At 48.7% G+C, this 286,357-nt stretch overlaps 7 protein-coding genes across 13 annotated transcripts; 4 read left to right on the top strand and 3 right to left on the bottom strand.

The window, feature by feature from the left end:
• The first annotated feature begins 59,839 nt into the window (after nt 1-59,839).
• Nucleotides 59,840-73,189, top strand: Ccdc167 (coiled-coil domain containing 167). The gene is made up of 4 exons (XM_041634354.1): nt 59,840-59,921; nt 71,630-71,724; nt 71,928-71,980; nt 72,798-73,189. Exons 1-4 carry the CDS (start codon nt 59,880-59,882, stop codon nt 72,899-72,901), a joined length of 294 nt encoding a protein of 97 aa, XP_041490288.1. The 5' UTR covers nt 59,840-59,879; the 3' UTR covers nt 72,902-73,189.
• On the bottom strand, nt 66,346-162,162 carry Cmtr1 (cap methyltransferase 1). 7 transcript variants are annotated; one of them, XM_041634347.1, is made up of 29 exons: nt 161,917-162,161; nt 157,782-157,910; nt 152,672-153,412; nt 150,017-150,079; nt 147,354-147,443; nt 145,097-145,204; nt 143,287-143,491; nt 102,407-102,558; nt 100,856-101,014; nt 97,240-97,332; nt 95,711-95,782; nt 94,403-94,497; nt 94,221-94,293; nt 91,185-91,383; nt 89,980-90,098; nt 87,752-87,848; nt 87,086-87,218; nt 85,491-85,670; nt 82,048-82,104; nt 81,619-81,676; nt 80,941-81,009; nt 79,808-79,939; nt 79,042-79,164; nt 78,538-78,629; nt 77,928-77,996; nt 76,885-76,932; nt 76,063-76,175; nt 75,644-75,752; nt 66,346-66,477 (listed from the first exon to the last, which is right to left on the bottom strand). In XM_041634347.1, exons 1-29 carry the CDS (start codon nt 162,025-162,027, stop codon nt 66,396-66,398), a joined length of 3,771 nt encoding a protein of 1,256 aa, XP_041490281.1. In that variant the 5' UTR covers nt 162,028-162,161; the 3' UTR covers nt 66,346-66,395. The 7 variants fall into 7 exon arrangements, with proteins under 7 accessions (XP_041490281.1, XP_041490280.1, XP_041490283.1 ...); XM_041634346.1 differs by lacking the exon at nt 66,346-66,477 and adding an exon at nt 73,954-75,132 and having other exon boundaries at nt 161,917-162,160; XM_041634349.1 differs by lacking the exons at nt 66,346-66,477; nt 150,017-150,079 and adding an exon at nt 73,954-75,132.
• Nucleotides 162,163-162,753: 591 nt separating this feature from the next.
• Nucleotides 162,754-163,671, top strand: LOC121435553 (40S ribosomal protein S2-like). The gene has a single exon (XM_041634983.1). The coding sequence runs from the start codon at nt 162,787-162,789 to the stop codon at nt 163,666-163,668; it is 882 nt and encodes a 293-aa protein (XP_041490917.1). The 5' UTR covers nt 162,754-162,786; the 3' UTR covers nt 163,669-163,671.
• Nucleotides 163,672-172,455: 8,784 nt separating this feature from the next.
• Nucleotides 172,456-227,420, bottom strand: Tbc1d22b (TBC1 domain family member 22B). The gene is made up of 13 exons (XM_041634889.1): nt 227,209-227,420; nt 211,459-211,515; nt 207,970-208,277; nt 203,682-203,861; nt 202,776-202,846; nt 200,930-201,058; nt 198,621-198,686; nt 195,733-195,847; nt 187,017-187,123; nt 186,218-186,293; nt 183,448-183,575; nt 183,157-183,252; nt 172,456-174,494 (listed from the first exon to the last, which is right to left on the bottom strand). The coding sequence occupies exons 1-13, from the start codon at nt 227,262-227,264 to the stop codon at nt 174,366-174,368; spliced, it is 1,518 nt and encodes a 505-aa protein (XP_041490823.1). The 5' UTR covers nt 227,265-227,420; the 3' UTR covers nt 172,456-174,365.
• Nucleotides 227,421-249,697: 22,277 nt separating this feature from the next.
• LOC121435191 (transmembrane protein 217-like) lies at nt 249,698-250,267 on the top strand. The gene has a single exon (XM_041634283.1). It carries the CDS (start codon nt 249,698-249,700, stop codon nt 250,265-250,267), a length of 570 nt encoding a protein of 189 aa, XP_041490217.1.
• An 8,204-nt stretch (nt 250,268-258,471) lies between these two features.
• On the top strand, nt 258,472-259,020 carry LOC121435716 (transmembrane protein 217-like). Its single transcript, XM_041635181.1, has one exon. It carries the CDS (start codon nt 258,472-258,474, stop codon nt 259,018-259,020), a length of 549 nt encoding a protein of 182 aa, XP_041491115.1.
• Nucleotides 259,021-280,618: 21,598 nt separating this feature from the next.
• Nucleotides 280,619-285,798, bottom strand: Pim1 (Pim-1 proto-oncogene, serine/threonine kinase). The gene is made up of 6 exons (XM_041635032.1): nt 285,443-285,798; nt 285,239-285,345; nt 285,096-285,146; nt 284,632-284,998; nt 282,987-283,163; nt 280,619-282,037 (listed from the first exon to the last, which is right to left on the bottom strand). The coding sequence occupies exons 1-6, from the start codon at nt 285,522-285,524 to the stop codon at nt 281,880-281,882; spliced, it is 942 nt and encodes a 313-aa protein (XP_041490966.1). The 5' UTR covers nt 285,525-285,798; the 3' UTR covers nt 280,619-281,879.
• Between the last annotated feature and the right edge of the window lie 559 nt (nt 285,799-286,357).

The following is a 286,357-nucleotide window of genomic DNA, read 5'->3' as shown; positions in this document are numbered from 1 at the left end:
GAGACGAGGTTATAAAGAATGGAGGTTCCTGTGGCATGTGGTGGCTCTGGTGGGCTTTTTCATCTTTAGGTTGTTGCTTTCTGGTCACAAGATAACGGCACAGCTCTGGGTGTGTCACCTTCATGCCGCTGTATTCCAGGCAGAAAGAAGGAGCAGGCTTCGATCCTGGATGTACTCTCCAGGAATCACTAGGTTTCCCTGCAGCTCTTTGGCCTAAACTGGGTCACATGCCCACTGATGAACCGATCTCTAGTCAAGATAGACAGCATTTCTCTGGCTAGCTTAGACCTGGCATGTTTGGTTTCCCGGGGCCCGAGAGTCCATTCACTTCCTTCAACTCCTGTCTCTTCCTCAGAAGAGCCTGAGGAAGAGAGGGTCTGCCATCAGGTACATGACTGGCCATGCCTGCAACAGGAAGCCCCAGGCATCTAGACACCCAGCTAAGGGACAGCCGTGCCCCTCCTCTATGGCTGTTCTTCAGCCTCCTCCAGGTTCCTCCTCTGCACACTTCTCTCTTGTGTCCAGACAGTTGCCTCAGGGAAAGGCCTCTGCTGTGCCCTTCGTTCAAGTTCAGAATTCCCACAGGTCCCTGGCAGCTTGGGTGCTATCTTGAGGTGGGGGGCAGCTCTTCCTCCAGTGCGGAGGCCAGTGGGGGGGAGATGCTGGGAGTGGATGATGCCAGGGAGGGCAAGAGAGGGCAGGCAGTGGCCACATGGAATAAACATGCCCTGAACCAGGTTGCTATGGACTAAGGGTCTGAGTCCCCTAAGATACCTCTGATGAAAACTGGTTCCTGATGTGACCAGAATTACAAGATGAGGCCTTTAGGCCATGACTGGATCATGAGGGCTCCACCCAGAAGTGAAGGCACAATGGCTGGACATGGGATCACACCTGGGATCCAGCCATGGAAGGCAGAGGAGGAAGGAGGAAGAGTTAAAGCTATTCTCACCAGACACTAGATTTGCTGATGGCTTGCTCTTGCCCTTCCCTGCTTCAGTGGGTGACATGTTTCTCTCGTGTATCTATGCGTTGGCAGGGTTTTTGTTCTAGGAACTCAACAAAAGACTAAGACAGCAAATATGCTCACTTTAGAATAACCTGCGCTCAATGCAGAATTGAAATGAGACCTCTCGCAGCCCTAACATCACCTTTCATCAATTTTTAGGCAGGTTCAGAAGTCCTACCTAGTGTGACAAGGACCCTGAGCTGCCTCTGCTCTAGAGAACTCAGCCACCTTGTCCCATGCCCCCATCCTGGGCTCCTGTGAGGGAGGGGGTAATAAAAAAAGCCAGTCCCCTGACCTCCTTTTGACCCGTGCCTTTTGTCAATCATGCTCCCATGCCCTGTCTCCTGTGGTCGAGTCTTAGCCATGCCTAGCCTTCCTAGAGACTGCCGTCTCCTCTTTGTTTCCATCCAAAATCAGTCACAAGCAGTTACTCCCATGTTGACTCTGCTGCCAAGGAAAATGTGTCAAGATAGCACCTAGGGATTGTACATGCTGAGAGCCTGAGGCAGGACATGGGTGGCCCTTCTACCTCCCTGGGGCTCCCATGGGTGACTCTATCACCTTCCTGTGGCTCCCCATACTGAGCAGACCATGTACTGGGCTCAGTACAGGCATGAAGCAAAGTATTTGGCATAAAATGATTTCCCCCTTTTTAAAGATTTAAGTGTGTGTGTGATGTATCAGTGTGTATGTGCATGTGCCCACAAGTGCCCAAGGTAGCCCCTGGAGCCACCCACTGTGGGTGCCTGAAGCCGAGCTCTGGTCCTTGGGTGCTCTTAACCACTGAGCTATTTCTCTAGTCTTCTCATGCCTGCCTGTCTGAGGAGGCAGCCTCACAAAGAGAAGGGCTGTGTGCCTTCAGGAGAGGGGACAAAGCAGCCAGAGATGAGCTGAGCCAGGAAGGACAGAGAGAAGGCTGGAGTGGAGATTTGGAGGCAGAATGACCATGGGACTGGGAAGCCTGTTTTCCTGCTCACTTCTCATCCCACCTCCCCCGGGAAAGTCCGGCATGTTATGCCACACAGAGTAGGTATGTTGCATTTGGGGAGCAGGAGTCCTGCCCGTGGGAGCCTTCAGCACCCCTTCCCTCTTTCCTTCCAGACTTCAAGCAGGAGCACTAACTGTATAGAGAAGGGGAGATGCCTTCCAAGAATGCACTACCTGGTCTCCAGAGCATCAGAAAAAACAAACCCTCCCCTCTCTCCAGCAGGGATTTAATTAGATGCACTAATTAGTCGCTGGGTGTGAGAGATGGAGATGCAGGCGCCTGTGTGCTTGCAAGCTGAGGATGGCTTCAGGCTGGTGGTGCACAGGGAGAGCCGCCAAGGGAGACTTGGCTGTACTTCAAGGGACAGCACAAGGAACTAGATTCTGCTGGTGCTGTCCCCAACCCCATCCACCAGGGATGGGCAGGTCAGAGAGGGGAAGGACCCAGGAGCACACTTCCCTCGTGTTCACTCAGACACATTTACACACATGCTGACCCTTACACACTTGTCTACAACCATATCACCATTCTATTTGCACACATTTGTACTAGATGTACTTACCCAGTTTACACACACCTGCTCACTTCAGCATACACACACACACATACACTCACAGCCACACATTCACACACACACACACACACACACACACACCTGCATTTACCTACTCTCACAATAATTTATAGACATACTCATATTTTCTTGTCTACATGTGTGTGCTTGAGCACACATGCATACACACATACACACACTTGGATGCAGGATTTTGCACTTTTTGGGGTTTTGCTTGTTTCATTGCCTTTTCTTGCTTTCATCTTAAGACAAGATCTCACAGCCCAAGATAGCTTTGAACTTGCTGTATAACCAAGGATGCCCTTAAACCCCTGATCCTTCTCACTTCTGTTCCCAAGTCCTAGGATCAATAGGCATGTATCACCAGTCTGGCTCAGGAAAAGCAGCGCTGACTTTCACGTTCAACCAATCTGAACTGAGCTAGAATCTTCTTTTTTGGCTAAATTCTAGGGCCATCCCCAGAGGTTCCACCCCACTCCATACCATTACTCCACTTCATACTGGTCTTCTAGCAGTGTCTCTCCAACCCTTTGGCTTTTTCAAAGGGAGAAGAGACTCCTCAAAGCAGAGGTCCTAGTACCCCTGCTTTGGTGGCCAGAGTGACCTGGGGAGAGAACTTCTTCCTCCAGTGGCATGTGTCCTCCACAGCATTAGCCAGGGCCACTCTCAGGGGACATGGATGTCCTGAGAGAGCCCTGAAACCACATATCAGGGTCAACTAACACAACAAGATCAGAGTGATCTTGAGGGAGTTAAAAAGCCTCTCTGAGGGCTGAATGTGGTGGTGCACACCTTCAGTCCCAGCACTCAGGAGGCAGGGGAAGGGGCAGGCAGACATTTGTGAGTTCAAGGCCAACCTGGTCTACATATTCAGGACAGCCAGGGCCTTGTAGAGACTCTCTCAAAAGAACACAAAGGAAAGAAAAGAAACCTCTGCACCTCCATCCGTGTGACAAGTTCAGGTTGTGAGAGGAACAAGTCAAATCTCATGTCACACTTGCAACCTGCTGAGTCCAGGGCCTGGCGTGGAGGACGTGCTCAGCCAAGCTAACCCTCCCAAAGCTGGGACAAAGCCGGCATTCCCGGAACAGGGTCCTGCCTGGCCTTCGGGCATGACTACCTCTTGTCTGCCTTCCCTGTCTCGGAAGAAGACAGGCTATTAGGACAAATTTGATCGAAATGACGCATGGATTAGCATGTGCGAGGCGAAGTCTAATTCTGTTTACTGTTCTGGGGTAGCACACAATTATTACAGGAGCTGGGACAGAGTGTTTTTAATAACATTCCTTGTTAAGATTTAATTACAGGAAATTGCATTTTCTTAATCACTGAAAACTCAACTGGCTAGGAAAAGAATCGTGATAATTTTGTGTGTGGCTTATTAAGTTCTTAGGATATTCTTTCTCTTACATTTTTCCTTTATTATATGCTTCTGCTAAGTGCTTTTTAACCCTTGGAGCTGCAGACACCTCTGCCTCTCCCACCCCAGGTTCTAAACTCAATTGTAAGCTTGGTGCCACGAGCCCAGAACCAAAGTGAGAGCATGCAATGCTGGAGTCCAGCCGCTGGGTGGACAGGCTTGGCCACCCTCTGCTCTAGCAGAGGACCAGTGTTCAATTCCTGTACCCATGTCAGATGCCCACAACTGCCTCTCCCTCAAGCTCCAAGGGATCTGATACCTTCTTCTGGTCTCTGCAGGTACCTACACACATACACACACAGACACACACACATCAGATAGATAGATAGATAGATAGATAGATAGATAGATAGATAGATAGATAGACAGACAGACAGATAGATAATAGAACCAGGTTTTTTAAAACAGAATCCCCCTGGACTTAGGTTACAATCCTGGCAGTCTTTCCCCTCTCTCACAGATACTGATATTACTGACATTGTCAGTGAGTCCCTGGATAACAGACTTCCAAGCGTCAGGGTTTCTTACCTGGGGAAGGGAGTTGACACCTAAGCGGGTACTGGTGGCCACATGTCTGTGCCCCCCCATGCACACACACACCTGGGATTCAGAAAGTTTGGCTGCAACTGTGCTGTGAACATCAGAAAACTACGAGAGACCCCACTTCTGTCATATGGGCCCAACTCTCCTCTCTTCGGCACCCCCAGCATGCTGTTCTCCGCCTGCTTGTATGTCCATAGTATTAGTGATTCATCTAATAAAGCCCTTACCCCCAACAGTCCATTCTCCGGGTCCTCTTGAACCCTCACCCCAGACTTTTCACAAATTATCCAAGGAAGTATGCTGGAGAAAGAGCCGCCGCATTCCCTCAGCCCTTAGCACCTGGGCCCCTCTCTGACCTTTCTGGGAACCCAGATCCTTAGCAGTCTGCCTCCTGCTAGAAGCCCGCAGGGGCTCTCAGAAATGACCTCATTCATGGGCACAGCTTCGGAGTCTGGGGCCCACAGCTGTGTTCTGAGGGTGAGGGCACACTGCCGGAGCTCTGTGTCTCCTGTCTGCTGCTGTCTCTTCGGGGCAGGAAGAACCAACCACAGGGCATTTCCTCTTAATTGGCCAGATAGCAGGCTTCGCTAATGCTTGATTGTGCTCCCGATGTGGGATTCTGAAGCGGGCACAGAGCTCCGCCCTGGGTGCCAGGGCCCTTCCTGTTTCTCTTCTGCTGTGTCTGTGTGAGGGACACAGGGAGATGAGGACCGTCGAGAGGAGCTGCCACTGTAGGAGACAAAGACCCTGAAGTGTAAGGAGCCATAGCTCATGAGTTCCTCCAGGAAACCGTGCTGGAGGGATGCTGGCAAGCTGGCCACTGTGCCAGCTCCGTGAGGAGCAGAACTTGTAAAACCAGTGCAAGGTCGGGGGTGACTTGCAATGGCTGAGCAAGAATTTGTCAGCTGAAGAATGCCTCCCTGGCTCGAAATAGCTGGACTTTTCATGGTGCATGAATGCATGCATGTTTTGGAGGGGCCCTTGGCTTTGGTCACAGCTCCATCCCTGTCTCCTGGCCCCACAATTCTCACAGCCTCTCCTTCAGAGACATCGCCCTCTTTGTCAGACGCATCCCACTGGTGTCTAGCTTAAGGCTCCCTGGCGTCAAACACGCCCAGGTCCTCTTGCTCTTTGGGCGGGTGGGAGAGAAGAGTCGTGGAGACACTAAGTTCTGGGTGGAAGGGGCAGATCAGACACGTCTCTGAGTCTTTCCACTCTCCTCTAAACTTGAACCCCCCGCTGTCTTAATCCCTCCAGCCCCCAGTGGCCTCTCTGTTCGCTCTAAGTGTCTTTGGTGTCTTTGTTCTCCCAGCTGGGGAAAGCAGGCTTGACAGCGTTAACCCGGTGGCAAAGTGCGGGACTTCAAAGGGGCTTCGAGAGGCTGATGGATAATAGATGTCTGGAAGCATGAATGATACATATGTAGATAAATGATGAATAATAGGGCTTGCATGATATATAGGCGGCTGCCAGGTAATGGGTATGTGGATACCCGGAGTAGGGGTTGGGGGGACAACAGACATGGGACAGCAGGAAGGGCTGAGTCCGGACCATGATAAATACCTTGAGACTAGATAGGCAGGGAGACAAGATGGAAGACCCTCAAAGGGAACTTCCTGGACCCAGGGCCGGCAGAAGGAACCCTCAGTGACAGCTAGGAGCTGTCCAGGTATCCATGGCAGATGGCAAGATGGGTCTGATCTGAAAAAGCACCATCTCATGGATTGAGGGTGATGATGATGGATGTGTCCGGAGATAATGAATGCTGGACCTGCTGACAGATCAAGTTGCCGCCCTCCACCCTCCACCCTCCACCCTCCGCACCATTAGCATCCATGGCTAAGCCTCCCAGCGGTGGGTGCTGCTCAGCTGGTAGCCACACAGGGGCGCTCACGGTCAAGACCCTCTAGGAGGGGCGGGAGAAGGGGGCTTTGGCCGACTCCCGTGATGGTTTCCATGACAGCAGGACCACGTGATCCTCCTCTCTTTCCCTCCTACTCCTCTGGTTCATAAATAATGTTCCTGATTGAAAACTGCTCCCCAAGGAAGGGCAAGAGAGCGGCTTCGTGCTAAGTTGCTTGTCCTGGGCATCTGAGCTCTTCCTCCATCACTCCTCTGCGGCCCTGGCTATGCTTTAAATACTTCCCTTCTCTCTACCCTGCCTCTGCCTACTCTTCGCGGTCTTCCCGACTCCGGTTCCCCTCTAAAACAGCTGAGTTATCGTGCTAGAGAGAGCATAGGCCAATTCCAGGAAAAGAGGCGCTGGAGTTGGGTGGGTGGAGTTGATGGGCCCTTCTGCCGGCTGAACCCAGCACGAGGGTACAAGTCTGCTCCAGCTGAGCGCACACTCGGGCCGCCCCTCCACCAGCAGATTGGAAGAGTAGCATCCAGGATGGACATCCTTGGGGGCTTTTCCTGGGATTCAGACGGGGTGCAAAGGACAGACACGAGTGGATCCTGGGAGGGTGACTGCAGAGGATCCTGGGAGGGTGACTGCAGAGGATCCTGTGGGTGGTGTTGTCACCTGGAACCTAAATCTGTGGTTCCCTGGTAGCTCCTGGAAGCAGGATGTAAGGACCTGCAGTCGTGCAGCAGAGATGAAGTCGTTGTCTGTGAGAAATACATTCCCAGGGCCATGGTAACAGGGAACTTTCTGCAGAGAGACCCTGAGAGGTGCAGCAGCTAGTTCAGCATCCCACTGCCTGGCAGCCACAGGCCTGCGGCTATCATCAAGCCTGGGGGCAAAAAACGAAAACCAGTGCCAGCAGGAATGGGGAAGACTGTTGGAGAACACTTAGAAGAGGAGGTTGGCCGTGGAGAGAGGCAGCGCACTGTGGAAACTGCTTCCCTTCCTCTGCTTTTCTTTACTCCCCTTACTCCTCTGGAGGGTAAAACACACTTTTTTTTTCATTTGGCACTTCTGCCCCTGCCTGGAGGAAATGCCACCAAAGTGGCTTTAAGCAAGCCAGATGCCAGGCATCGTGATACACGCTTTTAATTCCAGCACTTGGGAGTCAGGGACAGCCAGATCTCTGTGACTTTGAAGCCTGTCTGTTCTACATAGTAAGAACCTGTCTCAAAAAAACACAGGGGTAGGGGAGAGAGACTCAGATGGGAGGAGAGATGGAGAGATGGACCAAGGTTGACCAGGTTGGGCCAAAGGTTGGAGAGACAGCATTCTGGGAAGCGCACTGCTCAGAAGGGCCAGGGTGGCAGGGTGGGGCAGTGGGGTGCTGGAGATGGCTCCATGTTCCCAGGGTGAAAATGCTGGAGGAGCCACCTAGGAGAAGGATACTAGGGAGGTCACAGAGGGTCCCATTTGTCATGGAAGGGTTTGAGTAGGGGAGACGCAGACTCAGATCTGTAACTTGGCTTCAGGGGTGTGGGAGCCTGTGGGGCTACTGAAGGAGCTTCAGTAAGGAGAAGGGGTTGGCAGTGAGCCATGCCAGCATGGCGAGGACTGCTTCAAGGGAGATTCGTGCAACACTTTGGAGATCCAAAGGACAGGACTCAAGAGGAAGGAAACAGAATGGCGAAATGGAAGTCCAGACAGTCCTGTGCAGAGGCGAATGGCAACGCCACATTCCAAAAGGTCACACGGAGAGAGAGCAGACTCAGGCGAAGGCGGTCCAACTTGGAAAGGGTTTGGTCTGAGGCGTCCAAAAACGCCCAACTTCACTTCCAGGAGAAGCTGGAAGTGTTGACCAGAGTCTATGGGACTCTGTGGGGAAATGAAGACCCTGTGGGGAACAGAGCTAACTACCCAGGAGCAAGAATTGAGCCTGAGCCAGGAGGGGCAGGAAGAAGCTGATTGGGAGGCCCTGTTACACTGGGAGTTGGGATTGTGAGGACACAGAAAGGGACGGGGAGAGGGAGCAGCAGAGGTGGAGCTGAAGCCGCCAGGAGCATCCGTGTGAAGAACTCAAGTGCCGGAGGTGCCTATGAACTTGGCACTGGGCGTCTTATTAGTAATTGGGTTTGGCAGGAAGCGGGGTCCATTCCCTTGGAGTCATTCAAGGACAACCTGATGAGGGTGTGAGCTGGGAGGAGAGGAGTCAGCCGGAGATGCTAACTGGGGAACTTTAAGTCTGAAGAAGGGGTGTCCACCATGCTGTCTGTTGTAGTAGCTAGCACCCCTTAAAACCAGGGAAGATGCCGGGTGGTGGTGGCGCTCACCTTTAATCCCAGTACTCGGGAGGCAGATGTAGGCGGATCTCTGTGAGTTTGAGACCAGCCTGGTCTACAAGAGCAAGTTCCAGGACAGGCTCCAAAGCAACACAGAGAAACCCTGTCTCGAAAAAACAAAAACAAAACAAAAAAAAAAAAAAAAAAAAACAGGAAAGACATAGGAGGAATCTGTACTCCATTTCTTGAGTTCTTTGTATATTTTGGAGATGAGGAATCTGAAGGGATCTAAAACCGTATTTATTACATTTATTTGTGTGTGGTGTGTCTCTGTGTACACATGCCAAGGCACGACTCTCAAAGCACAAAGACAAGTTTTAGGGGTCGGCTCTTTGCTTCCATCACGGGGTGATGGAACTTAGGTTGGCAGGCCTGGTGGCAGATGCCTTTACCCATAAAGCTATCTTTCTGGCCCCTGAAAGGGACTTCTGGTTTTTCTGATTCAGAAAAAATGGGAGGAGGGAGAGCCCACCCTCTTAGGCTCTGTCAGCCAGGGAAGAGGGAATTACATCGACAATCAGGGGCAGTATGCAACTCTCCCTGGTTCGGGAAGTGGTCCTGGTGGATGTCAGCCGTTCTCAGCTTAATTCTCAAGGCAAGGAAGGCGAGGGTGAGCTTGCAGAGCTTGCACGAAGCTTGGCTTCGATCCCTGGTACCACATAATTACTGTGGTCGGATTACGTCTGGAATCCCAGCATTTAGGAAGTGGAGGCAAGAGGATCAGAACTTCAAGGTCATCCTCAGCCACAAAGTAAGTTCTAGGCCAGCCTGGGACGCAGGACACCCTGTTCCGACCAATTAACAACACAGTCCTAGCCCGGGCTGGTAGACTGGTGCCCACACCGACCACAGGCTGCATCATTAGATCGGGCCGCACCACCCCCAGGACCCTGCTGTCTCTCCCTCACCCTCAGCATCCTTCTGCCTGACTGCTCACCCCTCCTTGGCGAGGCCTGCCCCCTCTGTCTCTCATCCCAGAGGGAAGAGGCATGTTTCCCTGACGGTCCCAACAGCAAAGTTCTGAGTGGCCCAGTTCAGGTCACCATCCCCACCCCAGGGCCAATCACTCTGCCTGCAACATGGGGGTCAGAAATAGAACCAGGTAGCCCAAGCAATGGCTGCCTCAGAATCCCTCAGGGAAGTGAGAGCAAGAGCAACTGCAGAGACAAGGCCCCTGGGATTAGGAGGCGAGCTGGCAACAAGACTGAGTCTCCTGTTTCACCATGAAAAGGGAGGTGAGAGGATGGCAGGAAGAAACGTCTTCGGTTTGCTCAATGCTGTATGTGTGTGTGTGTGTGTGTGTGTGAGAGAGAGAGAGAGAGAGGGAGAGAGAGAGAGAGAGAGAGAAGACACATGCCACCAAGCCCTGATGCCAATCACCTGAGTTCAATCCCCAGGACCTACACTTGGATGGAGAGGACTGACTCCTGCAAGTTGTCCTCTGTCATACGCTTGTGCACAAGCGAGCACACACACATTTAAAATATAATTTAAAGAACCCAGAGATTTTCTCTCACACATGCAAACACACATGCTCATACGCATGCAAGCGCATACACATGCTTAAACAAATATGTTTGCCACCTTACGCTCACAGACACCGGAGCCGTACGTATAGCTCGGATATCAGGTGGGATGGGAAAAGTCATGCTGCAGTAAGAAGTTCAAACACTCCACAGCTCAAACTGCAAAGTTCAGTCCTTGCTCCCTTTCTGGTCCCACACAGGCATGGCCCATCACATTCCCCGAGAACCCAGGCGGATGGAAACATGTCAGATTACACCTGCTAGTCCAGGGGGTGGGACATGCCTCTGAGACACACAATTAAACTTTATTGACCAGAATTGCTCTTTGACCAGAACTGGTCACATGACCCTTCCAATCACAGGGATAATCAGAAGTGCTACCTAGAATCCGGGAGACCTAGCAGCACTCAGCAAATTACATTAATGACTGCCATTCCTACATGGAACAGGTGTGTGTACACACTAATGTGTGCACACGTGCACACACACTCACAGCACACTTCTCACCGTTTCCTTATTTCGCCTCTAAGTCCCGGACCTCTGTCAACTCCCTGTGTCCAGCTTTCAGGGTCAAAAGTTCCCAGCTAGGAACCCGCGGTCATGGAAACCTGCATCCCCTTTTGTTTCAAGCCCTGACTGCTGCCCCCAGCCCTGTCTGTCTGATTCTGGGCCCCATCATCCATCTCTGCTCTCTACCGATTCTTCCAGGCATCCCCTCCTTGTAGGTCTTCCCTCCTGCCAGGAGGAGATAAAAGAGACAGCTGTGTGTTTATTCAGCAACATTTCACCGCTGCTGACACTTGCTTCAAGTTTCGGGCTGGTGTGTTAGAGACCCCTCCCTTTTTTTTCTCCACTTGCCTGTGAGCTCACTAAGCATGATCTAGTGACAAATGGAGAAGCTGGCAGAGCTAGGAGGGCAGGGGGTGAGGCCCAGAAGACCTGGGGGGCAAACAGAAAGCAGGCAGGCAGGAACAAAGAGAGCCCAGGACACAGAGGGAACAGTCAGAAAAGGGATGTCCCGTTCTGAGACAGGGGAGATGGCTCTGCGGGTGAAGGAACTCCGGCACCCATGTGACAATCTGGTCTGGTGGTAGGCACCTATAATCCCAGCTCTGGGTAGGGGCAGAGACATGAGGATCCCTGGGGCTTGCTGCCCAGCCAGTCTGGCCAAATTGGTGAACTCCAGATACAACAAGAGGGTTCATCTCACAAAACAAAGTGGAGGGCGATGGGATAACTTGCCCAGTATCTGGCTTCCCTGCACGCGTGCATGCAAACCCAAGCATAAGGAAAAATAAGCCGTGTAATGCAGCAGAAAGAAGCTGTAGTGCAGATAAACAGCATGTGGAGCTCAGAGGACATCTTGAGGGAATCAGTTCTCAGGGTCCTGCAAGGCAAACTCAAGTTTTGATGCTTAGCAGCTCACACCTGAAGGGCTGAAGTAGCTCACAAGCCTTGAGGTATATTTAGGGAAGAGATGTGGCCCTTTCCAAGCAAGCAACAGGGACTGAGGCTGGGGGCCGCTTGAGGCACCAGCGGGGGTGGGGGATCCTTGGAGGTCACTCTGCCAGGACGGGGTGGGGTCTGAGCTGGGTGGCACCCCAGCTGCCTGTACTCACCTCCGCTGCTTGCTTGTGTACAACTAGCCTCTGAGCCAATCAGTTACCATCTTGGGTAGTTCAGCTGTGCCCACTTAAATTCGATCATCCCAGCTGGGCGTGTTGTTTGTATCCATTGTGGAAGGGTGGGGAGGGGCACGAGACCCTCGCCTGAGTGTCCGGCCACTTCCTACCACCTCTGTATGTAATTCTGCCTAACTGCATGTGGCCTTGGGACAGGGCTAGAGTAGATAAGGGGTCAGGGGAGACTAGGGAAGGGGAGTTGGATCTCTCTGGGACACTGTGGAGAACTCGTCATCCCTTCTGGGTGAAAACTTGCTGTGGTGTCTTGGGGGAGGATGGCTCACATCCCTGCGAGTAACCCCTTAATCAGTTCTCTATAGGAAAGCCCGGTAAATTGATTGGGTCCCGAGTGAACTTGGGTGGCACTGTGCCTCATTTTGCTAATGGAACTTTAGGAGGAGTACAGGTCTCTCCCTGGGAAGCTCTGGCTAGGCCAGGTGATCCTAGAGGGAAGTGAGGGAGGCAGGAAGAAGTCTCCATTTTGTATGGGAGTGAAGGAATGAATGCCTGAAAGAGAGGCAGACCCCCGCCTTCAGGGAGCTCTAGGCCTAAGCAAACCCATTCAGCGCTCCTTTGGTGTTTCGCAACTCCCAAGATGCGCATGCGCACTGGAGAGAGACACCCCCCCCCCCCCCCGGAACGCAGAAGGTGCAGGTTTGCGAATGCGAACAACTCCCAATAGTGTTAACGACAAATGGTACCAAGTGTTATAAAGGAAGGGCGTCATGTGCTAGAGAAAGGTGGGGACCGCCTTAGACTCTGTGTTCTTCCAGACTGTACCGCAAACCCTCCTGAGGCAACAAGAAGAAAAGTGGGTGTGGCACTGTGTTGGGGTGGGGAAGTGGCCCTGATGGGGTCAAACTCTCAAGAAATCCATACAACATCCCCATGTCTGGGCACTAACTCAAGACCCAGGGAAATCCAGAGCGCCCTGTGGGAGCCACGCTGAGGGCTGCAGCACCTCTTGAGGATGGACGGCTTGGCTGGGGTTCAGGGAGGGAGTCTGTCTGTGGTGTACCCCTGGTGTGTTGGGCCTAATCTAGGCTCTCCCAGCTAAATGCTAGAAGAGGCTTGTGGGGAAGGGACGGTCAGTGTATGGAGAATCACACCTGGCTTAACCTCTGTCAGGTCTCATACTCTTGGGGATAAAATAAGGCCTCTTTGGTGGAAGCAACCAAACTTCCCTCACTGCCTCCTGCTCTCCCCACCACACACTCGGGTACCTGGGATGTTCCTTGAAGGATTGGCAGAGGTCGGCACAGGTGTGGCCCTCTTGAGAAGAGGTGGATCTTTTAGAAGTAGGGAGGGCCTCTTGGAAGGTTTTTAACCTCTGAGGAAACGTTGGGTCCCCTCTTCCTTTTCTCTGTTTCTCAGCTGCCACGAAGCAAGCAGCCCTTCTCTACCACACCCTTCCACCGTGACACCCTGAGCTGACACAGCCCCAAAGCAAGGGGACCAAGTGACCATGGATGGAAACTTCTAGAACCATGAATCAAAACGAACCTTTCATCTTTAGAAGCTGCTTTGTCTGAGATGTTTGTTATAGCAACAGAAAGCTTTCCTATGCTGCCCCTGACCATATTGTACCCTCCGTCTTGATACCCTCCCTACCGCCCACCTAGACATCCTAGGAGATTCCACTTCAGCAGAGCTCGTTCCCCTCCCTGCAATGAAACCAAGACCCTTTAGGCTTCCCAGGACCGTGTATCCTGAGACTATATCACTATCCTTAACTGTCTGCCTTCTGGATAGACAGCAGGGGCTGTGTGACAGGTTTACAACCCCAGCCTGAGGGTGAATTATTTGCCTGTTTTGGGGGAAACTGATGGGAGGAACAGGGATGTTTCCACTTTCCTCTCTGACACCATCCCTACGATGACTGGAGCTGCTTCCTCAGCTGATAGGGAAGAGGCTGGGAACCAGAGTCTGGGAGATAGGAAGGAAAAAAAAAACTTCAAAGCAATGACCGTGAGTCCAAGTTCAGCAGAAATGGCGGGTCAGGCTTTGGTAGTTGGGGTCACAGGCTCTAAGTGGAAAAATAGGGCAGACTGAGGAGCAGAGGGCATGTTGGGGATGCTGGGTAATTGAGACAGGACTGGAAGGAAGGTCAGGGGAGGGAGAATGCTGCCCACACTGCCTACATGGGGCTGGATGGGAATGACTCAGGACAGAGACTGTCTGGGGAGGGCCAGCGTGAAAGTCGCCTAATCCCAGCAAAGTGAATCTCTACGGTGTGATTTTTATCCAATTTGCCGTTGTCTCCCTCCAGGGACTTTATGTGCTACCAAGACAGAGGCAAGGAGAATTCTTGTCTCTCAGGTGATGACTTATCTGAGACCTACTGTGCTCCTGTTCTGAGGGAAACACTGGCATCTGTGCCAGCATCCTCCTGGGAGGACCTGGGGAGAGGGGCACACATTGCTAGTGTAGGTACCTGGTGGTAGGGGACAGAGCAAAAATACTAAGAAGTCAGTAGGTAGGGATGAGGAATGGGGGGAAAGGTACCATGCCCACTGCAAGGCATCAGAAGAAAGGCTACAAAATGGTACCCTAAGAAACTGGAAGCTGGGTGACAGGGCCTGGAGGCAAAGCTCATAGCTCCCATGTACATCAGTGCCTTCCTTCCTGAGTACAGCAGGGGTAGGGAGACTTCTGAGGTCCCATGTGCAGCATGGTTTGGGTCCACAGAGGACCATGGTGAGTTGAGGTCCCTGGCCCACGTGACCAGTTCTTCACCACTCCCTGAGATTGGGACTGTTCTGGGCTTCTGGAAAGAAGATCAGACTGCCCTGGGCCTGAAGGCCCAGGCCACAGTGGGAACAGGACATAAGACTGTTTAACACGTGAGAAATCAAAGCTTGGCTCTATGAAGCTGCTCAGACCGAGGTGGTAAGGTCTGGATATGAACTTGCGATGCCAGGCACTCATGTCGTCGAGAGAAACGGCACCTTCTCTTCTAGCTCTAGCTGCCATGAAGAGGTGAAGACAGAAAGGGAGTGGGGTGCGGTGAGAGAGGGAGAAGAGAGTCAGAAAGAGAGGGAGGCTCCCATGAAGGAGCAAGCAAGTCCTGTAGCCCGAGGTAGAAGGAGCCAGAAACGTGCTGGCCCAGATAGCAGGTCAGTCTCTGCACCCTTCTACCTCCTCCTGCACAAACACCTGTTCCGCACCTCTTGACTTTCACACCCTTGCTGAGTCAGGGGCTGGCTCTCTCTGGGCAGTCCCTAGCTTGATTGCTTTGAAACAGCATATCTTTACTTAATGCCCAGGCTAGCCTCAAGCTCACAATCCTCAGGCCTTAGCTTCTAAATGCTGGGATCATAGGCTTGCATAGGATCTAGCTGTAAATGTCCCCCAAGCTCTGAATTCAGAGCACGTCCCAGGCAAGGGACCAGAGAGGTGGTTCTAGAGTCCTGCTCAAAGAGTAAGCTGAGGAGTTTCCCCACCCCTGGCTCAGCAGGGCGCCTGAGGCAGCCTCCTGAAGCCCTCCAGCTTCCTGACCCTAGGCTACAACTCCTGAGGGAGGCTGCTCAGAAATCTAAGGCCTCCCAGGCATTCTGGTCCAGAGTTGCTGCGTTCCCAATAGAGCAGAATCCTTCTCAACCTGTGGGTTGTGACCCCCACAGGGGCTGCATATCAGATATCCCGCAGATAAGATATTTACATCACTATTCATAATAGTAGCAAAATTACAGTTATGAAGTAGCAGTGAGATAATTTTATAGCTGGGGTCACCACAGCATGAGGAACTGTATTAAGGAGTTTCAGCATTAGGAAGGTTGAGAACCACTGTAGTAAAGAGGGGCTTGGAAGATGTGAAGTGAAAGGCTTGCTAAAATGTTCTAGAAAATCTGCCTTGAAAAACCAAACAAAAAAAACAAAAAAGCAGGGCTTTAATAGGGAGGGCACTCATTACTTGAACCCCCGTCACCCCCGCCTATCACAAAGGGTTTCTTCCTTCCTCCATGGCCCCTTGACAAGCCTCCACTGCACGGCTTATAAATTGTTATGGCCCAATAAAAAGCTGGCCCTTAAATGTCACTCACCCAGAGAATTAAGGTAAGGCCAGCCAGGGGGACCAGCACTGGCTGGCATGGTATGTTCTTAGGTAGATTCTGTGGGATGGGGTGGGATGGGGAGAGAGGGCCATACTCCGGAGGAGGGCAATGAGATGTGAGGTCCGGGGTTAATGGGAAATGCCCCCTGGCCCTGGAGTGGTCATTATTAGAAATGATGCTTTGGGAAGGCAGCTAAAGAGTTCAGGCTTGCTGCTGCCAGGGGACCCGCCCCCATCCCACCCTCATCCCCCCCCTTACTCCTATTCTCCCCCACTCCCCCCCCCACATCCCCTCCTGCCTGCCTTCTTCCCTATCCTGCACAGCCCTAAGAACTCAACAGCCATAAAGAGCTAGATGTGAGTTTTAGGGATGGTGAGTTCGGCTTCCTCAACTTTCCTTGGTAGCATCTCAGGTAGAGATGGGAAGGCCGGCATGGTGGCATGCACTTGTAATCCCAGCACTCAGGAGGTAGAGACAGGAGAATCACAAGTTCAAGGTTAACCTTGGCAGCCTAAAAAGTTCCAGGACAGACAAGAATACACCAAAAAGCAAGGCAAAGCAAAACAAAAAGGATGGAGGGGAAGCTGGAGAGATTGCTCAGTGGTTAAGAGTCCTGTTGTTCTTACAGAGGCCCTGGGCTCGGTTCCCAGCACCCATATGGCTGCTCACAAATGTCTGTAGCTCCAATTCCAGAGGATCTATTGCCCTCTTCTGGCCTCTGTGGGCATTGCAGTCACGTGGTGAACGGACATGCATGAAGCAAAAATACCAGAACACATAAAATAAAAATGTTTTTTTTCTTTTGGTTTTCATGACAGAGTTTTTCTCTGTAGTTCTGCTATCCTGGAACTTGCTTTAAAGACCAGGTTGGGCTTGAACTCACAGAGATTCTCCTGCCTCTGCCTCCCCAGTGCTGGGATCAAAGGTGTGTGCCACCACTGCCCAGCAATAAATAATTTTTTTAAGAACGACGTGGTGGATAAGAGATTTCAGGTTCCTTTAGGAAGAGGATGGACCTGGCCCCCTGGGTGTCATGATCCCTGTCTCCACCCACTCTATAATCTTAGCATTTTGTGAAATAAGCAAAATTCAAGATACAAATCATTTTATTTTTAGGTCACATCCACCTAGAATCTCAGGACGTAGTCACCTCAAATCATTTTATTACATGTTTGTATAAATGTGTGTGCATGTGTTCACAACAGCACATATGTGGAGATCATTTTATTACGTTTGTATAAATGTGTGTGCATGTGTTCACAACAGCACATATGTGGAGATCATTTTATTACATGTTTGTATAAATGTGTGTGCATCTGTTCACAACAGCACATATGTGGAGATCATTTTTTTAAAACATATTTATTTATTTATTTTTATTATATATACAATATTCTGTCTGTGTGTATGCCTGCAGGCCAGAAGAGGGCACCAGATCCCATTATAGATGGCTGTGAGCCACCATGTGGTTGCTGGGAATTGAACTCAGGACCTTTGGAAGAGCAGGCAATGCTCTTAACCGCTGAGCCATCTCTCCAGCCCCCTGTGGAGATCATTTTATTACATGTTTGTATAAATGTGTGTGCATGTGTTCACAACAGCACATATGTGGAGATCATTTTATTACGTTTGTATAAATGTGTGTGCATGTGTTCACAATAGCAATATGTGGAGATCATTTTATTACGTTTGTATAAATGTGTGTGCATGTGTTCACAACAGCACATATGTGGAGATCATTTTATTACATGTTTGTATAAATGTGTGTGCATCTGTTCACAACAGCACATATGTGGAGATCATTTTATTACATGTTTGTATAAATGTGTGTGCATCTGTTCACAACAGCACATATGTGGAGATCAGAGTACAGCATTCAGGAATCCGTCCATTCTCTCCTTCTACGTGTGCGTGGGATCTCTGGATTGTTTGACTTGGTGGCAAGCAGCTTGACCCACTGAGCCATCTTGGTGGCCCAACAAATTCTTTTAGAGCAAACACAGGGAGTTTTCACCTGCACTGGGACTAGATGGTGCCTGCACCCTCTCCCCACCCGCCTCACCGCCAGGAGGCCAGGCCATCCCTCCCTCTCCTCTCTATGCCTCAATGATGCATCCTGCCCATTGTTAGACTTCAGGTGAATAGAATCCTGCCTCACGTTTCCTTTTCTGGCTAACATCCTTTCGCCAAGCTGGCCGTCTTTGTGTGGTTAACCCCTTGGTTGGTATTCCCGCAGGTCCTTTATCCTCAGAGTCCTGGAGAGCTTGTAGCTTTGCCCAGTATCACAGCATCCTTGTATCCACCAGCTACTCACCGCACCTTGAGAGGTGGGGAGCTGCTGGCAAAATCCAGACGCGGTCAGTTCTTCCTGTTAGGGGTTCCCTTAGCTCATCACAGAGAGTGCTATTGTCTTGTCACTGACGAAGTGGGTGGGAAAGACAAACAGACAAAAATGGTGACTGGGAGATGGCTCAGTGGCTGAAAGTGCTTGCTGCCCAAACCCCGAGGATCTGAACTAAAATCCCCAGCACCCGTGGAAAAAGCTGACCATGGCCAATCCACACCTACAACTCCAGTACTGTGAGGACAGAGACAGGAGGATTGCTGGGCATGCTGGCTTCCAGCCAAGACCCAAATTCAGTGAGAACCTTTCTCAAGACAGTAAATTAGAGCAATAGAACAAGACACACTGGGGCTCTTCCTCTGGGCTCTGCTTGCTCCCCCACTCCACAACTCATTCTCTCTCTCTGTCTCTCTCTCTCTCTTTCTCTCTCTCTCTCTCTCTCTCTCTCTCACACACACACACACACACACACACTCACAATAAATACAAGTGTTTTAAAGAGATACCAAAAATAACATATCAACATTGTATGTGCCGCTGTGACATGCTCCCCAGCCCTCCAAGAAGGTTGGTTATTATCACCGCATTCGTTCTGCTATTCCAGTTTTTAACTACTTCAGTGCCCATCGCCACCTTGGAAGGAGGTTCTGGTATCGCCCCCATCTCCTCTACTTGGCAGTTGAGAAGTTAAGGAACTTATCCAAACCCGGGCTGCCAGATAAAACAGAATGAGCAGTCAAATGAGAATTTTGGGTAAGCTAGAAATTATTTTAAACTGTGAATATATCCCACATTGCATACATATTTTAATTCAAATAGGCACTTTGTAAAGCTGACTCTCTCCGAGGTCACAGAGCAAATGACAGCGGGCTGAGGCGGGGACCCAGACCCCCTCCTCAGTCCTTTGTGTCTAGCCACTACAGTGGGACCTGCTCCAAGGCCCTGGTGGCCAGGGAGGAAAGCAGATGGCTTGGGTCTGTTGAGTAAATCAAACCAAGAAGGCTAGGGTATGACTTTGACAGGAAGACTCGGTACCTATTCTAGTAGAATAGAGTCGTCCACGGTTGATGATACATTTTGCCTGGAGTCACTTAGCTCTGGAGAGTTGGGGTTAGAGGTCAAGGCCAGATCACCTGAGGATGCCAGGGTTAGCCTTTAGTGGTTGCCCTCTACCAGATCACCAAGTGTCTGAACCAATTCCTTCCCACCTTGCCCAGCCCGCCCTACTCTGCCCAACCCCAGCCTGGCCCCGCCCATCCACACATGACTCCACCCATGGTCCACATTCACCTAGGGGGACCCTGTTGTGGTTGGCCTGGTCCCGGCATTTCTATCCTCCCATCTTGCCTGTAAACCCCTGTCCCTAGACTCAAGCCGCCAAAGTAAACTACCTCATCCAGCCTCTCGGAGCTCCAAAGCCGCTCTCTGTGACCGAGCTGAGCCACAAGAGGCAATCCCAAGCCGGAAACTCGGCGGCACGGCAGCATGGTGTCCCAGGCTGCCACACAGATGTATGCGCTCGTTGTGCATGGAATAATGAGTTTAATTACTTCTTCGAAGGCCAGGCTAATTATAGCGCTTTGCACGGAGGGCCTCGGTCACAGAGGAAAAGCCATGAAAGCGCTGGGCTCTGTTCCCAGTGACTTAAAAGCTCCCATGAACACAGTGACGCCTTCCTCAAGAGACAGGGGGAATTGTGCCGAAAATGCTGTAGGTTTTCGCTTTTTAACTCACTGTTTTGATCCTCTGAGGCCCTCAGGATGTGGGATGCCCCCGAGATGGGGGTAGTGGGGCCAATTCCAGTACGAGATGGAAAGAGCATAGAAGAGTCTACGGTTCCTGCCTGTCTTCCCCCCCTCCCCCCAGGCGTGAGCCAGGGGAGCTCCCAAGTCAGAGCTGGCCCCAGGTGATGATGTGAAAAACCGGAGCTGGTGGTCTGGCCCCATAATGGCCTGACCTTGGTCAAGCTTGGGCTGTTGCTGTATTGTTTTGGTTTTGGTTTCTCTATGTAGCTTCAGAACTTGTCCTGGAACTCGCTCTGTAGACCAGGCTGGCCTCAAACTCACAGAGATCCGCCTGCCTCTGCCTCCCGAGTGCTGGGATTAAAGGTGTGAGCCACCACCGCCTGTTGTATTGTTTAGTTTTTAAGACAGGCTCTAATTGGCCCAGGCTAGCCCCAAAGTTTCTATGTAGCCAATGATATCTTAAATATCTGATGTCCCGCCTCTGTTTTCTAAGTGCTGGAATTACAGGTGTGTGCTACCATGCCCAAACAGCATTGGCTGTAGCTGCTCAAGTCCATCACAGGGGACATCATCCTGCTGCTCCTGGGGCAGTCCCATGAGGAGCTTAAGATGGATGCCAGAGAACCCTGAATTTAGACCCCAACCCTGTGACCTGGGTCACCCCAGCCTCTTGAGCCTCTCCCAGCATTTCCCCCTTATCACCACTATCAGGGGTGGGAGAGATGGATGGATGGTTAAAGTGGTTGCCAAGCAACCGTGAAGAGTAGAGTTCGGATCCTCAGAAGCCCATGTAAATGCCGGCTGGGCATGGAGCCTACCTGTAATCCCAGCTTCAGAAAGTAGAGACGGGTCCCCAGAGCAACCTGGCCAGGGAGATTGTCAGGTCATTTAGCTCTGGTTCGATTGAGAGAGCCTGCCTCAAGTAAGGTGGAAAAGCAACAGAGAAGGATCCCTGACATCAACTCAAGCCTCTCCTGGGGCACACACACGTGCTCACACACACGCACACACACACAAGCCTCTCCTGGGGCACACACACGTGCTCACACACACGCACACACACACAAGCCTCTCCTGGGGTACACACACGTGCTCACACACACGCACACACACACAAGTCTCTCCTGGAGTACACACATATGCTCACACACACGCACACACACACACGTGCTCACACACACGTGCTCACACACGCACACACACACACAAGCCTCTCCTGGAGTACACACATATGCTCACACACACGCACACACACACATGTGCTCACACACACGTGCTCACACACGCACACACACACACAAGCCTCTCCTGGAGTACACACATATGCTCACACACACGTGCTCACACACACGCACACACACACAAGCCTCTCCTGGAGTACACACATGCTCACACACACGTGCTCACACACACGCACACACACACAAGCCTCTCCTGGAGTACACACATATGCTCACACACACGTGTTCACACACACGTGCTCACACACACGTGCTCACACACACGCACACACACACGTGCTCACACACGCGCACACACACACAAGCCTCTCCTGGAGTACACACATATGCTCACACACACGTGCTCACACACACATGCTCACACACACACGTGCTCACACAGGAAAATGGAAAAAGAAAAAAGTCATTGCTACTCTGGCAGCCCCTTGACAATAGAAAAATTTTTGCATAACCCCAGAAATATAAGTAAATAAAACAGATCTAAAAACCAAACCCTTATTGATGCTAAAGCATAAAGATGACTTGAAAACAATTCTTTGATATATGCATTAGTTTATCATTTATTAAAGATGAAAACCAATTTGCACACTAATGAGATAGAGGTTTTTGTTTATTTTTACATGAAGAATTAATTCTTGGCTGAATATTTGAGATTAAAGGACACAGAGTGTCCCAGTTTCCTGTCACAAAAAAAGAAAAAAAAACCACCATGAGCCTGGGGTGGTGGCGCATCTTTAATCCCAGCACTTGGCAGCACTTGGGAAGCAGAGACAGGTGGTCTCTGTGAGTTCAAGGCCAGCCTGGTCTATGGAGCAAATTCCAGGACAGATTCCAAAGCTACACAGAGAAACCCTGTCTCAAAACAACAACAACAACAAACAAACAAAAACCAAAAAACACTGTGACCAAAAGCAGCTTAGGGGAGGAAAAGGTTTATTTGGCTTGCACTTCCGGTCACAGTTCATCATTAAGGGAAGTCAGGTTAGGAACTCAAAGCAGGATCTTGAAGCAGAAGCCATGGAAGAATGCTGCGTGCTGGCTTGTTCAGAGACTCAAGCTCAGCCAGCCTTCTTATACAACCCAGGACCTCCTCCCTAGGGATAGTGCCGCCCACAGTGGGCTGGGTCCTCACATGTCAATCTCTCCCAGAGGTGGCTGTGTATCAGTCTGATAGAGACAGTTCTTCAGTTGAGGTCCCCTCTTCCCAGGTAAGTCTAGGTTGTGAGAAACTGACAATAAAAACTAACCAGGACACAACACATCTTCATTGTTTTTCAGGGTTGATCAGGATCTTGATCTCATGATCGTCAATACCCCTTTGTATTAATACATAGGATAAAATGACAGGCATATGTTCAAAGCCATCACAGAGATGGTTGGAAGTTCTGTTCTAGTCCCAGGACAAAATCTTTTTAAAAAATGAAATTCAAGTTAGCAAGTCTAACAGAAAAATTTAAGCTCAACATTCTAGCGTAACACAAACTAATTTAGTATTTACCTGCTGAGGAATGACAGTAAGAAAATACCAAGTCTTTGTTTTCCATAATTAAAACATGTGTCTATAAGAACAGAAAACTCTCTATGATAAAAATAAAAACAAAAACAAAACAAAACCCCCCAGCAAAAACCACTACAGTTCATAGCAGACAGGAGCCTGGAATGTGAGCCAAGGCATAGCAAGCAACATTTGGTACAGTGTACATGCAGCAAGAAATGCATGGGTTGGGTTCAGACCCAAGACGGTAATGAAATCACACACTGCAACATGGATGCGCAGTGCCCGGAAACACCCAGATTTATGGCATGTTTGGTTATGAATGTCTCTTTGGCTGTTGCATGTTCAGAAGGCCTTTACCATCCCTCCACTTAAGATAGCCAAGGCCCTCAGGGGTGGACTGACTTGCCAAGGTCCCCGACCTTCTTGAACTTTGCTGGGAGGATTCAGTGTCTGTGGCCCAACCCAGAATGAGACATAACCAGTGGCACATTCCAGAATCCTCACCCCAACGCCACCCCAAATAGAATCTGTCCCTTCTAGGATTGTGTGGCAGCCAGCAGCACTCCCGGGCACCAGGAGACCTTTTACATACCATATGGCTGCAGAATTAATAACATGCTGTAAGCAAAGATTGGAAAAGAGATTAGGGGACCGGGCTCCCGTAGTGGAACTATTAAGGAAGAATGAAGCCTAGTGACAGAGCAGGGAGAATAGGGCCCAGGCCTCCTCTTAGATGCTGGGCAAACACCAGGCAAGGGAGCATCCGTGACCAGCTCAATGTGTCTGCTGTCGGCCATAAAGACGGGATGTATTGGAGGGACAACAGCCAAGAATAACAAAATGACCTCTTTGGAGGGGACAAGGAGCCAGTTAATCACCCTCAACAAAAAAGGATGCGCACGCCATAGCTAACCTCTGTGCAAGGAGACTGTCACCTCACAGAGCCTCAGGGCTCAGATGGCAGGAGGAATGGCGCCCAGCAGGCCTTGGCTCCCCACCCATCTGGGACCCGGCTGAGGACACATCTCCCTTACGTTGGTGGCACAGGACAGTGATGTCCTCCATGTTTGCGGGACCAGGCCAAGCTGTTCCCACCCATGTCTCCCTGACTACTGAGGGTCAAAGCCCAGTGAGACCTTGGGTGAGCCAGCCCCCTACTTTCTGGGTCTGTGTTATGTGCTTCATAAGAGAAGCCACCTCATGGAGTTGGTGTGGGGAGGCAGAAGGCTGGCAGAGTGTGCTGTCCCCGAGGGTGCCACTGAGGAAGGCTGCGGTACAAGAATACCAGTGGCAATAGGCCCATGGCTTTGGGCCTCTCAGGCCCTCCAACAGCCCATGACATAGTTACTATTGTCCTCACGATAAGGTGGCACTCCCCGGCACCAGCTGGCACCAGCTAGGAGGCAGCCCTCACAGGTGACTCTGACTCCTCTGCACTGCTTCCAATGACCTCTGGGGCCCACGGTAGCACTGCTTCAGCCTGTGCACTGTGCCGGCCTCTGGATGCTTCTCCAGGCTTGGGCCAGGGACAATGAACAAAAAGCAGCCTTGGGATCCAGAGGGTATGGCAGCCAGGAACATGGCCTGCAGGCCTCTGGGAAGTAGGGTCCCTGGCTGGAGACAGAAGTGAGCTGGAGAAGGGAACAGACGCCGAGGACACGGTAGATGCATACAGACAGCCACCTGGAAAGACGAGGGCACACAAAGACACACAGAGACAGGCTCACATGCAGACACAGCTTTCCCCACACACGCGCGCACACACTCCCCGGCCCTGCCTTCCTTATAAGAGCTACGGGGCTGCTGGAACTGGCAGAGCTCTGAGTCTGCAGTTCATTAAATGGATTTTCACAGACACAAGCTAATTATTCCCCAGCCTGGACCCCTCCTCCTGCAGCATCCCTCTTTCCGGATCCCCCAGAGCAGCTGAGTCCCCTCAACTTTCTCTGCCCCCACCCCCACTGACTTCAGGCAAAGGCCTCAGCCCTAGCCTAGATCCTTGACAGACTTAGATGCTTCAGGGCAGGTTTTTCCCAAGGACCCTGGTTGAATTGACCAAAGCAAAAGGGCATTGATGTTCCAGATTTCTGCAAGGATGCCAATCTGAATCTGTAGCCAAGTTGAGCATCCAGACTGTGGCTTCCTCAGGGAGCGGGGGAGGGTAGACCAGCTATTTCTCTGAGTCCCACTGCCTGGCTCACAGTAGGTATCATGTGGGCCTCTGCCTCCCTCCCCGCCTTGCCTGCACTTATAAGGTGCCTGGAGTGAACAGGCTGGGCCAGTCTTCCTCTCCAGCAGGTAAAGGAGCCTAGATTAGGTGCTGAGGGCAAGCTGGGCTCAGACTCCGCCTCTTCTAGGGCCTTGATACAGCTGGGCCTCAGTTTCCTGGTCTGTAAACTGCTCTGTCTCAGTTGCCTGAGGAAGGAAGGCTCAGCTGCAGGGACTTGGCTTTCTCTGTTTTCACTCCGCGGGTCCCTGTCAGATGTGGGCGGTCCATTGATCTGCCAAGGAGAGCTGACTGTGGGCAGGCTAGAAGATGGCCACTCTGGTGAGCTTCTACCCCCAGCCTAGAGGGGACAGCCACAGGGACAGAGCCATGACAGACGATGTGAACACCAAAGAGTGCCACCCCAATCCATCTACGTCCTTTTCTCCCCTCTCTTACTGATGCCTGGCTTTGGGCAGTGCGACCTGCAGAAGGCCTCAGATCCTGGGCCCTAGCCTCCCTAGAGCCCAGCGTAGTGCAGATGATGGCAGGGAGTGAGTGGGCTTAATGAAACAAACAGAAGATTCCCAGTGCCCTGACATATGGTACGGGCTGAATCAATAATACCACCATTATCACTGTCCATTTGGCCATGCGGGTCATCTTGTGATGTCTGATTTGATATTTAACTGTATCGTTGGCATACAAGGCAGATGGCCCAGAGCTAGGACCAGGCCCTCGGCCTCTCTGTCTTCCCGTGGCCGGACGAAGGAAAGGCGGTGCCTTCAAATGACAAGTGCATTTGACAAGCCATCAAAACGACTTTGCTGTGACAAGCTTCATTAAAACGAGAGCACATCATTCTCGTATGCAAATGGGGCCACTTTATTACCTTGTAATATGTTTATAGAAAGCCCTTGCTTGGTGTATGCCATCTCTACAAACAGAGACAAAGGGCCTCTTGCCTCCAAGCTGTGGTATCCTGGACAGATACCGCAGGCCGCACACCACACTTGGTTACCTGTAACAGACTCTAATACCCCCGGCTAAGGAGATGGCTCAGTCAGCAAAGGGCTTGTCACACAAGCACAAGGACCTGACTTTGATCCCAAAATCCTATGTAAAAACCAGGTGTAGGCTTGCATCTGTAACCCCAGTTCCGGGGAGGGCAAAGACAGGTACGTCCTTGGGGTCTCCTGACTGATAACCTTGTGAATCAGTTAGCTGCGGGTTCATGAGGGATTATATCAGAAAAAATAAGGCGGAGCAATAATAGACATTATATCATTATATAAATGACTTTGACCTCCAGCCTACACACACACAATCACACATGTACACACGTGTGCACTCATACACATGCACACACACATACAAGCACAAACACATGTAGACACAGGCACACATGTACATACATATACAAACTCACCCTCACACACAAAGAATCTGACATACTTTTTAAACTATGCAGCAGGCTGGGGGAGGGGGCAGAGTGTGGGACTCTGTGGCCTTAGGAGGCACTCACCCCCTCTGGACTTCCTTCTCTGTCTCCATGGCTAGAGACCCAGGCTAGTGAAACTCACAGCATCTGCAGCTCTCCCATTCCATGGCTTTGTGCTTTCTCTTCCCTTTCCACCCTGAGAGCCAGGAGCCCCCATCTCTCAGCTCCCCGAGGCAGCTCTCCTCGTTAAAATGAAGTAAAGGCTCCAGATCACCAAGGGAATTTTGAAAGGTGGATCAGGCTACATGAGGAATACCACTCCAGTGTCAGGCTAGACCCTTACAGCTTCTCCAGGCCTGTAAAGTAGGGTGACGATGCCCTTCTCCTGTGTCGCTCTGAGGATTAGATTCTTCACGGTCACCCGGGAGAGAATGGAACCATACAGCTCTCTAGCTGCGACTCTTATGTCTGGCACTGGGATAGTTTGCCTGTGTGTATGTGTATGTGTGCGTGCGCACGCGCGTGTGTATGCTCGCACACACGAGGACATCCAGAGGTCAGTCTCGGACATTGATCCTTGGGGGCATCCGCTTTGATTTTTGAGACTTGAAATGTGTCGAGTAAGCTAGGCTGACTAGCCAGCGGATGCCAAGGCTCTGCCTTCTTAGCACGGGGATTGCAAGCACACACCGCGGCCGTCCTTTCCCGTGACTGGAGCAGGTTTGGGAGCATTGCTGCTGCAGCTGTGGTGACGGCAGAAAGGCAGAAATACTCACACAGCATGTGCCAGGCGCTACCCTAGTCCCTGCGGTTTATGATCTACTCAAGATATGGTATTAATGCCCCCACTTTATGGACGGGGAAACTGAGGCATGGAGAGATGAAGAAAAGGGCCCACAGTGCACAGCTGTGAAGTGGCAGAGGGCGGATGACAGTGCAAGGGTCGGACCCCTCCTTTCCGCTGTCTCTCCAGGAGAAAGAACACCTCGGTGTAATTTGAAGTAAAAGACTCTGCGAGGAGACTGGAATTCACTTCACTGTTGAGGTTTTTAAGTCACAGGGACTATTATGAGGAGTGAAAGATCGGAACCGCCCTGTCAAGTGTCACGACACCTGCCTTTTGACAGAATTCTCAGTGACGGAGCTGGCAGGAGACAGCTCATCCCTGGGGCTGGAGGACGTGAAGAGAAGAATGTTGGAGTCATGACACTGAGATCCGATGTCCCTGCAAAAGTCCTCCGGGCCAATCTTCTCCTTTCTCCTTTTACACAAACAATGTGTGAGCCCAGAGAGGTTGGGCGACTTCCCAGGGTCACACACGTTCTCAAGAAACTCAGTTCCGTGGCTGTTCAATAGGACATCTGCCAGGACTTTACAGCGGCCAAGAGACTAGAAGCCAAAGAGGAGCCCACAGGCTAATTCATCAGCCAGCCCTGAGGCTGGAACCTGCTCCCTGTACAGCCTCCTTAGCGGCCAGGGGCTATTTTCTACCTAAATGTGGTTGTCACTGTGGAGCCCTTACTTAAAGCTTTAAGCTCCTGGTTTTCCTCAGGGGAGGAAAAAGGAAAGGCCAAACACCCACTGGTCCTTTTGTTTGGAGTATGGGGGTGGGTGGATCCTCTAACCCCTCAGAAACTCCTAATAACTCTCTCCCCTTAACTCTAGGAAAATGAAAATGGCCCCCTACCTGTTTCTCCTACCACCATTTAAGCTAATAGCACAGAAAGAGAGGGTCAGGGGCAGTTTCTTTGTTTGTATGTCAACGTGTAGGATACAGATCTCACACACACACACACACACACACACACACACACACACACACACACGGCATCCATAGACTGGCTGGGGAGGAGGCCACCGCCCTGCAGGGCAGAACCTGAAGAAGAAAAAAAAAAAAAAAAAGCAGGTGGCCAGGGAAGGGTCGCTGCAGGCAAGGCCAGAGCTCCTCCTAGGGTCTGCGTTGGAGGCTTTCTGCTGAGCGACAGCGGCTTATTACAGCTAATTCCCCTCCCTTGCTACAGCTGGAAAACCCACGGGGCTTTCGCAGCATATTTGTGTATCTGGCGCTTTCTGCTTTCCTCCCCGTGGGGACCATACGCAGCTAAGAAAAAAGAGGCAACGCAGTCTCCCATAATTTCAGAGTCAGTTCCAGAGTTAATAATAAATTAGCTGGGAAGGGGGGAGGACTAAGCGGGGTGGACCCATCGTAGTGGGTGGGGCCCCTCTAGAAGTCACTTCTGGGAGTCAGGAGGAGAAGTAGGCGGTCTAGAGAAGGAGGGCACACCATGACAACTCTGAAGGGTGCCTGTAGGAGCCCTCCCCCAGGGAGGGAGGAGATGGGGCCATTCTTATACCTCTCTGCCTCCCTCTCAGGGGACAGAGGTGCCCTTGGCCAGGCTTCAGCACAGCCTGGATCCCCACTTCTGGAGAAAGGGCGGGGTGCTGTTTTTCTGAAATAACTGGAGGTTCCCATTCCCTCTGGAAGATTCCACCAAACCCATTCACTTCCCAGGAAGACCCCAGCAGCCACACCAGGTGGAAGTCAGCAATCTCAACACTCTTGAGGTTCTGCTATCCCTCCCAGACTCGGAGCTCCTGAAGACCAGGGACTCGGCTGTCAGCCTGGAAACTCAGTCAGTTCCTACCAAGTGATAATCACCGAGAGACAGAGAGGCTGCAGTGTGAGGACATTGGACAAGATTGGTTCCCAGGATGCCACAGTACAGACAAGATGGCGGGATACAGCTGAGATGACCACCATCACGAGGGGGTGGTGTGAGGACACTATAAGGCTTAGCCCAAGATGGTGGGACAGGGACAGGATGGTTGCTGCCACAGTAAGACACAGTGGCAATATGAGGGTATTAGGCAGGATTAGCCCCAGAACACTGGGGTATGGGCAAAGTGGATGCCCTGAAATTCAGGGGAGCTGTCCTCTGAGGGACCCACTCCTGTGTCCTAGGATGAACTAGAAGTGACACAGAGAACTCTTGGCTTTGTTTTGAGAGCTGGGCTAGCTTCCTGAAGGGCAGGTCAGTAAGAGGTAGTGTGCCTCCTACGTCAAGGAGTGGAGCTTCCGAGGACAAGGAGGGGCCAGGTGACAGAGGACCAGGTGGTCACTAAGCTCCTGCCAGCCAATGATGGATGGACGCTCCAGCTTATCCACCCCCACACCTAACAACCACAGGAAGGGATCAGCCAGGGAGCCTCAACACAGATCAATCAGGTGTACTGCCTCGGGCAGGAACAAGCCCCCCCCCCCCTTCTCCTCCAGGAAGGGGACAAACTGGAGAGAAACTCTTCCTTACTGCTCATGGTAATAACTGACCTCAGGCCAGGGGAGCCCGACTCGCTACCAGGGGCAGGATGGGGACTTGCTCATCCTTCACAAGGGAAACTGGAGCACGGCAGAGCAGAGGGAGGGATGTGTCCACCGTCACCAACTGGCAAGCCACTGCCCTTTCTCTCTGCCCTTGGCTGCGCCCCCCTCTCCCCACAGCACCATCTGCTCCTGCAGCAACTGGGGTTTCTTTTAAAAAATATTTGTCTCAGGTGAGGCCCGAAGTGGGCAGAGGGATGATGTATAGTGCTTTGCTGGTCTGGGAAGGGTAGGGAGAGCGAGCCCCTGGCAACTTCTGGGATGGTAGGGACAGGCCTCCCTTCTGGTGTCTGGGTTACCTCCCAAGCAATCTCCTCTGCCTGCAGTTTCCTGCCAGGGCCTCTAGGCACCTTGAACCCAGGCCCTAGCCCCTCCAGCTACTCCCGAAGCCAGCAGACTTGGTGCTGTTCCAGGAATTTGACTTTGGGGTGAACCTCTGCCAGAAAGGCTTCCTAAGGAGTCCAGGTCCCCCACATGGAGGTCTCTGGGAATGGTGGGACCCTGGAGGAGACTGCTCCATAGTAAAGAAGATTGGGGATGGGGTGGGATGAGGATGTAAGCAGACAGGGTGGTACCCGCCCTCTGCCAGCAGAGGGGCCCCTGGAACCTTGTCAGAAGACCCTGGGGGATAGAAACCTGTAAAACCAAGTCCGTTTTAATCGGGCCACCTGAGACCACCACACCCTCCACCTACCAAGACAAATGGCCCACCACACCACTAGGGTCCCTTCCTCTGGCCTGACTGACCCCACAGTTTGGAGGCAGAGGCCTTGGAGGTCTCCTTCTTTTGTGGCTCTCTTGATCCCAAGCAGCTAGGGGTTGGGAAGAGCAGGGAGAGGATTCCCCCGAAGGACTGACTCAGAGGCAGCCACAATGGGAGCCTGCTAAGTCACTGGCTCCTCCCCCCCCCCCCCACCCTTGGGGCTTCTCCCTGGCTGCCCCTCCTCCTAGACCCAGGGCAATTTCCCCTGAAGTGTGTGTTCACGCTGGGCGCTGAAGCCTCTGAGGCAATTGACTAGATTTCAATCAGAAATCCATCTCCCTTAAGGACAGCTTCAGATAAAAGCGGAAGTAACCTGCAATCTAGATGCTGATGCTGAGCCTAACGGGGAAGCTGAGAAGGGCTGGGACAGAGAGGGCACAAACCGGCTCAGCCTCCAGGTACCACGGGGGCCGCTAGGAGCTGGCCTGCTTTCCCTCCCGTCACCACCCAGCTCTGCCACAGACCCAATCCCGAACTTGTGAGGGAAGGTTGGTTAACCAGATGTGACCAGTGGCCCACACGAGCGAGGCTGCCAGAGACCTGACTTAAAAAACCACAGGTGTCCTTAAAGTGAGGGAGAAGAACGGGGTCAGGCCTCCTCCCACCCACCCATATCCACCCCCTTGGCCAGTTGCCACTGTGGTCGCTGGCTCCTCTCAGAGACTGGACGGTGGTCAGGAAAGGGTCACTCCAAGAGAGAGGCTGCTGCCTGACTGATCCTCCTTCCTGGAGACCCTGCAGGGCGGGCAGAGGAGGGGCTGCCGGGACAAGAGGGACCCCACAGAGCATCTCTGGTAAATAATGCACGCCTCCCAGGCCCGGTTGCCGCAGGTAGCGTATCAAAGTAATACCGTGAGACGGATTGCAGTGTAATCGCCATAATTTAGGGCCCCGTGGGTGAGGCCGTTTCGGAAAAGCCGCACACCCGGGTGGGCCAAGGTGACTGGAGCGCCTGCACCAGCTTTGACCTCTGGATTTCTTCCAAGCTAAGTGAGGCCATAAAAAATTCAGAAGCCCAGGCTGTCTCCCAGCAAATGGGGTGTGGGTAGAGAGATTGTCCTATTCATCTAGACCCGGACAGGATGGATGCTCTCGGTCAGCGGCCAGCAGGGAGAGAGATGCGGAGCCAAAGCCGCCTCTTCCGGGCATCTGAGGAGTCCCATAGATGTGACCCAGGTGCCCTGCCGTCTAGCGATGTTTTCATTAGAGCTCAGGTGGTCCCTGTAGGGATTCCAGGTCCTTGGTGGCCAGCCCGCTTCCCACCCGCACTGGGACATGGGGGCATTTTATATTCTTGCCCAGACCCTACCCAGGGACCTCTGCAGAGCACCCCTTCCCCAGCCCCTCCAGGGGACGGCAGGCAGTGTTCAGTGGTGCTGAACTGATGAAGGGTAGTGTGTTTGCAGGCTCCCGGGGAACCTTCTTGATGGGAGCCAGCTGGAAGCCTTGTCCCCCTACCCCGCTCCTGGTGACCTAGAGGGTGATATTCATGAGTTTCTCTGGAGGAAAGACAAAGAAATAGAAAAACTTATCAGACTCCACAGCCCTGTCAGGTTGCGTTAGCGGCCATCCTCGCCTCTGCCACCCCACCTTGGTGCTGGGGGGCTGAGGGGGAGTGTGTGTGTGAATTCTTAGAGGTGCCCTCATCCATTCATTATGAGGGCCCAGAGGCTCCTATTCCCTCCTCACCTGTCTCTAAATCATTTTATGTTTTGCAATAAAGAGATACCCAGGTTCTAAGCTCGCCTGGGTTGGCAATCTGCTGCGAGGCACCCTCCCCCGGCCCTGCACTCCCCACTCCCCGCCCGCCTGGCTGTTCTGATGTGGCCTGGGTGTGGGTTTGAGTGCCAGCAGCAACCTTAGATGAAGCCCTGATTAAACAAGTCGCAGGGCATCCTTATGACAGAACCTTCCACGGTGACAGGAATAAGGGAGATTTACGTGCCTGTGGTCACGGGAGATGTCCAGGATATATTGTTAAGCAGAAAAGGCAAGTTGCGGACTAGCGTGTAGAGTACAATCTCATTTGTGTTATGTTTTAAATAAAGGCTGTACATATTCACACACTCGCCTGTGCACAGCCAGTGTCTGGAGGGAAAAGCAGAGACTGCCGACAAGATTGTCCCTAGGGGGGAGGAGGGGCTTTTAACCTCTTGTGGCTGATTTTTTTTTTAACCGTTAATTATTTTCTGACAAATAATCACTTTAGTTCCATAACGCAAATATAAATATCTTTCAAATAAAACAAAAAGGAAATATGGCCCAGTCCCTTCATACGCAATGAAAGTCCAAAGAGGGAGAGAGTTTTTCCAGGTTACACAGCTCTCAGAGGAGTCCTGAGCCCCTGTCTCGGACTCTCCTGCCAGGCCTACAGCCCTGTCAGCCTGAACAGCAAGACCCCTCACAGAGGTGTGATCTGGCTTCTGGGGGAGCGGCCAGATAAAAACAGGGGTCCAAAGACAAGAATGAGAGGCCACAGTCATGAAAGGGACAGCTATGGCAACACCTACAAGGCTCAGGGAACAAGGAGGAAGAGGGTGCAGAAAGAATGTAAGAGTCAGAGACTGGAGAGATGTCTCAGTGGTTAAGAACACTGACTGCTTTTCCAGAGGACCCGGGTTCAACTCCCAGCACCCACATGATGGCTCACAACTGTCTGATGATCCAGTTGCAGGGGATTTGACACCTTCACACCAATGCATATAAAGTTAAATAGACCATTATATATATATATATATATATATATATATATATATATATATATATAATAAGAGCCAGAGGATAGGGTGGAGAGCCATGAAATGGTGTCCTGTGGACCTGAGGTGGCCGTTGACCACACACATGGGCTCACAGCTTCTGTGGTCACCTGCCGGACACAGAGCCAACAAGATTAGTCAAAATCCAAGCAGGCAGCACTGGTTGGATTCAGTGGATTATGGAGGGGAGAAAGCATGGAGGTGAGGACAGGATGTGTTGAGGGGAAGAGGAAGGGGCAGCTGGGGTTGGCATGATCAAGATACATTGCAGTATGAAACTTCAGAAAGTAAAAGATTTTAAAAAAAGAGTGGGTGACAGTTTTGGAAGCCCAGCTGAATGGCCTGCACTCACCTATAGCCTTGATCTCAGCTGGCCCTGAACAACTGGCTTCTCCATGGTTGAGCGTGCCCAGCAGGCCACTAAAGGCCATGCCAAGGAGACTAGCCATCTTGATCTGTCAAGGAGTGAGAGGGTTCCCACGATGGGGGATCTAATGCTAAAACTGGGCAATGGGAGGCAAGTAGAGACAAGTCGGGGCCTTGCTTTGTCTTGCCAGAACACACTGAAAGGCTTGGCAAAGACAGCTCCCAGTAACTAAAGGTTGAAGCTTCTAGGAGGGAGACGCTTAGTGAGCCAGCCAGCCCTGCTCTGCTCTTCTGAGGAGGATGAGACAGCACAGGCTAATTTGTTAATTCATGGCTTGTCTGTTGCTTGCTTTCTCCCCTCTGTACACACACACACACACACATACATACACACACACACATACACACACACACACACACACACACACACACACACACAGCCTCCAGCATTTCTCAGTCCACTGAGAGGCACATTGGCCAGGACCCATCTTTCCCATCCAGAGCCCACCGTCTCTTTTAGGCAACATAATCCTCAAGAAATTCCAAAGCCTTTAATTACACACAGGGTGCATGGCAATCTCTCATCTCTCCCTCCCCACCCCAGGAGACAAAAAGGAAATTTCACACCCTACTGAACCCAGCTCGTCGTTCTCTTTGATGCCAGCCTGGGGTTAAAAAGCAGGGACGGGCACCGCTTGCCTCCTCCGGGTCCTGATTCCTTCACCGATGTTGAGATTCAGAGCATGCGTCTTAAAGATGATAATCAGGGCGCTCCGTGCCGTCTTCCATGTCGATGAGTGCCCCCCCTCCGGCCCCCTGACTTCTGCACTGCAGCACCCGGTGCTCTGCAGCCAGCCGCCTTCTGCATCCAGTCCCACCTGAGCCTGGCCACCCTTGGGAGACTGGGAGACGCACTGGGCCTTGGGTGGGGAAGGGCCAGCATTGTTCAGGTCAGCTCCTAGCCCTGCTTCTCTAGAGCTGTGTGACTTGAAGCCACTTTCTTTCCCTCTCTCATCATGGGCTTACCCAACCATAAAGTGACAGAGTCTCCTAGGCATGGTGGCACATGGCAGTAATCCCAGCACTTGGGAGGTGGAGGCAGGAGATAATCACTAGGGAGGTACCCATGGTCAATTGACTGTCTCCTTGGGTTCTCTGGTTCCCAGGCACCCCAGGCTCCCTCACTCCAGCGTCACCCAGGCTGGGAACAGAGTTGGGGAGGAATGCAAACGATGCTTGTTACTGACGGGAGGTGGCGTATTATGCCCCAGCTGTCCCTCCATTGGATGACTTTGAGGCTTCTGCATGGTTGCTGGATGGGTGAGATGTAGCAGTATTGAGCCTGAGACTCAGGAAGGTAATTGATTGTCGGTATACCCTCCACAGCCTCCCTCCCCACCCCGCCTCTGCACTTCAAGATCCCCCTCCAAACACTTTCCCCAAGCCCCTGCCATAGTTGGTATTTCCCAGCATCAGGGTCCAACCCAGGGCCAACTTCTTACGAGGTACACACCCTACCACTGCGCCCCACCCCTCGGGCCTTGTCACAGGGTGCTCATAAACACTGCCTTCACTATTATAACAACCTTCCACGTCCACGTGTATCCCCAAGTCCCAGGACTATGGTGGCTAAATGCCACGGAGCTCTGGGGTCTTGTCTCCCTCTGCCTCTGCCGCCACTGCCTCCTTGCCTGAGGGGGCTGCTACGCTGGATGCCTTCCTGCTCTCTGGCAGGGACAAGGGACGTGGAGCTGGGCCATATGGGAAATAGTTTCTTTTCCAGTCACTCGGAACCTTCCTGAGCCCTTGTGGGGTACACCCCTGGCCAGAGCAATCAGACATTTAACAGTATAACTCAGTTTAAGTGCCAATATGTGGGGACCACTGGGGAAAAGAGGCCTCCCAAGGTGCCAGGGATGAACCGAGCCTCTGCCTGACCCCTCAAAGGGTACAGCCCCAGCCGAGCCTCCCCTTGGCTCCTGGAAGTGTGTGCTGATAGCAAGCGTGAAGGACCATCTGCCTAAGCCTGGGGGAGCCATGCTTCCTGCCATCCCCCCAGCACCGAGACCTCACTTCAGACTGAGGCTGAGTACAGTCCCTGGTGGCTTGATGCCTGCCGATAGCTTTTATATGTGCACAGTTCCAAACCTACACAAGCTTTCCACACTCCCTGAAGACAGCTGCCGCTGGTGCTGATTGAATGAATCCTACTGCATGGGGTACCGCTCAGGGGTAGAGTGCTGCCAGCTGTGGATCCTTCTAGAGGTATTCTGCGCACCCGTGAGCAGAGCTGCTGCCATGCAGACTCTCTCTTCTTCTGTTTTCCGGGATAATCTATCTTTCTATGAGAATTTATACGGGAACTCCCTCGTTCCTCTTCATAGCTGTATAGTATTCCACCGTGTCCCAGTCCCGTGTGTGATGCAAGTATCCATGGTGGGCAGGGAATTTAAGCTGTTCCCACTCTTTGCATCTACAAAATGTGCACCCGTGGAAATGTATCTATAAGAAGAAAAATTCTCTAGACTATGTGTCTATAGTTAGAACTGCTGAGACAAAGAATATTCACAGTCGTGACTCTGAAAGACCCGGATCAATTATACTCACTCGAGGCGTATATCACTGTGAGGGCCAACCCAGTTTTGTGTAGGAAGGAATGCAGCTGACTTCAGTCTCACAACCCCTCCCTGCTCTCCACCCTACCCCGACCCCCGCCACCGTCAAAGGTTAGAATTATTGTCCTTAAACAATGAGAACACGAGATTCTCTTTTGCCCAGCTAGCCCTCCCACTGAAGACCTCATCCCGAGTCAGGCCGGTGCCACCTGCCCTGTGTTCATCCAGATTCACCCTCCACACTGCGAGGGCCGTGTCTGCTGACAGCTTCACTTCCCAGCTGAGCCAGGTGTGGAGTCCCGAGAGGCCATGCAGCTCTCCTGGGGTCACACAGCCAACAAGTGTGCATTCCTCAGGGTGGCTGTAGAACCCAGGTTATTCCTGCCTCTGGGGGACTTCTGCTTTGCCCCTTGTGTGCACGAGACTCCTCTGGGAAAGAAACCAAGTCGCCTGTGTGTACTAGGCTCACCACTGAGCGGTAGAGATCAGCGGAAAGTCAGAATTGGAGAGGACCACGAAAGGGTTTTCAGAGGTATTGTCTGAAGCTGGTAAGGTGGCTCAGGGGGTAACAGCACTTGCAGCTAAGCCTGACGATCTGAGTTTAATCCCTGGGACCCACATGGTGGAAGGGAAGAACTGACTCCTGAAAGAAGTTGTCCTCTCGCTTTCACTGCACACCATGGCACACGTGTGCATCTCTCTCTCTCAAACACACATTCAAATACAAATACAAATGTTATTTTAAAAAACTTTTTAAAGGAGAAATATCCTACCCTGGGGCAAACAGAGATGGGTGGGAAGGTGATGAGGGCAGTTGTTCTGGCTGCCCTGTGCTTTGTCTTACCTCTCATGGGAAGGTCTCATACAATAAAGAACTATTCTTCCCCAAAGGCTCACAGTGCCCCCTATCGAGCAACTCCAGAACCATCTCCCTGTTATTAGCACCCAGCAGGAAGAGCCTTGCAGAAGGAACCTGCTGAGGGTGATCTGAGCCAAAACAGAAGTAACATGGCCTGAAGGCACTGGCTGGGCCAGAGGCTGAACTCTGCCTGCTGCTACCTCTTGCACGGGTGTGAAACAGAGGGAACCAGACCACCTTACATGCGCTGATGGAAAAGACAGGACTGTTTGTGAAGTGCCTGCTGTATTCTCATGATCTTTTGGGTTCCGTAATAATGTAATTCTGCCATAGAGGAGACAGGGAGCACAAGTGCAAGTTGGAGAATAAGGGGTTAAGTGGAGCAGATCAGGGAGAACTGACACCCAGCAGAGGGCTTCCTGTCCATTGCAGCACTGACTCCACTCCAGGGAGCTACCAGGCCGGCTACAGGTTCTAAGGACAGGGTTTGTGTGACTGATCACTTGTGTGTTTAGGAAGCTGGTTCTGTTCACAATACTTTACCCAGCTGTTCCCTGCCCACAGTACCTTTCTAAGACCATGGAAACCCCAAGTACTGCACTCCCAGCTCCCTGTGAGGCTCCCCCAACTTGGGATTATACCCTTAGAGCAGAAGCTAGGTCATATCTTTGCATCCCCAAAGTTCTACTACTTTAGGGTCAAGATGGATGGTGCCTTAGGGTTTCTATGGCTATGAAGAGGCACCGTGACCATGGCAACTCTTTTTTTTAAAAAAATATTTTTATGGTTTATTTAACTTTATTTTATGTGCATTGGTGTGAAGTGTCAGATCCCCTGGAACTGATCTTCAGACAGTTGTGAGCTGCCATGTGGGTGCTGGGAATTGAACCCGGGTCCTCTGGAAGAGCAGTCAGTACTCTTAACCACTGAGCCATCTCTCCAGCCCCATGGCAACTCTTATAAAGACAAACATACAATTGAGGCTGGCCTATGTTTTCAAAGGATTAGTCCATTATCGTCGTGGTGCAACATGGTGGCATGCAGGCTGACACGGGCCAGGAGAAAGAGCTGAAAGTCCAAATCCTTGACCCACAGGCAACAGGAAGTAGTCTGAGTGCCACACTGAGTGAAGCTTTAGCACAGGAGACCTCAAAGCCTGCCCCCACAGTGACACACTTTCTCGAACAAAGCGTCACCTCCAAATAATGCTACTTTCTATGAGCTTATAGAGGCAAATTATATTCAAACTACCACAGATGGATAATAGAATGAAATAATGGGTAGATAGATAGATGATAGATAGATAGATACATAGATACATAGATAGATACATAGATAATAACCGGTAGGTGAATGGATGGGATGAAGGATGGATAGATGGTTAGGTGAATGAATGGATGGGCAGGAGGATAGGTGGGAAAGGGGTGGGTTGGAGGGAGGGAGGTAGATGGGGCAAATGGAGAGAAGGATAAGGCAGATAGAACCTGAATGGGTAGGTAGGTGCATGGATGTGATGGGATAAATTGATGAGTGGGTGGATGGGTGGGTGCATGGGATGGGTAGGTAGATGGAAGGATGGAGTGGGTGGGTGGGTGCATGGGCTGGGTAAACAGATGGAAGGATGGAGTGGGTGGGTGGGTGGGTGCATGGGATGGGTGATGGGTAAAGAGACGGAAGGATGGAGTGGGTTGATGAATCGATAGATGGAGAGACAGACTGATTAGGCCTGTCTGAGCAGTGGCAGTAGGAGGGAAAGAGGACATGAGGACATGCCTGCTTAGCTCCCTGGATGTGACTCCATGAGGAAGTGCTACAATTGACCCCATTTACAGACAAGGAAACTAAGGCTCAGAGAGACACCGTCTGTAGTTAGTTCTCCACATCCCACAGCTGTTGAATGGCAGAACCAAGCCTTGAACCTAGATAGTCTAACTCTGTCATTGTGTCCATTGTATATGACCTAAAGACTCAAGCTGAAGATAAAATCCAAGCCCTTCATACTGGAAAACAGTAAAGAGGCTGGAGCTCCTGTCTGCTGACCACCAGTCTTGCTTTGGCCAGGCCTACTCACCTCCCACTCATCCCCAGACAGCTGACCCCAAAATCACCACCACCTGCTTCAGCCCACACAGAGTATACCAGCTGGACGGAGGGACAGCGTCCTCTCCTGGAGACACGCAGAAGTGCAGGCCCACTGTAGACGTCACCCCTCAGCTCCTGGCCCATCCCAGTTGAGTGGACTCTGGGCAGGAAGCCAGCTGCAGCCTGCAAGGCCCTCTCTCTGCTGCGCCTCCGCCCCTCACCCGAGTCACACTCCACATGCTCAGGTTCCTTTGTGGTGGGTGTTTTGATTAATTTTATTCTAATTAATTCAGTAATCTCAAGCTGTTTGCAAATCTGCACCAAGCTCTGCTGTGTGATGGATCTGCAGAAAAGGCTACAGACAAACTCGCTTCAGCTCTTGGCTGGAAGATATATATATCACGGCTGGGAAAGTGGGCTGGGAGGGCCCAGAGACACTCACTGCCTCTGGCTTCTCACTGTCGTTTCCCAAGTGCTCTCTGTGAGCCTGCACCAGGCCTTGATGGCTGTGGCTGGAGAACGGAGACCCTGAAGGCCATTTTATTTTTAACATTGTGTGTGTGTGTGTGCATGCGTGCGTGTGCGTGTGTGTATTGTGTGCGTGCGTGTGTGCGCGCGTGTGCATTAAGTGACTGAACAAATTGAGAAAGTCCATTCTTTCCTTCCACCATTGTGGGGCCCAGATATTGAATTCAGGCTGGTAAGCTTGGCAGCAAGCATTTACCCACTAAACCCTCTTGCTGGACCCTCAAGGTTAGCTTTGCCGCATTTGGTGACAGGACTACTCTGAGCCTGACTTTTCTGCTTCTTTTTCTTGACAGAGCCACAGGTACTGCACCTCACTGGTGGACTCTAACACCCTCCCTCACAAAATAGACATGGGACTTGCCTGTCATTCCACGGGTACCCAGAGCCCCCTAGAATCTGGACAGTGGCTTAGGAAGTGGGACAGACCCCACAGGAAGGCAGAACAGTAGAGGTTAATTCCCGAGAAGCAAACCAGATTTCCTGGATTTCCATCCTGACTTCGAGCTAGCTGGGGACCTGGGAGAGGTACTGTACTTCTCTGTGGCTTAGCTGCCACCACCCCCACCACACACACATAGATAAATGTAACTGGAATTGTTAAGGACTGGCAAATGTCTCAACAGGTAAAGGCTCTTTCTGCCAAGCGTGATGATAGAATCTGAGCTCTGGGACTCACATGGTAGAAGATAACCGACCCCTTCATGTTGTCCTCTGACCCCCCCCCCCATACACACACTGTGGCATGTGTATGCATACACATTACGAAACATTTATAAAGCAAACCGTTCTAGATTCCAGTTCAGGGTATCTACTGTTATAGCTAAGCCCCACGTGCACCCCTCTGGGTTTGGAGATAGACATGATGGAGTCTGGTCTTTGAATTATGGAGAGCACTCCCCCATATGCCCTTGAACCCCTACTTCCAACATGTGGCTGGTGGGAAATAGCAGTGTTCAGATGGGTGCTCAGAGGACCCTGGGTAAGCACTGCCCACCCCCAGCTGCCCCTAGTGTTAATTGTCAGAATGCAGTCTTCTATGACTCCCACCCACCTATCCCTTCCCCAGAACTGTGCCACAGCCTGGAGGGACAGACATGGAGTCTCTAGCCCTGATCTACACACCACAAGTCCAATGCAATCACAATGAAGTGGCCAAATGTCTCTCCACCCTGCCCCCCCCCCTTCTCTGCCTGCATGCACTCTCCCCCATCATAATGAGCCCTAAGAGTCCTCTTCCCTCCACCATAGTCCCCATTCCCCCACACACACTTTTACCCATCCCGGCAAGACTAAGCTTTGTAATCTTCCTCTTGAAAACCTAAGTTATTAAGTTTCTTGGTAACATTGATCATCGGTCTCTCTGAGGAAGGGCTGCAGAGTGAGGACCCTGGCTGGGCGGCTCTCCTCCCTACAGGCATGGAGGCAAGTCTGTGATCTCCAGCATCAGCCAGGACTTCAGGATTCATGTTTAAAGGCTCATGAGGTGGAGCTGGGTGTGCTGGAGCCTGCCTGGAATCTCAGCACTTGGAAGGTAGAGGGGAGGATAAGGAGTTCAAGGTCATCCTCTGGTCCGTAGGAAGTTCAAGGCCAGCCTGCGCTACTTGAGACCCTGTCTCAAAATGATAAATAAGCCGTGGGGGCACCCGCCTGTAATCACAGGGCTCAGGAGGCTGAGGCAGGTACATCTCTTTGAGTCAACTTCCAAGCCAGCCAGGACTGTCTCGAAAAATGCAAACGTAAATAAATAAATAAATGGCAACAAAATGAAGAATGAACAAATAAATTCTCTGGTCTTCCCAACTATCCCTCCAGACCAGACTCCCCATGAGCCTGAACCCCCTCTTCCACCAGGTGAGCACCCCAGCTGCTGTGGTCAGGGTACTCCACTTGGCCCAGCACACAGCTCAGGTCAGGTACTAAGTGAATATCAACCAGGTCCGGTCCAGTCTGATCCACAGTTGCTAGGCTTACTGATAACTCAGACATCACTGTGACATCCTCACCGGGCATAGATCAGGGTCTCTGCAGAGTCACCTAGGCACACGGGTGACAGTGTGCACAGGCGTCACCTCACCTCCTCGGGCTCGCCAGCCCCTGCTTCATTAGCTGACTACAGCCTCCCCCTCTGCTCCCTTTCTTAAGGGCTGCTGCGTTCTGAGCAGGAGCATTGGAACAAGCTTTGCACAATTACCGCCCACCCCCATCAGCCTGGATCACGGCTGGGGGATTAGTGTCAAGAGATTTGCTGGGTAATGGGTTCTGGGCAGTGGGACACGGGCCCTCGGCTGGGATGTGATTATGCAGGTTACACTTCCATGGGTCCAGACACAGCCATAGACCCTGGCAAGCAGGTGTCTGGGGGTGGGGGAGGAATTCCATGAACGCTTCTTCACTCATTGTGAATATATATGACACGAGATGGTTTTCTTTCCTTTTCCCTTTCTTTTCTTTCTGTCCACAAACACTGCAGACCCTCGTGAGCCACAAAAGCTTTGTGATATTACACGGGAATAGAGGAGGGGAAACTCCATATTTCCACCTGTCAAAGGTTTGGTTTTCTTATTTATTTACTTGCGTGCCACTGGGTAAATTGAACCCTGAACAATATTAAAAGGAAATAAACATATCTCTCAGTTGCTCACGGAGCCAGCACTCGCCAGGGAGCTGGGCCGGCAACAAGCCTCCAGGGCTGGGGACAAAGTCACAGCGGGGGGGGGGGGGGGCTCCTGACTGCAGCTCCCCCTCTCCCCCAGCCAGCAAGACCCACGGCTGGCACACAAGGCCACACAGCATCCTCTACCGCTCCCAGGTGGCTGGACAGTTCTGGTCTGACCCGCCACCCTCCCAGTCAGTTATAACACACACATACAGACACACACACACACACACACACACACACGGACACACACATACAGACACACTTGGACACATACAGACAAACACACAAAGAGCAATGGAGGGTCCCTTTCACCAGGTCCCTCCCACCCTGAAAACCTCGATTGATTTAAAAGGTGTGTTTAAATCTGCTAAATTGGGGCCACTGAATTAGGACTCAGCGGGTAAAGGCACTACTTGCCGCCAAGCCCGATGACCCAGGTGCAAGCATCGGTTCCCACATGTGAGAAGAAAAAAAAAGGCTCCTGAAGTTGTCCCCTGGCCCCCACTCAAATGTCACGGTGTGTGCACACACACTGGGTAAATAATTAAAATATGTAATAAATTAGAATACAGCTGAATTAGAGCTGGTTTGGGGATTGTCAGTACCGGCTTGGCTAGCCTTTGTCTCCCCTCACCTCCTGCAGAGGGGCCTGTGGGATATTCTGTCTCCCCTGGGAGGTGTGATCCCAGCCCCCTCTATCTGTGCGGACTTCCTAGAAAGAAGAGAGCTAAGTCCATCCCCACTGCACACCTGTGGGGTGAAGGCCTGTGGAACTCTCTGTGCAGCAAGGGAGGGGGCAGAGGTGTGGCCCGAGGCCTCCTCTGTGGGACTTAAGTCTCTCCTCCTCCCTTTCTGGGCTAAGGAGGATCAGAAGGACAGAGAGTTCCACAGAGTCCACAGGACATCTTCAGACTACGCTGGTTCCAGGGGTCTAAAATCCTAAGATTTGCCTAAAAGAGGTAAGAAGACCCAGTGGCTGATCTGGGCATGATCAAGGAGACAGGGCCCAGAAGACAGAACCCAGCTGGGAAACTGGACGACAGAGAGACGGCAGAACCTAAGCCAGCAAGGATCACAGCCACCCCACAGGTCCTCCTGGACCCCACCTGCCTCTATCGGTGTCCTGCCCACTCCCCCATCACAAACAACAATCACAGCGGTGATTGCTGGTGAAGCTTGGGGCACTTAGGAGAGTGGGAGGTGGCTCTTACTAGTCGTGTCATGGTAAGAACCCGGGGCACATGGTGCAGGCAGTGAGTCATGGCTCTGGAGCCATCCTGCCTAGGTTTTAGGCTCAGAGCTGTCACTCAGAAGCTGTGTGACCCAGGTCCCAGGCCCATTCTCATTTGCAAAACAGAGCCAGAGGCTCTGGGAGTTTGGACCAGCTCAAGCAGGTGGATAGCTGGAGAGGACGGGAGCACAGCATCTGACTGTCATGGAAGCCCATGGGGAGTGGCCCCGAGGTCCAGCCTCCCCTCTCTGCGAGGACCACTGTGTTCTGTATGAAGGACAGCAGTGGTGTAGGAAGCACAGACATCTAATGGTAAAAGAGACAGAAGGAACAAATACGGTCTCGCCCACTCTGGTCAGGAAGGCAGACACTCAGCACCAGCATTTGCTGGGCGGCCAGTCATATCCGGTGGGGTTACAGAGGCCTTAGGTCTTCCCACTGTCCTCTCTAGTCACATATAGGATGTGGCCACACAGAATCAAAGCCATATTTCCTGGCTTCCCTTGCAGCTAAACATCTGTATTATTAAATTCTGAGCAATGAGGTTTAAGGAAAATGCCAGATAAAAAACCTCTGGGATTTTTCTCCCGGAAGGTTAGAAGGTGGGTGAAATAGCTGGACTCAGAGCCTCCATGTTGGTCTACGAGGGGACCTTGTCTTAGAAGGCATTACAGGGGAGACTATTTTTCAGAGGACTGCGTGGAGCAGAGCCTTGCTGGGGTCAGCGGATACAAAGACACTGAGGTTTAGGCCTGGAGTAGTGGCACACACCTTTAATCCTAGCACTTGGTGCATGGGAGGCAGAGGCAGGCGGATCTCTGGGCGTTTGAGGGCCAGCCTGGTCTATATACATAGAGAGCAGCTGTCTCAAAGAAAGAAAGAAAGAAAGAAAGAAAGAAAGAAAGAAAGAAAGGAAAGAAAGAAGAAAAACCAAAACCACAAATCCACAAGAAAATAATCCACGGGCTAGCATGGCCGGGTAGTAAACAATCCATGGGGTAGCATGGCCGGGTAGTAAACAATCCACGGGGTAGCATGGCCGGGTAGTAAACAATCCACGGGGTAGCATGGCCAGGTAGTAAACAATCCACGGGGTAGCATGGCCAGGTAGTAAAGCTCCACTGTGGGGCCAGAGCTGGGTTAGGCATCATGGGGTGTCTTCGGCTTGTGTGCTAGAGGCCTGGCATCTTATATGGCACACTATAACCTCAGCGTCGACTCCATGGGCTGAGCAGAGGTCTCCTTTCTAAGGGCAGAGACTGAGCCATTTGCTCAAGGCTGCACAGCTGTGAAGAGCAGGGCTGAATGGGAACCGAGGCAGTGGAACTCCAGCCTGTGTGTCCCTGAGACCCGACCTAGTCTCTCAGGGCCACAGGTGTCACAGGAGCATCCTCAGCTCCTTTTTCTCACCTGACCTGGCCTCCCATGTTCCCACCGGAACACTCTAAGGACACAGAGAACTGCTCCTCGGGCTTAACCAACCCTGGGATTTCACCTTTGCCCTGAGGGGGGTGGGGCTCTCCAAGGAGGCAGAAACCAGAAAAATGATAAAAAGCAGCCCCTGAGTAGGGTCATACTCCACCCAGGACATGAGTGTGGTTTTACATGACCACTGTAGTCCCCGTTATCCCCCTGTCGCAGCCAAGGCCCAGAGAAGGCAAGTCACTCTCCTGGGGCTGCCCAGAACGTAAACTTTGGAGTTTTTAATCCACCAAGGTCCCCACCAACCTAAGCCACTTACAGCTACCTCAGTCCTACAGTTACTCCTCTGGGGATCTTCCCAGACCTGTGACAAGATGACAGAATTCTGTTCAGCTGTGGCTGCCTCCCCCTTCCCTCCCTCCCTTGCTTCTCCGTCCCAGCCTGCTACCACAATCTGTAGCCAACATATGTCTCCAAAAGGCAACAGAGCAGCCTTCCTCTGAGGCTTTAAAATATGTAATAGTATTCCGTAAGGGCTGAGTCGGCTTCTGGAAGTATCTCTCAGTTTATTTAATCCCAGCACATTGGAAAACCATCTCCAAATAGATGGTTTTGAACAGCAGAAACCTTGGTGGGCCGTGTCTCATGTGTCTCCTGAAGGAGGCTTTTCCTGTGCCTATAAACTCAGCCCTCCAGTGCCACAAAGCTCCGAGGTCCAGCGCTGTCTTTCTGGAACCTCACATTGCTGGACCTGAGCCTATCGGATCCAGCCAGTGACATCTTTGGGCCATGCTGGAGTGTTCCTGAGGGCTGGATGCTAGGGCCTCGCTCCCAAGTTCGTTCCCAAATGTACCAGGAAACCCATAAGCAGATTGATAGGCAGACTCCATTGCCTGCTGCAGGGCTGAGCTAGGCCCCAGCCTCCAATGCAGACACACAGATTTAAAACCAACGACAACTGACCACTAGGCATGCTGGCAGCCAGGACACTGTTTCTGGGCAGGATTTCCAAAACCTGTGGCTTCTAAGACCAGAGACCAGGTTGGGCAAGGCTAGAGGTGGAAGTCTCCGGGCATTGAAGCTGGAAGTGACCAGGGACAAAGGACCCCATGCTGAGCTATCTCTGGTCTGCTGCCTCCTGCCCAAACCCTAGCTCTCCAGCAGCTGGGGGGGGGGGGGGGGGAGGGCTTTGATCATCACCCCACAGATGTGGATGGCTCGTAACAAAGAAGTCCCAAGGGACCTGGGCCTTTGTTGCAGGCACCCAGCCCCAGGACAGCAGCTCCTGTGTATTTCTCAGAGCGGCTGCCAAAGCAGGGAGGGAGACCAGGGGCACCAGCTGCCCGGAGTGGTAGCCTGCTGAGTTCTGTGAAAGTCACCCAGCTGCCAGTACCATGCAGGAAGGCCTAGCAGACCCTGCCCCTGTCCCTCACTCTACCCTACCCTCTCCCGCCTGTTCAGCAGCCAGCTCCGTCTGCAGGCAGGCAGAACTCCACCCTGCACAGCCCAAAAGGCCAGAATGAGGACCACGGCAGAAATGCCTGATTGCTGAAAATAGACCAGCGGAGAGGCTTTCCAGCGGGGAGGCCCGAGGCGCCCTTTCCTGAATGGCACTATCTTCCCTTTTGTACTCTCAAATGCCACCCAATCGCACAAGGCCACCAAAGCCAGAAGGAGAAGGCAGAGAGGGATTGCCTGGGGCGCTGGCCTCTGGGCTGCCTGCCAGGGCTGTCAGGCAACCCAGACTTCAATACCAGCAAGCGAGGAGACAAGAAAACAGCTCTCCCAGAAAGGCTCCCAAGTGTGCAGGGATGTGACCTGTCTTGTGCAGCCACAGCAGTTCACCCACACGGGGCTGTCTGCCCACAGGCTCACCCCCACCTGGTGGTCACTAATGAGGCCTGGCAGCCAGTGGAGCCGTGTGCGGCATGCTGGCCCAGCTGGTGGCCCAAGTCCCCAGTAACTAATGAGCCGAGCCCACCCCTTCCTCTGTGACCAGTGGGGGACCGCAGTGAGGGGGGATGTTTTGTCAAAGGGCATCTCCGGCATTCCCTGGGTCCCCAGGACAAGGGACACAAAAAAAATCCGTGGTCAGTTCAGTTCCCCCAGTGATGTGGCTGTGCCCCAAAGTATTTTTGGAAAGATGTCCCAAGCAGCATTATTTTCGGTATTTATTCTCTTTAAAACTTTTATTGGGGGTGGCGCTAGGAAGATGGCTCAGTGGTTAAGAGTACGAGCTGCTCTTTCAGAGGACCTGGGTTGAGTTCCCAGCACCCATGTCAGGTGGCTCTCAACGGTTTACAGCCCCAGTTCTAGGGACTCTGACACTTCCAGGGCGTGTGCACACATGCGGTGTGCAGACAGACAAGCAGGCACACAAGCATAACATAAACTTGATTTTTTTTTTTACAGAATTAAACAAATGTAACACATCTTTATACAGTTAAAGCAGTATTTCACAACATAAACAATGTAACCTATCTTTTACATAGTTAAAATAATATTCCACCACAGCCCATACATTAAATGGTTTCTTTTATAAGTTGCCTTGGTTATAGTGTTTTGTAATGGCCTTAGAAAAACCAACCAAAACAGCTTTCAAATGCCTAAGTGTGTCAGATACTTGCCTGGGAACTGTCCATCATAGGGTGTACTTCCTCCTAATCTAATCAGGGCAGGTGGTGCTGATTTGACCTTCTGGTCTCAAATGATTCTCTTGTCCATTCTCTCCTATGTGGTGAAATTACAGGGATATGACTCCAGCCCCAGATATAAATCTAATTTTTAACAACGATTTATCATTTATGTGTAGATGCCTGTGTTTATCTGCTCGTGTGTGTGTGTGTGTGTGTGTGTGTGTGCAGATGGCTATGGGGACCAGAGGAAGGCTTCAAATCCTTGGTGCTAGGAACCAAATCTGCGTCCTCTGAAAGAGCAGCATGCTCTCTTAACCCCCAAGTCACCTCTCTGTTCCTTGTGTATTTATTTTTTGTTTACTTGTGTATTTATGTCTGCTAGTGTATGCTGTGCTTGTGTGTGAATTCCAGTAGGGGGCAGCAGGTGGTCTCCGTTATTTCTGCCTACTTCTTTGAAGCAGGGTCCCTCCTTAAACCTACGGCTCATATTTTCTGAGCTAGGTTAGAAGTCCTAGCAATCCTCCTGTCTCCACTCCCCCGTGGAGCTGGGGTTACAGATACATGTGAGATGCCCGGCTTGGGAGAACCCCAGTCCCCATGACTTCACAGCAAGCACCCTCAACCTTTGAGCCATCTCTCCAGCCCCCACAGCACTAACAGAAAGAACAAAGCTGGATCATTGCTTTTGCTTTGCTTTTTTTGTTTGATGTAAGATCTCAGTATATAGCCTGGGCTGGTATTGTTTGGGGTGATCGTCCCGTCTCTGTCTCCCCAGACAGACAGGTGGGTACACTGTGCCCAACATGCTGCATCCTTTTTTTCCAAATGTGCATGGAAGATTCTCCTGGGGCAGTGGAGAGCTGCCACGTGGAATTCTGTCTATCCATCCAGAATGAAACTATGACATTTGGCATAGTGTGTGGAACACACTGGCTCCTGTGTGTGTGTCTCAGCTACTTTTCTGTGGCCGTGACGAAACACAAGACGATGCTGTGATGACCAAGACAACTTACAGAAGAAAGAGTTCATCTGGACTCGGGGTTCTAGGGGGACAAGAGCCCGCCATGGTGGGGCAAAGGCACAGTGCCAGGAGCAGGAAGCTGGGGCTCACGTTTTGAACTGCGCGAAGCAGAGAACGTGGAAGAGGAATGAGTCCTCAAACACACCCTCCGTGAGGTGCTCCCTCAGGCAAGGCTACATCCCCTAGGCCTTCCCAAACAGCTCCACCAAAGTGTTCAGCTCCTGTGAGGGACATTCTCAGACCACCACGGTACATGTCTAGAAGGTGTGGACTAACGTGTCTGTGCTGAGCAGCTCCACCCATGCCTATAGCCTTCCATCTTCTCACCCTGCTGCACCCAGATCAGCTCAGCAGGGGCCCCAGAGATCTAGGAGGATGACATTCATAGGAAGCACTGGCAGAGGGCAGAGGGCACCTTAGGCAGTCCTCCTCTTCTCCTCTTACTTCCTTGAGCACAGGCACCTCAGCTCATTTGCAATGCAGTGGGCAAGCAAACGTTTGTTGTAAACCACTGAGGCCTTCAGGACTATTTGTTACACAGCAGTATCACAGTGGGTACTGACTAATATAAGGGACATATTAAATGTACTTTGTTGTAGCAACAAAGAATTGGGAATATGTTTCCACATGTCAACCATGAATAATATACAAAGTGCCATCTTCAAGTTTGCTTTACATGTGTGTGTTTGTGTGTGTGTGTGTGCCTGTGGGTTGATGGTTAATGGGTGTGTGTGTGTGTGACTGGCTGGCCAGCAAGCCCCAGGGATCTGCCTGTCTCTGCCTCCCCAGTACAGGATTTCAGGTATGCCCCAACACGTCCAGCTTTGTATGCAGATGCTGGGAGTCAAACTTAGATCCTGTGTTTCCACAGCCAGCGCTGTACCAACCGAGCCAAGTCCCCAGGCCCTGGCACCTTCAACTTTTCAGAGTTGATTTGTTTTTCAAAGTTTTGTACCAATTTGCACTCCACCAGCCATGTCACAGGGTTTCCATGGCCCCACATCCTTGTCAACACTTGAATTTGTCAGATGTCTGTGAGCTGAGGAGTGTGAAATTACATTGCCTGTCCAACTTCCTCTTCTTCTGTTTCTGGGCCTCCGTCCTTGATGCCTGCCTCATCCACACCACAGGATTCCGTGCACGCGCAGGCGGTGTGTCCTCGAGTGCCTGTCTGACGGTCTGCCCACCGTCCCTTTATCCCTGCCCCACTACAAAGCTCAGCACACAGTAGGCACTTGGGTGACAACTAGGAAGGAGCAGATGATGAGAACTTCAGTCAGCTGGCCAGCCCCTGCCCTGGGGGAGCGTGGGAGCAGACATGACGCAGCATCAAAGCTACAACACACACATCAAGGCTCGTCCGAAGGCAGAGACGGCTTTTTATGTGGCTGGCGTGCGTGGGCTTTGAATACAACTTGTTTTTATGTGAAAAAAAAATGTGATCAGTCCAAGGTAGGACTCAGGGGAATGTTAGTGGCTAGAGAGATGTGAGGAAAGCTCACCTCTGAGGCCCTGGCAAAGAGCTGCTTGAAAATCCTAACTAAAAAGAAAAGACGTTACCCCACACAGAAGAAAGCACCTGTCTCACGCTCTTCTGAGCGTTTTATGCATAGGGGAGGCTGTGAAAACCAGAGACGATCAGAGGCAGGGGCCAGAAACAGAGGAGGGGTCTCATGGTGGTGCCCCACCAGGATACACCGCTGGCGAGAGGCCCTGGAATGACCGACTTCATCAAGGTGGCACAAGGGTCTGCCGCTTCCTCCACTCCAGCCTGCCCCTTCCTGCGGTCTATGACGTACACCCTCTGGCTGCGGCTTCAGAGGTTAAGGAACGTGGCACGTCCCAGAGATCCCATCCTTGTTGTGCTGAGTGTCCCTTTGGATCATGGAAATATGTTTGGCATCTCAAAGTCATATGCGAGGGACAGGGTTTGAGAGGTCACTGTGGCGGCCATCTTCCCTGCCAGTTAACATGACGGGATAGTATTGGGTTCATCCTGGGATCCTGTGGGGAATCCAAGTTGGGCTTAAATCTTTTTCTTTAATTGTGCTTTTATTTACTTATTTATATACGTGTTTAGTGTTTGTGAGGTCAGAGGATATCTTCTAGAGTTAGTTCTCTCCTTCCATTACGTGAGTCCCAGGAATTGAACTCTGGTTCTCAGTGAGTGTCTTTGCCTACTGAGCCATCATACCAGCCTATGGATTGCACCTGTAATCCCAGTACTAGGGAGGCTCAAGCAGGAGGGTTAGGGGTTGGAGGACGGCCTGGCTGTATCAAGATACTCTGTCAAAGACTAATGAATAGGGGCTGAAGAGATGGCTCCTCAGTTAAGAGTGCACCCTGCTCTTCCAGAGGACTTGAGTTTGGTTCACAGCACCCAGCAGGGTCTAACTCCAGCTCCACTCCAGGAAATTTGACCCTCTCTCCCTCCTTCCTGAGTCAAAGTCCGGAAAGGCAAAATCTGATTGGTCCAGCTTCAAACAGCTGTTATAGTCTGGTCCAATCAACTGTGGCCAGGAAGTTGCGCTCATGTCAGCCTCAAGAGAACAGTATGAGGGAATCTTTCTAGAAGATTCCTTAAGAAAGTGACCAATTCTCTGTAGTTGCTAGAGACGCATCCATCATCCACCGTGGGGGCCACCTTTCTCATCTGTACAATGTGAGTTTTGATTGGTGCCCGGCATACAGTGGGTGTGTTCAGTGGATGAGTGACGGGTCTGGTAGTCTGGATTCCAGGAACTCATGGGAACCGGCAGGAGGGAAGAGCGGTGGGTGGGTAGACACTGGCTGGAGATGCCCGGGCATGCCAGCTTAAGCATGCTTTGCTCTGGGCATCTTTCCAGAGCCCATCTCTGTCTTCACCGAGCAGCCTTCGGATAGGATTTGGCTTCTCTAATGGACTCTGCGCCTCCAGGGACAGCGCCCTTTATAAGCTGCTGAACTGGCTTCCTGACAGTAGCCAGCAGTGGTGTCATTCGGGAAGCGCAGTCCAAAGGAGACAGGCCTGGGTTCGATTCCAACATCCCCAATCCAGGCTCTGTTTACAGCGTTGCCTGGGTGGGGCTTTCGCCCTGTGGAACACCAGCTTTGCTTTCCTGTAAGCGTATATTCTGTCTCATTCGTGGGGTGTTGAGAGTGAACAATAAAGCTACGCACAGTGACTGAGCTGTATCTGTGATGTGATGATTACCGGCAATCACGCTATCATGATGCGGTGCTATTGACAGAGCTCTTCCTCCACAACCATGCAGCTGAGGGTTTGTTTGCTTGTTCATTTGTTTCTTCTTTTGTTTTGTTTTTCGAGATAGGGTTTCTCTGTGTAGCCCTGGCTGTCCTGGTACTCACTGTGTAATCCAGGCTGGCCTCGAACTCACATAAATCCACCTGCCTCTTCCCTGAGTGCTGGGATTAAAGGCGTGCACCCTTACAACTTGTCTTTTTTTTTTTTCTCTAATCTCATAATGCTTTGAAATCTCATGTTGGTTTGTATTCTCAGCTGTTTCAGGTCCAGGGGCTCATGGACCACAGGTCACAGGTTGGACACTCCTGAACACTAATAAGAACCTTATTAAGGCCAGGCAATAATCCCAGCACTAGAGAGGCTGAGGCAGAAGGATTACTGCAAGTCTGAGGGTAGCCTAAGTTAGAGAGTGAGACCCCCATCTCGGTGTACCAAATAGGATGTAGTTCAGTGTCAAAGCATCTGTCCAATGTGTGACATTCTGGGTTTTATCCCCAGTGTCACAAATGTACCTCATTAAGTAGCTCCTATTGATGTCCCCATTTCACGGATGAAGGAACTGAGGTTCAAGGGTTAAATGGCTTGCCCGACATCACACAGTTGATGAACAGCATGGTTGGATGTCTCCGCCTCGACCCCCAACTGTGACTGTCATTGTTATTATTACTTCCCTAAGTCCAAGCTACTGGAAAAACTGAACACAAAGGGTCTGACTTGTGGGTGGAGAAGACCAAAGCCTGGGCCCAAGAAAAGCATCATTTCTACTTGAAAAAATTTATTTTTCAATTATGTGTAGGTGTGGAAACCTGCACGTGGGTGTGTGCACATGAGAGCAGGTGCCCTGGGAGTCCAGAGACATCAGATCCCCCGGACCTGGACCACAGACAATTGCAAGTGACCTGCAGTGGATGCTGGGATGGCCCAGACCCTCAGGAAGTGATCTTTGGCATCATTCATGCAGGGGACAAAGCCTCAGTCTAAAACAAATACACAAACCAACAACAAACAAAAACTACACAAGACGGCTCAGCAGTTGGGAGCACTTGCTGCTCTTGCAGAGGACCCAAGTTCCGTTCCCAGAACCTGTATGACTGACAGTCATCCATAGCTCCAATTCTAGGTGATCCAATGCCCTCTTCTGGTCTCTTCAGGCACCAGGCGCACTTGTAGTACATATATGTACATGGAAGCAAAATACACATATAAAATAAAAATAAGTATATCTCAAGATAAAATTTTAAATAGTTTTTGTAAAAAAGAAAGACAGAATAGACATCTCTGGGTTAGACTAATTTGAGCTCATAAGAGGGAGTTGGAGCTTGTGAGGTGGCTCAGCAGTCAAGGTGCTTGCCACTAAGTCTGATGACCTGAGGTCAGTCTCCCGGACCCACACGGGAGGAAAGGACCACTCCAGCAAGCTGTCTTCTGGCGAGAGAGAGAGAGAGAGAGCATTTTGGTTTCAGAATATAGTTTCATTGGGAACGTGTGCCCAGCATGCCCGACATCCTGGCTTCCATACCCAGCATCATGTAACCCGGTGTGGTGCACACTCCTGAAACCCTAATCCAACACTCAGTAAAGACAGGGTGAGGGTCAGTGGTTCACGATCATCTTCAGCTACACAGCTGAGTGCAAGGCCAGCCTGGAGAGAGGCCCATCTCAGAAAATAAGAGATGTTTCTTCTTGTGCATTCTTGAGGAGGCAAGGGCAAGGCACAGACAGTGGACCCCGAGTTGTGACCATTGCTAGGACTCTCTCCATCCCCTGCCTCACTACTGTGCCGAACATGCCACCTGCCTCCTCAGAACCTAGTCTCCTTCCAATGACCAGAGCTGTCGGAGTGGTTCCAGGATCTCATTTCAGGGAAGGAATTTCACCTAGCAACAGATGGATGAAAAACCACAAGGAAGGTCTCTGATTGGCCCGGCTAAGGTTATACACTATCCCTCTGCACCAATCACCATGACCAAGAAAATGTGGCTCTATGATTGACAGATTGGTCAGACACCACCCATGTGACAGTGGGGAATGCTCTGTTCTGAGAAAGTCACGGGAGGAGCTGTCAATGCAGGGAGTCTCTAAAGCCAGGTCACCCCAGCTTGTATATGCTCTGAAAGGGGCAGCAAAGTTACTCCCTCCACCCCACATCTCCACATCCGCTAAGAGTCTGCCCACTGTTAGAGGTGGCTTAGTGGGTAAAGGCACCTGCCGCCAAGTCTGATGACCTGGGTACAACCTCCAGGCTCCATGTGGTGAAAGGAGAAAATTTTAAATAGATTTATATATTTATTATGTATACAGTGTTCTGTCTGTGTGTGTGCCTGCAGGCCAGAAGGAGGCACCAGATCTCATTATGGATGGTTGTGAGTGGTCCCAGCACCATGTGGGTGCTGGGAATTGAACTCATGACCTCTGGAAAAGCAGCCAGTGCTCCTAACCTCTGAGCCATCTCTCCAGCCCCCAAAGGAGAACTCTGACTCCTGCAAGTTGTCTTCTGACCTCCACATGCATGCCCACACACACATATGAGCACACACTACATAAAACCTAAAGAGATGTTTTTAAAATCACCTAATTGGCTTTTAGCTTCATCTTCTTATCTTCAGAAGGTTCCATCTGGTCCTCTGTGCAGGAGGAATGGGTCTGCCCTTCTCTGTGGGCCACATTACTTATGGAAGTACCCCATTTCCTTTCCTGCAAAATGGGGTGACTAAGCTAGCTCTACCATCCTTATCCCCAGAACTAATGGACACAGAAACTGCTTTAGGAAGAACAACTTGTCATAGTTACAAACACAGGATATATTTATTAGTTTCTTCATGTTCCTTTATGTTCCCCAAAGAGGATTCTGGTTATCTTAGTGAAATGCTCATCATACCATGGGCTAAAAATAGATACAGTGGAGCTGGAGAGATGGGTCAGCAGTTAAGAGCACTGGCTGCTCTTTCCGAGTACTGGGTGGGGTTCAGTTCCAGCACCTACACTGTCTCTCACAACGCTCTGTAACTCCAGTTCTAAAAGATCCAATGCCCTCTTCCAGGGAACCAGGCACATACAGGGTGCACAGCCATGTATGCAGGCAAAACACACCGTACACATAAAATAAAAACACACATTTAAAGCGAAAAGAAATAGAGACCATGACAGAGCTAAGAGAGCCAAGGAAAGGGCAGGCAGACCCAGGGAAAACCTACAATAAGGAAACTCATGCTCAAGATACCCAAGGAAGTTTGGGTCTGAGGAAAGTGGGGCGCGGGGTCAATCACAAAAGATGCAGTAGCCCCAAGACGCGACCACAGGGCTCATCTTGTCACAGATGTCTTGATAGCATTCTCGGGAGGCCAGGGAGAGCCTGGGGCGGGGTTGTTTAGCTCAGTAGGTAGAGTGCTTGCCTAGCATGCATGAAGCATAAAACCAGGCACGGTGGTGCAGGACTGCAGTCTCAGCACTTGGAGTTGGAGGCACCAGGGTCGGGAGTTCAAGGTCATCTCCAGCTACCTAGTAAACTGGAGGCCCTCCTGTGCTAAGTGAGACGGTGTCTTAGAAAAAACAGAAAAGGATACTGTGGGATGAAATAATCTGGATTTCTGTGCCTTCGACACTCCCCATTCTTCTGTTTGCACTCTCCCCCAAATTATCTACTTATTATTTGATTTACATTGACTAGAAACTGGACACCAAATAAGGAACGAGCAAATAATGATCGTCTATTTTTTAATGTAGTCAAAGTGCACCTGGACCTAAGCCATGATATATACGAGTTCTTCCCCGGTGAAGCACAGTGGGCAAAAAAGTTCTAGCTCCTCGGCTTAGGCGAAACATAAAAAGCACGAAGATGTGAAACCCTTCCGAGCAGGCCATAAAGACACCGCTGCCTTTGCCTCGAAACTTGGGCTATGATCTGCTGCCCTGGAACAAAATCCCAACATAAATCAGCTCCCACTGTATGTTTAAACCACCTCCGAAGCTCTTCATTTCCTGCCTGAAGTGCTTCTGACAGTGAGCGGTGCTGCTCTCCCTCACCCCTGCTCTGAAAAAGGCTCCCTTGGGGCACTGCCGAGGACCAGAGCCTGGGTCTCTCAGTTCAGGCGAGTCCAGAAAGAGGGGAAGGACAGAAGGAACCATCTGGGACTCGGGCTGGAGCCAGCCTCTGAAGAGCTGTTACCCATAGTTGGAGAGGGCTCTTCCTCCTGGCATTTCTTCTCCTACCACTGGCCACTACAGCCTCATCTATGCCCTCTGACCTAGAGCCCCTGCCAAGTCACCCCAGATGCCCACAGCATGGTCTTCTAACAGAGCCGCTAATGCAGCAACAGCAAGAACCACGCCGCTGGCATTAATTATACCACGCCTGGCATGGCACTCGCTATTCCATGCTGTCAGTCTATCTCTCTAATGAGATTAAAGATATCACGAGGGTAATAATGAGTTCATCTTACGGTATATGTCTGCCTCACTGCTGACCACGGTGCCTTATGTCTGGGCATCTTCCAAACAGGAAGGTCCCGGGGTGTTTTGGAAATGGCAGGGTGTCTAAGTTGGCAGGTTCTCTCTGCTCTGTCCATTTTGTAGAGAAAGAAAGAAAGCCAAAGGGGAGGCTTGATTGGGCCAAGGTGGCACCATGAGAACCTTCCAGAAGTGACCCATGTCTCCCGACCGCCAATGCACATGCACTATTTGCTTTAACCACTCCAAAACCCTCAAAAAGACATTTCCAGCCCACAGCTCCCCGGGGAACAGAGACACATGCAGGCCGCCATCCCCCAGGCCTCCATCTGTTCCTGGGCAGGATTGCAGGCCAGGCTGGAGAAAAGCTCAGTGAACAGCCCTGCTGGGAATCCAAGGCCAGGTCTCTGTACTTGCTGGGTGGGGCGGGGTGTGTAAGGACCTGCATGGATGCCCTGGGTGTCTGCGGCCTCCCCTCACACCACTCATCAGACTGTGACTGACAAGTGGCAAGAGGAGGGGGGGCCTCAGCAGAGACGCCTGTGCCTGCTGGGGCTGCTGTCTGCAGCGAACTCCACGTCCCAGGTATTTGCCTCAAACTCCAAACCACAAATGCTCTATAAAAACACGAAAGCTGACAGAAACCGGGCTCAAAACAAATGGCAGAAACCGGTGCTCAAAGCCAGTCACAGGCTGGGGGCTCCTCAGTCTTGAAGCCTCTCCCGGTCGCTCACTCTGCAGCTGCAATGAGCAATTCTCATAAGGACCTTCCACACCTGGCACGATGCACTCATTGACAGATAGAGAAACTGAGAACAGAAGTATTTGCCCCGCGTTGCCCCTTTGTGCGGCTGCTCAACGACAGAGGAGAGATTGGAATCCAGGACAGCTGCACCGTAAAAGTCTCCCCTCCTTCACTACAGCTCAGAGACTTTGATCCCGGCCCATTTTGAGATTGATGTTTGTTTATTTTGGTTCTCCCCCACTTTAAGACAGGGTTTCTCTGTGTGTCCCTGGCTGTCCTAGAACTCACTCTGTAGACCAGGCTGACCTCGAACTCACTGAGATCTGCCTGCCTCTGTCTCCTGAGTGCTGGGATTAAAGGTGTGCCACCATGCCTAAGTTTTAAACTATTTATTTGTTTTTATTTATGTTTTTGGTCATTTTGACTGTTTTATCTGTGCACCATGTGTTTGCAGCGCCTGAGGTGGCCAGAAGAGGGCGTCAGGTCCTATGAAATTGGAGTTACATACTGTGATTAGTCACCTTGTGGATGCTAGAACCGCAACCCGGGTCCTGTACAAGAGCTACAATGCTCTTAACTGTGATGCTCTCTCCCGAGTCCCTCATCTTGAGCATTTTCTTCCATCATGTGACTCAGGAGATAAGGCCAGGTTGGGAAAACCTGAGGCCGCTCAGGGAGAAAGCTGAGAGTGCAAGCTTTTCTATCTGTGCCAGGGACCGGGAGGAGACGAGACCGCCATGAGGTGCACCCAGAGCTCTGTGCCTTTTTCTTGGTGCCAGAGAAACACAAAAGGAGCCACTTCTAAAAGAACACAGTGTTTTTCCTCCTCTTCTCACCTCCCCTGGGCCAATGCCTGTGATAATTGGGAAGCAGAGTCTGGTTTTTCTGGGACCGGAACCAATGCTGGGAGAGTGTTCTGACAATACGTGCTGTTGATTGACAGTTGATAGACAATGTTCTCGAGTAAGATTTTTCTGCGCCGGGTGTTAAGCTGAGGACTTTCACTAAACAACTTCAACAGCCTGCGTCCTGTTCAGGTAGAATTTACAACACGTTCTCTCTGTGGGTCGCAGGGAGGCGGCCAAGTGAGATGGTATCTCGGGTCCCTTCCAGCTCCATCACTCAAGGACTCTATCAAGTAGAAAACACAGATCTGAAAACGGTTTTCTTCTGAACACTGAGGTGGGGCTATTATTCACACGGAGAAACAGGCTCTGGTGCAGAGATAACCACCGGGAAACAAGGAGCTTCGATCCTGGTCTCATCATCTGTGACCTAGTAATTCCACTTGGGCAAATTTATCTTTAGAAAGGTGCACAGAAGGGCAGGGCTGTGCATGCAGAGGAGGCTGCTTTGTTCCCGTGCACAGAGAGGTTCCGCCCAACAAACTAGTGTCCAGCACAAGAAGGGAATGTATTACCTGGAGCCATAATCAATAACTGGCATCTCAAAGAAATGTAAAGAAGGTCTATGGTAGTTTTTTGAACCACACCCCACTCTTTTAAACCACGTCCATCTACTTGCTAGTCCCCCCATTTAAAAAAATAATTATTACTTTTTTATTGTTCAAGTTTCGCTGTTGCCTGGGCTGATTTCAAATTTGTGGGCTCTAAATACTGCTCCCTCCCCCTCCTAAGTAACTGAGACCACCGGAGTGCCACATCATGCTCAGCTATCTTTTTTTTTTTTTAACTCAAATAGATAGTTTAATAAGAAAAAAACAACACAGCACTTCACAGATGCCAAACGTACTGAGTTGTAAAACTCTGGTTGCAGTTCCGTAGGTCACAGTCTATACGGTAGGGTTATAGTTAAAACATTGTAAAGTTCACAGGTCTAAACACTTTAAAATACTAAACATGAGCAAGACTGTAAAGAAATAGGCAGAAAAAAGTAGGTGCTAGGAAAGCTCAGGCGGAACATTGCAGCTGCCTGCCTTCTGTAATGTTTGCAGGCTGCTCCGGTCTCGCCAGAACACAGGAGTACTGTCGAAGAATACAAGACGATAAGGATTAACAGTACAAGGTCATAATTGGATTCCAACGGGCAGAATGGCTCGAATTGGGAGTAAAGGAGCAGGGTTTGTAAGCTGAGCCTCGTGGGGCCGACTGAATTTGAATGAGGTTAGCCTAAAACTGTGCAGGGAGGGGTGCCACGGACAGATGCAAGAAGGAAGGGGAGAGAGAGAGAGAGAGAGAGAGAGAGAGAGAGAGAGAGAGAGAGAGAGAGAGAGAGAGAGAGAGAGAGAGAGAGAGAGGAGGGAGGGAGGAAGAAAGAAATAAAGGAAAGAATGAGAAGAAAGGAAGGAAAAAGTAAGGGAGGGAAAGAGGAAGGAAAGGAGGGAGGGAGAGAGGGAGAGAAGAAAGAAAGGAAGGAAAGAAGGAAGGAAGGAAGGAAGGAAGGAAGGAAGGAAGGAATAGAAGGTTCGTTCTTAGTAGGTAAAGCCATCTCCACCAGGCTGGTTCGCGGATCTCATCCCGAGACCTCCCCTTTGCGTACGCCCCTCACAAATATGGCCGCGGCAAGGGGGACGTGCCCCTCAACAAGATGGCGACGGCAGCGGCCCCGCCTCCTTTTGCCGCGCCAGCCAATGAAAGAAAAGCACGAGAATTTGCGCGTGCGTGGTGCGACTTAGTGGGCCGGTCCAGTGCGGGGGACACGGCGAGCAACATGACTAAAAAGAAGCGGGAGAATCTGGGCGTCGCTCAGGAGGTGAGGGGACAAGTCAGGTTTGAGCCATGTGGTTGTTCGCCTTGTTCGGCCCGGCGGCTGCGAGGGGGACCAGAAAGAGGAAGCGGGCGACGTGGCTTTGGGAGAGGTGGCGAGGCTTGAGGGCACTGAAGGGAGGGAAGCCAGGCCCGGGGATGCCCGGAAGCAGAGCCCCACAGAAGACAAAGCATAGACGGTATTCTAAGGGGAGGGACTCGGACATGGAAGGGAGACCTGTGATTCAGAAGTCGCTGAAAAGGACCAGTGGGTACTGTCCATGTTAGGGACCTGGAGGGACTGTCGTGGAGCTGGGACCCAGGGACGAGTGCGCTTCTGATATCGCTCAGACGCCTCCAGAGATGGGGAGTTTTTCCTGTGCAAATTAGCTCTGAGGATCTTTGGGAATCTGGGAAGAATTCTAGAGCTGGTGTTAGGGAGGCCTTTGAAATAGTTTCTCGCACATGCGGAGGAAGACTTCTGAGGCACGTTTAGTACCATATGCGACTTTCCCTGAGTTCTGCGGATCCTTGCATGTCTGTCATGTTGGTATAGATGAGGGACCAAGGTTCGAAGTAGAACCCAGAGGTATGGAAGTGCATGCTTGTAGTCCTAGGACTCAGAGAGTTCAAAACCAGCCTGGGATACAGAGCAAGACCACGCCCCAAAAGGGGAAAGAAAAAGGTGAAGCCAGCTGAAAATGGTAAAGGTGACGCGCAGAGAATGACGCTCAGGTGGGCTTCCCAGAAGCGGGGACTCATTTCATCTCAGCTACCGTAGGATGTCGGCCTGTGGCCCTTAGGCCCCAGGTGTCCGGCACACACAGGAACATAACTCAACAGTGTGTAGATGACGGTGTCAGGTATCACTGTTCAAAGCCTCCCAGAGGCTTCCTGCCTACTGGGTGAGTCTAAACGACTCTTTGTAGAGCTTGTGGAAGTGGAGACCGACAGGACCGCTTCTTTATCCCAGGTAACTCGGTAGGACCTGAGTGTGGTTGAAGTAAGCCTCCCATATCCAAGCTGATGCATGTGCTGTTTGGCTATCCTTGGAGCTAAGCCACTGCCATTGAGGGAAGCTCAGCTGTGTCTGCAAATGGAGCGTCCCAGCTGTGCTTGCTGGTTCGCCTCGTGAAGGGTTGGGGAGGGTCATAACCCTCACCTGAGAGTCCAGCCTCTCCTGTATCACCTGTTGAATGCAACTCGGCCTGTTGTTTGGCACGTGGTCTCAGCTGGGCTGTAGTATTTAAGCCAGGGAAAGCTAGGCGAGGGGGCGCCATTTCTGCCGCTGTGAGAAAGCTCTCATCCCTGTTGGGTAAGAAAGGCCTTCCAAGTGTGGGTTGTTGGGGAGGAGCACCCATACTACCATAAGTAACCTTCTGTACCAGAAACCCCAAAACTCCGAAGCCTCGAGAGTGAAAAAGCTGTCGTTAGCTAACGGCCTGGAGAGGTCATGTGTAGAAAAGTCAAACGTTTCCCGTTTAGACTTTGTGAGTCGGATGCCTCTGTGGCAGCTCTGGTCAGTCGTAGTCACAGACTCCAAATCTGCCTCCTGGCTGAGGTCTGTCGTCCTCAGGTCAGCGTGTTTGCAAAAGTGGCGGTGCATGGGATTCACCTGAGAGCCGCCCTTGCAGCTGAGACTGAGCAGCGCTGCCCTGTTTGAGCCGTCATGCCGTAACAAATGTCCTTTTATGGGCTTTCTAGGGCCGCGGTTTTTGCATTTTTGTGCTCTTTATTGGTGATTTCGCTACTTGAAGGGATCCCTAAGCACAGCGCTAAAGTGCTGTCGAGTGTTCCAGGGCTGTGATGTGGCTTACAGGGACAATCGGTTTGTTAGATTAACCGTTTTCCAGGCATGAAGCAGCTCGGTACTACATGATGCTTTGGGCAGTGAGTTCAGTGCTAACGAACTGTCCATTTATTAAATAAGATCTCTAACAAAACACACATCAGAGAGCACTGTGTATGTATTAGTTGATGAAGACGTTGACCAGAGCTTTGTGGAAGCCCAATCCTCTTCAGTATTTGCTAACTTGATGTTGGGCCAATTTTAAAGGCTATAAGTACTGGGGCTAGAGAGATGGCTCAGTGCTAAGAGCACTGGCTGTTCTGGCAGAGGACCAGGGTTGCTTCCCACCATCCATACGACAGTTCACAATCTCTCTACCTCCAGTTCCGGGGGACCTGATGCCTTTTTTTGGCCTCTTTGGACACCAGGCACACATGTGGTACACAAACATAAGCAAACATAAAATATAAATAAATCTTGAAAGAAAAAATGTATCTACCATAGCCAGTTATGGTGGTGTATGCCTATAATCTCAGCACTTGGCAAAGAGATCAGGAGTTCAAGACCATCCTTGCTACATAGCCCAACCCACAATACATGTGATCCTGACTCAGATACACAAAAAATGTAGCTACCTTGAATCAGTCTGTCTTAAAAGAAAAGCAGCTCTTATTTAAAGCTAACGGTGTGCTTAGGAGGCTGAGATAGGAAGCTTATGAGTTCATGGCCGACATAGAGTACAGTAGTGAGAATCATCTCAAAAACCAAAACGCCCTTTCTAAGAAGAGTAAGCAGAGTACTCTGTCCACAGGCCTTTGATTGCCAGCCTCTGGTCCACTGGACTGGGGCTCTGCCATCTTAACAAGATCGGGGGACACCTCTCTGGTATATTTTTTGTTAAGGAAGTGGCTAGTGCAGTAAGGACCCTGGCCCTAGAGTGCCCACTTTCTATTTTTAAGAACCAAGGTGCATGGCCTCACTCCCTGCCAGGGCAGCTGGGAAATGGGCTCATCAGCCAGGAGGCCACATGCTCAGCTCAGCTGTAGCCTGATAATCATGGGGGAAGGGGCTGGCATGTGGTAGGAACCAGGTCTCCCTCAGGTCACACTTCCCCTCACAGTGTTGCTGGCATAAGGTGGCCAAAGACAACCAGCCCCCCTGCCCTGCCCAACCTGTGCAGATCTGAGTTCATCCTCTCTTCCCGCTTCCGTGTCCGCATCAGTAACGTAGAAGAGTAGCTCCTGTCTTTCATCAGCTGACTCAGATCAATTGACGGGTCTATCTATCAATCTATCATCCATCCGCCTACCCATCTATCTATGGTGGGGCTGGAGCCCAGTGTTCCGCTGTTGAGCTACACCCTCAGCTTCCAGCACAGAATTTTAAGTGTTCGACATGCCATGGATTCTCTTAGTGCTTTATATGGGAACAGATCTACCCATTTTGCAGCATTATGCATGGTGTGGCGCTGGTTAGTTTCTTGTCAAGTTGACACAAACTAGATTCATTTAGGAAGAAAGGACTTCAAGAGATTGCCTCCATCCCAGTGGTCTGTGGGCGAGTCTGCGGGGCATTTTCCTGATGAATGCCTCGGTGTGGGAGAGCCCACCCAGCGGAGTGGTGCCTCTGGGCAGGTGGTCCAGGGTTGTGTGAGAGGGCAGGCAGAGCAAACAAACCATGAGGAGCAGCCCTTCCATGGCCTCTGCCTTGAGTTCCCTTCATGATGGACAGTAAACTGGGAAGCTGAAATTAACCCTTTCCTTCTCGAGTTGCTTTTGGTCGTGTCGTTTATCACAGCAACAGAAAAGCAAACTAGAATGGAGCTTGGTGTCAGGTTCCTGGGGTGTTGCTGTGGTCCTGAGCATGCTGTCTGGGAGGATTGTGGGGTGTTTGGAACCTTGGGCTGGAAATAGCACTAGTGACCCAAGCGTAGTGAACTCTTGTGGGAGCTTGGAAAATCACCAAGAGCAATGCAGATGACGGAGGCCTGGCTTGTGCAGGTTCAGAGCCAAGACAAGACCTGATCAGGGCCGATAGTGGTGTGCTGTTTTCTGTGCTCTGCTGGGACTGAGAAGTAGCTGTGATTTAAGGAGAGACCAGCACAGTAGGCAAGCCCGAGCCATGTTCCTAGCCCATTTCCACCCCTTCAGTAACTGCACTTTTATAGATGTTTGCATGGAGATTTAAAATACTGGCAAGTAGACAGATTATAAAACTGTATGAGCGTGTAGGTATCTGCAGCCTTAGTCCCTATGGTTACTTTTCGTTGGGGTATTGGAGGATTTGAGACCTGTATTCCTGGGCCTCAGCCTGGCATCTGGCTGCGTCTCTGCTTCCTTCTCTGTTGCCCCCAGCGGGTCTGAGTATTGAATGTGCACTGATGCTCAGTGGCGGTAGATATTGTCCTCTTATTAAAAGTCGTTCGCTCAGAGCTAGTGAAGTGGTGATTTAATCAAAAATGTTTGTTAATCTGACGAGTGCAATAAAAGCCCACAAGTGAGAGATCTCAGCACCTGCAAACAGCCCCTGCTTGTCTTAATGAAACAATTACCAAGCAAGTGGCCCTGGCCCTGAGGGTGGTCATGGGCCAACTGTGCCAGGTGGTCACCTAGCAGCCAGGCCCCCTTCAGAGGCCCATGGGAGTCAGCTGGAAACAACTGATTGTTGGTTCTAAGTTTGTTCTAAGCAATGAGCAAAGCCCTATCCCATGAGAAATTGCTGCCCAAATGGACAGGGGGAGTTTGGGCTGATAGTAGTTCATGTGCAGTTTAAACTAAGACAGTAACTGGACTTGTTTCTTTGGTGGCTGGTCTGCAAGCCTTGGGCCCTTACTAAGCATGAGTCTTAGCCACCCCCACCCTTTTATGGCACCACAGCCACCTGTATGATTGGAAGGTGCCCAGCTAATGAGCCATGTTCCTGCTGAAGGAGGTAACTTGGTTAGGTTTGGTCCCTAGTACACAAATCTTGTCTGTTGGGAAAGTTTTTGTGTACAGGTTTCAGAACGGCCTCCGTGACTTAGACGCATGGGAATATTATTCTCCCCCATAGGAGAGGATGGCCAAGTGGCTCCTGCGTTGGTGCAGGAGCTCAGCTCTGTTGAGTAGCAGGGCTAGTGTTCCTGCATAGCCTTAACTGGGTCCATAGTCACAAGGTAGCTGCCACAGCTCCAGTCGTCTCCCAGATGACATCTGGGACGTCTCATTACCCAAAGCTGTGTGTGACCCTGGCTGTCAGCCAACTTTTCTGCAGTGGAGGCAAGCTGAGGGGAAGGGCTGAGAGTCACTGCCGGACTGCTAATCAGGGGTTGAGAGTGTGGGAAGCAGTTGTTATCCCCTGGTTCTCAGACAGACTGACCGCGACTCAGGACAGGTGGAGGCTTCGGGAAAGAAATGGTTTGGCTAGCGTGAACTGTGACCACTGTTAATCAGTCCAGGAGTCCTCAAGTGAGCTCTGCACAAGCTGTGGGGAAGCCCCATTTGCTGCAACAGGGCTAGAGCAATGTCTTGGCTGGAAGAAGTCTTACCCAATTGGCCTCAGTGGCAGGAGGCACTGTTGATTCCAGGTAGGTGTGTGGTTGGGGCTGAGGTTGGGCACTAACATGGACCTTCCTTGCTGGGAGAGTCTGGCAGATGTGGGCTGTTCCGGGCCTGCTGACCATTAAATGAGCCTCACCTGCACAGGTGGAAGCGACAGGTCGCCATCGGGCAGGTGAGTCTTTCGGCAGCCTGCATCTGGCTCTGCTCCACTTAACGGGGGTCAGGAGACTAAAACCTCATTACCTAACGCTGCTGGATGTCAGCATGTGTGGAGTGGCTGTTTGCCAGCGTCTTAATTAATGAATTCATAAGGCACGGGGCGGATGCCAGCTCTCGAAAAGTGCTTTGAGCCTCTCAGCGATGGAGAAGCTTTGCCAGTTTATCAAAAACCAGATCTAGGAGAAAGAAGAGAAACCAAACCCAGGCAGCATTTTGTCCTGAAGCAGCTGGAGGCTTAGGGCAAGGTCTGGCCTGCAAGGTGACTTCCAAAGCTGCACAGTTCCTCTGTGCCGACCTTGGCGGCTCTCCAGGACTGCTGCAGACCTCTTCCTAGCTAGCTGGGGTGGGGTTCATGTTCAGCTGGGTGGTCCTCTTGGCTGTTGCTAGACACTGGAAGGCTTGCTGTCTTCACCTGCTCTGCCTGGAAGAGAAACTTTGCACCCAGCCTATTGTTTTAGGGACCATGGTGTTTTGTTTTTCTGCACATACAGAGTCCTGTGAGCCTCCACATAAAGATGTCACTTACACAGTGTAATGGGGTTACCCATTTAGGTTTGAGGCTGGTTACCTGGGAGATGATGTCCATGATCCCCCATGACTTGGCCGTGTGGCCTAGAGGCTCCAGATGGAAAGTCCCAGCGCTCTTGCCAGGGACCATCTGGGCAGGCGGTCTAGCTCCTTTACCCATTACAGTAAACATCCCAGGGCTCCTGATGTGTGAAAATGAGTGGATTTCCTGGACCAGCTTCCCAGGCTGTGAATTAGAAGAGGAGAAAGCGCTGATGCCCTTTGGGGAGGGGAGAGGAAGAGGGTTTACAGGCACAGCTAGCCCACACACTTTCTTCTCCAAACTGGATGTATTTTGTGTGCATTTGGGAAGGTACTTTGACAGTGTGGCAATGTGGGGGAGGGTGTTTGTGAAGGGGGAGTCGGCTTAGTATGAAGACAGACGCCGGGCTCTTGGCGCCTGTGTCTCCGGCACACGGATTCCAGGCAGACCCTTCCAGGCAGCGCATCTGTTGTGTGAGAAGAGACCAAGCAGAGTCAGGCACAAGGTCTCTCAGATTAGAGGGTCTGTTGAAGCCAGACCAGCAGACTGCCACGGGCTCAGCTGGGTGGTGCTTGACTTTGTTTCTGAATGTCAGTAGTTCTTGTTGTTTGTGGATATTTTCATGAAGGGTGCTGGAGAAAAGCACATGGTCCCGGACCCAGTCCCGCCATCTCCTAGCCATGCAGCCTCTGCCAAGTTGCTAACCATCTCTGCCAAGAGTAGCTCTCTGCACAGTGGTGACAGCCCTTTGCAAAGTCAGATTGGATGCCTGCAGCTGCATATGCTGCCCATCCTAGGGTACAGGGATGGAAGTTGCCTCCTAGGCTAAGAGAGACTGTGGGGTGACAGGGTTAGGACACACCTGGAAAGCTGCTTCCTTCCTGTAAGTCTGCCGATAAAATGTGGACCCTGGCTGTCTGCCCTCCTCCTCTGTGTGGAGACTAGAACAGAGCCTGGCACCTGGGCATTGCTGCAGATGTGTCCGAGCTGTTGCATCTACTTTGTGGGCTTTTGGTTCCCAGTGCCACTCCTGACTCATGCCTTCAGTCAGACACATGATACTATCTTCTTTGTTATAAGTCTTTGGTACCCAGTCAACTCCTTGCCAGACGGGTGCAGGGCATGCCCCATGACCACTGCCTGACACCCCACCCCCCACCCCCAAGCCCTTTTGTGGCCAGCATCCTGTCACTTGCTGGCCAGAAGCTCCCAGAGGAGAGAGACAAGAATGTCTTGCCAACCTAGAGAACAGAGTGGGCCTTGTGGCCTTAAACCAAGCCCCAGGGGTCCTCTGTCCTTTCCCAGGAGAGAGCCTGGCCCTCAAGGCAGCTGCAGTGGCTGAGACTGTGGACCAGGAGCTGCCTCCCAGCTGTCCTGGTGCTCTGAGTGCTGTGTTCAGTTACTTCACTCCCCACAAGAGCTGTGGCGCCTGCTGACTCTCGCTTGTCAGAGGAATAAAAGCTACCCATGCTCCTTTAGCAGCCCTAGAGCTGGCACCCTGTGGGGCCTGACCTGACCTGTGCAGGGGCAGCTGTCTATGCAAGTGGCACAAGTTCCTTGCCTCTGAGGAGCCTCTTCAGGGCTTTGATTCCTGGAGGCACCATCCTCTGAAAAGATGCCTCCTGGGGATTTCAGGGGAATTTTACAGTTTCTCTTAACAGAGTGGTTTTATGGTGCATAGGACCCCAGGGACATTTGCCCAAAGCTCTGGGAGTGAGGCTATATCCAAGTCTGGGCCGGGGCTGGGGATCTACAGCCCTAACCAGGAGCAGACAGAGCTGTAGGCTGGGGAGGGAAACTGGCACCTCCAGCTGTTCTCCTGCCCTCCCTAGCACACTCTAAGCCACCCACCAGACTTGAGTCCTACTCAAATGCAGATAGATAGCCAAGGCCTCAGTTATTACCAAGACTGCGATACAGGCCTCACGTGCAGGCTTCTCTGAGTACCAACTCCTTTTGTTGTACCTTGCTTCTCAATGCAAGGTGCCAGTTCCTCTAAGACGGTGAGCCTGCTCAGCCACAGGTTCTTCCCCCTGGTATCACCTTGTTCCTGGGTATAAGCATAGTGCATGGATGTTTCTTAATCTACCAGGGCACACCCATTCTGCCAGGGCCATGCTGCCCCCTTTAGCGCCAGGCCAGTCTTCTGCTAGGCAGAGGCTCTGGTAGCTCCATGACCTTCCACAATGGAACCTTCCTGTCCACTGCAGTAGTTCCCATCTCTTTGATTGAATCTCTGTCTGCCACAGAGATTACTAGCCGACTCAGCCTCACTAGCTGCCAGGCCCCCTAGAGCTGTGCTTCAAACACCCAAATCTGATTGCCAGGCTTCCCCTACCTCAGGTCCTCAGAGGACCACTGCCACTGCTTCTCTGGGCCTCTGCTGAGTTTTCTGTTCAGTGCTCTCTCTGTTGGTCTCACAGTTGCACCCTTGGGTTCCCCCATATCTGGCCCTGCCTTTTGATCCCACCCCAGCGCCATCCCACACAGATTGCAAAGTGGTAAGCTGAGCCATGGAGGAAGACCTTGTGTGCTTTCCCACTGCTGTCTGCTGATAGCAGGGCTAGGGCTTCCCCACCACTCTTGACCCCAGTGAGCACCATTCTCTAACAGCAGCCGTTCCTACACTCCAGCTGTGTGAAGTGCCGTTCTGAGCACATCATTACAGTCACATCTCTTGAGATGTCACCTGAGGCACATGAGGCACAGGCAGGTCTTAGGAGCAACTGACCCAGCGAGCTATTTTATTCTTTATTCTGACCCTAAAGCTTATAGCTTCTGGGGCCTGTCTTTCTGCCCTCTGTTTTCTTTGGCTGGAAGGCAGGGAGAAAATGAACAGAGGACTTGAATTTGAACCTGTAGCCTGTAGTGCTCATAACCCTGTGCATGAGAGTCGACTGGAAACTCCAGCTGGGGGCTTTTATAAGGCCCGTTTTCAAGTCTTTTCTTTTGACCTATCTTGTTGGGACAGCTCTGTTCTGCTGCCCCACGTCACATCTAAAAGCATTATGACCATCCCTCCCTGCCTCCTCCATAGAAATTCTTGGAGTTTCTGCCCCATTATTCCGGTTTCTGACAGTGGTCTCTGCTTCAAGTGCTGCTGGTGTCTAGTCCCTTCCCAAGGGTGAATCTGTGACTTGCTGAAGAGCCTCCTTCAGGCTCAGCCTCCCCCACCCCAGTCCATTGCTATTTAGAAGGGAATCGGAATTGTCAGCAGGACATAAATATTCATAGAGGGAGGTTAGAACTGAGTCCCTAAAACCTTGATTTGTGTTCGCCCATTTAAGCCTCATTAAAAAGTGGCAAATGAAAGTGGGGATATTCAGTGTAACTGCAAATAAATTGGGCTTGTTCAGATAAAGGCCCCCGACTGCCAGCCCCTCGGGCCCTGTCCAGAGCATGATGGCAGTGACTTTGCCACAGCTTCAGCTGTAAGACATTGCTCAGCAAGAGCGCCTGGCCTGGCTCTAGGGCAATTACCACTTGTTTGGGCACCTGGTCGCCTTCCAGAGGCATTCAGGGATGGAAACCCTTAACCTGATCGCTCCCCCAGAATGGCCTGCAAACCAGGGTCCTGCCCAGAGAACAGCAGAAAGAACTGAACCTGGACTGGACATCTGGGGCAAGCTGTGTCAGCTATGTGCAAGCACAGCTGTTTTCTTGTTTTAGTGAACCCAAGGGTTTCAGAAACCACTTGTACAAACCCTGAACTATATGGTCCCAGCCCCTCAGTCTACCCATACTTGAGCTGCTGCTCACTCTAGTCACAAATAGGAAGACTGCAGGAGACCAGGCCTTGTGGGCAAAAAAGGGGGCAGGTTGCCTAAGGAGCTGCAGACTTGAACATTCTTAGAGGTCAGGCAGGTCACAGTCACAAGTAGAATTGGCCAGGGTTCCAGCCTGGGAAGATAAAAGCTTGAACAGGAGGGGCAGTATAGAAAAGGCTGACTTTGCCAGGTAAAAGAGGTATCTTCCAGCCAGGGCGGAAGGTCCAGCTGCATAAGTAAGATTTAGGTCTCGGCCGGGCACCTTTAATCCCAGCACTTGGGAGGCAGAGGCAGGTGTATCTGAGTTTGAGTCCAGCCTGGTCTACAGAGCTAGTGCCAGGACAGGTTCCAAAACTACAAAGAAACCTGTCTTGAAAAACCAGAAGAAAAAAAAAAAATATTTAGGTCTCAGCATAGCCTCTGACTGATCACTGCAGTGCCACGAGGTCACAGTCTCAGGAGTAACCTGTGTTGGGCACACTGCAGGGTGGCCAGAAGTACCCATATCAGACTGCTTGTCCCCAAGCCTCCTCTCCGGTGTTCCCCTCTCTACAGTACAGTTCCAGGAAGGCTTCCGGCTTCTCTGGGGACTGCTTAGTCTGCTGGCTGAGAGGCTGGTGCCATGCAGTTTACCTTGCATCTTTGCAGATTATTCCTTCACGTGGAGCCCTCCTTTCTGGGCTGCAGGAAAGGGAATATACCTTTCACCTGAACCCACCAAAGTGGCTGACCCAGCGATGTCTGAGGTGGCTGTTGTCCAGGGAGATGGCAGGGACTTCAAGTGCAACTTTGCTGAACCCTGACCCCAGGCTAGTGGCCTGGGACACCCAGACTCTGCCCAGCCTGCTTAGAAGGCAAGTTTCTTTTGAGTAGCTCCAGTAAGGAACGGAGCTGAGGCGACAGAAGGGTGTTCCTGTAACGCCTCAGGAAAACTATTCCATCTAGGGAATGCTATCCTTTGATTTGGCCTTGTTTGCTGTCCCTCTTGGGGACATGGTAAAAGTCAGAGCTGGAAGAGGACTGTTTAAGGTTTCAAGGAGCCCTCAACACACCCATGACCAAAAGTGAGGCACTAGCAAGCCAGTCTAGGCCCAGAGAAATAGCTACTTAGATACCTGGAGACCAAGTCAAGGCAGAATCATAGTGTTCAGTGCCAAATGCATAACACTGACACCCAGGTCTGGATAGCCTGGCCCAGCATTTACAGACCATTTTCCCACAATTCAGGTATTTTCTTTAAGATCACATATCTGAAATGGCAGCAAATGGAAGAAGATACGGCTGGCAGCCCTCTTTTAAGAGCTTAGCCACTTTGCCATTGAGGTACGCTGACCTTGATGATAGGCGACATCTCTGCGTAAGAGCCACATCAGAAAGAGAGAGGAGTGGTTTTAAGTTGCATTGTTTCACCAATTTTTATTTATTTTCAGAAAAACGCCTATAGTGACAACACAGACTGCACTATTAGGATGAATCATGGTCATGAGAAAAATGCCCCTACTTTTTAACCCCCCGACATTTAACCCTTCTCCTCCCACATGGAGACTTGGTATCTTGTGCTGTCTCTGCAGTGTTCATTTCCTTCTTGAACCAGCCATGGGGCAGGTTCTGCTGGGTGCCAGGGATCTGGTGGGGATCTGCTGCTTCATGCCCACCCTGTGCCTGGCTCACCCACTTCTTGTTTCTCGGGACTCAGCCAGCCAGCTCAAAGTTTGAAGCTCTCTGTCAACAGCAAAGCTGGGTCCTGCCCAGTACAAACATAGGTGGAAAGGTAGGGTGGACCTAGAGGTGAGTCTCTCCAGGGCACCACTGCTGGGAGAGCTTAGAGCTCTGCACCTCTGTCTCTTTCAGATTGATGGCCTAGAAGAGAAGCTGTCTCAGTGTCGGAAGGACCTGGAGGCTGTGACCTCCCGGCTGTACAGGGCAGAACTGAGTCCTGAGGACAGGTAATGCCCGTCTAGTTATGCCCCTCTAGCCTGGTCTCCTAAATAAACTAAGCCTAGGCAAAAGGATCCCTAACTTTTTGAGCTTTAACTCCTGTCCTCTAAGGCCCTAGTTTTTGGTCCCTTTATTCAAACAGTCAAGAACTACTGCCCCTCTGGTTAAGACAGGAGAGAAAGGGTCTGACCTGCAAACTCCTTCCCCACAGGAGGTCTCTGGAGAAGGAGAAAACCACCCTCATGAGCAAAGCCTCCAAGTATGGTAAGAAAGTTCCCTCCTATAGCCAGCCTGATGCCTGGCACCTAGGAGAAAAAGGTTTTGTTTTTTTCCCCAAAGGAGGAAACAGTAGCAAGGGCTCTCTATTCCCTGGGGTGTGTCTGTGCATGTCCAGAGGCAAGGTTCTCATCCACAGATACTGGACTCTGCATCCCATGCCCCACTCAACCAGAACCGTCTACACTGGGAGTCCCTACTTGGGCAGGAAAGGGCTTCTGTGGGTAGAGCAATGCTGCCACCTTCTGGTGCTGGGAGCAGAGCATTAGATCCCTGAGGCTAGGACTGTGTGGTTTGCAGACCCTTCAGCTGTGTCCCATCCCTTCTCTACTCAGAGGATCAATCTGGCCACCCAGAACTGGTTGGCAGTTCTCCCAGTCCATTGAATAGGTGGGGTGGATGGCCAGGACATCAGTTTCGCCTTTGCACAAGTGGTGACTGGGAATGAAGGGTATTGGGGCTCTTTCTAGTGTACCTTCGGACAGCAGGAATTCCGGAACTTTGTGAGCCCAAGGAGGCTGCAACTGGCCTCAGAGTGAACTATAAACAGCTGGCTGGAGACTCCTGAAGGATGAGCTCCTTGATGACCTTGCACATTACCCTACTGCACTCAGAGAAAAGGTTGAGCAAGTCAGGCCTAATCTTAGGTCTCAGTATAGGGTGTGGGCACACCAAGGACATGGCCAGGTTTTGGGTATGAGTAGCTGGAAGGAGACATTTTTGTTTTTATCAGAGTGTCCATTCTGGATGGGAGAAGCAATTAGGTGGGCCTCAGTGTTCTCTCTTCCCATCTTTTTCCTCCCAGAGAAGGAGCTAAAGCTGCTTCGGCAAGAGAATCGGAAGAACATGTTACTCTCGGTGGCCATCTTCATCCTCCTCGCCCTACTCTATGCCCACTGGACTATGTGAGTCAGCCATCCTCAGCCATGCAGTTTCCCTTCCACTCTACCAGGGACCAAGCAACCTTTCAAGCAGAAGACAGAGGTGGGGGCCTTTCCCCCTCTGGTTGCCCAGCGGCTGTAGCAGAAGGGCATGGTAGTAGAGGGGTAATAAAGAGCCCCACGCTGTGCTGTCTGGTGAGTAAATATCTCTGGCTGACTATCTGAGGAAAAGCAAGGGATGTACTTCTGTCTCAAAGATGAGTTCCCAAGTTCTTGTGCAGAAGGAAGGGGAGAAGGGAAGGCAGCATTGTGCCACCCATTTCTCTAAACTCTGTGCCCTGGCCTGTGACCACCACTGAAAAAAATGCAGCATGCATGGGAAAAGGAGACTTGGACTTGAAGTGGAGGTCCCAGGGGCACACTGAATGAATTCATCTTCTAGAGACAAGCAGGGTCAAGGAGGCTTCCAGGAGTGCCGCCCGGGTAGTAAGAGCTATGGTAGTGACCAGACTGACTGGTAGTGACAACAGCCAGTAAATAAGGTGGACTTGATCAGAAGGAAGCCAAGCAAAAGCAGCTAATACAAGTCACCCCCGCTCTACTCACAGTAGAAGGTCCCATGGAGAGGAACAAAGGAATGCTGTACAGTGTGAAGATGGGATCAGATGCAGGCAGCCCACTCAAGCCTGATGGTCAGGTGAAGGAGGCTCAGGACAGAACACTGGCCTCTTGTGGAGGGAGGGTCAGCCAAACACCCTTCCTTTCTCTCTCCTGTCCCTTGTCTAAGTGATACTAATTGGTCTGACGCCTCTGTTATTTTAGTCACACAGACTGATCCTGGATTATCACAGTGCCACCATGGAGTGAGCTGTGTGATTTATGTAAGAGAGAAAAGGTACTTCCCCACCCTCCTGGGGCTGTGGATTCGTTCATTCCCCAATCCCAGCTTCAAACAGAACTATACCTGGATGGCTCTGCTCTAAGCTGTCTACCAGGCAACAGCCCAGGAAGCTTGGGTTCCACAACCCTCCTCCCTTCCTTTTAATGTCAAACCCCAACCACATAGCCCAGAGCCACACAAGCAGTAAAAATAAGTTTAATGATCCAAGATTCTGCCAGACACTGATAGGCCCAGAACTGGGTGGAAGTATGGCATCCTAGCACTGTTGCTGCTGGCTTAGGGGTAGGGGCTGGTGGAAGGGAAGTGACTCCACAGTGGAGTCGATTCCAACCTCACAGGTGCCTCGGTGCCCTATCTCCATGGAAACCAGCCTTGTGCTAGCATGGGGCCCTAGGGACCTGAATGAACATCTCGAGAGGTACTTCCTATTAAAAACAACCACAGGTGCCCTCCCCAACCCAACCCTGCAGCTCTTCATCCTTAAAGAGACAGAAGAAATGGAGTGACCACATTGTGTGTGCTTCCTAGCAGAGAGGAGGGGGCACCAGAGCTGCCACCAGCTCAAAGCTCTATTAAGAGCTTCAGGTGGCCTGAACTGCCTGAGGGCTAGTGCTACGCCTACCCTGGAGGGGAGCAACAAGGGCAAGTCTTCGAAGCAGCCCAGTGTTTAAAACACCTACAGCAGTCACAGTCACACCCAAGGCTCTGGTGTGTCAGGAATGCTGGGCCCTCATACCTTCCCGGCCTGCCAGGATGAACTCCAGGATGGGAGTGGGGAAAAAAGACCACAAGAAATAAAACTCTGATTTATACAACAGCTGTTCCTGGCCAGCACACACTGGTGGGCCTCCTTGCTTGGCTGGCCTGGTAAAAAGTTGGGAAAAACAGGGCCTGACTGCCTTAGGGGTGGGGGTGTAAATGGAACTCAGAAAACAGAGTCTACAAATTCCAGAGGGAATGGCCTGCCGCTCTGGTAAGTCCTAAGCACAACCTGCCCCAAGCAGCTGTTCTCAGGCTGACTCCTAGTGGTGTCAGTTCTCAGGCAGCAGAGTTCCACAAGCATGTGTCCTCTAAAGACCCTGACTGAGCTATGGGAATGGAGATGAGCCCATCTCCCTCATGACCAGGGAGAACATTCCCAGTTCCTTTCCACAAGGCAGGAGCCAGACACAGGGCATTGCCTTGGGAATGACAGCACATTCATCAGGTAGCAATCCTAAGATCCTCCAGGATTGTGACTCTGGATAAAAGAAAGGACGTCCTCCTTGGACAGCTTGTCTGGATCCTGGGGCTTCTGGGAGTCACGCATATGGAAGCCATCTCCCCACTCCCAGAAGAGCCGGCTGTAGTAGCAGGTACTGGGAAGGGGAGGGGGTAGTCAGTGCTGTGCCTTGGTGGCACAGGACCAACAGACTAACCCACCCCTGGCAACTGTAACTTCAAGGGTGGATGCTTTTAAATGAGGCTCTGCACTGACTCAAGTTTAGAGTTCCCCCTCTGGCATCCAAAAGGTACCCACCTAGGAGACCCCCAGCACCTTTCATGCCTCCAAGAACTAACTTCTACTGCTATACCCTGCATCCAACTGGATTTTTTACTGGTGTTCTAGCTCACCTGCTTCACTAAGAAGACCAGTGTTAGCTGACTACAAAAAGTGTTGGTAGCTAATTTTAGGCCCCACAGGCCACAGCCAAAGCTTATGTCCTGAGGAGAAACACCTGGGACCTTGAGTCATAAGGGGCAAGGCTGGGAGCCTGTAACATGTTCCTCAAACCCTCTTCTAGGTCCCCCAGCCACCTAGCCAGCGAGCTCTCTGGGGCGGCTTCTGCATGGCAGTGATGGGTTTTCAGGTCAGTGAGGACTACTTACTGAAATGGAGCAATGGAATCTGCAGGGAGGTGAAAGGTAGACCTCTGGGTTTTCTTGTTGTAGAAGAACTTCCTCTTGAAGCTCTTACTGAATGCCATGGTCCATGGCTCTGAGGGAGAAGAGGGCAGGCACTCAGAACAGTACCCCTGGGGACAAGTCTGACCAATAAAGATGTTTTCCATTCTCTTGTTTGTCCCTTCCAGCCTCCATGGCCAAGCCCAAATGGCTCAGGAGTGTGACAAGTTATTCTCTAAGGCCTGTGGAGAGGCCATGCTTACCTGCTGAGAACACCAAGTGGGCATCTATAATTTCTTCTTTCCCAGTCCCCCTCCCAAGAGGTACCTCAGAAGTTGCCAACTGTCCACCTCAACAAGGAAGTCTGGGCCAGTCACCCTTGCTAAGGAAGGGGGGGAACCTACCATTCATGGTCCTGACAATGTAGAGGCCTGTGGGTACAAAGTGCCGGTCGTCCCGTCCCGTGTAGCTGAGCTTTGGCGTGCCACCGGAGCCCTTGATGAGCTTCATTTCTAACCTGGTTTCCCCAAATAGATGGACATTCAGGAAGCACACGCATGGTGAACAGAGTAGGGCATGCTAACGTTAGTCTCTAGGTAATTCACAATGACATCAGTTCCAGTATCCTATCCTGGTTTGGCAGAAGAAACCAAAGCACAGATCCTTATGCATATTGCTCCAAGCCACCCAGGCCAGAGTCACAGCAGTTCTGAGTTTAGGGCACAGCTCTGCACTCCCAAACGGGCAGCGGGTCCAGGGTGCTGCTCTTTGCGAGGCCTCATAGTGGCAACAACAAGGGGAATCACAAACCAGGGATGCTAGTGGGTCTTCAGATGACCACAGAGCTCGCTCACAGTGTGCCTTGCTCAGCAGATGACTGAAAGTATGTAAGATACATCTATATGCCCTCTGCTCACTCTCAGCACTGTGAGCTGGGGTTTAGTGTTTGAAAAAGCTTGCTTCTCTGCCCCTTGAAAGGCCAGTCCTAACCTATTCCAGCATCAATGAGCCTGTATTGCTGCCTGACATAAAGCACCCTGTACCCCCCCTGACAGGTGCTGAACTAGCTCACAGCTGGGACTCAACTGCAGCAAGGCAGGGAAAGTTGGGAGTGAGGCAGTGCCAGGACCCAGCTCTGTAAGTCACCCCTGCAAATAGAATCAATCTCCTCCACTCAGCTAGGCACCACCTCCACCAATCTAAACCACACTGGGTGAGTTACTCACCTGACAAAAATCTTCTCCATCTCTTCCAGCCTGTATACCTCCTTCACCCTGTTGAGTAGAGCAGGTGAGAACAGTTTCCTGGGATGTTTGTGAAGAGCAGGACAGAGGCCCTAGACCTGCCCTTATCCTCAGGTTCTCTGAGACCAGCAGCCCACAAATGAGGTTGCCGGGCCTGCAGCACTGCTACCCTACTGATTGCCTAGGCTTCCGAGCTGCCACATAGCCCCTTGGGCTTGTACCAGCAGCTGGGATTCAGCAGTGAGTCCTGAAGACAGGAGAGGGCAAAGGAAGGTATGTCAGGCAAACTTTTCTAACACTACCCTTCTCCTTGAGTAACCTTCACTGACAATACAGGACAGAAATCCCAAGGCCAGGCTTTTGCCTGGGTCTGTCTACATAGACTTTAGATCTTCCTATAGCTGAATTATTCTCAATAGTCTTGGTACTTCTGTTATTTTGAGGGTGTAGGCTCTAGTTTGAGGCCCAGCCCTCTACATGTAAGGAGGGACCCCAAGCCTGCCTTGGGAACTGCACCTGGATAAGGTGCCTGTTTTAACTAGCAGGCAGGACGTCATATTAGCACAAGCTGAACTCACACTGAAGCTGTCTTGCATCCTCAGTGCTGGAGTTATTTCTAAGTTTACTTAGATGAACCCTTGAGTGCTGTCTGTAATAGCCTCTGACCTGGAGAAGGTAGTCTACTTTCTATCTATCCCCTCCCTCCTCTTGCCCTGAGCCTGGTACTTTATCCTACCCACAGCTGACAAGCACTGGGTTTCACTCCCCTAACCATCTTTTCATAATCAAATCCCCATTCCCTTATTTCCTTACCCAGAGCCATGCAGTCAGTAAAGGATACTCAAGCATGAAAGGGCACATGTGCATCTCAATTAGGAAACCATAACCCAGCCTACCAGGCAAACTACTGACAGGGCAGTTTAGCCCCAGCCCCTTTTACAACCCTCCCATCCCACTGAGGATAGGAAAAATAAGCAACAAAGCCACCACCAGAGAGGGTCTGGGAGGAAGGGGGTCATGCTCACCTGATAGGATTCATGTCAGGCCGACTGGGCTTGGAGACCGCTTTCACAAATTTCTCAGCAAGCTGAATTCTACAATTCAAACAGAATCCTTAGAAGAAAGCCAGGGAACCTCAGCAGCACCTGTGCCCCAAGGCATTTTCACAGCATCAGTGGGAGCCTGGACCTATACAAAACTTCCAAGTGGCAGCATTCATGTCCCGTGGATTCTGACCTCTGTGAGCTGCTTTTCCTAAAGTGTGTCTTTTGCTGTGTTCAGTCATCTCCACTAGGACATCAAGAACCATTATTGTACATGTCTGCTCTTTCACCCTAGCTCAAATGCACCAAGTTGAGACTGCCCATGTTCTGGCCACGATTTTTAAAAGAAACCCTCCCTCTTCAAACAAAGCCACCTTTATTCAGTCTTCACACAAAAAATGACCAATGTGAGCAACTGAAGCATGATAAAATGTGCTGGAATTGGGCAACCAAAGCCCACACCTCAGCAAAGTGTAATGTAGACCCACCTTTCCTCCTGCCTTTGGTGGACATGGGAAGTGTGTCCCGTCCCGTCCCCCGTCCCCCCCCCCCCCCCCCCCCCCCCCCCCCCCCCCCCCGGGCCCAGGCGCACCGCTGGTTGAAGTGCTGCTCTCTGACGTCGCTGCCATTCAGCACGAGGACATCGAGGATGTGGATTGCACTGATCTTCCGTTGGGCCTTCCCCTACAAGGGACAAGCATGCTCTCCACTGTACAGGTACCAGCCTCTGGCCCACTGTGGCCATGCTTACTCTAGTCAGCTGGCTTTCCACTGTGTTGCCTGTTCACATGGAGTGCTCTAAATGTCATCCCTATGCTGAAATAATGCAGAGCTCACAGGAAATGCCAGGTCTCTTCCTTCCTAAGGGATTGCTAGTTATGAACTAAATTGGCTACTAACAACACCTGGCAGCATGTCAGAACTGTGGATAAAGGCTTTCTGTCTGTCCCTTCCCAGTCTCTCCCATAGTACATGGCAATTGTTTTAGAGGAAATTACTTCATCACACCATGAAACCACACTGAGGTGGAAGGCCAGGCTCCACAGTCCCCCAACTCCCCTGCCTTAGGGCCATCTATAAACAAAACCCTTCTGACCTCCCCTTTCAGCTCATGCACAATTTCCACACAGAGCAGTGTATCCCGGGGCAGCTCTGTCTTCAGGTCCAGCTTCACCCATCGGTCTGACTGGCGTCCATCCCACGTGTAGATCTGGGACTTCTGTAGGCAGGGAGAAGAGTAGGCACGAAGACTTAAGAAATGGGAGGTTCTAGTCTCAAAAGAGCATTAACTTGGCACTCAAGCAGACAAGGGCTGGCCAGTGACAGTAGAAAATGTCTAGGAGGGAAGGAGTTTGTGGCACTTCCTCCTCAACCTCCACAGGAGAGTAGAGATGGGCTCCATCTTGCTGGTAGGAAACTGTACAAAAGACCTTCATCTAGTGTTATGTACACGTGAAGGTCCTTGAGATGTATACGTGGAAGTTGGTATTACAGGAAGAGAAGGAAACAAAAGGAGAAAAATACAAAGTAAGGACGCAAAAGAGGTGACTGGAGAAGAGTCCTTTGCACGGGAGGAAGCAGGATGTAAAGCTAACAGGCCCTCCCTCTGTTAGCTACCAATGGCCTTGAGGAGGGAGAAGGGTGTCTTCCAGACAGGAAATGGCAGGGGGTAGGATTGGAGACAGTTGGCCACCCAGGATCAGCCTGATAAGCTACTGGCTCTGCATTTCAAGAAAAACGACAGAATACCTCTGTGATGCCAACAGAATGAACAACACAAGAGTGGCCAGAAGCTGTCCACATCTCCAGACAGAGGACACTGCCACCACCCCATGCCAAAGGGAGGCCAGAAGCTGACTTACCCCCAGGCCCAGGAGGAATTTCTGCTCGCTGCCAGACACCATACAACGAAAGTCCAGCACAGGACGGATCTTCTCTAGGGTTTTGGCAGTGAGCAGTGTGGGCTTGTAGCTGAAGATGTTGATGTCAGTGTCCTGTGGCACAGATCAGAGAAAACACTGTTATGCTGGGGCAGGCTGACAGAGGTGAGGGGACAGGAATCATCTGCTCTCAGGAGCAGGCTTCCCTGCACCCTCCTCTCCACCTAACCAATTATTAAATAGGATCTATTTCCATCTGCCTACAGTTTTCCTAGGAGAAACTAGAAAATGAAAAAACACTGAGTCCCTAGTACGGATGGATTTACCAGAGCTATGGGGAATATCAGCAGAATAGAGCAGCCATGCATTCAATGACACTGAAAGCAAGGATTCCCCAACAGTTGGCCTGAGAGCAGAGAAATGATCTCTCTATGCCATTCAGAAAAATGTAAACATCTTGAACCTCATTCTTTAGTCTGTGACCCTCACGAAACCAGCACAATGAGCACAACTAAAGTGATGCCCTGGGGAAAGCTGGAGTCGATGGCAGAATTCTTAAGACCAGCTCACTAAAAACAGGATGGAGAAGCTGGACCAGACGCACTGTGGCTCCTCTGCAGTTCCCCTGCATAAGATCATCCATCATTCCATCTCTTCCATGATCCTGAATTTTCAGAAACTTTTGGCCAGCATACCCTTTGGGTGGCAGAATGCTGGCCCAAGCCCATCTAAGACAAGACTCAGCTGGGTGGTGGCGCACGCCTTTAATCCCAGCACTTGGGAGGCAGAGGCAGGCGGATCTCTGTGAGTTTGAGGCCAACCTGGTCTAAAAGAACTAGTTCCAGGACAAGCTCCAAAGCTACAGAGAAACCCTATCTTGAAAATGAAAAAAAAGAAAAAAAAAAAAAAAAACAAAGACAAGACTGTACTGGCCAGAAGTGTTCTTGGGAAACCCTATATAATATAACAAGGTTCTAAGTGGAGACCTTAGTCCATTCCTTTAGTTCCCAGGTTGATACCCTCTCAATCTTTAATTGAAAGCCAGGGCTGCCTGAGTGACACCTTCTGCCCCTAGAAAAAGGCCCCTAATATGATGCCACAGAAGCCAGATTTACCTTGATTAGCTCAAAAAACTTGAATTTTGGGTCTGAAGAAGAAGGAGCAACTCGAGCCCGGTCTGGGATCTGAAAAGAGACAGATCAAAGGGCTTATAAAATTGTTTTATGTGTGTGGGTGTGTTGCCTGTATGTCTGTCTACCACATGTGTGCCTGCAGAGACCAAAAGATGGCATCAGATCTCCTGGAACTGGAGTTAAAGGCAGTTGTGAGCTACCATGTGGGTATTGCAAATCTAACTTGGGTCCTCTGGGAGAGCAGCGAGTGCTCTTATCTCTGAGCCATCTCTAGCCCTGGCTTTGGTTTCTAAGTACCCTGTTGACACGCTGTATGAGGAGATGGGTTCGGGCTGAGGAAGAGTAAATGGCATACAAGCAAAAAGGCCTGGCAAGGGAGCTGGAAGCACAAAGTTCATTCCCTATCTAGACCCTGTATCAACACAACCCAAAGTCCTTTTCTCTACACCTGTTAGATATAGATGGGGCCATCAGGGCAAAATACAGGCTGCCCCAAACCTCTGTGTTCTTTTGACCCAGCAGCAGGCCAAGCTGTCAGAGGGTCAAGAAGGTAACTTGTAACATGCCAAGGAGCTGGGCTCCCTTTCAGGTGGGGGGTTAAGGTGACAATCCTGTTCTCATCTACAGCTTCCTGGCCTGGGGTGACAATGGGCTGCTTACCTCCCACAGTCGGAGGCATTCTTTCCGGATCTCTGCCTGCCTAGGCTCACTCAGCGTGCTAGGGAAACAAAACCAGAACAAGATTAAGACTCTAAGGAGCCCTCTATGACCTTCTCAGCTGCTTAGAGGTACACTGCAGCAGTGAACATCTGTGTGCACATACGGGCTGGCTGTCCAAAGACAGCTCAGAATTTATGGACTGAAATCACTTCCCCTCCCACCACCTGGGTGCTGTCATCCCTATACACCCCTTCCTTCCACCACCAACCACTGTGATTTCTCGTCTGCTCTCAAAGACATCACTATGCTGATATCCCACAAGACAAAATGAACCCGAAGAGTAGCTTTAACACTGCTAAAGAGATAGGGTTGGTGGGAAAAACAAAGCAAGGGCCACTCTGAGGCTGGTGAGAGATGGGTGGCACTCACGTGTCTTGTACAAAGGCATGGATTTTGGCCAGAGCTTTGATCTGCAGGCTGCAGTGGCTAAGAGAAAACAGATACACAGGATCAGCATAGAAGTGTGGTCAGAGCAGCAGCCATCTGTATGTGAGGAAGGTACTGGTGAGTTACATGGGGCCCAAAGACAGCAGAGCAGAGCTGAGCCCTCATCACAAGCGCTCTGAAAGGTTTTCATCCCAGCCGTAAAGAATTCAAACACAGTGGTGAACTGACTCTAAGCAACAGCAGAGCTCATACCCAGTTCAACTGCAGACAGCACTGACAAACATGCTACCCTAACAACTGTCTGTCCCTTAGCCTTGTACACATAGTGTCTGGCACTTAATAAAAAAAACTAGCCGGGTGGTGGCGGCGCACGCCTTTAATCCCAGCACACAGAAGGCAGAGGCAGGTGAATCTCTGTGAGTTTGAGGCCAACCTGGTCTACAAGAGCTAGTTCCAGGATAGGCTTCAAAGCTACAGAGAAACCCTGTCTCGAAAAAACAAACAAAAAAAAACTACTGGGGCTGGAGAGATGACTCAAAGGTTAAGAGCACTCACTCACTGGCTTTACTTCCACAGGAAACAAACAAAAACTTTCAAAGGGGCTGGAGAGATGACTCAGCGGAGTTCAGATCCCCAGTACCTGAATAAACGCTGGGCAAGTGCTGGCAGCTCACCTGTAATCCCAGCAATGGGGAAGTAGAGACAGGATCCTTGGCGCAAACTGGCCGGCTAGACTAGGTGAGTTGGTGAGCTCTAGGTTCAAGTAAGAGACCCTACCTCAATATGTAAGGTAGAGCGCAACTGAGGAAGACACCTGACATCAGCCTCTGGCCTCTTGAAAACCACCAGAGGAAAAGGCACATGATAATAATGACAAAGCTAATAGAGGGAGCTGGAGGTGGCCCAGTGGTTAGAAGCACCCACATCAAATGGCTCACAACCACCTGGAACTTCAGCCTCAGGAGATCCAATGCCTCTGGCCTCTGCAGGCAACATCAATCACAAGAGGGCATCAGATCTCGTTAAGATGGTTGTGAGCCACCATGTGGTTGCTGGGAATTGAACTCAGAACCTTTGGAAGAGTCAGCCATCTCTCCATGCCAGAAATGCATTTTTAAATAGACAAAAACTGAAGGGATTGTCTCAGGTATACAAAATGACTGAAGAGGAATGACTGCAGACAGGAACCTGTAAGGCTCTCCAGGAAGGATGCAAAAGTGTGTCAGGAAACACAAGAACACTGATCCTAATACTCAGAGGATCACTGAGGCAGGAGGATAGCAAGTTCCAACCAGCCAAAGCTACACAGAACATGCAAACTAAGACTTTCTGGAAAGAAAACAAATCATTCACCAGAAAAAGAAAGAAAAGGCCTAAATGGATTTCATTTTCAGTATTTTAAAATTTGAGATGTCAAACATGAAAAGGAAGTAAAATTACCTCACTTCACAGATGACATGTCACTAGAACAACACAAGAAAGCCTAGAAGTAAATGCTCATTTACTACTACTTATTAGCATTGCTAATGAAATAGAAGATTTTGGAAAGTGTGCCCAGACCATTTCATAGAGAAAGGACAGTCTGGAAAATCTGGAAAAAATGAAGTGAGACTGTTAATGCCATATCCAAAAATAATTTAAAATAAAATGCCTCAACACAGAGGCTAAACTTGCAGATCTTACAAACGAACAGGGAGAAGCCCCACAACAGAGTGTAATAACAGAAGAAATGAGGAAGTCAGTGTGGAGGCCAAGGACTGCAGGTCCAGTTCCACCTTGCACATCCTAACTCAGGATGTGATGCTTGGTTCTCTTGAAATTAAGATATGCCATGTCATCCTGACAAGTGGTCAGGACATGTAAATGTGCTTTTGCTCCTTCTTTTGTAACTATGAGGCCACCTGGGGAAGGGTGGTCTTCAGCATACCTGATCTAGAGCACTTTAGCTACCTAGACAACAAAATGCTAATGATTTGATGTCTCAGAGTGATAAAAAAATTGACTATGTGAGCTTCCTTTGTATCATTTTTTTGTTACCTTCTCTCCTCCCCCCCCCCATTTATGTTGGGTATAAAAGCTGTGGAAAAAATAAGTGTGTGTGTGTGGAGGGGGATTTCAGTCACTGGAATGCCCTCCCAACACTTTCTGTGGTTTATGTTATCCTTTTATTTTTTATGTGTCTTCATATTCTTTACTTATATTTCTAAAATTTCCATGCCCCTACCCTGGTAAGAAGTATTTTTGCTGAGGCCAGTCCTCAACAACCACGTCATACTAATGTTAAAAACTTTTGTGTAAAGGACATTAATACAGTGAAAAAAACACAGGGCAGGAGACAGTATTTCATATCCAAGCCTAGTAAGGGATTTATGTCCAAAATACACAGATAGCTCTTTAATTCAATATTAAACTAATGTTTAAAAAATGTCTGAACACAGACAATTATCACATGTACTCACTCATAGGTGGTTTTTAAACATAAAGCAAAGAAAACCTGCCTACAAATCACAATCCCAGAGAATTTAGACAACAATGAGAACACTAAGAGAATTACATAGATCTAATCTACATGGAAAGTAGAAAAAGACAAGATCTCTTGAGTAAATTGGGAGCATGGGGACCTCCGGGGAGGGTTGGAGAGGGAGGGGAGAGGCAGGGAAGGGAGCAGAGAAAAAATTTAGAGCTCAATTTAAAAAAAAAATCTGAAAAGGAGAGGTAAGCAGAGCTCTAAGATGGCTCAGCAATCAAGAATGTGCAGTGCAGTGGCTGGGTGTAGTGGAGCACATCATAGCACTGGGGAGGCAGAGGCAGGTCAATCTCTGAGTTAGAGGCCAGCCTGGTCTACAGAGTAAATTCTAGGACAGAGAGGCCAGGGCTACACAGAGGAACCCTGTCTTTAGTGTGTGTGTGTGGGGGGGGGGGGGGAGTGGGGTTGGGGAGAGAAGCAAAGTGCTCTTACAGAGGACTGAGGTTCAATTCCCAGTACCCATGTGGAGTAGCTCACAACTGCTTCTAACTCCAGCTTGAGGGGAGGCAATTAAAAAGGAGGAAATAGCTTTCTGTCTCCCACCTAAAGACCCTGAACTGACAAAGTTTGGGCTCTTACCAGACATGCTCTTCACTTGTGTCCCATTCATCTCTGCCTCCAGTCAAGGGTCTTCACAAGACAGCAAGCACAAACTTTTCCAGACTATAGTGACTGAGACTATAGTGACCTGTCTACAGACCATAGGCTTTCTTCTCACCTTCAGAGCCAGGGACTCACCTGCCAGCCTTGGGACTGCATATGCTAATGTCCTGAGTAACAGTAACCAAAAAGTAGCCCAAAGTCTTAGAATGTCCTGGAATCAGCAGAGCAAACAAACATGACTTCTAGGCTTCCTTACTGCCCCAACAGTTCCAGCAGACACGGCCAGCAGGCTTACCTCTCATTAGACCGTATCATGTAGTCATTGAATTCATGGTCTCCTTTGATCACCATCAAGGGAACTACCAGGTTGACATCAGACTCAGTGTTTCGCAGCTGGTTGAGTTTAATATTCACAGAGAAGAGGTACTCCCGCACATCGTCTATGCCCACCTTCAGACCTTTGCACACCACATACCTGTAGGAGACATCCTGTCACTCCAAAGAGCTCAGAGCCTTCTCCCGCACATTCCTCCACACCAACCCAGTAGAGTCACAAAGCTAAACAGCTTTTGTTCAGCCTTAAGCCTGAGCTCAACGGGCAACACATACCATGCTTTTAAAAATGCACAAATGCACCTCAAGTCCTAATAGAAATTGGTGACATTCACCTTTAGTCCTACTTGGGAGGCATAGGCAGTCAGATCTTGAGTTCAAGGCCAGCCTGGTCTAAGTAGTAATTTCTGGGCTAGCCAAGTGCTATACTATAAAACTGTGTGTTGAAATAAAATATATAAAATACTTCTCTTATACATGAGACTGTTTCTATCTCTATGGGGGTGTTCCCAACTGCCCTGCACCAAAAGATGTAACTTGGGAAGGCTTTTAATTACAGATGTAAGGAATCAAACTCTCCACAGAAATCTGTACTGTTGGCCTTTAATCCCAGCACTCAGAAGACAGAGGCAGGAGGATCTCTGTGAGTTTGAGGTCAGCCTGGTCTATAAGAGCTAGTTCTAGGACAGGCTCCAAAGCTACAGAGAAACCCTGTCTCAAAAGAAAAAAAAATCTGTACTATAATGATGGAGGAAGGTCATTGGTTAAAAAAAATAAAGAAACTGCTTGGCTGGCCCTCATAGGTTAAAACATAGGTGGGAGGAGTAAACAGAACAGAATGCTGGGAGGAAGAGGAAGTGAGCTCAGACTCGACAGCTCTCCTCTCGGGAGCAGACGCCTCAGAGAGATGCCATGCTCCACTCTCCCAGGCACAGGCAATGAAGTTCCGACCCAGGATGGACGTAGGCTAGAACCTCCTTGGTAAGCCACCTCATGGACTACACAGATGATCAGAAATGGGCTAGTCCAGGTGCGAGAGTTAGCTGAGAAGAGGCTAGATAGAAACGGGCCAAGCAGTGATTAAAAGAGTACAGTGTCCGTGTAATTATTTCGGGGCATAAGCTAGCCAGGCGGCCGGGGTGCTGGGGATGCAGCCCTGCCGCTCTTATTACTACACTATAACAACTACCTGACAATTCTGAATGGCTTGTTTTCGCTTACCTTACATATGGGCACTTGGAAGCCTGTGGTGCCTCTGTATAGCTGCCCCCTTGCCTGTTCCTAGCTTATATCCCTTCTGAATATCTCTATTAGTGGTCACACTCTTCCTGGGCTAAGCTGAGAATTCCAGACACAAGTATTATAAACATAGCTGTAGAAGTGGCAGTCTGAGCAACCTTGAGATGATCACTCAAACCAAGGACCCTAGCTCTGATTGGAGAATCACATCTCCAAAGTCAAGGTTTCTAACAGTTTGAGAGTCAATGCTAGACAGAAGCACAGGGTTTACTGCTGACTTCTGACCAACTAGCTGGCTAACAGAGAGGAAGACCTTACCGCTCTGAGTTGGCAGGCCGGCTGGTGATGGGCTTGAAGAGACACACACGTTCAAAGCAGCAGTATAGCAGGTAGATGAGCCCCACACTGAAGGGTGTGAAGAGGTCAAAGGTTTTGCAGATGAAGTGCCCCCCTGGAGTGAGAAGAAAATGCCCAGGCAATCAGTGGCTACTCCAGGATGTGAGGGAGGTCACCTTAGCCAGTAAAGATGACTGGGACTGGTCCATTACAAATCCAAGGCAATTTATGAGATAATCAGCTGCAGGGAGCACTTTGGAGACTCTTGCCTTTTCTTCCCTGTATCCTTCACCCCGCCACCAGCCACCCGCCACCCAATACAAGGGTTTCTTTCCTTTTTGTTTTTTTTTTTTAAAGATTTACTTATTTATTATGTATACAACATTCTGCCTCGATGTACGCCCGGGCGCCAGATCTCATTATAGATGGTTGTAAGCCACCATGTGGTTGCTGGGAATCGAACTCAGGACCTCTGGAAGAGCAGCCAGTGCTCTTAACCTCTGAGCCATCTCTCCAGCCCCCAAGGGTTTCTTTCTCTTTACTTTTTCTTTGTCCATTTTTTAAAAATTTCTTAACCAACCCCCATACATGCTCTTGTCAAAAGGGCCCCAGTAAGTCCTTAGTGAGGGAGAACTGAGGAGGTGTCACCTGTCCGGACAACAGACAGCGCCATGAGGAACTGACACAGCAGCAGCTGCTTGCTGAGGATCTCCTGCAGGTTCTCCTGCCCCTCCACAGAGAAACCCTGGATGGATGGAGAGAGAAATGGGAAGGACTGAGAATCACATCCTAACCTCATCTCATCAGGAGCCACAATCTGACTGATCAGCATTTCAATTTCTTTATCTAAGTAATGTGGTCAATTACAGACAAAGGACCCTGGCCTAACTGCTGAACTTGAGCTACCTTCCCACTTTATCACTCCTAAACCACAGGACCAAGTCTGCTTTTCCAAAGGAATGGTCCAAAAAACCTTGAATTCACATGGGAACCCAGAGATAAATAAGGCAGAAGAGACGCAAAGTACTGACTTATCACTGGTCAACTGCGACATAGAAAACACATATTTAAGTCCTAAGAAGACAGGAAGTAAATGTCAGGAGAATAATCTGATGGGGCTGTGCCACTACACTGACCTCCGAAGGCCCCCGTCTGACAAAAAGAATTACAGAGTAAGGATTTACTTACAACACCCACTACTCTGTCCTTAGCTGTGGAGCCCGTTCCCTCTAGCTGGCACACTCACAGGCCAAGGTTTGCTCAAAGAATGCTGTGATTCCTAGAGCATCTCCTATCAGCAAGGAGGTGCCAGTCACAAACCATGCTTACACTCACATAAAAGAGGCAGGCAATGGGGCAGGGGGAGGGGGGAGAAGGACTGTGCTCTAATGGGTAGTTTCAGTTTTACAAAATGAAAAAGTTCTGGAAACCAGCTGCACAGCAGAGAGTGACGAGACAAACACTTCTAAACCGTATACTCAGGACAAACTGTGTTGCATGCTATAATTTTACACAGGAGAGCCAGCGAGAGCACTAGCTTCTAGTAAGCTGCCCCCATAGGCCAGATCTCACTGATGCAGGCCTATAAAAGTAAGTAATGTTTGCCATTGTCTCCCAGACTTAAAGATGATTCTCAAAATGCTTATTTCTTTTTGAATTCTTAATTAGCTCTGTAACAAAGTCAGGGATGGTGGCACATGCCTATAATTCCAGCACTTGGGAGGTAGAGGCTAGAGGATGAGAAGTCAAGGCCAGCTTCATCTTATAAGTCTGAGGCCAGCCTGAGCTATTTGAGATACTGACTAAAAAAAGAAAACTGAAAAATAACAGAAGCGAAAAAGATAAAGAGATGGGGGTAGGAATGTTCAATGTATAATATATATACTTGTATGAAAAAAATCTCTGTGTAACACATTACCATATACAACAAACATTTAAAATTAGTAAGCAATAGAAATAAATCAAAAGGCCAGGCCAGCCCTCCTGCTACCAAAGCAGAAAATCTGTGAGCTTTACAGCTCTGCTTGCTGTCCACTACATTAAAGGAAGAAAAGGCAGAACTGGCAGACTACACATCTGCTCAATAGCAGCAGCCCCTTCCTCTCAGCCAGCCTCAACCCTGTTCATCTGCTGTCTTACTGTGTACAGGGCTTCAGGGAGCCAGGGCATCCTCAGGCCCCTCTGACATTCTCCCTTCCTTCCACACACAGCTCACAAGGCTCTTCTGAACCCCAGCTATGTGATCCTGTAGTTGGTGGCTCCCATCAGGAGTCACCCGTGACATACTGGGTGAGAGCCTCTGCTGAACAGTGTGGTGGTCGGTTGGTTCTCTGGCTGCTTAGGTGGGCCCTTGAAAATTCACTTCAGCCAGTCAAGGGCCTCCAAGGAGTCTGTGCTGCTGTTGCTACTGTTTAAGTACCTATCTGTCAGTGTATGAGAGGCTAGTGGAGACCACCTGTAGACGACCTCAACAACTACCACGATGACAAGTAATGGCAGTGTGCCTCCCCATTCAGTTTTTGCCTAGTTGATTTCAACTGGAGTCCATGCCTCATCGGCTCCTTAGCAACTAAGGCCTTTTTGTCAGCAAAGTAAGCTCAAGCAAATGTGTCTATGATAGTATAGTCTTTACAAAAATTGTAGGGAAATGTATAAAGTAAGTAAAAATGTGCATCTCTACTATATGAACAGTGAGTTACCATTTATGGTGGCAGCTAAAGAACAAAACCAAAGTATTTCTCAAGGGGGGGGTGGGGCTCAGATGCAGCACACTTATTTAGTATGCCCAAGACCAGGACCCCTGAACAACAAACAAGAAACAACCCTCTAAATTCACAACACAGCCTTAAAGCATCTTTACAGGGACAGTCACCTACCCCATCTGCCATGAGAAAGTGGACACCCTTGCGATCTGTGTTGTCCAGGACAAAATTCCGAAATGCATTGATGTTTTCCGGACGGGTAATATCTCCATCCCCATCGACCCCGCCCTCACCTGATGGGACACAAGAACCCTGTCAGTTTGCCTGCTGTCTGGAGCTCCGGAGAACCCCACCCTCACCTAACAAGACACAGGAACCCTGGTGAGTCTGCCTACTGCTGGGAGCTGAGCCAGGAGCCCTCAGAGAGAGTGAGCACAGATACCAAGTAAGCTCCAAGACCCAGGACCCATCCCACCTATGGACACAGACTGGCAAGAATTGAAGCCCTGCTCTCAAAGCCAGGGTTCAAAGGGAACTGACCAGCCAAGAGACATCAATTGAAGCAGAGGATCTTCCTTTTTAAAGCATTTATGCTAAAAAACAGTATTTGCCAGGCATAAAGGCTCATGCCTACAGGTATTCAGGAGGCTGAAGCAGGACAACCCATGAATTTAAAGCTAATCTGGGATACACAGGAAGTTTTAGGTTGGCCTGGAACACAAAGTAAGACCCTTTCTCTAAACATCAAAAAATTCAAGCTGAGCATGGTAGTCTACACCTTTAATCCTAGCACTTGGGAAGCTGAAGCATGCAGATCTCTGTGAGTTAACGCTAGCCTGATCTACATAGTTAGTTCCAGGCCAGCCAGGGCTATATAGGAAGACCCTGTCTCCAAAACAAACAAACAAGAACAACACAAACAAAAACAGAAAACAAAATCAAGACAAAAACACTCAACATCAACCTCCAGTAAGGACTGTCAGTAAAGAGTTTAGATCTGCTGACAGATCCTAGTCTACTTGTCAGGGCAGGGAGACTGCTGCAGCTACCGAGCTGTCTGCTAGCAAATGTAGTTCACACAACCCAGAGGGGCTGATGTGTGTTTGTTAATAACCTTGCTACTTTTCATCTAGGAATTAGGCACTTTCATTATCCCCCAACACCACACAAAAACCACAATCCTGCAAGGAGGAATTAATACAGGCCTGTGTTTTGTTTGTTTTTTTAAAAAAGATACTTCAAAGGGCTCCAAGACCCTCATGCCAGCAACAGTGAACCCCAGCTAATAAACTAGGAAGAACACAGGTAGCAACAGCTTTGGCCTCAAGTCCCCACACAGCAGCCACTCTCCTAGTCTCTGCCCTGGTCAATGTCCCTACCATAGTACGGCTCGAAGAGCTCACTGGAGGCTGAGTAGAAGTCCTCTAGTTTGAAGTCATTAGGGCCCTTCAGAGTCATCCCAAAGCCTTTTGCATGCCACTTCTTCCTCCACAGCACGTACTCTGAGAAGCCACCTGGGCCTGCGCAGACATCCGCAAAGTACAGAAGGTCAATGTCCCGGTCCTTCACCAGTGGCTTCTGAAAGAGAAGTGGAAGACAAGGACACAGGGATAACAGATGGCTCAGTAAGGAAAAGAAAGGAGAACTCAGGGAAGAGGAGGCAAAAAACCCAGCCTATTGGCAAGTATGATCCAGAGCTCCCACCAGGCCCTCCACACCCAGTATTTTTTTTTCCTTAGTCACCAGTATCCTCTGGAGCCCCCTCACCCAAAATATCCTGAACACTTTTCTCCTAACCAGGCCAACTCAGACTCCCAATGAAAGCATCTCTGTCTATCATCTATCATAGAGGCATTTTCATGTCCCAGGTTGTTTCCTCACCACACTCTGCCTTTCTTGTGTCCTAGTAAGCAGAACATTGCCAACAGAAACACAAAGACACAAAGCAACCTGCCCACACCAGTTGGAACAAAGCTAGGTCAGAGTCCAGAAGCCTGATCATTATTAGACTGTTCTCCTGAGGAAAAACACTGCCCTCCTACATGATCTTCTCTCCCTGGGTGCTTCTCCCATTTTGTCCTTCAATTATCTTTACTTTGGAATAAGTTTAGAGTTAGATAAAAGTTACCAATATAATACAGCCAACACAGTGGGTATGTGGCAGTCTTAAGTTTAAGTACTGTAAACACTGCACAAAAAGAAAACAATGTTTCTCAGCACTGAGGCCGTAGCCTGAAGCTCTAGCCCCTCTAGCCAAAGGGAAGCAGGAAACTCAAAGACTCAAGAGTATCTGGCCTCCATAAGGTGCCTACCTATGATCTCATCTTGCAATTTCAAAACCAGTGGCTTGCTGGGGCACAGTAGTGCTCATATACCATCCAGCACTTGGGAGGCTGATACAGGAGTGAGTTCAAGGCTAGTCCGGGTTACGTAACAAGATCTTGTCCCAAAATAAGAACAAGGGACCTTTATAAGCCCTGTTCAGAATTCTGCTCCTAGAAGAACAGCTGGTTCTTAGCTCTGCCATTTCCTCACTGCAGTCAAGGACAAGCACACATCTGAAGCTATTAAGCTCAATTGCTCAACTATAATTGGGATGAATGTAGGTATTTCTTTTTTTTTTTTTTTTTTTTTTTTTTTTGTGGTTTTTCGAGACAGGGTTTCTCTGTGGTTTTGGAGCCTGTCCTGGAACTAGCTCTTGTAGACCAGGCTGGTCTCGAACTCACAGAGATCCGCCTGCCTCTGCCTCCCGAGTGCTGGGGTAGGTATTTCTTAAGGCTGCTGTAGAATTAAAAAATGCAACTTGTGGCCAAGGTCTTTCTAAAACTATAGTCATCACAAATACAAGATGGCATTATATTCAACTAGACCAACTTTCTTGGAGTCAGAACTCTTGGTTTTTTGATATTTTTCTCTCAAGTGCAGTACTGCACACAAACTGGGCACTGTTGATGCTGCCTCATTTCCATTATCAAGGACAAAAGGTAAATATCCACATTGACTTTTTCTTCTATCACACTTTACAGACAAGCTTTTCTTACCTAATAAATAGCATCCTCAAGCACAAAACCCCCTCATAAGATGTAATACCTCAAGGATCTAAATAAAGCTCCCAATTTCTTTTTCTTCCCCTAGTCCCTTTTTTCCTTCTCCCATAATCTATAGCACCAAAGACCAATTATGAAACCTCAGAATACCTCTTCTCTCCTTCTCCACACCACTCCAAGCTTCCATTTTTCTGAGGCACAGGCCTAACCCAAACATCTCTAAGACTGCAGCATGCCTACGCTTCTAGCCACTCCCACCTCTGGAGACAGCTGGTCCCTGAAAACACACCAGGCCTGCTAGGCTTGGCTTTCACTCAGGTCCTCAGGGAAAATGGAGATAAAAAGAAGTACATACTAGGGCTAAAGAGAAACTACTTTTTATCGTAGAGTGCAAAGACATATCTCTGACAGGGCCATTCTTTCTGGCCACTAACAATTCAGGTCAAGAAGCTCCCTGAAGCTTTCCAAACACACTGCATTTCCCTACGGTTTAACAAACATCCACCCTTGATCTGAATGGTACAATTCTGGTGCCTACTTCATTCTCATGACAGCAAAAGACAATAAGCAGATAGCAGCTGCTGAGGGCAGACAAATTCAACAGCCCAGATGATGCTATGACTTCCCCTCAGTTTAACAGAGCTCCTCTGCTAGAAACTGCCTTTAGAGGAAATCACTGGGAGCTCAGAAAATTAAATCAACATTGTATCAACCTAATTTTCTCAAGATGCTAATTCCAAGAGCCTTTTCTGCTGCTGGCTGGCCCTTGAACATGGGGATGGGCCCGAGGAGAGGAGATGAGTGAAGGCTGGAGAGTCTACATGTCAGCTTTACCAGCATGGAACAAGTAGTTAGGCAGGTGGAACTGAAACATCAAAGACCTTAGAAATAAGTTCCTCTAGCCAGTGGGTAATGGGGTGGGGGTCTAGTAGAATGAGGGTGTGTGAAGTAGGAACAGGTCTGAGGACAGCTGGCTCCTGGCCCTGTCACTGTGAAGAAAACCAACCTTCTAGGAGTGGGTAAAAATGCTTCGATCCCAAAGGGAATGCTAGAATGAAATTTCCTTTTATGCTTTCTCTATCATTATGGAGGGCCAATGTTCAGAGAAATGAGATGTAGCAGAGCAGAAAATCATTTTGCTCTACCGTTTCTAGAGAAAGGCCAGTCTCATAATTATGATCCCACACAGAAAGAGAAAATAACCCTGCTGAAATCACAGATCTTTAGAGCCTGCAGACTGGGCAGTCCTGGGACCAGGGAGCACTGAAGGACTCCATCTGGGGAATACAGAGCAAAACACACTCGCACTCAACAAACGGCAATCTGTGAGCTACTGAAGCTTAAGTCCACTCAGCACACAAATCTCACCCCTTGAGAGTCCAGGGGATTTGTGAACATACGATCAAACACAAAATCCATGTTAGCCATCTTCATCGCTGCCCTGTAACAAAGCAAGATGAAAAAGCATGGGTCAGTCCCAGGAATACAGAAAGCTGAGGTTCAGATGAAAGGTGGAGAGGTACAAGAGGAAGGAAGGGTGTCCAGCACACCTGTTAAGGAAGAAGACTCCGCGGATCATCTCATAGGGATTGGCTCTGGTACGAGCTCGCCTCATTTCCTCCCCATCCAGGATGTCAAACACACTCTGCCAAAAGAGAAGGAGACTCTACAGCAAACATCACATCAGGTCCTCTTGGGCAGGACCAAGGTCTGAAGACTCACTGTCCTCTGAGGAACTGGGTTCCTGCTGCATCTCAGCTCTGAACTATCCAGTTGTATAAACCTGACAAGTTGCTCAATCACTCTGACCCTCAACTACCTTGCCAGTAAAGTGGTAAAACCCCCAATGAATCAGGTGCCTAGCTGTGGTTAAGGGGTTAAAAGCACTTCTACTACACAGAAAGTAAAAAATGTTTCTCATAGCAAATGTTTCCCCGTATCACCATGACCTTCCAGAGATTTAAGTTCTGGTACTCAGGATCCCTTGATTGGGACACCAAATTTAAAAACAAGCTGGGCAGTCATGACACACACCTTTAATCCCAGCACTTGGGAGGCAGAGGCAGGCAGATCTCAGAATTCAAAGTCTACAGAGCTAGTTCCAGGACAGCCAGGGATACACAGAGAAACCCTGTCTCAAAAAAAAAAAAAAAAAAAGCTCAAAAATAAATCAAGACCAGGGTCTCCTAAGGATATCTATCCCCACCACACACACACATGGTATGGGGTGGGATGGGGAGAATCCTGCCTTCCTTCTAACTCCCCTCATTACACCTGAGACTCAGTCACCTTATGGATATATTCCCAACCCTGTCTGTCAAAACTAAGAGCTTTGTGAGGTAGCCATCATTCTTTTCAAGCCGACATCCTCCTCAGAGAACCCAGGTGTGTGCTTCCTGGCCTACAATCAGGCCAGAAGGTGTAAGGGGAAGCTAACATGTGCCCGCCCATGTGTTGCGACACTCTAACTTCATTAACACTCACAACCACCCAGAGAAGTATCTTCTACAACTTTACAGAAGACAAACTCAGAGGCACCCAAGCTACTAGCCCATGGTCACACAGAAGAACATTGTAGAAATGAGGTTCAAATACTGATTTGTTTGATGCTAAAAGGTGACTGTAAACTTCACTAGGCCCATTGGGTATTAGCAGGATCTGACACACTCACTCACAGGTTAAGTGAGTGCCTCAGTGACCACATAGACAACACAACAGAAAAATACCATCTTGAACATATGCATCACATATACTTCCCATCTCTAGGAAAAGCCTAAATGGCACACTCCCACCAACAACAACTAGCAAAGCCCCATTCACCTTACCCACGGGCCTCACCTGTCCCAACCCAGCCTTACCTTACATTTCAGCACACTGTGAAGCAGCTCTTCCCCACAGAACTCTGTTTCGTCTTCAATAACCATCTTTCTCTACAGGGAGAAGAAAGTCATAAACATTGACCAAGTGTGACTATTTACTGGGAGAGTGGGGAGATTAGGGTTCTGAGTGCTCAGAGCAAGCAGGGGCTTAAGTCTCTGCCAAGAAACATCAATCCCTGAGGAGCACAGAGAGACAATTCCAAATCCCTCTGGCAGTGTTCCAGATGGCTCTGAGATAAAGCAGTGTGCTGGGAGCTCTGGGTAGAAAACCATATGGTCACAGCACGCACAAATGCTGAGGCTGGAAAGAGCACACAGGAAGGAGACACACAAGCTGTCTGCCCCCAGAGCAGAAGGACAGGGCTCCCCCATCTGACAAACCTGTCCTTCATCCAGGAAGCCTCCACTCTGAGATGGGCAGGAATGCCTGATACTGGACATTGACTTGGTAACTTTACACAGCCCTTGCAGAATGTCATGTCCAGCCCAGCCAAGTGTTGCCACCTCAAAAACAGCTTTTCTCACGGTGTGTATGTGTGTGTCATGTATATACAGGCCCATCTATGCTATGGCATGCATGTAGCGTTCTGAAGACAATCTCAGGGACTGGTTCTCTGCAGGCAGTCGTCTGCATACAGACGCCTCTACTCACTGAGCCATCTCGCTGCCTAGTGTCAAATTTTATACTTCTCAAAGTCACTAAGGGAGCTGTGGGTATTTATCCAGGAAAGAATGCTTGTCTAGCATGTTTTAACTCAATCCCTAACACTCAAAAAAAAAAAAAAAAACAAAAAAACAACAAAACCCCCAACAGTTATTGTTTGAGTTTATTAAAAAAAGTCAAAACTGAGATTCTTAAATATTTCTTTACTTACTTCAAAAGAATAACATGCTAAATTGTTTTATTTAAAACAGCCTTATTTTCATAGCAAAGTTTAGTAAGTACTGTAGTTTCCACTTCTGGAAATTTCTCTAGTGTATGGCTTAGTAACAAGGGGGTGTGGTCCCTGCCTCGCTGTGGCATTGAAGTCAGCTGCTCAGTGCAGATACTGGATTCAGAAAAACCCACAGACATATGGGGAAAATCAGGGTGAAAAAGAGTAAGACCTCGGTGTCATGAAGGCAGCTTTGACTTTGTGGAGCTCCTGAAGACACCCTACTTCTAGAGAACACACTGGAGTGGTAATCAATCCCCTCATTTTCAGTGTCCCAGAATAAGAGTAAACAAACGACTGTGCTGACAATGCCCTTATCACTCTGAAGACAGCTATGGTGTCCTTTCACCTACCTGAACGGAGCCCAGCACTGGCCAGACAATTCACTGACACATAACAGGCTACTCCAAAGGCAGCCAGCCCCAAAGAGGGTAGAAATGACTGCTTTTTCTATGATTCAAGTTTTATTCTACATCTCCTGTGACATGGCTTCCACATTTTTCTAAAACTGCAATAAGTACACACCAGATTCAAAGGAAAGAAAAGGCTGGGTATACTCCCATGAAATCCTACCTTTCCCACAACCATCCAGTCACTCATTTCCCGAGAGTCAGGAATTTCGGTGGTACATTCTGGAAACCACGACACCTGCTCACAGGCACTGGGCTACAAACAAAAAAGGGTAAAGTCAGATGAGATAGGCCTTTAGGATTCTGCCCCAACTCACCAGTCCTTCCCCAAAACAATTGAGAGGGTCTCAGACAGGCTAAGAAGGATCTAAATGGGTGATGCTAAATGCAGGCAGTCAGACATGAATAAAAGTTCAGTTTCTGAAGGACAACTCCAATTCTCTGAATACTTCAGAAAATTTCTGGATCTCCAATGTTTCTTTCATTTGCTCCAGTATTATCTGATGAATACCTATTGTAGGCACTCAAACACCAGAATGAAATAAAACATGTCTTTGACTTAAGGCATTTAGTAAGAGAACAAGGACAGAGGCTGGAAAGATGGCTCAAAGATTAAGAGCACTGGCTGTTCTTCCAGAGGTCATGAGTTCAACTCCCAGCAACCACATGGTGGCTCACAACCATCTGTATTGAGATCTAGTGCCCTCTTCTGGCATGTAGGCAGAACACTGTATACATAATAAATAATAAACTTTAAAAAAAAAGTGCTATAATCAGTCTGGCACATAGTTTCCATATTTAGACTTTGCATGAATGAAAAATAAACTTAAGTCATTGAATATTGAAAGAGAGAATGAGGACAGAGAAATACCTAGGCAGTGTCACATAAATACAGTTCTGAGGTACGATTTAATAGCACTTAGCCTCACCTCCTAATGCTAATGCCCCCAAAATGTCGTTCACAAAATAAACCAGAAACCAGTAAACAGTCTCTCCTAGCACTGACTCTAGGAGAGCAGAGGTTCATCTCTAACGTCTGCTTTCTCTTAACTTGTGTCAAATGCCCCCCTCCCCACACAGGGTTTCTCTGTAGTTTTGGAACCTGTCCAGGAACTCATTCTGCAGACCAGGCTGACCTTGAACTCACAGAGAACCATTTGCCTCTGCCTCCCAAGTGCTGGGATTAAAGGCGTGCCTGCCCAGCTCAAGTACTTTTCTGAACAGACTGAACCAAGGTTCTTACCAATCATACACTAGCACCACTTACAGAGCTTTCAAAGAGTAATATGTTTTAGAGCAGACAGTTGAGGTTGGTCTGATGTGGGGACTGGACATATTAAGTCTGCAATAGTTATGCAGTGAATCTAGGACTAAGTTCCATTGGGCTAGAAAAATGTGGATTCTAAAACCTATCTACGTGGTCAACCCGAGTGTCAGCTGAACAGACTGCTTCCCAAGCAAGGATTCACCATAGCAGACTGAAGCAATGTGATTAAAGGTGATTAAATGCTCTGAGAGGTGTAAAATGGGATCACAATGCAAGGTCTCAAGGGCAAGCCAACCACCATTAAGATAGCAAAGTAAAAAGAAAAATCACAGAAGCCTTTGTGCATGAATCTGGCAGTGAGTTATGGTTTCTACTCCCATTCAAATCCTGACTTTAAGCACAAATGTAAACTATAAGCCGTATACAACAACAAAAAATTTATATACACAGTGGACAATCATTTGTTGAATAAAAGCAGAATTAATCTCCCCATGGAAGCCTGGACATCAAGACTACCCAAGGGATAGATTTGCCCGAGATGTAAAACCTTGAACTTTACACCTGTGCGCTCCAGGAGCCTCTGAGCACTTTCCCGCTGTGGCCCACCCAGCCTCATCCACTTTAAAGAAGTGGCTACCAACTGGCTGTGCAGCCAACCCTCCTTACCAGGCAGCTTCTATCTGAGAAAAATTAATTATGGCCACTGGTAACGGCAATGGCTTCACCAGAAAAAGGGGTTTTTAAAATAGCCTATCTCCTTCAGAGAGATTTTTACATCAACTTTCATACTTCAGATTGACAGTGACGGGACCAGAACCTCTATCCACTTGCTGCCACACAAATGAGAACAAGGAAAGCACTCAGCATCTCTACAGCGAACGCATGCACACAGTAACAATTACAACAGGTTCCCAGCGCTCACAGCCACACCTGCCTATCTACTGCCACTATGAGATGGTCAGACAATGGTGCTGCTTCCCTTAACCTCAACTCTGTAATGCTAATATCTCAGATTATTATTATCACTATTTTGGGCACTTTTATTATACCTACTTCAGATCGTTTGAAGAATAAGGTAAAAATAAAATAAATAAAACTTCAACACTATGCATGGGAACAAATTTTAAAAGCCTCTTTTCGGCCTGGAGATGTAGCACTTTCCTGGTATGTGTAAGAATTGGTTTGCAAAGGAACTAGAACTTGCTCTGTAGACCAGGCTGGCCTCAAACTCACAGAGACCACCTGCCTCTGCCTCCTGAGTGTTGGGATTAAAGGCATGCGCCACCACAGCCAGTTCACAGCCTACATTCTTATAGAACTGTTGCAAAAAAAGTTTATCTTACAACAAATACAATCAAGTAAAAAGTACAACAGGAGAAGTGTACACAAGCAAACACATGTACAACCTGGATAACAAAACCTGTGAAGATGGAAGAATATCAGAGGCTCGTAAATCCATCCTGCACTGGAGGAGTAATGGGGGCCCATTCACCTGCTGGACCCTCCTAGCAGAGAGAGAACTCCCTAGCCTGTGAAGTCTAACAATCTACTAAGAATATTCCACTTAGCTATTAAAAGTTCTTTGTGGGGCTGGAGAGATGGTGCAGTGGTTAAGAGCTTTGCCTGTTCTTCCAAAGGTCCTAAGTTCAATTCCCAGCATTACCATCTATAATGAGATATGGTGCCCTCTTCTGGCCTGCAGGGAATACATGCAGGCAGAACACTGTATACATAATAAATAAATAAATCTTTTTTTGAAAAAAGTTCTTTGTGTAGCCAAAGAACCATCTTAGTTCTAGAAAACAACAGAAACAAAGTCTCTCTGAATACAGCCTCAGTGTTCTCCTTTCTGTCTTAGTCAGGGTTTCTCTAGTGCTGTCATCAAACACCATGACCAAAAAAAAAAGGATTTATTTCCCTACACTTACACATCACAGTCCACCACTGAAGGAAGTCAGGGCAGGAACCTGGAGGCAGGAGCTAAAGCAGAGGTCATTGGAGGGGTGCTGCTTACTGGCTTGTTCATGATGACTTGCTGAGCCTGCTTTCTTTTTTTTGTTTTTTTCTCTGTGTAGTCCTAGCTGTCTTAGAACTCACTCTGTACTTAATAGCACTTAATAGCACCAAGCTGTCCTCAAACTGTGAGTCTCCTGCTTCTGCCTCCTGGATGCTGGAAGTAAAGGTGTGCATTCTTATAACACCCAGGACTACCAACCTGGGGCTGGTACTGCCCACAGTGAGCTGGACCCTCCCACATCAATTATCTATCAAGAAAATGTATCACAGGCTTGCCCAATCTGGTGGGGGCAGTTTCTCAATTGAGGTTCTCTCTTCTAAAATGAATGTAGCTTGTGTCAAGCTGACATCAATCTAGGCAGCACACGTTCCATGTAAGATGCTAACATTGAACCCCTCTAACCACCCTGCTCAAACTGCTTCCCCAGGGTTTCAGAGAGCCACCCATTCAAAAACACCAACAGCTTTCCTGTTTCCTGCACCTTCACCAGCTTACCTCTGGCTCATCCCGCCAATCCACATTCAGCTCCTGATCAAAACCCTGCAGTGTCAGGCCCAAACCACGACGGCCTTTCTGATTGGAGGTCTCCACAATGTCCTTCCGACCCTGGCTGTATTTACCTAATCCTTCCCCTTCCCTGAAGCCCATCTTGGCCTGAAAAAGGAACAAAGCACAATTAATTCAGTCAACAGACATTTACTTAGTCCCTATCACAGATCATACACTGTGATAAACCCTGAGAAATACATGAGTAAAAGTTTGCCTTTTAGCCTGATGATGAAAAGAAGCATAAATAACTCACTGTGGGTTGGCAGCTATCGATTCTGCAGGTGCCGTCTAGGACAACCTGACACTAGACACATGAAAGGGGACTGCAGAGCGTGATTAGCACTGAGAATACTTAATGACTCTCACTGGACATTTGCACAGCTCTCCCTTTCAGCTACTTTGTCATATTAAGGAGAAATGAGATCCCAGATAGAGCTAATGAAGAGAACCTAATTTAGGTTACAGCAGCTTCAAGCAGCAGCTTCTACCCAGGATTGTGGGCTTGCAGGAGCCTATTCAGAGTAACTTGAAAGTCTGCTTCATATAGAACAGAGGAGGACACATTAATGTCCTGGCACAGAAACACCTTTTTGAATGCCCTCCCTGTCTATAAACCCCCAGAGTTACTAGACAAAGGTAAGACCTCAAAGAGCAGGGACCCAAATCCTACAGATTCTTACTCAAAGAGCTTCAATACAGAGGTCTAATTCCTCCTGGAGGTCTAATTCCACATTGTTTGAAAGCTGCCACTGCCGCTTACAGACTGGGCAGATCCTGTATAGCAGCCAAAGGTCCGTTCCCTGGGTCAGGGGCTAAGTTATGAGTGTCTCCATCTCCACTGACCAAAGCTCACAGGCTTCAATGGCATCCTGACCTCTAACTTCAGCAGGAGCACATCTCAATCTTAAACTAACCCAACAAAATTCTGGAGCCAATCATGACACTGGTGAGGCTGAACAAAAGACAAACTTTGCACGGCCACTACATTTTAACAAGGAAATTGAGTACGTTTCCCCTTTCCTTTGCTACCTGTCAGTGTATGTGAAAGCTAGGGAGGACAGTAGGGCCTTCCATGGAAAGAGCCCACGCTATTTGCATTTATTTTCAGTACCAACAGGAAGTGAGTCCTTTCTTTTCAGAGTATTCGCTAGAGCAAAACAGCAGGAACCTCCTCAACTGTGACACGCCCATGTCTAGGAAAGCATACCCACACATGCGTATGACGGGCATGAATTAATGTGGGTACTAAACAGTGATCCAGTTCTGGGCAAGACAGGAGACACTGACACTTTTCACGGATGATTCCAACATGACAGACACATGTATTGAGAGAAGGCTACACTTTCTCTACTAAATTCCAACAGCCAGAAAGTGGAGGAGAAATACTCACAACCTAGCCTGTGCCAATTGTGCCCCACCCCAAATCCAACACACACTTGCCCTCTTTCTCTCACACTCCTGGGCAGCTGTAGAAATCCATTCTAAACAGTAACATACCATAAGCTTCTGGGAAACACTATTATACATGGAATAGCGAGAAGATGTTCCCTCCACAAGGGAATCTGCTTTGAAGTCATCCTTAAAACTCTCCGCGCAGGGTTGTTTCCCCTCAGTCTCACTGTCAGATCCACTAAAGCTTGTGGTAGATGCTGGAAGAGAGAGGGAGAAATGTTTAGGTGAGTCCCTATCACAAAACGGCCCGCATATATCCACAATCCACTTAGTCTGCTTACGTCTAATATGTGTCCTGCATTAAATGGCACTCATGCAATGACCCAGGGTCAAATCTCTATTCTTTCCAGCTGTATAAACTTGGATAAATCACAAAAGTTCCTATTTGTCACAGACTGCATGGAGATTATTACTGCTTGACAAAGTCCCAGCATTTCGACTTTTTGGATGACAAGTCTCATTGTTAATGATTCTCAGTATTAAGCCTTTCCTGTGGGCTTTAATGGAAGATGAGGATGTATACAATGGTAGCCTCTTAAATTCTTTGGAAAACAAAGTAATTCTTTGGAAAAAAAATCCCCCCCCCCACCATGGAATCATATAGCATAACTCTGCCTACTCCCACACAAGCTAACACCAGGCGGCTAGAAAATTTAGATAAGTAACATATGCTTGATAAGTAAGATACATTTTGATAATTAAAATTTATAAATTCTGCTGGGCGGTGGTGATACACACCTTTAATCCCAGCACCCTGGGAGGCAGAGGCAGGCGGATCTTTGTGAGTTCAAGGTCTGCATAATCTATAAGAGCTAGTTCCAGGACAGCTAGGGCTGTTACACAGAGAAACTGACTCAAAAAAAAAAAAAAAAGATTTAAATTTCTAAGGTCTACTCAGGTTCACAGTAATATTTGTCTAGCTTTGTCTTTGCTCACTTTAAGGATTAGATATTTGGAAAACTAAGTCATATAAAAAACTGCAACATTCTATAATGAGGTATCTGGTTCCCCAAGAAAATCCTTTTCCCAAAAGTGCCTCTGGGGCTTGAAGAAAATTCCTGCTTGCCAAACGGGAGTCATTCTCTCTCTGACAAGAAGAACTTGTGACCCCTCCATTAACAATGACTGGTGCCTATTAGCTTATCGAGGTCAATGCTAGCTTCCTCAACCTCAGATCAAAAGCCACACTCCAGCTCACATTCATCCATTTTCTCATTTAATCCGTTGTACAATTATAGAGTATATAAAAGGTGTCGTCTTTTTCAATAATCGGGCAGCCATCTCGATTCACTCTCCGACTGTGTTATTCTCCTTTGGGACCTTAACCCCACGGGAGTTTGAGTTCAGCACCTACTGGTATGTAACACAGCAGGAACTCAACCACAATCATTTTCCTACCTCACCTTTTCAGTTTTACCCACTATCAAACTGAGACAGCAGTGCCTCACAGGGATGTTTAAAAACTAATCTATGAGAAAGCACACTATCAAATGTAAGATGTTATTTTTTCTGCTACTGTTCAGTATTTAACAACTATTTCTTTTTAAAAAATTATCTTTTCATTTGTATCACATCTGTTTGTGTAAGTTACTGGGGAGTAGATCTGAGTGGAGATCAGAGAACAACCTGAAGGAGTTGGTTTTTTCCTTCTACCAAGTGGGTTCTGGAGACTGAATTCAAGTCCTCAGACTCAGTAGCAAGCACCTTTCCCTGTTGAGCTGTCTTTCCAGCCCAAATTTCTTTTTTTTTTTTGTTTTTGTTTCTTTTAAAACATTTATTTATTTATTTATTTATTTATTTATTTATTATGTATACAATATTCTGCCTGTATGTCTGAAGGCCAGAAGAGGGCACCAGACCTCATTACAGATGGTTGTGAGCCACCATGTGGTCGCCGGGAACCGAACTCAGAACCTTGGGAAGAGCAGGCAACGCTCCCAACCACTGAGCCATCTCTCCAGCCCCCTCCAGCCCAAATTTCTAAATACTGATTGCTTAACCTCCTAGTTAGTTCTCTTTGCATTTACAGTCCTTTATACTTGCAGGTAAGAGAGGAGGTCTTCACTGAAGCTGGCTAGAGGAAGAGAAAAAGAGGAAAGAGAAAGTGGGAAGTTGTGGAATATTTAACTATGTAAAGATGCTACTTTTATTTATGTGCGGAATATTTACTTGTGTAAAGAAGTGTTATATTTGTTTCTGCTGCCTTTGTTAACGATGTTACATTTGTTTCTGCTGCCTTTGTTAACAATGAAAAGATGTGTTACACTTACTTGTGCTGTATTTGTTTAATTATGTAAAGATGTGTTGCATTTGTTTCACCTTGCCTGCCTAAGGCACCTGATTGGTCTAATAAAAAGCACACTTTTAATCTCAGCACACAAGAGGCAGAAGAAGGAGGATCTCTGTGAGTTCGAGACCAGCCTGGTCTACAAGAGCTAGCTCCAGGACAGGCTCCAAAGCTACAGAGAAACCCTGTCTCAAAAAACCAAAGAGAGAGAGAGAGAGAGAGAGAGAGAGAGAGAGAGAGAGAGGAGAAAAGAAGGAGAGAACAAGGGAGAATGAGAGGGACACACCTGGGACCAGAAGCCAGGCAGCCACCAGACACACATGAGAAGCAGTGAAACAAGACACACAGAAGGAAGGAAAGGTAAAAAGCCCTGAGGCAAAGTGTGAATAAAGAGAAATTGGTTAAATTATAAGAGCTAGCAAGAAACGAGCCTAAAGCCGAGCATTCATAACTAATAATAAGTATCTAGTCATGAATTGGGAGCTGATTGGTAGCCCACTGCAGGGAAGGGGAGAGACAGGAAAAGGGAGAAAAGAAAAAGAGGAAAGGAAGGCTAGGGATGAAAACAAAAACTCCAGCAGGACCACCAACTGAGCAGACAGTAAAAGAGAGAGTAAATTCTACAGGAGGGGCTGAAGCCTGAGCAGGCCAAGTCATCCTCTCCACTGTACACCAACCTTGTCAAAGGACTCCATATAAGACCTAACTCAGCAGCAGTCTGGATGGGCTACCTGTCCCTTCATCAGGTTGGGATGCTTTTCAGTCTGGGCATTCAATTTACTGTTCTGTGCTTTATGAATCTATTGACTTTGAAGGCTACTTCTTCCAAAGTAATTTTATTCAGGACGTGTTCTACTGTGATAAACACCATAACCAAAAACAACTTAGGGGGAAAAGGTTTATTTCATCTTAAAGCTTACTGTTCTTCACAGAAGTCATGGCAAGAACTGAATGAAGCAGAGACCAGGGAAGAGAGCTACTTGCTAACTTTCTCTCCACGGATTGCTCAGCCTGCTTTCTTATACAACCAAAGGCCACCTGCCCAGGAGTGCCCCATCAGTAGGTCTGACCCTCTTCATCAATCATTTATGAAGACAGTGCCCTACAGGTGAATGTGACGGAGCATTTCCTCAGTTGAGAGGCCTTCTTTCCATATGACCCTAGCTTACATCAAGCTGACGAAAACCTAGCTAGCACAACTGACTACGTGTCAACTTGACACACAAACACATCACTATTCAACTATAATCTTTCTTTTCTCATTTGTCCCTAAAATCTCATGTTAATTTTAGTATCACAATATAAAACATAACTTTAAAAGTCTCATAATTTAAGCCGGGCGGTGGTGGCGCACGCCTTTAATCCCAGCACTCGGGAGGCAGAGGCAGGCGGATCTCTGTGAGTTCGAGGCCAGCCTGGTCTACAAGAGCTAGTTCCAGGACAGGAACCAAAAGCTACGGAGAAACCCTGTCTCGAAAAATCAAAAAAAAAAAAAAAGTCTCATAATTAAAAAAAAAATTCTTACACTTTAAAAGTTCAGTCTCTTAAAAATACCCAAGTCTCGTGTCCATTTGGTATCACTGGGAAGCCTACTCTTTTCTGATGGGAAATGGGGGAGAAAAAGGGAGATGGACTGGGAGGAGTGTAACTGTAGGCTCCTGTAAAATCAAAATAAACTATGTACTTTTTATTCCAAGTGGGAAGAACCAAGGCCCAATCACAAGCAAAACCAAAATTCAACAATGTAAAAAAGTTCAGCTTGGGGCTCAGAGGTTAAGAGCCCTGGCTGCTCTTTCAGAGGTCCTGAGTTCAATTCCCAGCAACCACATGGAGGCTCACAGCCATCTACAAAGAGATCTAGAGCCTTCTTCTGGCGTGCAGGCACACATGGAGGCAGAATGTTGTATCCTTAAAAGAAAAAGTTCAGCTTGATGTCTGGGACTCACTGACAATCCTCTAGGTTCCACAGGGCCTATGCAGCTCTGTTTGTCCAGCGTGTTTCACAGGCTCAGGGCCGCTGCACTCCACAGCTGCTGCTGTCCTCAGTGGTCACTCACATTTACTGCTGTCTCCAATGGCCTCTCCTGGCCTCTCGAAAGTGCCAAGCTGCTTTCTGTGACCCTATATGCCCTTAAAACTAGTACTAAGTGAGATAACCTCACACATTATCAAAGCCAGAATGAGCTGTAGCCTCAGTCGCCTCTTGACCATAGCTTCTACGTGCTAACCCCTGAAGAAAAAACTCCCAGAAGTCTTCACATCAGCGATGCTGGTCCTTTGTTAGTCCTAACTGATTTCCCAGCTCCAGCTAATCAGCAGTAACTGTCCCAAGTAAAGCAAAAGTTTCACCTTAGTGGTGTTGACCGCTTCTTAATCAGTCCCACCTAACCAGCATTCCAGATTCTTGATATGAATTTACATGAATAACCAATGACTTCATAGTCTTTAAGGGCTCTCAGAGTTTCCTCTGAAACCAGGCCTCCATCATCTGCACTACTCTGAGCATTATTTTCCAAGTTCTCACAACCGCTCAGTAAGCTTTCAACACTCAACCGCTTTTCCAGTCCAAATTTCCAAATTCCTTCTACAATCTTCCCCCAAAACACCATGGTCAGTTCAATTACAGCAATATCCCATGAACATGGTATCAAGCTCTGCCTTAGGGTTTCTAACTGTGAGGAAACACCATGACCAAAAGCAACTTAGGGAGAATAGGTTTATGTCATCTCAGAGCTTACTGCCTTTCATGAAGGGAAGGAGTCAGGGCAGGAACCAGAGCAGAGACCACCAAAGAGCATGAAAGAAGAGCCAAGACTTAAAGCCGACTTACTGACTTGCTCAGCTTGTTTTTTTATATAATCCAAGATGACCTGCCAGGACAGCAAAGCCCACAGTGGCCTGGGCCCTACCACATCAATCATTAATCAAGAAAATGAAACACAGGCTTGCCTACAGGCCAATGTGATGGAGGCATTTTTTCAACTGAGGTTCCTTCTTTTCAGATGGCTCTAGCTTGTGTTAAACTGAGTAGAGAAGGCAGCCAGCACAAGAGGTTTCTGAGACAAATCCACCTGAAAATGAAAACACTCTCAAAAGTTTGGGCAAGAATTTCTATACATTTCCACTAAAAATGGTACAAACAGCAGTAAACTAAGAGGAATGCAGAACAGGAAATAAAGACGGTGATGTCCAATCTGATCCCAAGGCTTAAGAAGTTGGGCAATCCCAGCACTCAGGAGAAAGCAGGTGATCTCTGTGTTCAAGGTGAGCCTGGTCTACAGAGCAAGTTCCAGGACAGTCAGAGCCACACAGAGAAACCTTGTTATGGGGGGGGGGGGGGGGAACAACAATAAAGAGGTCAGACAGTGAGCCACCCATAATGATGCTCACCTTTGATCCCAAGGTTTAAGAAGTTGGGCAATCCCAGCACTCAAGAGGCAGAGGCACACGGATCTCTGAGTTCAAGGTCAGCTTGGTCTACATACAGTTTTCCAGGACAGCCGGAGATACACAGTAAGACAGTCTCAAACACTAAATAAAACAAGTTGGACAGTGCTCAGCAGCGCACACGTCTTAGTAGTAACTTGTTACCTAAGGTCATGGGGAGAGCAGGGACAGGAGGATTCCTGGAGTTTATTAGTCAACTAGCAGCTATTCTAACTGAATCAATGAGCACTCTAGGTTCAGTGAGAGATTCAGTCTCAAAACAAGGAGGAAAGTAACCAAGGAAGAAATCACCCAGTCTAGCTTTCTGGCATGCGCACACACACACCAAGAGTTTCTTGCAAGGATCCAAGAACTAAGAACACTTGCTGTATGTGTTGAAACAGATCACCAAGACTGTCAAAAAAATAATAGAAGGTGGAGTTGAGGCCCATTCCACAAGAGGAATTCACATCTGGTGCTGTAAACCCAATCAAATTCCACAGCTGCGGAGGTCACAAGCCCTAGTGGAGAAGCTGCGGCTGGTCTACTAACAAAACAAGATGGCTTCTGAGTAACTGTTTATGCCCATAGAGCAACACTGCTGTCAGCTTCGGGCAGACGAGCTTCTCTCTGCAGTGAGTAGTGGTAATGGCAGAGGCCCAGAACTGGTCAAAGTGAAAATAAGTGACTCTTTAGCCACGGGGCTAGAGAGATGGCCCAGTAGTTAAGAGAATACACTGCTCTTCCAGAGAACCAGAATTAGGTTCCCAGCACCCACAAAGAGCAGCCCACGATTTCCTGTAACTCTAAGAGACCCAACACCTCCTTCTAGATTCAGAAGGAACCTGCACTCACATGCACATACCCACACAGAGAATCATTTTTTAATCTTTTAAAATAATTTAAATGTCCAACTAAAAATAGGAAAGCTCCGTCATTCTTCCAAGGTTCAGAGCATATCCTGAAAGAAGGGCGGAAAGGATGTGGAGTCAGGAGGGGAGAGGTGTGGAGCTCTCACTTCAGGCTGAGACGGTTGCTGTACTCCTGAACTACAGCAGTGATTTCCTGCACAAGACGGGGTCCATCAGCATCTGTCATAGGAGGTGGGTTGTTCATGGGCCCCTCCCTGAGGATGTATACACAGCCAATGGTTGATGGGGGAGGGAGAGACACTTCTTTAGTGGTGTGGCCACTGGTAAGGTGCCCACAACTCCTGTAAAGAAACCCTCACCCATAAGCATGAAATCAATTCTAAGGAGACACACTGGGGGTGTCTTCTGTTTTTGTCACTGAGTCTCTCCATAAAAGTAGAAGGGGGCTGGCTAGTCGGGATCAGGCAAAGAGGGAAGAGAGTCATGGGGGTGAATGTGTGAATATGATCAAAATGCATTATATACATGTATGAAACTACCATAACAAAATTTATTATAAATACATGCTTTAAAAAAAGATAAGCACTTTTAAAGGGCACTGGAGAGAGGGCTCAGTGGTTAAGAACTCTTGCAGCTCTTGAAGCAGATCCAGACACCCACATGGCAGCTTACCCATCTCTAATTCCAGTTTCAGGAGATTTGGCACCCTCTTCTGACCACCATGTGCACCAGGCACAGATACGGTATATATACATATATGTAGGCAAAACTCATATACATAAAAACTTTTGTTTTTTTCGGTTTTTTGAGACAGAGTTTCTCTGTAGGTTTGTAGCCTATCCTGGAACTAGCTCTTGTAGACCAGACTAGCCTTAAACTCACAGAGATCCACCTGCCTCTGCCTCCCAAGTGCTGGGATTAAAGGCGTGCGCCACCACTGCCCGGCAAATCAAATCTTTTTAAAATTTAAATAATAATAACCACTGGGGTATATAACTCTATGTAGAATGCTTAGCCAGCATACATGATGTCTACTCGGGTAGAAAATATAATTATGCATTTTAATTTCTTGTACTTGCATTGTAATTGAGATTTGAAAGCGAAGATACATAAAAACAATGAAACCGATGACCCTGAAAGTGCCGATGCACACACACAGGGACTGGGGCCTGGAAACAGAATGGAAAATGACAGTGTGGGACAAACCTGATCTAGTTTTCTACCACAAAGAGCAGAATGAAACAGCTCGGGTTTTGTTTCAAGATTTCTATCTTTAAATCATGTGTATGGGGGCTGGAGAGATGGCTCAGCGATTAAGAGCATTGCCTGCTCTTCCAAAGGTCCTGAGTTCAATTTCTGGCAACCACATGGTGGCTCACAACCATCTGTAATGAGGTCTGGTGCCCTCTTCTGGCCTGCAGGCATACACGCAGAAAGAATATTGTATACATAATAAATAAATATTTAAATCATGTGTATGTGAGTGCATATGCACATGTGAGGACAGGTGTGCGCGCGCATGTGCACATGTGATGACAGGTGTGCGCGCATATGCACATGTGAGGACAGGTGTGCGCGCATGTGCACATGTGAGGACAGGTGTGGGTGCATGTGCACATGTGAGGACAGGTGTGTGTGTGCATGTGCACATGTGAGGACAGGTGTGTGTGTGCATGTGCACATGTGAGGACAGGTGTGTGTGCATGTGCACATGTGAGAACAGGTGTGCGCGCGCACGTGCACATGTGAGGACAGGTGTATGAGTGTATATGCACATGTGAGGACAGACAGGTGCTCTCAGAGTCCAGAAGAGGCGTCAGATTCCAAGGAGCAACAAGCATAGGCCTTTGTGAGCCATCTGACAGGTATAGGGCACTCAACAATCTCTGCAGTCCTTTTCTTACACTTTTTTTTTTTTGAGACAGGGTTTCTCTGTAGGTTTGTAGCCTATCATGGAACAAGCTCTTGTAGACCAAACTGGCCTTGAACTCACAGAGATCCACCTGCCTCTGCCTCCCGAGTGCTGGGATTAAAGACTTGCGCCACCACCACCCAGCTAAATTAAATTACTTGTTGTGTGGTGATGGTTTTAGTGGGGGTTGTATGGTGGCATGCTGGTGGGAATGCAAGCTGGTACAGCCCCTTTGGATGTCAGTGTGACAATTGCTCAGAAATTAGGAAACAACCTTCCTCAAGACCCTATAATACCACTTTTTGGGTATATATCCAAAGGATGCTCAATTGTGCCACAAGGACATGTGCTCAACTATGTTCATAGTAGCTTTGTTTGTCATAGCCAGAACCTGGAGACAACCTAAATGCCCCTCAACTCAAGAATGGATAAAGAAAATGTGGTACATTTACACAATGGAGTACTACACAGCAGAAAAAAATAACGACAGCTTGAATTTCACAGGAAAATGGATGGAGCTAGAAAATATTTTGAGTGAGGTAACCCAGATACAGAAAGACAATTATCACATGTATTCACTCATAGGTGGTTTTTAAACATAAAGCAAAGAAAGCCAGCCTACGAACCACATGTATATAAAATAATAATAAAGATTAAACTTTTATTTTTTGGTTTTTCAAGACAGAGTTTCTCTGTGTAACAGCTCTAGTTGTTCTGAAACTTGCTTTGTAGACCAGGCTGGGGCCTCGAACTCACTGAGATCCGCCTGCCTCTGACTCTAATGATTAAAGCGTGCACCACACCACCTAGCCTAATAAAGATCAAAAAGATAAAAAGTAGTTAAAAAAAAAAACCCAAATGCTAGAAATGAAAACTAAGAGCTGGTGACAAAGCAGCAAGTGGCAACTTGGAGGGGAAGGGTTCCACTTTCAAAAGGACCCTCAAGGGCTGGAGAGATGGCTCAGAGGTTAAGAGCATTGCCTGCTCTTCCAAAGGTCCTGAGTTCAGTTCCCAGAGAGCTTAGACAACAACGAGGACACGAACAGAGACTTACATAGATCTACATGGGAAGTAGAAAGTAGAAAAAGACAAGATCTCATGAGTAAATTGGAAGCACAGGGAACTTGGGAAAGGGTTGAAGGGGAGGGGAGAGGCATTGAGGGGAGCAGAGAAAAATGAAGAGCTCAAAAAATCTCAATTAAAAAAAGAAAAAGAAAAAAGTTGGGCAGTGATGGCAAATGCCTCTAATTACAGCACTTGGGAAGCAGAGGCAGGCAGATCTCTGTGAGTTTGAGGCCAGCCTGGTCTACAATGTGAGTTCTAGGAAAGCCAGGGCTGTTACACAGAGAAACCTTGTCTTGAAAAAGAACACAAAACAAAACAAACAAAAAACAACAACAAAAGGTCCATTGCTTATCTAGGTCAGACAACTCCTTTGGTTCAGAACCTGTTCTTGATAGGCCCAATACTAAGTAAAATAGGACACTTTCCATGAAAAAAATAACTGTCAGAGAACTTTGAAATTTAACAGATAAATGTGCATTTTTAAAGAATAAAACATTCTGGAAAAAAAAAAACAGCATTCGAAATATACTCAAAATGGTGTTTTCTAAACCAGAAGGAATTTTAGTTTAAGAGCATGAAATCTGTCCCTTCCTATTAAGATGGCTGCCCAATTTTCTTAATAAGTATCTTACTTATATCCATCAATGCAGCACACGTCACAGTGGCAGAGAGTGCTACTCAAAAGGAACGGACAGAACATTAACAATAAGTAACCATGGAAACGGAGAGGTGAGGCGGTATTTATTTTCTGTTTTGTACTTTGCTGCGAAAACTGGGGGCGGGAGGGACACACACCACGCCGCTATAAAGAATCACCATTCCAAGCTCCGAGAAGAGATTGGTTTCTTTCCAGAGAAACCGGCAGCAGCTCTGAGAGGCAAGGCCTCCTGATGGCTCAAGACGCTTCCCAGGCTGCAATCTGTCATCTCCCATGTGGAGAAGAGAGAGCTCTGCAGCAGAGCCCACACACTAGGGAATGGTGCTCCAAAGTGCAGATTCTTTCTAAGGTGCCTCCATTCCTTTAACCAGAACTGCTCAGTAGTAAAAGGCGGGGCAGAGAATGTGCCCCGATGGCTCTTCTGGGAAATCTGTTGATTCAGGCTTAGTTAGAAGCTGCAGTGCTGTAGCAGTCTCGTTCCTTTTACTAGCCTTGTAGACATGCACAGGCCTACCCTGGAGCCAGGAGGATCCTTCAGGATCCAGTAATGAGAGTGGTGTGGCACACATCCCACAGCCAGATGTTCAGGTTCTCACCACCTTTAGAACAGTAAGACGAGTATGCCAAGGTTAAAAATGAAAGTGATAACCCAAGAGAAGCAGCTCCAACCAATCCTAGCCAAGGTGAGAAGCACACAGATACGGAATAAAATAAGAATTTTAATGAGCACCATATCCTACCTAACAAGTGCTAGGGAATACACTCATTCTTGCTTAAAGATACCATTTCTCCTTCATGCCAAACAAACAGTAACTCATTAGAGCAATTTAAACAGACACTGATAAAGAGAGTTTTTGATTTAAGGCCATGAATCTGGACTGACAGGAAAGCAATCGTGTTTCAGGGCAAAAGCCTATTGAGGGAAGAATTAAACCTGGTGGAGGGAAGGCTGCTTCTAATGTGCTGCTGGTTGGTTTGCCACTTCCAAACCAACCAGCTACAAGAGGATCCTGAGCCCACACATATGCACACTGCAAAAAAAAAAAAAAAAAAAAAGACATTTTCCTGGGATCTAGACCAATTTTCCTGTTAGAAGCAGCTAAAAAGAACAAGATGCTGCCAAGTACCTCTCTTACTGCAAGAAGGTTATCTGACTGAGCTTCTAAGAGTTTATTTACACTTGAAAATGCTTTCAAACTCCTCTAGAACACCTGGAAGAGACTGATGCCAAGATGCCCATGATAATATCCCTTTCTTCTTTTCCTCGGCTAAATGTCAAGCTGTTGAGTTGGCAATGATCTACCTGAAAAAAATGTCAAACAAACTGATTAAGTAGATCTGCTAATGAATCATCACATTGATCCAGCAAAGGAAAAAAACACTAGGTCCAGACAGGAATAGTCAGTACTATTTTTCCATTTTCTGATTGTCCCCAAAGGGGATTTCTCAAATCTAGCTGAACTGTTTGTGAGTAGATGGAAACATCCCTGCTGTAACTCAACAGCCTGAAGAGGAGAGCCTCACATGCAACTCAGGAAACAGCAAGCTTGGCAGAGCACTGTCCCGGAGACACCTAAGAGGAGCTGATACAGAACATAGTCCGAAAGACAGAGGAGAGGAGGGATGGGCAAAGGAAAGACGCCAGGAGTTTCATATTCTTAGAAAGATGACACCATGACCTTTTCTCAGTCCTCTCTAGAAACTATGGACTAAGTAGTTTGCTCCATTGCCAGGCATGCAAGAGAGCAGGAACCACGGAAGTCAGGCTGATCTTGTCCTGTCACTGTGTCACTGGGAGGCTGCTCTCCTTACAGTAAACTAACCTGGAAATATGTAGCTATGTTGGTTTGCCTCTGCCTTTTGCCTTATTTTCTACAACTGAAAAAACAACCAACTGGTCTACTGTCAGACACACATGAAGCTGGCCAGTACCAATCTCCACTCTCTACACACGGCAGCAATAGTCAGTCCTGAGTCATGAAGCTACTTCCAGAAAAGGTTAAAGCTATTTTGTAGAATTAAGGGCATATGCCAGGCCAGTAATTGTTATATGATTTTTTTTAACTCTTTTGGGTTCCCTTTGGCAGGGGGCCTGCCACCCAGTTCCCAAATAAATCTCACATGAAGGCTTATTCACATGAATGCCTGGCCTTGTTTCTTGCTAGCTTGGTTTTTTTTTTTTTTTTTTTTTTTGGTTTTTCGAGACAGGGTTTCTCTGTAGCTTTGGAGCTTGTCCTAGAACTAGCTCTTTTTCTAAAAAAATATTTATTTATTTATTATGTATACAACATTCTGCCTCGATGTATGCCCGCATGCCAGAGCAGGGCGCCAGATCTCAGTACAGATGGTTGTGAACCACCATGTGGTTGCTGGGAATTGAACTCAGGACCTCTGGAAGAGCAGCCAGTACTCTTAACCTCTGAGCCATCTCTCCAACCCCCTAGAACTAGCTCTTGTAGTCCAGGCTGGCCTCGAACTCACAGAGATCTGCCCACCTCTGCCTCTTGAGTGCTGGGATTAAAGGTATGCGTCATCACCGCTTGGCTTGCTAGCTTTTCTTAAATTAACCCATCTACCTTTTCCCTCTGGTATTCTGTATACCTTACTTTCTTTCTTACTCAGTGGCTGCCTGGGAGACTGGGTGGCTGGCCCCTGATGTCCTCCTCGTTCTCTCTCCCACCAGATTTCTCCTTCTATATTTATTCTCTCTGCCTGCCAGCCCAGCCTATCCTTGCTATTGGCCGTTCATCTCTTTATTAGACCATCAGGTGTGGTAGACAAGCACAGTAACACAGCTTCACAGAGTTAAACAAATACTATGTAAATAAAGTCATACACCTGAGAATAATATTCCCCAACAGGTAATCTCACAAATACATTTTTAAAAGTTTAAAATGTCTGGGCTGGAGAGATGGTTAAGACACTCTTTTAGGTCCTGAGTTCAATTCCCAGAAACCACATGGTGGCTCACAACCATCTATAATAAGATCTGGTGCCCTCTTCTGGGGTGCAGGCATACATGCAGGCAAAAAACTGTATACATAAAAAATCTTTAAAAAAAAAAAAAGTTGGGCTGGAGAGATGGCTCAGAGGTTAAGAGCATTGCCTGCTCTTCCAAAGGTCCTGAGTTCAGTTCCCGGCGGCCACATGGTGGCTCACAACCATCCGTAATGCCCTCTTCTGGCCATACACACAGACAGAATATTGTATACATAATAAATAAATAAATTTAAAAAAAAAAGTTTAAAATGTCAATCACAGGCCAGACAGTGGTAGCACAGGCCATTTATCCAGCACTCGGGGGGAGCAGAGGTAGGCAAATCTCTGTGAGTTAGAGGTCAGCCTGGCTACAGAGCAAATTCCAGGACAGGCTCCAACAGATTTCCATAGAGAGAAACCCCATCTCAAAAAAACAAAAAACCCAAAACTGTCAATCAGACTAGTTTCCTCAACGTTATATACTCACCGTCCTCACCAGGGAGCTGTCCTCTCACTTTTCCAAAGACATCCAAAGATCCACTGAGCACTAGACACTTACGACCCAAGCATACGCTCCCTTGTCCCTCGTAGACCTCTTCATACCCAAGGGGACCTATAGATGTTCTTGTTTCTTTCCATTTACTGACCCTGATCACATATAGACTTTCTCTTCTATCCTGAAATCACTCAAGACTTTTTTGTTTTGTTTTTCATAACAGGGTTTCTATATAGCCCTGGCTGTCCTGGAACTCGCTCTGCAGATCAGGCTGCCCTCACAATCAGAGATCCATTTGCCTCTGCCTGTTACCACTGCCCGCTCGGCTACCCCTTACGCCTTTTTACAATTGTTTTGTGGACAGGTCCCACAACATTGCTCAGGCTGGTCTCAATCTCTTCACCTCAAATGATCTTTCTGGTGTCAACACCCCAGACAGACAGGAACCAGGCATATGTGACCATGTGCAACGCTACTGAGTTTTTGAAGGCAGCCCTACCTGTATGCAAGGTCATGAGAGTCTCTGACCAGACTATATCACACCTGTGCCAAAGATACATTAGTCTCAGAGCTGGAGAAGTGGCTCAGCGGTTAAGAGCACTGACAGCTCTTCAAGAGGAACTGGGTTCAATTCCTGGCACCCATATGGCAGCTCACAACTATAACTCCAGTTCCAATGGATCAGACACCTTCACACTAATGCATATAAAATAATAGATATAAAAAAGGGAAAAAAGATACATTAGGCTCACCACCTATCAAGTTTTTCTCTGGGCAGTTTTACTGGTACAGCGAATATGTAACTGTCCTTCTGTGAGCCTACACTAGTAAATAAACCAACATCCACAAAGGAAGCATCACACCCTTTTAGTCACCAATCTGTTACAAAGTTTCATTCCAGTTTACCAGTGATTACACAAAGCAAGCAAAAAGCAAGCCTGCTAGTGTACTGGGTTGGATATAGTGTGTTCCTTCAAAATTCCTGTCACATACAAACTGAGAAGGAATTTTATTTGGAAATGGGGTTTTTGCAGATATAATCATGTTAAAATAAAGTGACTCTAAAGTGGCATAAGTCCTAACCCAACGCCTGCCATCCTCCTAGTAGGGAAATGTAGACACAGACACAGGAAGCAGAGGCAGAAACTGGAGACACAACTACCACTAGAGCCATATGCTACCAAGGACTGCCAGTGAGCCACCAGACATTACAGAAGTAAGGAGGGGAAGTGTTTCCCAAGAGCCTTCATAGGGAGCATGCAGCCCTAGTGAGAATCTGGTTGAGACTGCTACTCTCCAGAAGTGAGAGGACGAAGTTCTGTTGTAAGCAGTGCAGTACTCAGAAATGAATGGAAGCATAGTACCACACTCATTTAATCCCAGCACTTAGAGGCAGAAACAGGAGGATCTCTGTGAGTTTAAGGCCAGTCTTGTCTACATAATGAGTTCCAGGACAATCAGAAAATTATCTCAAAAAATAACAATAAGTAAATGAAAGAGGAAAAACGAAAAATAAATGAATAGAGCTGTCTAATAGAGGACGTCTAATTGCCTGACTATGAAATGAATTCAGGCACTGTGCATGTTCACAATGTTAACCTGCAGGCAAAGCAAAGTTTCTTTATGCTGAATATAAACAGCAATCAGAGTGTTGCTCCACCACAGCTGGGCATTTCTAATTCCAGTTGCAGGAACTGAGAAGACTGTATGCAAGGACCAGAGTCAGACAGGCAGCTGCACCCCACATCTATGCCCCAAAATTATTTATATTAAAACCACGGCACTCAAAGTTACCACTTCTTCTACCTGACTTAAGGCAGTGAGGATGTCACCTGTTGAAGGACCAGTAACAGAATTAAGGCACTTCTGGACAAGACCATACATCCCTTTTTTAAATTTAAAACAAGTTTCCCTACTCTTAGTAGGAGAATAATAGCAGAATGGAAGTCTATTTCTGTCAAATTTCTAATTTTGCCCAAGAGGCAGTAAACTATAGTCCACTCAATTCAAGCACTAAGGCTTCAAACCACCAGATGGCCAGTGGCCTCAGATCACATAGACCAGCGTACCTTTTGCTGCATGATTGACAGAGGAGAGAGGTTCATCATCAGATGTAGAGCTAAGGTGCCGGGCAAATTCTCCAATTCGCTTCTGTTTCTTGAGGGGGGCAGTACATTCTGGATCAGTTCTCCTCTTCATTGTTACTACAACCACAAATCCCATCAGTCAGCTCTTGGGTTGGAACTACAGGGAATTAAGTAAGGATCCCCAAGTGTCAACAGCCATCAGCTAGGTGCATATCTTAGGGCCTCTTCCTCCAGGTAAGGTCTAGGAAAGGATAGCCAACCTCTGGATTTCAGGAACATTGGTCATTTTTACCAGGAAACAAGGTGATCTCAGACTTGAAAACCCAGGGGCCACTGGTGTCAGATACCAAAAAGTTAGATGAATTCAACAAGGGAGGAAAAAAGGCCTTTGAGTACTTGTTACTCTGTTCTTTTAAGGCAATAGTGGCTATTCATGCCAGTGTGCACTGGAAACAAACTACAGAACCTACTAAATAACAGCCACCAGTATTTGCAAGACCCACCATACAATGATTTTTTTCAATCATTTTTGCCAGAAAAACTAAGATATTAGAAAATGTGACAAAAATGCTGGAATTTAGTTTATTTCATGTCTGGAATATGAAAGTGCTAGTGTCAGGCATGGATGCATCAGCTGGTTAGACCACTAGTGGGAAAACCCTGGGACAACAGGTAGCTAGCTGTCAGAGTCCTGGGATACAAAGACACTAACTTTTTCCTTTTTAAAAATTTTAATATTTTGACATTAATTTTAAGACTAGGACTACATCTCCCATGATAAAAAGCGGAGTGCTGGGTGTGGCTAGTGTATGCCTGTGTCTCAACACTCAAACTCAGAGTTTGAGTCTGAGAGAACTTGCAGCAAAACACCAAGGACGTGAGGATGTAGCTCACAGAGAGAGCCCTGCCCTGCGTGTGCAAGGCTGTGGATTTCAGTCCAGCAATGCAAGGGTGAAAATAAAAGAACATGAAGCTGCAAGCAGTCAGTGCCATGATGGCCATGAGCAGGTGTAAGTGAGAAGAAAGCACAAAGTTTAAAATAAAAACAAACTGCTGAGGAGCTGGAGGCGTGGCTCAACAGGTCCGAGTGTGTACAGGTCCTGAATTCAGTTCCCCACCCTCACTCTGGACAGCTCACAAAAGCTAGTCAGTAACTCTAGCTCCAGGGAAGCAGACTCCTCTGACCTCTTCAGGCAACCACACACGCTCGCACACGCCCACAACTTAAAATAGTAAAAATTTTTTACAAAAATGGATGGAATGAAATGATCACGAGATCCTCAGGAGTGTATCCACAAACGGGGCTCAGAGAGGAGAAAAAGACAAAGTCAGAGGTAAATTGACATCTTGGGGGAAAGGCGTCTGCGGCGTGTCGTCAGACACATGGTGGTTTGAAGAGCGAATTTTCACTGTGAACTGACTACTCAGTAAAACCATACAAAAGTCAGACCCAGTCTAACTTATTTCAAAACATTTGCTGGGGGACATAAAAAAAAAAAAAGGAATGGGTTTCTAGCAACAGCAGCCGAAACAAGAAAGTCATGAAACTGGAGGATTAGTGATCCTCCCCGCCATCCCAAACCTAGCAAAACACTGGATCCCGTTTCCGTGCCCAAGGACGAACCGGTGGACCCAACAGACAGTCATCCCTATCCCGGGAGGCAACTTCTTAAGTGACCCAGGCAGCGCCTATCAGAGGGAAGCAGGAAGACCAGGAGACTCAACAGAAAGCAAGGCCTCCCGGAGCCGCGTTTCACTTGACATCTTAGGCCGCCAGAAAGGGCCCACAGGGAAGCCTTCGGGGAGCTCGGCAGAGCCTTCCTCGGGCCACAGCACGCAAAAGTGGGGTGCCTGGGCGCGCGGCGAGCTCGGTGTGGAAGGCAAGGCGGCAGATACGAACGTCTCCTCCACCACAGCGCCTTCGAGTGGGGACCTCACGGGGCAACCAATCCAACATCTCCTTCTCCCCGCCAGGGGAAGGCCACGGGGCTAGCGAGCCACCCACAAAGGCAGGCGCGCTCGGACAGGGCACTTTTGGGTGCACGGCACCGAGGCCTGCTTCCTCCCCTCCGCGGGGTTCAGACGCCCTCTGAGCCTCCGCGCCCAGGGCCGGGCTTCGCACCGGGGCGGGAAGGGAACGCGGGGGGGAGGGGGGCGAGCTTCTCGTTTGGGAACGTCAGGTGTGAGACTGTGTGCGCGGCGAGCAGCAGCAACGGCAGCCCGGGCTCAGAGGTTGCTGGCGAGAAGGGGGCAGGAGCGGAGAGAAGCTACTAGAAGGCGGGCAGAGTCGCCGCCACAAGGGAAGGATGCTGCGCCCGCGCGCCCGCCCACTCGCTCCCCCCGGGCCGCGCGCCGGCACTCACGCTGAGGGGATGGGGCGAGCTGCCGGCGAGCGGAGACGAGGGGTCAGGCCGCCACTATCGCCGCCGAGCCTGGCCCTGCAACCTCCTCCTCCTCCCTCACTTTCGTTTCCTCACCCGGGGCCAGCTGCGCCGTCGCGCTAAGAACCCGCCCTGCGGGCGGCGCCGCTTGATAACGTCACGAGCCCGTCAGCCCCGCCCCCGCCGGCTTCAGACTTGGGCCCTGGGAAAAGCCCGAGTCAGGCGGCGTTGAGCGCACGAGGCGCCTGCGCGGAAGGGTGGCCTTGCATAAGAAACTCTCTAGGGAAGAGAAATCAATCCTTCACCTCAGTTTACTTCATTTTGTTGGGTACTTGAAGAGATAAACTCCCGAGATGCCTGAATAAATCACGTGACGTTTTACCGTTTTTTTTTTTTTACCACTAGCTGGGCTATCCCAAACAGAGTAGCAAGAAGCCACCTCGACCTCAAGTTTGTCCGAAATTTTAAAGACAAGGACCGCAATCGTGACGTATACAGAAAAACAGCTCTGGTCACCTGTAACAAGTAAGCACCGGTTACAGAAGTAGACAGGCCATAAAAGTATTTATTCTTAGGCTTGGCAGTGGCACGCACCTTTAACTCCAGAACTGGGAAGTAGAAGCAGGCGAATCTCTAGGAGTTGGGACCCAGCCTGGTCTACTAAGCTAGTTCCAGGACAGCAAGTACATAGTGGGGGCTGGAGAGATGGCTCAGAGGTTAAGAGCATTGCCTGCTCTTCCTAAAGGTCCTGAGTTCAATTCCCAGCAACCACATGGTGGCCCACAACCATCTGTAATGAGGTCTGGTGCCCTCTTCTGGCCTGCAGGCATACACACAGAATATTGTATACATAATAAATAAATATTAAAAAAAAAAAAGTACATAGTGAGGCCGGTCCTATCTCATTACGTACCCAGAAGAAAGTATTCTTAGGAATGGCTTCACCAGATGACATATAGTTCAGTAGTTCACTGCAGACTCATCTTCATTATATAGATTAAGAACAAAGACAAGTCGGAAACTGGCCGAGGTCTTAGGCCACGGTTCTCATTACACAGGACCCACTTAGAAAGGACAGCGAACTAGGAGTAGCTCAGTGCCGAGAGTGTTTGCCTGGTACACACAGGTCCTAGGTTCAATTCCCAATAACTCAGCCAGAAGAAGGAATGTCATCTGTCATCTGACCACTTGGACAGAGAGAGACTCATTTCTAATCCCCTCCTTCCCATTTTCAGACTGTGACTTTGCTAGACATTCTCAGTTGGGTTCGTCTCAAATTCCATGAATTCAAATGTCACCGTATGTTCTTCCAGAATGCTGCATTTTTTGTAAAGGATTTTTTCCTCTTTTATTTTATTGATTTTTGCTGTGCTCTGCTTTCTTCTCCTCTCCCCTCCCCTTCAACCATCTCCCAAAGTCCCTTGGGCAAGGGACTGGAGTTTGAAACACACAGGCAGCCAAGAATGCTCCTTGACTAATGGCAAAGTCTTAACTCTCAGCAGCAAGCCCACCAGAAACCACTCCTCTGCCATCAGGAACTCCTGAGGGTCTCATGCTCAGAGCAGCTGCAAAACAAGTTGTTTGCTCAGAGCAGCTGCAAGCATAAGAAAACAAGTTGTTTACTCCAGCAGGCAGGGAGTCAGAGGAAACTCAGGGTCTGGGAGTTCACAGTCCCCAACAAATTGTGATGTTTGTGTCCAGTCAAGTTGTTTCTAGTACATTCTCCTTGAAACTAAAGCGGGTTTTTGCTGTTGTTATTATTGGGTTGTTTTTTTTTTTTTTGCATTATTATATGATCCTATCGCAACCCATCAGTGATTAAAACCTGATGTCCCTCTGCTATTAAGGTGACACTAACATTCTCTGGGTGGCCTGAAAGCCCCTCAGCCTTGTTCTACTAGGTCCTGCCATTGCCCTAGTCCTGTCTTTCTCAAATACAGTATATCTCTAAGGGTTCCTCTCTCTGTCTTTCTCTCAGTGATAATGTCCACTAACCCCTTGGATCTGGGCGTAGCCCTCTCCTCTCTGGAGCCCTTTCCTGACATCACAGTCATTAGCACCACCTCCACCTAGAAAAGCTAGCAGGCACTCCATCCTCCATCCACCATGTGGATCTCAAAAGACTCAAGCCATTAGGCTCGACAGCAGGGCCAGTCCCTCAGAGCCATCACACAGACCCTGGAAAACCTCAGAATGAACAGTCACAGTCAGCAGAGAAACAAAAGATAGAAAAGTAAGTGGGTTGAGAAATGAATCATTGGAAAGTATAGCAGCTGCTGTGTGTGGTGCTGCACGCCTTTAATCCCAGCGTTTGGGAGGCAGAGGCAGCTGCTGTGTGTGGTGGTGCACGCTTCTAATCCCAGCTTTGGGAGGCAGAGGCAGCTGCTGTGTGTGGTGGTGCACGCTTCTAATCCCAGCTTTGGGAGGCAGAGGCAGCTGCTGTGTGTGGTGGTGCACGCTTCTAATCCCAGCGTTTGGGAGGCAGAGGCAGCTGCTGTGTGTGGTGGTGCACGCTTCTAATCCCAGCGTTTGGGAGGCAGAGGCAGCTGCTGTGTGTGGTGGTGCACGCTTCTAATCCCAGCTTTGGGAGGCAGAGGCAGCTGCTGTGTGTGGTGGTGCACGCTTCTAATCCCAGCTTTGGGAGGCAGAGGCAGCTGCTGTGTGTGGTGGTGCACGCTTCTAATCCCAGCTTTGGGAGGCAGAGGCAAGCAGATCTAAATTCTAGTCCAGCCTGATTTACAGAGTGAGTTCCTGGCCAATCAGTGAGAGGCTATCTCAAAAACAGAAGAAAAAGAGAGAAAGGAAACAATAAAGACTGTTCCACAAGACGGGCTCACCACTCCAGGTGGTGGTGGCACACACCTCTAATACCAGCTTTAGGGAGGCAGAGGCAACCAGAACTCTGTGAGCTTGAGGCCAGCCTGGTCTACAGAGTCCTAGGACAGCCTGGACTGTTACATAGAGAAACCCTGTTGAAGATGATAGATAGATAGATAGATAGATAGATAGATAGATAGATAGATGGATGATAGATAGAGATAGATAGGCATTCCAGGCTGAAGAGGGGTCTGGAAGCTTCCACTAACAGCAGAAACAGCTGTGTCAGTCACCTGAAAATGGAGAAACTACACACAAAATTTTTCGGTTGGCGATTATCCAAATTCACTTTACACAGGCTAGTTTCAAAGCCGCCAGCTGTGATTGGCTGAGGATTCAGCTGCTCTGACTTGCTGAGATCAGTTCCTAGGTTGCTATGGCAGGTTTCCTTTTATTTCTGTACGCAACAAGATTGGTTACAATTAACTATGCCTGGAGCCACATATAGGCCAAATTGAGGCCAGATTGAGTTCAGAGCCACCCTGGTCTACAGAATGGAAGTCTGGCTAAAAAGATGGGAGGAGTGGCACAGACCTTTAATCCCAGCAGCTGGGAAGCGGAGGCAGAAGGATCTTTGTGAATTCAAGTCCAGTCTGGTCTATATATATAGAGTTCAAGGTCAGCCAGAGTTACATTGTGAGACCCTGTAAATAATAAAAACAATAATAAACCATACTTAACCCAGCTAGGTAAACATACAGTGAATCATTTTTCCTATTTTCAAGTTCTTAAAAATATACATAATGGTTGAAAGCAAATGTAACATTGTCTGGAGGGGTTTTCAATGTCTGCAAATGTAATCCTCAGGAAGATTCTAAGAGGAAGGGAAAGGAAGAGGAGGTAAGCTCTCTACATTCCAGCAGACCAGGACAAATACTGGCTTTAAATTCAGGGGGGAAAGTCAATATATCACAATGCCCAAGTTTTTTAGTTTTCTTAAAAATATTTATTTATTTATTATATATACAGTGTCTTGCCTGCATGACAGAACAGAACACCAGATCTCATTATAGATGGTTGTGAGTCACCATGTGGTTGCTGGGAATTGAACTCAGGACCGCTGAAAGAACAGCCAGTGCTCTTAACCTCTAAGCCATCTCTCCAGCCTGTTTGGGTTTTTTTTTTATTTATTTTCAAAACATAAATTCTTAGTCTTCCTGCGCACACCCCGTAATCCTCACACTTGGTGCCACCCACAGTGGGCTGGGTCTTCCCACGTCAATGAACAGTCAAGACAATCCCTCATTGCCGTGCCCACAAGACAATCTGACAGTCCCTCATGGAGACCTCATTCTAGGTTGTGCCAAGTTGACAACCGGAACCAAGCATCACAAACAGCTTCGTTGGTGACCACAACAAACATATAAAGAAGTAACACCAACTTGACAAATCGCTCCCAGAGAATGATTTTTAAAAGGAACACGTTCCAGAATGTTCCACAAAGCCAGCATTACCCTGCTACCAAAACCAGATTCAAACAGCAGAAGAAATTGCAGAGCAACGTCCTGCATGGATATAGAAAGAATAATGCTGAACAGAATACCAGCAAATCGAACCCAGCAAGCTCACCTCTGTGTTTACAAATACAGTGTTCGTTGAGGAACATGTGCATGCACACACACACAAAAGAGCTGGCACATGCATGCTCCTAGCTTTGTTCACGTCACTCCAGAGGTGTACGGCGGTGTGAGAGAAGCCAGCTTGTATGGTTCCATTCACAGAAAGCTCACAAGCCGTGGGAAAGACTCTGCTGTTGATGCCAGGGCAGTGGCTGACTCTGAGCCAGAGGAAATTACGAACTAGGCATGTGAGGGGACCTCCTGGGAACTAGAAACATTGTATATGCATTGAGGGTGACGGCACAAGCACATTCACAATCAGAACTTACTGAGCTCTGAAAACCTGCGACCCCACTTCTGTAAACTTGACCTCCGTGAAGCAAACTTAACGTGTATGTGCTCAAAAGCAGTGAGCAGATGCTGCTGGGACCAGAGAGGTGGCTGAGGCTGGCAACCCTGGGTTCCATCCCCAGAACCAAGAGGATGGAAGGACAGAACCGACTTCTCCAAGTTGACCTCTGGCCTTCACATGTGAACCATGTGGATGTATGTGCACGCGTATGTGCACGCACATGTATGTATGTATATATGATATTTTTAAAAATTTAAGATAAAGGAGGCTGCTACTTGACTTAAATAAGAAATTTTAATTGGCTCCGGGCAGTGGTGGTGCACGCCTTTAATCCCAGTATTTGGGAGGCAGAGGCGGGAGGATCTCTGTGAGTTTGAGGCCAGTGTGGGCTACAAAAGCTAGTTCCAGGACAGGATCCAAACCTACAGAGAAACCCTGTTTCAAAAAACAAAAAGAAGAAATTTTAATTGTAAGATTACTTTTGACATGCATGTTTTATAGATTTTCTTTTCTAATTTAAGATTTTTTTGAGTGTTTTGACTGCACATGTCTGTGGACCTTGTGCTTGTGTGATATCCATGCAGGCCAGAAAAGTGCATTGGATCTGGGAGAGCACCCACTACTCTTAACCACTGAGCTATTTCTCCAGCCTCTATATTTAACTTGTTTTTCAAGACAGGATTTCTGTGTGGCCCTCTGTCCTGAAACTCGCTCTGTAGACCAGGCTGGCCTGGAACTCAGAGATCTGCCTGCCTGTGCCTCCTGAGTGCTGGATTAGAGGTTTATACCATCACTGCCCAGCAACATAATTAAAGAAACATTTTCTTTCTATCTGTATGAGTGTGTCTGGGTCTGTGCACATGGAGTGTGGGTGTTCACGAAGGCCAGAGGGGTGTCAGCTACAGGCAGAGCTGGAGCTGGAGTCACAGGTGGTTGTGAACAGCCTAGTATGGGGTGCAGAGGTCGGGATTCAAGTACTCGTAACTACTGGGCCATCTCTCTAACCCCAACATTTACTTTTTTATTTGCTTCAGTAGTCATACATGGGGACACTTCATTGGTAAACACAAAAATAACATTGCACTAGCAGAATTAAAACCTCTAGGTTTTAATAATAATCCTCTCTCCAGAAATACAATAATTCTCCAGGATCTTTGCAGGCCGGTAGTCTTTCTCTTCTCTGAAGATTAAGCATTCACCGTCAGTTAAGTCAATATCTTTAAGGGCTTTGAATCCCTTTATGTAAGAAAAAGCGGATTGCATAACTATGATTTTTAACTTAGAAGCCATGGGGTGGACACAGCTTTTAAAGACTTCTGAGGTGTTCCAGACTTTTCAAAGAAAATGCCAGAATTGTACATTAAAAAGGCATATCCTTCAGCTCCTTCCTTATCGACCACTTGGCCAGAAATGCTTTAATATTTTTCAGTAGCATCCATAATCTTGACTTCACAGCATTGAATTGAAAGGTTAGACTCAGTCTTGTGGCTTCTCTTCTTCCAGAGAAGCCAACACAGCAATAAAATTCCTTTTCTAATAACGTCCGTGGAGTGAATTTTCTTTTTCTTTCATTCTTTTTTTATTTCAGTTAAAGATTTCTGCCTTTGGGGGCTGGAGAGATGGCTCAGTGGTTAAGAGCATTGCCTGCTCTTCCAAAGGTCCTGAGTTCAATTCCCAGCAATCACATGGTGGCTCACAACCATCTGTAATGAGGTCTGGTGCCCTCTTCTGGCCTTCATGCATACACACAGACAGAATATTGTATACATAATAAATCAATAAATAAAAAAAAAAGATTTCTGCCTTTAACTCAAAAAAGTGCTTCTAGACATATTTTCATGGCGGGCTGCAGACTTCCACACGGTACAAAAGCAATTCGTGTTTTCTTCCAGCATCTCTTCAAAATCTGTTTAAATGTGTTTGCTTGACTCGGAGACCTGCTCCGCTGATGGCATTTAAGGCTGTTGACAGAACTTCTTTTATGGGCCTGTTAGAAGAACCTTTATTGTTGGTGCACATCTGTGGAAAAATATTATATATATATAGTGTATGTTATATATATATTTATATATATATTATGATGTGAAAGTGGCTCTCCTCATTAAAATAGCCCAGCTAGACACATTGCCAGGCACGGCAGCGGTCCCTTCTGTGCAGGGTGGCAAGGGTTTCTTTCCAAAATTTATTTGGCAGGAAATAAAAATTCTTTTTACTATTTCCAAACTGTTCAAAGCCTTTGTAGTTTACAAAAGGATGCACAAAATAGGGATCCTTTGATGGCTTCAGTGTGCACACAAGAAAGGAGAGAGCTGACGCATGAAGAGATGTCTGTCAGGACGAAAGCTTACTGAGATACCCTTTCAAGCTTTCAGCTTTGCTGGTATCAAAACTTCAATTAAATTAATTTACATATACATACAAACACACACACATAAACACTACTGGCTTCCCAACTCTCTTTCGGTTTTTTAGGACAGGGTTTCTCTGTATCGCTCTGACTATCCTGGAACACGCTTTGCAGACCAGGCTGGCCTCGAACTCAGACATCTGCCTGCCTTTGCTGGGTAGTGATAGCCAGGTATGAGATGCTAGCTCTGGTTGTGAGGTGGCTGCAGGATGGCCTGCAGGCCTCATTTGCCCAAATCCTGAGAAACGTGAACCAAACATTCTACATAGTAAGTTAGCGCCACAAAAAGCCTGAGGGAGAGCAAGCCCCAGTGACCTGCCGCTGACCTCCAGACCCGTGCTCGGACATCAGCCTGTCAATTTACCATGACCGTGTGCACTCGTGTTTTGAGAATTCAGCAGCAAGGGGGCTGGAGATGACTCACTGGTTAAGAGTACTGGCTGCTCTTCCAGAGGACCTGGGTTCAATTCCCAGCACCCACATGGCAGTTCACAGTTGTCTGTAATTCCAGTTCTAGGGGATCCAACATGCCCACACAAACATGCAGGCAGGCAAAACACCAATGCACATAAAACAAAAATAAATAAATAATTAAAAAAAAAAGACTGCAGCAATTAAGCTGTGCGTGGTGACAGATGCCTTCAGTACCCAGCACTTGGGAGGCAGAGGCAGGTGAATCTCTGTGAGTTCGAGGCCAGCCTGGTCTACAAAGCGAGTTTCACAACAGCCAGGGTTATTACACAGAGAAATCCTTCCTCAAAAAACCAAACAAACGAAAGAATTCAGTAACTATGGAGGAATGGCTTATTGCTTTTACAGAGGACCCAGGTTCAGTTTCCAGCATCCACACGGCAGTTAGCAACTGCCTGTAACTTGAATTCCAGGGGCTCTGACTCCCTCTTCTGGCCTTCTTAGACTCTTGTAAGCAGGTGGTACACATAAACTTACAAGGTCATGCCAGGTGATGGTGACACACATCTTTAATCCCAGCACTTGGGAGGTAGAGTCAGGCGGATCTCAGTGAGTTCGAGGCCAGCCTGGTCTACAGAGTGAGTTCCAGGACAACCAGACCGTCCCACAGAGAAATCCAGTCTCAAACACACACACACAGACACAAACAAAATTTTAAAAAAAACCCACAAAACTTACAAGGTCGTGTGCATACACATATATACAATTTAAAATAAGAATTCAGAAACTATGATTGAATTGCAGTAATTAGAAGACCACTATTGAACACAAGAAAAAAAAAACCGGCCAGTTTCAGGCACTCACAGTGTCCAGAGCAGCAGAGATACTGGCTGAACACTGGGCCTGAGGTTAAGGCTCTAGAGCAGCAGCAAGCAGGGGATGCTCGGTAGAGGCTACCTGAGCTCATCGTGGAGGGACGGCCTGTGGGCGCTGTCGACGGTCCAGCTCCAGCATCTAATGTCCTCTGAGCATCTATCAGAGCCCAGACTGTCACTACAATCAGCAGGCTTTCCTGAACTCGAGAACCGACAGAAAGGGAGAGCTCCATTAGTTTTCACCCACGAGGCCGTATCTCCGTCAGTGAGGCCACCCATTCCTACTGCAACACCCATTGGCAAAAGAAATAAAGGTAAAATCTAGCCAAAGTCAGTTTTTATTCTCTGAGTGAAGCTTAAGTGTATTCAGAACAAGGCCTTGGCCTGCTGTTGTCCGAGGAGGCGTGCCATGCAGCTCAGGCCCCGTGCCTCCTAATAAGACTGTAGCTCTGGACGAGAGATTCCCAGGTCCTCATCTTAGGTTCCTCGTAGGAGAGACCACGATAGAAGCTAGAGATCCCCTTGAAATCCCGGCATTCATCAGGGGCCATCTAAGCAGCCCTAGGGCGCCCCGCACTTGTGGCTTATCCTCGGGAGAGAGTGGACAGTCTAGTTGCAGGTTAAGGCTATGAGAAGCGAACAAGCAGTTGAGTTGGAGACAGCTGCCTGGTCTAAGCTCGCCTGTAGTTCTGGGGACTCCTGGGTCATGGTGCCTGGAGTTGTGACTGACGGTCACTCACAGAGGAGGAAAGTGTGAGGAGGGAGGCTCCAATGATGAGGGAATTTGAGGGTTCTCTTTCTTTAATAACTACAGTGGCTTCCAATCAGAAAAGCAGCCGAAAGACATCCAGCTGTCCCGCCCACAAAGGGCAAAGACTCCTGCCTTGACCGTCTGTGTGCTGGCACAAGACAAGCCTAAGGGTAGGGTGAGCATTTTCTAAGCTAACATAGCCAGATGGTAGAGGACACCTGCTCGTTCACTGCGGCTGGCTGCGTTGCCTGCTTAGCGAGCTCGAATGTGAGACAATCCCCTCCACCCAGTGCCTCAGCACCCCGCTCGAGTGGTCTAACCAGAGGACTGAACAGCGGCTGACTCTACCAGGCCGTGCTAGTGCTACAGGGCACAAGAGCTGGCGTGTCTCCTGAGCCAGCAGGATGCAGGCGTTGTCTATGATCAGCCTTCTCCCCAGGGAAAGAACATTCAGAGGCTCAGAGGGAAAAAGCAGAAGTTCAGGTTAATCTTAGTGTCTTTTAAAGATAGAACATTTTGCTGAGTGTAGTGGTACACGCCTTCAATCCCAGCACTTGGGAGGTGGGGGGGGGGTGCAGAGGCAGGTCCACTGGTGCTGTTCTACTAAACAGCTGTCCATACTTCCCAACTATCAACAGGGCATACAAAACTAAAGAGATGGATTGAGAACTCAGTCTGTAAAACAGGTGCCATGCAAGCGTTAGGATCCAAGGCTGACTCCCAGAAATCATATTCAAATCCAGGTATGGTGGTCATACCTACAATCCTGGCACCAGGAGGACCTCATTGGCTAGCCAAGCCTGCTTGGCAAGCTCCAGGCTAAAAAGATCCTGTCTCAAAAAACAATGTGGAGGCCGGGCGGTGATGGCACACGCCTTTAATCCCAGCACTCGGGAGGCAGAGGCAGGCGGATCTCTGTGAGTTCGAGACCAGCCTGGTCTACAAGAGCTAGTTCCAGGACAGGCTCCAAAACCACAGAGAAACCCTGTCTCGAAAAACCAAAAAAAAAAAAAACAATGTGGAGGCCAGGTGCTGTGGTAAACACCTTTAATTCCAGTACCTGGGAGGCAGGGGCAGGGGGATCTCTAAGAGTTCACGGCCAGCATGGTCTACATAGTGAGTTCCAGGACAGCAGGGTTATGTAGAGACTTTGTCTCAAAACAAATTAAAAAAAACAAAAACCAAGGACAACTTAGGCTGACTTCTGGAATACACTCAACACATGTGCACTCTGTAAATTTGAAAAGAACGGTTCTCTGGGCAGAAGGGTCTCTACAACTCCAGGAACAGGGCTCTCCTTGCTCTCATCTCCGGTGGCACTGGCGACACATCACCTGGCAGACTTCTGTGACCCCAGCATCAGGAGGCAGAGGTAGGTTCAGGCCAGCCTGGGCTACATGAAACTGCCTCAAGGGGTTTTTAAATGTGTGGGAAAAGATGGCAGGCAGAAACACAAAAACCCCACAGCTTTTGTTTTTTTGTTGTTTTGTTTTTGGTTTTTTTGGTTGTTGCTTTTTGTTTTTCGAGACAGGGTTTCTCTGTAGTTTTGGAGTCTGTCCTGGAACTAGCCCTTGTAGACCAGGCCTGCCTCTGCCTCCCCAGTGCTGGGATTAACGGCGTGTGCCACCACCACCGGCTTAGCCCCACAGCTGTTAAATGAGGGGTGCGTCCAGTTCTCCTGGAATCACTGCTTGTTCACCACACCCAGGGAGAGAGCTGGAAACACCTCTGAACAGCAGCTGAGTGAAAGAACTCCCAAACAAGGAAAGCAGGGACGCCCTCTGAATGGAAACAGAGTGTCGACAGCTCACCAGGTGGGCTGCAGTCTATGAGCTGCCAGTGTTTACCTGGGAGACTGTCTGGGAGCCGGAAGCAAAGGAAGACAAACACACTGAAGCCCAGCTGGCAACTGGCGGGTTTTATAATTTATTTCTGAGAAATGATATCTTGTTTTCCCAAAGGTAAACCAGACTCAAGATGCAAGCCAGGTTCAGGGCAGCCACCCATTACACCCAACTGTCCGAGATGATGTCAGCAGGGTGGCATGAGGTATCAAAACAAACATTAAAAAAAACAACAGAACTCAATTCCTTTAACATGTAGTGAGGCACTCAGTGCGGAGTCTGGGCGGCACGGCGTGAGGAGGGCCAGCACAGCGGAAGGCCAGCAATAGAGGCTTCTTAACTCAGTCTCTGCAGCACGTGGCTTCCCAGATGGGGTCCAGAGCAGCCTAAGGGAATCCTCTAGACCACTTCAAGATGCCAGCCCCCTACAGTCTCTCACATGTCCTTGGAGCATGACCTTCATGACAGTCTCTTTGCTTTGGAGAGAAAGACAGAGCCATGAATTAGGAGCCTGTGTTTCGCCTCCCACAACCCCTTCCACCTTTGCTACCCTCGCTTTGTCTCCGCAACCACCAGAATAAAGGGAGAAAGTAAGCCAGGCTGGAAGCTTGGTCCTGGGGGGAGCTTGCTTTGGAGAGAAAGACAGAGCCATGAATTAGGAGCCTGTGTTTCGCCTCCCACATCCCCTTCCACCTTTGCTACCCTCGCTTTGTCTCCGCAACCACCAGAATAAAGGGAGAAAGTAAGCCAGGCTGGAAGCTTGGTCCTGGGGGGAGCTGTGCTGTGGGCTGATGGCCAGCAGCAAGAGGACCCCACTCGGGACAGCAAGCGAGTCTTCACAGCCAAGACTCCTCTCCAGCGCTAGACACACAAGGTATATATCTAAATGTGAGGTGCACAGGCACTCGGGGTCAGCCCAGGACCTCTACCTGAACACAGCCTGGTTCACTCAAACACAACTAGCTGTGCACCTGGGTGTGATGGACAGTGCATGGGAAAGCTGTTCTCAGCCTGGGTGTTACAGACTGCATGGTTTCTGGTGACAAGGCAAAGACAGCTCACTACAGAGTGACATCAACGGTCAGAGAGCACCTTTAAACCTCCCAGCAGAAGGCAGCTTCTGCAATCCATAGACTCAGTAAGAAGTCAGTCCAACTAACCCCAGAGCTGGCCACCTCTCTCCAACAGTTCCTGTGATGCCACTGTCACTTCTCTGTTTGGACGCACGCAGGGGAGCTCCACTGTGCTTGTGAGCCAGCCAACCTCAGGGCCCTTCCTCAGCTGTCCACCTGGTTCTCTGAGACAGTCTCTTATTATGCCCTGAGGCCTACCAAGGAAGCTCCCAGCCAGTCCCAAGAACACACCTGTCCCCACTACCAACACTGGGATTTTAGATGCCACCAGACCCAGTTTTTTATGTTTTTCAAGGTAAGGTTTCTCTGTATAGCTTTGGAGCCTGTCCTGGAACTAGCTCTTGTAGACCAGGCTGGCCTCGAACTCCCAGAGATCCGCCTGCCTCTGCCTCCAGAGTTCTGGGATTAAAGGCATGTGCCACCCACCACTGCCCAGCAGACCCAGCTTTCTAAGTCGTTCAGGAATCAAACTCAGGTAGACTCCACGCTCGCAAGCACTTTACCAAACAGCCACCTCCCGCCTGTCTCACCACCTCAAACTGCACTCTGATCAATTCAGGCTGAAAAGGGAAACAGGAAACTCTTTTAATGACGAGGAAAAAAAACAAAAGAGAGAAGGAAAACAGGGCGAGCAGTGATGATAATATTGCTTCCAGTAATGACCACTCATTGCTATCCTGTGACAACCGTCTCTCCAGACCCAGAGCCTTTCCATCCTGTGACAACCGTCTCTCCAGACCCAAAGCCTTGCTATCCTGTGACAACCGTCTCTCCAGACCCAGATCCTAAATTTTTTAAAAAATCCCCAAGCACTAAGGATTAAACGAGCTTTCAAATGGCACCAAACATTCTAAGGGAGCCGGCGTTTTAATTTAGAGTTCTAAGCCCCACATGGCAGCCCAGCAGAGCTGCTGGTGGCTCCAGCACATCTTTCCCTAACTCAAGACGCGGATTCTTCGGTCTGACTAGACAAAACCCCAGAGCTGCACTTGCTGTGGACACTGCAGATAGTGGAACTGGCTGCCAGAAGCATTGTCCACGGTGTGTGCATCATGGAGCTGTTTCCTGTGCAGTTACTACCGCGGCCAGAGAGGCCCAGGCCAGTCCAGTCAGCCTCTGCAGAGAACGGGAAGAGCAACTGGGGTGTAGGGTTAAGACAGCCCCTTTGGTGGGCGTGGTTTGCCTCGGGCGAATGCCTACAGATAAATGGGCGTGCGGGAGGCAGCTCCACCCCTTTCCTTCCTACCTCCTGTGCCATGCGGGAACTTCGGTTCTGTAAGTTTATATTTAAAGTGGTAAATATTCTTTAATATCTGCATTGCATTTATTTACGCCAATACATTTGGCGCCCTCCCCGTGGGGCTTTGCCGAGACCCGGCCCAAATCGGAGTCTCTTGGGGCCACTGCTCCCAGTGGTGGTCTCCCTGGGCGCGCAGAAGCAGCTGAGATTCTGAGTGACTCGATTTTCCCTGCTGCTTGCTAGAGTATCAAGCGGGATGGGAGAGCTAGCACTCCCCAGCGTTTTGAAACCCGCAGCGCCTCTGTAACAGCGTGATCAGTCTCTGTTCCCCTCCCACCTCCACCGGCGCTCGGGTCACGTGACAGCGGCCCTGCGAGTCCCGGCACGAGTCCCAGCACGCCGGCATCCCTTTGATTTGTTCACTTTGGAGGCTGTTCTCTCTGTTCCCTTTCTGGCCCAATTGCTACTTATCAGTCTGGTGTCTGTTTCAATTTTGTTTTTGAGTCATTTATTTCAGACTTAGGCCACGTGGACTCAAGTGGACTCTTTCACCACCACTGGCAGGAACCGGTCATTACAGGTAAAAGAATTTTTTCTTTTATAAATAAAATGTCTGAGAACGTGACAGTTTCAGATTTCAACAGCTTTTTTGAGTGTACCATTTGGGAGATTTTACAAGAGGTGTCTATTACCACACATCTATGGATATTTCTGGGATTCTTAATTTTCCTTAGCACTATTTGGTTTGATAATAGGAAAATGATCAAATCTCTTAAGGCAGAGGTTGAACGTTTAAAAACTATTGAGAATGACAACAATCTTCTCAAGAATCAGTTTGAAGTTCTCCAGGAAGAAAACAGATCTTTGTTTAACATGACTTGGTTAACTGAGCAAAATCTAGAAAAGGTACAGGCTGATGTTAAAGAGAAATTCATTACTATGGAAGAAGGAACAGCTGAATTAGATCGTGAGTTCCAGCAGTCCCTTTCTGTAGGAACTGAAACATTAACTGAGAGAATCAAAACTGCTGAATGTGACAATCGAATTTTGTCTAAAGCTTATGACAGATTGGCGGAAAGATCATCAATACAAGAAGGCACGGTTTATGCCATAAAAATTATGTCCAAAGATGACAAGTTAGCTCTAATGGACAAATTTCATACTTTAGAATCCTCAATGAAGGCTTTGGAACATAATTCTGGACAGGAGATTCAGACATTACAAAAGGCAATGGTGAATAGAATTGAAAAGATTGAGGAATTTCTAAATTCTGATGAAGAAGAGAAAAGGGTAGAAAGGCAAATTTTAACTACATCTGTGGATAAATCCCTCAGGGACAATTTCCACAAAGCTCTACCTACACCTCTAGATGCCTTTCCAGTAATAACAACAGAAAAGGTGATTGATTCCAGAAACCCTAGGGTCATCAAGGAAGATACATGGGAGCCTGTCCGTATGAATGATCTCAAAGAAATAAAACAGGCTGTCATGACTTTTGGGATGCACGCCTCTTTTGTTAAAGAGATGCTAAAATCTTGGGCCACAACAAGTAGAGCAGCCCCCTCAGACTGGCTCCAACTGAGCTCCGCGGTCCTTGAGAGTGGACCGCAATTAAAATGGAAATGCTTATTCAGGCAAGAGGCTAGACTTTTAGAGCAGCAGGAAAAGGCGAAGGGAATTGACATTTCCCTAGATAAAATTCTAGGTGAAGGGCTCTTTTCCGACCCTCAGGAACAAGTTAATTTGGATGAAAACATACTCTCCATGTGTACTACAGCAGCCTTAAGGGCTTGGGACAGAGTACAAGACCCAGGACAGAGAATGGAATCATTTGTCACAGCTAAACAGGGTCAGAGAGAACCCTTTAGTGACTTTTTACAAAGATTAACTAAGGCTGTACAAATAGGGATATCTGACCCAGAAGCAAGACGTATAATAATTGAGTCTTTGGCTTACGAAAATGCAATTGTGGAATGCAAAAAGATCTTGGGCCTTTAAAGTTCAGATCAGCGTCCTTGGAAGAATGGGTCTTGCATACACTAAATGTTGACACATTTGACTATGGCACTGAAGCATGGGTAGAAGAAGCAATTTCCAATGGTAAAAGGAGACACCAGAATACCAAATGTTTTAATTGTGGCAAACTGGGTCATATGAAAAGGAATTGTAAACAACGGATTTTCAGAAATAATAATGATGCATCTTCTAGAAATAACAGAAATAGAAGGACTCAGCCTTCAGGTTTATGTAGAAGATGTGGAAAAGGCAGGCATTGGACGAATGAATGCAGGTCTACAAGAGATAGACAAGGCAATCTGATACAGACGGGAAACGTGAGAGGGGGGGATCTCACAGGCCCCCATGGCAAACATGGTTCAGTCATTTCCAGTTTCTGCAGAGAACATGCCTCGTCAGGACAATTAGGAAGCCACATGCCTACTGTTACAAGCAATAGTAATCAGAAAGATGAATTACGTGTTTTGGCAAACGTCTATAAATGATCAAAGACCTAAGCTGAGAGTGTGTGTAAATGGCATTTTTATTACTGGCCTGCTGGACACAGGTGCTGATGTAAGTATCATTACCCCAGAATCTTGGCATCCGTATTGGCCTCTTCAGAATGTAAATGTTCAGCTCCTGGGAATTGGAACCCTATCTCGAGTAATGCACAGCACGAGATGGGTTGAATGTATAGGGCCAGAGGGACAAATAGGAAAATTAAGGCCATATGTAGCCAATATTGCAATGAATTTATGGGGTCGTGACCTATTACAACAATGGAATACCCAAATTAACATTCCTGCTAAATCTAGAGCCTATATTTCTGAAAATAATATTAAAAGTTATTACAAACGGAGAAAACCGGCCATTAGGGCTGTGCAAGAACAAGCAATTGATGTCCCTTCAGAGATACCAACAGGCTTGCCTCTAAAATGGTTGACTGAGAAACCAATATGGACAAAGCAATGGCCTTTAGCTGAGGAAAAGTTACAGGCTTTAGAACAGCTGGTACAAGAACAATTAGATGCTGGACATATAGAAGAATCTACCAGCCCTTGAAATTCTCCTGTATTTGTGGTTAAGAAAAAATCAGGTAAATGGAGAATGGTGACAGATCTCAGGGCCATCAACAAGGTTATTCAACCTATGGGCCCTCTGCAATCTGGAATTCCTTTGCCCTCTTTATTACCAAAAGGATGGTCTCTCATCGTTATTGATTTAAAGGATTGTTTTTTCACTATACCTTTGCAAAAAGAAGATAGAGAAAAATTTGCCTTCACAGTGCCTACTTATAACAATTCTCAACCTTCGAGGAGGTACCATTGGGCCGTCCTCCCCCAGGGTATGTTAAATAGCCCCTCCCTGTGCCAATATTTTGTGAACCAACCATTGCAAATAATACGCAAGAAATTTCCCAAATCTATAGTATACCATTACATGGACAACATAATTGTTATCTGATTCAAACATAGATACCTTGAACAGACTGTTTGAAGAAATACAGATACTGTTACCTAAATGGGGATTGCAAATTGCTCCTGAAAAGATTCAGAAGGGAGATTCTGTTAATTATTCAGGTTATAGAATAGGTTTGCAAAAAATTAAGACACAAAAAGCATCGCCTAATGACTTTCAAAGACTGTTAGGAGACATTTCCAGTTTACGACCAGCTATGGGAATAACACCTGATCTAATAATTCATTTGAACAAAACCTTGGATGGTGATAAAGATTTAAACAGTCCTAGAGAATTGACAGCTGAAGCAGAAAAGGAACTGACAATGATTGAGGAGAAATTACAACAGGCACATGTGGACAGAGTGAATCCAGAGATCGATTGTATTCTCGTCATACTACCGTCAAAAATTTCTCCTACAGGAATTTTAATGCAGAGAGATGATATTATCTTGGAATGTATCTTTTTACCACATAAACCAAGTAAGAAACTGAAAACTTATGTGGAAAAAGTCTCTGAGTTAATTATAAAAGGCAAGCTGAGACTTCGTCAACTAGCAGGCATAGACCCAGCAGAAATTATAGTGCCTTTCACTGCTGATGAAATAAAGAAATTATGGGAAGAAAATGAACCATGGCAAAGAGCTTGTGCTAATTTTTTGGGAGACATTAATAACAACTATCCAAAAAGCAAGAGGCTTAACTTCATAAAGAGAATCTCTTGGATTCTTCCTCGAATCGTCCATGATGCTCCAATAACTGGAGCCCGTACATTCTATACTGATGCCAATAAATCAGGGAAGGCAGGTTACAAATCAGAAGACTTGGGTAAGGTGGAACAAAGTCCTTATGATTCTGTCCAGAAGGCAGAATTATATGCCATTCTTATGGTACTAAGAGATTTTAAAGAACCTATTAATATAGTTACTGATTCACAATACACAGAAAGAGTTATTTTACATATTGAAACTGCTGAATTTATACCTGATGATATAGAACTAACTTCATTGTTTATCCAGGTTCAAGATTTGATCAGGAACAGGCTTTGCCCTATGTACATAACACACATCCGATCCCATACAGGTCTGCCAGGTCCTCTAGCACAAGGTAATGCAGAAATTGATCAATTATTGATTAGTAGTGTGCTACAAGCCTCTGAATTTCATAAAAAACATCATGTTAATAGCAAAGGTTTGAAGAAAGAGTTTTCTATTACATGGCAACAAGCTAAGGAGATTGTGAAGAAATGCCCTACCTGCTCTTTCTATAACCAAACGCCACTGCCTGCAGGGGCTAATCCAAAGGGCACCCATAGGAATGAAATCTGGCAGATGGATGTGTTCCACTTTGCAGAATTTGGCAAATTGAAGTATGTTCATCACACCATTGACACTTATTAAGGCTTTCAGTGGGCAACTGCTTTAAGTTCAGAAAAAGCTGATTCAGTAATCACTCATTTATTAGAAGTCATGGCTATCATGGGTATACCTACACAAATAAAGACAGATAATGGTCCTGCTTATGTCTCTAGGAAAATGAAACAGTTTTTTGATTATTACAATATCAAGCATGTTACAGGTATACCACACAATCCTACAGGTGCTGACCTCACAATGGAAGCCAGGAGATGTGCTGCGCTGGGGAAGGGGTTTTGCTCTTATCTCCACAGGTGAGGAAAAATTATGGATACTGTCAAAATTAATAAAGGTTCGGTTTGAAGAAGAGAAGTCACTTGGAAAAGATAAATAACAATTCATTCACAAGGATGACCGGCATTCAGATGGTAAGGATTACAGATAGGTTGGGGGCAGGGTTCTTTTCTTATCTCCACAGGAAAATATTCATCTCCAAAGAATTTAAGGGACCCTGAATATTTAATTACTGATGGATGGAAAATAGTTACGACCCACTAAACATCAATAATAAAATTCTATACATATTGTAAGTATTGATTTTTTATATATATTTATATGTTTTATTGAACACTTCTTTATAATATAATGTGTAGAGCTGGTTTTGGAGTTGGACTATGGCTCAGTCCCTCTTCAATTCCAAGCCTGTTGATAAGAGATATTTCAGAGTTTCTGTCTCAGGTCAGGAGCCATGAAATGGGACAGAATAAGAATAATTTTATATTTGATAAACTTTCTTTGCCTTTCCTCATATCTGTGTCTTTCTTTATATGTCAGTATATGTCCTTGTTGTTAATGTTTAAATTTCCCATAACAAGCAACATATTTTCCTACAGTAATATTTGAAGTTTCCAGGATGAAGATGGGGCCCCACAACATCAACTCAGTCTGGCTTTTATGACGTCATGAATTTTTTTTAAATATTTTTTTATTTATTATGTATACAATATTCTGTCTATGTGTATGCCTTCAGGCCAGCAGAGGGCACCAGACCCCATTACAGATGGTTGTGAGCCACCATGTGGTTGCTGGGAATTGAACTCAGGACCTTTGGAAGAGCAGGCAATGCTCTTAACCTCTGAGCCATCTCTCCAGCCCCCGAATTTTTTTTTTTTTAAGCACTAATATTAGACCTGTTTTTTGGTACCAACTGCAAGAGACAATTTCAAATGATGCACATTTTTGACAACACTCTGGCCGGACCTTCTCAAAACGCTCAGAGACTAGTTATAATTTTCTTAAGTCAAAGGTTAATTTGGGAATTTTACCATCATTTGCTTTCACAGGGGCCCCTAAGAAGAACGTCGCCCCCATGTCAGCTAGAAGCAATCTAAGAGGACGACGTCCCCTCTCCCAACAGAGTTTGCCCACAGGGTTAGGGACATCTTTTAGTGGTTGGTTTAGGGTTGAGGGGATGGGGAGATATTGTATGGAATTAGGGGTATATAAAAAAAAAGGGGGGGATTAGCTGGTTTGATGGGATGATTGGTATTTGTGACTTACTATTTTTTAGAAAATTATATTGGTACTGTTTCTTGTATATTGATATATTGAATATTAAATATGAGTGTTCCTACCTCTATTTTTGTATAAGAGTATGCTTATATTGTATGGATACATCTATCATATCACAATGTACATTTCTACCTCTGGTACTATTTATGTAATAACATTGTTTACATTTTGATATGTAATGACATTGTTTACAGGTGAAGATCATTGTCTTCATATATTGCACAGTTGTTTATTCTCTTAGTTTTCAAATTAGATAGGTATTGAGAAATATATGTTTGTCATATTTATTTTTAGGTTAATCAGGTCTTTTAGATACATAGAGATTATTTTTAGTATAGATAGTATAATCTTCAGCCTCTTTGAAGAGCTGTAGAAAATGGCCTTTAATCTAACCTAGAATTCTGTGCCAACGAGACACAATTACTCCTGGCAACATCACTCTACTCCCGAGAGAATGTTGAGCACCAAAGACACTCCACTGGGAGCTTATCTTCTTGGCAGAACTGGCCTTTGGGTTAAGAAAAGCCCATACCTCAACTACTGACTAAGATATGAAACAGGATTGTCTTATCTTGCCAAGACAGGGTAGGATAATTCTAAGAAAGTTCCTTGCATTTGATAATGGTATGTCAGTTATGTTAGGCCTTAGCCAAAGTTGGTTGACTCAACATTGCAAACGAGACTTTGGGTGATTGCCCAGGTAGTCAGTTGTCTCTGTCATTTGTTGCACATTTTGGGTATTTCTCATTTGTTAAGTAATATTTATTCCCTTCTCAGATCTTTGATGGAGTTGAAGATTATTTAATAGTAGTTACTCTCTACATTATTTAGACTCCTTGAGATAAAATGCCTAGCAAAACTTTTGTTCTCAATATTGTTTGTTATATTTATCATTTGTTATTATTGTTTATAGTTATATTTGGTTTAGTTCTGTCTTATTTAGACAAAAGGGGGAGATGTAGGGTTAATACAGCCCCTTTAGGGGGCGGGGTTTGCCTCGGGCGAATGCCTACAGATAAATGGGCTCGCGGGCGGCTCCGCCCCTTTCCTTCCTACCTCCTGTGCCACGCGGGAACTTCGGTTCTGTAAGTTTATCATTAAAGTGGTAAATATTCTTTAATATCTGCATTGCATTTATTTACACGGATACACTGGGGTGTTCACTCTACACAAGCACCTCACAGTAGAAGAGAACTTGGGACTTGGGCCCTTCTAACATCAGCTGGGAGTGGCCTGATAAGAACGCGGGTGTGCACTGGGCAACTAAACTCTCATGGGTCCCCACCCTGACAGAGGACACACGCCAGCTCAAAGGTCCTGATCCTGATCATCTGGCTCCAGGCCATTGCTCCTCTCAGACAGGGAAGCGAGGTGCCACAAGCTTTTCGCCACCAGCAGACCCCGCAAGTCTTGCTGTTGTGGGCCATGTCTTCTGGTTGGAAAAAGAGCATCCAGGAAGCCCTGAAGCTTGGCCCAAACATCACTTCCCTTACAGGATCCTCTACGCAGTTCTTTGTGTGAAGCCGCCAGCGCCCTCGCCTTTCCGTCTCTCCAGCAGACAGGAGATGGCTACAGCTCTCCACCCCAGCGCCCATGGAGCGCTCCTATGGAGCAAGGGGAAATGAAAAGCAATGGGGTTCTGCCAGCGTCAAGGACAGAGGTAAAATGTGTGGGGACTCTACATTGGGCACCAAGTATTCAAGCAGGTATCAGGGAAGCAACAAAGAAACCCTTCCCTTCAAGCTTCAGAACATTCCTGGACAGCAACTGGCTAGGCCATGCTTCCTGCTCAACATCCACACTGCCTGCCCAGTCTCACACCACAGCCACCTATGAATCAGCCACAGATTCCTGGCCCTACCTGAAATAGTTGATACCTACAGTAGGACTAGGAGAGAACTAAACTATAAGCAGAACACCCAATTCTTGTTAATAGTGTCTGCCCTTTTAGGCTGTCCAGCATCTCTGGACTTAGGAGTACAACCAAGTCACACGCACTATGGCCAGGTGGTGGTTATGGACAACAGCTCCTGGTTAATTTTCAATTCCCAGAAGGTAGTGATGGAATATCACAGGCATATTCACTCTGCAAAATGGATCTCTACTCAATAATCAATACACCCTACCCAGTAGCCTCCTTGTTGGTTCTGAGTCTTCTGCAGCACCACCACCAAGAGAAGTGGCTCTCTGCAGGCTTTAACATGAGCCCCAAGTTTGACAAGGCCACTTAAATCAGTGGTTCTTAACATGTGGGTCACGACCCCAAAAGACTATTAGAAAATACAGGTATTTACATTATGATTCATAACAGCAGCAAAATTGCAGTTACGAAGTAGCACTGAGAATAATTTTATCATTGGGGGGTCACCACAACAGGAGGAACTGTATTACAGGGTCACAGCAACAAGAAGGCTGAGAACCAGTGATGTAAATGAACATCCCTTCCCCAATCCAAAGTCCTCTGACTAGGAGACAGAATAGAACAGGAGAACAGGGACTTGCACACACCAGGAAAGGACGGCTGAGCTGCCCCAGCCATACGCCACGGCTCTTACAAGCAGGGCTTGTGTATGCTTCCCCAGGTACTCTCCGAGTCCTGAATCAGACTTACACACATCTTATTTATAACGTGTCAACTCAAGTGGCAGAACCAAGCTGTCTTCAGCAACAGCACCATCTGGTGTCCGCATGGCAAACCATCTGACGTTTTCCGTCACAGCTTTCTTTATTGCCCTTCAGGGACCAGGTAGACGCAGGACTCTGGGATGCTCAAACTCCAGCGGCGATTCCTAACTGAGCCCTTCCCGCTGTGGTGCTCTGAACTCCCTTAACGCTTCCATTTCTATTCCCCAAGTTCTCCCCTAAAACACTGGATGCAGTTCAGAAGTAATGAAGTCCCCTGTTGAGGAGCAGTTCTCAAAACTCACTCACCTTTCCGTTCCCTGAGGAGGAGACTTCGCCGCTCTTTCACTTCTGAGCCCAGATTATCCACCATCTTATTAATGCAATTGTCCAGAACCAGGGAGTGGGTTTGGGACTCAATGTCTTTTCGACAAATGGGACACTCTGCTTTCCGCTTCATCCATTCACTGATACAGAAGGAGCAGAAACTGTGGGCGCAGTTCAGGGTGACAGCCTACAACGTGAAAGGGAACACACGAATAACACTTGCCACTCTTACTTTCTCACAGCTGGACCAGGAACAAATCTCCAAAAAGAAAGTCCACCAGTCCTACCTTACAAAGATGCTCTGGGGTGCCGGGTGGTGGTGGCGCAGGCCTTTAATCCCAGCACTTGGGAGGCAGAGGCAGGCGGATCTCTACGAGTTCAATGCCAGCCTGGTCTACAGAGCAAGTTCCAGGCCAGCCAGGACTGTTACACAGAGAAACTCTGTCTCAAAAAACAAAAAGATGTTCACTCCCTACCCATTTCTACTCTGTCCTATTTTCTGCTAGCTTCCACAGTCCTGAGCAATGCTGAGAATTTCCACAGCAGGGAACCATCAGACTAGAAACTGCAGAAACCAATGAATGGCCTGTAGTCAAGACACTGATCCTCCTGAGACATTCCTCAGAAGGCTAACACACGCAACCTCCTGGAGCTTGCCTCAAACAGGAATCCCTCTGGACACGTACTTTCCTTTCCAAAGTCTAAAAGCCTGCTGTTTGACAGCATCGCCTTAACACTTTTAGGATAAAATGAACTGGTTACAAATGCTAGAAACTGGGGCTGGAGAGGTGGCTCAGAAGTCAATAGCACTGGATGCTCTCCTTGAGGTCCTAAGTTCACTTCCCAGCACCCACACAGCAGCTCACAACTGCCTGTAACTCCAGTTCCAGAGGCTCTGACAGCCTCATATCGACATACATGCAGGCAAAAACACCAATGCATATAAAATAATAATAAAGATTAAACTTTTAATTTTTGGTTTTTCAAGACAGAGTTTCTCTGTGTAACAGCTCTAGCTGTTCTGGAACTTGCTTTGTAGACCAGGCTGGGGCCTCGAACTCACTGAGATCCGCCTGCCTCTGACTCTAATGATTAAAGCGTGCACCACACCACCTAGCCTAATAAAGATCAAATTTAAAAAGTAGTTAAAAAAAACCCAAATGCTAGAAATGAATGAAAACTAAGAGCTGGTGACAAAGCAGCAAGTGGCAACTTGGAGGGGGAGGGTTCCACTTTCAAAAGGACCCTCAAAACCCTGAAACATGCTCACTCTGGCCCCTGAATATCCATAGCAACCACATATAATGGCATCCACTTCCTCATCAAAAAGGCACGCTACAAGCCCACACAGCACCGCGCCCGTCCAGAGTTAAGAAAGGACAGCATCAGTGAGCAGCTTTACTCCAATACTGTGTGGCCCTGACAGGCTTGCATTGCAATTAAAATGGTGATCCAAGAGGAACAAAAGCATGGTGAAGACTGCATGATGTAATGACAAGTGGCTACCTTCAGACATCACCGGGAAATCAAACAGCTCCAGGTTTCTGAACTAAGTTCTCTCTGAGAGGTGTCCCGTCCCTGTCCGTCCTCGCCCCCCCCCCCCCGTCCCCCCTCCTGTCCCCCCCCACAGCAGAAGCAGCCTGGAAGGCTGATGCACTGCGAGGGGCGGGCGGGCAGGGTGGGGCAGGGACGGAGGAGGAGGGGCAAAGGCTGGTGCACCCTGCGCGGGGTGGGCGGGGGCCGGGGTGGGGGGGGGACCGGGACGACGACGAAGAACACTGCTCACACTCACCTCAATGAAGTACTCAGAGCAGATGATGCACTGAAGCTCGTTCTCCAGCACGTCATTCACGTGGCTCAAAACCTTCTCCTTCTGGGCTTGCACCTTCTCCTTTTCTTCCTGCAAAGACACAACGCTACCCAGTCACCTAGGGAAACCAGAATGCAGGACAGGACAGGAGCAAGGTTAGTCTAGCAGAGCAGGATCCAATGGGACTGCCTGGGGGGGAGGGGGGACTGGCGAGCAGGCAAAAATGATACTGGGTCACCAAGAGCTGTCTATTACAACAGAATGCTAGCTCCGCCTTCCTCTCCCCATTCCCGCTGAAAACTAGCCTGCAGCATGACAACATCAGGAAGGGGGAAGCCCTTAGGTGGCTACGGGGACTGGAGGACAGGACAGTGGCCTTGGACAAAGCCTACAGGAGCTGGCCCTGTTCCTGTCCCATGTGAAGACATTGCAAGCCAGTACCATCTGTGAACCAACTCCGGCCAGCACCTCCTTACTAGGATCGGAACATGAGTACTGAGCCCCTCGTCAGCCAGCTCGGAGGACTTTTAAGCCCTGGGTTTTAAAATATGTGGTAAAGCAAAGTGACAGCAAGTGGGATTGGAAACGGGAGGATCAAGAGATTGCGCGGAGGTGGGGCTGGAGAGAGGGCTCAATGGTGAACAGCACTGCTGGCTCTTCCAGAGGACCCGGGTTCGATTCTTAGTACCCACAAGTAAGTTTACAACTGTCTGTAACTCCAGTTCCAGGTAATCAAGCACCCTCTTCTGGCCTCTTCAGGTGCACACACATGTGGTGCAAAGACATGCAGGCAAATTACTTGTATATATAAAATAATAATAAAAAAATAGTTTAAAATAAGTTCAAGGTCTTTTTTGGCTACACAGTAAGTTTTAGTTTGAGGACAGCCTGCACTATAAGGCCAGCCTCCAAAAATAAATAAATAAATAAACAAACAGGCTTGAGAGGCAAGTGGGGTGGTGCGCGACAACAATCCTGCTAGGTAGATTACTGGCCAGCCTGGGATACACAGGAAAGTCCTGTCTCAGAAAACACACTCAGCCGGGCGGTGGTGGCGCACGCCTTTAATCCCAGCACTTGGGAGGCAGAGGCAGGAGGATCTCTGTGAGTTCGAGGCCAGCCTGGTCTACAAGAGCTAGTTCCAGGACCGGCACCAAAAGCTACAGAAGAGAAACCCTGTCTCAAAAAAAAAAAAAAAAAAACACACACTCAAAGGACTTAAAGAGGCTGCAGCTCAGGACAGAGCCGCCCAGAAAGCCTAGCACCTGGTCCATCCCTAGCACCCACTGCCACCACCAAAAAAAGGTTCTGATCTGAACAAAAGACAGGGACACCAAATCTGTTAGGGAGAGAGTCTCTTCCTTCTTTTCCTCAGCTTCGGTTCTGAACCTGGAGTAGGGGAGGATACAGTCTGCCTCATATGCTCATTTCTGACTAGAAACTGATGTGTGGACTGGCCGCCCACAGGTCTGCTCAGCTTGGCCTTTATGCCATTTAAAAACACACACAAAACCTGAATTTGTACAGAGATTGAAACATCAAATGACTACTCATAAATACGTATTTTAGGATTACACAAGCTTAAAAAAACTTGACAATATTTGAAAATTGGGTTATTTCATCACTTAAACATCTAGATTTCTGCTTACTATGCAGAAGTGAGCTCTGACAAGCCCAGGCTTGCGTTTCTCGCTGTGACTGACTGGGTGGAAAAGCACTGTCTTCTGGGAGGGGTCAGGAAGCAGCATGGCCTCACAGCTCCTCCAGTTCTCACCCTCAGGCCTCTTCACTCACTCTTATTATGGTCTGGCCCTGGTAGGCATCTGCTTGTAATTTATAATTTAAAAGTTCTGCTGGGCAGTGGTGGTGCATCCTCGCGTTTAGGAGGCAGAGGCAGGAGGATCTGAGTTCAAAGCCAGCCTGGTCTACAGAGCAAGTTTTGGGACAACCAGAGCGTCATGAAGGCAACAGTCTTAAAAAAAAAAAAAAAAAAAAGAGTTCGATGGATTTGATGGGGGAAGACACATCCTGAAAGGGAGTCCTACAGAAGGCAGGATACAGGGTGCAGGCCTCCTCCCGGCACGTGGCTTCTGAACATGGAAGGAAGCAGGTGCTGCAGTATGGACTGAGAACTTCACAGGTCCTCTCCCCAGGTAAGGAATTTATTCTCCACGGCAACTGTGCCCTCGGGATGCCCAGCTGCATGTGCCAATGCTAAGCTGCCCTCATCTGTCAGTACCTTGGTCTGCTCCAATTCTTTGTTCTTGGCTTGAATGATCTTCTCAAAGGCCTTCTTGCTGCGGTTCAGCTCTTCCATTAGAGCCCGATGCTGCAGAAACAGCAGGCAAGCCGTCAGGACGAGCGGGGTAACACCCTCTCGTTAGCCACACACCTGTGCATCCTCCCTCTCTCAGTGACTTTGCTTTGGGGACCAGTGATGACAACTTCAAAAACAGCTTGCTTTCCTTCAGGACAGATGAATCAGGATGAGACGGGGAGGACAGCAAGTGTGCTAGTCCTCTGGAACTAACCTGGCTAAGGTCTGGCACGCCCAGTGCCAACAGCTGACACCTGTGACTAACTCCTTACACCAAATATCAGCAGGTTCTGCAGCTGTGAATGTAATTTACGGGTTGGGATGTGACCCAGTCATAGAGCACATACTCGTGTGCGTGAAGGCTGAGGCTTGACACTGAGCAAGCAAAGGAGAGGACACAGGAAGATACGAGGAAGGAAGGAGAGGGGAGAAGAGAAAGCTGAGTCCCTTCATGCATAAGTACAGCATAGACTTAAGACTCTCACCTTGAATACTCTTTAAAAGGAGGTAGAATAGAGGTTTCTCTCTGCAGATAATTTCAAGAAATAATCTCAGGGCTAAAGAGGCAGCTGGCATTTACTTAAAAGCAGCATGCTGCTAAATATGTGGGCCCAAGTTTGGTCCCCAGCACCCATGTCGGGCAGCTCACAATCTCCCGTAGCTCTAGCTTCAGGGGAATGGATGCCCATGGTCTCCAAGGGCACCGAACTCACATGCCATACCTCCACATACAAATGCATATAAAAAAATCAAAACAAGTCTTTTTTAAGAAGTTGAAGAAAGAAACAAACGTGTCAGTGTGTGGTTCCCTAAAAACCATGGTCTTCATCTTAGCCACTAATACGTCTATGTTCCAGAACTGTCTTATCTATAAAATGGGAAAACAAGTGACCCTACCGCCAGAGTTGGCAAGAAAATAACAAACCTGAAAAACATCCGGAAAAGGGTTTAAAGCCTGTGAGTCTGGAAAAGAGAGCACCTTCACAGGATAGAACACGCCAGCTGAGCAGAGCATGGCCCTCAAGCACCTGTCAGACTGGCCAGGCACCTCATGACACACGTGTTTTCCCGTGTTAGAGCAGGAGGTGCTGGGGCCACAGGGAGCTCTGTGACTGACACAGACCTTCTGCGGAGCAAAACCTGATTCTAGCTGGTTTCAGACCTCTAAGCGCTAGTTTAAAACCTCTCCAGGGGGCCGGGGAGATGGCTCAGTGTAAGCCTGAAGACCTGAAGACCAGTGTGATTCCTGGAACTCACAAGGAGGAGGAACCAACTCCCGAAAGCCGTCCTTCACACACACTGGCACGAGTGTACACACACACATTTTTTTAAATGTGCTGATTTATTTCTAAAGATCTGTTTTTAATTTTATTTAGTCTGTTTGTATGAGTTTAAGTCACATATGTAGGGTACCGTGGGAGGCCAAAAGAGACCTCCAGTCTCTGGAGCTAGAGTTACAAGGGATTGAGAGATTTCTAATGTGCGTGCTGGCGACCAAACTCAGGTCACGTTTCCAGCACCACAGGTGAGTGCTTAAACCCTCACACACTAAGCAAAAAACACAAATACTCAAATGGGAACAATGCCTGCCCTTTCACCCTATACAACAGATAAGCTCAAAAAATAAAATTCCAAAGATATAATTTTTGCCTAATTATTTCCAAAGCTATTTGTGCCCCTCCCCACAAGGAAACCAAGGCAGCCTCTTCTCACTGACTGCTAGCAGCACAAGGCTGAGGCACAGGTCCGCAAGAGCAGATAAGAAGATGACCTCTGAGCAAGTTCGTATGCAAAGCTGCTGCTGTGCCCGAGGAGGGCGAACCAACTTATTAACCTTTTAACTAAACTTGTACCAAACTACTGACCATAATCAAAGCTCAAAGACAAAGCAAGGGTTTTAGTTGTTTGTTTTTGAAATAGAGTCTTGCTATGTAGACTAGGCTGGCCTTGAACTCACAGAGGTTTACCTGCCTCTGCATCCCAAGTGCTGGGATTAGTGTGTACCACTATGTCCAGCTGAAGCAAGCTTTAAAGACATACAAGAGCACATAAGAGGCAGTCACAGGGTTCAATGACATAAGTTAGAAGCAGTCTTAGGCGACCTGATGCTGTAAGTGTGCCTATTTTGTTAAGAGGATGTTTTTACGTCTGACTGTATATCCTCAAACTGGCCTAAAATGACTGCAACATTCTTGAATAGTTTCTGGATGCCGCAGTGCAGGGACGGTGAGGTACAAAGGCCCGCAGAGGCCCTAAGGCCCAAGCCTTAGCTAATATCTCCCCCCTTTGTTGCCCTCACTATTCCAGAGAGCTTCCAAATTTCTACAGGCTGTTGGTACCATCATCACCAGGGCAGCTTCTGCTAGATGAAGACCTACGTTTCCATGCTGAGATCTGGTGTGTGTCTGAGGCTGCAAATCTCCAGCCTGATGGTGTGAGCATCTGCCACCTGCTCTGTTTGCAGACTGGAGACCACAGAGCAGTGAGCTAAGAGGCAGAGGCAGAGGCAGCTAGTGGCCACGTGATGCCTGGCTGTTCCCCACTCACCAACCACCACAGCCTCTGGAAGCGGGAGAGTAGGTTACCTCCTGCAGAGCCTGGACCAGCTGCTGCTTCAGGTGCTCTTCTCCTGGCTCCTTCTCCAAACCCTGAAAGGGCAAACAAAATGGAAGGTCTCACTGCAGTCAAGCAGGAAACAAAATCCCGCAACAAGCAGGTGTGACGAGGAACAGCACGAGGCAGGGAGCAGGCGGAAAACCCCCATTTTACGGCAAGTTGTTGTCAGCAAAGGATTTCAACAGTCTTACTTGCTCAACCATTGCATACTTCCGACTGTCAGCGGCAAGCCACCAGCTGAGTGGCTCTGCAAACAACAGGGTGACAGACTGAGCTTCTTCTATTATCTAATGCCATGATACCCAAATGGCTGAAACTGAGAAATGAGCCACAAATACAACCCCCGCCGAGGCCAGCAACCACAGCATTTCCACGGTTTGTCCCTCCACAGTGACCACCCTCTACAAGCCACTTTCTGCCCTTGCCTGAGCCTCTGTCGCCTTTCCTATGCCAGCCATTCAAACTGCCCCCTCATCTGTGGCGGCTTCTCCTGCACAGCCTCTGAGAGCTTGCTGCCTTAGGAATTACCTATAGGGTGGGCATTTTGAATCATTCATGATGTAATGCATCACCCTGAAAATTATTCTTCCAAAATGTTTATGGGCAGCATATCTCGTCACAACAAGAACTCAGTGATTACAAACAACATTTGCCATTTTAATGCCACGCAGAATCCCAAAGACAGTGTCAGGCAATGAGGTGCTCCAAACACCGAGCACGGAGCAGGGGCAACAGCTTCTGGAGCGGGGGCAGGCCAGACTACACCAAGGGCAGAGGGAGACGCAGCTAACCCAAAGAACTGGATGTACTTCTCGAAGTCATGCCAACATAACCTCAAGAAATTGCTAACCTAGCCTCTTCTGTCTTTAACCTTCTGCCCCAGAGAAAAGACTTTTAGCTGCATCTTTAGCGCCCAGCACGACCATGAATGCTAGTCCCAGGCGCGATGGCTTCTGAAGGCGCTATCCCCTAGAGAACTCCACTCAGCGAAGGTGCGACACGCTGAGCTTCAGACTCCCACCCTCTGGAACTGACAGCTGTCTGGGTTGGACAGGGGAAGAAGGTATGCACACCCACCACGTATGTCCTGAAGGCACCCGCGTAATCCGCAGCTTTTGCTAATCCTACCAGCTCAAGGAGACAGCAGAGATCAGAAAGAAAGCTATAAATTCTTCAGAAACGAGCCAACACTACTACAGGCTGTTCCTTGCCCTGTGAGGCTCAAGCAAGATAAAAACACCTTTCACTGCAGCTGTGACGACCCTTCTTGGTTCCAAGCCAACCACAGGGAATTCTTGACATTCACCATCACCTGGACAGCGGGGATGGGAACAACAAGGGCCCTGCCATATGGGAACTGACATTTTAAGCAGGAACAGGATCAGCTCCAGCCAGCTTTATGCACAAGCCTGTCATCTAAGTAAACCGTTTGGAGATGAGACCATACGTGGGCCCACCCCTGTACCACTCAGACACTTTTATCTTCTAGTAAAGGATGGTGGCTTATCATCCAGCCAGTTGTGTGCCTGTCCATGGAGAAACAAAACCGCCCACCCCCGGTGGCTAGAGCTGACCTCACAGCCAACAAGCTGTCACATACAGGACAGTACAGGAGCTGATCTGCACTTGCTCTGGGCTCCGACTTGGTTTTGTCTACACAGAGAGCAAAGAAAGGAGTCCTAGGGAAATCACAGTTCTGTGGTGCCCTCATCTCTACCCAGCTTCTCCCTAAATTTATTTTGGACCTGAAACCCCTCAGTTTTCGATCAGAAATCAGTTATATCCCAGCTGGCTTTTGTGTTACCTTGCTCATCTTGGTACCCTAACTGGCTCCTGATCTCATCAGTGTACTGAAATCTTAATCTTTCCAAAACTTTTTTTTAAAAGATTTATTTATTTATTATGTATACAACATTCTGCCTCCATATATGCCCACACGCCAGAGGAGGGCGCCAGATCTCAGTACAGATGGTTGTGAGCCACCATGTGGTTGCTGGGAATTGAACTCAGGTGGAGGAGCAGCCGGTGCTCTTAACCACTGAGCCATCTCTCCAGCCCCCTTTCCAAAACTTCATCTTGGTTTTCTGCTCCCATTCTGTCTCCAAGGCTTAGCATCTGATGTCTGCTTCAAAGACAACTCTAGCCAGAAGTTCACAAAATGCCTGCCCAGCTGAAGGTACCTCTGCCTGCTATAGTGGTATATTATTTGTATTTTAATAAATAAATCTGGCCTGAAGACCAGAGGCAAAGCTAAAGCCACTAAGGTCAGACAATAGTGACACACACCTTAAATCCCAGGGTTTGGGAGACAGAGTCAGATGGATTTCTGTGAGTTCAAAGCCACCCTGAGCTACACACGATCAATGTAGAAAGAGATCCAGGTGGTGGTGGCTCACACCTTTAATCCCAGTCCTAGGGAGTCACACGCCTTTAATCCCAGCACTAGAGGGAATACAAAATGGGAGGAGAGGCTCTGGTTGCTTAGCCTGTGGTCGCCCAGCCTTGGTAGAGGTTAAGACTTCCTAGTGGCTTGGCTGCTTTGCTTTTCTGGTTTTTGAGTTGAGCCCCAATTTCTGTCTCTGGGTTTCTATTATTCATGCTACAGCCTGCTAGCTCTGTGGTACCTGGAGGTGATGCTCCTCTTTCTGGAAAGTCTTCTCCAGCTGCTCCACTCTTGCTTGCTGCTGAGCCTGCTCTGCATACAGCTGAGATTGTAAGTCTTGCAGTTCCTTCTCCATCATTACAAGCTTCTTGGAGCTCCCCTTTCGGGTCTGCCTCTTCACATTCAGGACGGCTATCTGTTTCTCGTGCACCTGTGTTTTCAGCCTCAGAATCCTGGACATGGTCACCTTAAACAGCTCTAAGCTGCTCTGAGATGCTGATGGGCTGGAGGGCTTCTGCTTCTTCGGATAAAGTTCGATGACCTTTGAGAGAGTAGGGCATGCGTGAGTCCCAGTGGTCTTGTCACTTGCCCCAAGAGAAGGCAACTTAGGACACAAATATCCCAAGGGCTGACTTGCCGCTTCACCTTTTCCGCCTGCGGTCACTGGCTCAACAGTTTTACAAGAGACTGCAGGTACTTCGCATTTGAGAGCCGAGGGGCCTTCAGCCGCAGGACTCTCTAATCCATCCAAACTGAATTTCCTTTTAGTTCTCAAGTCTTCATTTTTGCCCCCTGTCTGGGCATTCTTCAGGGTGAGGCAGGGAGACAGCGTCCCCCAGTCTTCTTCAATGACTTCGTATTCATACTCTGCGCTCCCCTTACTGTCCAGCGGCACTCCAAGCTGGATGTGGTCTCCCTTTTGGATGCAATAAACCTGTAATGGCACCAGCCGCTCCCTGTTCAGCCAAACACCATTTAGACTCTAGGGGAAATGAAAACAAAACAAAATAAGCTCATGCTTTTCCTCCTCTTAATGGAATTTCTCTCTTGCTGCTACGAAACCTTCTGCCTTTTCAGAGGGAAAACCCTGGAGAACAAATGGAAGCGAAAGGTTCATAAACCACCATCCCTGGAAAGAGCCCTGTGCGTGCAGTGCTTTGGCTTCCTGCCTATATTTCACATTCATGCCTCCGCAGAGAACCGCTTGTGTAAGGGGCAAGAATCACCTTACTCAAAACACGCAAGGCACTAAAGAACACTGAAACTCAATCACTCCTATTGACCTAAACTCCAGGCAATGATTCAAGAGCGGAAAGAATGCAAACCACAAGCTGGGTGATGGTGGCGCACTCGGGAGGCAGAGGTAGGCGGATCTCTGTGAGTTCGAGACCAGCCTGGTCTACAAGAGCTAGCTCCAGGACAGGCTCCAAAGCCACAGAGGAACCCTGTCTCAAAAAACCAAAAAAACAAAAAAAAAAAAAAAAAAAAAAAAAAAAGAATGCAAACCACAAGGCAGGAGTCACCCATGTTCTGCACGTGGGCCCTCCACACACTGAACAAGCACAGCACTTCCCAGTATACAAAACCAATACTTTGTACTGGGGGAGTCAAACTGTAGGTGGGACCTGGCCGAGTAACACCAGCAGCAGCTGTCTACGCGTGTTACAGTGTAGCAAACAGACCTTATTGTTATTTTGTTTATGGTCTCACTGTGTAGTTCTGGCTGGCCTGAAACTTGCTTTGTAGACCAGGTTGGGCTGCAATTCAGAAATCTGCCTGTTTCTGCCTCTTCAATGATAGAATTAAAAGTACGCACCACCACACCTGCCTCCTCATTTTTTAAAAAAAGATTTATTGTTTTAAATTATGTGTGTGCATTTGAGTGGCAAGTGCCCAGAGAGGCCAGAGGACCCCTACGGCTGTACTTACAGGTGGCTGTGAAGAGCTGAGGTGGGTGCTGGGAACTGATCTCAGGTTCCCTCCAAGACCAAGGTCTCTTACTTCTTGGAACTCAGCAATCAGGCTGCCCGGGCAGTGAGCTTGAGGAACTCCACTTCTCCCCACCTCCCCAGCCCTGTGGTTACAGACACCCACCGCCATCCATAGCTTTTCACATGGGGATTTGAAGTTGGGTCCTCATGCCTGCCTGGCAATCTCCCTAGTCCCTGCTTCGTTTCTTTGGGACAGTCTGGCTACATAGCCCAGGTCGGCGTGGGATCTGCTCTACCCTCCTAGTTCCGGGACTACAGGCCTATATCGGCATGTCCAGCAACTTGCCGTGGCGCCTTCTCACTCAGTAAGACGTCCCCATGTTCAATACAGTAGTGTTCACTGTGGAACTCATCCTTTGTACATTCTATTGTGGGTGGACATTACAAATGCCACCTAGAGACAGCAATTGTGCCCTAAGCTGCACAGATCAGATGTTCAATTGAACGAGTTATGTATTTTCAAAGTCCTTGTGTCAAGCCACCTTCCCTCTAAAAGAAAAGACAGCTGTACTTGTTCCTTATCCTTGCCAGAGTATTCCCTTGTGGTTTTGATTTGCATTTCCCTAATCACTTGAGTTCCAACAACTTCTCGTGTTCCACTCTTTCTGGGATGCACCTGTCTTTTGAAAAGCTGACTAGCAGCTCTGTACATACACAAGCACACTTCACATGACATGCACAGCAAACACTGCCACTCAGGGCTTGTCTTTTCTTTAACGATATATTTTGAAGAATAGAAACCCTTAACTTTATTATACTACCATTAATTTGTTGTTGTTGTTGTTGTGTCTTTTTTTTTAATTAATTTATTTATTTATTATGTATACAATGTTCTGTCTGTGTGTATGTCTGCAGGCCAGAAGAGGGCACCAGACCTCTTTACAGATGGTTGTGAGCCACCATGTGGTTGCTGGGAATTGAACTCAGAACCTTTGGAAGAGCAGGCAATGCTCTTAACCACTGAGCCATCTCTCCAGCCCCCTTGTTTTGTTTTTAGAGAAAGGATTTTACTGTAGCTATCGAGCCTGTCCTGGAACTAGCTCTTGTAGATCAGACTGGCCTCAAACCCACAGAGATCCACTTGCTTCTGCCTCCCAAGTGCTGGGATTAAACACGTGCATCAAATATTTTTAGCCCCCCACCCCTCTAATGTGAGAAGGGTTTCATAGCTGCTGTTCTGAGATCCCCGTCTCTGCCTGCCAACATGCTGTAGGAACACAGGGATCACAGACACTGGATAGTTCCTATGGCTTTACACAGGTCCTGGGGAGCCAAGTTCAAGTCTACCTGCTTGTGTGGCAAGTGCTTTACCTACATCACAATTTTTTTTTCTCCTTTTCCCTTTTGGCTTTTCAAGACAGTTTCTTTGTGTAACAGCCTAGCAATTCTGGAATTAGAGCTCTGTAGACCAGGCTGGCCTCAAACTCAGAGATCCACCTGCCTCTGCCTCTGCTTCTGCCTCCCCAGTGCTGGGATTAAAGGTGTATGCCACCACCACCTGGCAGAATTCTTAAAAAGTATGCCAGAGCTGGAGAGATGGCTCAGGGGTTAAGAGCACTGGCTGTTCTGGCTAAGGACCCAGGTTCATTTCCCAGCACCTATAAGGAGGTTCACAACTGCCCATAGCTCAAGTTCCAGAGAATCTGATTCCCTCTGGCTTTGCCCAGGCACACAAGGACAGAGTACCTGTACACAGAGACCAAATCCCAAGTGTGCCAGATGAGGGCTAGAGTGGCAAACAGAAGCCAGGGCCACTCTGGTTGTTGTGATCCTAGCAGGCCTGAAGGGGAATTACTCCACATAGTGAGACTCCACCACAAAAAGCATGTTCCTAGGACTTGAGATGCCAGAGTCTACTGCACAAACGAGAAATCACCAAGGAGCAGATGTGCTTAAGGCTAGCCTGCATTACATAACAACACCCCCACCTTAAAAAGGAAGTCCCCTATTCCATGGTCTGTTTCCATGTTCCAGGAGTTTGCATGTTTGCACTTGAGGTGCTTCCTAACTGCTGGGCTCTACTTCCCGCTAGACTGATCAATTGCTTCCTAGTTGCTGGACTCTGTACACTTCCTGCTAGGCTGATCAATTTACAGTTTGTTTAAAGGGAGTTAGTTGAAGGGACAGCTCAGTGGTTCAGAGCGCTTGCGCCTTTTCCAGAGAACCCTAACGCAATTCCCAGCACCCACATGGGGCACCTCACCATTGCCTGCAACTCCAGCTCTGGAGAACCCAAACCTCTCTTCTGGCCTCAAGCACCTGTGCACAAATGTGCATACAATACACACAGACGCGCATACAATACACACAGACGCACATACATGTAAGTAATACAATAATAAAATAAATCTAAAGAAATATTTAAAGCAGGAAAACACATTATTCAAAGTCAAAATGTTTCTGAGAATGCCAACAGGCTTTAAGCAAGGTTTTTTTTCTTGCTTTATTTATTTTTATGAGCCTGTGTGAGGACGTCAGATTCCCTGGAACTTGAGTTACAAATAGTTATGAGCTGCCATGTGAGTACTGGGAATTGAACCTGGGTCCCTTTCAAGGAGCCTGTTTCCACAGAACTATGGTCTACCATCTGGAAGAGGAGCCACAGCTGTACTCCAGACACTCCCTTTGAGGTAGTGCTCATTCAGGGCATCCATCACCTTGCGCAGCCTAACTTCCTGCAGCACACAAAAGTGCTGTGCGCCTTCGAAAGAGAACAGGTGGGCGTGGCTAGTTTTTAATATTTTACGAGGACAACTATCAGGGGTTAAGAAAAGGAAATCTGGGATTACAGATATGTGCCATGTTTAAACCCAGCACTGGGGATGCAGAGGCAGGCGGATCTCCATGAATTCAAGGCCAGCTTGGTCTACAGAGCAAGTTCTAGAACATTCAGAGCCATAAAGAGAAACCCCTGTCTCGAAAATCCAAAATAAGGAAAGAAAAGGAAAAACTAAAATAGCTCAGAGGGCTGGAGAGAAGGCTCGGGGTCAAGAGCATCACATACCCGGTTCAGTTCCCAGCACCCACACTGAGTGGCTCCCAGCAGCCTGTAACTCCAGGGCCACGGGGACCTGGCTAGCCTCTGCTGGCTCCTGCACTCACGTTCAAACACACACACGCATGCACGCACACAAAGCACATGGGAGTAAAACTCAGCCAGGCAGTGGTGACACACACCTTTAACCCCAGCACTAGGGAGGTAGAGGCAGGTGGATCTCTGTGAGTTTGAGGTTCAGCCTGGTCTACAGAGTGAGTTCCGGGACACTCATGGCTACACAGAGAAACCCTGTCTCGAAAAACCAATCAAACAAAATCCATAAAACTCAATATGAATCATTAGGCTCACGTGAGCTCCTGTACCTCGTTGTCCATAATTGTCCACTGTCCCTCGGGATTCTGTTTCAAAACACAGTGGTTCCGAGAGATCATCAGGGGGCAGACCTTGGATATCAGCTGGTAGGTAACGCCAAATCCTCGTCCTATCGTCACCTGAAAGACAGGGGTAATGTAAGACACAGTTGGTCACTCCGCTAGAAGGGAGGTTCTTTGCAATCTTACCGACCAGCAGCAGACGTGGGTCCTGACCGGTTCATCTGCTGCTGTGCCCCCTCCTCAGCTGCCAAAGGGAGCCACCACAGAGGAAAAGGCAAGAAGCTGTGCTAAGAGAATAGCTGGGAGCACTGGCTGCTCTTCCGGAAGACCCAGGCTTGTTTTCCCAACAGCGGCATGGAGGCTCAAAACCATCCATAACCCCAGTTGCAGGAGATCTGATGCCCTCTTCCGGTATATTACCACCTGCCCCCGTAACCAGGCACCAGACATGTATGTGCTGCACAGACATACATGTAGTCAAAACAATCATACCATAATAAAAAATAAAGAAGAGTTACCATGAACTCTCAGGCTAGCACAACCCTGAACCAGTAAGACAAGGATTTCTTGATGTGGGACAACGCTCTTGTACACTGTAAAGATTTGTCTCTTATAATGGTTTAATAAAACACTGATTGGCCGCCAGTAGCCAAGCAGGAAGTATAGGCAGGGCAACCAGAGTAGGAGAATTCTGGGAAGAGGGAAGGCAATGAAGCAGTCACCAGCCAGACGCAGAGGAAGCAAGATGAGAATGCCTCAATGAGAAAAGGTACCGAGCCACGTGGCTAAACACAGACAAGAATTATGAGTTAATTTAAGTTGTCAGGGCTAGCTAATAATAATCGTGAGCTAACAGGCCAAACAGTGTATAGTTAGTAAAAGCCTCTGTGTGTTTCTTTGGGACTGAACAGCAAGCTGCTGCCTACAGTTTCTTCTCTCACATCCCCATCAATTCATCTTCAGCACTGCCGTTAAAATACATAAGGACTTTTTTTAATATTTATTTTATTTATTTATTATGTATACAATATTCTGTGTGTATGCCTGCAGGCCGGAAGAGGGCACCAGACCTCTTTACAGATGGTTGTGAGCCACCATGTGGTTTCCGGGAATTGAACTCAGGACCTTTGGAAGAGCAGGCAATGCTCTTAACCACTGAGCCATCTCTCCAGCCCACATAAGGACTTTTAAATGTCTAACTTGGCATCCTTTTCTCTGCAATTCTTCCAGCTGGCCCTGGTTCTGCCCTAGGTTCATCAGGGAATCTCCCATCTCCTTCTTCACATAGTGAAGTACCCGAGTTCCTGGCCCTCTAGTCCCAGACATTGTCCTGAACTTCCACAGCCTGAGTTTGACATCTCAACCCATCTATGAAAGAACCCCTGGTTTAGTGTTACAGATGTTATTTAAGAAAAAGAAATTTAAGTTCTTCTATAAAGTCAAGTCATGTATGGTTTCCCCAGTTCTAGGCATGGCTGCTGATGGGCAGCACCGGCCTTCACAGCGCTCCAGCACACTGCCAAGGCATCCTAGGCCTGAGAAATGACTCCATTCTCCATCCTCCCCTCCTGCAAGACTACCATGCTGTCTTTCTCTACCTGACTAGCTGGCAACTGTGGATTCAATGGCAGGCCCTGACACTGCTGCCGTTCATCTTCATCTATTAGTTCAGCCTAGCATGCTGCCTTCTAAGACTTAACTCTTTGATCTGCCATCAGATAGACATACACCATGTTCCTCTAGCATTAGTTTCCACAAACCTGATATGGCAGTTGATGCTGTACCTTCGGCCAAGACATAAGAAAATAAAATAGGGTCTGGAGGGATGGCTCAGAGGTTAAGAGCACTGGCTGGTCTTCTTATTAACTCATAACTTATTTTAACCCATAATACTTGTCTGTTGGCCAATCAGTTTATAATAATGTAGACCTCTGTGTGTTTCTTTGGAACTGAACAACCGCAGGACTAGGTGGGACAGAAACCTCAGACAACAGCTGTTTCTGAAATAACCAGTAAGTACTCTAACCATTCCTTCCCGTTTTCCAACCCACAGATTCATGAAAACCAAATACAAGAGAAGAACACAAGCAAGCAAAAGACACAGCTTTTCTTTGCAGGACTGAAGTAGCTCGCCTGCAATAAACCTCTGCTCGTCTGTGCTTACACACATCTCTAGACTAGTTCACAAAGTTTAAAGACACCCATTCAGACAGATAACCTGCCAAAGGACTCCTTCGATACAATATGAGGAGCCCGCCGTGTTTTATAATTTTATCTGAGAAAACTGAAACTGAGGGAACTAACCCACCTCAGCTCTTGGCCGCCAGCACACCTCCTGAGACCTTGCACAAACCCGCAAACCCACGTGAGCTATTCACCTGAGAACCATTACAGAAGACCCGACTCAACCTGACCTCTGTGCAAACCCTACACTCGGCAGGCCATGCTTCAAATGCTGCCGACAACCTGACTTTGACATCACCAGGCGGGCTTCTCTTACACATAGTGACCATCCCCATAGGGGTCACTCCTGACACCGCCTTCAGCAATCTCTTGGTTTGTTAGGGTCCCTCTCCCCTTCGACGTGATTCCACACAAATCTACGGAACGGTACTGAACATCTCGAGGAGAGCTCTGTAGACAAAAAGGACCTTAAATTAAAAATAAGTGGCTCTCTAATGCCTGCTAATTTAAAGCCGGGCCTGCTCTAGAATAATGTTAAACAAGCCACACCTTGACCAACACAGATGTTCACGGACTCCTTCACTGTATAAATCCTCTTTTCCTGGTTCAAACCATAAACTCCAAGGGCAGAAACTACATTTGAGAACATACAGCCTCTCAAAAACAACAACAAAAAACTAAAACTGCCAAGACAATGAGTTTAGCTTACATGGATGTCTCAGCTGGGATTACTATTGCTGCGATGACACATGACAAACAGAAAGCAACTTGGGGAGGAAAGGAAGGAGGTCAGGACAAGAACTCAAACTGCAGAGACCATGGAGGGGAGCTGATTACTGGCTTGCTCCTCGCGGCTTGCTCAGCCTGCTTTCTTATAGAACCCAGGACCACCAGCCCAGGGATGGCACCACCCACAGTGGGCTGGGGCCTCCCCTCCAATCACTAAAAGACCAGCCGTTTCTTATGGAGGCATTTTCTCAATTAAGACTCCCTTCTTCACGTAACTCCAGTGTGTGTGTCAAGTTGACATAAGACCTCAGCCAGCACACAGGACGACCAACACTCAGTACTGCACAAAGCCCAAAGGGCTCTGAATGACAAGCTCGGACCTGACCTGACCCAGTTCTCCTTCCAGAGCTGACCACAAGGATGCGGCCCACGCTTAGTTTTTCAGGTACCAAATCTCGCACCTCCCTTCCGTTCATAACTGTGCCTCCCCTTTTTGTGTTTTAGTTTTGCATCAATGGAGCTAAAGACACTGTTCAGCTGGCAGAGAGCTTGCCTTCCAAGCTCTCTGAGGTTCGATCCTCAGCACCAGCCCTACAAGCCTGCATTATCAAAAACTGTAAGCAGTTTCTGGAGAGAATTGCTGACTGTCCCTGACCCACTTCGAGAGTGCAACCGTGGTCCACCCCAACGCGCTCATTCTCCTCGGAGGTAAAAGAAGACTTTATTTTTAGATTCATGTTGGAGGATTTTAGGCAAGTCACCCTTAAAAACTCGCGAGCACACTCAAAATCAACTCTAGAGAGTACACGCCCTCCGCAACCATCCGGGCAGGTTCGCCATTGTCGGGGTCAGTGGGGACGCCTCAGCCTCAGTTTCCCTGAGTTGAGTAACGGCAAGGCTCCGAAAGACCCTAACGGGGACCGTGCCTACTTTCGGCTCACTGGAGGGTCCTGTGTCCGTTACGGCAGCTCTGGCACGGGCTCGCTCCCGCGCAGCCACCCACCAGCCCGGGCCTCTCAAACCACGGCCTCGCCTGGCCTCGCGGCGCGGTCCGGCCAGTCGCTAAGGCGGCTCGATCCCAGCTGCCACCTCGGTGCCTCCTCGCAAGCCGGATCCCCGCGGCGGGGCGCCGCTCCTCAGCTCCCCGCTCCCGCAGCGCCCCCCGCCCCCCCCCAGCCCCCCCCCCCCCCGCCGGGCCGCTCGCCCTCACCTCACTCGCAGCCTCCAGCAGCAACCACTCACGGTCCATCCCCAGTCGCCGCAAGCACCAGCTCCGGCCGGCCGCGAGCTGCCCCGAGCCCACAGGGTCGGGCTCGCCCATAGCCCGCTCGGCACTGGACTGGGGCAGCGCTCAGCAACCAGCCAAACTCCAGCCGCCTTCCCGTGTCCTGGCCCGCACCATAACTAAACAACAGACAGAAGCAATCGCCCAGGGAGACGAATCGATGGGAACGCGAGCCCGCCTCTGGGCTGGGAAGGCGGGCAGTGCGCGTGCGCCGCGGAAGGAGGGATGGGGCGGGCGGGAAGGGAGGAGGTGCTAACCGGGAGGGTGGGCCTAACGCACCTATGCGGAGGGAGGTCGGTGATCAAAAGTTACAGGCCGGGCTTGGCTACCCCGGGAGACTGTGTCTCCAAAATCTAAAGCCTTACAAAGTAAACAACAGGGCTTGGAGGATGGCTCAGCAAGTAAAGTCGCCTGCTGCCAAGCCTGGCGACCAGAGTTCCATCCTCAGGCTTCCCCTGTGTGGTGGCTGGAGAAATCCGACCCTTCAGATTGGCCTCTGATCTCCACTTGCGCCCCATGGCGGGTTTATGTGTACACACAAATACTTAAATAAAAAACTATAATAAATATAAAAATAAGAAACACTACCGCTTTCTTCGGGTTCGTGAGTCTAACGTGACTATCTCCCACAGCCAATACCTTCCCCTCCAAAGTTACCACCCCAGGTCTAGCAGCTACCAACTGGAACCTCTTATTTCCATCTCACCCCTTTTTTCTTTGTCAGGATGTGATGGAAGTAGAAACAGAAAGATGAAAAATCCCAGGCCGGTTTCTTCTTCTTCTGGAAAACACCAAATGGCGGATGACGCCGGTGCAGCGGGAGGGCCCGGAGGACCCAGGGGCCCAGGATTAGGAGGCCGTGGCGGCTTCCGCGGAGGATTCGGCAGCGGTCTGAGGGGCCGCGGCCGTGGTCGAGGCCGTGGCCGAGGCCGAGGCCGCGGGGCTCGCGGAGGTAAAGCTGAAGACAAGGAGTGGATTCCCGTCACCAAGCTGGGCCGCCTGGTTAAGGACATGAATATCAAGTCCCTAGAGGAGATCTACCTGTTCTCCCTGCCCATTAAGGAATCTGAGATTATTGACTTTTTCCTGGGAGCTTCCCTAAAGGATGAGGTTCTGAAGATCATGCCCGTGCAGAAGCAGACGAGGGCAGGCCAGCGGACCAGGTTCAAGGTTTTCGTCGCTATTGGGGACTACAATGGTCATGTAGGTCTCGGTGTCAAGTGCTCCAAGGAGGTAGCCACTGCCATCCGAGGGGCCATCATCTTGGCCAAGCTTTCCATTGTCCCTGTGCGGAGAGACTACTGGGGGAACAAGATTGGCAAGCCCCACACTGTTCCTTGCAAAGTGACAGGCCGCTGTGGTTCTGTGCTAGTGCGTCTCATTCCTGCCCCCAGAGGCACTGGCATAGTCTCTGCTCCTGTGCCCAAGAAGCTACTGATGATGGCTGGCATTGATGACTGCTACACATCAGCCAGGGGCTGCACTGCCACCCTGGGCAACTTTGCCAAGGCCACCTTTGATGCCATCTCTAAGACCTACAGCTACCTGACCCCCGACCTCTGGAAAGAGACTGTTTTCACCAAGTCTCCTTATCAGGAATTCACTGACCATCTTGTGAAAACCCACACCAGAGTTTCTGTTCAGAGGACCCAGGCTCCAGCTGTGGCCACCACATAAGGGTTTTTATACAAGGAAAATAAAAGTGAATTAAGTCTGTTAAAAAAAAAAAAAAAAGAAAGAAAGAAAAAAAAAAAAAAGAAAAATCCCAGGCCGTCCTGGGCTACACAGTGAGTTCAATGCCAGCCTGGGATAGGAGACCCTATCTACAAAACAAACACAACAAAATGCTTTGTTATTTAAAACTATGGCCTGCTTTGGGTTTGGGGTGGGAGGTGCTGAAGATTGAACCCAGGGTCAAGAGAATGACAAGGGTTTGTTTAACTCTGTGAAGCTGTGTTACTGTGCCTGTCTAAAACAACTGATGGTCCTAATAAAGAAAGACATCTAAAGGGCTTTGCTTTCTTTCTTTTTTTTTTTTTTCTTTTGAGACAGGGTTTCTCTGTGGCTTTGGAGCCTGTCCTGGAACTAGCTCTTGTAGACCAGGCTGGGCTCGAACTCACAGAGATCCGCCTGCCTCTACCTCCTGTTGCTGGGATTAAAGGCGTGCGCCACCACCGCCCGGCTATGTACACTTTTTTCTAGTCATTTTTCCCTCAACTTTGTTATTAAACCACTGCTCACACAGCATATATGTTGTATGAGGTGATGATTTAGAGCAGCTCTCAATCCTTTCACAGGGGTTGCCCACGGCCACTGAAAATACAGATGTCTGCATGAAAACCATAGCAGTAGCAAAATACGGTTATGAAGTAGAAATGAAAATAATTTTATGGTCTTGGTCACCACAACATGAGGAACTGTATTAAAGGGCTGCAGCATTAGGAAGGTTGAGAGCCACTGCTCTAGCGTAGATGAGGGTTGGCAAGGCGGTTCAGTAACACTGCTTTCTACCGAAGTTCATGGCCTGTGTTCAGCCCCTGGAACACACCTGCTGCGAAGGGAGAACTGTCAGCTGTCCTCTGGAGTCCACATGGGTCCCTACACACAAAGAAGTAATAAATACATGCAATTGGTGTATGCATAAGGTGCAGTGTATATAAATATACATTTCATTTTATTCATTAAACACTTTACATTTATTTATCTGTTATGTATAGACATGGGGTCTTGAGTGTGACTGCCAGAGGACAGTTTATAGTTCTCCCTTTTGTGGGTCCTGGGGGGTGAAACTTAGGTCATCAGGCTGTGGCAAGCACCTCCACCTGCTGAGCCATCTGATAGGTTTCATTGATTTCTAATTTATTTCTTTGAGAAAGGGTTGCTTTGCAACCCAAGCTGCCTCCGCTTCCCAAATGCTGGAATTACAGCCACCCTTCCTGACTCTGCTGTTAAATTTATTTGTGTGTATGTGTGTATCTGAGGACAACCTCAGGTGTCACACCTCACCTGTCCACCTTGAGACTTTTCGCTGTTGTTGCCCCCTTCAGGCTTCCAGGGCCTCTCCTCCACCTCTCATCTTGCCACAGGAACAAGGCTTTCACATGGGTCTGGGGAGTCGAACTCAGGACCTCACGCTTCTGTGGCACATGCCTTACCCACTGAGCTGGATCCCCAGCACCAGTCCTGTAGCTTCACCTAGGACCCTTCCGCACACGAGGAGCTGAGTATCTGTCAGAGGACATCCGGAGCCAGCCTTCACAGATACCAAGATCACAACTAGTCAAATGGTTCACAGTCCCTGCCCCACTACCACATGCCCATGAAGGCCATGAGACATACACTGGCATTAATCACTGCTTTAAAAAAAATCAATGAGGGGTTGGAGAGATGGCCCAGAGGTTAAGAGCACTGGCTGCTCTTCCAGAGGTCCTGAGTTCAATTCCCAGCAACCACATGGTGGCTCACAACAATCTATAATGAGATCTGATGTCCTCTTCTGGCCTGCAGGCATATGCAGGCAGAATATTGTATACATAATAAATAAATAAATAAAATCTTTAAAAAAATCAATGAGATTTTAAAGATTGCATTTAAATTATATGTATATGTGTGTGGGTTTTTTGCTTTTTGTTTTGTTTTGTTTTGAGATAGGGTTTCTTTGTGTAACAGCCCTGGCTGTCCTGGAAGTCGCTCTGTAGACCAGGCTGGCCTCAAACTCACAGAAATCTGCCTGCCCCTGTCTCCCAAGTGCTGGGTTCAAAAGGGGTGCATCCCCACTGCAGTCTGTGTCTAGCTGCTGATACCCGAGTTGCCTTACCCCATCTCCCCATTGTTGTGATCTAGCTGCCCTCACTCCCGTGACTGACAGCAGAACTTCCTTGTGGTCTGTAATTGACAAGGATGTTTGTGTTCTTTCTGGCTGGTGGGTCTCCACAGAAGGAGTAGAGATATAAAAGGTTGCTGGGCAAACTAAAGGTGTTCTTCTTCCACCTGAAAAGAAGCCTCAGTGTCTCAATCCCAGCACACACACCACACATACACACACCCGCCAGTCTAGGCATCCAGGCTACACTGGCTGTGGCACCCATGACTGCTCGTCCCTTTAACCATTCAAGTGCCCCTTTGGTAACCATAGTTAAATTTCCTCAGCCTTTCCACAGCAACCCCCAAAACCTGAAACAACAGACCAACCCCTCACTGCTTGCCAAGAGCTTCCCCAATCATCCATGTTCCTAAAATACCTCAATTTCAGAACCCACCTAAACACCCCAGGAAAACCGATTCTGATATAATGGAAGCTTCTCAAATCATATTCTCCCCACACAACCAGTTTTTCCCCAGTTGACCTGATACAGCCGGCCTAAATGTTCCAAACCTAACAGTATCAGATGTCATCCAAGATAAAATATTTTTTTAACTGCTTTACTGCACATCTGTCTGATCTGTCTGAAGGAATTACAAATCAACTACAGACTTCTCCAGCAACTCAGGCGCCAGCCTCGGCTGTCCCCTTGGGATCTACATCTTGGTCCAGCTCACAGACAAGGCTTCCCTAGCCTCAGATGTTCCCTCAGAACCTGGACACTGGCTGACACAGCCTGTTTTTCCCAGCCTTGACCAACAATTCAGCCTCCTTGGGTCCCCTAACAACAATGCCCCCAAATCTGCAGAAAGCAGGCAGAGAATGACACCCACTTACCCAACACCCAGTGACCCAACAATAAACAAAAAAGGTGGGAAGTCGAGCATATGGCTTGGCAGGCCTTGCCTTCTCCCTCTTCCTTCAGCCTTGCTAGAAGCCACCAAGATCTGTTCCCTTATATGGCCACTTCCTCCTCCTCTTCCTGAGGTTGACTACCAAAGACCAGCTACCAAAGTATTGAAATTCCGCATCAAAAGCCCCCTTTGGCTCGCCTAATTACCATGTCCAATTCAAATTAAACACCTCATCCTATCACAGGATTTCCCTCTGGTCCTTTTATAATCTGCCATTCTCCCATGGGCCGTGTCTATCTCCCCTCTATCCAGAGGCGTCCCTTGTCCCTTCAGGACAAATACTCCTGCCCCCTACCCTTGTTCCTTCCCTTTCTCCCTCATCCTCTGTCTCCTGTGTTTGTCTCTTATTCCCTGCCCTCTGTCCCTCAGGGACAAATAAATCTAATTTGTGCTGAGAACTTGGCCTTCGTGCCCTGAGCCGATACTGTTCTTTTCAGACAATTGTACCTTGCGCCATCCCCCAAACCCCAACTACATCCTGCTTGTACCCTTTGCACAGCTCAGTGGATTCCTCTGTAGCCAGAATGTAAACCTGGGGAGGATGGAAAAGACATGCTTGCTTGCAAATGGATGAATCTAGAAAAAAACATATGGAGTAAGGTAATCCAGACCCAGAAAGACAAATATAATATGTTCTCGCTCATAAGTGGCTTTTAGACATAAAGCAAAGGAAAACCAGCCTACAATCCACAACTCCAGAGAAGCTAGACAACAAAGAGGACCTACATGTCTCTACTAACAAGAGCACTCGCTTATGGAGCTCTTTGAAAGACTAATTCTTATCAGAGAGATGTTCCCGGTCCTTGGTAAATACCTGATCATTGCTGGCTACTGTTGAGGGAGACTGGAGTCCCAGCTTCTGCAGTGGCCACCTCCTAACCCCTGTGCTGTATCTTCACTTTTATTTTATTTATTCTATATTATTATTGTTGTCTAGACAAGTCTTGACCACTGAGCCACAGCCCAAACCCTCACCTATGCTATTTCTACCCTGTGCTATCCAAGAGATATAAAATAAGGTGTTTTCCTCTAAGTTGGTACCGCTATAAAGGAGCGATTCCTTCAGCTTTAGATGTCCAAACAAGACACGGCTTTGAAAACCCTAAAGCAGGGCTGGAGAGATGGCTCAGTGGTTAAGAGCACTGGCTGCTCTTCCAAAAGGTCCTGAGTTCAATTCCCAGCAACCATATGGTGTCTCACAACCATCTGTAATGGGGGTCTGGCGCCCTCTTCTGGCGTGTGGGCATACATGGAGGCAGAATGTATACATAATAAATAAATCTTTTGGAAAAAAAAAAAGAAAGAAAAAGAAAACCCTAAAGCACCAGCCTGGTCTACAAGAGCTAGTTCCAGGACAGGCTCCAAAACCATAGAGAAACCCTGTCTAGGAAAAAAAAAAAAAAAAAGAAAACCCTAAAGCAAACATCTCCCTTTGTGGGCAGGAGCGGATCCATGTTGGGCTGTAGCTCCGCTAATGATGTGAACTGTGGTTTCCCTGCATAAGGTTCAGGGGAGGTGAGGCATTGGCTTTTTTAGTCTTGAAAGACTGAGCCAGGCAGGAAGGTGTTTTGATGTAGCGTGTCACCGATGTCCTCCCAGTTCTCTCATCTCTCACAGGCCGGCTTTAAAAGGCAAGCCTGCATTTACCTATCCTAGAGTGAAAGATTTGTGGAGGCTGCAGGGCAATTCCAGTGAGGTCCTCCACCCGCCCCCAGGGTGAGGCAGCCCTTGAGTGTCTGGTGGGAGGGAGCAGGGGCTAGGACTGAGGACTCTACAGTCTGTGGGGGTTCTACTTTTTATCCAACTCTTTATTCCTCCACTCTTCTGCACCCCACCCCCAAACGTAAAGGTTCAAGCTGAAATGTAAGAAATACTACCCGATGGCTCCTTTCAAACATGCCCCCAACCAGCTACAATCAAATAGAAAACTCTAGACCCCAGTGAATGCCTGCTGGTCTGGCTATTCCTCTACCTAAACTCTGATGAGCCAGGATCTCCCCTCCTCCCTGCCATTCCACCAAAACTGGAAGCAGAAACATGGAGTGGAATGTTGGGGACTGTACTCTCAGACCCTGAATTTCCTGTAAACAACTTGTTTTCCTATGCTTGCAGCTGCTCTGAGCATGAGACAGGGGAATGGTTTCTGGTGGGCTTGCAGCTGAGAGTTAGGGCATGGCCATTGGTCAAGGAGAGCAAAAAGCTGGAACACAATAAAGTTGGCATTCTTGTTTCAAGGATGACCTGTGTCTGTGTCTGTGTGTGTGTGTTTCAATCTCCAGCCCCTTGCATGGCTTGTGGAACCGTCTGTCCGGTAGTGTAGGCAGGGTACGCTACAGACGTAGTAGTACCACAGTACAGGCCAGGCGCTACAGGATCATAGTACACATAGCATGGAAAACTACTAACAGCCAAACCCGCCTACAAGGTCACGCTTCCAACAAGCTTGAAAATGAACAGGAGGCAAAAACACGAGAATGAACCCACTCACAATACCACTGAGACAAAGACAACTGTGACAAAAGCCAAGTTAGGACCTAGACACACAAAAGACTGTCTTGTCCCTCCTGACTCCTCAGGTATGAGGAGAGGGAGCGAGGGACACCCTGCAAAGTCACAAACTAACTACACTGCCTTGCGCTGTCAACACTCAGTCTTGGTACTCTTCCTATGAAGTGAGGATCAGAGCTTCCCAGAGAAAAGGAATCAGGAAAGCCTTATGCCCAGATTACGGAGTGTCGTGTGTGTGTGTGTGTGTGTGTGTCCCACAAAACCAACTAGCAGACCAAGTCCTGTATGTAAAAAGCAAAGAGCCTTTATTCTTACACAGGTTGGCAAACTGGGACTCTCCATGTGCCCAAGGTATTGGCATAATTGGATAGCCCCGGACTCAGTTGGGGTGGGGTTTTTATAATAGCGGAGGTTGGGGTGAGGGATTTCTCATTTGTCTAGGGGTGTCCTGGTGAAAAGCAAAGGGTGTGTGCTGGCAGGTGATCCTATCTTCAATGATTGGAATTTCCTTAGGATGGTCTGTTCCTGGGTGGTGCCTGGGTAGTCTCAGTTTGTGGTCTTTCTTGGAACCAGGTATATTGCCTTAGGGTAAACTGCTGAGACTTGGGGCCTCTATTGAGCTTGTGGGAGCTGGGTCCTACAGAAAGAACGCCTTGGTTTCAAGAGGACACTGTTTTATTTATTACTTACTTAAGATTGAGATTGGAGTCTCTTGTAACTCAAGCTTGCCTCCAATCTCAGTACGTAGCTAAGGATAGCCTCGAACTCCACAATCTCCACCACAGTGAACCTTGAACTTCTGACCCTCCAGCCTCCTCCTTCCTGGGTGCTAGGATTACAGGTGCGCACCACATCTAGTTTATACAGGGCTGGGGCTCAACACCCAGGACTTTGCACATGGTGGGTAGGCATTCGTCTACCAACTGAGTCCCGAGAGGAAGATGCCTTAGGAAACCAGAGACAGATTATAGGTGGGGGTGTGTGCTTCTACTTCGAACGTGTGTACTAAATGCTGTTTTATGTAAACAGAGCTGTAGGATGTTTCTGACTCCTTTAATCAAGCTTATTTTAAGTGTTTAGAATGAGTCATCAAGTATCCTCCATTCTGGAGGTATCCGACTAAGGTGGGTATTTTGGAAGTGCTCAGAATCAGCTCAGTAGATGACCCCATTCCTTTTCCTTCTGGAGCCTGCTGACACATCCGTCAGCGTGCCGAGGATCAGCTTCAAGCTCAAGTATTTATTGCACATCTGATTTTATTAAGGAATGGGGGCAGTGGGAATCCCAAATCAGGAATACCCTCTTGTTTTCCTCTCCTTCAGTGTGAGTTCCTGCTTATTGACGTCGCAAGTGATAGAGTTATCAATGTCAAAAGTAGGCCTGGGAAGCTTTATAACTGTGCTAGATCACCCTGAGTGGGCTGTCTGGGGACTACAGAAACCACCTGGTAGGGTGTTTATGAGGCACGTACAAAATCTTGGGTTTGATCCCCAGTACTTGTTGCGGGAGGTCCTCCCGTTCCTCCAGCCTATAGCTGATGAGATACTAGCCCATTGGGGCGTGGTCTCTCTCTTTTTAAAAAAGCGGCCACTTCCCTCTCCTCTCTCTCTTCACTTCCTGCTCCGTCGGCGACTAGACTCCCTTCCTGGTTGCGCAGAGGGCTGACGGTGATCTGTAAGTTTTTTCCCCTTTAAATAAATACCACCCTATTAATCATAATTCCAAACTGGTGTGGCATTGTTTATGACTTACGCCTCAAGTACTGAGGTGGGGGGATAGAGAAAAGGAAAGAAGAGAGGAAATTGAGGCAGGGGAAGGGGGACGGAGGGAAGGAAAGAAAAAGAGTATGGCTGTAAACAATGGAGCACACCTTTAATCCCAGTACTACAGAGGCAGAGACAGATAGGTCTCTGCAAGTTCGAGACCAGCCTGGTCTACAAAATGAATTCCAGGACATTCAGGGATAAAAAAAGAAGAAAAAAAAAAAAAGCACTCAAGCAAACTCAACCTGGTACTCCCAACACCTTCTCCAACAGGAAGTCCCGGTTCATTCTCTCACCTCCTTATGACATGTGCTTCTTAGCTGGAAGTCCTGGTTCATTCTCTTACCTGCTTCTTAGCAGGAGGTCCTGGTTTAGTGTAGGAGTTTCCTTCTGTTTGTGTGTTGCTTTATTTGGTTAGTGAATAAAGAAACAGCCTTGTCCTGGTTGACAGGGTGGAACTCAGGTAGGCAGAGAAAACAGAACTGAATGCTGGGAGGAAGAAGGGCAGAGTAAGAGACGCCATGGATCCCCTGCCTGAGTCGGATGCAGGTTAGAATTTTATCCGGTAAGCCACTGCCATGTGGCGATACACGTATTAATGGAGATGGGTTAAACTAATATGTAAGAGTTAGCCAATAAGAACTTAGAGCTAATGGCCAAGCAGTGTTTTAATCAATACAATTTCTGTGTGGTTATTTCGGGTGTAAGCTAGCCAGGCAGCCGGGACAAACAAGGGGCCTGCTCCACTAATACCGGTTCATTCTCTCACCTCCTCATGAGGTGCGCTCCTTCGGACATGAGAAATACTCCACATGAAGGCTTTGCCACAGAGCTGCACATGACCACGTGGGGTCACTCTGCCAGCACCCCCTGAGGAAATAGGTTACCCACTTGGCAGTCTCTTCCTGAGAGTAGGGGCTCAGCCTTTGCTGATGTCCCCTGGAAATGCCGCTGGCCTATACAAGGCTTGACCCCATTTCTTTCTTTCATTTTTTTTTTTTTTAGATTTTATTTATTATGTATACAGTATTCTACTTGCATGCATGACTGCATGCCAGAAGAGGGCACTATAGATGGTTCTGAGACACCATTTGGTTGCTGGGAATTGAACTCAAGACCTCTGGAAGCCAGTGATCTTAACCTCTGAACTACCTCTCCAGTCACCCCCCATTTTTTTAAGATTTGTGTGTGTGCACATGTGTACACATGTGAGCTACATGAGTAGTGCCTGCAGAGGGCAGAAGGGAGTGACGCCCCCGAGGCTGGACTATAGGCAACTGTGAGTCAGCTGAGGTGGGTACGGGGAAGAAGAGTAGACATTCCTAACCACGGAACCACTTCTCTAGCCCTTGACCCCTTTCCCACCCCCACCCCCAGCAAGAAAAACCCAGGGAAAAAAAAAAAGACACTTCATTACTTCATTGCGGGTTCCAGACCTCATGAGACGAAAGCTCACGATGGAGGAGGAAACACACCATTTATTTACAATCCACTCACTTTCTCCACAATTTCCCATACAAACATAAAACTAAAAAAATAAAACCACCACTTGGGAACACAAGTGTCTTTCTTTAGTTAATCTGTTTGAGGAAGGGCCATGAGTCCCCAGTCTGGGGAGACTACTGAGGCACACGGAGAGGTGGGTGGGGAACGGGGAAGACGCCTGAGAAACAGCTTGGATGAGGGACCTAACTCACAAGGGCGAGGTGTGGCCTGCCGGTGGACTGACACAGGTAAGTGACCTTAGGGTGCCACCGAAAGGAACACTGCCTGGCTTCCCAAGTGGATGGATGGCTATTGGCCTCCATCCTGCCTTTCTCCACCAAACACCAAAACTTGAGCATGGGTCAGACACCTCACGAGCTGTGGGGAGTGTGATGGTGACAAGGGACACCTAGCGCCACTCTAGGAAGAGGCCCCCATCTTGGGGACACACAGGGATCCCTTCTCTTGGCACAGACTTGTCAGCCAGCCTCTGTCCTGACCACAGTGCTGACTTACACAGGGGAAGCCAAAGGATGGGGCCACAAAACCTGAGGGGGGGCTTCTGCCTCTGTGGTCCTTGCTGGGGAGGTGCTGGGGGTGAGTAGAAGGGAGCTCTGCCATGGAAGAGGGAAGGACAGGCCAGGTGTTCAGAGGCCCAAGAAGGGACTGGAAACAGAAGGCGGAGACACTGACAGACAGCATGTCTGCTGGCCGTACCCTCCAGAGGGCCCCCAGGTCCCTCCCCTTTAAGCTACCCACCCAGCAAGTTCATCTGTGCTAATGACCTAGATTGCTTTCACATGTCAATGCACACTATAAATATAAAATCATATCTGCTACAAAGAGGACATAGATTTGTACACCTTTACCCATATACATAATAACACAATTTATACATAATATCTTGGAGTGGTTCACCCTGGAAAAGGGCTTGAAGAGGTGGTTAAAAAAAGAAGAAGAAGAAGAAGAAAAAAAAAAGAAAACAATAAAACAAAACCATCCTCTTTCTCCCTCCTCTGCCCTGGTCCCTCTCAAGGGACCATCAGATACTTGGTCCCTCCGGTCCTTCCCAAATAGTTCTGATGGGTTCGTCTGAACACAAATTCAGACATGTGGCAAAATGCTGATGGGCTTGCACACGCAAACACACACGCGCACACACCCGCGATCATTCGAGCACACACACATACACACACGCACACACTGACACATGCACACCATGTGAGATTCATAGGTGAGGAAAGGGGAGACGCAATCCCTAGCCCTTGCGTGTAGGCCTCTCCTCAGGGCTATGAACACAGTGTCTCCTCCACCTGAGAAGGAAGGGCTCACTCACTGGCTCAGCTGGGGCAGGGGGAGGCAGGGAGTGAGGGGGAGAAGGGTGGGGCCAGGGTCTTTGTCCCTGACCTATGACCAGATCAAATGAGTCCCACAAAGCAACAGCACGAGAGCGGAATACCCCTGCCGTGGGATGAGAATTTGTGTCTTTCCTGTTAAAAAGAAGAAAACAAAGTAAAAGAAAACCACACCAGCTGGGTCCTGGGCAGAGCCAGCGGTGCCTAGAGGGGCAGTGTGGGGCAAACCGGAGCCTCCTCTGTGTCCAGCGTCACCTCCTCCTCTGCCCCTCCACACGCACAGAATACTGACAGTGGTCCCAGACACATCCAGAGACACGACGTGGCGGATGCTGTGAAGTTAAGAAAGACCTGGGCAGTGGTGCCGGGGGTGAGCTTTGTACAGCAGGAGTGGTTCCTGGCCGGGGTCCACAGCTTGCACAGTGGCCACAGTGATGAAATTGCCATCAGAGATGGGGGCAGTCTGGGTCCCCAGGGGAGACAGCACCTATCGGCGGTAGTGGTTGGGGGCGTCTGCAAACATGTACTTGAGTCTGTATGCCTCAGCCAGCAGCAGCCCGATCTCTTCATTGCCCCAGTGGATCGTAGGCAGGTTCTGCAGCAGCATGAGGAGGCCCTGCAAGGCAAGGAAGGCCCTTCATCTCTTTACAGTCTGCAGCCGGAGGGAGGCCCAGAAGACCCTGCTGCAGGGCCTGGAATGGGGCCCCCCTCCTAGGCCACATGAACCCCAGGGTCTAGCCTTCTGCCTCCTACACGTCATGCAGCTCTGGGTCCCTTGCTCAGTCCAGGTGTTCAAATCCTCCAGAGTCTCCCACACACAACACTGCCTCTCCCATATATGATGAGCAGACAATGACCACAGTAAAAAAAAAAGCAGAGGGTAAAATAAATACTCGCTCCCAGTTCAGGGACAGCCAAGGCTACACAGAGAAACCAAAACAAGGGACTGGAGAGACAGCTCAGCGGTTAAGAGCACTGACTGTTTTTCCAGAGGACCCGGGTCCAATTCACAGCACCCATATGGCAGCTAACAACTCTCTGTAACTCCAGGATTCAGCACCCTCACACAGGTATACATATAAGCTAAAACACTAATAAAATAAAATAATTTTTAAAAACCCAGAAAAACCAAGACAAACAAACAAAAACCACTGCTCTGGGGGCATCACTTTAGTCCTTTTCAATAGATCTGTTTCGTTTCTTTTTTTTTAGATTTATTTATTTATTTATCGTGTATACAACATTCCTTCCATGCATGCTTACATGCCAGAAGAGGGTACCAGATCTCATTACAGATGGCTGTGAGCCACCATGTGGTTGCTGGGAATTGAACTCAGGACCTGTGGAAGAGCAGTCAGTGCTCTTAACCTCTGAACCATATCTCCAGCCCCCATCTATCTGTTTCTTAATTGTACTTTGTTCCTTTTTCTTTTTCAGATTTTATTTATTTTGTTTTTTTGAGGCAGGGTTTCTCTGTGTCTCCTTGGCTATACTGGAATTCACTCTGTAAACCAGACTGAGAGATCCATCTGTCTCTACCTCCAGAGTGATGGGGTTAAACGCATGCACCACACTCTCTGGCATCGGATTTTTTTTTTTAATTTTTAAGTTTTATGTGCATTGATGTTTTGCCTGCAAGGATGTCTGTGTGAGGGTGTCTGAAGTCCTAGACCTGAGTTACAGATGGCTGTGAGCCACTATGTGGATGCTGGGAATTGAACTTAGGACCTCTGGAACAGCAGCCAGTACTCTCAACTCCAGGCCCCAGATTTTGTGTGAATATGTGTGTGAGTATGTGTGAGTGTGTGTGTGTGAGTATGTGTATGAGTATGTGTATGAGTGTGTGTGAGGGTGTGTGAGTGTGTGTGAGTATGTGTGTGTGTGAGTGTGTATGTGTGAGTGTGTGTGAGTATGTGTATGTGTGTGTATGTGTGTGTGTGTGTGTATGTGTGTGTGAGGGTGTGTGAGTGTGTGAGTATGGACCACCACGGAGGCCGTAGAGGGCACCAGATCCTGTGCAGCGGGAGTTACAGCGGGTTGTGGGCCTCCTGACACGGTGCTGGGGTCCAGTCTGGATCCTCTGAGCGCAGGGCCTGCTCTAAACTGCTGGACCTTGCTCCAGGCTCTGCTTTATTTTCTGAGACAGGATCTCGTAAATCCCAGACTAATATCGAGCTTTTTATGTAACTAAGGATGACTCTGAACTTCTGATCCTCCTGCCTCCAACTTGCAACCTGGAATTACAGATGTGTGTTCCACGTCTAGATTTGTCTGTTTCCTTTTTGGAAGTTTTCATTGCAATTATTTCATAAAGTAAGCATGTTTTTCTCCAGTGCTGGAAGTTGAACTCAGGGCTTCATCTATCATATGCTAGTTCTTTAATCACTTAAAAAGTATAGCCGGGTGGTGGCGTACACCTTTAATCCCAGCACTCAGGAGGCAGAGACAGGTGGATCTCTGTCAGGTCAAGGCCAGCCTGGTCTGCAAGAGCTAGTTCCAGAACAGGTTCCAAAGCTACAGAGAAACCCTGTCTTGAAAAACCAACCAACCAACCAAGTATAATCTTTTCTGGGCATAATGGCTCACACTTGTGATTCCAGCACTTGGAAGACTGGCAGGAAAAAGGCTGCAAGACCCAAGTCAGCCTGGGCTGCAGAGTACAACTGTCTCAGAGAACTGTGGCCAACGACAGCCTTCCGGCTTCTTCTGTAGCATTCACGCTAAAACTGAAACAATACAAAGAAAACTAGTGTCGTGGTGGAGGTGGTGTGTGCGTGTGTGCATGCATATGTGAGAGAAAGAGAGAGAGAATTCTCATGGTTCTTTACTCAGCCTTCACAAATGAATATTTCAAAAGAAGCAATTGATCTACCTATCTTCCTTCCTTTTGTTAGATCCTTAATGGGTTATTCATTTAAAATCAATTCCTGTTGAGACTGCAGAGTTGCAACCCCTGCATTTAACGTGTCCCCTAATCTCACTGGGCACTAGCAGAACGTATTCACCTGCTGCCAGCACCTGTCCCAAATGGTGAGTCCCAGTTCTCAGCTCTCTGTCAGGCTACTGCTCACTGCTTCCCCCTGCACACACATCCACACATCCACACGCATTTGTTTCGTGCTCATCGTGCCCCTGCCCCTGCACCCTTCCTGTCACGGGGATACCCACGCCCCGGTCTCCACCTGCACCCTTCCCGTCACGGGGACACCCGCGTCCCCGTCTCCACCTGCACAGGTCCTGTCACCTGTCACCGGGACACTCTCTCTTCTCTACCTGGCAACCACTACTCAAGGCTTCAGCCCTGACCCCACAAACAACTCCATGGAGGTAGCCCTTGAAGGGACAGCATCAAAATAACAGTGAACATGGGACTTCAGTCATCAAATTACTGTTGCTGCTGCTTCATGCCCTGTCTGTATCTGTGTGTATGTCTGTGCACCACGTGTGTGCCTGGTGCCTGCCGGAGGTCAAAGAGGACACCGGATTGCCAAGAACTGGAGATACAAGTTTTTAAGTCACCATGTGGGTACTGGGAACCAAACTGGAACATTCTTATTTTTCTAATTAAAGAAAGAATAGTCCTGGGGCTGGGGAGAAGGTGGTAAAGTGCTCCCTTGGGAAGCAGGAGACCCTGAGTTTGATCCCAGCACTGGGGGAAGCTGGTTAAAGTGGTGTGTCTATACTCCCAGCACTGTAGGCAGCAGAGACAGGACAATCCTGGGGCTTGGGGCCAAACAGCCTAGACCAAACGGTGAGCCCTGGTTCTCAGTCAAAGAGCCTGCCTCAAGACACAAGGTGAGCTGGAGAGCTGATGCAGAGGCACTTGCTAGCCTCCCGGAAGAGCTGGGTTTGATTCCCAGCCCCTGCGTGGTAGCTTAAAACCATAACTCCAGTCTCAGGGAACCCAATGTCCTCTTCTGGCCTCCAACGGGCATTAGGCACACATGACACACAAACATAAATGCAGGCAAACATTCACACATATGAAATAATAAATTTTCAAAACCAGAAATTAAACCAAGTGTGGTGGCATATGCCTTTAATTCCGGCAGGTAGAGCTCTCTAAGTTCAGACCAGCCTGGGTTAGACAGTGAGTTCCATAGCTAGTTCCAGGACAGTCAAGGCTACAAAAAGAGACCTTGTCTCAAAAACTTTCTTTAGGTTTGTTCATTCTGTGTGAATGTGTACTTGAATGTGGAATGTGAAGGTCAAAGGACAGCCTTAGGACTAGCAGGTTCTCCCCTTCCACTGCATAGATTCCAGAGTTCGGTCTCAGTCAGGCTTGGTGGCAAGCACCTTTCTTTACCCACTGAGCCATCTCGCTGGCCCTCTTCACAGCCCCCTTAACAGAAACTTCTAGTATTTCCGTAATGATTCCATGCTTTTATGTAACTTGCAAGCAAAACCAACCAACATGAGTGTTGCTCGGGAGAAGGGCGCCGTTTCTGGGATGGGAGCCACCTCTGACTTCTAACTCTAGCTTTAGTAGAAGCTTTCTAGAAACTTCTCAATTCTATCCCTGGTCAAGCACAGAAAGAGGATTAGCTGTAAGGAGCCACTCTGCCACCTGGTGGAGCTCTTGGAACTGCAGTGTTCCACCTCTGCCTGCTCCCTGCCCCACAGCAGCTTAGCAGTGTTGAAAAAGTGAGAAACAGTCTTTCTTTCGATAAAAATGGTGAAACTGAATAACCACGGCAAGGGAGAGAGGTGCTGGTCACAAGTCAGGTGCGCTTAGCCCAGATAGCAGTCACTACCAGAGTCGGACTGAAGATTCTCTATAAAGCCCTAAGCAGGATGTGCAGTCAGGTGAACTAGCACAGGCCTGGGCCTGTCTGCAGGGCAAGGCTGGAGGGAAGCCTGCAACTACCTTTCAGAGCTGAATGCAGAAGCGCCAGGCTCAGGCACCTGCTGGGAACCCAAGCATCCCAAAGAGAAGGGTACCGGACAAGGACTGGAGTTGGAAACAACTAGACAGAAGGCCAGAGGAGCAAGCACTGGCTGCTCTCGCAAAGGACCCAGGTCCCAGCACCGATGTGATGGTTCACATCTGTAATTCTAGCTCCAGGGGATCTGATGCTCTCTTCTGAACAGCACAGGTACAGAAACACATGTGGTATATACAAACGTGCAGGCAAGACACTCACACAGAAAAATAAATCCAAACAAAAGCTTTTTAAAAATAATAAATCTTTTTTTTAAAGCTTTGTTTAATTTTCTGTATGAGTGCTCTGCATGTAGCTTGCATGCCAGAAGAGGGCATTAGATCCTGTTGTAGATGGTCGGGAGCTACCATGTGGGTGCTGGGAACTGAGCCCAGGTCCTCTGGAAGAGCAGCCAGTGCTCTTAACTGCTGAGCCACCTCTCCAGCCCATAATAAATCTGTTAAAAAGGAATTAAGAGCAAATGGAGTTAAAAGGTGAAAGACGGGGCTGGAGGGATGGCTCGGTGGTTAAGAGCACTGACTTCTCTTCCAGAGGTCTTGGGCTCAATCCCAGTACCCACACGGCAGCTCACAATTGTCTGTAACTTCAAGATCTAACACCCTCACACAGACATACATGTAGGCAGAACACCAATGCACATAAAACAAAAATAATTTTTAAAAAGGTGGCAAAACTATCTGATTAAGTAAAATATCATGTATAGAATCACTGCACTGGGGGCTGGAGAGATGGCTCAGAAGTTAAGAGCATTGCCTGCTTTTCACAGGAAGACCCTCTTGTAGTGATATTTCATTTGTATTTTAATAAATAAAGCTTGCGCCAGGCGATGGTGGCACACGCCTTTAATCCCAACACTCGGGAGGCAGGGGCAGGCGGATCTCTGAGAGTTCGAGACCAGCCTGGTCTACAGAGCTAGTTCCAGGACAGGCTCCAAAGCCACAGAGAAACCCTGTCTCGAAAAACCAAAAAATAAATAAATAAATAAAATAAAAAAATAAAAATAAATAAAGCTTGCCTGAAGATCAAACAGCCCCACAGGTCAGCCTTACAGAACAGGCAGTGGTGACACACACCTTTAATCCCAGTAGCCACACTAGTTTGCCATAGAAACCGGGCGGTGCATGCCTTTAATCTCAGTGGTGCACACCTTTAATCCCAGCCCTAGAGAGGAATATAAAAAGGGAGGAGACAGCTCACAGTCTCATTCTCATTCTGAGATTCCTGGATCTCAGGATCTCAGGATCGACATTTCAGACTATGGTAGAGGTTAAGAGCCAGGGCTGGCTGTCTTGCTTTTCTGAACTTCAGGCCAAACCCCAGTTTCTGTCTCTAGGTTTTATTGGTCGTGTTACACCCTCCTTTCCCAGGGTCCCCTCCACCCTTCTTCTGGGCACCAGTGGTCCAGGACTGTACCCTTGAGTCAAGGATGGATTTATTTACCTGCATTCTGTGGCTCAGGCCTAGTACATCCCACTGCCTTCCACTGTTTCGCTTAGGAATTCTGACTGGCCTAAGCCTGACAGTGCATCCCTGCAGCTCCAGCATTCTGGGAGCCTGGGGTGAAGTAGGGTGTTGTCCACCCCTGCAGCTCCAACATTCTGGGAGCCTGGGGTGAAGTAGGGTGGGAGGAGAAGTTCAGGGCCATCCTTGGTTACATAGTCAGTTTGAGGTCAACCTGGGCTATACGAAACCCTATCTGAAAATGAATAAATAAAACAAAGCCTCAATTCTCTCCTAGAAGAGGTCCTCTGTAGGGTGGGCATCTCCAAAGCTCATGCACAGACAGAACGAGAAGCTCCCTGAGACTGACAGCAGCCCCATGACTCCCAGTTGATTCTTTAATGTGCATTTAAAGGGGCTCTGGTCCCTAGGCCTTAGCCTCTTGCTCAGTGTTTTCCATATGAGCGCTAAGCATCTAAGGCCAGAGAGCACCTGCCTTGACCCATCCTCAAGTGACAAGATGGTTTCTTGGATCACAGAGCGAACAGCCTCTGCCTGGTTTTGGGTGAGTTTCTTGTTCTGTCTAGGAGAGCTGTCTGCCAGCATGCCCACAGTCTGGCACAGCTCACACATTGCTGGATTTCTGATTTTTAGAGATGTTTCCCTCCTGCCCCAGTAGCTTACACATGTCTGGCTTTGCTAAGGTGTGGTCGCACCACCCACAGGAAGTGGTGACAGTGCCGACAGAGGCCAATCAATTTCCCAGGGCACAGAACTCAGGATTTCCGTTCAGGGTTTGAATCAACTACCTCTGAGAAGGCTTCCCCAGGGTCTCACATCCACAACCTGCCTTGGTGGTATATTCTGCTAAAGGGTCGGGAACAGAAACCAGAGGCTGCAGGGGGAATCCCTTGGCTCTCCCAGCACAGGTTGCTATTGCAGATGTAGGCAGCCTTAGCTCAGAAGAGCTGAAAATCCACCTTGACACTATGGACTTGGTGCCTAGTAGTGGGGCCTGACTCTCTGATGGGGTGGGACCAAAGTAACCCCCCACCCCCACCTACCCCCAACCCCACATCCAAGAGTGAATGGGGCAGCTCAGGGCGGGATACACAGAGCCAGACTTTAGGACTGAGGCTGTGGATGTGGGATGAGGGAAGGGGGAAGGGGTGTTAGATAAACCCCAAGGTCTCCCAGAATCCAGCCCCTAGGATAGCGCATTTGCTAGTGAGTGGAGCCAGAGTTTAATTCCAGCATTGCAATAAACAATGTTTTTAACAAGCAGCTTTGTCCTGCTCCTGCATGGCCCATGACATGAAAGTGACCTCCTTTTCTCCTCCTCCCACACACCTACCCCTCTCACTCTCACGGAGTCCTCCCTTGGACTACGTTCCCTGCCGGACACAGAGCCTCCCGTAGGACTATGGTGTCTGCTGATGTCTGCACGGCTGATTGGAGCTGTACTGACTGCTCCTCTATTTGGCAAACACCTGGCATAGTTCAGTCTGGGCCAAGTTCAGGATCTGGTGCGGCCTCTCCCCCAAGAGTCAGTCCCCTTTGCTTATATATGCTTCTAGGACCTGCACAGGCACCCAGAGGCCTTTCCAGGCCTCCTCCTGCCAGCCCAGACACCCCGAGCTAGGGCTCCCTACCTGCTATTATGACAATTAGGACATCTTAACTGCTGAGTCATCTCTCCAGCCCCCTAAACCAAAGGTTTCTAAACTCATGCATCCAGTCTGCCCCGTTTCTTAGACACTGGGACACTAACACTGACATTTATACACTTACTTGCCTAGTCATCTCCACCTGTGTGTCTAAAGTTCTTTCTTTCTCTCCTTTTGCAGCAGGGCCTCCCATAGCCCAGGCTGACCTCAAACTTGCTATGAAGCCAGAGATATACTTGAAGCCTGCTACTTCCCTGAATGCTGGGATTACACCGTGGAGCACCACACCCAGCCTGAGACTTCACATTCAACACTCTCAGCACCAAAGCCCTGCTTTCCCTACATATCCGCCCCACTACACTCAGGAATCATTCTAGTGCATCTGTCTCAGTCAATCCAGATCCAGACAAAAGCCGGCTCTACTTACAGAAGACCCCAAACATGGCCACTTCCACCTCCACTATCACTACCCACGACCAGTGCCCCTTGAGGAATTACAGCAGTGTCCAGGGTGGCTACCGTGGCCACACTCCCCACATCTGGTAGCCACCCAGAAACCGGGGCAGTCTCTAAGCTTACGCCCACTCCTATGACCCCTCTTCCCTCCAGGAGCGCCAGGGCGCCCTTCCTGATAGCTCAGACATGACCTCACCCACTCTTCACCGGCCACCTGCTTTAGGCCTCACTTCACGGTCCCTTAAATAGCTAGGCACACAGCTGGCCTAAAGCCTCTACAGGGCCATTTCCTCCACCCTAGTGGCCATATGGCTCGCTCCCTTATCCTCCTCAAGTCTTTGCTAAAAGGTTCCCTTCTTGGTGAGCTTACCCTGACTACTGCAGCCTCCCCCTTCCCTGCCCCTGAGGGTCCCTGCTGCACCACGTGGGACCCAGAAGCAATGCTTACTATGGCCCAGCATCTCTAAGCCTCCTGCCTCACATCTGCTGCCTGTCTTCCCTCAGCACGTGTGCTCTGAGAATAGCTGCTTCACTTCCCAGGATGCCCTGGGTCTCAGGGGTGACTCTTAGAGCATGGACTCTTGTTCATGGCTGCATGAGAATCTCTCAGGCCTGGACAGCTACTCTGCAGCCTTCTGGGGACAAGAAACCTCCTCACTGGGAAGACCTCTGGCCCCACTGGAGGGCAGCCTCCCGAGTCCCCTGCCATCCCACTCCCAGACATGCATCCACAGCATCCATCCCTTCTGTCCTCACTCTCCTGGCCACGCACCTGAAAGTCTTCCTCGTCCAAAATCTCCTTCCTCCACTTGATCAAGAAGGCGGCGCACACATAGAGATGGAAGTGCGAGAACCCTTCTGGCTCAGACTGCAGAAGAAAAGAAGAGTCAGGCAGGGCTCCAAGCCCAGCAGGAGGCCAGTGTGGGCCTCGCACTTCTGAGACATCTGGAAAGTGGAAAACCTGTGCCAGTGCCCGTTATGTGACAGAGCTGAAGATATTTCTGAAGACAGCGGCGGACAGAGTTGAAATGGACAGCCAGGAGAGCACGGGCTCCCTCCATACCTGGTACGTGTCCCACAGGCGAATGGTGCAGCGGAGAGGCAGCTCCCGCATCAGCAGGTTGTTCATCCACCGGAAGGCAAACTGCAGGTACTCCACCTCGTACCGCCTGAAGTGACTGTGTACCTGCTCTGAAAGGGACAGCAGTCAGGGGCCACCAGCAGGCCTCAGGGCCAGGAGCAGGTTCTGTTTCTTACCAGCCCCACCTCCTGCAGGCTGCCCTTCGGTCCCACCCTCTCAGTGTGGCTCACGGCTCACACCAGCACACAGCACCACCCCACTAGGCTATTCCCATGTGCCCTCTGCCTTCCTGGGGCTGTTCTGGCCACGAAACAAGGGACAGGAGGTGAATTCGGCGGCTGGGCCTAATAGAAAGGAACCCTGGAAGCCATCTTGGCCATTTCCCTTCGGCGTCCCCGACAGATGGCCAGCAAAGGTGAAGACTCACCAGAAGATTGGTTTTTTGAGGCAGAGTTTCTCTGTGTAGCCCTGGCTGTCCTGGAACTCACTCTGTAGACCAGGCTGGCCTCAAACTCACAGAGATCCTCCTGCCTCTGCCTCTGAGTGCATGGTGTATGCCACCATGCCTGGTTTTCTTTTTTTGGGGGGTGGTGGTGGTGGTGGTGGTGGATTCTTCTGCATAGTTAGTAGAAACCAGCTGCCATCTGTCACTTAGCCCCTGCCCTTGGGCCTGTGTAGTACCCTGAGCAAATTAAACAAGCCACGTGTCTGCACATGGGTGTGTGCAAAGGTAGGCGTGTGTCTGCACGTGGGTGTGTGCAGATGTAGGTGTCTGTGTCTGACGTGGGTGTGTGCAAAGGTAGGTGTGTGCAGATGTAGGCGTCTGTGTCTGCACGTGGGTGTGTGCAAAGGTAGGTGTGTGTCTGCACGTGGGTGTATGCAAAGGTAGGTGTGTGTCTGCACATGGGTGTGTGCAGATGTAGAAGTCTGTGTCTGCACGTGGGTGTGTGCAAAGGTAGGCGTGTGTCTGCACGTGGGTGTGTGCAAAGGTAGGTGTGTGTCTGCACGTGGGTGTGTGCAAAGGTAGGTGTGTGTCTGCACGTGGGTGTGTGCAGATGTAGGCGTCTGTGTCTGACGTGGGTGTGTGCAAAGGTAGGCATGTGTCTGCACGTGGGTGTGTGCAGATGTAGAAGTCTGTGTCTGCACATGGGTGTGTGCACATGAGTGCGGTCTGAGACATCAAATTCCCTGAGTCACAGAGAGTTGTGAGCCGTGTCCTGTGGGTGCTCAGAACTGAACCGGGTCCTCCGGAACAGCAACAACTGCTTGTAACCAATGAGCCGCCTCTCCGGCCCCCTTGAAGGATGGCTTTAAGACATTGTTTTCTCATTCATAAAATGGGATAATGTGGGGCCATGAGTAAAGGCATCCACGACGTGAGGGGTGTGCTGTTGCTGCAGTCTTCGTTTTTAGAGTGACGAAGTACATAAGACAAAGATGTGGTGCACATTTATTTGGTTATGTGTGTGTGTGTATGTAGTTGGTTACGTGTGTATGTGTGTATGCACGCTTAGTTATGTGTATGTGGTTGTGTGTGTGTGGTTACGTGTATGAGATTGTTATGTGTGGTTAGTGTGTGTGTGTGTGTGACCGGTTGGTATGTGTGTGGTTGGTGTGTGTGTATGTGTGTGTGGTCTTGTGGGGGTCAGAGGACAACTTAAGTTAGTCAGTTCTCTCCTACTGTGAGTATCAACTTGGCAGAAAGTTTAACCCAAAGAACCAGCTCTCTGGCCCAGTGTACACATTTTTAAGACTCCACTGTTTTTAAAGCCCCATGCCTTTATTTACCTGGGCCAGAAAAAAACAAAGAGATACAAGCAGCAGAAAGCGCTGACTCTGCCCTCCAGAATCCAACTGATGACTAATTCAGGAAGCCATAGAGCGCCCCAGAAGTTAGGACAGCAGGTGCCTCATACAATGCTCGGGGAAGTGATGGCCTGACCGTGGAGGCTAGCAGCAGGGGCAGAGCAGTGAGACTCAAAGGAAAAAACATTCCGACCACCACAGAACACAACTATGAGAGACGTGGAGGTGAGCACTAAGACTGTAGGCCACGGGAAGATGGAGGGTGTTAGTCAGATTTGGAGAGCCTGTATCAAGGATGCTGTTATGTCACCACTGATAGACAAGGTCAGCGCAAAGCCTGGATGCTAACGGCAATGGGAAGCCACTGATGGTTCCAAACAGAAGAAGGGCACAGCCAGAACACTGCTCTAGAAAAACTAGTCCCAGGCTGGAGAGGTAGCCCAGCAGTTAAGAGCATTGGCTGCTCTTCCAGAGGACCCAGGTTCAGTTCCCAGCACCCACATGGCAGCTCACACTTGTCTGTGACTCCAGTTCCAGGGGATCTGACACCCTCACACAGACATACATGCAGGCAAAGCATCAATGCACATCAAATAAAAATAAATAAAACATTTTAAAAAGAAAACCAGACCCATGACAATGGTTTGAAAGAAGAACAAGTAAAGAATGTAAGTCCTTCTAGGAGGAAGGTGTAGAGGAAACGGCCCAGACCGGGGCTGTAGAGAAGGAAGGGGAGAGGCGGCGACTAGGACAGCGCTGTGGGAGAACTGAGAACTTGGTGACAGAAATGAGATGGGAAGACCTTGGGACAACAGCAGAGCTCACAGTCCTCCTGCAGAGCCCAGACAGGGCTGCAGAGGCAAGGTCACTGCAAGGACAAGCTGGGAAGGGAGCCGGGGAAGGCCACATTGGCTACTGCTAGAGAAGTCTTGTTCTCTCAACCTACCATCGATCCGGCTGACGAGCTCTTCCAGGGCCTTGACCTTCTTCTGGATCCCTGGCTGTGCAAAAGTGTAGTTATCCTGCAAAGGACACAGAGCCTGGGTGAGCAGAGTCCAAAGCAGCTGCCTACCACACAAGAGCTTGTGCAGACACAGGCCAGGTACTATCATCTCAGGTACCATCCCTCCTCTCGTTTTTTGAGATCGGGTCTCACTGAGACTGGAGTTCACAGAGTGCGGTGAGCACCTCCCCAGTGCTAGGGATCAGGCCCAGGTTTACTTTATTAACTGAGTCTTCTCCCCAGTCCCTGAGGCACATTTAAAAGTAGACCAGGGGCTAGAGAGATGGCTCAGTGGTCAAGAGTGCATATACTGTCTTCCAGAGGACCCACTGTGGTTCCCAGCACCACATGCAGTGGCTCCTGAAACTCCAGATGCAGCAATCCGACACGTCTGGCTCCCACTAGCACCTGCACCCATGCGCACATACCCATATAGACGCACGATTAAAAATAGAGGAAACAAAGCTCAGCAGAGCTACAGCTAGTGACAGCGTTTTCATAAAACTGTAGCACGTAGTGAAAGGCTGCTGGAGCCCTGCCCTGTGCTGAGCATATGAGAGCAAGGGCTAGGGCTAGGGTAACATGGTGCTCTCCTCAGACTCTGGGGGACACTAGACCAGTGTCTAGTGAAACTAATAGAAGAGGCAGAGAAGCACTGGCAGGGGCGGCCCTGCGGGACACAGAAGGGCTTATAAGGAAGTAAAAGACCTAAGGGAGCCCTGGACCAGCCGGGGCGGCTCACCTGGATCCCATCCAGCAGCTTGCTCATGCACCAAAAGCTGTCGGCTTCGATGCTTCGCAGCATGTCCTGAGACAAGTTGGTCACATCAAAGTTCTCCACATCCTCTTCTGTAAAACAAAAGGTGAAGAAAACCCAGAGCCTTATCTGAAAATGGAGAGAGAAAGTCGACTGTGGTCCATGGTGCATCTTGTAGTTCCCAGGGCTCTCACTGTACCACTGATGGCCATTTCTCACTCCAGCCCAGCATGCCTTGCTCTTCCTTGGCGTTTATCATAAGAAAATGATCACTCAGGACTTTTGCTCAATGAGCTATACTCAGCTCAACCCAAGGAACTCTGACTGCAGATGTTCAGTGAGCTGTCCATCATACTCAGAGGACAACTGGGTCAGAGCCCCCATTCAACATAGGGATGGACTCCCTTAATGCTGGCATTAGACCTGGTGTGTGTGGAAGCCTCTAGGATTTAATTCCATCATGCTGGTATTTCTCACTGATATAGGACACATACACACACAAGTTTTGTAGACAAACACCATTGAGAAACACTGTATTTCTATACCATCATCTTGCAGACTCAGCCAAACTGTACATATAGCCATGCATGTGCAGGGACCTGCAGAGGCCAGACGATGGTGTCAGATCCCTGGCTGGAGTTCCAGGCAGGGCAGTTGTGGGCACTGAAACTGAACTCAGGTCCTCTAAAGAGCAGGGAGCTGTTTTAATACCGCGTTGTATCTCCAGCCCAAATGCCTACTAACTTCTCATGAAAATTCCAGCTAGTAGCAGGGATAAGGGGCAGGGTGTGGGACAGCTAGCTCACTGCACTTCCTCTGCCTACAGGGAGGATGGCTGAGCAGAGGGAGGAGTGTGCGCTCTGGAGGGCTTCATTCAGCATAAACAATCTGTTCAGAAGGATCATTAACCGTCCACTTGAGGAAACTCCACACATAATTGGAGCTCAACAGGAAAGCTCGCCAGCCTCGCTGCCCCAGGTGGGGACTGAGTCTGTGGTTGTCATGAAGTGTATGGCAGCCGGGACCGAATGCAGGGAGTGAGTTTAAGGGTGTTTTATGGCCATTTTAAGAGGCAATGCATCCAAAATGGGAAAACCAAAAAGCTCTTTATGAAAACAAAATTGGCCTCTCTGGGCTTGCAGAGAACACAGCTACTGATCAGCTGGTAAAATGCACTGGAGCCGCAGCTCCTCAGTGCTGACTTTGCTCAGAACTCTTGGCCCCACAGCAGTCAGGGAACACAAGCCTCACAAACAGTATGGAAGCCCCGAGCAGAACTGCCTAGCTCTCCTCAAGCTGGTGGCTCACTGCTCCAGGCACTTCCAGGAGCCCTGGCAGGTCCTGGAGCAATCCCAGCCTCCACCATCAGGAAGGACTCAGACACTCAAAGCCATCAATTGCAGAGGCCTCACTGGTTCCCAGTTCATTCGTGTTCTCTCCTCTCTCTCTCTTTCTCCCTTCCTCCCTCAGAACCCCTTGCATAAACTGAGCATGGCGGCACACGTAGCACACACAGCACGTGGGAGGCAGATGAAGAAGGATCTCTGTGAGTTTGAGGCTAGCCTGGTTTACAGAGTGAGTTCCAGGACAGCCAGGGCTACATAGTGAGACCCTGCTCTAAAAAACTAAAAGTCCTTTGCACAGTACTTTTTCCTCACAGGAGTCCACTGGAGCTGGGGAGACAGCACAGGGTAAAGCACCTGCCGTGCAAGCGTGAGGGCCTGAGTGTGGAGCCCAGCACTGTCTAAGACTGTCGACAGTGAAAGCTCTCGACAGTGAGCACCCTCAACAGTGAGCATCCTCAACAGTGAGCACCATCGACAGTGAGCGTCCTCAACAGTGAGCACTCTCGACAGTGAGCGTCCTCAACAGTGAGCACCCTCGACAGTGAGCACCCTCGACAGTGAGCACCCTCGACAGTGAGCACCCTCGACAGTGAGCACCCACGACAGTGAGCGTCCTCGACAGTGAGCGCCCTCGACAGTGAGCGCCCTCGACAGTGAGCGCCCTCGACAGTGAGCGCCCTCGACAGTGAGCGCCCTCGACAGTGAGCGTCCTCGACAGTGAGCGTCCTCGACAGTGAGCGTCCTGGACAGTGAGCGTCCTGGACAGTGAGCGTCCTCGACAGTGAGCACCCTCGACAGTGAGCGTCCTCAACAGTGAGCGTCCTCAACAGTGAGCATCCTCAACAGTGAGCACCCTCGACAGTGAGCGTCCTCGACAGTGAGCATCCTCAACAGTGAGCACCCTCAACAGTGAGCGTCCTCAACAGTGAGCGCCCTCGACAGTGAGCACCCTCAACAATGAGCATCCTCAACAGTGAGCGCCCTCAACAGTGAGCATCCTCGACAGTGAGCACCCTCGACAGTGAGCATCCTCGACAGTGAGCACCCTCAACAGTGAGCATCCATAATCTCAGTACAGGCAGGTGGAAATGGGGATTTCTGAAGCTCACAGTCAGTCAGCCTAGTTGAACTGATGAACTTTGGGTCTGGTGAGAGACCCTGTCTCAAAAACAAAACACTCCAACCCCTAAAAACCCAGAATCAATTGCAATCAATCATTGCCAACCTTTGGCCTCTGTACATATGTGAGCCCACACCCACACCTATACACACTCACTCCTACAGATACTATACACAAACCAAGAAAAAGTAAATGACCATACAGTTAGAAGAATAAGAAAGCACAGTTTTGTTTTGAGGAGTCTCACTATGTCCCCCAGGTTGGCCTCGACCTCCTAAAGTCAAGTAATCCTCCAGCCTCAACCCTCCGAGTAATCAAGAACCTTCCTGTGTATAACTTCAGGAGGTTGGAGGGTCACGTGAACACTGCTGGTGCCAGGACTTGATGACAGCAGACAAGACCCTGAGAACACAATCCTCCAGATGGAACAGAGAAGGTGGAGGAAGCCAGAGCCTGCGAGGATACAGGCTCTCTCAAAGGCATGTGGAGGAAAGCCAGCCTCGGGCTCTCCTGGAGAAGAGACCCACAGGGAGGTGGTTCTGCTCCACAAGGCCCACATCTCTGCTTGTCATAGAAACATGTCATTTTGGAGGTACAGAGAAGCTGCTGGCCACAGAGGCACCATCACACAGGGCCTGCCAATCAGAGCATTGAAGCTTAGCTCAGAATGACACATAAGGTCTGGCTAAAGTGTGGGATAGCTGAGGCAGACGTGAGCTAGAGAGGTGGCTCAGTGGTTAAGAGCACCTGTAGATCTTGCAGAGGAACTGAGTTTGGTTCCTGACACCCACATGGAATGGCTCACAACTACCTGCAATCCCAGCTCCAGGGAAGCCAAAGCCATTATTCTCTGGCCTCCACGGGCACACATACACACAAATAAAAAACAATACTGTGGTACTAAGGGATGCACTCACCCCCTCAGGGACAGGAAACCCAGCAGTGGACTCCTTAGGGAGCACTCACCCCCTCAGGACAGGAAACCCAGCAGTGGAGTTTCCAGGGAGCACTCACCCCCTCAGGACAGGAAACCCAGCAGTGGAGTCTCCAGGGAGCACTCACCCCCTCAGGACAGGAAACCCAGCAGTGGAGTCTCCAGGGAGCACTTACATACAGGGATACCACTTGGCAGACTGGGATTGTTCACTCTGGGGCTCCAGATAACTGTAACCACACAACCATGCCTTCCCAGCTGCATGCACCAGGGCATGCTCCTTCCGCGGCGGAGCTCCACCCACAGTAAGAACAGCTATGGACGGCTGGTGCTGTCATTCCCAGTTTCTCCAGTCTGTGAATGTTCTTGTTCTGTCTTGTGGGACTTACAGTTTCCATTCTCTTTGAGCAAACGTCTAAGAGTGGAAGGCAGGATGCTTTGTTTGCTTAGGGTCCACATCCCAGCTCCTACGAGTCCACCTCCATGATATGGGAGACCGCCCTGACACTCACGGGGTACAGCCCACAAGTGTGATATACTGCCCCCCAGTGGCCACGTCTGACACAATCCCACTACCTTTGGCGCATTCTGTGCCTAAACCATGGGATATGGGTTTCGGTCTATGTATGTGTGAAGCCACAACGAAAGGCATGAGAAGAGGGGAGATCTTCAGAGTCTCTGGCCTCCAAGCATGAGAAGGGAGAGGGAAATGGTGGCATATGAAGTGCTACTGGAGAAAATAGCTCAGCTATGGGGTACTACTAAGTTCCAGGAGGGCATGATGGGACAGTACGCCTTGGGATCTTAGGGAGGATGACTCTCAGGAAGCAGTCACTCAGGGGATAAGGAGGTAAAGGAATGATAAGGCTTCAGGTTTAAAATGTTGATTCTAGAAGCCTTGCCACCAAGCCTGAAGATCTGAATTTGATCTTGGAATTCACATGATGCAGCTAACTGACTCCTTCAAGATGTCCTGTACCAATACACATACACCCCATATAGACACACACCATATACACACCACACACCTTAAATCCCAGCACTCAGGAGGCAGAGGCAGACAGATCTTTGTGAGTTTGAGGCCAGCCTGGTCTACACAATGAGTTCCAGGATGGCCAGAGTTAAAGTTTCTGTCTCAAGGAAAAAAAAATTAAAAATGCTGAGCTGAGGGAAGGAGGCAGAGAGCAGTACTCACAGAGCCCACGTCAAGCTGGAGAAGCTTGATTTTCAAGCTGAAAAGGGTCTCAGGACGGGAACCGCATGGCCAAGCCCCTGTGAGTGGCTGGAATGGAAGCCGGGAGCAGATACAGTGAGCTGAGAAGCCAGCTCTGCCAGTGCCTCACTCCAGGCCTATGGAAGTCAGGGCACAGCAGGGGAGAGTGAAGTTCAAGAAGCAGTTAAGGGGCTGCAGATGGGGCTCAGGGGCAGACTGTCTGCTTAGCGTGTACACCGCCCTAGATGCATCAGAGCTGTCTGGACACGCCAAAGTGACAAAAGTGGGTTCTGAACTAGTCTTAGCACTTCTGACTTCAATGACAGGCATTGTTGCCAACTCAGTTACAACACGGCCAGGTTAAGGAAGGGGGCACTCAGTCTGAGGAGTCTAAGGAGGATGATTGACAACTGCCTGCAGGAAACTAGTCCCTCTTTTCCACCAAGCAAAAGGAACTTGGGGACTGTAAACTCGGAATAGACTTTCCAGGATTATTACTGGGTGTGTCCATAAAACTGGGTTCAGACAGGAGACGTAGCTGAAGAACCACACACAGTTACAGGATGGCGTTAAACAGAAGACTGTGCAGGGCTGAGCTCACCTCACAGCACGGGAATCAGAGCTTGGATCCCCAAAAGCCATGGAGCTGGCTGGGGGCAGCAGTTCACCTGTGGACAGAGAATCCCGGAGCAAGCTGCCTAGGGAGACCAGCCATATCAGTGAGCTCTGGGTCTGATGTACAGACTGCCTTTTGAATACAGAGGAAGAGTGACCAAGGTGCTCCTCAATACCAACTTCAGGTCTCTGTATGTAAGTACATGTGCACACACAAGTACACTCACTTGCACATACACATGCTCACACACACGTACCCAGACATGCAAACATGGATAAACGCACGCATGCACGCACACACGAAAATGGAAGAGAAAAAAAGACCCATGCCCTACTACCCTCCTTCCTCCATGCTGGCTGGAATGTAGATGTAATGACACACATATGTACTCTGGATATTGAGTGAGAAGCTACATGCTGAGGCTAAGACAAGAGAGATAGGTGTGGGACCTTTGTGCCCCAGACTACTTACCTATGAAAGACAGGCTCTGCTGTCTTACTTAAAGCACTGTCGCACGGAACAAGTTAATCCTGATCCTCTCTGACATACGCAGGGAGAGATGGTCCCACGGGAATGGGCATGAGTCAGAGGTCTGGGAGGGACTTCCCTCCGGGAGTTGTAGTACTATCTGTGATCATGCTTCTAAGCAATCTCCAAAGGAATTCCAGCTGGCTTGCTTCACACGGAGAAAGAGAATGAAGCAACTTGACCACTGATTATTTTGCTGGAAAGAAAAGGCTTCTTATGGTAGGCCATGGTGGGCTGGCAAGATGGCTCAGTGGGTAAGAGTTCTTGCTGCTGGGCATGACAATTGAGTTCGATCCCCAGAACCCATATGGTATAAAGGGAGAACCAACTCCCATAAGCTGTCCTCTGACCTCTACACACGGTGGCATGCACACAGAGACACACAAAACAAATGATTCAATTTTTTAAGAATAAATTGGATGTGTCCCAAACCTGCTCTTCCATATGACATCCTTATCACTTGCACACACCCACACGCCTTTTTCTACACACCTGCACACGGGAGCTGATGCTCACTTCCTCAGTTCAGAGCTGGACTGACAGGATGTGCAGGACACCACAGTCGCGGGGAACCCCTCCAGGACTGTACGCTGGGCCTGGCACAGCTGGCTTCTGCGGTAAAGACACTGCTGGGGCCAAGCTAGCTGTGGACAATCTCTCCACAACTCCAGATGGATCCAGTACTAGGTTTGCTGCTTTCAACTCTTGTGAACAATGACAGAGCACAAAGCAAGCTAGGGCGCTAACTGATAATTTATAAAAGCCAGAGAGGGTCAGTAAGATGGCTCAGTAGGTAAAAGTGACGGCCACCAAGCCTGATGACATGAGTTCAAGGTACCACTAGTACCTATGATCCCCACAGGTGGCAAATGCATATACACACACACACACGCACACACACACACAAACTAAAGATTGCTTTTAAAAGGAGTAGAGAAAGATAAAGAAAAGGCATGTAGTTTATATATAACGTTGAAACAATCTGCCATTTAGCTGGAGTAATTTTAAATCCTAATTCCTGACATACAGGAGAATAAAGTATTAATGAGAGAGAGAGAGAGAGAGAGAGAGAGGGAGAGGGAGAGAGAGAGAGACTGACTTTGTGTTTGGTTTTCAGCACCCACATGGTGGCTTACAACATCTATAACTCCAGTTCTAGGAGAGCCAACACCCTTCTGGGCTACACAGGCTACATGTTGCGCTGATACACATGCAGACAAGGCAAACACTTAGATACATGAAGTAATAAAAGTATTTTCTTTTTATAAAGAGAGGCATACACTGGGTAGAGAGCTGGCTCCGTGACTAAGAGCACTTCCTGCTCTTGCAGAGGGCCAGGGTACAATTCTCAACACCCACACTAGGCAGCTGTCAAGCCCCTGTAACTCCAGTGCTAAGGGATCTGCTGCCCTCTTCTGGCCATTGAGAACACCTACACTCACATGGTAAACAGACAAGCAGCCTGTGCACATATACAATAGTCAATTTGAAATGTTTTAAAGAATCATCAAGGACCACGGAACTATGCTCCCTACTCTGACATGGGGGCTGTGCAGGTGGCACCATTAGATCCCAAGGATAAGGCTCTAAGGTCAGCTGTGATCATGTCATGAGAAGAACAAAGGCACTAAAGTCAGAGAATCTGCCTTAGAACTTGTAAAACTCATTAAGTTGCTCAGGCTTTGAAATAGGTTGAGACGTCTGCCTTACAGAGCTGCTGGGCCAATGTGATAAGCACGACACGGCACTGTGCAATGGTAAAGAGCTTTAATTCGGGAGTGGTGCGTTCCGGGTTCCTCCCAGTGTTCTTTTCTGTCAGTTAGGACTCTTGCTTGTTTCTTCACTTGATCTTTAAGACAGGATTTCACTGTGCAGTCCAGGCTACAACTTGGAATGCCCAGCCTTATACTGAGGTTATAACTGTGCCACCTGATTGCTCCTTCACACATTTTGATTCCAACAGCCTTTCTCTGTTCCCTTGACAAAGAGAACAGCACTGGGCACCCATGGGTTTTCTTGAAATCCCTAAGCACAGAAACTGAGGAAACCCAAGGGAAAACCAAACTCTTTGGCTCCTTTAAGAGTCTGCTTGAGGGGCTGGAGAGATGGCTCAGCGGTTAAGAGCATTGCCTGTTCTTCCAAAGGTCCTGAGTTCAATTCCCAGCAACCACATGGTGGCTCACAACCATCTGTAATGAGGTCTCGTGCCCTCTTCTGGCCTGCAGGCTTACACACAGATAGAACATTGTATACATACTAAATAAATAAATATTTAAAAAAAAAAAAAGAGTCTGCTTGAGCTGGGCGATGGTGGCGCACACCTTTAATCCCAGCACTCGGGAGGCAGAGACAGGCCAGCCTGGTCTACAAAAGCAAGCTCCAGGACAGGCTCCAAAGCTTCAGAGAAACCTTGTCTCGAAAAAACAAAGAGTCTGCTTGAGGACTGGAGGAAGAGGCTGTGGCTGTGGATAAGCCTCAGCATGGTCAGGACAGAAGAGTAGGGGGACAGCAGGGTCCCAGGGCACCTTCTGGCCAACACCGCCCTCCAGCATCCTCTGCATGCCCACAACTTACTCCCGAGATCCAGCATGGATGCTGGTACTTAACCTCAAATGTCCACATGGGCACTGGGTCTGAGACACATCTGGAGAACCCTAAAAATAACCTGATTAAGCCATCAAGCTCTTTTTCCTGAGAAGAGAAGGGTGCCTGCTTGACTGCCGTCCTGGGGATACCAGTCTTTGTAAGTGAGATGGGTGATCGTCTCACGAGATAAGCTCCAGGCTGCCTCTGCTGCCCAGACGCTCTGCTCTGCGTATAGCAAAGGGCTGCCTGCCTCGTGCTCAGCAAGACACTGCCACCAGCAGCACACTTGGGAAGACAAACAAGCAGATGGCTGATAGCAAAGTGACAGCACATTCAGCATGGTGGTAGTGCTGCTTACCCACATATTCCGAGAGGAAGACGACAAAGAACGGAGTGACCAGGTCATTGATCCCCTGGACATAGCCACTGGCGGGGTGTCGGATGGCCCAGATAAAGAGAATTCTTTCAAAGATCTAGGAAGACAAGAAGGAAAGGGGACGTGTTAATCTTTGGACATACTTCTCCCTCTACTTACCACATCACCATCTATTTTGGGATCAGTGAAACGTTTTAGGGAGATTTAAGATGCTGTGGGACAAAGGAAGGGAAACGCAGAGAGCTGGAACATGTGCGCTGCTCTGCTCCAAACTCCTCGCCCTCTGTCTTTTCAGTGCCTGGGGACCACAACGTAAAAACTGGAAACAGCGGTGCTAGAGATTACAAACTCAGCACTTCTCTACTTCTGGGAGCAAGGTATCCCACAGGCCAGCTCTGGTGTCTTTCTGAATCTTCCTTGTCATTAAGGAATTAGAGGGAGCAGCACTCTCCACCACTCTCTCTCTCTCAGTGGGGGAAAAGAGGTCAAGACTCAGTTCTGTATGAGGCCCTGGGTTTGATCCCCAGTGTCACAAAAATCAAACAACTGTCTCCATGGCAGCCCTTTCCAAAGGACTTATAAAGGCACCTGCCACTCCAAAGTCTCAGCCTCAGTGATGATGGGAGAGAGTCTTCTGTTTTTTTTTTTTTGGTTTTTCGAGACAGGGTTTCTCTGTGGTTTTGGAGCCTGTCCTGGAACTAGCTCTTGTAGACCAGGCTGTTCTCGAACTCACAGAGATCCGCCTGCCTCTGCCTCCCAAGTGCTAGGATTAAAGGCATGCGCCACCACAGCCTGGCAAGTCTTTTGTTTTGTATTAATTTCATTGGTTAAATAAAGAGACTGCCTCAGCCCTTTAATAGGACAGAAAATTAGGTAGGTGGAGTAAACAGAACAGAATGCTGGGAGAAAGAAGCTGAGTCAGAGAGTCACCATGATTCTCCCACTCCAGACAGACGCAGGTTAAGATCTTTCCTGGTAAGCCAGCTCGTGGGCTACAGAGATTATTAGAAATGGGTTAGATCAATATGTAAGAGCTAGCCAATAAGAGGCTGGAACTAGTGGGCCAGGCAGTGTTTAAAAGAATACAGTTTCCGTGTAATTATTTTGGGTGTAAAGCTCCTCCTACGACATGGTGACTGGCTTTTACAGGGCCAACTATACAAAGCTGGCAGAGCCTCTTTAGGAGAATGAGTGATGGAGACGCACACACATCATACTCAGAAGGTGCAGACAGATGCAAATGAAGATAGGAAGCCCGGCTGCATGGGGGAAACACAGGCTCTGCACTGTTAGGAGGGTCTGCAGTTACTGCTCCTCAGGGAGAAGAAGATGAACCTGAAGGGTTTCCCACACCTCTCCCCCACTACTGGGGCAAGTCAGACTCTCTACACATGATGCTCAAGCAGCTTTCAGCACTGTGGCTGGGGTTAGTGCTCTGCCTCTGTTTGCTAACAATGACCACACCCTCCCTGTACACAAGGGTGGCACGAGCAAAACTGAAGAGAATAAAGCATGACTTCCACCTTGGCATCCAAGCTCCACTAGTGGGGACACCCGTTAAGCCACTGCCCACATCTCTAAAACAAGAGCTGGCATGCAGGGGTGAGGCAAAAATCTCAACATCGCAAGGTGGAAGGAGGAGAAAGCAGGGCAGAGCCTCAGAAACTGAAGGGAGGAAAGAAATGCATTTCAACTTCCTTTGTGCTGCACCTCAGAGGCGCAATGACGGCATCACCCCACAATCTTCCCTTTGGTGTTGAAAGTTACGACAGATCCCGGCAGGAGAAGGATCTATACTTAAATGAACCCATGAACATTATCCAAAGCCACAGATTATCCTTCCCATCGTCCCTCTCTATTGTGAAGAGAACGCAAAGCTCCCTTCAAAAGCCCCGACACTCCATGTCCTGACTGCAGGAAAACCGCAGAGGCAGCCGCTGACCTCATGAGATCATCTCGGCTGGAGACAAGTTAAAGGGCCACTGGACCTTTCCATGTACTCCGTTACCCTGAGGTCTTAAACATCACTACCAGTGCCACTTCTGGGTTTAATTCCAAAGGAATTAAATATTAAATTGAAACATATTTGCATACCCATGCTCAATACAGCATTAATAACCACAGCTGAATGGGACACGTAATCCACGTATCCATAATATGTGCTACATTCATGATGGAATATTAGTAATGATGATGGAATATTTAAAGTCGGTGGATCTCTCGGGTGGAGAGATGACTCGGTGGATAAAGGGACACCTGTTGACAAGACTGATGACCAGGACCCACAGAGTGGAAGGAGAAAACCAACCTTCGTCAGCTGTCCCCTGTGCCCCTAACCCCCACAACACAAATAAATAAATGTAATACAAATTTTTAATGAAGGGAGTTCTGACACTGTGAATTCTGCCAGACCATGAATGACAACTGCTATACATTGTACTGGAGGTCTGGAGTGCTTACATCATACACAAGAAACAGAATGATGGCGGCAGAAGAAAGGGAATTATTATTTAATGGGTACCAAATTTAAGTTGGGAAAGTGGAAAAATATCTGGAAATGCATGGAGTGCCTTGAGTTGGGTACTATTAATTACCCACTTTACACAAAAAGGAAGAGGGTGGCAAATTGATGTTATATATATTTTATCACAAAAAAAAAAATCACCATTTTAGCTTTAGAAAGTATAACAAACCTGAGAACAGGAATTTTAAGGTAGGATGCTGACTGCCTCCAGCCTCGGGCCAAGCACTACTTGGTACCCAGGCCTATCATGAAGGGCAGATGAGAATATGTGAGACCCTGGACATGAGGCACCAAACAGGAGCCACTGGCCCCAGGCAGGAGAACCAGACAGTGGGGATCCGCTCACCTCCTGGACGAGTGGCTGCTGGAACAACGGGATGAGAGGATTTGTCCTTGGAATGTCAATGTGAATCTGAAAAACAGAAGCCACAGCCCAAACATAGGGTCAGAGTGTCTAAGGTGTCAATCAAAGGAGCACTTAGAGCACATTTTGGCTCTAAGAGACTTACTGACACAGACAAAGCCCAGCTAGACCCCATGTTACCCTCCAAATAGGCCACTTCATCAAACAGAAGGCTTCTTGCCTGAGGCCGCCCGAGGCGCTCCTCTGGTTCTCTGAAGTTGGATTAACTCTGGGACGGTACCTTTTTACCTTTTGACCACGTATGCACCCCTCTTTCAGGATCTTACTCATTCATGATTCCTAAGAGTTTAGTGTGGTGGTGCAGGCCTGTATTCCCAGCACTCAGGAGGCTGAGGTCTGAGGACAGCCTGGTCCACCAGGCCAGCCTAGGCAACATAGTGAAACCCTGTCTCAAAAACCAGCTGTGTGTGTGTGTGTGTGTGTGCGCGCGCGCGCGCACCAGCGCATGCAATAGTAATTACAGCTTTCCTGTAATCCCAGTACTTGAGAGACAGAGGCAGGAGTTTGAGGCCAGCCTGGTCTATGAAGTGAGTTATAGACCAGCCAGTGATACATAGCAAGACCCTGTCTAAATAACAAATAAAACCCACAACTACGGCTAAGAATAAAAAGGGCTCCAACTGTTGCTAAGAATGTGCTGGAACAGGAACCAGGACAGGACTGCTCATGAGGTCAGCAAGGACAGAGCGTCAGGGCAACTGGCTTCGGTCACCAGAGCCGAAGCTCTCACTTCTGCACCCACGAGGTCATGTAGTTAGCATCAGCTCTGAGGCCTTTCCAGTGCCCTAAAGACATTGTTCACATCAGAAGAAGTCACGAAGTTTCTGGGGACAGCCATGCAGCTCTCCCTCCTGTGAGGCTGCCGCTGGCAGACACTTCTGCAGGTCCTAGGACTTCTGCAGGCAGAGGGTGCTGAGTGGGCATTGTAGCAGTCACAGGGCACACTGGTGCCAGTCCAGGTGGGACTCTCCACTTCTGAGCCTTCTGTCTCTGCTGTGTGTCCCATGGCCCCTAATCCGCACGGGATAGTCAACCGCGCCTTTGGGACCAACTCCTACACCTACCGGTAATCCAAGAGGGATGTGTGTGTGTGTACGCACTTGTGTCTGTGTGTGTGTGTGTACGCACCTGTGTCTGTGTACGCACCTGTGTCTGTGTGTGTGTTTGCGCACCTGTGTCTGTGTGTGTGTGTGTACGCACCTGTGTCTGTGTACGCACCTGTGTCTGTGTGTGTGTTTGCGCACCTGTGTCTGTGTGTGTACGCACCTGTGTCTGTGTGTGTGTACGCACCTGTGTCTGTGTAAGCACCTGTGTCTGTGTGTGTGTATGCACCTGTGTCTGTGTGTGTACGCACCTGTGTCTGTGTGTGTGTACGCACCTGTGTCTGTGTGTGTGTACGCACCTGTGTCTGTGTGTGTACGCACCTGTGTCTGTGTGTGTGTGTACGCACCCGTGTCTGTGTGTGTACGCACCTGTGTCTGTGTGTGTGTGTACGCACCTGTGTCTGTGTATACGCACCTGTGTTTGCACGCACCTGTGTCTGTGTATGTGTACACACCTGTGTCTGTGTGTGTGTACGCACCTGTGTCTGTGTGTGTGTACGCACCTGTGTCTGTACGCACCTTTGTCTGTGTGTGTGTACGCACCTGTGTCTGTGTGTGTACACACCTGTGTCTGTGTATGTGTGAAGATTTGTACACACATGAAAGACGAAAGCACCACCACTGGCAAGGGCTAAAGCACATCTACTGAAGGATGTAAGCAGCACATACCCACAGCCCCGACAATAAGGAAGCTGAGGCAGGTTCATCGTCAGCCTGAGTAGAGTGAGGCCCTGTCTCAGGGAATAAAAAGATCAGGAGCTGGCTCAGCAGCTAAGAGTGCTTACTGCTCTACCTGAAGACTTGAGTCTGGTTTTCAGACCCACATGGGGCAGCTCACAACAGTCTCTATTCCAGCTCCAAGGATCCAACACCCTCTTCTGGCTTCCACAGACATCTGAACTCATGTGTGCTTGTTCATACACATCCACACACGTACACACAGATAAAAATGAAAATAAAATTTAAATACACACAACACACACATACATGGTAAGTTCAATTTTAAAACGCCAGAGTCAGAGCTGCTGGATGAAAAGAGGCAAGGGAGCCCTAGATACACAGGACATCGGACTGCACCAGGAGGGTTCCAGGGGCACTGCTGGGTACCTCAGCTGGGGGCAGACTCACCTGTCTGTAGGTATCCTGGTGATGCTCCTCATTGCGAGAGTCGTAATACTGCTCAATGAAGCCAAAGTACTCCTCCCGCTTCCGCTGCAGAGTCAGCTTCCGCCGCTCGGTGTTTGCGGGGAGATAGCCCTAAAGACAACACTGCCTGTCAGAGGATGGATTCTCACTTTAGCCTGAGCAGTGGCTGGGAAACCACCAAGGAACAGAAAGAAGACTGTGGAGAGGACAAGGTGGGTTCTTTTTGGTTCAGGCCACGTGGTGCTTGCTCTCTTCTGGTTAGTGGACCCTGGGTGGGCAGATGAAGGGAGGCCAGGTTTCCAAACTTGCCTATGGCTTTGGTCCCATGCTTCACACTGTGGAGCTCCCAGAATTGGTCCCACTGAGCATTAAATGGAGGTCAGAGGGAGGGAGCTGGACCCAAGTCACAGCCTCCAAGGGAAATAGAAGGACCTGGTGACATCTGTGACACTTCTTGGTACAGATTACACATTCTTTTCCAGAGTAACAGTGAGAACCATCAGCTCAACACGCTGAATGGAATCAAAAGACTAGGACAGAACTGGCACCCTGGCTTCTGTTCTTATTCCCAGCCTGGATCCCATTCTTCCTCCTAAGCCTCCTGTTCCCTTTCTGCTTGCCAGATTCATTCTGAGCAGCATTTGAACTTACTAGAAGTGGTAGAGGCACTGACCACACAGCTGTAAGACCAGGGACTGGGGACAGTGACAAGAGACCCCCCACACCCTTAAAGGCATTATGTAGGGGCTAGAGAGATGGCTCAGAGGTTAAGAGCATTGCCTGCTCTTCCAAAGGTCCTGAGTTCAATTCCCAGCAACCACATGGTGGCTCACAACCATCTGTAATGGGGTCTGGTGCCCTCTTCTGGCCTGCAGACATACACACAGACAGAATATTGTATACATAATAAATAAAAAAAATATTTTAGCTGGCCAGTGGTGGTGCATGACTTTAATCCCAGCACTTGGGAGGCAGAGGCAGGTGGATCTCTGTGAGTTCGAGGCCAGCCTAGTCTACAGTGCCAGGACAGCCAAAGTTACACAGAGAAACCCTGTCTCAAAAAACCAAAAATTAAAAAAAAAAAAAAGAATTTAGCTGGGTGGTGGTGGCGCACGCCTTTAATCCCAGCACTCAGGAGGCAGAGGCAGGCGGATCTCTGTGAGTTCGAGACCAGCCTGGTCTACAAGAGCTAGTTCCAGGACAGGCTCCAAAACCACAGAGAAACCCTGTCTCAAAAAAACAAAAAAAACAAAAAAAAGCAAAAAAAAAAACAAAAAAAAGGCATTATGTAGCACATTCCATGGTGAGTGCCTGGAGAACTGGCACAGGCGCTTATGTGATCTGGGGAGCGCACATAGCATGCAGGCCTTTGGAAGCCTTTACTAAGTGAATGAGCATCCATCCCAGAGCAGGAGCTGGGGTGCTGCTGAGCGTGGTCAAAGTCAGGCCTGTCTGGCTTCTGAGAGGCCGGTGAACTGACTCGAGAGAGCTGGGAGATGGATTTCGAACACTCAGGAGTGTCGATGTTTGCTCTCAGCCAGCATCCTGGGGTCCTCCTGTGCTGCTAGATCCTCCCCACACTGCTAAGAAAGTGACACTGTGACCACAGGAGTCAGCTTCTGGCCTCCTCTGCATACGTCTGTAGGAACACACTCACCTGCAGGCGTGGGAATAAACTCTCAAGCACGTGTCTCTTCTGACACAGCCTCACAGCCTACTAGGCGGCGGGACTAGAGAATTCTATGGCATAAGATCAACATTCCCAGACCAATCTTGGCAGGCAGAGGGTTGTGTGATGCCCACGCTTCTCACGGTGGGTAGAACTCACCGACAAGAGTCTCCAGGTGACTGGTCGAACTTCCCTGGGAACGCCTGGCCAGCTCCACTTCCTCAATTCATCTACAACAGAAAGTAGCTTCCCTGAATCAGGGCTTCCACAAAGGCCCAAAACAAACCTCGGCCAGATGTCTCCTACCAAGACAAGCAGGGAAAGGCTCTATACCACAGCCCTGAGCTGCCAGAGGCCAGGACACCTGCAGCAGTCACTGGCTCAGAGAAGCTGTGGGCGATCACAGGGAATCATGGAGCTGGCCTGGTCTAGCTGCCTTGAGAGGCAGGCATCACAGGTTTTTCAGATTAGAGACTGTGGCTTCTGAGGCACTAGAGAGACCAGTGCACTCCCTCAGGCAGCAAGGCATTGAGGCCTCCGTACATCTCTGCATTCCCTACAAGTCAGAGAAGCATACAGAAGTCTGACAGGACAACTGGTCTGAAGCATGAATCTTGTGAACCCTGAATAGCATGCAACATGGCCTGCAAATATCACTATATCCTAGCAACCATCAGTGTATTCTGTTTCTGATAAGGGTATAAAAAGTCTGAGTGCCTGCAATAAACTGTCACAGCCCCAGTCCTACTATGATCCCACCAACCTAACCCGGGCAAGATTCATTTCTCATTGTCAGTATCAGGCAACCTTGGCCCAGGAAGTAAGCACTGCACTTCCAGGTGTGGACTTGTGTGAGAACCCCCGGAGGTAGCAGAGATGGAGCACAGGGACTGCACTGACAGTCACACTGACGGCAGTCCCTAGTCTCTGATAACAGACTTCTAACCTGTGCATCACAGCTCTGGCCCCAGACAAAGTAAAAGAAGGAAGAGAAGAAGCTTCTGTCCTCTGAGGACCCCAGTCACTACAGCACCACCTACTTGCCCACGGCTCCGGGGAACTCACCCAAGTCGGTGTTGTGGCTGGAAAGCAGCTGACGGAACTTTTCTAGGCGTGTTTTCTCCCGGACTGTCATTGGAGGGGCCCCAGAAGCATTCTGATCTGAGATCCGGGCGACAAGGGGGATGATGGGCCGCAGAGGGAGAGACTGCTGTTTGTGGAGTGGGTCCCTCAGGCGCGTGTCACCTGAGGGGATTTCAGAGAGAGTGAACTGCATGGGAAGTCATGGGTCAGACACCCTAAGCCTGCTCAGGATGTGGTATATGGCACCTCCTCCGGGCAGGGGCTGGGCCTGTGGCACTGCCTGAGGATCCAGCTGAGGGGCAGTAGGAGGGTAAGGCCCAGCAGGGCTCTGCTCCCGTGCAGAGGAAGGGCAACACATGCACCTGCAGAGGACAGCTGTGGCCAACTGTGCTGGGGCCAGACAACTCCAGATGTTGCAGGGACTTCTGAGAAAGTGTATGGTGAAACCAAGGGAGATGATGCTCTTTCTGCCTTGTGGTATGATAGACCACGTCCTCCTGAATGGTTCCTGTGCACGCCTTCAAAAAATTGCTTCGCTCAACTGCCAACTGAGATGAAACTAGCACACAGGTTATACCATGAAAGACCTAATTAACGATGCCCCCATTCAGCAGGAAGCAGTTTGGAGAGAAATAACTGCGCCCATATTCCCAAAAAATGTTTATAAATGTTCTTTTACATTTAAAGGGGGATATGATATAGGTATGAATAATTTGCATTAGTATAGATTTTGCTTTATTGATAGAGATTTACCGTCAATTTTGTTATATGTATATGTATTTCTGATATTGATTAAGGTATTGTGATTGTGTAGTTCATTATTAAAATGTAATGTATAATTAGGAAATATAGGTTGTTGATGGATAATCATAAATAATAGTCAAGCTTGTAGTCATGTTAGTTAATATTTTCTAGATGTGCGTAGATATATTTTAGATAGGCATTCTTCATATTTTTCAAAGATTATAGAATATGGCATTTTAAATGTTTTAATAACTTAGGACTTTTCATGACAATGAGACACTCTGCTCCTGGCAGCACCAATCTACTTCAAGAGGAAGATGGGCATCGAAGAGGTTCGTTATGGAGTCTGATAGCCATTTGGGCAAGAAACTGCTCTTGCCTGGATTATTGCATAAACTGGACACAGAGAACCCACAGAGAGAGGACTACTAAACTTGCCTAAGGTGAGATGATCTTTCGGGGTTCCTGATTCATGAAAGAGTCTGCGAGACATTCTGCAGGACACAACAGATAGTGACTGAACTGACTTTGAATTTTCCTGCTTTATGGAAATGTCTGCTGGATACCATGGGCCTGAAGGCTGAAGATGGATGCCCCAACGGTACAGAGGAACTTTGGGTGACTGTCCAGGCAGCGAGATGTCTCTGTCATATCTAGAGTTTTAAAAGTTGCTTTTTTCTTGTTTGCTTAGGTAATATTATATCTTTCTGGAGTCTTTGATGGAGTTAAGAATAGTTAGTTATAGTTATAGTTTTCCTTAGTTATGATAAAGATTATTGTAATTTTTACTTGATAACTGTTTTGTTATATGTAATTTTGCTATGTTAAAATTAAAGCCTTCCTTTTTTTTTTTTTGTTTAAACAGAAAAAGGGGAAATGATGGAGGAAGGTCATTGGCTAATAAAGGAACTGCCTTGGCCCATTTTATTGGTTAGAACATAGGTAGGTGGAGTAAACAGAACAGAACGCTGGGAGGAAGAGGAAGTGAGCTCAGACTCCACAGCTCTCCTCTCGGGAGCAGACGCCTGTGAGAGACGCCATGCCCCGCTCCTGGGCAGACACACGCCATGAAGCTCCTACCCAGGATGGACTAGGCTAGAATCTTCCCGGTAAGACCGGTTCTCACAGATTATTAGAGATGGGTTGATCGGGATGTGAGAATTAGCCTGTAAATGCTAGAGCTAAAGGGCCAAGCAGTGTTTAAAAGAATACAGTGTCCGTGTAATTATTTCGGGGCATAAGCTAGCCGAGCAGGCAGCCGGGGTGCTGGGGACGCAGCCCCACCGCTCTTATTACTACACTGCCTTAACCTGGATCTCTCCCCAGCAGTTTGGGGTGAGTGGTGGCCACACAGCCAAAGGCAGAGCTCGTCTCCCCCATGCACACTGCATGAAAGGCTAAGCCGTGACCCTGCCAAGCACTGGCTGCTCTCTACAACTGCCGTTGGCCCAACAGGAGCCCTTCGAGGCGGGAAGGAAGCCCTGGCTTCAGGCAACCCAGTGCTGAGGATCTGGCTCCTCTGAGCTCCACATTCCCACTCAAGTGAGCTGGCTTCGGGTTCTACCATGCTATCTATCTCTGAAGCAGTGGAAGCAATGGGCTGAGCTGTGCTCCTGCTGTAGATGGTCTGAGCAGATAGTGGGTGGGGAGTTGTAGTGCAGGACTAGCTCATGGGGCGCTCACTACGTAAACAGTGCTATGTTATCCATTCTAGCATGGCCTCTCACAGGATGCCTGACACCTGCTAAGAACTGACAACTATTTTACAGAAGAACAAACTCAGCCTGGGGAAGCTGAGGAACTAGGGAAGCGGAGGTGATGCCCTGGGGCTGTCTGACTCCAACACTCTTTATAATTAATTGAAACAGAGAAAACTGTTGCAGGAACAGCTTTCTCAAGCCTGGGTCACATTCCTCAATATTTGCCTTAAATGCAGACATTAAACACTAGTCAGCGCTGCAGACGCTTGTGACAGCTGCCACAGGCACCTGGCTGGGGCGCCCATGGTGACAACTGGGGTCTAGAAAATGCAATCACTCGGGCTGGAGAGATGGCTCAGTGGTTAAGAGCATTGCCTGCTCTTCCAAAGGTCCTGAGTTCAATTCCCAGCAACCACATGGTGGCTCATAATCATCTGTAATGAGGTCTGGTGCCCTCTTCTGGCCTGCAGGCATACATGCAGACAGAATATTGTGTACATAATAAATAAAAATATTAAAAAAAAGAACATTCAGATTTAAGACAGTTTAACAACGGATCACAGAGTAGACAGTATTTTGCAACTTAAAAAAAAAAAGAAAAGAAAAGAAAATGCAATCACTCGCAGCAAAGCTTAGACAGATGGACATCTCCAGCATCTGCTGTTTACAGGCAGATGCACACGGAGGGAACATCCACAAGGGGACATGTGGGGGGCCCAGTTACACAGGGCAGCCTGCAGGGATCATGGCAGGGCCCTTCCTGTCATTGGGAACCTCAGCCATAGCTTGGGTCACCTGGCCAATCACTGCTGAATGCCTGTCTCAGACTGGCACTGTGGGTTCAAGCTGGGCCCTGTCTCAGCAAAGGCAAACGACAGAATTACAGTAAAGACCCTACAGCCAAGCTGGCACAGCCTCACAAGGACTGAAGCTGTGAAAGAAACTCACAGAGCCAGAGGCAGGACACACGCTGGGACTCTGGCATCCTCTGTCCTTTATGTCCATGACCTGTAACCAGGATAAAGGCACTTTCCTGCCCAGCTCGGAGTAGCTGATTTACTACATAAAACCCTTTGGAGCAACATTAAGTAAGCACAGCAAATGGGTTCTTAAATGTACACAGAAAGTACCCAGACAACCAAAACTACCATAACCTCCTATAGTAACTGAGGCCAGTTTCCCAAAATAAGAAAACAAAAAAGCCAGGTAGTGGTGGCAGTGCACGCCTTTAACCCCAGCACTTGGGAAGCAGAGGCAGGCAGATCTCTGTGAGTTCGAGGCCAGCCTGATCTACAGAATGAGTTCCAGGACAGCGAGAGTTGCTATACAGAGAAACCCTGGGGGTGGGGAGAGAACAAAACGGGTCTTTCCTCCCAGCCACTCAACCTGGTGGGTGGGTGACTAGCAGGGAGCTGTGACCTGGAAAAAGGCCTCCAGAGGTGGGCAGTTATTCCCCAGGGCTGAGGAGGTGAACCATTTGTGAACTCAGTCGCTGACACCTTTAAATACAAGTCAGTATCTGTAAACCTGACCAGGACTAGAGCAACATCAAACAACCTCATCACGGAGAGCTGTGGATGCCACTGCAGGGAAGGGAGAAGCAGGGGAATGGCAGGGAATGTTGGTGTGCTAGGAAGTAAGGACCCAGCAGGAAGGGCAGGGACAGCCTGTGACCAGTTAGGCCTGCTGGTGTCACAGCTCAGGCGTGAGGGTTTTTTATTGGTTTGTTTGTTTGAAATCGTCCCATGGAGATCTGTGCAGGAACTTCTTCCTCTCTAGCTGCGCTCTACTGAGAGGCAGAGGCTATGAAGGGCGGGGGGACTCACTGGAGTTTCGGGAGAGCTGGGCATCACTGCTGGACTTTATGACCTTGTAGCTGGCAGGGACGTCTGATGTTGTCGACTGGGACCGTTCAGGTTTTACCCTCAGCTTGCTATGGTTTTCCAGGACTTGGGCCGCAGTTGCCAAAGCCACTTTTGAGTTCAGAGTTTGGAAAGGAGGTGAGGAAAAGTCCTCTTCCTCGTCATCGCCAATGTCCCAAGCGTCACTGGTATTCCGGGCAAACTCATGGAAACTGGAGGCCTTCTTGCTCTTCAGAGGAACTGAGTTGACTTTGGACCGTTCTTTGATGAAGCTTCAAGAAAAGAGACGGCATTACTGAGCACGTTACCCCTGACCAGTCCATCAGCATTTGTCACACGACATAACCAACTGCCCCAGCACACACTGCACTCAGAGCAAACCGCCCAGAGCCGCTGCTCCTAAAGAGCGTCCCACAGATGCAGAGCCAGGTCTCAGCTCTCCACACGCTCTCTTATTCCCAGCATCCTCCAACTCATGAAACTGTCTGGTCAATTTAAGCTAAGAGAAGTGAGGAAGCCATGCCACACTGGTAGCTGCCCCATGGCCCTCCTAGTCACTGGGCCCTGCGAGGTTCCAGTGACAGGAACTCCCTCTGCCTGAGTCACTGAGTGACTAGGGGGACTACAGCCTGCCTGCCACACCTGCCACACCCCACAAAGGACAGACATAAGCAAGAACTAAGCCTTAACTGTGGACTCCACTGAGGTGTCGAGTGGATTTGTTACTAGAGCAGGAGTAAGCCGCTGGCAGGGATGAGGGATGTGAGGGGGTGGAACGTTAACTGTCCATACACACAACCTTAATCTCAGAATGAAAAGGCTCCTCTCTTTACTCTGCCAGCCGAGAAAAGAAAGTTTGAGCTTGGTGCTACTCTGAGGTGCCCCCCCCCCCCCCGCTTTTAGAACAATTAACTTCGGACTTCACAGAGGAAGCAGCCATGTGAATGTCTATGATCCATGGGAACTGGCCCACAGTCAGGTAAAAACATCATTAAGACCCTTCACCCAGCCTCTCAGCAAGGCAGGACCACTGTATAACAGAGCAGGCTGTGCTAGAAGAGCAAAGGCCCCATTTCTAAGGTGTTCTCCCCAGGGGATTCAACACCTCTGACCTCCTCAGACACCTGCACTCATGAGCACATAACCCCAAACACAGACACAAACACGCAATTTAATAAATGTATCTTTGGGGTTGGAAATACAGCTCAGAGGTTAAGAGCACTGGCTGCTCTTGCAGAGGACCAGGTTCAGTCCCCAGCACCCACGTGGTGGCTCACAACTATTTGAACTCTAGTACCAGAGGTTCTGATGCTTTCTTCTGGTCTCCTCAGCCACCAGGCACAAAAAATACTGTGCATATACATTCATGGAGGCAAATACTCATACACATAAAAAAAATTAGAAAATGAATCAAGCCAGGCGATGGTGGCACATGCCTTTAATTCCAGCACTTGGGAGGCAGCAGCAGGTGGATCTCTGTGAGTTTGAGGCCAGCCTGGTCTACAGAGCTAGTTCCAGGACAAGCTCCAAATCTACAGAGAAACTCTGTCTCAAAAAACCAAAACCAAACCAAAACAAACAAAATCAAAACCTCTTAAAAACATGAACAGATAGATTTGAGACTTATAGAGTGGCCATAGGTTACAGTGTTGGGAACACAACACTGCTCTGCTTTTCTGCAACAGCTGCTCTGTCTATAGAACTGTTCTGGCTGAAATACGGGCCATACATGTTTAGGAGGACATGTAGAATTATACTGGAAAAACGTCTGACACTGGTTAACTGATGTAAAGCAACATTCAAACAGCCCCCCTTGGAGCATCATATGACTTCGTGTGAGCTAGTGCTGTAACCTGGGACCAGCCGCACAGTATCGTTTAGAAGCCTGTCATGGCAGCTAGTGGCTGATGGGGCTGCTCAGCAAATACACTGGTTTTATTCGAGCTATAAAAATTATTGCAGGCAATATTGCCGCTAATAGTAATAATTTAGCAAATTGGAGTCGTGTACATGGACACGAGATGACTTAGTGTGCTCATGCAGTTTAGATAATTAAGGACCGGATGCAGAGGCTTCTACCATGATGGAGATTAACCGTGTGGTGATAAATGACGGTCTGGAGCTGAGCAGAGAAAGCAATCAAAACGTCCAAACAAAGGCACTAAAACAAGGGCAATAAATGTTTTATGGCAACAATCTGGGATTGTAAAACAGTCTGGTGCTCCACTCATGGGGCCCCCGTGTTCGGGACTATTAATACTGAGCCAGCACATACATGAGACAGGGAAGCCATGAATCAGACCCAGTTCATTCTGATTTGTGAAGCCAAGTGAAGTCAACTGCAATATGACTCCATGAAGTGACCAGGGGGCATCCTGGGCTTTACTTTATTTATTTGTTTGTTTGTTTATTATGTATGCAGAAGAAGGCACTGGAACGCATTACAGATGGTTGTGAGCCACCATGTGGGTGCTGGGAATTGAGCTCAGGTTCTCCGGAAGAGCAGCCAGTGCTCTTAACCTCAGAGGCATCTCTCCAGCCCCAGGCTTTACATTGTTAACAGGTGAGAAAACAAAGCTATTAGAATCTTCCTGAAGATCTGCCCTCAACACAGAATGAGTGAAAACCCAGGTGATGACGGGCACAGTAAGGTGAGTGACCAGGACTCAAACATAAACCTGAGCATTAAAGTGTGCCCACTGCTCTAGAATGGATGGACGGTGGATTTACATGTGAACGCCATGGCTCTCGGGCAATTACAAAACTAGCTGGTTGGGATGTAATGGGATGCTTCTGCTACAGCAGCAGAACACTCAACTGCAATGCTTACATGGCACAGAGCAGGCTGTCAGGCCACGGGGACACCTCCAGTCTCTGGCCTTTCCTAGGAGCTTCAGTCGCTTGTCACAGCCCTGGGCACCTCACCTCACTCACTCCCAAGTTCAAAAGGAAGCAGGAGGCAGGTGTACAGCGCTTAAAGTGCCTCCTTCATAGAATTCACTCATTATATTCAGACTGTCTGTCTGTCTGTCTGTCTCATTAAAAAGAGCTTCCAGAGCTGGAGAGACGGCTCAGCTAAGAGTGATTACTGCTCTTGCAGACAACCTGAGTTCATTCACCCCTACAACTTCAGAGTTCCATGGGATCCAACCCCCTCTTCTGGCTATGTGGGTGGGCACACACACACACACACACACAAACACACGTAAAAATAGGATAAAAATCTTTGTAAAAGTTTTCACGCCAGGCGGTGGTGGCGCACGGCTTTAAAATCACAGCACTCTGGAGGCAGAGGGAGATGGGAGTTTGAAGCTAGCCACACAGTGAGAAGATTGTTCCTGGCCTACCCAAGGCAGAGAAGCAGCTGGAAGGCCAGAGAGGAAACGTCACCTCAGCAACTAGAGGAGGCGGTGGGTGAGGGAGGAGACAGTGAGGGATAAGGTCTTGACTTACTTTTTGGTGAGCCGAGGATCCAGAGGAGGGTGCTGAGCTCCATACACGGGCTGAATGCTAAAAGCAGGGACACAAGTTTAGTGAAGAAGCTAAACGTGCCAGCTAAAAACTTGGTGACACACTGGACTCTGAACTCATGGGACTTGGAAAAGTAGCCTGCTTCCAAGAATGACACCCAAATCATCCCAAAAGACAGCAGCCTACCCTTCAAGATGGCCCTTGACAATGCTCATTTTCCTTGGGAAAATTTCAGTACCCTAGCATTCCTGCCCAGTGGGCAGTCCTGTCTTTACAGAAAGCAGCATGGACCCAGAGAGACGCCTTGCCCAAGAGCAGTGTCCATGTCCAACGACCAGTCTAACTTGTGAGTGAGTGGGACTTGTGAATCCTGCAACTTTCTTACCTTTTGAGAGGTTTGTAAATTGTGTACCTCCCAGAGTTTTAAGGTCCTCCTGGCTCCAAGAGCCAATGTTTCAAAGGGGGAAGCCTACATAGTATCACTGTTAAGATCTGCTTAAATCTACGTTTAAAACCTCTTTTTCAGGGCTGGAGAGATGGCTCAAATGGTTAAGAGCATTGCTTGCTCTTCCAAAGGTCCTGAGTTCAATTCCCGGCAACCACATGGTGGCTCACAACCATCTGCAATGAGGTCTGGTGCCCTCTTCTAGCCTGCAGACATATACACAGACAGAATATTGTATACATAACAAATAAATAAATAAATAAACCTCTTTTTCATGAACTCCAGTTCCACTAAGAATGAAACAAAAGCACAATGTGGCCATCTCCAGGAGGAATGAGATATGTATAACCTAAGACCCAGTATTTTCACCCCCAAATACCTATATTTAAAAATAAAAATGAGAGCCGGGCGGTGGTGGCGCACGCCTTTAATCCCAGCACTCGGGAGGCAGAGGCAGGCGGATCTCTGTGAGTTCAAGACCAGCCTGGTCTACAAGAGCTAGTTCCAGGACAGGCTCCAAAACCACAGAGAAACCCTGTCTCGAAAAAACCAAAAAAAAAAAAAAAAAATGAAACTGTTGGCCAGGCAGTGGTGGTGCACACCTTTTTAATCCAGCACTCAAGAGGCAGAGGCAGGCAGATCTCTGTGAAGTCTGAGGCCAGCCTGGTCCACATAGAGAGCTCTAGGCCAGCCAAACACACAATGAGAGATCCTGCTCCCCGCCCCCCCCGAAAAAAAGGTATTTGTATGTTTGTATGTGCATGAGTGCTTTACCTGCATCTATGCCTGCACAGCACTTATGTGTCTGGTGCCCAAGGCAGTCAGAAAAGAGCACCGGGTCCTCTGGAGTTTAATTTACAGACAATTGCAGATACTGGGAACTTCTGAACCATCTCTCCAGATCCCCCTCCCCAGATACTTACATTAAGAAAACTACACGGGCATGTGTATCAGGAGGCATATTTAAGCCTATTCAAATCACCAACATTCTTCTGGATCTCAGGAGACACACCTTAATGTCCTTCTACACTGACTAGTGAAACAAACTGTAACAGAACATCCCGCACTAGGGACACTAGGAAATAAGTCTGTGAGCAACAACGTGAATCCATCTCTAAGTGTCCTAGCAAAGGACATCTACATGCCGGGCAGTGGTGGCACACACCTTTAATCCCGACACTTGGGAGAAAAGGCACAGATCTCTGTGAGTTTAAGCCCAGCTTGGTCTACAGAGCGAGGCCCAGGCTAGCTAGGGCCACATAGTAAGACTGTCTCAAAACAAAAAAGGAATGGCTAACAGTCAAGGACATGGCTCTCTGTAGAGGGAGGGTGTAGAGAACAAGTAAGAAACACAGGGGTTCTGGGGAGTGAACACGCATGCTCGCGTTGATTATCCATCAGGTCATCACGTCACACATTTGTGTTTCATGTACTTTTCTGGAGTGTAATATGCCACAATAACTCTTAACAGTGGGAGTGGGGGTGTCTCTGACTCTTTTGCCTGTTCTTGGGACCCCTTTCCTCTTACAGGATTGCCTCACAAGCCTTGCTATGGGAGTTTATGTGCCTAGTCTTATTGTATCTTGTTATGATGTGCTCAGCAGGTATCACTGGGAGGTCTGCTCTTTTCTGAAGTAAAATTGAAGAGCAGTGAATCTAGGGAAGAGAGGAAGTGTGAGAGAGCGTGGGGGGTCGCCGCAGTCAGGATGTATTGTATGAGAGAAGATTAAAAAAAAAAAGTGGATCTTCCACTTAAAAGAAAATTGCAGCTAGGTGGTCATGGCCCATGCCTTTAATCCCAACAGAGGCAAAGGCAGGCAGATCTCTGAGTTTGAGGTCTACAGAGTAAGTTCCAGAACAGCCAAGGCCATACAGAGAAACCCTGTCTCAAAACAAACAAACAAACAAAAAGGAAAAACCCTCACAGGTGTACCTAGCCATCTGGATTGAGTAGATTCCAGATGGAGTCAAGATGACAACAGAGAACAGCCTCACAGATGCAGAACTGTAGCATAAAAACTCCATATATTTTGTAAAACTATTAAAATCAATGTGTTCACATATTTATATCTATGATACAGGGACACACCAGGAGCAGAGCTTTGATGGTGAAGCTGCAGAACCGGGCAGGCCTCAGGGAGAGTGTTCTCCCTGACGTAGTGGCTTCTGCGGGCATCACCTTTTTAAGACACAAACTAAGCAATCCTGAGAGCATTGAGAGGCCTGGCTCAGCTCCTGGTGGTGATGAGCAGGCTGTGGGTGGGACTGCACACATAAGAACTCAGCCCAGCACACACTGCCAAGAGACCCTGGCTTGCTTCCTCCCTCCCTATTTATGGTTTAATCTTCACCCAATGTTTAGGAAACAGAACTCAGAGTTTACCAAATCTATGTTTCAGATTCATTTGTTCTTATTCATGTATCTGCGTGTGTGCCTGTGTGAGCATGTATATACCACTTGCAGGCAGACCCTCAGAGGTCAGAAGAGAGCCTAAGATCCTCTGGGACTGGAGTTGAAGATAGTTGTGCGCCCAGGCGCTCTGTGAGAGCAATGAGTGCTCTTAATCTCTCCAGTCAAGTTCACCCTTCTGTTTCTTGTGACAGAGGAAATCCTTAAGAAGCTTTCAAAGACTGTGGGCTGGCCAATCACTTCCACACGATACCATTTTTACTTTTTAGAGCAGCATATAAGCACAATAGACACTATTGTGGCAGTTTCAAACCAAGTGAAACACTGTTTCTTTTAGTTCCGAGGGAATCCTCTCCCGCTGAGTCTGAGTTCCGGACGTTCTGGATGTAAAGCTGTTGCTCCCTGAACCGTTCTGGAAGGTTACTAAGTGATTCATCCCACAGGCTGCAACATAAACACTAACACGGAAAGGCTACCCCTGTATATTCCTGGCATTTCCTAGGCAGGGGAAAAGGACATGAAAAAGTCGAGAGGTACCGGAGTACTGGGAAAGTCTGGCTTGCAGAGAAGAGAGGGAGGCTTACAAAAATTAAAAGGCAACCACAATACCGGAGGGGGCATGGGTTTGCGTTTTAACATTTTCAGATTCTCGGACTCAAGCCCTTGAACCCTTAAGTCCAAAGCACTCTGGAGTCAAACATTAAACAATAAACAAGGCAGAAAGCTTCCCACCAGGCCAGTTAGGTTAGCTGACTGGATAAAAAAGTAAGATCCTCCGATCCTCACAAGAAAAGGCTAATCGTACAAGCCTTCGGGCCAGAGGCCATCAGCTCCGAGGAAGAGCTCGCTCTTCCACTCACGAGATCCTATTTTTCAAAGATGTGCTGGCTGCCAGAAGTGAGATAAATGATGGGCCTCAGCAGCAGAGGCAGCGGAGCCCATATTGAATTTGTTGGCGTGTTCTTAAACCAGACCATGATGTATCTGAATTGGGGTCACTTTGCATAATAAATCAGTTCGCTGAACCTCAACAAAGACAGGCGGGAAGTCAGAGAAGGGGGAGAAATCAAGACTACCACAGGGGCTGGACGGAAGACTGACTATAGAGCTGGAGAGCAAAGGTGCCATTCCCCTGTGAGGGGCTGGAGAGATGGCTCAGTGGTTCAGAGTGTTGGCTTCAATTCCCAGAACCCACATAGCAGCTCACAACTGTCTGTAACTCCAGTTTCAGGGAATCTGACACCTTCATACCAAATGCACACAAAATAAAGCTAAATAAATATTTAAAAGAAAAACAATTCACCTATGAGCCTGTGCCAACCAGGTTCCTTGAGAATTCCACACTCAATACCAGGGAAAGCTGGTCTCCACTCCACTTTTAAATAGACATTCATCATTTGCAGGGGTCAGGGTGAGTGGTAGTACACACCTGTAATTTTGGAACTTGGGAAGCTGAGGCTAGCATTGGCTACACAGAGTATTCCAGGCCAGCCTAGATTACAGTATGAGATTCTACCTCAAAGGAAAAAAAATTTTTTTGCTCAAAGTGTAAAAGCATTTTACATCCATTTTCAGACAAAAAGAAAAGTGCAGGGGAAAAAAAAAAATCAGCACCATGAAGTGGTGGGTCTGACCTCACTTTGACAGTTGCCAGGCTTTCCGCCCCCGAGGAACACAGATCATCAGGGAGACCAATGCGGTCTGTGGCTGTCTGTTCTTCCCCGCCTCCCCTAGGAGCTCGCCACCCCTGAGGTATAGGAATGCTCCAGGCCATTCCCACTCTTCCTTTCACTGACTTCTTTCCTTTGTTGTTTTTGTGTGCTATGTGTGATGTATACCTGTAAGGGCAGGTGCCACGGCACATGGGTGGAGGTCAGAGGGCAGGTGCCACGGCGCATGGGTGGAGGTCAGAGGGCAGGTGTCACGGTACATGGGTGGAGGTCAGAGGGTAGGTTCCATGCGCATGGGTAGAGGTCAAAGGGCAGGTACCATAGCGCATGGGTGGAGGTCAGAGGGCAGGTGCCATAGCGCATGGGTGGAGGTCAGAGGGCAGGTGCCATAGCGCATGGGTGGAGGTCAGAGGGCAGGTGCCATAGCGCATGGGTGGAGGTCAGAGGGCAGGTGCCATGGCGCATGGGTGGAGGTCAGAGGGTAGGTTCCATGGCGCATGGGTGGAGGTCAGAGGGCAGGTGCCACAGCGCATGGGTGGAGGTCAGAGGGCAGGTGTCACGGTACATGGGTGGAGGTCAGAGGGCAGGTGCCACGGCGCATGGGTGGAGGTCAGAGGGCAGGTGCCACGGCGCATGGGTGGAGATCAGAGGGCAGGTGCCATGGCGCATGGGTGGAGGTCAGAGGGCAGGTGCCATGGTGCATGGGTGGAGGTCAGAGGGCAGGTGCCACGGCGCATGGGTGGAGGTCAGAGGGCAGGTGTCACAGAGCATGGGTGGAGGTTAGAGGGCAGGTGTCACGGTACATGGGTGGAGGTCAGAAAACAACTTTCAGGAATCACTTCCATCATGGGTTCTAGAGATCAAACCCAGGCTGTCAGGTCTGTGGGAGCAAGTCTCTTTCCCACCAAGCCCAATCACTAGACCTAATTAATGTCTATGTATCTCCCTTCTCCTTTTCTTCTTTTCCTTGTTATGCTGGGAGATCATGGGCTTCAGCTCTGAGAGGCAAGCACCCTAACACTGAGCTCCAGGCCCAGCCCAGCAGGCTGTTCTCACTTTGCCACGTATTTCTACCCAGCTCCACGTCTACTTTATTTGATTACAAACGTGACATATGCTTAGTGGAAGAACCGGAAAGCCGGTCACTTGTTGACCTTCAGCAGGGGAAGCACAAGTCTGAGCAGCTTTTCAGTTTGTAGCTAGCTAGCTGTGGTCTGTCTGTGGCTCCCTCACGGCACGGGAGAATGGGGCACACACCAGCAGGCACTAGGTCCCGAGTGGGTAAGGTCAGCACTCACAGACCCAGGCTCTGCTTAAGCCGCCTCTTCTCTAACAGACCTGAAAGCCAGGGATTGGCATGCTCCGGCTTGGAGAACACCGCACACGCTCTGAACAGACAGCAGGAAGCCAAGGGCTAGCCTCAGCCACGCTGAGAAAACAAACCCACAGAGAGTGTTGCCAGAAGTATCTTGGCCAGTTGCAACGGTGGGAAAGCTTTGGTGGGAAAACCCAGCAGGTGTCTGGTGTTGACACGGAAGCTGAGCAAACACCAGAAAAGAATTATCCATCTTAAATGCCAAGCCATTTGGCAACAGGACCCCATTCACACGGACACTCTGTGCAAGTCTTCCAGACCCCAAGGCTCGCTGCTTTTCAGTGTGGGGATAGAACCCAGGTACTCACCAGACTACTAGTACATCCAAAGCCCTCAGCTTCTCAAACAACTTTTTTCCTTGAACTCCTGCTCCCACTGCACAGATTCTCAGACCAGAGAGTGGGGGCCAGTACTGTAACTTCTTTTAATTCTGACTCCCTTGACTTTTTTTTTTTTTTTGAGATTCCATATGGAGCTGATCATCCTACCTCACCTCCCCAGTGCTGTGATTACAAGCACACACCACCACCACACATGACTTTATATGGTGCCGGGGACCAAACCCAGGGCTTCTTCATGCATACTACCAAGTTCTCTACCAACTGAGGTATATCCTGGCCCTCATTGCCTTTAACAACAAGCCTTTGGGGACTGGAGAGATGGCTCACTGGCTGCTCTTCCAGATGACCCAGACTCAAATCCCAGCACCTACGTGGTGGCTCCCAACTGTCTATAAACTCCAGTTCTAGAGGATCCAGTGCCCTCTTCTGGCCTCCACAGGCACTGCATGCATGGGCACGCACAACAGGAAAAACACCCATACACAGAAAATTTTAAAAAATAAAATAAAATCTAAACTACTAAAAAGCTTTTTGCTTAGGGGAAAGAGAAGTAGTCCCAACAGGCCTGAGGTATGCGTCTGGGGTGACCCAGGCCCCACTTGCCTCTCCGACACCCTCATGACTAGTGTCCACATTCCTTACACTGCAGAGCTGCTCCTGAAACAACCAGGACTGAGAAGGGCGAGAAGCACCAATAGGGAGACCACTGGGGCGGGGCAAGGAGTCCTCAAATCTGCTCCATGGCCTCCCCATCAGGCCTCATTTTTCTTCTCTACAGGGTCTTAGCCTCAAATTCTAGCATCTGGTAATTCTGCCACACTCAGCAGTTCACCAGGGCCAGAGATTGGCTACTTTTAAAGGAAGAGTCAATCTTCTGCCCAGCCCTCAGATCTGCCCAGCAGTCATGCCCGGCGAGTGGGAGCTGATGCACAATGTGGAACGTGATGCTCAGCTTCAGAACTGGTCAGGATCTCATGGACCACCCAATCCAAGCCTGTCATTCCATTGGGATGTGGGAGTCCCCTCTGCATGCTGTGAATACCATTGGTTAATAAAAGACTGCTTTGAGCCCAGAGCAAAGCAGGGCAGGGAAAACTAAACTGAATGCTGGGAGAAAGAGGAGTGGAGTCAAGAGAGAAGCCATGGGGCTGCTCCCAGAGACAGACATGCTGAAACTTTGCTGGTAGGCCACAACCTCATGGTGATGCACAGATTAATGGAGATGGGTTAAATTAAGATGTAAGAATTTGCAAATAAGAAGCTAGAGCTAATGGGCCAAGCAGTGATTTAAATAATATGATTTCTGTGTGATTATTTCAGGAGTCTGGGCAACCGGGAAATGAACAAGTGGCCTCTTATTACAATACCATAGATAAGGAAATCAAGTGTGGCAGAGCTCAGTATTTTATTGTAAAACTTGATGTGGTGGTTTGAATAGGTATGGCCCCACAGACTCATGTGTTTGAGTGCTTGGCCCACAGGAAGTAGCACTATTAGGAAGTGAGGCCTTGTTGGAGTAGGTGTAGCCTTGTTGGAGGTAGTATGTCACTTTGGGGACAAGCTTTGAGGTCTCAGAAGCTCAAGTCGTGCCAGTGTGTAGGGGATCAAACTGTAGAACTCTCACCTGACATTGGTGGCTCACACCTTTAATCCCAGCTCTCAGGAGGTAGAGGCAGACGTTTCTCTGTGAGTTTGAGGCTAGCCTGGTCTACAGAGTGAGTTCCAGGACAGCCAGGACTGTTTCACAGAGAAACCCTGTCTTGACAAACTAAAAAAAAAAAAATAAAATAAAAAAAAAAAAGGCCGGGCGGTGGTGGCGCACGCCTTTAATCCCAGCACTCGGGAGGCAGAGGCAGGTGGATCTCTGTGAGTTCGAGACCAGCCTGGTCTACAAGAGCTAGTTCCAGGACAGGCTCCAAAACCACAGAGAAACCCTGACTCGAAAAACCAAAAAAAAAAAAAAATCCTTAAATGAAGTAAATTGGTTTCAGACCTGAAGGAGCAGAGACAAAAAAAAAAAAAAAAAACAAAAAAAAAACAAAAAAAAAACAAACAAACCATAGAATTCTCAGCTCCTTCTCAGCACCACATCTGTCTGCATGCTGACATGCTTTCCATGATGATAATAGACTAAACCTCTGAAACTGTAAGTCACCACCTCAGTTAAATGTTTTCCTTTATAAGAGCTGCTGTGGTCATGGTGTCTCTTCACAGCTACAGGAACCCTAAGACAGAAGTTGGTACCAGGGACTGGGGTACTGCTGTGATAGGCCTGATCGTGTTTTTGTTTGGAGGAATGTGGACTCAGGGACTTTGTGTTAGGAAAGCAGTGGAATGCTTTAAACACTGCTTAATGGGTCACACTAGTGGGAGCATGGAAGACAGTGGTGCTGAGATGATTTCAACAGTGGGGGTCTGGCTCAAGAGGTTTCAGAGGAGAGGAATTTTAATATGTGGCCTAAAGACCGTTCTTGTGATAGTTTGGTGGAGAATGTGGCTGGTTTTGCCCTTGTCCAAAAATCTACCTGAAGCTAAAGAGCTTTGAATTAATTGCCTTAGCAGAGGAAATCTCAAAACAGCCTAGCATAGACACTGTCGTGTGGTCACTGGTGTCCATTCTTATAAAGATTTATAATGACAAGGACCAAGCTGAGCAAGGAAACATACAAAACACACAGATTGAGGAGAAAAGGGCACCAGGAGTGGAATGGAGCTAGAACCTGTGTTCAAGGAGAGAAACAGATTAGAGAAGAGCTGGTTATTCAATGGAATAAGGGAGTGGTGACCTCAGGGCAAGACCTTACCCAAACTTCCAACTTGTGAAAAGGAATGAAAGAACAGTTTAGGTCCAGGTATGGTGGTACATGCCTTTTAATCCAAGCACTAAGGAGAAAGACACAAGCCTATTTCTAAATTTGAGATAGCCTGGGCTACAGATTTGAGTTCCAGGACAGCCAAGCTAAGGCAGTGAAGGAAACCATGGAAAACAGAAAGCTAGTAAAGATATAATTAAATGAGGTGACCAGGTTCCAGCCCCAACAAGCAGCACAACTTGGCAGTTTCAGCCATGTGGTTCTGGCTTTAGAGTCAAGGACAGAAGACAGGGGTTATGGAGTCTTCCTCTGTGACTAAGAAAAACTGCTGAGGCCAGGCACGTGTCAGGGTTGTCCCTGAATAGAGGCACAGAGGGGCCATTATGTGAAGGTGAAGCCTGGGTTGCCCTGGAGACCCCCAGGTGTTGGAGATGCCAGGGACGCTGCTAACAGGGAATAGAACCAGTTCAAGAGAAAGAGGTGTGCTGCAGTCAGCAAAGCTCAAAGGAGTGGAGCTCTGAAGAGTGCTTTGACAGCACACACGGAAGTGCAGAGTTTGGAGTTTGCCCAGCTGGTCTTGGTCTTGCATTGGTCCAGTGTTTCCTCACTGTCCTCCCTTTCCTCCATTTTGGAACAGTAGTGCATATCCTTCGTCATTATATGTTGGAAGTGTGTGACAGTGTGTGACCTGTGTTCAGTCGGAACCTCCAGCTCACCCGCCCTCTCAGAGAATCTCCAACAAAGGGAAGGTACCAAAAAGTCCACATTCTTGGCGGCTATAGCAGCTCTTACCTTGAAGTTGCCAGCAGCCCAGGTCCCCGCCTAAAGCATTCAGCTTTTGACCATACTTGGGCACAGCCCAGCCTGTGGTGGACAAATCATCACCCCCTGCCTGCAAGCTATCTACTCTCCCTGCTTTAGTTTGTCCATGTGGCTTCTCCAGCCTCCATCTCTGGGACTGGAAAACCCACCTAGGAATAGCTTTGCTCAAATAAGCCTGTTCTTCAACTTTTTCAATTTGGCTTGGTCTGGCTTATACATTGGCAAAGAAATTACTGGGGTACAGAAAATAATCTGGTTTTTATTTTGATTTTATAGATTACAACTAATAGAGTGCATGAATCTCAGAAAAGACTTTGAACTTCAAACTTTTAAACATTGTTGAGACTGTGATAGACAATGGGGACTTTTGAAGTTGGACTAAAGGCATTTTGCATTATGTTATGGCTACAAGCCTATGAGGGTCAGGGAGTGGAATATGGTGGTTTGAATAGGTATGGCCCCATAGACTCAGGCATTTGAATGCTTGGCCCACAGGGAGTAGAATATTAGGAGGTATGGCCTTGTTGGAGGAAGTGTGTCACTATAAATCTTGCCAGTGTGTGGCAGTCTCCTTCTCCAGCACCACGTCTGCCTACACACTGCTGTGCTTCCCACCATGAAGACAATGCACTGAATCTCTGAAACTGTGAGCCGCCCCAATGAAATGTTTTCCTTTATAAGAGTTGCTGGGGTCACAGGGTCTCTTCACAGCAAGAAAAAAACTCTACGCCGGGCAGTGGTGGAGCACGCCTTTAATCGGGAGGCAGAGACAGGCAGATCTTTGTGAGTTCGAGGCCAGTCTGGTTGACAAGAGCTAGTTCCAGGACAGGCTCCAAAGCTACAGAGAAACCCTGTCTCAAAAAACCAGAAAAAAAAAACCTAACTAAAGCACTTATTTTTTATTACATTTTGTGTGTGTGTGTGTGTGTATGCGCGCGCGCGCGTATAACACACAGATGGAGGCCAGAAGACAATTCAGGTAGTGAGCTCTCTCCTTCCACCATGTAGGTCCTGGGAACTGAACTCGGGTCTTTAGGCTTGGCAGTAGGTTCCTTTGCCCACTAGCCACTTCACGCGGCTTCTTCTCTGAAGATCAGGACTTGGGAGTGACCCCTCCTCCCTCCACCCATTCCCTATGTTCAGTGATCGGCAGAGTCCCTTGGATCTGAACTCAACTGGTCTTTCCTACTCCCTGACGGCTTCAGGCCTTACTACCTTGCTCACTGTGAACACAGTGGCCACCTAACTTGCCTCCCGTACCTGTCCTCCCAGAACTCAGAAGTGGTACAAGGTTTGGCAAAGTGTAATCATGTAAGAAAGGTTCTATCCCAATATCAGGTCACCTTCCTGGAACTAAGCTGGCAAAAGTGGAGGTGGGAGGAATTTTAAACGCCCTATAGCCCTATGGCCACTAAGACGCAGGACCCAGTAATCCACTTTCTCAGGTGGACTAGAATGAGTTTCCCTGGTGCTGGGACTGACCCTTGACCTCAAGGGTCAGCCACTGAGCTACATCCCTAGCCCTCATTTTAGGTTTTTGAGACAGGTCATCTAGCAACTGGGATTTGAAGCCAGGCAATTGGCTGCAGAGGCTGTGCTCTATCTAACACGGGTCCTTTCCATGACAATGGTACATGCTGCTTATCTGCCCACACTGACACAGTGCCCTAAGCTGGGTGTGCTGGCATCGGGGCAGAGGCAGGTGGGTCTCTAAGGCCACCCTGGTCTACACAGTGAGCTATATAAGACACTGTCTAAAAAGAAATATTTTTCAGAATATCTTTTCAGAGACAGGAGCGAGGCTCAGTGGTTAAGAGCATGGGCTGTTCTTATAGAACCTAGGTTCAGTTCTCAGTAGCCACATGGCCGCTCTCAACCATCTGCAGCTTCAGCTCTATCTGATGCCCTCTTCTGACGTCTGCAGGCACTGCACACACAAGATTTGCTTACGTACATGCAGACAAAGCACTCATATGAGATAAAATAAACCAATCTTTTAAAAAGCATTCTCGAGTTGGTGGTGATGGATGCGCAAAAGCATCTGCCCTCAGGATGAATTCGCTGCACTCCACTGGACCCTGCATTTGCGAGTGAGCGTGCATTTACAAGTGAGCGTGCATTTGCGAATGAGCATGAGGCTGGGATGATGGCCCCACTGCTGGAAGTAAACATCACTCTTGCAGAGCACCCAGTTTGGTTCCCAGCACCCGCATGACAGCTTACAACTATCTTTCATAATCCAAGTTCCAGGGGGCTCCAACTCCCTCTTATGACTTCTGTTACCAGCCCCAGGTGTGCACAAGGTGTACAGGTATACATGCTGGCAAAACACTTAAGAATCAGTCAAGGCTGGTGGCACACACCTTTAATCCCAGCCCTTGGGAGGCAGAAGCAGGAGGATCTCTGCAAGTTTGAGAGCAGCCTGGTCTACACAGTGAGTTCCAGGCCAGCCAAGGGTACTTGGTAAAACCCTGTCTCAAAGGACAAACTAATTAATTCATTAAATCTAAAAAAAATAAATAAAGAGTGGCTGGGTGGTGGTGGTACAGGCCTTTAATTCCAGCACTTGGGAGGCAGAGGCAGGCAGATCTCTGAGTTCAAGGCCAGCCTGATCTACAAATAGAGTTCCAGGACAGTCAGGGCTACGCAGAGAAAACCTGCCTCGAAAAAAAAAAAATAGAGTAAATTTTATATCTCAATAATGCTACCACCACCCGGCCAAAATAAATTTTTAAAAATATTTAAAGAAACCGGGTGGTGGTGGTGCACACCTTTAATCCCAGCCCTTGGGAGTCAGAGGCAGGTGGATCTCTGTGAGTTAGAGGTCAACCTGGTCTACAAGAGCTAGTTCCAGGACAGGCTCCAAAGCTACAGAGAAACCCTGTTTCGAAAAACAAAAACAAAATAAATAAATAAATATTAAAGAGCCAGGCATAGTAGAAGTCCAGGGGAGGCAGAAGCAAGCAGACCTCTGTGAGTTCAAGGTCAGCCCAGGTCTCTGTAGTGAGCTCCAGGGCAACCAGGACTAAGTAGTGAGACTCCGTCTCAAAACAAATAAAGAAAATTGAATGAAAGCTTTGTTTGGCTTTAAATTAGGGCTATTCTAACTTCTCTTTATTGTCAGCAAAGTCACTCCATCCGGGCCAAAGAAACGGGAAGTAGCCAGGCTTGAGCTTTCCTCACCTTTCAAACTACCCACGTGGGGACCCCTGCACTTGCTCACTCATCTGCCAAGCCAGGAGAGAAGGTCTCTCTTCCTGACTGAGGGGTTCAGAAGTCTAAGTCCATCTATGGAAGTGAGCACCTGCTTTCCCTGACACCCCTGAGCTCTGGGACTCTCAATCGTCCCTCACCAGGCAAGGTATTAAAAACGTTCATGGATCATGGCAACATTCTTATGCCTCAATGATAAACAAGACAAAGCTAATACGGGGGCGGGGGGGCTGGGAAACATCCTTATAAGTGTCTCCTTGCTCTAATAACAGCAGTGTGGTCAATAATAGCTGTTTATGGTCCAAGTCTGAAGGACTAAACAAACCTTGTTGCGGTTCTTTACAAACGGGGCATTTCATTTAGCCTTCCCAGGAACCCTGAGGAAGGGTTTTTATTCCCAGTTTTTAGATTAGAAAACAGCCTAGACAGATTGTTAATCATACGGACAAGAGAATCTGAATAACAACAACAATAATAACCTGAACTCCAAAGTTCTTGCCTCTACTGCTCTGTTTCAAAGTGAGAACGGAAACTGGGCAGCAGTGGCGCAGCACACCTTTAATCGGGAGGCAGAGGCAGGTGGATCTCTGTGAGTTTAAGGCCAGCCTGGTCTACAAGAGCTAATTCCAGGGCAGGCTCCAAAAAACCCCAACATCCCCCCCCCCAAAAAAAAAGATGAGAAAAGAAGCCTGAGGTCTGAAGGAACTGCAGATTCTTCCTATACAGCAAGAGTAATATTTCTGGGCCAACAAGAGGGCTCAGCCCCGGAGGCAGTGGCGCACACCTTTAATCCCAGCACTAGGAGGCAGAGGCAAGTGGATCTCTGAGTTTTAGGCCAGCCTGGTCTACAGAGTGAGTTCCAGGACAGCCAGGACTACACAGAGAAACCTTGCCTCAAAAAAAAAAAAAAAAAAAAAAACAAGATGGCTCAGCAGGTAAAGGTACTGGCTGCTAAGCCTGATGACCTGCGTTTGGTCCCTGAGATCCACAGGTAGAAGCAGAGAACTGACTCCCACAGATTGTCCTCTGACCTCCACGCGAGCACTGTGGCAGGCACATACCCACACACATTACAAATGAAGTAGCAGATAAATAAACATAATTATTTGAAGTAGTACTGTTAAAAAGCTGACTTGCTATAGGTCCTGGAGAGGAAATTAAGAAAACAAAAGGCCATTAATGCCTCACATCTGGCGGTCAGAAGGCACGAGGACCACCCATCTCCCACTGCCCCACCACTGCTTCCTGATGGGATCGTTTTTTCCAGTGATCACTATCTAAGATATCAAAGCGCGATGATCCCGCAGTGGCAAACTCACAGACACACAGCTGGAGAACTTGCTCAAGCAGGAAGGAAAAGAAATCGGTGGCAGGAAGTGAAGCTTTATCTAAAAACACAGAGTGTCACTGTACAGTGTGTGAGCACCGCCACCCCACAGCTCCTTAATCCCACGCTACCTTTGCCTCCCCTGGCTTTCGATTACGGTGTGGTGTGCTGCTGAAAGGGGGCTCCTAAACTTTCTCCGTGTCTAACAAGTTCCACAGCCGACACTGACGCTCTCTTAGGCTCAGTGGTAGAGTATTTGCTTTGAACAGTGTGAAGAGAGACGGGGAGAAAGAAGGAGAGGAGGAGGAGGCAGAAGGGAGAAGTTCTGGGAGGGAGGGAGGGAGGGAGGGGGGGGGGGGGAGAGAGAAGTCACAGGTCAAAGGATTCCACCTGAAGGAAGAGACTACATAAATCACTCAGGAAAGACAACATGTGGGGAAGGGAACGTGACCAGACAGAAATGCTAACACTAAGTAGCTGTGGCAGGCAGAAACCATAAATTCTGTAGGGAAACACATACTCCTTTCACTTTTCAAGGCGCCACCCCAAACAAACTGAAGCAGTAAACCAGCTGCAGAATGACGGATGGACGGACAACTGCTCCGAATGTCAACACACACCAAGAAGAGAAACACTAAGACAATCAGTTGCCTGGGAGGCCTGCTCTCCACCAAAACAGGACTGAAAGAGTGTAATGCGTCTACACAAAGGGAACAGTACTTCTCGGGTGGAAGAGGTTAAACTGGGTTGCACAAGTGATTAAAAAATGCCAAAGAAGTAACTTTACTCTCCATCCTGGGACCACTCTGCAATAATTTCTGAGAAAAGGGTCAACGCAAGACAAAGTAAGGTCAGGCTTGAGAATTCCCCTCACTTTCCCGGCTCACAGCCCTGCCGGCCTGCCCCAGGCTAGCCCACTGGAACCCCTGGGAGTCCAAAGGGGGACCCAGGACAAGGGCCACCCCCACGCAAGCAGCCACCCATGCTGTCGGTGACCCCGGAGGAGTTCTGTAGAAAGTAGGAAGCGGTGGTGCAGGTGGTCCTCCAAGGCCAGGCTGACAGCGGCAACTCCCCCAACTCCGCTGCCCCCACACCGGGTCCCCGGACACCTCCCAGCCGAAGTTCCCCGCCCCAGACCTCAGCCTGCACCCCACACCCAAGCCGGCCAGGCTCCTCTCAGAGACAGCTGCTCTAGCCTGGGCCACCCCGACTCCAACCCTCCAGCCTCGGGGGGCGCCCCAGGCCCGCGGGATTCGGGATCAGGATGTGGAAGTCTCTGGGTCCAATCCCCACTCCCCTCAGCGTCCTGGGCTCACCTCCCCGGCAGCTTGGCGCTCCTCTTCCAGAACTGCTTGCTGTTCTCGGCGGCCATCGCTCCGGCCCCGGGGGTAGGCCTGGTCGGTGGGTCACGGGGGCGCCCCGCGACAGGCCCCCGGGACCCCGCAATCTGAGGGCCAGCCCAGGCCGCTTCCCCGCCGCCGGTCACCCGCTCCCAGCTCCTGGGGGCGCCATCTTGGATGTGGGCACTCCCCCCGCCCAGCGGCGTTGCCATTGGTGGGCTGCGCAGGCCGGTGGACGGATGGACCAATGAGGATCTGGGATCCTGCGGGCCGCTGAAGCCCCGCGGCTACGTCAAGGGCTGGGCACACAGGTGGGCCGGGGAGGCGGGGCTTCGATGGGCAGGAAGGCGGGGCTGAAAGTTCCTACTCAGTGGAAGCAGAGAGCCAGGTAAGGGAAGAAAGAAAAGGGAGATGAGACTGCCTTTGACGGGCTGAGGTTCTGGGTGTCATTGGGGAGGAGGGGGCGGTAAGGAGATACCAGAACATTTATATACAGAAACCTTTAACCTACAAGTAAGGCCTCCTGTGATAACTGTAGACCATTTTTGAACGGCTCCCAACTCAATGGTACCCAGGGTTGTTACTCCCCCTTGTTCCCTTATGATCCCAATTTCTTAGAAGATATCTTTGGCTGTAGTCCAGGGTGGGTAACTGTTGCCTGAGCAGCAGTTGGCTCCTCAGAACCTCTCTCTCCTCTGCTAACTGAACTCCGTGCTTCAAGTGATATAATCCCCTCTTCGGGTCTCGTCCTGGTCATGAGGACGCAGATACTGAGAAATCATGCTGAGGAAATAGGACTTCTCCCTTCCAGTTCAGATTTCCAGTACCATGTCCGCTAAGGATGTCGGACGTCTCCATGGCACCGATGAGGAAGATGAAAGATGAACCCCTTCCCTTCCCAATATCCTTAACTCCCCTTATTAATCGATTATAAATCTTCCTCTTTTAGATTCATTTTTCAATATTATTTTGATGCAAAATGAAACCCAACTTTAGCGTGTTGTCCGTTTTGGCGCCATGCTAATGACTCCTCTTTTGGGGTGTTTCTGTCCTAGGATGGGCTGGAGGAAAATGGAGGGGAGGGTACTTCCTATTCCAAAGAAGTTTTTGTTCGGACAACGGACTGTGGACCTGTGCAGGCTGCCCACCCCATGCAACCACCCTATGGGTTCTAAATATTGAAAAGTTTTTATTTTTAATTACATTTATTTGTGCATGTGTACGTGTACGTGTGTGTGTGTGTGTGTGTGTGTGTGTGTGTGTGTGTGTGTATAGTGTGGAGAAGGTCAAGTTGCAGAATTCAGTTCTCTCTTTTCACCACTTAGGGCCAGGGAATCAAACTCAAGTCCTCAGGCTTGGCAGTAAGCCCCTTTAGCCCCCTGAGCCAGCCATCTTGCTGGCTTAACATTTTGGAGAATTCAGACAGGGTTTCTCTTTGTAGCTTTGGAGCCTGTCCTGGAACTCACTCTGTACACCAGGCTGGCCTTGAACTCACAGAGATCCTCCTGCCTCTGCCTCCGGAGAGCTGGGAGTGTGCCACCACCATGGGCCTTTTCTGTCATCTTACCTGCAAGCACTGCACACTAACCCCTGAGAAAGTGGAGACAATTTCCTCGGGGTGGGGGGGATGGGGTGGAGGGATGGGGGAGTAGGGGAAGGGGACTAGACAGTCTTTGCCTCTCCTAATAACTAACAAGAGCGTGACTCCGCCAAAGCTCACCTTGGGAAGCGGATGGGTTAACGAGGCTGACTTACAGTGTGTGTGAGGGCTTAGTGTCAGGAGCGTGGGCGACCCTAAACAGCCGTACTGGGAAGTCTGCACCAAGCATGGATGCTTGCTTCCCCATAGCCACCAGCATGGAGCCCTTTGCCAGCCTGTGTACTCTAGCCCCGCCCCCAAACCTCAAAACCATGTTCAGTTAGGCCAAAATTTTGTACAAATGACTGAGAGGATTATCTGGCCCCCCAGGTCAGGGTCCCAGGGCCCTCCCCATCACTCCCTCCCTTCTAAGAGGGGATGTCAGCTGCCATCTGTGATAATCCTTTGCAAGCAGGTAGCTTAAGTCCTGAAGATGGTGGTTATTTGACTCTCAGGATAATGTTGTACTAGAGAAGAATATACCGAAGTCTTGTTGCAACTAATGCTATTGTCTTTATTTCTTGATATTTTTATGTAGACAGAGAGTGCTCTTTTGTTTCCCAGCCATTCATATCGGAATAATCACACAGAATCTATATTAATTACAACACTGGCCAATGACTCTAGCGTATTCCTAGCGAGCTCTTACATATTAAATTAACCCATTTCTATTATTTTATATTTTACCATGAGGCTCATGGTTTGTTACCTCTTGCTTCCTTGGCAGCTCCATGGCGTCTGCCTCCTTCGGCAGCTATATGGCGTCTCCTTGACTCTACCTGCTTTCTCTCTATATCTCTGTTCAGATTTCCCGCCTGACTTTACTCTGCTAAGCCATTGGCCAAAACAGCTTTATTCATCAACCAATAAAAGCAACACATATACAGAAGGACATCCCATATCATTTTTATATGTATTTATTTTTACTTTATATGTACGAGTATGTTGCCTTATGAATGTACTGGAACTGGAGTTCTAGACAGTGATGAGCCACCATGTGGGTGCTGGGGGTTGAACCTGGGTCTTCTGGAAAAGCAGCCAGTGCTCTTAAGGCTGCGCCATCTCTCCAGGGTCCTTTGTCTTTGTGCTAAATGAACTATTGCTGGCCTTGTCGACTTTGGAGGAGCTGACGTCACGCTGTGGATAGTACATGGCTGTAATTCTAGCGCTTGGTGGGGGCAGGGGCTGAGGGAAGAGAAGAGCTGCAAGCTCAAGGCCTGCATAGGCTAGGGCTTCATAGCAAGATCTCCTACCTAGAGGAAAAGGGGAGCTAAAGTCTGGTACATGTGTGGCATATGTATGTCTGTGCATGTGTATGAATGAGCATGCAGTGGGTGCACATGCGTGTGGAGGTCAAAGGTTGATGTCTATCACTTCACCTCGTATTTTGAGCCTGGGTCTCTCCCTGAAGCTCACTGATTGCCTAGAATGTCTGGCCAGTGAGACATCACCTGTCTCCATCGCCACTAGTACTAGGGTTGCTGACAGCTCATGCTTCCACGGCAGGCACCTTAGTAACTGAGCCATCTCTCCAGCCCCTTTGGTAACTTGAAGGATAATTTTCTTGACTTCTAGTTTTCTTTCCTTGGTGCTAGTTCAGAGTGTACTATCTTTTTGTTATTATTATTATTATTGATTTTTGGTTTTGCAAGACAGGGTTTCTCTGTGTAGCTTTGGAGTCTGTCCTGGAACTCACTCTGTAGACCAGGCTGGCCTCGAAGTCACAAAGATCCGCCTGCCTCTGCCTTCTGAGTGCTGGGATTGAAGGCGTGCGCCCCCACTGCCCAGCTCAGAGTGCACTGTCTTAAAGCTAGCATCTAAATCATCTTCTCCTGCATAAACCACTTTATGCGTGGCCCTGTGGCAAGACAATGTCCACTTTGCAATTACTTATATGGTTTTAGAAATGTTCTGGAGGGGCTGGAGAGATGGCTCAGAGGTTAAGAGCATTGCCTGCTCTTCTAAAGGTCCTGAGTTCAATTCCCAGCAACCACATGGTGGCTCACAACCATCTGTAAAGAGGTCTGGTGCCCTCTTCTGGCCTGTAGGCACACACACACAGAAAGAATATTGTATACATAATAAATAAATAAATATTTAAAAAAAAAAAAGAAAAAAATTTAAAAAAAAAAAAAAGAAATGTTCTGGAATGTGGTCCCTGCCTTGGTCGCTTTTCCCGTTGCTGTATAAAATACCCGACAAGGGCAACTTAAGGGAGAGAGGCTTGCTCTTGGCCCACAGCTCCAGGTTACAGTCGTCGTGGAGGGGTGAGGCCCAGGAGTAGACAGTTGAGGCAGCTGGTCACATGACATGCTTGTATTCAGCTCCCATCCTCCTTCTTAGGCAATCCCATATCCTATCCTAGGGAATGGCTTCACCCATCAGTAGAGTGGCTCTTCCTACCCTAATTAGCCTTCCCCAGATAATCCCCACAGGAAGGCCCAGAGACCTGTCTCACCCGCCCCCCCCCCCAGCCCCCCCCCCCAGCACCCTTCAGGTCCTATATCTCACCAAGTTGACATTTGAGATCAGCCATCACACTCCCTGTTTTTATCATTATTGTTTTGAGGCAGGGTGTCAGGTATCCTGGGCTGGCTTTGAACTCCTGATCCTACTGCCTCTACCTCCTAAGTGCTGGGATGCGGTGCTATTACTAAGGTGCCTGACTTAGATGCTCCCTGTGGCCTTGACATTTTGCTACCTGGAAAGGAAAGGATAATCTGCGTACCTTGAATCGCCTCAAAGAATTCCTTCTTTAAAACCATTCATGAAGGGGGCTGGAGAGATGGCTCAGAGGTTAAAGAGCATTGCCTGCTCTTCCAAAGGTCCTGAGTTCAATTCCCAGCAACCACATGGTGGCTCACAACCATCTATAATTGGGTCTGGTGCCCTCTTCTGGCCTGCAGGGGATAGGGGAGCCAAGAATATTGAACCTTTTCTCCCCACCTCCACACAGTCACCGTAATCTAGATCAATTGCACCCCTTTCATTTTATTTATTTATTTGGAGATAGAGTTTCCACAATGTAGTTCTGGCCAGCCTGGAACTATACAGCACAGGCTGGCCTCAGACTCTCAGAGATCTACTTGCCCCTGGGTGCTGGGATAAAAATGAGCACCACCACGCCCAGGCAATAATTTCTACTCAAGATTGGAGCCTGAACTTTGTGTATTACAGGCAAGCACTCTCCCACGGCCTCCGCTGTACCCTATGGCAGACTTTTATTTTTCCTTGCTGCAACTTTGCTCCTTTGAATCCTGTTCTTCCCACAGAAGCTAAGGAGCCTTTTAAAATATAACTCACATCATGTCTGTCCGTCTGCTCATTGCCGGGGCCCCCATCACACTTGGCCCAGAGTGCAACTTCTGACCCAGACATGATTGCACCTGCTGGGAGGGAGGGGGCAAGAGGTAAGCTACACAATGCGTTCAAGGGCAGTGTGGGAAACGCGAAGCTCTGTGTGTGTTTGTCTTTCTGTCTGTCTGTCTATGTCTGTGTGTGCATATATGTGTCTGTCTGTCTGTCTGTCTGTGTCTCCATGTGTGTATGTGTCTATGTGTGTCTCTGTGTGTGTGTGTTTGTGTGTTTCTCTCCTCTCACCATGTAGGTCCTGGGAATCTAACACTTGGTGACAAGTGCCTTTACCTGCTGAGCCTTCTTGCCAGCCCCAAATCCATACTTCTTAAGGTCTACGCCTTAGGAATGGCTCCACACATTCATCCCTCCCGCCTCATTTGACCCTTCCTTGCTCTCCTCTTCCAAGCACTGCGTCCATGGTCTTTTGCTGACTCTTGAACACTCTACCCCAAGGTCTTTGCTGTGACTGTTTTCTCTCCCCTGCATCCTGCAGTTAACTTACTTCCTTATGGCTTTCGATAGCCCCACGCTCCCTCACCTTATGGCTCACCCTAGCGCTCATCTTGGGCAATAGCCCCATGCTCCCTCACCTTGGTTGGCTCACCCTAGCGCTCATCTTGGGCGGTGGTTGCACCATTCTGCTCTCTAGCCAGTGCTCTCCCATGTGCTGAGGTATAGACTTGTCCGTGACCCATCGCCACCCCTGGAAATGTGAACTCCATTAAGCAGAGACTTGGTTTTGTAGCTTGCTGTGTGCCCAGCATCTAAGAGCTGTGGGTCACAGTTCAGGGACTTTCTAAATGCTCACTGAGTGGGAGGATTGGAAGCATAAATAGTTGGTGTCTTTGGGTTCATGTAGTTTTGCGTATTTTTCAAAAGACTTATTTTCCGAGTATGTGTGAGTACACACACACACACATGTGCACCGCATACATGCCTGGTGCCCCTGGAGAACCAGAGTTCCATACAGATAGTCACGAGCACTGATGTGATTGCTGGAAGTGAGCCTGGGTTCTCTGCAAGAGCAGCAGGTGCTCTTAACCACCCGGCGGTCTCTCCAGCCCCAGTTTTACACATTCTCGCTTGGGAACGGTTGTATCCTTACCCAAAGAAGCCTGTACCTCCCTTACTGAAGACTGTAGAAGCTTGCACATCCTCTTGGCTGGAAAGGTCTTCATCCCATGAAGGCAGGGTCTTCCTCAAAGTATTTGCAGCTTCCATAGAATGAAAGTGTACTGCAGATGACAAGGGATGGAGGTTACCTGCCCAGCCAGGACATCATCAACCCTGTCTGTCAAAGGCAGCTGATGGCAGGCCCAGCAAAGTGGCTCTGTAGGTGATGAACAGCACTTACTGCCGAGCCTGATCATCTGAGCTTGGTTCCCGAGACCCATCCAGCTCCCGAGAGTTGTCCTCCGACCCCCACTTGCATGCTGTGGTGTGAGTGTACCACCCGCCCCACAAAATAAATAAGTCAGTATTTTTTTAAGTTTAAAGGAGCATGGCTACTGATGCCAGATCACCCTTACATCCTTACGCATCGACCAACCTGAGGTGAAAAAAATCAGTGGTTTGAGGTTTGCAGGGGGTCCTAGAGCCCTTCCGATGGATGTCCTACATGGAAGGCACCATATGTATTTTAACACATTTATTTATTTGAGCAGGGTGTGGTAATGCACACCTTTAATCTCTGCTCACAAGGCTGAGACAGGCAAATCTCTGTGAGTTTCAAACCATCAGGGCTACATAGTGAGATCTCATTTTTTAAAAAAGTATATTTATGTGTGTGTGTGGACACACTGAAACACGAGCTCATGTCACAGTGAAGTGTGGCGATCAGAGGACCCCTGGGAGGGCTGGCTATCTTCCTCCACCCCATAGGTCCTGAGTGAAACTCTGTGCCCAATGCAGCAGCCCATGCCTTTCTCTGCTGGTCCATCAACAAAGACTTTTTCTCTTTCTTCTTTTTCTCTTTCTTTCTTGAAACTATAGCTTCCTCTCAGTGTAGCCTGCCTGCAGGTAATTTCAGATAGGAGAGCCCACTGAAAGACAGCAATACAGAGAAAAGGCCTTTGGACTTCCAGAGAGATCGGAGGTGAACTTTAACCTCAAGGGAAGAGTGGTGTGTCAGGAAGAAGGCAGTGTGACTAGAGTTGACAGAGGGGAAGCTTCCCAGTACATTGCAGGACATTGAACCTGAGCCTTAACCATGCAGAACCCTGGCCTCTGTGAGAAAGCCGAAGGTTGGACTGGGATTTGGGGGCAGGAGAGCCCTCTGAAACAGCCATTTCCCCTAGGAAGAGCTAAGGAAGAGGGATTGGCTCCTAGAAAGTGGAGTAGCAAAGCAAGGTCTTCCGGAGTAGAGAGGGTGAGGGAACCGCTAGAGCTTGGGGTGGGAGGGGAGAGGGGATCTGGCATTTTGTTGTCAGAAATTTGTTCTAAAAAAGGAAGTTGGGGGCAGTGGTGTCACTTGGTGGCTAATTCGTGCAATCCCAGCACTCAGGAGGCAGAGGCAGGCAGATCTCTTGAATTCAAGGCCAGCCTGGTCTACAGAGTGAGTTCCAGGACAGTCTGGGCTACACAGAGAAACCCTGTCTTGAAGAAACAAAAAAAAAAAAAGAAAAGAAAAAAGAAAGGGAGTTGGACAGAGAGAGAGAGAGAGAGAGAGAGACTCTGCACAACGGTCTTTCTTGGTAACTGTAAACAAATGGAGAGTAACAGACAGGCGTGGTGGTGCACACCTGTAAACCCAGCGCTAGGGAAGTGGAAGGAGGAGAATCTGAGGCTCAAGGTCAGCCTGGGCTACAGGCAACCCTTCTTTATAAAAAAAAAAGAGGAGGAAATAAAAGCAACATAAAGTTTAAACATGAGAAAGCAAGTACACAATTACAGTATGTAACTGGAGGTTTCTCTCCACCTGCCAGTTCCAGAATAACCACTCTGAGGCTTAATATTAATTACAAACTGTTTGGCCTATTAGCTCAGGCTTATTATTAACTAACTCTTACAACTTAAATTAACCCATTTCTATTATTCTGTATTTTATCACGAGGCTCATGACTTGTTACCTCACATCTTGCTTCTCTGGCAGTGGCTGGCATCTCCCTGACTCCACCCTTTTCCTTCCTGTAGCTCTGTTTGGATTTCTCATCTGGCTTTATTCTGCCTGGCTATTGGCCAAATCAGCTTCTTTATTAACCCATGGTAATAAAACATATTCACAGCACACAGAAGGGCATCTTACATCAACAGTATGTGGTTTGTAACTTGAATCATATTATACAATTAAAGAATATAAACCTAGGGCTGGCAACATGGCTTAGTGGGTAAAGGTACTTGTGCCAAGCCGGATGGTGTGAGTTGGAGCCTCAGAACGCGTGTGGTAGAAGAAAAAAGCAACTCCTGAAAGTTGTCCTGTACATGCAGACACATACATGCACACAAATATTTTTTTAAGTTTTGTGGGTTTTTTGTTTGTTTTTTTATTTATTTTTTTTTTAAGTTTTGTTTTAATCTTCTTATTTTATGAGTATTCCTGTTTCGCCTGCATGTATGTCTGTACACCACTTGCATGCCTGTTGCCTGAGGAGGGCCAGAAGAAAGTCCTGGCAATGACCTGGATCCAATTCCCAGCCACTACAGGGCTGCTCTGGACTGCTCCGACCTTCTGTAACTCCAGTTCCAGGGGATCCGGCTCCCTCTTCTGTCAGTAGGCAGGGCTGGAAGTCTTCTCTATGAAGGGCCAGAAAAGGAGGCTGGAGAGATGACCGGTTCTGTAGAGAACTTGCCTTGTACGCTTGAGTGCCTGAGTTCAGTCCCCAGAGCCCACATAAATGTGCTGGGCTGGCACTCTTGTTCTCCCAGAATTCCAGAGTCAGAGATAAGAGAACCCCTGAGGCTTGCAGGCAGGCCTGTCAGTGTGGCCTAACTGATGAGTGATGAGTTCCAGGCCAAGAAAAGGAGACCTGTAGTACTTCTAAAGATGACTCTCAAGGCTGTCCTCCAGCCTCCAATCGCCTGTGCTCACATACAGATGCATTAGTTCTTTCTTTCCTTCTTTCTTTCTTTCTTTCTTTCTTTCTTTCTTTCTTTTTTTTTGGTTTTTCGAGACAGGGTTTCTCTGTAGCTTTGGTGCCTGTCCTGGAACTAGCTCTTGTAGACCAGGCTGGTCTCGAACTCACAGAGATCCGCCTGCCTCTGCCTCCCGAGTGCTGGGATTAAAGGCGTGCGCCACCACCGCCCGGACTCTTTCTTTCTTTTTTGCATTGGTATTTTGCCACGGGCGTCAGGTCCCCTGGAATTGGAATTACAGACAGTTGTGAGCTGCCAAGTGGGTGCTGGGATTGAACCCGGGGCCTCTGGAAGAGCTTAACTGCTGAGCAATCTCTCCAGTTCCACATTAGCTCTTTAAAGGGACGAGTTGGCCTAGTGAGGCTGGCTCAGAGGATGAAGGTACTTACTGCCATTTTGATAGCTGGGGTTCAGTCCCTGAGATCCACATGGCAGAAGCAGAGAACCCATTCCCTAGGGTTCTAACCTCCCAACACACAGACACCGTAAGTAGTCTTTTAAGGGCCCGATTATGGCTGCTGTGGGCCTCCTCTGGCCAGGCTGAACTGCCCCTGCAGCCTGGAAGCTACTTAGCTCATTTGTAGGTAAAATATCAAGGCTGTGCTCCAGTAAAGAATATTCACCGTAAGTGTTGAAACCGGAACTCTCCGGCATTTTCACACATCACGAAATGTTCTCTCAGTTTCCCCAACAATTTTTAAATGTAGAAGCCATGTGTAGCTGACAGGCCTTACACAGCAGCTTCCGTGAGAACACAGCCTATGATAAGAAGCTTGCGATGCCACTCTGGCGCTGGCTCGCGCCCCTCCAATCTTGCTCTCCTCCCTTTCTGCACAGGAAGCCTCCATCCTGAATTAGCATCTACACACGTTGCAGACTACTACATATGTGTGTGTGCAGAAACAACACGTTTCTTGTGTTTTGAAACTTTATAAATAGCACCGCGCTGTACATATGCTCCAGCACCTGGCCCCATTCCCTCGACAGCCTGTTAATACACGGAGTTCAAGTTTACTCTTCGCAACAGCATATACGGCCGTGTGTAAATACGCCTTTGCTTCGGTACCAATTGCTTTTCGTGGAAACCCCTTCATGGGCAAGTTTTGTTGTTTTCTTTGGCTTTGTTCTTTCTTTTAAATAAAAAAAAGGATTCAGTTTTATTTATACGTACGCATATCTGTCTGAGAGTGTGTGTGTGTGTGTGTGTGTGTGTGTGTGTGTGCATGTGCAGGTGCCTGCAGAAGCCAGAGGAGGGCATCAGATGGATTTTCAGGTAATCATGAGCTGCCTACTGTGGGTGCTAGGAACCTATTTGGGGTTCTCTGGAAAAGCAGCAGCTACTTTCAGTGACTTGAGAGAAACGTAAAGATTAGTTTGGGCCAGTGAGATGGCTTTGGCTTGTTGCTAAGCCTGGTGGTCAGAATCAGATCCCCAGGAACCCACATGGCACAAGGAGAGAACTGACTCGTGTAGGTTGTCCCCTGACGCCATATGGCACTTAGACACAAACCACACACACCACACACAAATAAATAATACCTAATTTTTAAATCTTAGAATATTAACACAGCTCTTAAATTTTTAAATAATAAAAAAGAGGGAATGAATGAATGAAAAGCTAGACCCCTCACGCACACACTCTGTCTTCCTCCTCTTCTTCCTCCTTCCTTTCCTCACTAGCGCTCTGTTTGGGTTTTTTAGTGACCTGCCATGCAAGCCCCTTTCTTTCACATAGAGAATTTCCCAGGCTCTGACATTGAGGGAAACAGACCCTATTCCTGCAGCCAGTAAGTAAGCTACTTACTCATTTCTCCCTAGGGCGGGAGACAGAAGCTATGGTCCCCTGCATCTAGGCTAGGTTAGCCCTTCCAGACAAGATCCGTGCCCAGCTCCAGCCATTCCCTTCCCGTTCCTCCTTGGGAGCTAAGCGAGAGTCTAGTGCTGTTGCTCTAGACTTTGAATCAGGAGGTTATAAGGCAGACAGAACCACAACAAACAAACAGAGACTGTTCTGGTGAGGGAGGGGCAGCCCCCAGGATCTGGTGCCAAAGACTCTCAATGTAACTACAGAGTCACACGCTCCTCGGAGGCTTAGCAGTGTGTCTCTGGTGGCCTAGGTCCATGGCGTACCATCGGCCAGCACCTTGGTCATCTGCAAGCATGACTGGCCCCGTCCTTCCCTTGGAGGCCTTCCCTTTCTGGCTCCAGGAGCCCCTTTACAATTGCTTTTGTCAGTGGAAATTTAGTGAACATTACACAAACATTACATAAAAAGGCACTTGTGTAATTGGGTTTGCGCTCACCCACGGCCATGAGAGCCTGTCTAGGCTAGCCTACTACACGATAAAAGGATGTGGAACTGGGCCAAGCCCCTATAAGCAAGCCCAGCTGAGGCCACGCTAGGTCAGCCAACAGACAGTTGAGCCTCAGATGTATGAATGAGCTCAACCAAAATCAACAGAGCTTCCTGGCCAACCGACAATCCACCCCAGCCCAGCCAGCCAGCCTCAAGCTGAGGTCCACAGCTGTGGGAACTAGACACCATCGTTTTGATCGACTGCTGAGGCTTGCAGTTGACCGTGTGACATGTGCTGGACCCCTTTTTAAAGATATTTTATTTATTGCCTTTTAGCATCTTATCTTTCTCCTTTTTATTGAAAATAGGTTGTTTTCTCATATAATACATCCTGATTATGGTTTCCCCTCCTTTATGCTTCCCAGTTCCTCCCCACCCTACCGCCCGTCTGGATCCAATCCCTTTCTGTCTCTCCTTAGAAAACAAACAGGCTTTTAAGGGATAATCATTAAAATATAATGTGATAAAACCAAAAACTAAGCTAGGTGGTGGTGGCACACACCTTTAATCCCAGCCCTTGGGAGTCAGAGGCAGGAGGATTTCTGTGAGTTCAAGGCCAGCCTGGTCAGCAGAGCTAGTTTCCGGACAGCTAGAGCTGTGACTCAGAGAAACCCTGTCTCGAAGGGAAAAAAAAGCAAAAACGAAAACTATTGTAATTAGACCAAAAAAACAGAAGGAAACAAGTCCAAGAGAAGGCAGAAAGCAGACCCACGTGTTTCCCATGCTCAGGAAGTCCCTAACACTAAGCTGAAAACCACACTGTACACACAGAGGACCTGGTGCAGACCTGTGCCTGCTGCCTCCGTCTCTCTGAGTTCGCAGGAGTTTTGATCATGTTGATTTAGAGGGCCTTGTTTTCTTAGTGTCCTCCATCCCCTCTTCCACAAGGCTCCCTGAACCCTGAGGGGAGGGATTGGATGGAGACATCCCATTTAGGGCTCAGTGTTCCCAGATCTCTCATCCTCTGCATAATGTCTGGCTTTGGGGTCTCTATTTGTTCCCATCTGCTGTAGGAGGAAGCTTCTCTGCTGAGCAAGGCACCCATCTATGAGCACAGCAAAACGTCACTACGAGACATTTTAGTGCTATTTTTTTTTCTTTTAACACCAGTATTAGTTGGTTTTACCCTAGGTCCCTGGACTCTCTGGTCTCAGGCTTTGGTCACCCAAAGCAGTGTTGGGCGTGGGTTCCATGAAGTGGGCCTTAAGTCAAGTCAGATATTGGGTGGTTACTCCCGCAAGCTTTGGGCCTCCATTGCACTAGCCTATCCCACAGGCAGGACACCATTGCCAATCCAAGGTTTGTGGCTGGACTGGTGTCTTTTTTCTCTTTTGGTAGCATGCAGAGTGCCTTCCTGCACCAGAGACACTAGAACACAGGGATGAAGACTCCATGTGGGCACCAGCTCGACCAATGAGCTGTACAGGTGTCTTCACCAATGAGGGCTCGCCATCAGTCTGTGGAGAACAGCCTGTCGTCGTGGCAACAGCCTGGGTTGTTTGGGGGTTACCATGGGACCCCTTTGACCAGCAATTCAATTAGATGTTACCTAATCCTGGGACTGGAGACTTGGTTTGGTGACAAGAGATGGCTGGTTGGGACTCTTGTCTTCCACATTGGTTGTCAATTTCAGTTAGATTGCCTTCATGCATGTCTGTATTTTAGGGAGCTTGTACTGTATTGGGTTTCTGTACCATCTCCCAATTTGTCCTTAACTCTACCTGTCTTTCTGTGAATTCTCTCTCTTGTCCCCACTTGGTCCTCCTGTCCTAGCCCCCATCCATCCATAACTATCTAGTCTACTTCCCTTTCCTAATGAGCTCCTCTTGCCTCCCCAACCCCAGGCCTTTACTCTGTATCCACGCTCTGTGTTTCTATAAATTGTAGCTTGGTAATCATGGACCTAGTAGTTAATATCCACATATAAGTAAGTACATATTTCTCTTTATGGTTCTGGGATACCTCACTCATAATTTTTTTTCTAGTTTCATGCTTTCACCTGTGAATTTCATTTTTTTTAATATTTATTTATTATGTATACAATGTTCTGTCCGTGTGTATGCCTGCAGGCCAGAAGAGGGCACCAGATCTCATTACAGATGGTTGTGAGCCACCATGTGGTTGCCGGGAATTGAACTCAGGACCTTTGGAAGAGCAGGCAATGCTCTTAACCACTGAGCCATCTCTCCAGCCCCCGTGAATTTCATTTTTTAACAGCTGAGTAATACTCCATTGTGTAAATGTATCACATTTTCTTTATCCATTCTTCTACTGGGGGAGATCTAGGTTGTTTCCAATTTCTGGATTTTATAAACAAAGCAGCAATAAACTTGGTTGAATGAATATCTCTGTGGTAGGATGAAGGTCTTTGGGCATGTGTCCAAGAGTGGTATAGTTGGATCCTGAGATAGGTCAGTTCCCATCTTTCTGAGAAACCAGCACACTGATTTGAGAAACCAGCACATTGATTTGCATAGTGGTGGTTTGCATCTCCACCAACAACGAATGAGTGCTCCTCTTACTCCACATCCTCACCAGCCTGAGCTGTCTCTTGTGATCTTAAACCATTCTGACTCGCATAAGATGAAATCTTAAAGCAGTTTTGATTTACATTCCCTAATGACTAAGGTTGTTGAACAGTTCTTTAAGTGTTTCTCAGCCAACCATTCGCGTTTCCCCTTTTGAGAGTTCTCTGTTTAGATCTGTACCCCATATTTTGATTGAGTTGGGGTTTTTTTTTGATATCTAGGGTTTTTTGTACTTTATTAGCCCTCTATCAGATATGTGGTTGGTAAAAATTATTTACCCATTCTGTAGGCTTCACCTTGCAGAAGCTTCTCAGTTTCATGATATCCCACTTATTTATTTATTTTTAAGATTTATTTATTTATTAAGCATACAGTGGTCTGCCTGCATATGTCCCTGCAGGCCAGAAGAGGGCAGCATATTTCATTACAGATGGTTGTGAGCTACCATGTGGTTGCTGGGAATTGAACTCAGGACCTTTGGAAGTGAAGCCAGTTCTCTTAGCCTCTGAGCCATCTCTCCAGCCCGATGTCCCACTTACTAATTTTTGTCTTAGTGCTTGCACTAAGGATGTTCTGTTCAGAAAGTCTTTTCCTGTGCTACTGAGTCCAAGGCTAATTCCCTACTTTCTCTTCTATCAGGCTCAGTGTAGCTGGTTTTGTGTTGAGGTCTTTGATCCATTTGGAGTTTTATGCAGAGTGGTAACTGTGGCTCTATTGGCATTACTTTACATGCACCCATCCACTATGACCAGCACCAATCGATGAAGATGCTGTCTATCTTAGGGCTTCTATTGCTGCGACCAAACACCATAACCAAAAAGCAAGTTGGGGAGGACGAGGTTTTTTTTTTTTTTTTTTTTTTGGTTTTTCGAGACAGGGTTTCTCTGTGGCTTTGGAGCCTGTCCTGGAACTAGCTCTGTAGACCAGGCTGGTCTCGAACTCACAGAGATCCGCCTGCCTCTGCCTCCCGAGTGCTGGGATTAAAGGCGTGTGTCACCATCGCCCAGCCGGAGGACGGGGTTTATTTGGCTTACACTTCCCCATTGCTGTTCATTGTAACTGGAAGTTTCTCTCCCGCCCTCCAGTTCCCAAATAAACACTCAGAGGCTTATATTAATTATAAATGTTTAGCAGTCATTTTCCTATGGGTCCTGAATATCCAGTATAGAGTATATGGTCAGGCAGTCCAGGTAAGAGCAGTTTCTTGCCCAAATGGCTATCCTTGCCACATTGGAAGCAAACTCCATGAGGAGCTTCTTCGATGCCCACCATCCTCTTGAAGTAATTGGTGCTGCCAGGAGCAGATGTGTCTCACTGTCAAGAAAAGTCTAAGTTCTTAAAACATTTTTTTTTGTTTGTTTGTTTTTCGAGACAGGGTTTCTCTGTGGCTTTGGAGCCTGTCCTGGAACTAGCTCTTGTAGACCAGGCTGGTCTCGAACTCACAGAGATCTGCCTGCCTCTGCCTCCTGAGTGCTGGGATTAAAGGCGTGCGCCACCACCGCCCGGCTCTATTTTATTTTTTAAAAATATTTATTTATTTGGAAGAGAGGCAATGCTCTTAACCGCTGAGCCATCTCTCCAGCCCCCATCTATTTTATTTTTAATTATGTAAAAATGCACATATGCAGGTGTACAAGCACCCTCAGAGTCCAGAAGGGGCGTCGGATCTCCTAGAGCTAGAGTTACAAGTGGTTGTGGACTACCTTCATGAAATTCTGAGAACTGAACTGAGGTCCTGGGCAAGAGCTGTGTGTAAGCCCTCTTAACCTCGGAGCCATCTCTCCGTTACCAGATACGACAGACTTAAGAATGCTCCTGGGGGCAGGGGGCTGGAGAGATGGCTCAGTGGTTAAGAGCATTGCCTGCTCTTCCAAAGGTCCTGAGTTCAATTCCCAGCAACCACATGGTGGCTCACAACCATCTGTAAAGAGGTCTGGCACCCTCTTCTGGCCTTCAGGCATACAGACAGAATATTGTATACATAATAAATAAATATTAAAAAAAAAAAAAAGAATGCTCCTAGGCAGAGTGCTAGAGGCAGATTTATCCCTTTGGTTAGATGTGTGGCTTCGAAATAACATGATTTGAACGTGGTAGGAAACACCATTTAATCCTTTCCTGTGGGAATTTAAAACGGACTAGGGCTCTGCTCCGCGACACCCTCAGGGGTCTCCATCCCTGTAGAAACAACGGTCTTCAATGGCTCACTTGGTCCTGGCGGCTCCCCAGCACGTGCTCATTTGCGCCATCTAGAGGAGGAGGAGGAACTGGCCGGTTACCTTGGTTTCTCCCGCTTTGTCCTTTCTTACAAACTGAGAGCCTACAGCCAGGCGCAGTGGCTCCTGCCTGCAACTCCGGCAGGAGGTGGAAGCAGAGGGATCAAGAGTTCAAAGTCATAATTGGATTCGTGGTAAGCCCAGGCTACCCAAGGTATCAAGCACCAAGTAAGATGGCTGAAGGTCGGAGTTTGATTCCTGGGATCCCCATAGAGGTGGCAGGAGAGAGCCTATTCCCCAGGATGTCCCTCTTACCTCCTCCAATGCACCTTGGCATGCTCACACCAAAACCGGTAGCACACACATGCACACAAAATGAACAGAATAGCATTGTTCAAACTTTGGTAGCTTAGCCAGCAGTTGTGTGGGAGACTTGGAAATGTAAACCCAGTTCTGGCCAACTGTGTAGGTATGTAAAGACCATGTCTGTGGAAGGGGCAGTCTCCACAGTAGTGAAGGGCCTGCCTTCCATCACAGACCTCCTCGTTTAAGGAAAATTAGTCATAAAGGAAACAAAATCCATACTTTTTGTCAAGAGGGCTCCTTGCTGGTGGAACAACCCAGCTGGGCTCTTAGTGCTGGCTAGAGTATTTATCTATGGCAGGTATGGCAATTCCGCAGCTCAGGCTGCTGGAGTTCTGGGAGCATGTAACTTCCTGTGGAAAAAGTGAACAGGAAGGAGAGCTTCCGGAGCACTCCTGATTGGAATGCCAATGAGGGGCAAGTTGACAGCCAGGGACCACAGAAAGAGGGCTAACCTGGAACCCTGACACCGCTGGAGATCTGGAAAACCTGGAGGGCATGAGCCAAGTAGAGAAAAGATATTTGAGAAGGAAAAGCTTACACAGGAGGGGAGGAACGTGGAGCCACCCCTGGGGTGATGAATGGGGGCTGACCTTGAGAACCGTGAGGGCAGCATTTGTTGTCTGGGTCTGCTCAGTCCCTGTGGGGAACTTCTCTTTGTGTGCTGGAGAGGAATGCCATTCTTCCACTGCAGGATTAAAGGACTTTTGTTTTGGAAAATCTGGACTCTTGAAGGGAAAGATTTAGATCTGTGGGTGAGCGGGAGTGTTGCCTAGAAGAGCCAAGGGAGAGAGAAGTTGTCTGGCTTCCCTGCCGTAATTGGGATATCTCTGCTGCTGGGAAAATGGAGGTGTGGCATGTTGTGTTCCCCGAAGAGTGTGTCCTCCTCCCACATGCTGAGTTGGATGCTGGCTGCCTGGCTGGGAAGTAAGCTCAGCCTTCAGTGGGTCTCTAAGAAGTGGGACCGCTGTGCTGGAGAGATGGCTTCATGTCAGAGTACTTGCTGCTCGCAACTGCCCTTAACTCCAGTTCCTCCAGCCCCAACTGATGCCCTCTTTTGGCTTCCATGAGCACTGCATACACATGGTACACATACATACATGCAGGCAAACACTCATACACAGAAAATGAAAACAAAAAAAGACACAGCTGCTTCTCTGCTGGCACCACTAGTTACTCTCGTGGAAAGCCTACCGCAGTGGCACGAGGAGACTTGGGCATCCCTTAATCCAGAAATTGGATCTTAATCCAGAGCTGAGGTCTCTGACCAGTATCCAGCCAAGAACTACCAGTCGCCAGGTGAGCGAGACATCTCTCTTCCAAGGACAGCCTTCAACTGGCAGGCCTTTATTTGATCTCAGGAGGGTTCCTGAGGCATAGCAGCTAAGAAACTTTGGCTTCCTGCCTCAGAATCCCAAGATATCTAAGAGTGGGACCATCCCAGATGTCCGTCAGCTGATGGATGTAGTACATACAGACCGTGGAACTCATTCTGCTGTGATGTAATATGAGATCATGACATCTGTAGGGAAATGGATGAAACTGGAATTTATTATATGAAGTGAAACAAACCAGGCTCAAAGAGACAAATCTGGCATGTTTTCTCTCATATGTGAGCCTAGATTTTAATTCTGTCTGTGTGTGAGAGAGAGACGGAGACAGAGAAACAGAGAGAAGCAGATCACGAAACTAGAAAGTAGACAATGAAGGTCCAAGGCAGCTTATAAAAGAAAGCATTTAATTTGGGGACTTACAGTGTCAGAGGGTGAACCCATGACCACCAAGGCAGGAAGCAGGGCAGCAGGCAGGCATGGAGCAGTAACTGAGAGCTTACATCTTATCCACAGCAGCAGTCAGAGAGAGAAAGAGAAAGACAAGGCCTGGCTTTGAAACCTCAAAGCCCACCCCCATAGTGCACACCTTGTCCAACAAGGCCACACCTCCTAATCCTTCCCAAACAGTTCCACCAGCTGAGCACCAAGCATCCAGATACACGATCCTGGGGCATTCTTATTCAAACCACTACACCTTTGTAAATGTGACGACCTGAGCTCAATCCCCAAAACCCACATTTTAAAAAAAGGCCAGACATGCTTGTAATCTAAGCACAGAGAGGGCAGATCCCTGCGTCCCTGCAGCTCACTGGCTGGCCGGCCTAGCCTACTTAGTGAGTTCCAGTGAGAGAGCCTAGCTTTAAAAATAAGATTTCAAACCAGTCAATGGTGGTGCACGCATTTAATGATCTACAGAATGAGTTCCAGGCAGCAAAAGCTACATAGAGAAACCCTATTGAGAGAGAGAGAGAGAGAGAGAGAGAGAGAGAGAGAGAGAGAATTTTTTAAAATAGCTTACAAATGTTTGCCTTCCTAGTGTATAACATTTAAGGTAATTCCTTAGAGCATGATAGCTATAGGTCAGTTAATATAGATACAGCATTTAAAGGGGGAAATAGCCAAACATGTCTCAAGGTGGACCAGCAAGATGGTTCAGCAAGCACGGAGTTTACCTTGGGCCTGAATTTGATCCTGAGAACTTACTTAAAGGGAGAGAGAAAACCCATTCTCAAAGTCATTCTCTGATCTCCATGTACAGGCTGTGGTAGGAGTGCCTGCTCTTTCATTCTCTCTCTCTCTCTCTCTCTCTCTCTCTCTCTCACACACACACACACACACACACAGAGAGAGAGAGAGAGAGAGAGAGAGAGAGAGAGAGAAAGGAGAGAGAGAAAGGAGAGAGAGGAGAAAGAGAGATACACTTGAGCATAAAGAGATGATAGGTAGGTAGATATATGGATGGATGGATGGATCGATGGATCGATGGATGATGGATGGATGTATAGATAGATGGATGTATAGATAGATAGATGATAGATGGATGGATGGATAGATAGATGGATGTATAGATAGATAGATAGATAGATGGTGGATGGATAGATAGATGGATGTATAGATAGATGATAGATAGATAGATAGATAATCGATAGATAGATGGATGGATAGATAGATGATAGATAGATGGATAGATAGATAATCGATAGATAGATAGATAGATAGATGATAGATAGATAATCGATAGATAGATGATAGATAGATAGATAGATAGATAGATAGATAGATAGATGATAGATAGATGGATAGATAGATACTTTTTAAAATGCAGTCTTGGGTCAGACATAATGTCACATGCTTTTAATCCCAGCACTTGGAGGCAGGAGGATTTCTATGAATTCAAAGCCAGCCTGATCTATATAGTGAGTTCCAGGACATCAGAGTCTCAAAAATAAATAAATAAAATGCAGTCGTAGACCAACCTTGATAGCACACACCTTAACCCCAGCACTCAGGAAGCAGAGGCAGGAGCTCTGTAAGCTCCAAGTCAGCACAGTCTTCATAGGGATCTGATGCCCTTCTCTGGACTCCATGGGCACTACACACACATACACATATACACACACATACACATTAAAATAAGTCTTGAAAAAGAGAGAAAATAAAATGTAAGTATTGTACCACCCACATCCTCTTCCATTATCAGAAAGAAAACTTGGCAGAGTGCCCAGCCCGTTTCCACGTGTGTCTCATCTCCTAGGACTGTGCCCATGGGTGGCCTTACTTCAAGACAATGTTTGGGAAGACAAATATTGTGCCTGGATCTGGGCTTCTTGCCATCCTGAACACAACCAGACTTTCTTAGCAAAGGAGGAACCTGGCAGGGAAAGGGACACTAACTAGCGTCTCTGTGCGACGCTCAACAAGCAGTAGTTAACGCACAGAGCGAGCAGGAGCTGCCCCTTGGCATGAAGACGGAAGAACACTGAACAGCTTAGTGCTCCCCGGGCACAAAACCCTTCCGAGTCTTCCAAATGTATTTGCTCATTTAATCCTCAAGGCAGTCTCACAAGGTTATCTACAAATGGGTCTTTTAAAATCTTCTCATATCTTTATTCATTTTGTGTGCATGTGTGTGCACACGCGTGTCATGGCAGTCTCCTGGGGACCATCAGAGGACAATTTCCCAGACTCAGCTCTCTCCTTCCACCCTGTGGGTCCTGGGGATCAGACAATTCAGCCGAGGTTCATTTGACAACTATTTAACATCCTCCTTGTGGGACTCTGTGGCAGTTTATTCCTGCCTTTACATTGTTATTAATTATTATGGTATATAGTGGGAGCCACCTGTGCTGCGGCATGTGCGTGGAGGTCAGAGGACAACTTTGTGGAGCCATTTATGTAGTCCGGGATCAAATTCAGGTCGTCAGGCTTGGCAGCAAGTGCCTCATCTCATCCCATTCTTTCCATTTTAAATTAATTTTATTTAATTTTATGTACATTGGTGTCTTGCCTACATATATGTCTGTCTAAAGATGTCGGAGCCCCTGGAAGTGGAGTTACAGGCAGTTGTGAGCTGCCATGTGGGTGCTGGGAATTAACCCAGGTGCTCTACAACAGCTGACCCACTGAGCCATTTCTCCAGCCCTGAACCATTCCTTACTGAAGTGACTCCTACACGTGTTTTTCTCCTATTTTTTTGAGACGGGTTTCCCCGCAGCTCAAATTGTTCTTTTTTTTTTAATGTTTGTTTATTTATTTATTTATTTATTATGTATACAATATTCTGCCTCCATGTGTGCCTGCAGGCCAGAAGAGGGCGCCAGATCTCATTACAGATGATTGTGAGCCACCATGTGGTTACTGGGAATTGAACTCAGGACCTTTGGAAGAGCAGGCAATGCTCTTAACCACTGAGCCATCTCTCCAGCCCTCAAATTGTTCTTTAAGTTACTATACCACCAAGGATGACCTTGAACTCCTGATCCTCCTGCCCCCATCTCCTGAGTGCTGGGTTTACAGCTGTGTGTGCACCACGGTTCTACACAGTACTGGGGATGGAGCCCTGGATTTCATGTGTGCAAGGCGAACACTGTTGTCTGAGCCGGGCCCCCAGCTCTGCTGCGGTACTCTTATTGATTTCTGATGTCTAGTTACCAACAGTTCACACTGTCACGCTGTGTTTTCTAATAGTCCTCTACGTGGTTCTAGCAGTTTTATCGGCTCTATGAGCTCTTCTCTTTTCTACAAAACTTGAATGTGTGTGTGTGCGCGCTCGCATGCGTGCACTGTCAGTTATTAATATCAGGCACTCAGGGAGAAACAGATTAACAAAGACTTTGAGTAGCAGGCCTTGCTACACACAGAGCCCTCAGGATCAGCAAGGAGGGCATTAGGGAAAGGCAGGGCATATCAGTTTACTGTCAGCGTTTCCTTACTCTGATGGCTTCTGTTTCTTTGGACAACTTGGCAAACATGGGTTTGGAGCATGAGCAGTGGACAGAGCCTCCCCCACAGGGGAATGGAGGATTCCTCCCCCTGTCTATGGCCCAGCATGTGGAGCTAGTTTCTGAAGAGCAGACGGCTAGGATGATCACTGTGGGACTTCTGAAGCCCGGCTAAGATGTGATAAAACATCCCGCTTGGTTGGCTTGCTCTTCTAGAGCATTCCAAGGAGCCAGTTTTCGGGCTGCAGAGAGGCATCCTCCTCTGTGGCTTTGAAAGGAGGTTTTCTCACTGAACTAAAAACTCTGTTTTTGCTTAGGCAGGCTGGCCAGTGAACTGCAGGATCTATCTGCAGGTCTCCATCCCCCTCCCCTTCCCTCCCACACACCCAAGGGCCTGAATTTACAGAAACAGGCCATCACAGGGGTTTTACAATGGGCCACCCTGAACTCAAGTCTTCTGTAAGCCCTTTACCCAGGAGCCATCGGCCTTCCTCCCCACCCCCATCTTTTGTCAGCCAAAGCCGCTATTTCCCACTTTCTTTCCTCTCTCTGTTTCCAAGGTGGGGGACAGAGACAGAGGTGGAGAGCCTGGTACCTCATGCATGCGCGGACAGGCACTGAGCTCCCGTGGGGTCGCTTGTCTCCACAGGAGGTACTGGCATGAGGCAGCAGAACTGGTATGGGCTGTCAGCGAAGATGGGCACAGTGCTGTCAGGGGCTTTTTCCATCATGGCCACCCACATGCACCTCATCTTCGAAAAGAAGTACCTTGGGAACGACAACTGCACGAGTAGCCTCCAGAGTCAGGGCATCAATGTTGTGAGATACTTCTTCATCTGCTGGAGCTTCAAAATCATCCTGTTCCTGTCCCTCGTCACCATGGCCGTCAGCTGCTTCCTCCTGTACTCCGTGTATGCCCAGATTTATGGGGGTCTCATGAGCTACACCATCTGGATCTTCACCTATGAGTCCATCAACCTGGTGGTCCAAATCCTCACCGATGAGTTCTGCATGACGCTGGTCAGAGCCATGCGCTGGTTCGGTTGGGTGTCCCGGGCGTCCCTACACAGCTTCTGTCTGTACTTTGTCGTTACCCATGCCCAAATCATCTACCAGAGCAAGAAACAGGGCAACATACTCTCTTACCATAGGCGTATCTCTTTGGGAGCTGGAGACAACCCTCGGCGGAAATCCAAGATTTTAACTTTTGTCCACCATTACAATGAGTAAAGGTGGCCATTAAAACCCTGGAGGCTCTCAGGGTAGCCCCAGTCTCCCCAGATCACCTTTGGGGGGAAAGGAGAGTTTCTTTTGCTATGCTATATCTTCTTTAGCCTCTGCCCCTAGCTAGCAATGTCTCCTGTTATAGTTCAAATAAGTAAAAATAAACAAATAAATAAATAAGAAGAGGAAAAACCATTCTTTAGTTTCTGTCTTGAGTTTCACCCCCAACACACATAGTTTGTCAAAAAGTGGTCACAGGGGTTGGAGCAATGGCTCTGCAGTGAAAAGCACTGGCTGCTCTTCCAGAGGACCTGGGTTTGGTTCCAGAACCCACACAGCAGCTCACAAACATCTGTAACTCCAGCGCTAAGGGATCCAATGCCCTCTTCTGGCCAACACAGGCAATTACACACACCGTGCACACATGTACATGCAAGCACTCACCCACTTAGTCACTGTTCTATTGCTGTGAAGAGACACCATGGCCATGACAACTCTTACAAAAGAAAGCATTTATTTTGGGAGGCGGAGCTTGCTTACACTTAGAGGCTTAATCCATTATCATCGTGTCAGGAAACATGACGGCTCCCATGCAATGGAAGTACAGCTGACGACTTTACATCCTGATCCAAAGGCAGCAAGCGGGCAGAGAGAAAACCTGGGCCTGCCATGGGCTTTTGAAACCTCAGTGCACACCCCTAGTGACACACTTCCTCCAGCAAAGTCATAATACCTAATCCTTTCTAACAATTCCACTCCCTGGTGACCAAGCATTTGAGTATATGAACCTATCAGAGCCGTTCTCATTCAGACCATCACACCCATATAAAAAGTATCTAGTCGGGCATTGATGACACATACCTTTAATCCCAACACTTGGGAGGCAGAGGCAGGTGGATCTCTCTGAGTTCCAGCACAGCCAGGGCTACACAGGGAAAGCCTGTCTCAGGGGAGGGGTAGCTGTCAAAGACACCTGTCTAATCAAAAGGAATCTGTTAAACTTGTTGCTATGCCTGTTGCTATGAATGATGAGAAAAAGCACCTGCCACCAAGCCTGAAGACCTGAAGTCAGCCCTACATGGGGCACAGAGAGCTGACTCCAGGAAAGCTGTCCTCCGACCTTTACATACGTGCGCACCATGCGTGTAGTCTGGCCCCGCCACACACACACACACACACACACACACACACACACACACGTAAAAAGATAAGAGACGGCTGGAGAGATGGTTCAGTGATTAAGAATTCTTGCTGCTCGGGGGCTAGAGAGATGGCTCAGCGGTTAAGAGCACTGACTGCTCTTCCAGATGTCCTGAGTTCAATTCCCAGCAACCACATGGTGGCTCACAACCACCTATAATGAGATCTGGTGCCCTCTTCTGGCCTACAGGCAGGATACTGTATGAATAAATAAATAAATCTTTAAAAAAAAAAAAAGAATTCTTGCTGCTCTTGCAGAAGACCGGGGTTTGAGTCTCAGCACCCATATCAGGTACCTCATAAGCTCCAGTTCCACAGGGATCTGATGCCTTCTTCCAGCCTCTGTGGGCACTGCACACATGAGTGCATACACACACACACAGATAAAATTAATTTTTTGGGGAAACAGGATCTCATCAAGCCTTGGCTGGCTTAGAACTCACTCTGTAGAGTAGGCTGGCCTCAAACTCACATAGATTCCTCCTGCCTCTGCCTCCTTAGTGCTAGGATTAAAGAAATGTGACAATACGTCAGGCCAAAAACAATTTTTGTTTGTTTGTTTATTTGTTTTTGAGACAGGGTTTCTCTGTGTAGCTCTGGTTGTCCTGGACCTTACTCTGTAGACAAGGCTGGCCTCCAACTCAGAGATCCCCTTGCCTTTGCCTCCCAAGTGCTGGAATTAAAGGCATGTATCACCACACCTAGCCAATAAACAATTTTTAAAAGAAAAATAAAATAAAAGAGGAAACTTAGCCAGGCATGGTAATTGTCTTTGGAGACCCCAGCGAGGCCAGGTACGTGGGTAGTAAGAGAATTTACTAGAATCCAGTCAAAGACAGAGAACTAACTAGAATGTGCTGTGAAAGGCCCCGCAGGCATGTTCGAGAGGGATCCGCTGTGCTGGGAAGATGGGAAAGCTCTGCTGATGGCAGTTAGAAACGGTTAGGTGTCTCTGGGCAGAGTGCCTGGTGAGGCGACTGTCTGCGTGACTGCACACCCTTCACTGTTTTCCTGAAGTTTGCAGTGTGACTTCCTTCTTTTTGGAGTAGCTATGTGAGCATGACGTCAGGAGTCACGAAGGCCAGACTAAATCTCTCCTGTGCCTGTTTGTTAATGTATGAAATTCCCCATGCTAACTCTGTGCAGCCCTGGATGTCCTGGAACTCTGTACACACAGGCAGGCTGGCCTTGAACTCAGAGATCTCCAGGCCTCTGCCTCCCAAAGGATTCAAGGCATGTGCCGCCATTTGTCCAGTACCCCAGTACCTCTTCAAGGTCCCAACCCCCCTCAATACTGTCACAATGACAGACAGTTTGACATGACATAGCATGCTTGTGTGATATCTCACTAAGGTCTCTATTGCTGTGATGAGACACCGTGATCAATGCAATTTGGGGGAAAGGGTTTATTTGGCTTACACTTCCACCTTGTAATCCATCACTGGAAGTAGTCAGGACAGGAACTCAAGCAGGACAGGCACCTGGAGGCAGGAGCTGATGCAGGGCACATGGAGGGGTGCTGCTTACTGGCTTGCTCCTCATGGCTTGTTCAACCTGCTTTCTTATAGAGCCCAGGACCACCAGCCCAGGGATGGTACTGCTCACCATGGACTTGACCCTCCCCCATCAATCACTAATTAAGGAAATGTCCTACAGGCTTGTCTACAGCCCAGTCTTATGGAGGCATTGTCTCAATTGAGCCTCCCTCCTCTCCAGTGACTGTAGCTTGTGTCGAGTTGACATAAAACTAGCACATGTGTATAGAAACAAACTGTAGAATCAGCTGAAATTTTGGGCCAGGGGAACAGGCAGTGGTACAATATAAGGATTAAACACAAAGCCTCCCCAATACTAGGCAAGTGTGCTTTCATTGGGCTAGTCCTCAGTAAAACTATCTTCGTGGCAGTGAGTCTTCTGGGCCATGAGAACAGTGTTCTCTCTCCAAGTCCTCAATTGCTTGAGGTCTTCAGTATCTTTTATCAGTGTCTGTGTGTATGTTCATGTGTTTGTATGTCTTAGTTAGGGTTTTTATTGCTGTGAAGAGACACTATGACCACAGCAATTCTTACAAAGAAAACATTTAGTTGTGATGGCTTACAGTTTCGGAGGTTCATGACAGGGATCATGACAGCATGAGACAGAGGTGATGCTGTGTACTCTTAACCAGAAGGCAGCAGGAAGTTGACTGTCACACTGAGTGAAGCTACAGAAAAAGACCCCAAAGCCCGCCCTCACAGTGACGACACACTTACAACAGAAGGTGTGGCCCCGATTAAAGGTGTGCCCTCCAGTATCGAGGTCTGGATTAAAGGCTTGTGCCCTCCAGCCTCCCCCAACAAGGCCACACCTCCTAATAGTGTCACTCCTTATGAACTTATGGGGATCAAATACATTCAAACTTTTTAAAATAGTCTTTTTAAAAGATTTACTTATTTATTTATTTGTTTATTTATTATGACAGTGTTCTTTTTGCATGTATACCTGCATGCCAGAAGAGGGCATCAGGTCTCATTATGGATGGTTGTGAGCCACCATGTGATTGCAAGGTATTGAACTCAGGACCTCTAGAAGAACAGCCATCTCTCCAGCCCATGACTTCATCTCTTAACTTTAACATCCAATGGTTGTTCATTATCACATAGAAATATAATTGAACTCATATAACACAATGTACCTCAACTTGTGTGTTAGGTCGGGTCATGTTTTGGTTTTGCTTTTGAGACAGGGTCTCATGTAGCCCAGACCGGCTTTGAACTCACCATGCTGCTAAGAACAACCTTGAAATGAGCTTAAACTTCTGACCCTCTGGTCCCCACCTCTGGAGTGCTGGGTTTACAAGCGTGTACCACTACATTAGGTTTTTTGTTTTGCTTTTGTTTTGTTTGGGTTTTGTTGTTGTTGCTCTGTTTTGTTTTTTGAGACAGGGTTTCTCTGTGTAGCCCCGGACGTCCGGAAACTCACGCTGTAGTCCAGGCTGGCCTCAAACTCACAGAGATCCGCCCGCCTCTGCCTCCCGAGTGCTGGGACTAAAGGTGTGCACCACCATCGCCCAGCTCTTTATAGCTAGCTCCTTGTCCAAGCATATTCTTACATTAGAAGCTAAAGTCTGCTATCCATAGCTGTATTCCAACCAAGACCATATGCAGTGCCCAAAAGGCCCAGGAGAGGTTGTTGGGTACCCCGGAGCTGGAGTTACAGGTAGTAGTGAGCTACCCAACATAGATGCCAGGAACCAAAACACGTCCTCTGCAGGATCAGCAAGCACTCCTAAATGATGAGCAGGCTCTACAGCCCCTCCTTCCACCCCTCCTCCCTTCCTGATGGTGTTTGTTTTATATTGCACATATTCATGAGTTCACTGGAGACATTTTCATGGACTGTATCATGTCCTTGGGGGAGGGGGCTCAGTGGTGCGAGCACTCGCACCACAATCATGAGGGTCAGAGTTTGTTCCCCAGCTCACATGTATCAAGACAGGTAGGTATGCCTTCAAATACAAATAGCCCCAGCTCCTATGGAGGCAGAGACGGGAGCATCTCTGGGACTTGCCAGCTTCCAGCCTGGCCAAGAAAATGTGAACCAAGATTCAGGTAGAGATTCTGCCTCAATGAAAAGGCAGAGAGTGGCATGGCAGAGGAAGAGACTGGATGCCCTTTTCTGGCCTCCGAGTGCAGGTGAACAGGGGCATGGAAGGGGACTGGGGAGGTGGCTCAAAGGTCTCAAAGGTTAAAAGCACAGCAATCTTACCAAAAGCGATCTACAGATTCAACACAGTGCCCATCAAAATCCCAGCAAAATTCTTCAAAGACCTCGAAAGAATGGTACTCAACTTCATATGGAAAAGCAAAAAACCCAGGATAGCCATACAATCCTGTACAATAAAAGAACTTCTGGAGGCATCACAATCCCTGACTTCAAACTCTACTACAGAGCTACAGTACTGAAAACAGACTGGTATTGGCAAAAGAACAGACAGGAGGACCAATGGAACTGAATAGAAGACCCAGATGTCAATCCACACATCTTCGAACACCTGATATTTGATAAAGAAGCAAAAAATATCAAATGGAAAAAAGAAAGCATATTTAACAAGTGGTGCTGGCATAAATGGATATCAACATGTAGAAGAATGAAAGTAGACCCATATCTATCACCATGCACAAAACTCAAGTCCAAATAGACCAAAGACCTCAACATAAAGCCAGCCACACTGAACCTTATATAAGAGAAAGTGGGAGGTACACTTGAACGCACTGGCACAGGAACCACTTCCTAAATATAACCCCAGCAGCACAGACACTGAGAGAAACAATTAATAAATGGGACCTCCTGAAACTGAAAAGCTTCTGTAAAGCAAAGGACACGGTCAACAAGACAAAACGACAACCTACAGAATGGGAAAAGATCTTCACCAACCCCACATCAAACAGAGGTCTGATCTCCAAAATATACAAAGCACTCAAGAAATTGGACACCGAAAGATCACATAATCCAATAAAAAAAATAATAAAGGACATGTGCTCAACTATGTTCATAGCAGCTTTGTTTGTCATAGCCAGAACCTAAATGCCCCTTGACTGAAGAATGGATAAGGAAAATGTGGTACATTTACACAATGGAGTACTACACAGCAATAAATAAATAAATAAATAACCCTGGAATAACAGTGGAGTGAGGTGGGTACCAGGAAATGACAGGGTGTCTTATGTCTCCCAGATCAGCCTCAAACTTGCTATATAATAAATAATGGCCTTGATAGGACTGGAGAGATGGCTCAGAGGTTAACAGCGCCGAATGTGCCAGGTGGTGGTGGCACATGCCTTTAATCCCAGCACTCAGGAGGCAGAGACAGGCTAATCTCTGGGAGTTCGAGGCCAGCCTGGTCTATAGAGCTAGTTCTAAGACAGGCTCCATAGAGAAACCCTGTCTTGAAAAAACAAAACAAAGCAGGAAAAAAATGAGCACTGCCTGCTCTTCCAGGGTCCTGAGTTCAATTCCCAGGAACCACATAGCAGCTCACAACCATCTGTAATGAGGTCTGGTGCCCTCTTCTGGCATACAGGCATATATGGTATGCATAATAAGTAATTTTTTGTTTGTTTTTTTGAGACAGGGTTTCACTGTAGTTTTAGAACCTGTCCTGGAACTAGCTCTTGTAGACCAGGCTAGCCTCTAACTCACAGAAATCGGCCTGCCTCTGCCTCCCGAGTGCTAGGATTAAAGGCGTGCACCACCAATAAATGAATAAATCTTTTTTTAAAAAAGGAAAGAATGGCCTTGAAATTAAGATCCCCCTGTGTCTACCTGGTAGGTGTTAGGATTATCAGCGTGTGCCGCCATAGCAGGCTCATGTAGAGCCGGGCATGGAGCCCACAGTTCCAAACAGCAACTTTTCAAACATATGAGCCCATGGGGGCCATTCTCACTGACCTCACCATGTACAGCTTGTTGGATAAGATATGTGTGGTGGTTTGAGAGAAAATGGCGCCCAAAGGGAGTGGCACCATTAGGAGGTGTGGCTTTGTTGGAGTAGGAAGTGTGTCACTGTGGGGGCGGGTTTTGAGTTCTCCCTTTGTCAGGTGATTTCCTGTTACGTTGTGGTCGAGACGTAGCCAGCACCACATCTGCCTGCACTCGGCCATGCTCCCCACCCCGATGATAATGGATTAAACCTCTGAAACTGTCAGCCAGCCACTTCAATTAAATTTTTTCTCCTTCATAATAAAGTTGCTGTGGTCATGGTGTCTCTTCACAGCAATAGAAACCCTAAGACAGAATGTCACTGGGGATGGACTTTGAGGTTTCAAAAACCAGCGCCATTCCCAGTAAACTCTCGGCCTCTTATTTAGGGATCGGATGTAAGCTCTCAGTTACGGCTTGGGCTTTCCTGCCTGCTGGTGTGACAGCCTGGTCGCGGACTCGCCCTCTGGTACGGTAAGCTCCAGATAAACTCCTCTGACGTGGCTTTAGTCATTGCGCCTTATCACAGCAACAGAAAAGAAACCAAAGCCGAGTGTGGCAGTGCACACCTTTAATCCCAGCATCTGGGAGGCAGAGGCAGGAGGATCCCTGTGAGTTCGAGCAATTTCCAGGACAGCCAGGACTACACAAGGAAACACTGTCTCAAATAATAATAATAATAATAATAATAATAATAATAATAATAATAATAATAACATAACCCAAGATGGAGCCCCTGGAGCTGGAGCTACAGGCAGCTGAGCCATGGGACCTCGGGATTGGGAACTGAACTTTGCTCCTCTATAGGACCACACAGGCTCCTAACTGATGAGTCCGTGTTACTTTTTAGTTTGGTTTTAAGGCAGAGTCTCCTGTAAGCTAGGCTGAGAATGACCTTGAACCCCTTATCTTCCTGCCCCCAGAGCTCACCTTACAGCTGGGTGGAGACAGGGTTGGAAGCTTCCCCTAGGCCAATGGTGTTTTCTGCGTCCCAACAACAATTCCAGCTGCTTAAGTTAGCCCACACCAGACTCTTTCTCTGGATCATAGTTGTGGAGTAACCTTTTATACTCTGCAAAGATGGGTCTTTGCCAAGGTGCCTTCTGATTGGCTTAACAAAGAGCTGAATGGCCAATAGCTAGGCAGGAAGATGTTAGACAGGACTTCTGGGGGGGTGGGGGGGTGGAGAGATGAATCTAGGCCCAGGATAGAGGCCAGAGGAAACAGGAGGTGCAAGATGGAAGAGAGGTAAAAAGCCAGAAGGCAAAATGTAGATTAATATAATGGATTAATTTAAGTTATAAGAGCTATTGGGACAAACCTAAGCTATAGGCTGAGCTTTTATAATTAACTATAAATCTTTGGTTGCTTTTTTGTGAGCCAGCGGCCCAAAGAAAAATCTGACTGCAGATGGTCTTTGTCCCTCGATCCCCTAGTTACACCTAGTAATTTGAGGAATCCGTCTTGAGCAAGCTCTGCCTGTCATGTTTACCCCTGATTTTCCCCTTCAGGACCTAACTCGGTGACTTTGGTATAAAATGAACTCCAAGATGGTATCCACCATAGCGGGCATCTTCTCTATCCTCAACACCATCCAGTTCTTCATCTTTGATCTGAATCAGATAACACACATTGGCTTCGAAGACAAATACAGCATCTACCTGGACATGAACTCTGAGGTCTCAACCTGGGCTGTGGTCTACAGGCACAACATCAGCACCGGCCTGTCCATCACCACCATCACCGTCAGCTGCTTCCTCCTCTTCTGCCTCGACAAGAACATGCTCGTCGGGCTGATCATCTACGTCCTGTGGATCACTGTTTATGAGCTCTTCAGCTTCACCATGGTGGTGCTCATCCACGGCACCATCAAGGAGCAGTTCAAGGACCTCGGCCACCTGTATCTGCTCTTGCAAATCTTCCGCATGCTCCTGCACTTCACCTCTCTGCCGTTCATCGTCAAGCACGGCTACACGCTCTACAAGGACCCCAAGACGGTGAGCATAGCCGGCCGCCGCAAGCGCTCCTCCATCAGCACGGTGGACTCGTGGCCGCCCATTCCTGTCGGCCTGAGCTCTTTGTACCGCAAAACAAACTGAACCAGAAGTGGGGTGGTGCTCCCCCGTGGCGGAAACCCTCCCTTCCTGGCCTTCGATCTGTTCATGCTACTTGTCTTTTCTTGTCTTTTCAGGGTTTTTTGAGTAATATGCATGGGAGGGTGATAGAGCCTTGGTTACCTAATGATATATTTGTATATATATGTTATATATGTTATCTTGGTGTTGACTATCTTGTTGGTACCTATTTTTAACTCTTTCCAAAAAATATTTAATTTTTATCTTTTTTCTTTTTCTTAAAGATAGGGTCCTATTATTGAGGGTCCGTAACCCTGGAACTCAACATGTAGACCAGACTGGCCTAAAACTCTAGAGATCTTCCTGTCTCTGCTCTCTAGGATTAAAAGTGTATGCCACCACACCCAGCAATTTTTATCATTTTTAGAGATATATTTTAAAATTATGAGTGTGTTTGTATATGTATGTGTATATATGAGAGACAGACAGACAGACAGACAAACACACACAGAGATTATGTGGATGTTAGTGCAGATACCCAGAGGCCAGAGGCATAGGATTCCTTGGAACTGGTCTTACACGTGGTTGTGAGCCGCCCTATGCAGGTGCTGGGAACTGAACTCCGAGGTCCCCTGCAAAAGCAGCAAGTGCTGTTAACCATTGAGCCATCTCTCCAGCCCCATCTCGTTTTGAATTATGTGTCTGCATGGGGGTATATGTCTGTAAGCACAGGTGCCCTCAGAGGCTGGAGACCTCGAATCCCCTGGAACTACGGGAGCTTTGAGCTGCCCAACACGGGTGCTGGGAACCAAAATCGAGTCTTCTAGAGGAGCAGAGTGCTCCCTTCACCACCAGCCCACTCCTGCCCCTCTCACTTCCTTCATTTTGAACTTTGTGAGTTTATGAGGATGTGCACATTCATGCACATCAGTGCAGGCCCTCTGGTGCCGTGTGTGTGGAGGTCGGGCCTCACCTTCCACCCTGTGTGAGGTGAGCTCTTGTCTTGTTGCAGCTTCCAGGAGTCTCCCATCTCTGCCTCTCGTCTTACTGTGAGAGCGCTGGGGTTACAGGTGTTATTACAAATGCGTGCTTTTCCGTGGGCTCTGTGGATTTGCATGCAGGTCTTCACACTTTTGAGACTAACACTTTACCCACTGTGCCATTTTCCATGGTTGGCCTCCTATTAGCCGAGGATGACCCAGACTTTCTGATCGTCCTCTCTCTGGATGCTGGGGTCACAGATGGACAACAAGCATCATAATCCATCTTTACAGTGCTGGGGATCAAGGAGGGTTTATTTGTGCTAGAAAAGCACTCTACTGGAGTTGAAAAATGGCTCAGTGGTTAGGAACACTGGCTCTTCTTCCAGAGGACCTGGGTTCAATTCCTAACACCCACATGGCAACTCTCAACTGTCTGTAACTCTAGTTCCAGAGGCTCCAACACATTCACAGAGGCATACATGCAGGTCAAACACCAATGCACATAAAATTAAAATAAATAAGTCATTAAAGAAAAATAAAAAGAAAGAAAAGCAGTCTACTGAGTACATTCCTAACCCCCAAAAAAATTTTAAAAAATGTTTGAATGAATCAGGGTCTCATTATGTAGACCATCTAGCCTGGGACTTACTATGTCAGTCAGGCTGACCTGGAACTTAGATGCACCTACCTCTGCCTCCTGAGGCTAGGCTTAAAGATGCCACCATTGTTTGCTTGTTTGTTTGTTGAGACAGGGTTTCTCTGTAGCTTTGGAGCCTGTCCAGGAACTAGTTCTTGTAGACCAGCCTCGAACTCCCAGAGATCTACCTGACTCTGCCTCCTGAGTGCTGGGATTAAAAGTGTGTGCCACCACCACCCAGTGGGCAGTGAGCTTCAAAATAAGTGTTCTTTAGGGGCCTGGAGAGATGTCTTAGTGGTTGAGAGCCTGTGCTCTGCTTGCAGAGGACCTGAGTTCAGTTCCTAGCACCCTACCCTGGTGGTTCACAACCACACATCACTGGGCCCCAGAGAATCCAGTGGCCTCTCCTGGCTCCGTGGGAACTTGTACTCTTGCACACATACCCACATTCACACCCACACACTTACACATAACAGGTAAAAACAAGTCTTTAAAGTAGGGTGAAGTGGCATCTTAGAAAAAAACCCATAAACTGGGTGGTGTTGGAGGCCTTCACTAATCTGCTAAACACAGCCTGGAATCCCAGCAACTGGCAATAAGAGACAGGGGATATCAGGAGTTCAAGGCCATCCTTATCCATGCATCACACATCAGGTCAGCCTGGGGCTGCCGGAGACCCCGAGACCCTGTGTGGGGAAAACAGAATAAGGAAAAAGCTAGAAGCTGGATGCAGTGGGGGTCACCCTCTGTCCCTGCACCTGGGAGGCTGAGACAAGTCTCTGTTGGGAATGGAAGCTAACCTGATCTACAGAGAGAGTTCTGTTCTACATAATGAAACCCTGTCTCAAAATATAAATAAACAAACAAACAAACAAACAAACCTTTGGGAGTGGAGAAATGTTCGCCACGTGGGGGTGCACATACACGGAGCCCCCAGGCAGATGCCAGACGCCCATCATCACGCTCCTTTTCATCCCTTCCAGACAGGGAACCCGGGCTTGCTGTTTCTTGGCTAAGCGCTAGCAGTCAGCAAAGCTTCCTGTCCCCTGGCTGGATACTATGGTCTGAACTGAGGTTCACGACCTGGGCAGCTCTTACCCAACGAGCCATTTTCCCAGACCCCGACTCTGTCCGTTTGGACCACACTCCTCCCAAACCTGAGCAACCTGAGGGCTCGGACTCACTGTATCCAGGACAGCTAGCCGTCTCTTAAGCCCGTAACTCAAGCTACAAGAAATTAATTTGGACCCAGAACAGTTTTCCAAATCACCACTAGATGGCGATCGGTGACAAGTTTCCAGTTAGTATTGTTGGCCAAAACCAGACTGTCCAAGCAGAATTGAAACCTGCCCCAGAATCTAACCCCCTACCCTAGAGTCTGTGGCTGAACTGCAAACTGGGGAACCTGTGTGCCAAAAAGACAGAGTAAGGAAAGTTCCAGAAATAAACTCAACTAAGAGATACTCGAGCTGAGCCATCCCATCTGCCTAGAACACTGAGGCAGGAGGATCAAAAAGTTCCAGACCCCCCTGGGTTAGAGGGTTAGGGTGAGAACTCAAGACCAATTGGCACCTTAGTGAAACTATCACAAAGAAAAAAAAAAAAAAGGGCTGGACTGGGGAGCTGGCAGGATGACTCTGCAGGATACAAACGTTTGCTGCTGGAGCCTGGAAGCCACCTGTAGTGGAAGGGTAACCCGTACCCCGGGGCACACAGAGACACAGTAATAATAGCAATAAGTACATACTTTTAGTTTTAGGGGTCCTTTTTCCAGATTGTTTTTGGATCTTCGAGACAGGGTTTCTCTGTAACTGCCCTGGCTTTGCCCTAGAATTCTCTTTGTAGACCAAGCTGGCCTCAAACTCAGAGATCCACCTGTCTCTGCCTCCTGAGTGCTAGGACTAAAGGCGTGTGCCACCACCGCCCGGCCTATTTTTAGGTTTTTAAGAAGAGAAGGAAGGTGCTTGGTGTAGGAAACTCTAAGGCACTGTACACAAAAACAAGTTCCTAAAAATGCCAAAACCCCCAAAGGCATGGTTTTCCCTACCTCTTGCTTTCTATTCACTACTCTGTTCCCCTCTGGTCCAGCTTCACACTTCCCTTCCACAGAGGCTGCTTCTCCTTGTCTAATCCTGACTTCGCCATCATCACCTGCCAACAGGTGTCTCTCTTGGCTCATGGACACCCATATATCTGCACACACACACAGACACACACACAGCTCCAAATGTCAGGGCTCAGGCCCACTTTCCCCTGGCCTTCCCTCTACACTGATGAACCCCACATATGCCTCCAGTTTTGACCTCTCTGAAGTCCAGTTTGTTTATGCAACTGCTTCCCTGAGGGGCTAACTTTCCTCTCATAGCTCAGAAAGAACCCAGTCAGAGCAGATGCCCTTTGAACAAACAGTCTAATAAAGGAATAAGATGTTGTTTCCATGAATAAAGGGATAAGACTCAGTTCCCACAGGGTGTCCTCTGACCTCCACACTCCTGCACCCTGGCTCTGCAGCCCACACACACATAAATATATAAATGTGATTTTAAAGCCTATTTAAATTTTTTTTATTATTAAGCCAATTGGTGGTGGTGCACATCTTTAATCCCAGCACTCAGGAGGCAGAGGCAGGTGGATCTCTGAGTTCGAGGCCAGGCTGGTCTACAGACCGAGTTCTAGGACAGCAAGAGCTACGCAGAAAAATCCTGTCTCAAAATAAAAGTAAACAGAATAAACAAAATCTTGGCTAGGCATGCACTCCAGAGGCAGAGGCAGAGGCAGAGGCAAGCAAATATCTTTGCATTCAAAGCCAACCTGATCTATGCAGTTTCAGGCCAGCCAAAGTACACAGTGTAACTCTCTATTAGAAAAACAAATAAAAAAAAATCAAGTCTTAATATATATATATATATAATCTTGAATATATGGTGGTCAGATAGGAAAAAATAAAATATATATATTATATTTGTTTATCTGTCAGGGGGGCTGGTGTGCAGTGGGGCACATGTATGGGTCAAAGGGCAGCTTCTGGAAGTCTGCTCTCTCCTTCTGCCACACGCGTTCCAGGGTATAGACTCGATTGTCTGGCTTGGCAGCAAGCACAAAGACCCAGTCTATCTCACACACCCTGAAAATCTTTTCTTCCTTCAATCTTTCTTTCTTTTCTTCCTAAAAATGTATTCATTCATTATGTATTCAGTGTTCCACCTGCATGTGTGCCTGCCGCCCAGAAGAGGGCACCAGATCTCATTACAGATGGTTGTGAGCCTCACTGCGGTTGTTGGGAGTTGAACTCAGGACCAACCATCTCTCCAGCCCCTTAATTTAACTTATTTCTTGACTCTTTGGGAGCTTCGCATCATGCACTCCAATACTGGTTACCTCCGGGTTCCCCCATATCCTCCCCTCATCCCTGCCGTGCCCCCCACAAAAGAAAACAAAATAAAGTAAGCAAACAAAAGCAAGCAAACAAGCAAAATCATAGAAACAAAACAAAACCCCAAAAACCAAAGCCTCCAATGCCACCAGGATGAATGAAGAGGAGTTAGAGAGGCGGGAAAAAACTTTTTTTAATACCATAAAGATTTCACTGCAGCCGGGCAGTGGTGGCGCACGCCTTTAATCCCAGCACTCGGGAGGCAGAGGCAGGCGGATCTCTGTGAGTTCGAGACCAGTCTGGTCTACAAAGCTAGTTCCAGGACAGGCTCCAAAACCACAGAGAAACCCTGTCTCAAAAAAAAAAAAAAAAAGATTTCACTGCAGCTGGTACCAAGAAGCCCTTGCTGGTAGAGTCCCTAGAGAGACATTTATTTGGCTGGGAACTAACGTCCCCAAACAACAGACCCCCAAGTAGCTGGATCCTACAATAACCCACGAGTGACCTTGGGGGTACTTCCTCACCCAGTAACTGCAAGTGACAAGTCCTGGATTCTCACAGGAACTACAGCACACTAACCATGAACGGTGCTAACCACTGAGTGTCGGGATCATTTGTTCCCCATCAGTAGCTGAAGCTGGGAGAAAATCTGCTTGCACGCACACATGCATGCACGCACGCATACACGCATGCACGCATACACGCTTGCATGCACACATGCATGCTCGGACACACGCATGCACGCGTGCACCTACTTTCCTCACTGGTTTTAGAGGTCAGAGCTAGCCGGCAGTGGTGGTGCACGCCTTTAATCCCAGCACTCGGGAAGCAGAGGCAGGTGGATCTCTGTGAGTTCGAGGCCAGCCTGGTCTACAAGAGCTAGTTCCAGGACAGGCTCCAAAATCTGCAGAGAAACCCTGTCTCGAAAAAAAAAAAAAAATAGAGGTCAGAGCTAAGTGGAGCTCTGTCCCTGCTAGGTCTGCGGTGATGTCATCTCTGACCACAGGTCATAACAAAGACAGTTGCCTAAGTTGTTTTTTTTTTTTTTTCAGGAACTTGAAGATAGCTCAGGTAGTCTGATACCCTTGACCCCTGATCTGTGACTGTGAGGGTGTCCTGTAGGTGACCTTTTGACTTCAGCTAGCCCAACACTCAACCCTTAGATCACGCGAAAGGCGCACACTTCCTCCAAAGAGCAGTGAAGTGGATTCCTGTGTGTGCAGAGCACAGGTTACCTTAGCCTGCCTTCCCTCACCTTCTGTGTGTGCAGACCACAGGTTACCTTAGCCTGCCTTCCTTCACCTCAGCTTCCCCACACCTCAAACCACCACTACTCCAGTCCCATAAACCCCCTAATTGCTAATATTTAAAAAATTAAGAATTCTAAGTGACCGGGCAGTGGTGGTGCATGCTTTTAATCCCAGCGCTTGGGAGGCAGAGGCAGGTGGATCTTGAGGACAGCCTGGTCTACAGAATGAGTTCCAAGACAGCCTGGGCTATACTGTGAGACCCTATCCCAGAAAAAAATATAAATACATGAGATCCTGTGTCCAAACAAACAGGCCAGGTGTGCTGCTTGCCACCTACTTTAACCCCAGCATTTGGATGCTTATGGACCTCTGTAAATCCATCGCTGGTCTACAAAGTGAGCTCCAGGCCAGCCAGCCAAAGCTACACAGTGAGACCCTGACTCAAAACCCAGAACAACCACAAAGCCCCCTGTAGGTGTCTTGGCAGAGGATTGTCTGTAGACGGAGAAGGGTGGCACAGGGCAGATCAGCCAGGAGCTGCTCTACAATAGCCTGAGCAAGACTTAGAGATGAGACTGGAGCCTGGACTGGAGGTAAAGGTGGTGAGGGATTAGATCTAAGACAAAATGGATTGCTAGGATGTATCCAGAGGCTGGTTACAGGCTGGGAGAGAGACCTCAAAGATGCCGAGGTGGAACAGACTTATGAGAGAAAACAGGAATGCAGAAGGGACTTGGTTTTACTTTGGTTTTGGAGATAGGATTTCTCTGTGTAGCACTGGCTGTCCTGGAACTCCATCTGTAGACCAGGCTGACCTCGAACTTACAGATCCTTCTGTTTCCGCTTCTTGAGTGCTGGGATTAAATGCGTGTACTGCCACCACCTGACTGGGACTTGTTTGATGGCTACAAAGCATCCATGAAGCTGTTAGAACACGCTTTCTGTTATCCGTCAGATATAATGAAGCCGTGTTAACACACTCTATGTTATCTGTCAGGCATGCTGAAGCTGTGTTAGAACACACATTCTGTTATCCCTCAGGCATGATGAAGCCATGTTAGGACATACTCTTTGTTAACCATCAAGCCCTATTCTGTCTGCAGTAATCACTGAAGCAGCAAGTTCCCAAAGAGTCTGTCTGGCCACGGACTGAGAGGTGGCTTGGTGTGTAAGAGAGCTTGCTGAGTATTCAAAACCCCAGCCCTCACATAAAAAGCCAGGTAAAGCCGGGTGGTGGCGGTGCACACCTTTAATCCCAGCACTCGGGAGACAGAGGCAGGCGGATCTCTGTGAGTCGGACCCCAGCCTGGTCTGCAGAGCTCCAAGAAAGTCAAGGCTACACAGAGAAACCCTGTCTCAAAAATTCCAAAAATACAATAAATAAAATTGCTTTTGAAAGTCGTTTAGTAGCAATGCCTTCCTCACATGGCCCAGGTTCTGGCCCTTCTCCCCACCCCTTCCCATCCACTGGTCTTTGGGCACGGGCACTTAGTGAGGATCAAGCTCAGGACCTTGTGCCTGCCTGGCAAATGCTACCACTGACCCTTACTCCAGCCCCTGCGTTTCTTCCATAACATTTTATTCTCTGATTACCTGTACACAGTTACCTCCTCTGTCCTCTCCCCAGGACATGGAACTCCATATTTATTTCATGGCTGCTTTTTTCCCAACACCTAGAACAATGCCCAGTACGTTGCAGATGCTCCATTTACTTGTGGAGTGAGTACAAGCAGACCCTCTGTGAACAGAAGGGCTGGTCAGCCTGTTTTCCCAACTGACAGGAAGGGCTGCCAAGTGGCAGAGTCTTCGTTTTTGTTTCATAGTGGGTTTTGTTTGTTTTGTTTTTTGTGAGGTTCTTTCTTTCTTTCCTTTCTTTCTTCTTCCTCCTCCCTTCCTTCTTTCTTTCCTTCCTCCCTTCCCTCTTTCCTTCCTCTTCCCCCTCTTCTTCTAAGATAATTCTTGGAATGTAATCCAGGCTAGCCTAGAATTTGCTGCATAGTCCCAACTGGCCTCAAACTCAGGATCACCCTGAGTGTTGGGATGAAAGGCTCCATCTCCAGCAAGAGGCTAACTAACCTCATCTCAGGTAGTCCAGACTGGCCTTAACCCACTATGCAGCTGACAATAACCTTAATTTCTGATCAGAGGTTTGAATTTAGGATTGGATACCTGCCCCGCATCCCCGTGCCTGGTTTATGTGGTGCTGGGGATGAAACTCGGGTTTCGTCCAAGCTAAATGAGCACCCCTTTGTTTCCTCAGGCCTTCCGCAGTCCTTGGGGAGGACCCCAGGAGGCTGCTGGCCAAAGACCAGCCACAAAGCATCAGATCTCAGCCTCCCAGGGCCTCCCCAGGCTCCCGTTTGCTGACCCCAGGGCCACCTCTAGCTCTTTCTCACCAAGGATAAACCAGGTTTTTCCATCAAGGCCAACGCTCCTGAGAAGGAAAACACTGTGAACTGTCAAAGGCGCTGGGAGCTTCCTTTTTCTTCTTTTCCTTTTCTTTTTTCTAAAACAAGATCTCATTTAGCTGTCCTTGAACTCCCTAGTAGCCAGGGATAGCCTTGAACTTCTTCCTTCAGAGTTCGAGGAGTACACGAGGCCCTACCACGCCTGTTTCACACAGATGCTCCAGTTCTTAGCCCAGGGATTAGTGCAGGCTAAGCAAACACTCGCCCAGATCAGCCAACATTTCCAGCCTGACTTGCTTTTCCTCATAGTTTAGTACTAGGTGGTAGACCTTAGACAGGACCTGGGACATAGCTTGGGAATCAAGTCATGGCTCACATTCCCTTGAGCGTCCAGCCCAGTGAGGAACCAGGCCGGCCTCTCGGACCCAGTACAACACATGCTAGATGAAATTCCGAGAGACTCAGGATGGTACGCAACCATTAGAGGGAAGAGGCAAGGTCTTCCAGGAGGTGGGTGTCCCTAAATTCCAGAAGGGTGTGTAAGACGGCCCTTAAAAGGGAAGCTGTAATTCCTTCTCACTGGGAGACTGATACAGGAAGGTTAAAGTTCAAGGTTAGAAAAAAAAGGCTCCACTCAATGGCTGGAGAGCTGGTGGCTCAGCAGAAAAGCATGTTTACCATTCACACAGGGATCCAGGTCAGTTCCCAGCACTCCCATGGCAGCATAGAACTGCCTGTAATTCCAGTTCCAAGGCATCTGACACCTTCTCTCTCTCCTCCCTCCCTCTCTCTCTCTCTCTCTCTCTCCCCCCCCTTTCTTTTTTTTTTTAAATATTTATTTATTTATTATGTATACAATATTCTGTCTGTGTGTATGTCTGCAGGCCAGAAGAGGGCATCAGACGTCATTACAGATGGTTGTGAGCCACCATGTGGTTTCCGGGAATTGAACTCAGGACCTCTGTTCTTAGCTGTTCACCCCCTAAGCAGTTTTTTAGTCTGACTCCCACCCAATGGCTGCCACTTGTGATATCTCTTCTAGTCTGTCCCACAGAGGGGAACCACACCCCTCTAGCACTTGCCTGGGTTTTGAGAATCCAGACTCCCTGGATCTGGAGTTATAGGCACTGTGAGCTGGCCCAAGTGGGCACTAGGAACTGAACTCAGGGCCCCTGGAGAACAGGATGTGCTCTTAACCACTGAACTATCTTCTCTGCAGACCTGAAGAAGATTTCCAAGGAAGATAAAGGCTCCTTTGCAGATAGACTGAAAGTAGCTATAAAAAGTGCCAGTGACAGCCATCAGCCATTGCACAGCTGCTTTCTAAGGACCATCGTCTCCCCTGTCATCCTCCTAGGCCGAGCCTCCCATCACCTGCTACCCAGACCTCAGCTTCCCATCCTAGGCACCCTCCATCTTCTGGCCTAACAGGCCTTATCACAGTCAGCATTTGGACCTTTATCCGACACGCAGCCTCCTTCCTCTGGGACAAACACCAGGGCAACGGGCACCCACCCACACCCACTTTCTCCTCCCCTTTACTCAGTCATCAAAAAGGCCTCTGGTCACCCAGTCATGGAAGCACACACCTGTAATCCCAGCCCCCGGGTTGAAACAGGAGAATTGCTACAAGTTAAAGGTCAGTCAGGGTTACATAATGAGTTTCAGGTCAGAAATGGCCACAGTGAAACTGTCTCGAGACAGACAAATGTTTCTAGTCTCGTGCCCCACACCAGGCCGCAGGCTAAGAGCTCATGGGAAAATAAAAACAACACGGAGTTTTGACCCGGAATCAACCCCCAGCAACTAAAATCAAATACAGGGGCTGGAGAGATGGCTCAGCGGTTGAGAGCAGTTGTTGCTCTTGCAAGAGGACCAGGAGTCAATTCCCAGCACCCACATGGTGGGTCACAACCATCCATAACTCCAGTTCCAGGGGATCCAACTCAACTCCCTCTCTGACCTCTGAGGGCATCAGGCCTGTGCATGCTGCACATGCGTACAAGGAGGCAAAACAGTCATACACAGCGTTTTCTAAAAAAAGAAAAGCCAGAGGTGATGGAGAGATGTCACAATGATTTGTAAAGATTGGTTGCTGTTCAACCCAAGTTCAATGCCCAGGGCCCACATCAAGGTGGTTCACATCCTCCTGTAACTCCAGCTGCATAGGAGGACATGATTTCCACTCCTGGACTCCGTGGTTACTGTAGCGCAGCCAATCACACACACACACACGCACACACACACACGCACACACACACCGTATACATGATTAAAAATTGATTGTTAAAAGAAAAACTTCAAGCCGGGTGATGGTGCACGCCTTTAATCCAGCACTCGGGAGGCAGAGGCAGGAAGATCTGTGAGTTTGAGACTGACTTGGTCTATAAGGCAAGTTCCAGGACAGACAAGGCTACACAGAGAAACCCTGTCTTGAAAAACAAACAAACAAATTTAAAAGATTACAAAATGCAAAATGTTGTCATATTATTTGATATGAAGAATAGCAATTAACTTTTTTGTTTCTTGTTTTTTTTAAATATTTATTTATTATGTATACCATATTCTGTCTGTGTATATGCCTGCAGGCCAGAAGAGGGCACCAGATATCATTACAGATGGTTGTGAGCCACCATGTGGACACTGGGAATTGAACTCAGGACCTTTGGAAGAGCAGGCAATGCTCTTAACCACTGAGCCATCTCTCCAGCCCTTTTGTTTTGTTTTTAGATACAGTTTCTCTGTGTAACAGTTCTGGCTGTCTGGAACTCACTGGCCTCAAACTCACAGAGATCCTCCTGCCTCTGCCTCCTGAGTGTTGGGATTAAAGGTGTGTGCCACCACCACCCAGCTCTCTGTGTGTTTAATATAGCCCAGGTTGGCCTCAAACTTGCTATGTAGCTGGAGATGACCTTAAGCTCCTGATCCTCCTTCCTCTACCTTCTAGAGCTGGATGACAGCCGTGAGCCACTGTGCCCAGTTCCTGTGGTGCAGGGGTTGGGACACAAGGCTTCACTGGTTTCACGTAGACCAGGCAGTATTCTCCTGGTCGAGCTACACACTTCACCCCAGTGAACCATCAGAGCAACCTCAAGAACAGCCTGTGATTTTAGCTGCGGAGCCATCTCTCCAGCCCCCTCAGTCTACTTTCTTATACCACCCAGGACTACCAGGCCAGGGATGGCACCACCCACCATGGTCTGGCCTTTCCCTACCAACCACTACTTACAAGAATGCCCTACAGACTTGCCTATGATGCAGTGTTACTGAGGCGTTTTCTCAGCTGAGGCTCCTTCCTCCTGGCGACTCTAGCTTGTGTCAGGTTGACATGAAACTAGCCAAGACCTCTGAGCACTTGGCAACTTGGCACACAAACACATCCCTGTTAAGACACAGCCTTTCTTGTTCATCCCCAAGATTACACATTAATAAAACCAGCGCAATATAAGACACTTTACAAACTAAGAAGTCCCACAGTCTTACAAATGCAAACACTTTCAAAGTGTTCTCTTTCAGCCAGGCTGTGGAGGTGCACTCTTTCAACCTCAGTACCCAGGAGGCAGAGGCAGGCGGATCTCAGTGAGTTCAAGAGCAGCCTGGTCTACAGAGCGAATTCCAGGACAGCCAGAACTGTTATATAGAGAAACCTTGTCTCCAAAAACCAAAAATCAAACAACAACAAAATAATCAAACAACAAAACAAAACACCTCAGTGTTCATTATCTGAGATTCACTCACAGTCTCCTGGGCTCCTCCGAGGGGCTTGGGTCGCTTCTCCAGCTTAGCCGTCTGCAGCATACACACAGCTTGTCTGCTAGGCTCCGGCTGTTCCAGTTCACTGCTGCTGCTGCTGCTGCTGCTGTTTTGGCGGTCGTCCCACGGCGCTGGCATCTCCAAACTGCCGGGGTCTCTTGCTACAACCAGACTGCACCTCCACCAGAACAATAGGCTCTCTTCAGGGACTCCAGCCCGGCTACACAGTCAAGTCTCAGCTGCTTTCCATGATCCCTCCGTGCCTTCAAAACCAGCACCACCTGGGCGACTACCAGTCCCGCTGCCAGTGGGAGCTACAACCTTGGCCACCTGTGGAACACAGCTTCTGTGTGCTGACCCTGAGGAAACACTTCTCAGAAGATTTCACCTCAGTGATGCTGGTCTCTTAATCACAGCTGATTCTTCAGCCCCAGTTGACCAGACACCACAGATTCACGCAAAGGCCCAGTAGAGTCTTTGCTTCCCTCAGAAACTCCACAGGCCAGGCCTCCATCATCTGCACAGCTCTCAACATTCTTTTTTGTTTGTTTGTTTCCAAGACAGGGTTTCTCTGTGGCTTTGGAGCCTGTCCTGGAACTAGCTCTTGTAGACCAGGCTGGCCTCGAACTCACAGAGATCCTCCTGCCTCTGCCTCCCAAGTGCTGGGATTAAAGGCCTGCGCCACCACTGCCCAGCTGACTCTCAACGTTCTTATCTTCCAGGCTCCCACAGAATAGCTCAACACTCAGTGGCTTTTCTAGGCTGAAGTTCCAAAGTCCTTCCACAGTCCTCTGCAAAACATGGTCACGTCTATAACATCAACACCCCATTATCCTGGTCCCAACTTGTCTTAGTTAGGGTTAATATCACTGTGATGAAATACCATGACCAAAAGTAACTTGGAGAGGAAAGGGTTTATTTTACTCCCAGTTCCATACATCAGTTCATCATCAAAAACAGTGAGAGCAGGAATTTAAACAAGGCAGGAACCTGGAGGCAGAGCTGATGCAGAGACCATGGAGTGGAGCTACTTACTGGCTTGCTCCTCAAGGTTTGCTCAGCCTGCTTTCTTATAGCACCCAGGACCACCAGCCAGGGATAGCACCACCCACATGGGCTGGGCCCTTCCCCATTAATGACTAACTAAGAAAATGCTCCACAGACTTACCTGCAGCCCAAGTGTATGGGGGCATTTTTTTCAATTAAGGCTCCCTGCTCTCAGAAGATTCTAGCTTGTGGCAAATTGACATGGTATGGTATGTACATCTTTTTTTTTTTTTAAGATTTTATTTATTATTATGTATAAAATGTTCTGCCTGCATATCTGCCTGCAGGCCAGCAGAGGGCACCATATTTCATTACAATGGTTGTGAGCCACCATGTGGTTGCTGGGAGTTGAACTCAGGTCCTCTGGAAGAGTAGCCAGTGCTCTTAACAACTGAACCCTCTCTCCGGCCCCTATAAACGTTTTAAGAAGTTTCATTTTGTTTTATCAAGACAGGCTTTCTTATAGCCCAAACTGGCCTCAGACTTGGTACAAAGCCAAGGATAGCCTTGAACTCCTGATCCTCCTGCCTCCATTATCATCCCCCCCCCCCCCTGCAGAGCCGGCGTAGACCGGTGAGGAGCACCACCTGCTTACTGCTGTGAGGTCCGACCGTCTGCCTGCTCCTAGCGGACGTCTGTAGAGAGGAATAGTCCTTTCCACCAAAATCCATGACCCTCTCTCCTTCTCATATCCAGCTGGTCATGCGCTACCTGAAGAAGACAGATTAAAATTTCCAGTGTTTCTTAGAGTTGGCTGTGGATACAGGACATGATAAAATCCAGAGAGATAGAAGCAAAAACGTTGCTAGTGAACACTGAGGACAAATTCCTTCAAAGATGCTTTGGTATGCACATTCTACCCCAAGGGGGAAGAGATGGGAAGGAGGGATGGGTGGAGGGAGAAGCAATCAGGCGGCCACATGGCCCCCTTGGCTACGGCAGATAGCTCAGCCTGCACATCCTGGCATCCTGATAGGTTGTTTATCGACAGGGTCTCACATAGCCCAGGCTGGTGTGGAACTCACCAAGTGTCGGAGGATGACCTCCAGTGCCTGAACCTCCTGCCTCCACCCCACAAGGCGGCTGGGTTTACACGCGTGCTCCACCACCGCACACAACCATCATCTTGCTCGTAAAAAGGCTTTTCGTGTTTCACCAGGAGAACACGTTTCCCTTTAAGCACGGGATCTCTAAAAATGTGTGGTATGTAAGTATAGCTCCGTCATCGCGTGGTCCCAGCACCTGCCCCCTCCACCCCCTGATGACATATCTCTCTAATTTTACACTACAGTCAAAAGTGAGATGGGATATTAAGCCAATGCTCGTTTATTTATATCAGTCCTTGGGGGAGCATCCACACGAGAGCGTGAATAATCTCACCGGAAAGGGGAACTTCCGTGGTATATTTGGCTCAGGGACGTGTTTTCATTGATGGGGGAAAGGGAAGAAGTGAACACTGAAGAAAAAAAAAAAGAAAGTCATCTTACCCAGGGGTAATTTATACACACACACGATTCAGCAGGCATTTTAAGTGCTCACTCAGCAGGGTGTTTGTGACAAACGTTCACAGCCACCTAAGCGTCACACAGCAGCACCGCAGCCGGGACGTAATACACGTCCTCGCCCCTCCCCCGAGGTTCCTGGCGCCCTTTTTAGTCTTTCTCTTCCCCCAGCTAGCTCTAGGTCACCACCAAGCTGCTTTCTGTCACTCTGGCTCTATGACACCTTCGATGGTGTCTTACAGGCTGTGACTGGTTTGTAGGGATGACCACGACTGGGTGACAGAGACTTTACAAGAGCATTTCTCTTTCATGGATGAGAAACCAAAAATCAGAAGCTAGATAGCTGCCCAACTCAAGACAGAAGAGAATTCGGCTGTGATGTGTCTCCAAGTCAGGGAGGGGTTGTTGCTTACACCACCGCACTGCTACTGCCTGCCCCTGGTTTTATGTGGGCCCTTAAAGTCCCAGGGATCTAGATAAAAGATTATATCATATACAATGGCAAAATTTTGGAAAATAGAAGATTAATAATTTATTTCCACCCTAGAGCCATGGGCTGGCAATGCGGCTCAGTTGATAGAGGGCTGCCCGGCATCCTCGGCATCCTGGGTTCTGTTCCCAGCACCGACAGACCAGGCTGAGACACAGACACCTGTGTCCTAGCACTTGAGAGGTAGCGACAGGAAGATTGAAAGTTCAAGGCTAGCCTAAGCTATAAAAATAAATAAATAGCCAGGCAGTGGTGGCGCACACCTTTAATCCCAGCACTCGGGAGACAGAGGCAGGTGGATCTCTGTGAGTTCGAGGCCAGCCTGGTCCACAAGCGCTAGTTCCAAGACAGGCTCCAAAGCTACAGAGAAACTATATCGCGAAAAAAAAAAACAATAAATAAATAACAGGACCTGGCGAGATGGCTCAATGGTTAAGAGTGCATACCAGTCTTACGGAGGACCCAAGTTTGGTTCCCAGCATCCACACCAGACAGCTCACGACCTCCTGTAACTCCAGAGGATGCATGTCATCTTCTCGCCTCTGTAGGCGTTCACACTCAACTGTGGGCACCCTCTACAGACATATGCATACACATAATTAAACACTGAAAATAAATCTTAAAGCTGCCACATCAAAATAAATAAATATAAAAAGCATTTATTTCGAAGTAAGAAAACACTACACATGGCATTCAGAACAACAGGTTATATCTGGGGGCAACGGGGCACTAACTAAGAAAATGATCCAGTCACATAGACATACACAGATGGACATAATTGTGACTGTCCTGCTGGGAGCCCAGGGTAGCTTACAACTCATTGGGTAGCTGAAGGTGACCTTGAACATCTGATCTCCTGCTTCTCCTTCCCTGTGCAGAGATTACAAACCCTCAAATTCTCTGCCCAGGGCTCCGTGCATGCTAGGTAGGCACGCGAGCCCCATTCCTAGCTGGCTTAGTGCAGGCTCTTGAGCTTGGTGCTGGATGCACCAACCAATATGACACAATTCATTAATAGCCGTGTTTAGGTGGGTCATGAGCCTGGATCCCAGACCTAAGGTCGCCAAGAATTCTGCACGTCGGAAGTCCTATTACAGTAAATAAAAATGAGACGGTCTTCTCAGCTTGGCCCCAGTTCTGCTTTGTCTCCACTTCCTCTCACAGCCACCGGAGGGGTCACTGCAACCTTGCTGTTGGCAATCGGGGTTAGTAGCACAAGGCCACTGCGGAAATGAACTGGGGGGAGGGCGCGGCCATATCTGCTCCAACACTGCTCTCGATAGGTCCTTGTGGTGAGGGTTTCCAAGAACCGGCAGAGCGTTAAAGGAGCTGAGCAACACTTACGAGAAACGAGACCTGCCCCACCCCACCCCCATCCCTTGGCCCCTTTCTCCCCTACTTTGCGGTCTCCAGCCCTTCCTCCCTTCCAGGACACACAGGTGCTGGGCATGTCTGTTTCCACAGAATGGGGTTCTTGCCCCAACTCTGCTCTGACCTCCATGTCCTGGAGCCCCGCAGGGCCCTAGGATGACCAATCACTCAAATGCATAGTTGTCAGCAACACCACTTGGGTTCGATTCCCGCCACCAAGAAGGAAATTGTGTCCGGCTAACAAAGCAATGGGCATAGATACAGTATCATGTAGACCAGGCTGGTCTTGAACTGGATAAGCTAAAGATGATCCTGAACTCCTATCCTCCTCCCTTTGCCTCCCAAATGCTGGGGTTAGGAATACACAGCTCACACGTCAAGAAACACTATCCTAAACTGGGCAGTAGTGGCACACGGCTTTAATCCCAGCACTCAGGAGGCAGAAGCAGGCAGATCTATCTCTGTGAACTGAAGGCCAGCCTGGTCTACAGAACTAGTTCCAGGACAGCCAGGGCTGATACACAGACCAACAAACAAAAAATACTCTTCTTCTCCTTTTTTTTTTAAACTTTATTATTGATGGAGGCATATGCCATAGTACACATGAAGAGGTCAGAGAATAATTTAGAGGACTTGGTTCTCTCCTTGTGTCATGGGGTCCTGGGTCCTAGTGGCTGAACTCAGATCAACGGGTTTGACGGTAACTGGCCAATGCTGAGCATCACACACGTCCTCAGAAATACTGTTCTTCACTACACTTTTAAATGTAAATCCCCGGGCCAGGTACAGGGGCACTGTAACCCCAGTACCAGGGGGACCAGAACAAGGTCAGGAGTTCAAGGTCGCCCTCTGCTACTTTTCAGCTCGTAGCCCAGCCCTGTGTCATAAAATCGGTATTAAGTAAGGGAGGAGGGTTATCATTGGGAGTGAGTGAAAGGAGAGAGGGGGTGGGGCAAACACGATGAAAAGATATTAGAAACAGGCATGAAAACGTCAAGTGGGAGGCTGGAGAGATGGCTCAGTGGTTAAGAACACTGGTCGCTCTTCCTGAAGACCTGGGTTCAATTCCTAGAACCCACATGACAGCTCACTGCTATCTGGAGCTCCAGTCCCAGGGGTTCCTCCATCCTCTTCCGGCCTCCTCAGGCACCAGGAGCACCCACGGTACACAGACACAGGCAGGTAAAACCCCCGCCACATAGTAAAGTGGGGAGAATATGGAACGTCAGCACGGAGCCCAGCCTTCCCCAAGCTGGCCTAGACTTTCTCCAAATCCTTTAGGAGCAGTGAGATGACTCCAAGGGTGACAATGCTTGCCTGAGAGCCTGGTAACAAACTGGTCCCTGGGATCGACGTGGTGGGAGGACAGCCAACTCTGGCAAGCTGTCATCTGACCTCCAGACGCCACTGTGGCATCGGATCCCAGGCAGTGCTACATACTGAGACCCTGCCTCAAAGTATTAATAACAATAACAATATAATAAAATAAGCCTTTGGGACGTTCTAATCTCTTCAGTCGCGTTTCCACCTCCTCTCCCCCCACCACTCCCACCCCTGTCTCCTGCCTCCTTGACAACCTACAACGCTGAAAACTTGCGCTGCATTCCGGGCAAACCAAGAGTGACATAAACACTCTGGTCTCCACCTCTTGAAGAGAAGGCAGTGCCAAAAGAGCTAAGCCTCTCTCCCCACCCAGGTCACAACTCCCCTCTTACTCCACAGAAGTGACAACCACAGTCAGACACCCTACCCCTGTGCTGGGACCCGCCTGTTACTGTCCTGAACTGGCAGGAGAGATTTGCATGTTCATATACTCAATAATATCTAAACTTTTTAAAAATTTTTAATTTTTTTTTTTTTTGTTTTGAGATAGGGTTTCTCTGTAGCTTTGGTGCTTGTCCTGGCACTCACTCTGTAGACCAGGCTGGCCTCAAACTCACAGAGATCCTCCTATCTCTGCCTCCTGATTGCTGGGATTAAAGGCGTGCACCACCACTGCCCAACTCTAACCATTCTTTCCAATACCCCAATCGAGAACCAGGTCCTTCTTTCTACACATTGGCTCCTCCTTGGTTCCAATAAATATCACCAGGTCATGAAGAGTAAGGGGTGACGGTAGAATCCGAGTCCAAGGCTGATTCCCCATGGGGTGCCCTTAACTGTTGTTCCTAAACTGCCCTGACAAGAAGACCAGCGAGGACCTTCCACCTTCTCAAAGAGCCCTTAATCTCAGCTGGACACACTGTACTCCCAGGGTTCAAGTCCAGCCTGGAATGTATGAGATGCTGCTAAAAAAAAAAAAAAAAAAAAAAGTAGGATGTGGTGACACATATCTTTAAACCTAGCCCTCCAGGGGGCATAGGATCTCAGTGGAGGCTGTGCTGGGGTTTGGGACCTAGTCCAAGATGAAGTGGCAGACGGCATCTCAATGCAAGGAAGGGCACTGTGGCCTGGACTCTCCACTAAACACAAGTGCATGGGACCAAGTTCCCTAGAGGTTATGGATACACAGAGAAGGGTCAAGATGACCCCCAGGGAGGTAAGAAGGTTGAAGCTGTTACCAATGAGCGTAAAGAAACAAGAAAGCAATGTTTACACCTGATTTACATAAAGAGGTCCAGGCCAGCTGAGGCTACAGAGTGAATTGAAACCTTGTCTCAAAAAATAAATAAATAATAAAATAAAACAAGTAAATAAAAAGAGAAAACCAAACCATCTACCATCTCCCGATCTCTGACCTCTTCCACCCTAAGAACACCTTGTTTTCCTTCAGACACTGTCTTTCCCCCAGTGATCTCAACAGCTGAACGAAAGCCCCCCAACTCATTTCAAGGGCAAGGAGGGTGAAGTTCTGGAGGATTTCATCAGAAATTTCCAGCAACTTTCATCTATTCACTCGCAATGTTACTGGAAAGGATGCAACCCGTGCCTAGAGTCCAGGAGCTGCCGGGCAGTGTGTATACAAGTAGGAGGAGAGGAGGGAGGGGTAGGAAAAAAGGGGAACTTCAGAAAATCAGCCCCCTAAGAACTGAGAAATACTTCCTTTTCGCAACAGCGTGGAGGCTGTGCTGGGGTTTGGGACCTAGTCCAAGATGAAGTGGCAGACGGCATCTCAATGCAAGGAAGGGCACTGTGGCCTGGACTCTCCACTAAACACAAGTGCATGGGACCAAGTTCCCCAGAGGTTATGGATATACAGAGAAGGGTCAAGATGACCCCCAGGGAGGTAAGAAGGTTGAAACTGTTACCAATGAGCATAAAGAAACAAGAAAGCAATGTTTACACCTGGGTGTGCTGATCCCAACCGCAGCACCCTAGTTGTAGGGAGATCAGGAGTTCAAGGCTATCCTGGACTATTTAGGCAATTTGAGGTCAACCTAGGCTACATGAGACCTTGTCTCAAAAAAAGGAAACATTTATTCTTTACATGAATCAGCAGTGGTTCAAATATTAGAACACACTCAGACCACACATGTAAGGCAAATTGGGAGTCCCATCTCCCAGTATAACAAAAGCTGTCAAGTGGGCTGCAGAGAAAACCCTACAGCAAGCCAGTAGCAGCAAGTCACATAGTCAATGTCCAGCCCCCTTCACTGACGATGAAGGGACCCAACCCAAGCCCTAATCCAGCACCGTGGCCCAAATTTGTGATCCTAAAGCTCAGGAGACTGAGACAGGGAGGTGGCTGTGAGTTCAAGACCTTCCAGGACTACAAAACGCTTCACTGTTTTTTTGTTTTGTTTTAAATGTTTATGTTTTTGTTTTTCAAGGCAGGGTTTACTATTTAGCTCCAGCTGTGCTGGAACTCACTTTGTAGACCAGGCTGTTCTAGAACTCACAGAGATCCACCTGCCTCTGCCCCCGGGTGCTGGGATTAAAGGCGTGCGCCACCACCGCCTGGCTAGTGCTTTCTTTTTATTGGGTGCTGTCTGTATGTTTTTGTGTCTAGACTTGTGTGCGTGCTTAGTGCCCTTAGAGGCCAGAAGAGGGCGCTGGATCCTCTGGAAGTGGGGTTCAGATGGTTGGGAGACACTGTTGACCCCAGTTTGAGCCATCTCCATCTCCACTGTGTCCTCACCACCTTTTGAGAAAGGACCTATGTAGCCCTGGCTGGCCTTACACTCAGGGCCATTTGATTCTGTCCAGCAGGGTGCTTGTCCTCTTTTCAACTAGACAAGGTCTCATGTATCCCAGGCTGACCTTGAACTCCTGATTCTGAAGCTTCCCATTTCCAAATGCTGGCGTTATAGGTTTACACCAGCATGCCTGCTATTCAGCGTATTTTGAGATCTGTCCTATGCTAATCTTCAGCTTCCGGACTCAAGTGATTCTGCTAGGCAGGTGATTACCACCTGACTTCAAAAATCTATCCCAGTGTAGCCGGGCAAGGTTACACACACCTTTAATCCCAATACTAGGGAAGGCACAGGCAGGATCTAGGAGTTTCAGGGCAGCCAAGGCATATACAACCCACAAGTGCTGCCTGTAATCCCAGCATTTGATAGTGGTAGCAAGAGAATGTTCAATGCTGGTCCTTTACATGACGCCGTTAGGGAAAATTAGTCCCAACTGAGTCTTGTCCAACATCTACAATTTGGCTGCATCTGCTTTATAAGGGTGATGATCCCCAAACTTTGAGGCCTTGTTTTGGGGCACATTTCCTTAGTGGAGAGATTGCCTCACAGGCAGGGAAGGCCTGCATTTCATTGCACACTGGTTGTCCCACCAGGAAATCAGATTCCCCGTGCCCTTTCTACCTGGCTCTGGACCAAGTATACGTCTTTGTATGAATGAACAGAAAACACAAGTTAAGACAAAAGGTTTTTATTCAAAAAATGCCAAGTATAAAAAAAAAAATAAGATCTCTTTTCCCCTGTACAGTATTTCACTCAGATAAAACCAGCAGGCTACACGCTGCTCAAACAGGATCCGGGAGGCACATCATGCCGGCCGGAACTGCCTTTCTATGTACAGTCAGCAATGCCCCTTCCCAGACAGAGCCCAGACCCACTCCAGTAAGCAGGCAAGGGCCCCCCCCACAGAAGGGACGACAGCAGCTGTCCCACCGGAGTCCCTTCACCCCAGCAAGCATTGCAGCCCTCCCCAAAAGGTCCCCAAGTCAAGAGGGAAAAAAATAAAAGAAAACAGATCATGACAATAAAGCCCTAGGCAATAGCCAGTGGAAGCTTGGAACAGGAAGGGAACCAAATAAATAAATAAATAAATACATTAACATTGACTTCCAGGCCAGAACTGCCATCTTTCAGAAACAAAACAAAAAACCCCAACAACAAATATAACTTAAAGGCATTTTTTTTCTTAAATTGCATCAACTACAATCCTTTCACAGGCTACCATGCCGACTGTACAGACATTTACAGCTTGTCTGGTTGTTGCATTGGTTGTGCATTCTGTGTGAGGTCTTGGCTTTGAAACAGTTAAGTAGAAACCAAAAAGGAAGACCAGTTCACTTGGGAGTTTTACTAAAGGAGGCAGAAAAAGGGCAGGTGGCTCAGCAGTTGGCCCTGCAGCCTCTTCCACGGCACCTTTCACAGGAAGTGGGGGGAGGGGAACAGGGAAGAGTAGGGAACCAAACCCAGGCAGATTCTTGGAGAAGCAGCAGGTAAGAGGCAAGTTCAAGTATTTCTCCCAGCACAGCCGGAGTCCCCACAGAAGGCACTCAGAGGAGTTGGAAGAGGTGACAGGGACTTAAATATATGGTGCTAGTTTTTGTTTTGTTTTTTAAATCCCATCCCCGCATATTTTTCCCCTACCCTAGCCCATCCTGGTGACCCGAAGTCTCCAGGTCACTAAAGGTCTATGGCAGGGTTCTGACCCACTCCCACCCCCCACCCTAAGATTCTGCAGAGCCCAGCAAAACTCGACACTGTGAGAGTGTCTATGGGAGGGCATGGGGGCCTGGGAAATGAAGTAGCATCTCTTTCCCCCGTGGGAGGCTGCTCCAGGAACCTGGAGTCTGGAATGAGTTGTCATTGCTGTCCCTGCATGAAGCAGGGTCCTGGAAGCCAGAGACAGCTGTCCCGCCCAGAGTGTCTGATAGAAAGGCTGCTATTTGCTGGGCGCTGGCGACAGGCTGCGCAGGTGAATCTCGGCGGTTGCCTGGGGTAGGAGGACATCCTGCATCCATGGATGGTTCTGAATTTCTTCGAAGGATGGCCGATCTGAAGGTCTCAGGGCCAGACACCATCTGATGAGATGCTGGCACTCTGCAGGAGGAGGCACAGACGGAGGTTAAGGGTGACTCACTCGACTTGTTTTTGAGAAGCAAAGGTCTTCCCAAGGCCTTCACGTCTGGGTTTTTAAAGAAGCATGGACTCTGTTCAGAACACTGCTGGGTCCTCTCAGCGGGAAAGGACCAATACCAAAAGCCTGCGTATGCCTTCAGTTAAAAAAACTGGCTCCCCTCTTAAACCTGTGGTTTCAAACTTCAAATAGCTGGGGCCTTTCCCACGACACCCACTCACCAGAAATAGGAAGGATGACAAGGGTTTGATGAGCCACCACCGAGCAAGATGAGGTGATTCAACTCATCTACCAACTTACAAACACTGACACTACTCAGGATGAGGTCATGGGGACCACAATACTTAGAGAGTTATTGCCGTAAGGGGAGGTGGCTTAAACAGCCCTTGACTTTTTTTTTTCTCTAAACTTTGTTAAGAGATCAGGTCTACGCTGGTAGTTAAACTTTACAGGGTCTGGTGGTTGGGTGGGATGTATATAAAACCTGCTCCAATTCCAGCATGACCAAAACAAAAACTGAAAGAAAAAGGGGAGGGGCTGAGACAAGATTCCAAGACCAACCAGAACTCTGAGTTAAACCCCGTCTCCTAAATCAAATCAGAGGCAGGCCAGGGCCCTCCTTAGTGGCCCCATCTCCTCAAAAGAAGATGAATAAATGAGTAAAAATGACAGCTAGGGCATAACCCCATACTTTCTTCTACAAAGTACCAGGTTTAGTGGTTCACTCTTGTAATCCCAGCACTGGGGAGGGAGAGGCAGGAGGATCTGAGTCTACAAAGCTAGTTCCAGGACAGGCTTCAAAGCTATAGAGAAACCCTGTCTTAAGAGTGGGAAGCCTTCTCAAAACCAGCCTTCCAAATATAATAACCCCCAGTGAGTGTCCCGACCACCAAAGGGTTTCGTGAAAGTTACCTGAAGAGACCCTTTGCCTGAAGAACACTTGACCCTTGATGATCTCTTCGTCATGCTCAAAGGGAATATCTCCGCAGACCATATCGTAGAGCAGAATCCCCAGGGACCAGACGGCTGCCGACCTGCCATGGTAGCGATGATAGCGAATCCACTCTGGAGGACTGTACACTCGGGTTCCTGCAAGCCAAGGGAATTGAAAGAAAACAGCCTTAGCAAAAATAAACAAAGCAAACTAGTCCAAGTAGCTTCTTGGAAAAAAAAATTTTTTTTGAAACAAGGTTTCTCTGTGTCTGCTGCCCTGGCTGTGCTGCATGAAACTCCCTCAACACGCTGACCTTGAGATCCGCCTGCCCTGGCCTAGAGAGCTATGGTTAAAGGCAAGTGCCACCAGCACCCGGCTTTAAAATACATTTTTTCCCCAACCCTAAACTAAAATCCTTTATATAACCCCCTCTCCAACAAACAGTCACTCAAAAGCTAAAGTCTGGGGCCCTGGGCAGTAGTAAAACTCACTCACAGTGGGACGGCCTTCAACTGCACAGACCCTGTCTAGGACTGTCAGATCAGATTCTCATCTAGACCCGACTCTAGTCAGGGTGCCCTTTGGGAAGCTTTCTTGGGGGGGGGGGGGGGTCTGCGCAAGCAAAGTACAACACCTACACTCTTTCCTCCCTAGACAAGAAAGGCAGAGTTGCAGGGTTGGTTTCGGACCACGTGATTCCTGTTTACAAACTTTGGATAGTAAAAAAAAAAAAAAGAAAAAAGTGCTAGCCTCATGGTGCTCAACAGGGGGCAGCAAAGACTTGCCCAGGGGGGAGGGAAGAAAAAAAAAAACACGAGGGAGGACAACTCAGCCAGCCATTAACTGTTAAATACAAAAAATGCAGCCCAACCCAGCGTCCTCCACAGGCAAAGAAATCCAAACCACAAGCCAGAGTCAGAGTTTTGAAAGGCTGTCGTTTGTTAGGGCGAGCCACTCAGACCACGACCCACCCTCTTGCTTTCATCTAGTATCCCTCCATTCCTTTTCTGAAAGAACGCGATCCAAGGCCCTCCCTATGATAGGTTTTCAGTCTCCCTGCGGGAGACACCCAACTAATTTTCAAACCAGCAACAGATCTAATTTCACAACACTCATTCCAGGCTTCGTCACCCCACAACACCCCTAAGTATAGTGAAACCGCGGCTGATTCCCTAATCCTCAAAAACAAAACAAAACAAAAAAACCCCTGCAGTTCTGAAGAACTACCTTAAAACTCCCCTTCAAAACAAAACAAACTACAAAACCGGCATCTATGTCTCCCGCCACCACCAGCTCCACCTCCTTCCACTGGTGAGAAAAGTGGGTCAGACTTTAGAAATCTGGGCTACAGCCGGTTGCCTTCGACTTCGTATTCGCCGGGAAAGCATGGAATTTACTAAATTCCACTTAAAAAAAAAAATTACAACCACGCCAGAAATGTTGCAGGTTCGCACAGTCGGCTTGAAATCCCCGGCTGTACTACGTTGGGAAGCTCGCCTGTGCCCCACCCCTGCCAGCAGTGAGCCCGGCAGCCCAATGACCTTTACAAAGGGCCGGAGCCGAGGCCGCCGGCGGCTTCCAAGCCGGCACCTTGGGCATCTCCCTCCCCGGGGCCTGGCTCACCATCGAAGTCCGTGTAGACTGTGTCCTTGAGCAGCGCCCCCGACCCGAAGTCGATGAGTTTGAGCTCGCCGCGGTTCAGGTCGATGAGGATGTTCTCGTCCTTGATGTCGCGGTGGAGAACCCCGCAGTTGTGGCAATGCCGCACGGCCTCCAGCACCTGCCAGAAGAAGCTTCGAGCCAGCTCCTCCTGAAGGGCTCCCCGTTCGGTGATAAAGTCGAAGAGGTCTTGTACCGGCTCGGGCCTCTCCAGAATCAGCACGAAACTATCGGGCCTCTCGAACCAATCCAGAAGTCTAATGACGCCCGAGAAGCCGCAGCTCACCTTCTTCAGCAGGACCACTTCCATGGGCACTCGGGTGCCATTGGGCTGCAAGGGTGAGGACGAGGGGTTAGCGCGCCGGTTCCGGCACGCCCGTCACCACCCACCCACCCAGACGGAGGGTCGCCGGCTCAGACTCACTCACCAATTCTCCCCAGTCGGAAATCCGGTCCTTCTCCACGTGCTTGATGGCCACCTGGAAGAGAGCCCCGGGTCTCCATCAGATTCTCCCTCTCCTGCTTTAAGCATCCCTCCGCGCGCCCTCCCCAAGGCGGGGTGCCCACTCACCGGCAAGTTGTCGGCGACGCGGATGCCCGAGTAGACAGAGCCAAAGCCACCGCTGCCCAACAGCGGGCCCACCTGGTACTGCGACTCCAGGGGCTCCTTCTCTTTGCCTAGGGAGGAGGCACGGGACACTAAGCGCGAGGCCCACGCAGGGGTCCCTGGACGCCCCCCCGGACCCGCGCGCTGGGGTGGGGTGGGGACACTCACCCGGCGCCAGCTTGGTAGCGTGCAGGTCGTTGCAGGGCGCGGCGCGCAGGTGGGCCAGGGAGTTGATCTTAGACAGGAGCATCCCCACCTCCAGCGTGTCGGTGCGGAGCCGGTGCTGGGACGAACAGCAGCGGCGACGGAGCGAGCTGGGGCTGCGCCGGCGGCCGGGGCTCAGACTGCGGGTGGCGTTGCGGCTCGGGCTGCGGCTGGCGCGCAAGGCCGAGGGCGAGTCAGAGGACGACCGAGGGCGCTGGCGGCGGGCGGGCTCGCCGGCCAGGTCAGGCAGTGCGGGAGGCGGCGGGGCGAGTGGCGCCGCGGGACCCAGGGCTGCTGCTGTCTGTGGCTGCTGCTGCTGCTGCTACTGCCGATCCCGCCGCCGGCACTGGCCGACTCCCCTCCAGCCTCCTCCGCCACCACGGCCGCTGCTGCAGACGCCCGGCTCGCCCCGCCGCCAGGAGTAAAGGGGCGGAGCGCGCCGCCGGGGAGGGCGCGCGCGGCGGGCGGGGACGGGGCGGGGCCTCTCCGGGAGGCCGAGGCGGGGAGCCCGGCAGGCGCGGCGGCGGAGGGCGGAGAGGGGGCGGGGAGGCGGCGGGACCAGGGCCGCACCCCTCCGCTCCGCCCCCTGGCGGCTTCGCCCCTTTCCCCCGACCCCACCCCCGCGGTCGCGGCTCCAGCCAACCGGGAGTGACTTCATCTGCATAACGCGCCGCGGGCCCCGCCCCCGCCCCGCCCCGCGCCTCGCGGTCAGAATGGTCGCTAACGCCGCCACGACGTGGCGGGAAGGAAAAGGCGCCAAAACGGAGGGGGAGGGGCGCTGGGCGTGCGGGGAGGCGGGAGCTGGGTGGCGCGCGCGGCCGGGGAGGAAGGATGGGGAGGGGCGTATCGATTCAAACCCAAACAATAACAAAGCCATCA

The sequence above is a fragment of the Microtus oregoni genome, unplaced genomic scaffold, assembly GCF_018167655.1.
Source record: "Microtus oregoni isolate MIOR12 unplaced genomic scaffold, Mior012 000046F_ref0000063, whole genome shotgun sequence".
NCBI classification, from domain to species: Eukaryota; Metazoa; Chordata; class Mammalia; order Rodentia; family Cricetidae; genus Microtus; species Microtus oregoni.
This window is presented reverse-complemented; position numbering and strand designations above follow the sequence as displayed.

What these genes read in the sequence shown, in the direction of transcription:
- Ccdc167 (XM_041634354.1), top strand. Translation starts at nt 59,880, where the DNA reads ATGACTAAAAAGAAGCGGGAGAATCTGGGCGTCGCTCAGGAG. An exon ending in ATCTGGGCGTCGCTCAGGAG is followed by an intron (nt 59,922 to 71,629) that starts GTGAGGGGACAA and finishes TGTCTCTTTCAG; the next exon opens with ATTGATGGCCTAGAAGAGAA. An exon ending in GAGCAAAGCCTCCAAGTATG is followed by an intron (nt 71,981 to 72,797) that starts GTAAGAAAGTTC and finishes TTTTCCTCCCAG; the next exon opens with AGAAGGAGCTAAAGCTGCTT.
- Pim1 (XM_041635032.1), bottom strand. Translation starts at nt 285,524, where the DNA reads ATGCTCCTGTCTAAGATCAACTCCCTGGCCCACCTGCGCGCCGCGCCC. An exon ending in CGCTACCAAGCTGGCGCCGG is followed by an intron (nt 285,346 to 285,442) that starts GTGAGTGTCCCC and finishes CCTCCTCCCTAG; the next exon opens with GCAAAGAGAAGGAGCCCCTG. An exon ending in AGTCTACACGGACTTCGATG is followed by an intron (nt 283,164 to 284,631) that starts GTGAGCCAGGCC and finishes CTTGGCTTGCAG; the next exon opens with GAACCCGAGTGTACAGTCCT.
- LOC121435553 (XM_041634983.1), top strand. Translation starts at nt 162,787, where the DNA reads ATGGCGGATGACGCCGGTGCAGCGGGAGGGCCCGGAGGACCCAGGGGC.
- Tbc1d22b (XM_041634889.1), bottom strand. Translation starts at nt 227,264, where the DNA reads ATGGCCGCCGAGAACAGCAAGCAGTTCTGGAAGAGGAGCGCCAAGCTG. An exon ending in GATCCTCGGCTCACCAAAAA is followed by an intron (nt 208,278 to 211,458) that starts GTAAGTCAAGAC and finishes CTTTTCTTGAAG; the next exon opens with CTTCATCAAAGAACGGTCCA. An exon ending in GCTCGTCAGCCGGATCGATG is followed by an intron (nt 183,576 to 186,217) that starts GTAGGTTGAGAG and finishes TGTCCCTTTCAG; the next exon opens with AGCAGGTACACAGTCACTTC.
- LOC121435716 (XM_041635181.1), top strand. Translation starts at nt 258,472, where the DNA reads ATGGTATCCACCATAGCGGGCATCTTCTCTATCCTCAACACCATCCAG.
- Cmtr1 (XM_041634346.1), bottom strand. Translation starts at nt 162,027, where the DNA reads ATGGGCGAGCCCGACCCTGTGGGCTCGGGGCAGCTCGCGGCCGGCCGG. An exon ending in AAGAGGAGCATCACCTCCAG is followed by an intron (nt 150,080 to 152,671) that starts GTACCACAGAGC and finishes TTGCCCTTTCAG; the next exon opens with GGTTTGGAGAAGGAGCCAGG. An exon ending in ACTGGATGGTTGTGGGAAAG is followed by an intron (nt 95,783 to 97,239) that starts GTAGGATTTCAT and finishes TTCTCCCTGTAG; the next exon opens with AGAAAGATGGTTATTGAAGA.
- LOC121435191 (XM_041634283.1), top strand. Translation starts at nt 249,698, where the DNA reads ATGAGGCAGCAGAACTGGTATGGGCTGTCAGCGAAGATGGGCACAGTG.